The sequence below is a fragment of the Mixophyes fleayi genome, chromosome 4 (assembly GCF_038048845.1).
Source record: "Mixophyes fleayi isolate aMixFle1 chromosome 4, aMixFle1.hap1, whole genome shotgun sequence".
In the NCBI taxonomy this organism is placed as follows: Eukaryota; Metazoa; Chordata; class Amphibia; order Anura; family Limnodynastidae; genus Mixophyes; species Mixophyes fleayi.
In genome coordinates, this window is record NC_134405.1 from 116,817,993 (window position 1) to 117,106,350 (window position 288,358).

The 288,358-nt window shown below is 39.5% G+C and overlaps 3 protein-coding genes across 5 annotated transcripts in view; 2 read left to right on the forward strand and 1 right to left on the reverse strand.

The window, feature by feature from the left end:
* The window catches only part of LIPC (lipase C, hepatic type), a 204,591-nt gene extending 198,777 nt beyond the window's left edge, over positions 1 to 5,814 (forward strand). For both annotated transcript variants that reach the window (XM_075208063.1, XM_075208064.1), the window contains exons 9-11: positions 1,974 to 2,094; positions 4,500 to 4,709; positions 5,543 to 5,814. In XM_075208063.1, coding sequence (XP_075064164.1) covers positions 1,974 to 2,094; positions 4,500 to 4,709; positions 5,543 to 5,657 — 446 coding nt within the window. In that variant the 3' untranslated portion in view covers positions 5,658 to 5,814. The remainder of the gene's footprint in view (positions 1 to 1,973; positions 2,095 to 4,499; positions 4,710 to 5,542) is intronic.
* A 26,211-nt stretch (positions 5,815 to 32,025) lies between these two features.
* ADAM10 (ADAM metallopeptidase domain 10) lies at positions 32,026 to 151,216 on the reverse strand. The gene is made up of 16 exons (XM_075208065.1): positions 151,019 to 151,216; positions 105,242 to 105,392; positions 63,314 to 63,432; positions 62,294 to 62,452; positions 51,138 to 51,241; positions 50,393 to 50,551; positions 47,317 to 47,409; positions 45,951 to 46,134; positions 42,898 to 43,061; positions 41,518 to 41,701; positions 40,901 to 41,051; positions 40,012 to 40,195; positions 39,419 to 39,527; positions 38,325 to 38,545; positions 35,270 to 35,396; positions 32,026 to 34,260 (listed from the first exon to the last, which is right to left on the reverse strand). Exons 1-16 carry the CDS (start codon positions 151,068 to 151,070, stop codon positions 34,166 to 34,168), a joined length of 2,256 nt encoding a protein of 751 aa, XP_075064166.1. The 5' UTR covers positions 151,071 to 151,216; the 3' UTR covers positions 32,026 to 34,165.
* Positions 151,217 to 205,827: 54,611 nt separating this feature from the next.
* The window catches only part of MINDY2 (MINDY lysine 48 deubiquitinase 2), a 90,458-nt gene continuing 7,927 nt past the window's right edge, over positions 205,828 to 288,358 (forward strand). The window contains exons 1-9 of one of the 2 annotated variants that reach the window (XM_075208066.1): positions 205,828 to 206,581; positions 215,012 to 215,069; positions 238,930 to 238,994; positions 245,325 to 245,483; positions 257,333 to 257,435; positions 264,826 to 264,968; positions 277,048 to 277,221; positions 280,354 to 280,533; positions 281,939 to 282,265. In XM_075208066.1, coding sequence (XP_075064167.1) covers positions 205,928 to 206,581; positions 215,012 to 215,069; positions 238,930 to 238,994; positions 245,325 to 245,483; positions 257,333 to 257,435; positions 264,826 to 264,968; positions 277,048 to 277,221; positions 280,354 to 280,533; positions 281,939 to 282,067 — 1,665 coding nt within the window. In that variant the 5' untranslated portion in view covers positions 205,828 to 205,927 and the 3' untranslated portion in view covers positions 282,068 to 282,265. Of the gene's footprint in view, positions 206,582 to 215,011; positions 215,070 to 238,929; positions 238,995 to 245,324; positions 245,484 to 257,332; positions 257,436 to 264,825; positions 264,969 to 277,047; positions 277,222 to 280,353; positions 280,534 to 281,938; positions 282,266 to 288,358 lie in introns of those variants that run through there. The other variant, XM_075208067.1, reaches the window with a different exon arrangement.

A 288,358-nucleotide genomic window follows, 5' to 3' on the forward strand; every position in this document is an offset into this window, starting at 1 on the left:
AACTGTCTAAAAATTAAACATTTTATCGGAAATTAACAAGATAAACAAAAACGTCACAAATTTGTCCTATCCGGTGACTATTACCATCAGTGGTATAATGAATTGCTGTCACAATAACCTCATTCAGCTGACCAGATTATTTTACTTCGAATTTTACTCTTTTTCTGCAGCCATGACACAAGACAAACGGTTAAAATAGTAGCCCTCTGCCCCTCTCTTATATTTAAGACACATTATGTGTTTTAGTTAAAACCTTTTTTGTACACTCCTGAAGTTTGTGTTTGGTTGATCTGGACGTTCTTGTATATGGGTATTATTATTATTATTATCGTTTATTTGTTAGGCGCCACAAGGTATCCGCAGCGCCGTACATGGTACAAACAGTAGACTATACAGGGTAAAACAATACAGAACAGTAAACACAAAGTACCAGAACTTCAGAAACTCCAGGCAGGCAAATACTGTAAAGAAGGAGCGGAAGAACAGGTCTGGAGACAGGAGGAGAGAGGGGCCCTGCTCATACGAGCTCACATCCTAAGGGAGGGTAGACAAAATCAGGCACAAGAGGGAGCCAGTGAAGCAAAGGGGAGAGAAAAAGAGCCAGTGGGAAACAGAAGAGGTGAGAGGTTAAGTGGATGGTAGGTAGGCCTTAAGGAACAGGTGAGGTGCCTTTATTTTGAGTCAACTAATAGTTTAGATTTAATGTTCAGGATAGCATTAGGGAAACTGTCTTGTTGAGCAACTTCCTACTCCCAGGGCCAAGTTTAATCAATCCAGACAAGCCTTTTTTAGTGTAATATTTCTTTATCCAGTTATATGGTTTGGTAAACAATTAAGCACATTTTCATAACAAATCACCTGAATACAAACATATTTCTTCAAAATATATCAGAGATACATTTGTACTATACAAAAGGAGAAAGAAAAAAAAAAGAGGGGGGGGGATATGCACAAACAAAAACATAAATAACAGGAGGGAGATGCCCCCGCGAAGAAGGAAAGGGAAATATAGATAAGAGGAGGGGAGGGGGGGAGGGAGCCACTCATTTAATAATGTAGTCAGGTTTGAGCACTGCCAGCTAAAGGTAGAGAGATTGGACTCGTCAATTACAAAAGCCACTCTCCTGTTGATGGGTGTGTAGAAGACCTCCAGTGTATTGGGATTACTGCTTTGGTAGCTGAAATGAGATACTTCACACATGACTTTTTGAAACTAGAGATTGGTGTGTTGGTTTTACTAACCAGAAGGCAGGGTTATCAGGGACTTCGTCTACCAGTATATCCGAAGAAACCGCTATGACCTGATTCCAAAAGGGTCTAAGCACAGAACAGTCCCACCAGATATCAAGGGGAGTACCCGGGGCCTCCTGACATCTCCAGCAAACTTCCAAAACACCTGGGAACATTTTAGCCAACTGAGGCGGACATCTATACCATCTCGAAATAACCTTATAGTGTGTTTCCAGCGCTGCTACACTAGTGGAACTTACATGTGTGGATACAAAGATATTTGTCCAATCCGCTGATTGAATCAGGTCCCCCAGGTCTCTATCCCTCTCTCTGGTAAAATTGGGTAGGGAGTTAAACAAATTTTCAATAAGGAAGGCTTAAATAATAGATAGAAGGTGAGGATGGCATTTGGAAGCTTGACACAACAATTCGAACAGACAAGCCTTTTTTTATTGTATTTCTAAATACAGATCATTTTAAAATAAAGTTATTCCCATTTTTGTGCATGTAGTGGGATTGTTATGGAAAGAACACAAAATCCTCTGGGTTGCTGATCACAGTTTTGAGTGCCCACAGGAAACATGGGGCATTGTGATACACTCATTCAGTCCACCCACCTGGTAGCCACATGAGGGATCAAATTGGTCATAGATCTGGCCATTCAAGATCAGATTGAAAAATTGGATTGCTGGTTTGTCAATATCTTTTGGCTTAAGTTGTCACTGTTCTATTTATCATTCCAGTTTACCATTACCAGTTCAAGTTTCAATTATTCAATAATATTGAGGACAAGCAGCTGTTTCCACAGTTAACTGCATCTCTTACCGGAACTAAGAAAGACATAGAATCTGTGCCTTTAACAGGGTGAGTATTAGGCGCTTTTTTCTTGTGAAATATCCTCGAAGCAACATACTTTTGTACCCTTAGGTAGTGTGCTCAATAAGTAAGCATCCTTATGCTATGTAAGCAAGCAGTAAAACTTTTTTAAGTCAGGGACTATTCATTAAATTAATTTCCAAAATATGTATACTAAAAGCTTTAAAAGGATCTATGTCATGCGATAGCATACCTGTGCCTGCATGGCATGTACATGGAAAAGGATTAATCAACACAAAAACACCTGATCTGTCTAAAATTACTAACATCCCCCAATCATGTATCACTCACTATTAAACACAGCTTCCTGCCACCACTAAGATTTAGCTCAAGAGATTGATGCCGAAAACCAAACCTATTTTAAATCAGAGTTGCCTAAATAAATAATTGAATAAATGTAGCATTGTAAAAAAAAATGTTATAACAAATTGAAATATAAATGCAAAAATTTCTTTAAAATAAAACAAAAATAAAACACATAAACAAAAAAGTAAACTAGCATACCTTTCATGTAATCTGCATACTGAGAAAATGCTATAATGTTTGGACAATTCTTCAGTGAAGACTGATACCCAGTAACTGACAATTTCTAAAATAATGTCAGCACTTTTTAAACCTTGTTCTTTTTTTTCCCTCCATTTTGGCAAGGAGTGTGCTGCATGTTAATCTGCTTTACAACGGTTTTGTTGCCCTTTGTCCAAAAACAATTCTAATAATGTGTTCTATAAATACTAGAACGGTCTTCTGGAACATACAGTAGCAGCAATAGGGCATTAAGTTCTCTAAACATGGTGTTAGCTTCCACACATACTCATATGAAATATTATGTTATTTTGATTCAACGGGGAGATATATTATCGCCATAGCTTCATTGAAATGTGTATATATCCTCAATACATATTATGTGGAAAGTAATACTTTGATGTACTATATTTCCCAGAAAAATATACACTAAACTGTGAGTTACCCCACATATGATCCTTGCTTGCCCAAAAAAAATTATCAATATTTTTGGATCTGTGCACTGGGCAAAACCACATGGTTGATTGGCCGCCTGTAACACCAGGCATCTCTGAAAAAAAGATCAAAGCCAGATGACAAAAGGCAGGCATCTGAAGCATACATCAAATTAACTAATCCCTTGATTACACACTGTGACTTATTGTAAACCTTGCTATGTAAAGCAACTTTATTTTATATAAATAATCATTATCACATTAATATATTATTTTCTAATATTCCTGATTAAGCTGTAATCATGACAATCTATTTTTGAAAATGATTAGGGTCAGTATGGTGGATGCAAAGTATGATTAAGTTATACAGAAATACTAAACATACTAGACATATGAGATCCCATCTCACAAAACTTAATGTAAACTTACACTCAGTCATCATTACATTGGCCAATATATGATGGTACTTAGCAGGAAATCAGATACAATAACAAAATTAAGTTTAGATTTAATATTCTGAATAGGCATCTGTGACCTATATTTTAGGTTTAAAACTACAAACCACTCTAGAAAACATATTTTACTATTTCTCTTTTGAGAAGGAAGGGATAACCGGTCTATATTTTTGTTTTTAACTCTCCCTTTTACAGTGTTTTTCAACTCCAGTCCTCAGGACCCACTAACAGTGCAGTATTGCCAGGTGGCCAGTGAAATAATTATACCACCTGCTACACAGTGTCAGTCAGTAATGAATACACCTGTGCTCCAGCAAGGAGATATGGAAAACATGTACTGCTAGGGGGTCCTGAGGACTGGAGTTGAGAAACACTGATTTAGAAGCTCTGCAGGATTGGGTGTACAACTCCCAAAGACAGAAAACGTAGTTGTAACATAAAACATTAATGATTTTTGCCATGGACTATCAGCTTTATTATATACACAAATACACACTAGTCAAAGTTAGCCATATTTCTTTTAAACTGCAGACATTTACATACACAAAAAGTCCTGTTCTCCGCATGTAGAATACAGTACGACTCCCTATGATATCTTAGATTGTTCTGCCCAACAATGAATCAGGATCTCACATGGGAGGTGAAAAATATGTTTATTTAATGTCTAATGTCTACACAACCAATAAAACCGGTATCAATGCTAAACATGCTTATTCAATAACACGGTGCAATGTGTGAAAATGTGCTGAATCAGATGTTATATTTAATTTTCTAAAATTTGTTAGAAGAATGACAGCTATTATCGTATTGGGATACAACTCATTTGTGCACATTGCACTGTTATTAAAAGAAAGAGTCTCATTGAAAATGATATAATTAGATAAACTGGTTTATAGGAAATACTGCCGATTTCATATATTCCTCTTTCCAAGGCATATGTGTATTTTTTGAAACATTTGTTTATATGATACTTTTTTCCTAGTGCTGATGGTATAAAAGAAAGCGGAACCTACTCTTTCCTCATAACAGTAGATACAGATATTGGAGACCTGATGGTGATCAAGTTAAAGTGGGTTGGCAACAATGACATAAAAAATTTCTGGTATACCATCCAAACATTGATGCCTTGGAACCAACTTCCAGGACTGCTGGTAAAGAGGATTCGGGTTATGGCAGGAGAGACTCAGGAGAGGTTAGTTGCTCAAAATCAATGCACATGGTTTGATGTTGCAGTTTATAATAACTTTTATACAAGTACACTTTGTTATTGAGTTTTATGCAGAGTCATAAAATGTGCGTATTTCATTTACTGTATAAAGAAAAAAAAATCACAATCTTACAATATTTTACTTCCTAGGTAAGATGGAGCAGGATATATGTGTGTATGTAAGGTAATCAGTGCAGTGTATGTGTTTTTAATTATAAATAAGTGTGCAGTGTATTCCTAGTGTGGTGCATGGGTTATTGTTTCTTGAATTATCTAGTAATAATGGGAAATTTGAGAGCCTATGATCCAGCCATAGATTCCATAATATCAATAATGAGCCAGTTAGTGCCCAGTGTGAATTTCAATATATTCATAAAAGTTTGCTTTCTACTGTAATGTGGTTGAAAATGAAAATCACTTGTTAGAAAGTGCAAATTATGCACTAATCAATAGCAGCTAACTAGCAATTAACATTGGCCAATCTAGTTCAATTGAGATAATGAAAGCAAGTGTATGGTTGTTTGATATCTGTTACTGCACACACACACACCATTGGGTAAGAGTGTAGGATACAAATGAAAATCAAAATAAGCTTTATTACAATATGCAGTGTACAGGTACAGTATTTGCCTGCTGAATCAGAAATTGTAACATAGAACAATATCAGATTTATTTGGATAAAGATTGCTCATAAGCAAACAGGTGACAATACAGAATCCCCTTTTGAAAGACCCCTCCAGCTCTCTTCCTCACAATTAACCCATTTCTGTATTAAGGATATGTTATATATATTTTCAAAACTGAACTTTTCTTTCCAGAATCACATTTTGCTCCGAAAATATTGACGACTTCAAACTCCTTCCAGATCAGGAGAAAACCTATGTGAGATGTTTAGGAGGAAAAAAAGTCACAACAATAAATGCAAGCAAATAAGTATTGTGATCAATCATCTGCAGATCTACATTACCATGATAATGTATGTTGTAAGGATTCATTTCTGTTTTTTCCCCATCAAAATCAGTATTGACAACTGCATAGAATAAAACTGCAATAGCTAGAGCTCATCTAGTTATTCACTTGTTAACCTCAATGTTGTGTATTTCATTTCAGTCTGGGTAAGTGAATCTGTAGCTGATAATATGTTACCGGCGGTTTATTTGTGTCTTGTTCCATTTGGAACTCAACATAATTACTTTCTAAAAAAGATGGATAAGCCCGTAAAGGCCGCTATTTTACGCATGCTCTGTGCTTATTTATGTTTTTATCAGTGTGAGGTATTTTTATACTTTAGATCTTAGTCCTAACAATAAGCATATGCTTGACTCATGCATTCTTGAATTCTTTTACTGTATGAGTCCCCAACACAATTACTGGAAGACAATTTCATGGCTTTATCACCATTTCTTCAAAAAATTACATTTATTGGCTGTCTGAACTGAATGGATTATAAATGCAAGTTTTTGAAACTACTTAGGTTCCTTCGTCAGCATAGTACTTATGCTGGTAATAACAAAATGTGGGTCTCCTTTTATGACTTGTACAGCTCTGGGTATGAGTATACAGCTTGTATTGATCGATTTCTGAAAAAAAAGGCTATTTGACCCAACGCAAGATGGACAGGCATATTTTGAACACATCTTTATTCACCAACTGTGTCAAATGACCAGACGTTGAGGAACCCAATGTATTCTGGTTCTGAAAATACTTTGATCTGATGGGCTTCAAAGTTATATAATAAGAATACACTGAAAGGAATTTGCAAATTAATGATTGGTGTTCATTGTGTCAGAGTGTTATGTATATAAAGCTGAACAGCATGAAGGTAATTCTTTATGTACACATTCATATATATATATTACACATGAAATAGCATATCTATATGTTTCGGCGGGGTGGATTACTTTATAATCTTTGTGCTCTCACAAATCCCTGAATATACTTTTACTTTGAATGGTAACCCATTCACTACACAGTAGCTGATATGCTCCTCATATATAGATATATTTTTTTTTACCTTCAATAATAGTTGTATCTTCTTAGGTTTTCCTTAATTCTAGTGATACAATTTTTCAATTTACAGTGCACGCTTCACAAAACTCACCTGCTCCACACTCCTGTGCTGCTGATTTTCTCTGCCTTTGTGTAGGGGTCAGCACTTCCTGGTTTGGGCGGTCACATGATTGTGGCAGGGAGGCGGCATATTCAAATCTGCAGATTATATACGCTCACTCTAACATTGCAGCTGTGTCAGAGCAACAGGTATTCATTCCCAGACTGACTCACTCTTATGCTGTATTGCTGCTGACCTTCTGCCAGTAAACCCCTCATGTACCAGTCCTTTCTAGTTTTGACCGCTCTCTCTCAGATAGACCTCCTGGAGTCTAGTCCTGCATTCTGCCTCAATCCTCCTCCATTCCAGTGGCAATATTCTGCAGTCCGCAGAACATTGTTACCGCCTCCGGGCGTCCAGTCGTGCAGCCTGCTACTATCCTCCACCATTCCTGTGGCAATATTGTGCAGTCCACAGATCATGTGGCAATATTCTGCAGTCCGCAGATCATCTCTACCGCCTATGGGCATCCAGTCCTGCTGCCTGCTACTATCCTCCACCATTCCTGTGACAATTTTCTGCAGTCCGCAAATCATCTCTACCATCTCCTGGCGTCCTGTTCTGCTGTCTGCTACTATCTGCCACTGTTCCAGTGGTAATACTCTGCAGTCTGCAGATTATGTCTACCGCCTCCTGGCGTCCGATCCTGCTACCTGCCTAGGGTGAGTAACTGCCAATTGGTAGGTTCAGGGTCCTACAATCCTAGTTGCTTGTGACACAATCATTACAGCACGATGTTAAAATAACAGGTACACCATTACAAAAAGCTTACAAACAACACACACAAACTGCTCACTCCAATGCACTCTTATACTGTAATCCCATTTGTTTCCATCCCCGAATCTCAATTTAAGCACCCATCATATTCCCAAATATTCTTTGCATTTTCCCACAAAAATGGGGATATATAGGAGCACATTCTTTAAAGACCATTAATATTATCTCGTTTTATATCAGTACTCAGATATGAAAAGGGGCTGAATTAGGAAACATATTAGTTGCTTGTTGAGACCAACATTGAAAGTGACTTTGTTTCTACTATCTCTGAAATATGATCAAAATGGACAATAACTTATGATCATCACGTTTAATACATGTTTAGATATATAAAATATCTGCTCTTTTCTGAATGATCAAACCTATTTAGGCAATTCCTGAACAAGCAGTTACCTTTCCAAAGGACGTCTATTATTGAGATACTAAACATACTCCCTCTGCATGGCAACTATGTACATTAAGCCATATCTTATAACCTAAATCCATCATAAAGGATTCCATAGGAAGATTCCTTCTTAGCTGAATGGAACTACTCATTAACATACTTGGTGTATAAAACCATTCTTCCATTTCACAGCATATCATAATTCAATTTACCATATAGCGAGATGCCATTGTTATCTTGTTATGACTTAATGACCTGTGTGCAGACAGTGATGGGGGAGCTGCTCTGCATGGTTATATAAACAGAAAACATTATTCTTTATGAGGTACAATATATAATAGCTGCTGGAGTCTCACAGATGGTGCGAACTATAATTTATGTATTATTTATGTACTATTTGTTATGAATTGTGTTAATAAAGCAATTACTTAGGCTGTTGCAGTGGATACATTAAAACATGCTGCCTAAAGCATAAACACACATAATAAAATAAGAATATCAACAATCTTTATAGCATAATTGTAAGTGTAAATTGATGTATGTTACAGTATAACATGTCCTGAAGGCAAATATAGGTTACATCATGCGTTCTTATATATAATTATAATAATTATTTAAAAATGCACATACAATATGAGGGTCCTTAAACACTGTAAAGATTACTACCATTTACAGTTTGTACAACAATGATTGTTGTGCGCCCAGGCCAGGAACAGATTAACCTGAGGTCTAACTGGGCTAGAGCCCAGGAGCCTCGTGCATCTGGGGGGCCCGCCGGCATTCATCAGGTCGGAGGCGTCCCCATCCTGGCTCCGACTGTCAGCTGTTCAAGGAGAATAGCAGGCAGCTAGCAGCAAATGTCATGCTGTTAGCTGCCTGCTGTGACTGTAGTGCTTCCACGGCGCGCAGTAATCTTCTTACTGTGGAGATCTCGTGAGAGTGAGATTATGGGTCATAGTCTCACTCTCACGATATCTCCTCAGTAAAGAGCTTACTGTGCACCGCAGAAGCACTACAAGGAGTGACAGATGAACAGGAGGAGGTAAGCGCCCAGGGGGGGGGCTCACAGGGAGGGGGCCCTCGCAGTAGCCTTAGCCCGGGGGCCACCATTCCCTTAATCCGGTCCTGGCCCAGGCTCACCCTAATGCAGAGCCAAATAAAGGTTGAGCGGTTCATTTGCAACAGAGGTGCCGCGGCTGTTTCTCTCATGCCACAATACATACACTATTGTCTTTGTAGAACTGAAGCGCTCCAGACTTGGTGTGCAGAGTTCTTTTAAGTCGCATATAGGAAAATAGAGCCTATTGCCTACATATGTTTTATTAATATATTTATTCACATATGTATTTAATAATAATGGCAGGGATTTCTTACCTCCCTGTCTGTATTACCCAGTATTGTTATATTATAGTGTTTGTTCCCAATTGTAAAGCGCTATGGAATTTGCTGGCGCTATATAAATAAATGATGATGATGTGTGTGTATATATATGAAATTGGTGACACTACTGCGTTTGGCATAATATGAATTGGGGTAATTTCTGTTTGGCATAATATGATCTAGGGACACTACACTCTGTGACAAACGAAGAACTGAGGACACTACACTCTCATCTCCTCGGAAGAGAAGGAAACTGTGATGTTCCCTTCTTCCTTTAGAAGGACATTGCAGAGCATGTGGAGTGCAAGCAGAAGAGAGCAGGAGCCAGCTGGTCCAGTTCATAGGTAAGTGAGGTGATGGATTTGAAGGAATTGATAGAGGACATGATGATATGGAGGTAGATTTTGTGGGACATGATATTGGGGAAAAGTGGATTGACAGGACAATGAGAGGAAGGATTAGCAACCTGAAAATAGTGCTAGATGGGCCCCTTGGCTGGTGCAAAACACACTGAGGTGCACACCTTTGTAGATTCCCCTGGGTGCAGTGGCAGAACTACCATTGGTGCAGCAGGTGCAGTGCACCGGGGCCCTTGGTGATAATGGGACCCACTGCATGGCAGATGCAGAAGGTCAGGGGCCCCGGTTCCCTTTTCCCCACCTACCTGCATCGGGGCCCACAGCTCGCTAAGTGTAAAATTACAACCGCTGGACCATCGTGTATTTTGAGTTGCAAATACCTTAAGATACGTGTAACTGAAAATATCCTATAAATGTGCTTCTGCATCGAGATACACTCAAAATGTATCTTAACCCAACTGATGTAAAGATACGGCAATCATCATCAACTTGATGGCAGCCGTTTTAAAAATACAAAATATATGTCCCTCACCCCCTAAAATAAGTAACCAGCACCAGTATAGCTTGAATACAATAAGGTGCACAGACACTTGTAAAACACACCTTAAAAACACAATAGCTTGCAGCAAGTAGATTACATTTATATACTTGATATATGTCTATTTCCACAGAAAATTAACATGGATCATAATCCTTTAGATTTAATAATAAAAGCTATACTTTATTGTATGTTTGGTGGTTTAAATGTGATTATCAGTGCAGAAATATTTTGGAATGCATTTAGGAGAATTGGTTTTTAATACAGTCAAGTCCATAAATATCGGGACATTGACACAATTCTCATATTTTGGGCTCTATACACCACCACAATGGATTTAAAATGAAACAAACAAGATGTGCTTTAACTGCAGACTTTCAGCTTTAATTTGAGGGTATTTACATCCAAATCAGGTGAACAGTGAACTTTTTGCCGCAGTTGTACCAGCTTTGATTGTGCAGCAAACTGATTGTGTTGGATGTTGGAATGAGCCCAAATGGGGCTCTCTAGGCATCATTCACCAGCCAGTGTTGCACATATAATATTGTATTCCACATATTAATAGTAATGTGAGAAAAGACCAGCCAAGTATGAGCACCTGACTATATATAAGAGGTAGTGGTCATGCCTGCATGATCTCATACCTGCCCGCTGAGGTGCACACATGATTATGAACCAGCTAGTTATGACTACAAACAAGCCAAAAATGCTCCCCTCATTATGCACCAGTCAGTAAAGGTCTCCACATGATATATCTGCCAGCATTGTCTAGTTGCTTAACACCAGCAAAACCAGTGCTCATAAGTTCATACACCAGCTGTTCCACATCATCATCTTTTATTTGTAAGGCGCAACAGCACCATACATAGGAGTTTTCAACATACAACAAAATTACATAAGTACATAAAGATAACAATGGGTTCAGAGGAGCGGAATAATAAATCTTTGTATGCAATTAACAGAATAAATGGTATGACATACAGACACAAAACAGTACAAGTCAAAACAGAGAGAGAGAGACAGTGTACAGACATAGGGTAGAGGACCTTGCCCTTGAGAGCTTACATTCTAAAAGGGAAGGGATAATGAGACAGAAGAAGCAAATAGGAACAATAGTCATAGTGGGGTTCAAAATGGTGCAGAAGTCTGCAAGATACTGAGGCCATGAAGGAGCCATGATTGTACAGGGACCAGGTTGGTACAGAAGCCATATGTCCTATCCATGTTTGCCCACCTCTGTTTCCATTCTTTATAACCTCTTTTAAGGTGTGTTTGACAAGGGCTCCCTGAACATTTTTTTCTATAACATTCATTTCTGTGTCCCCCAAGTCTCTAAAATCTCAGGGACAGAAAAACCTGTAACCAATCCCAGCATCGAAATGCTAACACCAGCATATAGAGCTTTAGGAAATGAATGTGCTGATCTTGTTAGCAGTGACCTGTCCACTAGTGTGATTATGTAAATGTGGAGAGGGATGCATGAGGAGAATCCAGGCACAGTTTGATACTGAAAGAAGCAGAGTCATCCAACAGAAATGAAATAAAGGTCAGATATGCAAATGGTGTATGTCCATTGTTTCTCTTTTGTGTCTTTTTTTGGCTAATGTGCCTATGTTTGTACAGCTTTTGTCTGTTTCCTCCAGGAAAGATGGGACAAAAAAAACCTTCAGTCATGACTTGATCTGCTTTATTACTGCAAGGGCGTTACATGCACCAGCTAGTGTGGAGATTTAGAGATCACAGACGCTTCAGAAAGTGAAGTCACATGGTGTGACAGGATGGCTTTTACAGACAGTGTGCAGTTATATATGATCAGTGTACACACTACAGGTTTTTCGTCCAATAATTGGACAAATCAGCCGACATCCGACTGTATGATCAGATATCGTGTAGTGTGTATACTTACACAATGATCTAAAGTCGCCCCAAAGTGCCGATCATCGTGTCGTTTGGTTGGTCATACTGTTTAATTTTGGCCGACCAATCACCTTCCAATGCTGCAGTGTGTATGAATTCACCCGACTATTGGCCAATAATGTATCTCAGAGTGACAGGTCTCAGTCTGCCTGCTGCTGATCTTGTCATGATCCACGGTCTCTGTCAACTGTCTGCGGCTGTTTTTCTTTAGAGAAGAGACTGATATGGATGGTACGGGCTGCTCCTCCCCTCTCCCCCTGCACATGTAGTCTTCAGCTGCCCGAGATAAAGCTGTCACACAGAATTTACGGCCTGTTTACAGTTCGACACTTAACACAATGCTGTGTCAAGACAGGCTGCCCAACACAATTGCCGGGCTCCACTGAACATCTCTCAATGAATTAAGACCTGAGCTGTCACTTGCCTTTTATGGATTACCTTGCAGCCGATAATTTTGACAGATGAAGAGCAGAGATCTGATGATAATCGTGTATAGTGTGTACACATTAAGCGGTATGCTGATCAGGAGTTTTTTCATTTATTCTGTCGTTGGTATATTGTTGTTTACTTCTCTGTAGTGTGTACCCAGCTTAACTTGTCTTTACTATCTGCTCCTTCTGGTGCTGCTTGGCCAAACTGGCCACTTACAGACTGTCTCAACTACACACCAAAGTGGTGCCTCCATAATAGTTTTTTGCCACAACCAGGCTACATAACTTGATACTACTTGCTTCTTGATGATGTAACTACTATAACACCTTCTAAGCTGGTTAATTTGGCTGGATCCTACTGATCACTTATTTTAGATCAGAAATGCTGTGTAGCAAGCATGTTGCTCAGCTCAACAGCGCACAAAAGGGGGATGGATTAGAACGCTGGCACTTCTCTGTGAAGTATATGGACTCTGTTTGCTGACAGAGAGTGCTGATATAAATGTATGATAGGACTACAGCAATATCTTTAGCAGTACTGATCTTCATTTGCTCAAAATAGTTCTTAAAAAAGTGGCTACACGTGACAAACTTGAAGATTGTAAACATTATATACTTACTTTGGACAATTAATCCTTTATATATACTTTTACACACATGTTGGCAGGGTGGTAATACCCCTTTAAAGTTCATAAGTAATTGGCCTGGAGCATGAGCTCCCTTTTACATTACACACAGGGGTTTTGATCGAAGCCCCCTCTTTACCTTGTCTTAGATAATTCTGTGCTCCCAAACTCCAATCCTGCAGCTAATGAAGCCAGAGTGCAGCTGTGATGCTTTATGGTACCCCTAGGGAGCAGCTCACTCCCAGAATTCCTGACAATCTCTTGAACACAGGTAAAGAATCCAATGATGCTGATGTTGCTCTTCCACGCCCAACAAATCATGTTGCAGAATCCCAAATTTTGCCAGTTCTATCCTGCATTTACTACTGCAGGGTGTATGAGAACTTTGCACGTTGAGTTACTGTGGGTCTTCCAGCACTGCGTTCTCCAAGCAACACAAGCCATGCTAGGTCCAGCTGAATCCACACTGGACCTCTAGGAGGTAAGTTCTATACTATTTTTAAATTTACCATAAATACATTTTATACATTTATATTTAGATACTGCACTGATACGGGCATGTGCGGGTGTTATAGCTAACGGCTATTATCATGAGCTTGTAGAACAGGATGTAGAGGTCTTCTGCTATAGCAGCCGCCTTTCCCGTAGAGCTTGTTACGTTCACAGATACTCAGATGACCCAGGGACTTACACTCAGTGTAGTGCAAGTTTATGAATGTAGCGCAGCATTGGAAAGCCGGTGATGACAAGCGAAGCGTTGTCAGGGACAGGCCGAGGTCTTGGGTCTGAAGTAGGTAACATGGTATGGTACAGGCAAGTGGTCAGGGCGGTCCAGGTAACTAAGCAGAGGTCAGGGGCACAAGCAAACAATCAAGTACAGGAAACCAGCAGAGGATCATACACAGGGAATTAATACAAAGTTTCAGCAAACTGACAGGAGCAGGCAAGCTAAACAGGAACTGAACGCTATAACCGTCAGGGAGGCTAAGCCCTCCCTGCCTTATAAGCATAAGAGGGCCAATGAGGAGAGGGGAGCCACAGGGGTGGCAATAAGGCTCAGGAGGATAAGTATTTAATTACAGTGAGCACACGTGCGCCCAGCTGTCAAACTAGCTGGGTCGCGGCAGTGATATCAGAAGCGTCAGGGCTCTTGCCTTGGTGACAACTGGGGCGCATGGGTCGAAGTGATGTCCCGGTTGTCGCCATGATGTGGGCAGAGAGTAGGCTGCGGCAGTTGCTGGAGAAGCCGTGGCTCATGACAACGGGTTGAGGGGTCCGTTACATGAGAAACACAGTGAATCTCTAAATCGTCTCGTGAAGACAGCAATATCAGTTTTAATTCTAAAGATGCAGATAGCTATGTTTAATTATAGTGAACTAGGGAGGTCAGTGAAGCTTATCAGCATGTTGACTGCAAGGGCGGTTTCAATGTAGAAACAGTTTGCTACTTTTGCAACAACAGGAGGCAGCCTGACAGCTCGCCAATTGGAAAGCACCCATATACGGAAATGGAGTCTAGAAAAGCAGATCCGATTAACTACACATGTAGAGAGTCTATTTAACTTTGTTACAGAAAATGCCTTTCGTTTTCCTATGGTCTCGCTCCTACTTTCTTGTGTGACTTTTTTTCTCATTAATGGCAGAAGCATTAAAAAAAAAAAAAAAAAGACCAAATTCATGCAAATTGTTGCATTTTCTATGTCTGCGGTTTTTACATCACCAATCAGAATGTAGAAATGCATCATATATAAAAAAACACAAACTGCAAATGATAAATTATAGCTATTTCATCATATTAACAACCGATCGTTTCCTCTCAGTGGAAACAATTGCTTCCTAACAAATGTTTTGATGTTTTGTAATGAAAATGAAAACTAATTTTTGTGAAGAATATGAACTCTGTTTGCTGACAGGAGTTATTACATTCATTTATATTCAGTAAATTAATTCAAATAAATTACCTGCAGCTGTTAGGAAGTGGTAAAATATAATATAACACAGATTTGAAGGATACACCTCACATTTGATTGCAAAGACATTCATGTACATTAAATTAAGCTTAATTTAATCAAGCTTCAAGAAAAGGGAAATTATGAGACATTTCACTTTTACTATAATAGGGTATGGATTTGAATTAAGACCACAAAATACTAACATACTCAGGGGCAATTGCACAATTTGAGGAGGAGGGGGGGGGGGAGGGGGGAAGTTCCCTGCCAAGTCGCCAGTGAGCATGACCAGTATGTAAGGAGGCATGGCTACCATTTAGATAGTGCTAAGCTGCTCTCCAACAATTCCAATCCCCTTCAAATACACGTTGCAATGCTGTTAGGTGCACGCAGCTCCCCCTTCACAAGCAGAGCTGTGTGAAGCGGGACATGCATCCCAACTGTCCTTTAGTTGGGACAAAGCCATGACTGAGTGGGTCAGTCCCCAAACTCGGGACTGACCCACCAGAATCAGGACAGTTGGCAGACTATCCTACTTGTTGCTCATGTCTTGAGCTCAGTTGTGCTTGTCTGGATCCTGAAATGTTGGGTCCCTGTTGGGGAAAAAGACCTATTTCCCCCAAACAACCCCAACAGTAAATTAATAGCATTCACTTTTAAGAAATAGTAATCTTTGTCCCCAAACTCAGCCACACTTTCAATAGCATCCAAACCATCCCAACATTAAATTAATCATCCTACCCTGAATTAATAAGTCCTCACCAACCACACTATTAAATTAAATAGCGCCCATCAAATAAATATCCCCCCATCAAAAAATGAAACGCTCCCACCCATCATTAAAAGATTAGCCCCCGCTGTGGCCATACTATAAAATGAATATCTCACACCCTACCAGCATTACATTGAGACACCCCCCCCCCCCTACACTTACATTAAAAGCCCATCCAAGCCAGGCTCCAATTTTAATACAGGATCCAAATTCTTCAAGCTATATTTACACTGGAACAATTTGAACTTGTACATTAAAGCCCACAGTGTGTCTGTGTATGCATGGAAAACAAGTGAGGGAAGTTGGGCAGAAGAAGCTGGGTTGAGAGACAGGTAACAGATATTATGAGAGAAACAACTTGTCAGTAGGGAAGCAGAGTCGCTGGTGGAGATGCTGAAGGGAGTGTGAAGATCGGAATTAGGAGAGAAAAGAAGAGACTGGAGATGAGCGGACGTGGCTGGCAGACACCATACCAGAGAGGGGCCATGCTGACTCCATAGATTGTAAGCATGCGAGCAGAGTCTTCTCATCCAGGGTCTTATTATCCAGTATTGTTTATTACTGTGTTTGTCCCCAATTGTAAAGCGCTACAGAATTTTCTGGCACTATATAAATGATGATGATGCTGCTGACTGTGGAAACTGGAGACCAGAGGGATAAATAGTGTTTTGATTACTGCATTATTCAATTACATGGACTGAGATTTATGTTACTGTTTGTTAGATAGGGAACTGGTGGGGAGACCTGAAGATATAATTCTAAAAACCCATTTGCAGGACTGTGTTTTAGCTCCAAGGGTGTATTGTAGGGAGAGCTCATTAGAATATTTGGGGCTGAAACACAAAATGTGTATAAAATAGAAAACAGAAGTCTTTTCCGTGGAGAGTATTAAAAGTGTGAATTGTGACACAGTCTGCATAAAGGAACCAGTGACTAGCTTCATCACAGTAAAAGGAGGGAATAACCCTCATTTACTACACTTGTTTCTGCACCCATTTTGAGGAATCTTTATATGAAAGAGAAGGAGAGCTGCTTATTGCATTTATAGGAGTGATATATTATGTTACCAGGAAAGGATGCCAAAAAGTGTTATTGCTGCTGATTGTCAAGCTGAGATACAGAGGGAACAGTGTTAGGCTAGGTACATACTGAAGAATTTTCAGACTGACGTGTTATCTCAAACGATTGAACCTACAACTGAAAGTCCAATCAGTCTGACGATTCATGCATACACACTGACAGGATTTACCTTCAGATCTGTGCTCTTCATCTGGTCCTCTAGTCTTCAGAGAATGACAGCACATTATTCATTCAGTCATTGTCGCATGGATTAAAACTGCCTTGTTATAGCTATCCCCATTTCCCAACGTATTTCATTAACTTCTGTGACTCAAACGAAACGTTCTGCCTCAGAACAAACAAATTATTCCTTCTACAGCACTCTCTACATTTATTTACCGGGACATTCATTGCCAGCATTGGCTGAAAAGAACGACTCTGTAAACTATCGAGATCGTGAGCATGAGGGCATACACACTACATGATCGGTCAATCGGTGATAGGTTGGAAAATATTAAACAGTATGATCAACCAAACTAACCGATGATCGGCACTTTGGGATTACTTTAGATCATCGTGTTACTATACAACCTCACACAATATCTGACCAAACGGTCGGATGTCGGCTGATTGGAGGTTTTTTCGTGCAATCATCGGGTCAATGTGTATCTACCTAGCAATAAGTATTAGATCCGTCATCTTGTACTTGTGCCTATTCAATTTGGGAGCAAGTAATAAGAAACATCTTTGCCATTCTCGGACAAGGATTTTAACACTTATAAATGCCTCTCTATTGTCTCGCATAACTAATATAGTTCTGCTCGAAGTAAGGTTGAGTGTGATAATAGGTTATTATCATAGAACATTTTTATGTAACAACTGTGCATATTGTAGCAAACATATAGATAAGGTGGTCAGAGGTTCCTCTTGGTGAGATAAATAGGAGGTGGTATAGGACATACAATTTGTGCTCAGATGTGTGAATGTGTTACGGCTCTAGTAGTTAATTGTTCTCACGTTTCTGTATATTTTGCTAAAATAATCTTTTCTACTAAAGAAATACATTTTTTATATAAAATAATCATCCCAATGTGGGTTCTAAAGACCAGTCTGGAGAATTAAAATTTTTATTTGTATATCTGAGGTAATAAGTAGGTGGGCAGAGGGTTCTTTAGTCTCCCTCTGGAGTTGCAGAATCCCTGAATATTACCAAACAAAGATACTACTGAATCCAGGTGGATGCACTGCCCAGACGATATTGTAGTGACAATTGTTACTATGGTAAGCAAAGAACTCCCCTCCCTAGATACACTTGGGGAAAGATGACTATATTTTTTATTACTACTTCTTAATCAACCAGATGGATATTCAAGGTTACAGTGGAGTCCCATGACTGCATATGGCTGCAGGCGGAATACTTTTAAACAGGTCATGGCTCTCTAAAGCAAGGGACTGATCTAATATCAGAAATAAATTTTCTTTAGGAGGTATGTTATTCCTTATAATACACATTTTAATTTACAGAAAAAAAAACCAACTACACACATAGTACACAGACATATACAAAGCACACACTAACATAAACATGCATTGCTACCTACTGTATATACATGTTGCTATACACATTGTTAATGTTTTCAAATTTTAGCTTAACTAATGCAGAAAATGGCGAAGACCAAGAGCATCCAATCCCTAAAATGGTCACATGACCGGTAGCAACAGCAAGTAGATATTTTTAATTGTTGACATGCAATAAATAGTTTGTGTGTCAATGATTGATTATTTTCATACAACTCACACTCCACATAAACTTACCATAAAACAGTGCCATACTGCTGCCCAACTGCACCATTGAAGCACCCTGTCGTGTCATTCAAGAAACTACACCATCCCTGAAGTTTGCGCTCTAAAAGGTCGCCTGAACAGGATGAGGGTCACAAACAGAAAGGTGGAGGTGATGAAGCGGCAAGAGACTGTTTGGACACTGGGCCATCCCACTATTTAGCACTAGAAAGGGACAAAGGGGACATTAGTCTCATGGACCGAGACTGTGTGAACAAGAGCACAAACCACCTCCAGCCGGAGAAGTGTTACACAAAGAGAAAGAATAAAAATGCTTGACCACAAGTGGGATGCAGGCACTGAACCAATAATGCACTCTCCTCTTGGAAAATTAAAATGTGTTAGTGCAATACACCCCCCGACACTGGACCCCTGCAAACAGAGGCGATATCCAAGGGAGCACCCATACCATGAGATAACAATTTAACCCACTCAGTGGGTTAAAGCAAGCACTCTGATGACGAGATCTAGATTCAATAGCTTCAATCGACCAACCAAAAGGTACCTGAGCCTGAAGAACCCCCTGATGAAAGACAACCTCCTGTTTTGAGTATGTTTTGAGTAATCAACGCCACAGTGCAAATCTAGACGATGTAAAAACTAAAATGGCAGAAGAGGCCCCTGAACTATAAGATCTGGCCTCCCGGGGAGGCGGAAGATAGGCGTCACCGCCAGGCGCCAAATGTACGAGAACCCTGCTCTGCGAGATAGACAGGGGGCCACCCGGCTAACTGGAAGTCGTCGCCTTGGAGAAACTCTTTAACACCCATGAGAACATGGGACGTGAAAGTGACAGGTACACCAATCCTAGGTTCCAGGGAGGCCTTATGACCCTGGAAAATTCCACCTGAGGGTCATGAGATTCTGAGCATAAAATGGGGTAACCTGAGAAATACGCATGGACGCCCTTCGAGGAGTTCCCTACGACTTCACCAGGAGGACAAAAGGCGATTCCGTGGAGAGACCCTTTCCCCTTGGTTAACCGCCTGCCTGCTGAGAAGCTCGGCCTCCCACTTATGTACGTCAGGGTAACATGGTCAATAGTCAGGGACCATGACACACCACTCTGGCTATAACCTGGTCGACTCTTACATTGCTGTTAGGCCACGTGTTCCCCATAGATGATACAGATATGCAACCGCCGTTGCATTATCTGACAGAATGTGTAGAGGTATTCTGTTGAGGAACTGCTGGGCCTGACGCAACCATTTGTCACGAGTCCCAAATTTGAAAAAAAAAAAGTTCTTTTGGGAGGGCCAAAAGACACTGGCACATTAAGGATCCTATTAATACACCTCAAAATAACAGACTAGCGCCTGTCATGACCACTTCACATGATGAACGACTAACCCACTCGATTGTTTCTGGCTAACCACCACCAAAAAGGATATGAGTGGGTTAGGGCAGAGTGATGCTATGTGTGACCAATAACATGGAAACCAGACCTCTCGTGGAGAATCTCCTTCTGGAGATGTGGGAGATGTCGGGAGTGGGGTGTGCAAATGTTACTAGCGAAAACCTTGGTACCCATGTTTGCAGAAACTTCATGCAATGAAGAGTAATTTTTTTTTTTTTCAGGAGAATCCTGGTCCTGTGCTTAAGTGAGAGGACCCTGTCCTCCGATAAAAAAAGACCCCGTGGGTCACAGTATATAAGATGATGCATAAGAAAACACATCTGCTGTGGTAAAATGAGTGAGAACCTGGGTAGGTTCTGAACTTAGTTGTGAGCTTCTAGGAACTGGATGGAGATCTGGATCGGAGAGAGCTAGCTGATGAAGCCTTCAGAAAGAGGTGGTGTAGACCGAGTATTAATATGACTCACCGGGTGCAAAGTAGCCATGCCATGACTGGTATTACCTAGGAAACCCCTGAGGCACTGTTAAGATAACAAAGGGCAGGGACCAGAGCCGGAACTGAAGATTCTGCGCACCCAAAGCGGGAGAGACAGCGGTGCTCCTTTTCAGAATGGTACATGAAAGAAGACCTTTTTGATATGTATTGAGGTCAGGAACTGTCTATGTTCACTGCCTGTAATGACTGTGCAAAGTGACTACATCCGAACAAGATAATGCAGGCCTGCTTGTTGAGGGACTGCAAGTGTAAATGGAACAGAAGAACCAGTGTAACTGTAAGTCAGGAGGAGGTTGGAATAAATTACTCCAACCTCCGAGGGATGTCCCCAGGCCTATAAGTTTTTTTTACTTAACAGCAACTGTACATGTACTATATGCTTCTCTGGAGGGCGAGGAGTAACTACGCAATGTGGCACTCTGACCTCAGAGAAAAAAAGGGGACAAAAAGGATTGAGACCTTCCTTGTCATGGCCTGGTGGAGCTGACAGAAAAGAGGTACACATACCTTCAGTGGCCCCTGGATACTATCCTGTAATTCTGCAAAAGTGAGAGTTCCGTTATTGGAACGCCATCCTGAATGCCTTTGGCTAACTGCTCTGACCAGAGCTGGATGGCTTTATGACAACCAGCTATGACCCTGTTGGGTGTAAACAAACTGCCTGGTGTCTCTTAATCTGAGTAAATTCCTTGTCAGGGAGAACCCTAGATAAAAACCTTCTATGGACGCCTGTCCTGCGTAGGGGTAGCAGAGTAAGAGAACATAAAAAACAACAGGGTTGTGAACTCCAGGGGTTCCTTCCTATCTATTTTCTCTACCGGGAGAGGGAAGGGAGTTGAAAATCTGCCCAGTTTATGAATTGTTTACTTGGCTTTTGCCAATAGTCAGACACTATACCCATCATATGGGGAAATGGTCTCCTAAATAGGGTGTCACTTGAGCTTAATGTGCGGATGAAATCGTAGACTGGTGTTCTGCAAACGTTAGAAAGTGTGTAATGCTCAAGCTGAGATTATCCCCTGTGAGTGGACGTGTAAACAGAGATAATCATGTTTTTGTTTGTAAATCAAGATTTAAATAGCCATCCTCTGTTGAGGAATGAACCCTATCCAGATTCGGACTGTGAACAACTGTGAAAAACAAATTATGCTCATCTCTGTGAGATGATGAGCAAATGTGTCTGTCTGGATGGACTTAGACTGGGATGGAGGAATGCCGCTTCTGTGTTGGAAGATGTGCCTGCGACAGATCTGAGCTGTGTGGGCTCAACGTGTGTAGAAGCGTGAGAAAAGGGATACTCGCGTACTATAAAATCACCTTAGCGAGTTTGGCCATTGATGCTGGCAGTGATTTAGGCCAGACTTGCTCCTCCAAAGCTGCCGACACCGAAGTGGGAGCACTAGCCTCGGAAGCTGCACAGAGAGCATTCAGGCTAAACTGTTTAAAACGGGATTTATACTTACGATAAATCTTTTCCTCTGAGTCCATCTGGGGGACACTCCTTAACCATGGGGGTTGAGTTGGGGGGAGGAGTCTGGCACCCAAAGAGTTAACTTTTTTCAGCTGACAGCATATCACCCCCGCCAATTCCCACATACCTCAGTTTGATTACAAAAGCCATTAGGAATATAGCCCAATCAACCAAGACACACCACTCAACAGAAGGGGGAGTGGAGACAAAACAATGAAAAGATGGGGGGGATCGGAGTGTCCCCCAGATGGACTCAGAGAAAAAGATTTATCGTAAGTATAAATCCTGTTTTCTCTTTCATCCATCTGGGGGACACTCCTTAACCATGGGGACTTACAAAAGCAATCCCTCTGAAGGGTGGGACAGCTCTGATCTCCTTTCACGCAGAACACTACGGCCAAAGGAGGCGTCCCAAGACGCAAATATATTAAATTGGTAGAATTTCATAAAGGTATGGACCGAGGACCAGGTGGCTGCTCTGCACAGCTGGTCTGCCGTGGCTCCATTACGAGCCGCCCAAGATGACCGGGTAAAATGGGCAACAATACATTTCGGCACAGGGAGATTAATACGGACATAAGCCTCCCTGATAGTCAGGGTAAGCCATCTCCGTTTGGAAAAGTCAAACACAAATAGAGACTATGTCTTACGTATCTTTGCAGATCTCTTAACATATATACGTAATGCCCTTACTACGTGCAAATATTTATTTGTCTTTGTTCCAGGAGTCTGAGGGTCCTCTCTCTACGGGACCCTGTAGGGCAGGTTTTACCTGCAGCCCCAAGGCCTTGCTAGGACGTCCCTTACCAGTGGATCCCTTGTTCTTGCGCAGAACTCTGGGACTTCCCTGTCTTTTGTTCGGTTCTTGTCCAGTAACCACAAGCTGAGGACCTACTTCCTCCACTGGTACCTCGAACACGGGAATGCTCCTCTGGGGTGGGACCCTTCCCAGGGTAAGGTCGCAAAAGATGTCACCATCTTTCCCAGCAGCTTCAAAGACTTGGCTACTGACAGCCTCTTGTCTGACAGGATTCTGCCTGTCCACTCCATCTAGGACCTCAACTTGTTCTGTAAGGACAACCTTCTGCTGCGTACCAAGTCCCTCACTAGTCTGAAGAACTCATTCTTAGACAAGGGATTCTCTGTGACCCTTTCAGACTCTAGAAGTTCGGTCATAGACTGAACAACTCGTCTAGCCTTAGCACCCTGAATGGGTGTGACTAAAACCTTTTCCCTTACTGGAAATTCTAAGCCTGTATAGCTTCGTCTGAACGAAGCAAATCGACAGCCCTGAGCTCTTTCTGATTTGACAGAAGCCAGCGAGGTAATTTTTTTCCAAAACCTGAGGTGAGCTGGTCCCATGAATTCTATCACGATATTCTGGACCTACTCGTCTACCGAGGACCCTGTCTGCTGCCGGTCAAACCCAAGCAGCCGTCCTCCCACCCCACCCTCTGGAACCAGAGGTGGGTGGTAGTCATGCTGTTGGTCTATCCGGCAGCTTGGCGGAAGAAGCTCTCCGCGCCACAGGGGCAAAGGATGACCTTCCCCTACGGAACTGTCTCCTGGATTCCACGGCCCCTGGACTGGTAGTCTGGCCTCTGCCAGACCCACCCCCGTAAGGAGGCTGTCTGAAAGAACTAAACCTAGGCCTAGCCCTAGGTCTTGGAGTATTTACAGGCAAGGACGACTTCTTGCCCCCTGAAGCCTGTAAAATCCAAGAGTCTAATTCTGGACGAAATAGCATCCCACCCGTATACGGGATGGATTCTAATGATCGTTTAGACTCTGAATCCGCATTCCAAGCCCTTAACCATAACGCCCTTCTAGCTACTACAGCTGTAGCTGAAATAGACGAAGCTATGGAGGCCGAATTATGGGCCGCTTCATATACATAGCCTGCTGCCTCCCTTAGCTGCATGGCCAGAGGCAGTAAATCTGAATCCTGCAAGGCAGACTCTAACTGCCCTGCCCAGACTTCCATGGCCCTAGCTACCCAGGTAGAGGACAATGCTGGCCTGAGGCTAGTCATGGCGGCCGAGAAGATCGACTTCAGCAGGGACTTTTCTTGTCAGTCACGTCCTGTAAGGACGAACCAATCTCGCCACAGGTGCATCCACCTTTGCCACCTGTTCCTAACGGGTCATATCCTCATCCTGAAGGGGATACAGTACGCCAAACTTCCTTGGCATAGAGAACCTCTTATCTGGATATTTCCAAGAGGCCTCTACAATATCCCTCAACTCAGCTGAGGGAGGGAACCTGACCACCTGCTTAGAAGCCTTCTTAAAGAGGGAGCGGTCCAAGGACTTCATCTCCTCTACTTCAGCAAACCCCAGGGTCTGACGAACTGCTCTTACCAGATCGTCCATACCCTGGTGCCTAGAGTTTCCTTCTGACTCTATAATGGACACATCTGAATCGTCCAACAATTTCCCCTCCTCCTCTGAGGAACTCTCAGAGTCTGACACTGACCACAGCGCTTTAGCTGTTTGTCTACGTCTTTTAACACTACGCTTGTGTCTGGGGTTCTCCAGTAGATTGGTAAGCCGGTCCAGGCCTTTAGCCACCGCTGACCAACCCACTTCTCCTATCTGGGAAACCCCCGGGAGGGTTGGGGAGGGAAATAAACCGACCCCTGGGAAAAATGACTCATCTGTCATTCCTGCTGTTATACCCTGAGAAGCCACCGATGTAGATGGGATCTCAACTGGTTTAGATAACAGACTTACAAGGGTATTAACTCCCTGTGTTAAGGCAGCCGCCCACTCAGGAGGATCTACCGTTATGAAGGTGTCTATAGGCTGTTTCACAGGAGCCACAGTGCAGGCTGCACAGAGCCCCCCCTGATCCAGCCGTTCACTTGTTAGTTTAACATTACATTTTGAACAGACATTATGTTTGGTACGTGTTGTTTTGCTTTTATCTGCCATCACAAGATAAGAAAAACTAAATCACGTTTCAAAATTCACAAACACTTCTCCAATTTATCAGAAAATACAGATTAGGTTATATTAACATATCATAGTATTTCTGATTTAAATAAGACAGGCTTGGAGAACTTTATAGTTTTCTCATAAACAACAGTTCTCTCAACACATCATTGTCTTATAATATACATGTCTACACATGCACACACATACACACAGAAAAAATAAAAGTGATACTCAGCGGGGAAGATATGTCTCAACAGTGCACTTCTCTTCAAATGACTGCTGCAACTGTCCTCCTTTTGAAGCTTGGCGCCAAAAAGGATCTTCCACGTGCTCACTCAGTGGGGGAGGGGAAGAGGTGCTTCTCAACACATTCCCCTACCACTGGAATCTCCTTCTGTGTCTCTGCTAACAGCGATTTCCCCATTCTACATAGGTGAAATCCTGTTGCTTTATCTTTCTCACATTTTGCTACCACACCGCAAAATACAGGTACATATTTATCTATGAACCAGTCAAACGATAGTATTTCTGTTCCTTTCCCTCTATATAGAGAGTATAAGGTATAATTAGTCAAGCTGAAAGGCTGCAGCAGGTTTTTAGTAATGACTGCAATTAGCACAGAACACCTGGGCCCATTTAGCATTACATTTGGAACAGACAATATGTTTGGCACGCCCAAACACTTCCACAACCTTGATCAGAAAATACAGACTAGGTTATTTAACATATCATAGTATTTCTGATTAAATAAGACAGGTTTGGAGAACTTTATAGTTTTCCTTAAACACAGTTCTCTCAACACCTCATAGTCTTATAATACACATGCATACACAAAAGATACAAAATGATACTTAGCGTGGAAGATATGTGTCAACAGTGCACTTCTCTCCAAATGACTGTTGCATCTGTCCTCCTTTTGAACTTTGGCACCAAAAGGGATCTTCCATGTGCTCACTCAGCGGGGGGTGGGAAGCGGTGTTCCTTAAACACATTCCCCTTCCACTGGCTCTCCTTCTGTGTTGTTTACTTTAACAGTGTTTTGCCCTTTCTCTTATATTAGGGGAAAACCTGTTAGAATGTGTTCCCCACTAGCGCTACTCAAAGCGCACCATCCTCAAGAATTCACTGCCATCCCCATGGGAGGAGGAACTTGGTATACTCCAGCTGGCTTCCGGGGAACCTCAGCAGTAAAGGCGCTTTCTGCCTAATGGCAGCGCCGTCCTGCATCAGCGGGGAGAGTCTCTTGCCGACTGCTTCCCGCTGTGAGAAGCGCTTTTTACCTCTCTCTTTCAGCAGGGCCGGGCCGCCCCCCCAACAGGTGCTTCTCCCACGAGTCAGCTCCGTTTACACGGAGCCTCTCATCACTGTCAAAAGAAAAAACCTATAACCAGTGAACCCTGTTCACTGTCTCTCTTGGAGCTCTTCAGGTGCAACCTTCTTCCAAGGGCACCCAATTCAAACTGAGATATGTGGGAATTGACGGGGGTGATATGCTGTCAGCTGAAAAAAGTTAACTCTTTGGGTGCCAGACTCCTCCCCCCGACTCAACCCCATGGTTAAGGAGTGTCCCCCAGATGGGTGAAAGAGAAAAGATAATACAACAATTACATTCTGCACATATATAATGCAGCTCAGACGTACCAGCGGGTCTGTCTGAAACAAAGTAATGGTAGGCAAAGTGTCACCAAATAAGTTATATATAACATCATTTCTGATACACATATAATGCAGTACCTACGAACGAGCGAGTGTCTTACTCCTGGAAGTGCCCCCTCTTGTAGACATAATAAAATGCTAAGGAAGGAGACACAGAATAAATTTTGGCCTTTATTCTCTGGACATATATATATATATATATTGCAATACAGACCATCAGCCTACCATGGGATAAATCTGTATATTATTTTTCTGGCACATAAATAATACAGTGCAGACGTAACTGTGGGTTTATTACCCCTGGAAGTCTTTCCTGAGACATAATACATATTAGGAAAACTATGCAAAAGTTATCCACATACGGCACTTGTGTAATACATCACATGCGTAGCAGAAGGTATTTTATATTTGGACTCCGTCTACTGGACCTATCTGGCGTTGTAAACAACCAAAATTTCAAATAATATATAATAAATATACACATGTATGTATATATACACATGTATGTGTATGTATATATATATATATATATATATATATATATATATATATATATATATATATATATATAGTCTGAAAACCAGAGTATGTCATAGGAAAAAAGGAAGTTGCCAAGTTTGTATAGTCGGTAATCCTATGATATATACACCTGTCCCAGGACACTGAAAACAGTAGTCTTGACTGTGTAGATGCCTTAAAGAGCCTGACAATCGTTCAAATGAAGTAATAAAAACTATACCAAAATACCAGGTGAGGAGAGGCAGAATAGGGAAACAGTGTGCGCTCGATGTGTCTGTGTTCCAGAGTCCAAAGATGGCCGCCATCCGCGCCAGGAAGCTTATGGGGAGATGAGGAAGTGTTCCCTCCAGATCCTCCCCTAAATATGGCTGCCTTGGAGTATATTTAACAAGGCTGTTGGCTGTGAGACCCGTCCTGATGTAGTGCCCAGGCTGCGTACGGTCTAAATGACAACTGCATCGCCTCCTAATGAGTGGAGGGTGAGCCTGCCGGCATGTCGGACGGGCGGGGAGGAGAGGCTATTACAGCTTCACTCCCGGCCGCCCTTTCATTATGTGGCCGCGGCCGACTATATGGGTGATATGCTAAAAATATCTGGTGCCTAAATAAGTTCTGCCTAGTGGCAGACTTCAGAATTATGGCCCCATTGTTCGTTTCTAGGGGAAGACTGCCAGCAGAGGTGAAAGGCAAAAGTGGCCAGGCTGCTGCTTACCTGCGTCAGGACCCAGAGTGAACAGAGCTGCAGTCTTATTTACTGCTCTGGGTCTTTGGATCGAGTCCCGCGCTGCTCCTAAAAGGAATTAAACGTGAAAAATAAAAACTAAACAAAGTATAGGCAGGAGTCCCACCTACTATACCCCAATGTCTCGCAGTGTCCCCCAATGGTAAGAAAGAGAAATAATAGTACTAATCAGCAGTGAGTCAGCATCTCCCAGCTGCATCTGGTAAACTAAACCCAAATTATACGCATTATTATTCTACAAATGGCAGAAAATGAACAAAGTAATGTTCATTCATATTTACTCATCAAATGTCATTTCGGTTCTTTAGTTACATGATCTGGTAGTATTGCATGTATTACTTTATTTTTCAGGACATCAGCATCTAGCAATATACACCCCAAGATACTCCACTTGTAAGACCTCAGCCTTTATGGTGATTACAACTGACATTTTCAAACCTAAACTGGAAAACCCGAACACACCAAAAGATTCATCTACACAATACACTGAGCTACATTGTAGTTTTATTTGGTTGGTCGGACAATTTAATAATCTCGTTCCAATCACCTTAGGATCGTGCAGTGTGTATGAATTCACGTTTAATTCCACGACAGACTGCCGATCGATTTTCGGTATGCACGTAAATTTCTGATGTCTTTACCTCTCCCCCCTGGTGCGGTGTCTGTAAGTAGCAATTAGATGCTTCTAATGAAAAAGCAATAGTAGTTGTGTATTGCATGGCTGTGTATAGCATATGTCTGCTTGCCTAATTATTCACTTTTGTCAGTACAGTATACAAGAAAGGCACATACATTTGAAATACTAAAAGATGTGTATTGGATATGTCTGCTTCCATAATTAAACACCTGTGCACATCTTGTCTACAAGAAAAGGACATAGTAATGTATTCTATAGATGCATATCGGATAAAACCATACACGTGCATTCAACATTTTTCATACTTATATACTTTATTGTAAAAAAAAAAATATATATATATATTTATATATTCACATTTTTATAATCTAACAAATTAGACAAAAAATAAATAAAAAAATTTGCATCACTTATAAATCCACTGACATATCCATGCAGGGAGCCCATATGTCAGGGGTGCACGCACGCAGGGGGGGGGGGGGGTTCCTAGTCCCCTGTACTGATCCTTTTTCACCACCAGGCGCGGGTGGAGGAAAGGAGGGGTTGGGGGGGCGGTGCGGGGGTGCCGTGGGGCTGGACAATCAAATCATTGGTGGTCAGTGGCAGCAACAGGCAGCCAATCGTGAGGCTGCCTGTTACTGATTGGCCTCAGACAGGAAGTGCTCACTTCACTTCCTGTCTGAGCAGTGAGGAGCGATACAGCAGAAGTGCACCTAAAGGTAAGTGAGAGGTGCCGATGTCAGTATGTGTGTGTATGTGTGTGTGTGTGTGTGTGTGTGTGTGTGTTGACAAGGGGGCTTGGGGCAGTGTAATGTGTGTGTTTGATGGCACGGGGCTTGTGGCAATGTAATGTGTGTGTTTGTGATGGCACAGGGGGCTCGTGGCAATGTAGTGTGTGTGTGTGTGTGTGTGTGTGATGGCACAAGAGGTTTGTGGCAATGTAGTGTGTGTGATTGCACAGGGGGCTTGTGGTAATGTAATGTGTGAGGTAGGTGGTTTCTAACTAATGGATGTTATTTTATTTGTGGGGTTATGGTGGGGCAATTTAATTTAATAGTGGGGTTGGTGCAGACTTATTAATGTAGAGTGGGATGATTCATTTAACGTTGGTGTGGTTTGGGCGCTATCAATTAAATGTGTGGCCGAGTTTTGGAAAAAGGATTGCTATTTCTTAAAAGTAAATGCAAGCTATTTAATGTACGGTAGGAAATAGGTTTATTTAATAAATGTGATTACAATTAATGTTGTGGTTGTTTGGGGGGGGAATAGGTCTTTATTAAAAGGTGAATAAAATTATTTTACAGTCGGGCCGGTTACAAGAAAGGGGCACTAATAGTAAAACATGAGTTGTTTTGATTTAATATCAGACAGGGAGGCCTACTGTGTTCACTCATTGTTGCTTTTTCTATATCTCTATAGATTGTAAGCTTGCGAGCAGGGTTCTCTTACCTCTCTGTCTGTATGTATTACCCAGTATTGTCTTATTAATGTTTGTTCCCAATTGTAAAGCGCTACGGAATTTGCTGGCGCTATATAAATAAATGTTGATGATCATGTACCTATTCTGTTTCCAAACAGGGACCCAACATTACAGGATCCAGACAAGCACAACTGAGCTTAGGACACGAGCAGCAGCAACAAGTATTGAAAGCAGGAAGAACATGTAGGAAAGAGAGCAGGACAGTCTGCCAACTGTCCAGATTCTGGTGGGGCAGTCCTGAGTTTGGGGACTGACCCACTCAGTCAGGACTTTGTCCCGACTACAGGGATAGTTGGGAGGTATGTCCCACTTCACACTGCTCTGCTCATAAAGGGGGAGCTGCATGCACCTAACAGTAGTGCACACAGCATTGCTCATGTATTTAAAGGGGGATTGAAAGAGTTTGAGAGCTACCTAGCACTGTCTAAAATTATAGATATGCCCCCATGCATGCTGGTCACGCCCACTGGTGGTGTGCCGTGGAAACCACCCTCCTCAAATCCTGCGTTTGCCCCTGTATGTGGTTTCAGTGTGTAAGAAATCAAAATCTTTTAAGTGACAAAACTGCTGTCAAGTTGCTGTCTGGACGATTGGTCTTCCACAAATCGTTTAAACCATGTTTAGTGTGTACGCATGAATCACCCAATCGGACCTTCAGTGACAGGTACAATCACTGTAGAAAAAACATTGGTCAGAAAATTCTCCAGTGTGTACCAAGGCTATTGCAGAGCAGAATCTCGCTTAAGCTCTTCCTGATTTTCCAGTGTGGGAATTGCACTGTTGTAAGACTATTTCAACCCAAAAATGTTTAATGTTTAAGAAGATTTAAGAAACATATACTTACAAGGTTTTCTATATATAAGATTTGCTGATTGATCTGGAGTCCTGTTTTTGCATAGTAAAGTATCTCTCTAGTTGGTCTCCATGAGCTGTACTATTTCTCTTCGCAGGACTAGGTAACTTATCATTAATAAGCAGATAGTGCTGCCAATAACTCAGAGCTGCACATGCTCTCCTTAACTTTTACTAGATACAGTAGAATGCTTTATCTTTTTATAGTCAGTGGTTTTCAGCCATGTCTTTATACGAGCAGACAGTTGCTTATTTTTTTGCACTAGGATAGAACACAAAGTTGCGCTGTAATTCAGGGAAACATGTAAAAACTTTGCCTATTGAAAACCCAGATAAATCAAGAAAGATCAATGAATTCAGAACATTTTGCAGGAAAGAAGAAATACGTCACAGTGGTTTTCCATCTTCAGATTTCATTAGTTTAAGTGAAGGGGAACATTCCCTTCAAATTGTCATTTTATTTTCAAATAGTATGGTCTACAAAACACTACCCTAAATGTAAGGGTTTATAAAAGCAGAGGGGGAAACAGGGATGAATCTGGGAATGATGTGAAAGAACAAATAATGCCTGTACAAACCAATTTAGTCTGCTGGAGTATTACTGTATATTTATACAGCAGAATCATATTACGCAGTGTCGCACAGAGAATATGTAGTCATTCACACATCAGTCCCAGTGAAGCTATCAATGGATATACACTAACACACACAGATGTTAAGTATATCAGCGGCCCATTTACCAACCAGTAAGTTTTTGAACTATGGTAGAAAACACACACACACACAAACACACACAAAGAGGAACATACAAACTTTACACAGGTAGTGCAGTTGTTGGATCAAACCCATGACTGCAGGGATGCAAGTCAGCAATGCTAACCACCTTTTTTTCCCCCCCAAATGTAAAAGCACAGTTTAAAGCATTGTTGTTAAATGATATAGCCATAGGTGCAGATTTGCAATCAAGTCTATTTATTAATTCAAGCTCATGGAAAAAAAAAATCTTTACATATTGTTGCACAATACTTTTTATTTTATTTTTGCAATTTTTAGTAAAAATTTCAAAAGTGAACAAAAAAAATACTGTATAAAACACAGTGGACATTAAATTGACAGTAGTATTAGATTTTATTTGTCACTCTTCTGCTTTGCTTACCACATCTTGACTTGCTGTGGAGAGGTTCAGTGCATTTCTCTGTTCAAACATTACAATTGAAAAATAAAAAAAAACAAAAAAAAACAGAGGGATTCTTCCCAAAACCTTACCACAGAAAACAAAAAACAAAAAAAACAATCAGAAAAAATAGTATACACAATTTAAGGATATATCACATTGACAAAGCTACAAATAATCCACCATTATCAAAATCAATACCTTTTATCCACCTTTATCCATCCATAACAAATGCATTCAAATGATTTGAAAACTACACTAGTTTTTTTATTTTTTTACTTTAAGATTGTTTCAGAATTATTTATAGTCTCCTATCTACTAGACTTGGATTCCATGTACAAAATTTGTTTCTAAAGTGTTGTACAAAAAGATGTAATTTTTTGAAAAAAATCAACACACACTGTACAATTTTACAAGGAAGAGATTGTGTGTTTTTTTTGTTTTACACCTTGCTGGCGTGTCATGATGAGAATGGATGTGTAAACCTTTTATTTCAGCAAGAACGCTCTTCATGCCACAAAAAACTGCTACGCAAGTCTCAGACAATAAGAGGGTTCAAAGCCGAAACAGAAATAAATGAATAGGACAAGCAACAAGAACATCCATTTTGTCGCCAATACCACAGCCACAGATGTCCTTAGAAGTAATCTGAAATAAGTGAGAAGGCTTTTGGGTATGCCTGTACAATTACATGCATAGTGATGGATGCATGGACAAATTATAAAGGAGATTTACTCCATAGAAGAGAAGATCATCACTTTGGACACTGGTAAACCCAAATTTGTTTGGATTCAGCAACAGTGGATAAATATATCAATAGAACAATATTACATTTTCATTACATCTCTTGCTTAGTGGTTATTCATTCAACAGCTTCATGCTGAGAAGATTACCTGCAGGCTATTGCCCAGAGGTATGGCAGGACTTCAATCCACATCATACACACGCCTACTGCAGCTTATCATACAAGCAAGTGTATGGAATCTATTTCATAGTGCTGCTTGCAAGCTAAAAATCTTAGACTAGGCTTGTGTGTTTTTACTAAGTTGTATGCCTAAATGTCTGGTCAAAAACGCTGAATGGTTTAAAAAAAAAAAAGAAAGAAAAGAAACCTATAATACAAGGAGTTTTGACGTCCAGAGTGGTTGGAGGTTTCATACATCTGTAGTCAGCCAGCGGAACATTCAAGTCTGTGGAATAGAGGCTTGTTGCAGGAAAGATGACGTGAGCACTTTAATCAACTCTGATCCTAAAACATTTAGCAAGGAAAATGCAGATGGATTCTCTTTTCACAGTTTGTGAAAGCATCCCCTTAAAAATATATATATTCAGTCGCCTTTATACACCAAATCCTCTGTTATCCTGAGTATGTCACTTAAACAGTAATGTCTTCATTAACAGTGGAAAAAAACCCAAGATTTATAATACAAAGTAATGTATCCATATGGCAATTATTTGCTTTTTACAATTGCACATAGATGTAGCTTGTACATTATAATTACATATCTGCATATAACAAAGTATGTACATTGGCAAGAGATGTTCTCCAATGCTGAGGTGGCCTCTACCTTCCTAGCCTTGATTGGCAGTGAAAAAGAGACAGACTTTAGTTCAGCAATTCAGTAATAGAAATTTTGCTAGAAGCAAAAAAGAAAAAAAGCAGAAAGAATGGAAGGGGCATAAAAACAAAAGTGATAATGATATTCTAATACTTTATGCCATTAGAGAAGTTAAAAAGAACAAACTGTAAAAAATCTAGCTCATTTCTTCATCAGGAGTTTGTTGTTAAAGAGAGTTAAAAGAAAGTTAAAGAGCTCCGTCTGTGGGTTTGATGGTAAGGTCTTGCCTTCCTCCTCGTGTCTCGATCCAATTCTTGGTTGCTAATAAGTGGAACAGTGACTATTCGTAGGTATTTCTTTGGAGTGAATCTTTCCCATGGTAGGCACTAGGAAGAACCAAAGGCAAAAAAGCTGCAGTCAACGTCTCATGTGTCCCATCTGGTAACTCTCCCGTGGTCTCTGGCGTGGAGGCTGCTGGGTTGTTTGCGGTGGTCTTCTCCTTTTCAATGTGCCTGTGATGTAACAAGTGCTCAGTAACTCTTAAAAACATACAGCAATTCAAAACTATAAAATATAATGGTGGCATTTTCCATAGTTTGATCATTTAGTTTTACATATAGCTATCAGTTTGACTTCTGACTTATTAACTATTGCAAGCTTTATATGTCAAATGTGTAAGATGTGTTACTAGGGTCTGAGCAATCTCAATCTCATCTGGGTTAATCACAGTTTTCAAGGAGATAAAAACAACCTCTAGCCAATCACGTCATTGGAATGATCACAGGAACACATTTTTTTCTTTTCTTCTTCACACAAAATTGGCCAGCAGTATACAAAAATGATACACACCCCACCAATGTCCATGTAGTATAAACATGAACATTATTTTTGACACTAAGCATCAGTCCAAGTGTGAACTTGTCAAACAGGCTATGGGTGTAACATTAAAGCAACACTTGTTTTCTGTCTGGGCTATAAGGTATGTTAAATCTGCTGACGGTACTCTGTGACTGATCACAAGAGGTCAGATTGAGGCTGTATACAGGGTTTCTCAGCATCCCTGGTATGAAGTTTCAGCCAATTGCTGAACACAGTTCAGACAGGAAAATGAACAGAACAAATTGCTCACCCTCTCTCTTTTCAGGAGGTCTTAACAGATTTAAAACTATGTATACACTATTAGGAGAGTGTTATTTCATATTCTACCGCAGACCACATTTGCATATCATCATAAATAACTTGTCCATAGTCAGCCAGACGGCAACATCCTTTCCCTATCCACAACAAAACGGTTTTAATTTTTTATTGTTATACTTATGGGGGCCCAATTCCTGACTGCTTCTGATTGGGAGGGGAGTTGGAGAGCACCTTCACTTATTGGTGCTGGCAATTTGTATAAAAGGTGAGTGGTAAAAGTTATTAAGCCCTTAACGCTGTCCCCCAGTCATGTGTGCAACAGATTAGTGAGAATAGGGACAAAGGAATAGAATAGAAGGTTTGCAGTTTAATGCTTGCACGTACCTGGTAGAGGTTTAGGCGGCGGCAACTTGGGATTGCTACTTGGAGTGTGCACACTGCAAATCTTGATAAACCCAGCCATCAACATTATCAGTGCTATTCCCATTAGCAGAACAGCCCACCAGTGTGCCTAAAACAGTAGAGAAAGATACATAATTTGACAATGAGCAAACTCGTTTACACAATCATTGTTCAATTGTTTACACTTATGGACAATGTTTAATTTCTCTCAACCAGTGAAGGAGGTTAAAAGAATGCAGTGAAGATCACACTTCTTTAAATTGCCAATAAACAAGATCAGGTTTCAGGTCAGGTATCAAGTTTGTCAAACAGAGAGTTCAAAGGTTGAAGGCAAAATTGACAGCCCTTCAATGTCTAGGTTCAAACAAACAGTCTGGGCACTATAACCTTTTATTGTATATTACACAAAAGCCTTCACAGAGCCAGTATTATTTTTTCGATATCATTCAACAGTTAATAACACCAAGCCATATATAAGTTATAAAAAAAGTTTGTAATTGTTAAGGAGCCAAATTAAAGGTCAATATATGTAACAAAGAATCTCACATTTACCTCAAGCCCAAAACTATGTCATTCAATATATTATTGTGCAAACTTTCAGTATACCACACAAAATCATCAAGTAATAATTGTAACATTAAAATATAGTTGTAAACAAATAAATGGTAACTTAACTACATAAAACTGCTACAAAAAAGAAAAAACATGTCTAGATGTTCTTATGATCTACAACACAAGTATTTATCTCTAAAGTTATCAAGGTGTCTGTATGCACACGTTGTTTACCATAGAAACCAAGTCTCTTAGATTAAATCTGTTTAAATTGTATTCACCACAATGTGAATGCAGCTAGAGGAAAAACAAGCACAGTAATGTACTCACCCAACATGTATTGCTTAAAAAAGGTAAACAAACTTTATGGTTGAGTTTACAAATATTTTTTATTTTGCTCAGTTCATCACACACATACTAAAAATACACAAATACACAAATACACACACACACACACACCTTTAATGATAGGATACTTCATCACCAGTTATGCAAACAGAACACCACAGCAAGTAATAGTCCCTTACACACTGCATATATCTTTACTGAGCTGTATATAATTGCCAAGTGAGTTTTCCCTCTATGTATAGATGTGATACAGGCACTTATGCATTCCTTTAGGCTGTGTACAGCAGAATTCTTTCTGCATTTGTTCTTTGGACTGTTTCATACATTTCCATTACAGTATAGTAACTATAGTCTGCATACAGCTATGCAGTGGGAATGTGGGTTATGTGTACATGACTTTACAGGGAATAATACTGGACCTAAAATATATTTTTGAACCTGGGACCCCCATTCTGTAGTTCCAACACTGCTTCATACAATAAATGGGCAGCACAGTGGCTTAGTGGTTAGCACTTCTGCCTCACAGAACTGGGGTAATGAGTTCAATTGCCCGACCATGGCCTTATCTGTGTGAAGTTTGTATGTTCTCCCCGTGTTTGCGTGGGTTTCCTCCGGGTGCTCCTGTTTCCTCCCACACTCCAAAAACATACTGGTAGGTTAATTGGCTGCTATTAAATTGCCCTTTGTCTCCCTCTGTCTGTGAATGTGCAAGTTAGGGGATTTAGATTGTAAGCTCCAATGGGGCAAGGATTGATGTGAATGAGTACTCTGTACAGCGCTGCGGAATTAGTGGCGCTATATAAATAAATAGATAATGATAACGATATGCCTTTATGACGAGAACTACTTTACAACATCCTATGGGATCACTTTAAAACTAACAGATTTACAAAGGCAGTAGAAGGAAACAAATTAATAGGTGTTGATACTGCAGCTTTGGGACAACTTTCAGTTAATTAATGATGGTACACATCTCAGATGTTAGATATTTAGCAATCTGCTAGTAGCTTACAGATTACAAAAGTTGTACAGCTGCTGATTGTAACAAGTTGTCACCACACCAACCCTAACTGAACATCATTTTCATACACTCTGCATGGACTGCATTATTTCTCTTTTATTTATTAACAGTTTTTATATAGTGTTACACAGCGATGTATAGTGAACATTTCAACCATTCACATCTAGCTCCACTGGAGATTACAAACTACATACACCAGCACAGACATATGCTACAGTTTATTATGTCAATAACGAAAAATAGAATTATTTAGAAAAAATATAGTCACATTGTAGTTGGACATGCCAGGTGTAATTCTGTCCAGAAGTGCTGTGAAGATACTATAATGCAACCATGAGGAGTTAATAAAATAAATAAAAATAAAATAAAATATATAGTCCTTCTCTGATCAGACACATGTTCTACTTTTCACACTGCATTCTCTCTTTCCATAAGAGACGAATATATCTTACTAAAATATGGGCTTCAAGCTGGCACGGGCCTAGATTTTTTGTATTTATTTATTTATTTATTTTTTAGGAGGGAGGGGAATTGATTTAGTGCTGTGACCTTATTTTCACAGGATTCTTTTTGCCTCTCCGTTGTCGGGAACATTGACAAATGGGCGAAACCACTGGTTTCATGTGCACATCAAAAGTAATTTAATAATTATCACAACTACTTTAGACTATAAATGCATTAACAGTAAGAACAAATGTCACCCACTGTGTCAGCACTCTCAACAATGCTAAAATACAGATTTCTGATAAAGACTCTCTAGCAGACTATATCAAGGTGCTGGGTGTATGTAGTCATCTGTTTATATTCTGGTCCTCACCACTCATTGGTCAGACATCAGCTGTTTTAACGAACTGCCACAAGGATTATTTGCGCTAATCAGTTCAAACCTGATGACTGGCATCCAAGAGCCCCAAAGCCCCACTTACTATATAGTTTCTACCTTACCATTAGACATAGGTTCGGAATTACATTTGCAAAACTAACCCTGTCTATTTTGCACATATAACCCAAAAAAAGGAAATGTCCACAAAAGCAGAGTTGTCGTTTGGTGTATTTCGCGTAGACAAGTTACAGACTACTGTAATGATCATTTTCAACAAAAACTGCTATACATACCACAATCCACTCAGCAATATTTTCATAAAGCTCAGGGTTAAAAATGGCCTTTTTCAACCGGGCCAGTGGTCCGTCGGCATCAACCAGTCGACATCGCATGAACACATCACAGTATCCTTTGAACTCATTGCAAGGTGATCCAGGCTGCAGAGTAATGGTTTTACCATTGAAGTGAGCTCTCCACACCTCTGACCCAGTACTGGCACACGTATGAGGCTTTACTACAAGGACAAAATACAAGCAATGGACACAGTTCCACAAACATTTGACATATGTCAAATAAAACAGACCAAAAATAAATTCCTAGGTGCTAGAAAAAGGTTTTCATCTATAACATTAATAGTACATGTCAGCTCCACCTAGAGGGGGGAGTGCCACCTCCCTCAATATAATGACAAGCAGATAAATAAATTTATAATAAAGTGAACTTTTCCCCAACATTGACAATGAACGTTGGGGTTTTAAACTCACACCCTATGAAAATAAGGTTTACTACAAAGAGAAGGGTGTGAGTTCGAAACTCCAACATCATTTGTCAATGTTGGGAAAGGTTCGCTTTATTATAATATTTCAAATCAATCCAAACTGCATACAAAATGTACTGAAAATACTATCTAGAAAAATATATGTTTTGTTTGTGTGTTATTATGGGTCTGCCTGTGTGGGCACCTTAGTGAACATGCATCTCTCAATAAGGTTTAATAGAGGGCTATTACGCAAATCTTCATGCAACAATGTACATATAAAGTATAGGAACAAATACAATTGGTTATTATCCTGGAAGGACGAGCGTTCCTGCCACTGTGATGCACGTGCATGATAAAGTCACTTACACAGATGGAGGCGGGAATGGTAGCACCAAATCATTTGTACCAGGACTTGCTCAGGTTCGCTTATATTCCAAACCACAGCAAGTGACCACATGATTTCTAACTATATAAAAACCTGTTTAGAGCTTTATGTTAAAATAAATAAAATAAAATATCTTCGAAAGAGAATTTGCTAGCACCATATTCTGCTGATTCAGGCCTATAGCCAGATTAAAAATGGCAAATTACCAACAATTCTGAATGTTAATCAACAATACAACTCACGTCTTTCCATGCAGCAGACATGGCACAGCTCCTTATCGTCTTTCCCATCAGTTGTGGCACATGTACATTCCTCTAGACCGTACTTCTCACAGATGGAACCTGCACATTGCTGTATGACATGTACAGAATGGTGTTAGAGAGTATGTAACCTTATGGTGTAAAGTGTCTCTCTTCACGTTTATGTGAAAATGCAACTAACTCCTGACTAGCCCTAGTAACACATTGCATACATATAATCATATTAAAAATGGTACTTCATTACAGATGAGTTTATAGTACTGTAGAGGTAGGCACCAGAGGCTGTCCAGCGGTTGTGATACAACAGGACATGCTGGCACCACAACATCAGGAGAGCCAGATCTTACTTTTCAGTGTAGCAATACGACGTAGTTAGGATTTGTTTATCTCTGCAATAAAACATTAATAGAAGTCTTACATTTCTTCTAAGACACCCTAAAAACATAGGCATTGTTTTGCATTGTCTGATCCCTTACATTTTGTTATTTTAAACTCAACAGAACTTAAAAATAAAAACTTGCTGAAACAATCTTTAAAACACAGATTTTGTACCAAATGTACAATCTTATATTTACCCCCTTGATGCAGACTTGGGTTTCACGGTTACACTCTGTTAGGTTTTCTCTAGGTTCAGATGGTGGACATTGTGCAGAAACACCATTGCAACTTCCCATCTTTGCGCAGTCTGATTCATTGCGACATTTCTGACTGCTGTCTTTGAAGTTGCATTGCGCTGTGCAGCAGGGGCCCTGGCTGGGACTGAGACCAAAGGGACAAGTTATAATATGTACAAATAAAGCCTAGTCTGAAGTATTAATGGGAATCACCCAAACAGTATCCATAGAATACACCCTGACATTACTGGCTGATGACCTTTAATAAAGATGACATGTGATGTGTTTGGCAATTACCAACTGTTGGTACTACACACTAACTGTAGTTAGGAGTCGATTAGTTTGTTGCCTGCCACACGTAGTTTCAATATTGTCATATTAAAGTCCAGTTTTAGTACTGGAGCAGGTTATAAATATTGTATATTCTATGACGTAAAAGCTTTGCTACATAAAAACATAAGCTTATCCGTCACCTCTTGGCCCATATCTTTTACACTTCGGAATCACACAGATTTTAAATAGCTTATATCCTTGTCCTACATTTTGACCAAAGATCATACAATGTTCTATCGCTATCCAAAACGTTAGTTAAAAGAAAAACCATTTGAAAAAATAAATAAATCTAAAAGTAAATCACAACAAAGGCTATTTGGAGCAAAGATGATTTCTGAATAAAGTCATTCCACAACATAAAGCAATCAGAATGTGTATAATAAATGTAAAATATCATGCTTTAACAGTTTCTATCAGGTTATGGAAAAAGGAACACTATCATACTGACAGCTCAATGCCAATTTGAGGCATTGGTCTCCATAAAAGAAATGTATAATCCTATCGATAGGACACATACCTGCATCGTTTTCCTGGTTTTAACTTGCATTTCTTTTCTTCTAGTTCATTGGCATTATAGCAGCACTCATCTTTACATTGGTCACTGTAACCACAATCACACTCCTCTCCTTGTTCCACCAGCCCATTACCACATATGGGCTGACCAGACTCTGTAACACACGTTTAAACACCATGACTAGAAATTTACCAAGTGTTACATCTATGCAATTCTGCATCAGTATAGTGCCCAATGTATTCAATGTACTACTGATACATAGATTATAAACCTGTTGGCTAAGATGGGGCAAATTTGGATAGTACTGGTGACAAATACTTTTTCTTCCTGTATTTTATCACATAAAATATGATGTGAGCGAACAAACATTTGTGAGAACTTTGGATAAAGACAGTTTCTGGTTTTCTACCACTTCCATATAAATCCCACTAGATTTGGGCAAAGATAGTCCCATAATAATGGAAGGCAATGAATAAGAATCCAAAATCCTCTAAATATTCTCTAAATATAACCACTGCTGCCACCAGCTAACACCGGATTTATTAGGATAGAGTTCTGCAATTGGTTAGTACCCAAGATTACACACATTTGTGTTTCAGACATGGAACTAATGCACATACCCACAAAACAAGAATTCCTTTTCTTCTCCAAAACTTGACTAATATTACGGACACTGCAAATAGAGAACTTGTTGTTGTTGAGCTTGTCCCCAGATGTAGCTCTGGCGTACATGATAAAATTTCCATTCTCCTTAAATCCCACATTCTTAGATTCTCCTGGTGTGCATTCAGAGCCAGAATCATGCTGTAAACAAAGTAGTATGATCAATATAATAAAAAAATGTAATAGAGGAACGGATTCTGCTGTGTGCCTTTAATATTCTTCTAGAATGAGGCATCCTCATTTTTATTTTGTAAGTACAAGGCATTCTTTCAGAAAGCCATCTCACCTTGTAGCTTTGTTGCACTAGCAGAGATTAGTGCAAGAGCTGAGAGCTAAGCATGACTAAGAAAGTCAGGTGGGGCGAGTGGTCGGAAAATAAAGCTTTATAGTTCTATTCTCTAGTGAATCTGTCAGATGCACAGCTGTATTGTCCATAAACTGCTGTGTGATCAAAACATTACTGGTCAGATTTTCTGAGAAATGCAAATCTGCATTAAGCAAACCTTAAAGGACGCGAGTTTAAGATTTAAATAAAATTGGGACTTTGCAACACACACATACATACATATATACACATATATATATATATATATATATATACACACAAAGTCTAGAGATGGTAAATTCCGCAATACTTAACATGTATTAAGTGGAATCTGCTAACTTAACCTAAAGGCTTTACATTAAACACATTAAGGGGAAGAAGTATGAGGTATAACTAAGTTGCTATTTCATACAAACAGTTCTATACTATATATTTAACACACTGCATGTTGGAAATGTGCAAGGTGGAAAATCTGTATTGTTACAATCAGTGCTTAGCACATACTTGCTAACATTGTTTATCTACCCTGTGAATTGCGTCATTAAGCCCTGCCTAGACCTACTTCACTAGGGAAGTGAGCAGGATGTAGGGTTGGGTTGCACTGAGAACTCTTAAAAATTTCGGGAGTCTCCCGAACTTTCTGGGAGAATAGGCAACTATGTTATAGCATGTAAATAGATAACAGAGTTTGAAACAATGCTGGAATACATATAACCGAAGATCATGGTCATCACAAATAATTCTGCTACATGGATTGTCCTCCTCTCCTTCCAGAGCACAAATATTTTTTGCTGCTATTTTTCTACATTTTGATGTGCAGAAATGAAATCTATCAATGTATCAGGTTAACTGTTGGGGAAGCTACTGAGGAAGCAACAATGTGACTTTCTTGCTACATTTAAATGCATTTCTTATTAAAGGAACCCTAAATCAAATGGCAATGTTTGCAACTACTCATTGCATTGTGTTACTTGTAATTCAGAAATCCTCCATGTTCTTTTTGCAAACTTACTGGTGAGCCAAAGTTATGCCCAACTTCATGAGCAAAGGTGATATGAGAGACTTTGGGAGGAACATGGGAGCCATAATTCTGAACAGTAATGATTCCAGTGTTCAGGGACTTCTTCTTTCCATCAGAGTACAGTTTGCTCTTTTCACATATCCCACCAGAGCTGCCTGAAAGAACCAAATAGAATAGTATTTTTAAATTAAAATAAAAAAGGGATTGAGAACACAAAAAAAAGGAAAAGAAAGCGGAACAAGTAGGCAGTATGATTGAGAACTATATATGTTAGACATTACAAAAGTTATCTCTAACTTCTCTTTTTACTAAAGGTATGCAAGTATAAATAATATTGTATATAGACAGATAGGGTGGGTTGCGCTACCTCTAAATGTGTGGAGCAGCCAAAAAACGAACCTGAAGGTGTACAGGAGGGAATCCCTACCCTCCCAAGGGGAAACTGGGTTTGAAATAAATATCAGGTTCTGGGCGCTAATCAGTATGGAATATATGACAGGATGGATAAGTGAAGTGAGATAAAATAGGTATTTATTGTAACATGATTTACATGAAACACATTCCGGCCGGAAAATATTGTGCGTGCAATTGCACCAAATGTGTGCGATAAATGGCACATAAAAATCACAAAAAATTAATGTACAGGAGCTCAAAAAACAAAAAACATAAAGCAAAAACACAGAACAAACGCCACGGAAAAAGAGCTGTATACAGGAAAATAGTCTCAGTCCTGGCTCAGCAATAAGCCCGCTAAGTGTGCTATAAGCCCTTATAGATATAACGTTGATAAATGAGAAGTGTTGTCCAACGGACCAGTATAAATGTCCAAAAAAGTCAAACAAATGGTCCAGGATGACTTACATAGTGTCGTTCGGCAGAAAGGGTTGTTCACGGAGCGATACACACACATATATACTGGGAGGAAGACCAGCACTGACACACCAATCCCTGAGGAAGCTCACCGGCATTCTAGCCACGAGCGAAACGCGTTGGTTACATATCGACATCTATCTTCCATCCAAGGACTTTTTATCTAGCATGCTAGATTTCCATTCATTTAAACATCACTGATCAGGCATTGGTTGGGCGCAAAGTAAACAAGAGAGCTTGCATACGCTACCTCCGCTGTATACATAGGCTGCGTGCCTGCGATTCTCACAATCCACAACCGAGGGACAAGAGACGCTGCCGCATCCCAGGAGGAATCCTCGCTCCGTGAACAACCCTTTGTGCCGAACGACACTATGTAAGTCATCCTGGACCATTTGTTTGACTTTTTTGGACATTTATACTGGTCCGTTGGACAACACTTCTCATTTATCAACGTTATATCTATAAGGGCTTATAGCACACTTAGCGGGCTTATTGCTGAGCCAGGACTGAGACTATTTTCCTGTATACAGCTCTTTTTCCGTGGTGTTTATTCTGTGTTTTTGCTTTTTGTTATTTGTTTTTTGAGCTCCTGTACATTAATTTTTTGTGATTTTTATGTGCCATTTATAACACACATTTGGTGCAATTGCACGCACAATATTTTCCGGCCGGAATGTGTTTCATGTAAACCATGTTACAATAAATACCTATTTTATCTCACTTCACTTATCCATCCTGTCATATATTTCATACTGATTAGCGCCCATAAATAATATTGTATTGTATGTTGCTTACACTTTAAAAAGCTTTTGAAAATATCCACTGTTTTAAGACATTCTCGAGTGAGTTATTGAACTATAGGGTCACGTTTGGAGCATTACAAATAAGTTAAATGTATGCATTCTGTGCTAGATGCAGTTGGTGCTCAGCAACATTTTAAATTGGCAACAACTATATTATAAGCACCAGACCATAGAGGCCATTGGTCTTCTGCTGTAGGTATTGCTCTATATGCAAGTTTAACATGTACCTTTCTGTGGAATATGATGACCACTTAAATTGGAGTATAAAGATGAAATGTTAAATTAAATGATGCATACATCCCTAAATGCAATCCTATACATATTTTTTTTCCCATTACCATCTTTTACAAACTTGTTCTTGTTTCAACAAGCAACGTAGCAATAAACAACAAAACCCGCAAATTGCTGCAGTTTGCACGCAAACATTTTGCACAAAATGTCTTGGTAAAAAGAGTTTTGCATTAAGCTATGATTATTTTGTAAAGATGTGAACTTTATATTTTGTCATTACACAGTTTTATTTGGATATGATTTTCCACACTTTAAAGTAACACACCTACAAAAATTCCCTTAAATCATGGGATGAAGAATAGAAAGAAAGGCATTTAGTCAGCACGAGGAGTCACATGTTTGTACCATACTGTACTAGTTTGTGCTCTCTCTGTGTCAGAAGTGGGAAGCTGTAAAACAGAACTTTCATTGTTTAGGAACCATCTCACAATGGAGCTTCATGCGGCTGCAAACCATAGAAGGAAAAAAAAAACCAAAAAAACAAAGCATTCCCCACTGCGAAAAGACACCTGCAGGCATTTCAGTTTTACATCTAACAAAGAATTATATGAGCAGCAGAATTTGAGGAATGAACTTGCTGTCTTTTTATTAATACTGGGAATAATAAATGTGATTATGTAGTCTGATAAGGGGATAAATGGGGGCTGCAGGTTAATAAACATCTCGCTTTAGTCCCAGGAATCCATATAAATGGTAGCAGAACAGTCAGAAGTATGTTGACAATGGAAATTTACAATCAGAGCAAAAAAAAAAAAAAAAAGAAGTTCATGTAACACCATAATATCACTTTGCTTTGAGAATTTTTAGTGATATTGAGGGCAACTCAGATATTATGAACTTGCTCCAGTATACAGGACATTGTATATAAATGCAGAAATGACTATCAGCAAGTTGTGAGGCAAAACACTTACATTCATTTCTTTAACTACATTTACATGTGTGTTTGTTGCAGACTAGGCATGTATGAGGTATGGTGTAAACTGGGAAGGTTTAAGCTAAAATTGGCTCTGTTTGCACCTTTTAGAGTGACAATAATCTTAGAAGTCAGAATAAAAAAACCCAAAAAAAACACAGTACCTGAGGGAGCTCCAACCCATGCAAGCCCAAGGACACCGTCATCAAAATCTCTATCGGTAAAAACATAGGCCAAGCAATAATCATCATGGTTCTGTTCTGAGTTCAGCTCCAGGAACTTCTCCACTCCAATGTTGGGAAACCGAAAGGGATTTGAAGGGTCTTTCTCATCAGCTGTAGTGTTGATCTAGAATTAAAAAGGAAAACGAACAAAACGTTTATTTCTGTACATAATAAAATGTGCTTCTCTGCTTTATCCTCATACTAGTACCAAATGCACTTGTTCCTTCAGCAAGACACCCGGAGGAGCAATAAGAGTTCTCATTATAATCACGGTTGCACAACATGCAGAACCAACACAAAATGAAAGATACCATCGTTAATGCTAGTTGTGCATGATACATATTTGTTATTTCCATGTAATACAGGGCACCACTGCCTCCAGCTCTATCACCACCACCATATGGTGGACAATTTTGGCTCAATGAACCATGTGTTACCTTATGTCACTGGATTTTTACATGACATTTTCATAAATGTGCAGTAGAAGCACTTGAGGTTGGAAGCAATTATTTTCTATGTGAAAATACTTAAAGCGACAACCTCCTAGTAAACATTGTTCCTAAAGTGGCCTTCCACGTAGTTGGGAGTCCCAGAAAATCATTTTGAATGAGTAAGCAGGCTCTGAGTGACTGAATGCCTATTTCAGGCTTGGGATGCCACTATCTTATTGCTTATCAGCAAAAATACACTGATTTAATAATAAACCAAGAGCAAAAAAAAACAAAAAACATCTGGTAGATGACAAATTATTATCTTTTATTTATAAGGCTCCACAGCGTTGTACAGGACATATACAGAAAGCAGAGATCCATTAAACAACCTGATACACGAAGAACAATATAGAAAGACCAGACGTACTGAAGGAATACAAAAATTACAGGTAACATTGTAATGCAGATCAAATTATTTGTGGGACAGTGAGTAAGAGTAATGATCATAATCAATGAGAAGTAGGCCTATGCTTAAGGAAGCAGGGTAGGGAAGCAATATATATCTATATATCTATATGTCTTTCTATGCATGAACTATACACGATCATTTTTGGAAACTCTCAAACATGTACCCAACATAAAGTTGCAAAAGAATTGTAACACTTACTGATGAAGACATTTTGTTTTAATAGGATGCAATCCACATGCATGTATTAATAATGTTTTAGGTCTATATTTGGCCTCTGAAATATTCATAGAACATCCAATTGTTACCCAATAAATATTACTTTTCTCAAATCCCACTGTTATTTTTAATTTCTACTACTATATGAAGAGAAATGTATTTAAGACACGAGTGTGCAGAAAATACTCACCCGAATACGCTTCACCATGAAGCTAATATTTCGAATCCCCATGAAATCTGTTGACTGATAAATCGTATCAATCGCTTTTACATGGCTGGATATCTATTGAATGGACAAAACACATTTTATGGTTACAGTAATCCACACAAATCATTGTGACTTCAGCAAGGTGGAGCATGCATATACTAGATGATTAATAAGGAAACCATTTTATTGGTCATAAAACATTTATATAGAAAAAAAATATGCTTTTTGGAAGTAGATCTTTAAACTATGGAAATAGATGTTTATTTGACAAATATTTATACAACTGTGTATATTTTTAATTGTTTAACAATTACAGTGTATTGGAATTTAGAGAGAATTTGCAGGTATACCCAAAGATTTTTAAGCATTTTCTTTTTCCATTCCAAATCTAGATGAAAAAACTTACATATATAAAAATAAATTCCAATACATTATTATCAAAAGACAACTTTAGGATACATAAGGTAGCCTAGTTTTTACTAGATTTTTGATCTTTATCCTAAAGGCTCAGTATAAATCTCATTGCACTTGTCTGACCACCTAAAGCAAATACAGATACAAAGATGTTTTTTTTTTTATTAAAAAGCATTTATAAAATACGCCTATTCTTAAGGCTAAAGCTGCTGATGTTGTACTTTTTAAACAACTAGCAAGCTTGCTGAAACTGTACTCTCACAATTGCATAGTTTTTCAGTGGCAATATGGGAAACACAGAAGGCTTAAATGACGCTATGGTCGTCTTTTAATGCAAACGCACTACAAGTTGTCATGTAAGCACACTAATAGATGACAATCTTAAGGAACTATCCTGATCGCATGGCTGTCTGCTATACTAAGGCACTACGTAATAAGACAGTGTTTCATTGGTATCCTGCTAGTATGCTAATTTTGGAAGGAGACCATGATCCTCCAGGGGTAACATGCACTTGGAAAAACTTTACTGCTTAAGTAGTACCAATATATTTAGGTTCTAGCATGTTATTTGTCCCTTATTAAAATATCCTTCCTCTAAATAGCCAGAAATACATAGAGCCAGCTCATGCAATACATAAAAGGATAACCCAGCCGGCAGAAAATGACTTAATATGTGCTACATTCCTTGACACGATACATACTCCCTGTATGGCTGCCACTTTCAATCGAGCTTTAAGTGCTATGATGAAGCATAACAGTATTATTTTATAATACTTTTACCCTACGGATTTATAACTCTAAATGTTCGTGAGACATTTCTACATTTCCTTTGCGTGGCTGTGCTATTTATAGCAAAAGAGACATGCTAAATTTATCCCCTGACATCAACACATAGAACGAAGGCAGAAAACGCTCCAGCAAAGAGAACAGTACGGAAATTCACACTTTTCAATATAAATTACCATTGAAGACCAAGGCACCGGATTGAGCCTACAGTCCATTACAGTAATGATCTCTCAGGAGGCACAGGCTGCTGCTGGATGATAATGTGCTCAGTAATACTAAGGGTCAGAGAGATTAAAACTTGCTCCACTTGTGGAGAGCCGGACCAGAGGAACATAGTAAAAGTAGAAAATGAGGCAGATTAAAGAGATAGCGGAAAATCTTCAATGTATAGAAGACAGTAGAAATAAAGGCAAAGTACATAGAGAAGTGAGGTCCCTCGATTGTCAACTTTATTTTAGGAGATAAGATTCTCAGTGATAAAAATGATCGCTAGTCTTTTGAGCTGTATATGTTGTCTGAGCTGTATATATTGTGTTCTCCTTGCAACAGCAAGGAGAACACAAACTGCTTTTATTAACCTTGGGTTTTGTATTTATTCAACAAGAATCCAATGTTCTTTCTTAATTTACGTTACACAACACAAACTAAAAAAAAAAGGCAATTCAGTGAAAGGTGAAGTGATGTAGAACTTGGGTAATTAGATCAGACATAGAAACTACAAGTACATATAAATTACACATGCTACATTACTGCACTACAATTAGTTCCTACAAATACCTACAGTTTCTAGGTTGCAGTCACACAGTATGCATGTGAAGCACCTGCAGTACAGCCATGCAGCATTTGTAATTCATGTGCGCCCAGTTTTACAGGACCAATCTGCTAAAGGCATCTAGAATGGATTTAGGATTATATTTATATTGTATTGATAACAAGCAAATGTGACTTAAATGGAGCAGAACATGACTGCAACAGAGTATCAAAAACAGAAAAAATTAAATGACAACTGGTCAAGAGATGAAAAGCGCATTTATGCTAAGAGTTTTCTAATATTCTCCAACTCGGCATCTCCGTTCTGCACAAGATCTGCGTCTCTCACCCACCCTCATTACATCCTCCCATTCCCGGTTACAGGACTTCGGGCTGCACCCACTCTATGGAATTCTCTCCCTTGCACAATAAGATTCTCTTATACCCCGGAGTGCCTCTACATATACCCTCTTTTCCTTGCCTCTTATTCACAATAAGATTCTCCTCTGGTCTACAAACTTTGAAGCATTCTCTGAAAACCCACCTCTTCAGACAAGCTTATAATATTCCTCAACCACCCTCTTAACCTCACTACATTACCCTATTACCACCCGTTACACAATTTCATACAAGACAACTACCCCTTGACCAACATTGTTGTGTGACAGGATCATTTAGCTTATGAGTCACTTTTACCTTTGCAGTCTGGCTGGGCCGAAATGCAAAATGTAGACTTCACCTCATGTATCAAACTCCCATTGTCCCATAGATTGTAAGCTTGCGAGCAGGGCCTTCTCACTTCTGTCTGTTTTACCCAGTTTGTTTACTAGTTTACTGTGTTTGTCCCCAATTGTAAAGCGCTACGGAATATGTTGGCGCTATATAAACAATGATGATGACGACTGGATGGACAGCTTTGCTGATTTTAATACGTAATTGGTTACTAAAAATGGATAATCCTTGATTAAAATGATGAATTACTTTTATGGTGACCGTCACCATATACAAACTGCACAGCTCTAGCTTTTTTATATTTACTGAGGGTGGTAGGGTTCTGCCATACCAAAGTCTTATTTGCCACACAGATTCTATCCACAGCAGCTGTTACCTGTGCAATGACAGCTTCTCTAGTCTCTCCATATCTCCTATAGAAGAGATGGTCAGTCTGGATGTAGAGTTGGCAGGTATTCTTCTCTGCCTGCGCAGCTCGTTTCCTCCTAAGGATCACTGGGCCAGTCTCTTCATGATCCTCTAAATGTTTTCCACTCTATTTATGGAAAAACGATGACTAAATCAAAACTAGCATAAGCTTACAATTGATAGTTAAATGGACACCACACAAAACATAAATTGGATTGAAAAACATGTCAACACCTGCCCGAATTCTGCAATTTTTATGACAAAGACACTTAATATGGCAGTACATGTTTATTTTGAGAAATTTAAAAAAGCTGAGAAATAATTTTCAGAACAAATAAACATTTGTACAAAAATAAAAGAGAAAAGCAACGAACCAAGGTTTCACTTTAATTCCATGTAAATTCTAAAGCACTCAGGGGTATGATCACACATAACTAGCAGCAATGAAAACAGTTAAACATATGACCCATAAAAAGAAAAATACGATGAAACACAAAAATGTATAAAATTTCATCTCCCCAAGTAACCACTTCTTTTATACTGAAAATCACTATGTAGTGTGCCAACGCTAGATAAATGTTAGTAATAATAATAATCATAACTACATACACTGTACAAGTGACCTGTACTTTACTGTACCGAATTGTGCAAAAACATACCGAGGCAGCTCTGACTTAGGGCAGTAAAGCTCAGCCCAACAAAAAAGCCCTTACCTGTTCCCACAGTTCACTTTGAGCTGACATTTGATACAATTTCATTCTTTCGAATACAGAGTGATCTGCACATCCCCCTTCATCTCCATATTTATGAGGATACTCTGTAAGGCAGAAATTCAAGAAGGTTACAAAAATCTCCCAAGGATCACAAAGAGCTTTTTCGGAATGCACATAACTTGAAGTCACTTTCACACAGAAAACTCCATATTAAACTTGGGGATTAAATTTAACTTCATATCTTGTTAAAATGTTCTCTAACAGGTTTCTAAAAGTTATAGGGAAAAACAAACAAAAGAAACTTGGGAGCCTTATACTAAATGAGCGATAACCATTCAGAAGAAAAAAAAAAAATGGAAAAAAAAAATTACAATATATTTCTAATGACAAATTACTTATCTATAAAGTTATCAAATGAGCACAACCTGTACATTGGGTCGAAAAATGGGGCGCTAAAGTCAGCTTTGAGGTACACAGATTGCCAGATATACCATACACCGTACTGGGAATGGCCTATTTTGGGGTCGTAGAACAAAGCCACACAGACACTTGGGGCCCCATTGAAAAAACAAAAACTGTTGAGCTTTTCATTTTGGAACACATGCTACATGTAATGTAGTGCAGATTGGAGAAGCCTGCTTAGCAATTACAAAAGGATCAGCAAAAATATATGCAAGTCTAAATTAACAAATTAGTTTTGTTACACTTTTTTAAAATTGCTCTGACTCTTTTGAAGTCAAAGTACTCGTAAAACTCTACATGATGTATAAATACGTTGGAATTAGCAAATTGCTATTAAAAAGAAAGCACTATTGGGCATGTCCACGGATAATGAGCAGCCCCTCCATGGAAATATGGGGCAGTACAGCTGAGTTACACCATGCCAATGTAATTCGATATAAAAGCATGAGACCACCACTATCCAGGTAACAAAGGATGGCACCTCATTTTTATATGGACATGCCCAACACCGCCTCAGCGTTTGGGGTTAAGATAAGGTAACAGACAGTGTTACTATATAAGTGTATTTTTCATTATTTAGCTTTTTAACTTCTCTAAGGAAAGAAAACCAGCAATGGAAAAGTTATTGCAGCTTTCAAAACCAAAGTTCCATTAACCAAGAAATGCCATTTTTGCAAGAGGTTATTTAGAATGTTAAAAGAATCACAGAGGTTGAAAAGCACCACAATTCATTTTTAAATCAATGTTTTCTATTTATCTTGGAACAGCTCTAGCTCTCTCTTCCCACTTTGTTCCCTTATAATAAAAGTAGCAACTAACAGCCATTAAGAGCAGTACTGAATTTCACTTTATTTTTCTCTCTAAGATCCAGGCACTGCAACGGACATACAGAACATCAGCATTGTTGGCAGTATCGTCTATGTTTCTGTCTACTTCCCATGAAGAAAACAAAGCCTAAAAACTGCGCTTGTAGTTTATAAAATTGTCCGGGGTGGACATTTCCAAAATTTAAAGAGGTATCATGATTTTAAATGTTGGGTAAAGCCCCTGTATAAAATATGAACTCCCACCGAAAAAGTCTTTAAATTAACACAATATCCTATGTTTTGCCCACGTAACCTGCCATTCTGGCAGTTCTCTAAAATCTGCCCCCATTGTCCGAGTACTCCCATATCCCTCGTCTACTAGTCATTTCACAGTTATATAAAAAAATAAAAGGAGCAGTAATGTGAGGTGTCTGTCAAACTGATTGTTACACATGCAGAAATTCGATCTGAGATATTCTATGCATACAAATATAGGACTCATGTAGAATCATTCATTTTAAATCACACTATTGCAATACATGTGATTCAAATCTGTTTCAACCCTATTGTTCTTAGAAGAAACGTTTCCACATCAAACAAACATAAATCAATTTGGCCACCTACAATGAACAGACTGCCAAATAATTTTATTTTTCTCTTAACAATTCTATAAAAGAATTATCGGAGTGAATTAACAGATTGTAACCTTTGTTGGCTTCAGGGTCCTGGTCATTTATTACACTGACCTGTTCACTGAAATGAAATGTACATAGAAAATCAAGACCTTTAGACTGAATAGAATTAAGAAATTGTGACTTTATAAATGTATTTCTGCCTGTGCCTAATGTTCCACAAGACTACAGGCAAAAAAGGTCTTGAAAACGTCAATGAAATATGTAAACATTAATTTCCATAAAATGTGCAACATCACAGAAGATAAAACAAAAATGTAGGCAATAAACAACATTTGTAGCATAATAAAAATGATGACAGATTAGGCCATTATACTGCAAAAAGTTAGTCTTAAAATCAATTGGCAAGATCGCAACCTTACTACACAAGTCAGCTTCTCACTGAAATGATATTAAAACAGCACTTAAATATAATATTTAGCACAAAAAACAGTAGAGAGAATTTTTTAAATTAAAGAAAAAAAGGTGAGGAACAAGGATAAATAGGGTGCCAAGAAAATGTCATCCAAACAATAGTTTAGAAACTGCTACACTAAGCAGCGGTCAGCTGGGCAACAATGCTGAGCTTGCACACACTGTAAAACATTTTGAACCCACTTTATTACAGTGCACTATGACATTTCTATTTCACAGCAGCAAAGTATAACATTGAAACCGCTATAAAAGGCACAATAGTTCTCTACTGTGCCAATTTTATTTTTTAAAAAAATGCAGAATGCATCTGAACGAATTGCTACACCTCATGTAGGTCTGGTGTTAAAAGTGGTTGACCGAACATCCATAATACAAGAATGCAGCCGTGTGAACATTGGTTTTTCGTGAATCTCGATGCAACCACACACTAGAGACGCCAGTCATCTTGATGATGATGACTGGAACGTGAATCACAGGGGATCCCCACGCTCCCAGCCTCTGTGTTACACTGGAACTCTCTCAGGCTGGCTAAGCATGGTGCTGGTTGTGCCCCCCATAAGCTGTAATTAGACCCAGCAACACCCTATATTTTTATTATTTTGTAACAGCCTTTTATTTATTTTACACACTGAATAGATCCATGCTGATCATCACCAGGTTATGTGTATAGAACTTAATTTTGTGGAGATGTTAGAACAGAATTGCAATGGAGACTGATTTTTTCTTAGCCTCTTCTATACACTGGAATCCTGATTTCAGTCTAATATATATATATATATATATATATATATATATATATATATATATATATATTTATTTATTTATTTATTATGACACAGGAACTTAATTCACAGGCTATATCAGTGGTTCACAAACTATGCACCTAGGCTCCCTGGGGTGCCTTGGAGATCTCACAGGGGTGCCTCGGCCAGGGCCAGTGGTAGGCAAGGCAGGGGACTACCTGGTAATTATTTTGGCTTATGGGTGCCTTGAACTGAAAAAGTTTGGAATCCACTGGCCTATCTCAAAAGCCTAATTTCCATGTTCAGGAATAGATTCACATACATGTAAATGATCTGTCATGATTCCCTTATGCCTTTTGAAGATTTTGTCTCCAAGACTGGTTTGGTAGATATGTAGCTCTTCCGTATCCAAACATCAAATAATTGTCTTATTTAAAGTGCTTCCACCAAACACTATCTTGAATTAATGTGACTCTTGCAACATTGCATTAAAGCCCTCTGTTCGGACATGGAAAAGATAGGTAGAGTACTCTGCATGACCCCTGCTGGTTATGCTGCAAATTGTGGGGGATGCCTTAATGGGGTAAATTGTGATTCTGGAGCACATCCTGTTACAAGGCTCATATTGTTGCAATATATGTCAAGGCCACATAAACTTGAGAGGGGATTTGTTGGCAATCCTAAGCTTATGGAGTGGCTACTAACAAACATTTAAGTCTAATGAATACTAATCTGAACCAGATCTAAAGACCTACTTGTTAATTACAATTTATAAAACCTGTTTACACAACATGGACAATGACAGGCTATGAGCCTGTCAAAATCGTTCTAGGATTGGATGTTTATAAGGAATTGTCTTTAGAACATAGATCTAAAACAGTTAGCTGAAGTATCTGGCTTAAAGCTTGAATGAAGTTGTAGACACAATGGTTCTCATAATTATACTGGGTTTATGCCTAAGTGTACTGTAAAACATGGGCAGCCAGGCCTTAGCTTCAAAGGACACATCCAAGGCTAAATACAATTAAGTGGCATACCAGCGACCATCCTAAATGACTTTCTTACTGGTTAAAGGAGTAAAAACTACCACAATGTGTAGGTAAGTGCTCTGAAAGTTATCTTGGGCTAGGGCACCTGCCAATGGCATATGTCTTCTTCACTATATGTGGGAAAAACACACCGTCTGTTCAGCTGCAGCGATGGACGAAATGAACAGAACAGATCGATATAAGTCTCTATATGCAAAACAATTATCTACATGGACATCAGTTAGTTATTGGGATACCAAACAGATTTAAAAATATTGTAAACTTTCTGTATTATATACTAGACTTAAAAAATTGTTGATTATCCTTTTATAATAATTGGTTAATGAAAATGCGTCAAGCTTGAATGGCAAGAAACATGCATTTAATATATAATCAAGCATGTGTTCAACGTGTCTCCTGTTTTACATCCATGACACATATCTGCCTCGCAAACCTACAAGTAGCTCAAACCGAAATGTAATAGCTTAATTATGTTCAGATACTAAATGTGACAACAGCTCCAACACCAAACATGCCAACATTAGTTATTTTAGAGAAATCATGGTATTTATCATAATATTTTACATTTAAAAAAATAATCAGGAAGAAGGAGTATCATGTGTTCGTTTTACTCACTACATTAAAAGCTGAAGGCAAATATTCCATATTGCAGAGCAAAGAGATAAAGGACAAAATCTGAGATTGAGCCATCAGCCTATTACGACTACTTATAAACATCACAAGCTGTGAAGACAGATCAGTTGACCTGGGAGACCACGTTATTATTAGCTCTAATTGGCCTGCTATCCCTCCTAATGATTCTGTCATGGCAACATCTGATCCTCCCCTCAGACTTCCACACACTCCACCCTTTGCGTGTTGCAGCATACATAAACCAGCATTAGGTCACACAACGGTTTTCAAAGACTGTCATATTGATGGTGACCACAAAGCAATTAGCTTGCAGGGTTTTCTCACAGTTTATTTAATAACAGGCTTTCCAATGAGATAGAACATAAAACATATGCTATTTGTGGTTATTAAAAATCCTATCTATACAAATATCTGAAAGAAATAATAAAGTCTAATAGGGACTAGAACATTAAAGGTAAGCGTGGTGTGCTTTGTTTTTAAAAACAGAAAAGTGATAAAGTAATAAAAGTAATTTTACACAGCAACGTACATGTATATTATAGGCTAAAGTGTATACTACTAATATAATAGTAAAAAAAACCAAAAAAAAAACCAAACGCTGTGATTCCAGACGCATATAATCACACTCCAATGAAAGCATACATCTTAAAAGAGAATTCCAGTACATTGAACTGAAGCAGCAGGTTTGCATGACCATAGGCCACACCCTGTAAGATACAGAAGACTTAAATCAAACTAACCAAACTGCATATGAAAAAGCACCATGAAACGGGACTTCAAATTAAAACAAATACAAACTGAATTAAAATTAAGAAAATGAGAAACATGAGGGAATCTCTAACTGCATTTTGTCTCTAGTTCTAGAACTCCAATCAACATTTGTTATTTTTTTAATTGGTTTTTAACCTCTGAACTGTAGAAGTCCTATCCCAGGAACCACACACTGCTGAAGATATCACAGATGCCGGCAAGATCACTTCAGAGGACACCCATAGTTCTTAGTTTCAGGCTTGAAATTACTGGAGATCACCCTTAATATTTTAACAGGTTTGGGAACAATGGTTACATAACAAAGGATATTATAGTGAAAATATGTTTGTTTAAAAAAAAATTATATATATATATATATATATATATATATATATATATATATTTTATAAAGCATTCTGTGTTCAGTTTTTGGGAAAAGAACTGGTACTCACATTTGCAATGAAGTAAAAGTTCATTGCATGGTAACGCCCTGTTGGATTCTTATTCATGACTATTTAACAAAAGACTAACACTGTTTTATTCGGTACTCCCAGCTAGTACTTTGTCACCACCACAAAGCACAATAGATGTGAAAATACTTGTTATAAGGCAGTGTTGGCTAAACTGTGACACTCCAGGTGTTGTGAAACTACAAGTCCCAGCATGCTTTGCCAGCCAATATATAGCAGCTTATTGCTGGAAGGTTAACCAACACTGTTATAAGGCATAAATCACATATAAGCTTTTTCACACAATATTTTTGCCACAGACAAACTGCTTTAAAACTGCATGAAAACTGCAGCTGTCAAAATCAAACAATGATAGTGAACAGATTTTTGTTATCACAAACGTAACTTCCCTCTGGTAAACTTACCGTAGGAAAATGTATGACTGAGCCTTCAAGAGGAAACCGTTTCTCTTTAACAGTTCTAAAGATGGTTGAGACTTAACTTATTTAAAATTCTATACAAGGCATAGTTAACCATTGGTAATTTAGCTGTGTGACTGGTCCAGCTATTTCCATACTTTGGTTGGCTAAGCATGGTAGATGCAGCCCCGAATCAGCTGAGGTTCCAAAGGCTTCTCATGCCAGATCTATTGGGAAGGTTACAGAGGTGAAGAACGCTGCCAAATATGGCAAAAACATTCATTATGCTATTCCATATTGTCCAATCTATTACAGTGGAGGGTGTCTGTCTGTAACAGAATTTTAGATCCGAGTCAAAAATGTTAAAAAGGGTGTAAGTATAAAATTGATGCATTTACATCACTTTTGCCCACTTATTAAATCAGAAAAATAGACTTAGTGCAGCGATGACAAAGCTTGAATTAATCTAAAATCATTCCAGCTATATAGGAGGTATTCCAAGGCTCACCTGCATTTAGTCTCATTAAACGTTTTAGGATTAGACATGCTTCAGTTCCTGAGTTAATCACAATGACTTCCACTACCCAACCCACCTGTTACTAGATTCTAAAATAAAGACACTGACATTAGGGATGTCAGTCCTGATTTGAGACCCCCGAATTCAATATCACCACAGAAATACATGTAGTTCATCTATTAAAGGAGTATCGCACCCTGAGACAAAATAGAGCGAATATCATTTAGTTATTAGAACAACCACCCCAAAACAAACTCGTATGAAAGGCATGAGCTCCAAGAGTTATTTCAGAACATCTGGCTTGGACTGGACATTAGAACTTTAGAGCCGTGAGTTATTACTACAGTTAAAACGCAAGATTATGAAGAAAAGAAAACATGCACCAATCTATTTGTAAAACATTGTCACACTTACATCGAACTTAAATGTATTACATTTGTTTGGTCCTTTAACTGTATATGAACAAATCTAGTTTATATACACTATATGAACAAAAGTAATCTGACACTTGTCCATTTCCCCAACAGGGACTGTAATGACATTGTATTCAAATACATATACTTTAATATGAAGTTGGTCCCCCTCTGCAGCTATAACAGCTTCCACTCTTCTTGGAAGGCTTTCCACAAGATGTTGGAGTGTTTCTGTGGGAATTTGTGCCCAGTAATTCTGTAGAGGTCAGGCACTGATGTTAGACGAGAAGGTCTGGCTCGCAGTCTTCCTTCCAAAGCTGTTCAAAAGGGATTGAGGTCAGAGCTCTGTGTGGGCCAGTCAAGCTCTTCCACACTGAACTCATGAAACCATGTCTTTGTAGTTCTTGCTTTGTGCACTGGGGCACAGTCATGTTGGAATAGAAAAGGGCCTTCCCCAAACTGTTACCACAAAGTTGGAAGCATAGCATTGTCAAAATGACTTTGTATGCTGAAGCATTAAGATTGCCCTTCACTGGAGATGAGGGGCCTAGCCCAAACCCTGAAAAACAGCCCAATACATTATCTCTCCTCCACCAAACTTCACAGTTGGCACGTATCATTCTAATGTCAGCCACCAAACCCAGACTCGCCTATCTGACTGCCAAACAGAGAAGTGCGATTCATCCCTCCACAGAAGACGTTTCCACTGCTCCACAGTCCAGTGTCAGTGTGCTTTACACCAGTCCATCCGACGCTTGGCATCAGTCTTGGTGATGTGAAGCTTGCATGCAGTTGCTCAACCATGGAAACCCATTCCATTAAGCTCCCGCTGCAGTGTTTGTGCTTACATTAATGCCAATGGACGTTTGGAACCCTTCAGCTATGGAATCAGCAGATTGTTGGCGACTTTTACGCACCATGCGCCTTAGCCATGAAGCAGAAGACCACATAAAATAACACAGGAGGGTCAACGACTGTTGAGTTGTTGTTCCTAAACGCTATGCCAGCAATTACCGTAGATACCGCTGCAAGGTGTCTTGGACGGTGCAGAGACAATTGCCAGCTAATTGAAGCTCCCCCTAAAAGCTCATGAAAACACAAGTACTGGGAGTTAGAGTAAGCTCCAATGGGCCAGGGTGAATGACAAATATTCTTTGCACAGCAGAATTTGTGGCGCTATATAAATAAATGATTATGTTTAATTTACAACTTGTAAACTGTCCAATTCCAGAAACAGTCCCAGGTATTAAAGATCAGGCCATATTAATGTTATTTTTTAGTAATGACCGATATAGAGTATATCTTTTCTTATAACTTAACTTATTTTGTATATTAGATGCAATACTCAAAATATATAAACATTAAAAGAAGAGCATTTGCAGCACAAGACAATGAAATTGTGCTAGAACAATGTCCAGTTAACTTATAATAGGGATTGTAATGCTCCAAGGGTAGTGACTGATACTAAACTACATGTAGATGCTTTAGGTTCATCTGCTGAAGCAATCCATCCTTGGAAATTGTTTTACATTGTTGCCTACTATGGGATTATATTACATTTCTGTTGTGAATACATTGATAGAATAAATCATCTGATTATAGAAGTGCTGGAGAGTCTGCACTCTGGGGAAGAAGCTTCTAATGTTTAGAAAGCAGCCAAGAGCACCTAAGTGAAAACATTAGGAGCAGACTGTGGCAATGTGTGGCTGCCAGTATTGCCTCAGGCAGACACAAGTTTATGACCCAGTTCTACCCAAGGTAGACAGGAGTTACAATAAGAAAACATGTATAGAGTGAGTTTATGTTTACAGGCTTCTTTTCTAATTAATGAATAATTAACTTACAAAACTAAGCCTGTGAGGCATATATTTCATATTTATACTTTGTATTAAAATATAGAGTAAATATTATGTAGTGAACAAAAACTTGCCACCCACGCATCTGTATTAATTGGCTTTACTGCAAAGTGATACCAGAATACCTGAAATGACTGAGCTCTTTGCTTTCCACTATGTCAATGCAAACTGTCCAGAGGCAACCCACTGCTAGTATTGCAAATTAATGCTTTTATTTTATATGTCCACTAAAAATCCAGAACTTGAGTGAAAGGAAGAAATCACTGAAAACGGTAGCTTTAATTCCATCCCAGTTCTCACAGTAACCTCCCCTGAACTACCATCAGACAGGACCAATGGGTTCTCCAGACGCCACAGTGATTCCTAATTAGGAATCCAATGAATACACTATAATGTGAGTAAAGTGCAGCTGATAGCAAATATAAAATGTCAAAAGTAAGTAGCAGGTGGTTGTATCTGCGAGGCCATGATTCCCTGCTGTGATCTCACAACACCAGCCCAAATCCTCCAAGCATTACAGTACACTGCACTTTATAAGAATTATGTCAGACTTTAATACAAGGTTTCCGAATAAGAACCAAAAGGGTTCCAAAATGTTGGTAGGCACACTTGGTTATAGGAGGATTTTAAAAATGAATGATCACTATTCTCTGAAGTACTCACTAATGATTGGCTCAGATGTAAAAAGCAGGGGTGGAGGACGTTATAATTTATAACAGCACAAGCGAAAAAGGAAAAAAGAAGAATTGGGTTACAAGTTTTAGCTGCTTGAAAAAATGTTTTTGAAGCCAAAAGAAAAACCGCACTCCTCCATCAGACTGAAGCATAGTTTTGAGAGCTGTAGATTATCCCATAGCTAAAATTACTTCTAGCACTTCCTTTCCATTTGAATACAGACTAATGTTTACATACTCTTACTTCTTGTCCTATGCCTTACATATACAATAAAAGTTGATATTCTAACCTCAGTGTACTCCTATCCGCTACATAAAATTCCTCAAGTTTGGATCATTGTACATTTGTATCATGAAGGACAGGTCTGTCACGGAGATAAAAAGCCACATTTTCAACAAAAATTCATGTAAACCAGTATGTTGGACATGTTTTCCAGTACACTAAAAAACACTTACAATGTCCAAAATTAACTGTTGGGAACTACATCCAAACAATGGGTAGTCAAACAGAATGTATCCCAGTAATATGATTTTCAGGCTCTATGTTTTGTTTTTTTGTTTAAAAACTACATGATCCATATTTGTTAAAAAGAAAAGAAAAAAAAACCAAAAACCATACTTCTATAGTTATTTATCATTTGCTTTATGTAAACCTGTTCCTTTTTTGCATTGCCATCATTAGGCAACAGAATTCTCTCAAGTGCTATTAGTTATGTTTTTCAGCTGTCTACATGGTGAAATGCAGAGCACGTCGTAAGGAACTAAATTCATACTATTGCTTACCACATGCTTTAACAAGTATATATGCAATAATTAAAATTTTGCTATAATTAAAAAGCTACAAAGCCTACCAAACTAACCAGACTGTATTGTGATCTATGTTTTTAAGAAGCTCTGAACGGGAGTAAGACTTGGCAGCAATTTGTCCCATCTTGCCCCTCCTCCATGGCACTTTTTTAACCTCAGGTTCTCCTAACAAACAATATACTTACAATGTGTTCATGAGTATACTTTGTGGATTTCACAAGCTCTTAGTCATAAAGCTTCGGTGAAAGATGCAATATGAAACTGGTGGGAGTAGGTGAGTGACTAGCAGCGGAATCTGCTTCCTTGCAGAGTCCTGATGCACAGGAAAATGTTACTGAGCACGTTCGGGGAAAGTGTTTTTATACAGTAAAAAACACAGTAAAAGATATAAAAAAAGATATTAAGAAGTTGTGTTCATGCAAAATACAAAAACAAAAGATACATTAACCAAATGATTGCTGCCCAAACTTACTGATATCATCCTCATGATACATGACGGAATGAAATGGAACAGCTCTACCCTTAAAATATCTTTCCGACGGCTCCACGTAAAAAGTGCCTTGAGGAGTTTTAATGAATCCTTCAAATCTTCCATTCAGTACAGATCCATGACTCATGGTCCCTTGTTCTCCTATTAAAACAAAACAGTGTAAATTAAGCATTATAGAGCACAAGCCATATTAGGTGAAAGTGGCAAGTCTTTGAACGCTTGTGTATCGTTCTGTTGTGTCAGAAAGTATAGGTCAAAGTTATTATATATTATTTGGAATTAAAAAAGAGCTAGAAGTTCATTAAGTGTTTAATGCTAGGTTTTGCACAATGTGTTATGAACTGGTTACATTTATGGCGGTTCAGCAGGTAATGTGGCTTGGCAATGGCAATATAGGAAATTGAACTTTGTCCCAAAATAGCTATTTCAGATGATCAACAAAAATATTTATATTTAAACATTACCCAAGGCTAGATTTACATGGACGCTTAGTGCACCTACATGAGTCATATAAATATGGAGTTTAAGCATTAAAACTACCTACATAAAATAGTTACACTAAAAGATAAATCCACCTTGGTATTTAAAAATAGACCCAAACCGTTTTACAAAAGGTTTTACATCTATTAAACATTGATCATCTATCAGTGTTGGATTAGTACACGTCCATAGCATAGTATATTTACAGCGTCAAACTCTACTGGAGAGACCAAGTCATGATAGCTGTTAAAAACCGTTAAAATCACAAAGGCTGAAACAGAGGAGCATAATATACTGTATACCAAGACTGTACCCTGTGGGTAACTTAACCTCAGCAAAATATATACTTTTTAATTTTTAGATTTTTTTTTTATTTATATTTACACAACTGTATTTTGGTTTACAGATGTAAATATTATAATAAATCAGGGTACAGGAATTAGGTACAAACATTAAGGTAACATGAATTGGACACATAAAATAGTCAGTGACAAACAGTATTCATTTTTAAATATTACTTACCAAAGATCTGTCCAGTGTATATGTGAGAGGTATCATAATCTACAGTTTCTCCTCCCATTTCTAGCTTGAAATCGGGAGAAAATAGAGAAGTATCCCTCTTCATCCGAAGGTTGAACAGCCTGCAAATTAAAAAGAGGTTAAAAATCAAAAGGGTTGAAAGTGACCCAACACAGAACATTTAACACTCATCCACAATGAGAGGTCAGCGTGTTGTGCAAGGAAGGAGTTCATTCGGAACCAGTGACATCACTTATGCAAAACAATTCTATAGGCAGCATTTTCACAAAAAGGCTACTCCCACTGTGTGTAGGCACCTGCTTGTTAAAACTACATGAGAGGTCCCTGTCCGACATTTCTTATCTACACTTTTGTGACTTGTGAGAAGTGGAGGAGGAGCAATAATTTTACATCACATTAGTCAAAGAATATAATGATGAAGTTGTGTGCAACAGTAATTCTCCAACCAGTACGGGGGGAGAGGGCTTGAGAACATTTGACATTCTAAAAGAAAATAGCAAACCGGAATTGTTCGTGTTTTACAATAACTTTCAACCTGAAGATGCATTACATATTAGAGGGCAACGAAACGCGAAAAATTACATTTTCTTATGGGTTTTACTACTTTTAGTCAAATCGAATTCCATGCTGTTGTGGATGAATCAGCGAGTTTATTCAGAGCAAATACTTGAAACTAGGAGTCTAAGGCTGGGTACACACTACAGAGTTTCCAGACAAAGCCAATCACACAATAAACCACTGTTTAGCCCGATATCGCAATAGTGTGTATGCTGCAACGATGAATGATTATCATTCCAAAGCACATTGTATCATTTCATCTGATTTTTAAACAACTAAAAATCTAGTTCAACGATGGAACGATGTTATTCCAATTCTGCAGTGTGTATGCACTCGTGACCGGCAGTGTCTATAGATCTCTATGATCTTTTCAGCTGATGGTTATGACAGATGGAGAGCACAGATCTGAAGGTAAAACGTGTATAGTATGTACACATGAATCGGCATGGTAAGCAGGACTTTTCCCCTCCCCCCGACATTGGTAAAATCATTAAAGATGTTGGTCGCATCAGGAGAAATTTTCTGTAGGGTGTACTCAACCTAAAAGCCAATCATCTAGACTTAGGCCGTACTGCCCAAGAATGACGGAACAAAGATCAGCAAAGGTACATCATGGTACGCACTGTGATATGTGCCACCATTTTGAAAAATATATATACACTAGGAGGTATCTGAGGACTGAGAACAAAGCCATATTCCTAGGGGAGGGCAATTATTATGCAGAGAGTTTGCTTATCGAACTGTTACTTGCAAGTCAGTGCTGGCCACATTAGCAGCCTGCAGCTGCTTATTAACCTGGTATGTTGCGTCAGTTTATCTAATGTTTATTGAAATAAAGAGAAAGCAACAAATGGATTGCTCGAGTCATCAAATTGCCATTTACAATGCAAATCATTTTTAACTGCTTAAATTACTGCAACAGACTCCAACGTAATCACATATTAAAAGAGCTAGACTAAATGAACGTGAACTGTACAGTGAACATGCTAGTAAAACACCCAATCACTCATTGCACACAAGTCCATGAAGGCCACATTTTCCAGTTTAGAACATATTTTGCAGACTTAAAACACTAAACAAAAAATAAAAAAAAAATACCTCTAGCACAAATGGCAGAAAAATGAGCCCATTTTTTTTCTGATTTATTTAATGTTTTCATTAGACAACAGCCAGATCTAATTATTAAAAAAAAAAGAAACTTAAATAAGCTTGTGACACAGAAAGAGCCATTCAGCAAATAAAACAATTGCTGGCTACGTTTTGTCAAAGTGAGGGTTAAACTGACTCTAGGCAGGTAAAGCTGAACAAACAAGCATACATCAAGGCAATTGTTAAGCAGTCTGTAATTGCAGCTTACATGTGTATATTTGAGTATTCACAGAGCTCTTCTCAACTTCATAAAAAGAGGAGCTGGAGGAATTGTGGTGTTTTCTAGTCTTTCTTCAGTTTTATCCCTCGTGTCCTGCCGTTCCAGATTACAGTAACAAAGCTCTAAGGTACGGCGTTACGCCCCACAGAAGCCCTCATAACAGCAGGATATTTCACTATCTACAGCCCAGCGGAGAGTAACACTGGCGGCTGCCACCTCCTCCCAGCTACACAACATCCATCATATTTATATACAGGCCAGCAGAGACTGTCAAGGGGTGAGAAGCCATAATGAAAACATGTACAAATAGGTTCAGGCCAAATGTTATTTAGGAGACTGGGTACGTTTTATTGATTTGACTTCAAAAGGTCAATAAAAAACACTTTCAGAATTACCTTTGGACATTTCACAATAAAAAGAAAAAAAAGAAAAAACCTGAAATCGCGCTGTCATTTTTCTATGGAAAGACTAAAACAAAAAACAAAGGGAAAAAAGTTCTAGATGTGTTTTTAGCATATGAATCATTTTTATGAGACTATAAAACCGCATGTGGCTTCAATCCGCTGCAATTATGGGTCTCCGCAAAATTAATGAATCTATTTTGCAATGATAGAACACCATTCATATAGGATCTAGTGCTGCATCAATGTGCTAAGAGGAAGCAACTAGAAAAACAACACGTGATTGATGCAACATTAATAATAATAAACCTAAATCTTCAGGAGACTATAGTGGAGGAACCAAAAAAGGACTAGTCCTCGAATCATTTACACACCTATAAGCATATAACACAAGAGCATGTGAAGACCCACAAACACACGGCCATTTTATTGGTAGTGTTTATTTTCCTAGAAGAGGTAAACTGTACAGGGAGTTTACCACATGCCAGAGAACCTGTCACTTCATCATATAGCAGTGACAACCTTCAATAGGGCAGCACATTACTTCAATAATAAGTTAGAACCATACACTTAACCACACACACACACACACACACACACACACCTCCTTCCTATTACTAGGCTCCCTCTGCACATCACGCTGCACCTTCACATGCCCTCTGACCCAAACTTGCCACTGTCCCCACATGCCCTCAGATCCCACTCGTTTTGCATCTCTCTCAATCCCCTCCACACACCCCACCCACCACTCTGGGATGATTAGTTGTTAACCCCTAACAACTTAGTGCCACTAATGGTAAATTACTACCCTGCCCTAAAAGTGCTGAATGACAGTATTTCCCGCAGAGGAAGGAGACATCTTACTCGCTCCTCCAAGTCTGATCCACACTCCGGCTTCTTCCTCCGACACTGTGCGGTCATGTGATGCAGAATCGTATGCTCCAATCACATGAAGTTCTGTATTATTCAATAGCAGTCAGAGGAGGGGCATAAACCTGGAAAGGGCTGCATGTGACTCTTACTTGGTCTCCAGGTGCCTATGAATGTCATAGTGTAAGCATCATGTTGCACCATAACTAGTGTCTACAAGCTTCAGAAAAGCTGAAACTACACAAATAGAGATGGTCACAGATAAAGTATTGGGAGTACTGCCACATGTCCAGTCAGTAGCACCATAAGGGAGGGAATATATGCAAATTAAGCCACAGGAAAAATATTGTGTTACCAATAACAATCATATGATGGGCCATTTTCTTAATGAACTATAAAATACTAAAAAAAAAAACAGATTCATACTGACTGCTATGGGTAACACCACCTTTTTCCCTTTGGACTAATTTTCATAGATGTCCCTGAACATACTGATGTGTGTTTAAGCACCTGCACAGTGCAGCTCAAGTAGTAGTATCGTTTCATCAATTAACTATAATAAAGTAACAATATTCTATAGCATTTTACACATTCTGAAAAAGTATGGACTATAGTACAAAACTGTATAGGCCTCACAAGCAGACCAGAGATTTCTGCGGAATATAAAAATAATGTTAATGGGATGTTGCTGAATCTACCCTGATCCTTCATGACACGCTGATGTGAAACATAGAAACAAAGATTGGTTAAACATTGTAAGGCAGAGATGGGCCGCATGCATCCACCTGCAGCCCTCAGCGCATTCCTGCTTTATCATATTTGTTTGCTATTATTTGTTACACTCATTTTAAATGCCTGCTAATATGATATTGCAGAGAAGGGTCTCTTTCTTTGATTAAATGTATTATTTTAATTCATTACTGAGGTTAAGGGTTATGTGCGGCCTTTATGAAGGTTAGAGGGCTCCCAATGTGTTTCAAGTTGCCCATCACTGTTGTACAGGATACGCTTTAAGCCATTACAAACGTTTGTAAATTGCTAACAATTCGTAAATTCTTGACTTACACAAAATATTTAAATTTACTTTTCTAGTACATAATAGACACACAGAGAGAAACTCTGCACACAGCACGTAAATGGTGAGCTCCAGCCTCAATACGCCCTTCCACCCCCCACCGTGGCTTTAGTGATCATAGAGGAAGCCTACAGCAGCACTGCAGTGGCCCCTATGTACTTCCAATTTAGCAGCAGCTATGCCAGAAAGAGAGAGAAATTAATCTTTTTGTGATCAATTATATGGGCAAGTTTCATCATTTTAGAATGTCTGAATAAGCCAACAATTCAATTAGACCATAAGGAAACAAAAAAAAAAAAAAAAAAGGGACATATCTACAGCATATGACAGATCCTAAAATGTAGCATGTCATTTCCAGATTTGATTACTGAGCACCATGATCTTAATGTGGTCATTGTGTGCGCAATAAAATGGATTATGGATCTGAGCTTTCTGCAACCAAGGAGTTAACTTGAAACTGCCAAATCTTCAAATGGTTTCCAGTTTAATGAGGTTGTCAAGTAAGCTGGGGTGTCACAATATAAAACATTTGGCATGGAACTAGACAACCTTGACCAAGCTAATTGTTATAATTATTTTGATAGGGTTTAAAAAGGTAGATTCTAGTTTTAAGGCTAACATATACTTATACTTACCAGACTATGGTCACATCTAATGGTCTGAATTCAGAGTCAATTAGTCCCCTTAGCACAAATCTACAGAGAAGTACCCATGGAGCTTGAATTTAATTATCGCACTAGTAGTCCCCTTCTCTCTGCAATTGCATAGACATGTTTTTACAGCCTACACTGTACACCGACAAATAAATGGGCAACAGGCAGAGGTACAATTAATATCCATGATCCTGGTTTAATATTTGTTTCCCTTTGCATCGTCATACACCAAGAGATGAGTCTGATTTACAGTTCTGGGCTGGGCAATCATTTATTTCTATAAAATACATAACTTAGAGGTAGAAAGGGCGCCCAAATAGAGAAGTAACTCATAGTCCCATGTAGGCACACAAAAAATAATGGACTTTTTTTTCTCACCACACAGTAACAGGCAGGTTGGCAAACTTGCTCTGTATAAATGCACTGGTGGATTCATACACAGGGCAGAGCCAGCGATGCCAAAGTAACTAAGATGACTGCATGTTTAGCTTTGTGAACTGTATTAGATTCTATTAAGAAATCACTGCTAATTTTTTTTATTTTATAAAATCACCTAGTAAGCATCTCTGTCGAAACTGACCATGTAACACCATGTCATTTCAGATTAGATTCACTACTGGTACAAAGGCTTAAATTGAGCAACATATGTAGGACATGGACACCAGTGTGCATCATACTATGTGTGGGAGTATTTATGTATGTTAATGTATAGTGCAGTTTACAATTGTAAACATTGTAATATGCAAACGTTTGGAGCATCTGCTGTGACCTGTGGTCTGCAAAATACAATGTACATTCCCAACGTAATGTTTTTGACTAATCATCAGAACAATGGTTATCTAGACAGCAATTTGTTAAAATCATATTCAACATTTTCACATTTGGTAGTAAATACAGGTGTTTCAACACAAACATTACATGGATGAGAGAATTTGTACTCATGCAAATATCTACACTGATGCAAATTTTCTCAATTCACTCAGACGCACAGATTTTCCATAAACCACTACCATTGATAAAATACACTTGGAATAATCCTGTGCCGTGTAAATTAGCTGTGGATGACTGAACTTTTAAGTGGCCAATTCTTAAACATCTAAAACACCACATTTTACTAAAGATCTTCAAACATATGCAAAGTGCTACTGCTATTAACATCAAATAGCAGCACTTATGAAATAGACTGTTTTATTTGAATATAATTGTACAGTGTTTTCACAGCAATCTCATTTACCCAAGCTTATGCTGGTGGAATCTGTGAAATCACAGGGTTGCCTGCAGGAAAACAACTTCTTTTCATGTATGTGTATAGCTGTTCCCTGGAGCCTCGTCATGTGTTCCTCTGGGACAGCTACTGGTGAATGAATTTTATGCTCTAGGTTTTTTTCCTAGTTTGCCTTCGTAAAAACAGTCTACAATACACGTTTAATTTACATGTATACGTTTTTAAACTAAAACAATGTTCTACTGCATTGACACATTGTTTTCTAAACTGTAATGTTTGTCAGGATATCATATGAACAATAATCTGATAAAAGTTATTAAGTAAACTTCAATCACCCAAAGTGATTTTAGCAGAGAAAAAAATAAATAAGATTATGCTCCATTTTTGTGCTCAATTCTCCGCAGGGCATAAGCAGAACCCTAAAATCCATATGCAACAGTACGTAGGGTAGCTCTGTACTACCCACTTTTTCACATGCCTTAGATTCTGCAATTTTATATCAGCAAGGTGAGAAATGTAATCATTTTAGCAATGGTGAAAACCGCAAAACAAAAAAGGGAAATACTTTAAAGCAGTCTAGGAAATGTTCTCCTGGAGTCAAATGGCAAAAAATAATTTTTTCACATAAGAATACTTTTCAAAGACAATTAGGGGGGGAATTCCGTGCAATGTGCCTTGGAGTGCCTCTGTCACGGTCGTGAAGACAGCAATGACGCATCTTCATACAACATAGAGATGCACAGGAAAAAAAAAAAAAAAATCAAACTTCTGGTACCGTAGTACCAGGAGATGAGCGTAACCAGACATCGCTCTGATGAAAAAAACTACTTAAAAAGAATCCCTGGTTTTGTGATGACCTTCACAAGTTAAAAATTGCAGTGAATGAATGATGTGCAAATGTCTGTGCCTCTATCAAAAATCGTTGCCCGTAATTCCCTTGTGCTGGGACATGATGCAAGACTACATGCAATTTCCACACTTTGAATAAATATAGAGGGATGAGGCCATTCTGTTTACCCAATATACAGGCAATGGTGAAGTCAATTAAAAACTCAAACCTGCTGTAATACAAAAAGTAGGCTGACAACACTGAATTTCTGTGAAATGATCTACTATAGGAAACCGCAACTAAACAATAAACTAAAATTTTTCAACTTTTGATGCAAAAATAACCAATTAAACGGTTTTGTATACATTACAATACTGCAATTTACTTCCCAGCTGAAACCGAGCAATTTTAGAAAGATGATGTTTATTACACTGGAATTTCTACATCCATGCAGAGATTAATCAACAGCCATTATAGGTCAGGAATAAAAGGTTTTATACAGCCATCCCTAGTCCCCCTCTCTGCAATTGCAATCATGTTTTAAATATATTTTTAAAAATAAAATTAGCCATATATAACGCTCACACAACTTTTAAATGAAAAGCCTCTTACTAGAGAGCAGAGAAATTTCTGCAGGACATGTTAAGCAGAAATTTAGAAGTGATATTCACTTCTATATAATTTACACAGAACAGATCTCTACTGCTAAAGCACTTTAAATACAGACTGTGTCTTTCTTGCCACAGCCTCCAAAAGCCCACTGTTTGAAGTTACCTGGTTACACCCTCAAATGACAAACCAATAAGATATATATAGCTCAGTGGTGGTTGCTATCACCATCCAGGATTGGGCCATTAGAAGGGACAACAACAATGCTGTAAATACAGACACACAAAAAGACACTATATATATATAAAATGTCAGTGTATCCCCAAGTAAAAACAACAAGGCTACATACACAGAGCAATTAAAATTGTGTGTTTAACATACATTTCTAACAAAAGTTAGCCACATGTAAGTGGATGTCAAAATAAAAATCATTATACCAAGACAGACAGCGCATATTTGCTTTTGTTTTAACTGTGCTGCAATGTGTTATTAACCACTATATCACTGGAAGCCCGCTGTAAATGTAATTAAATGAAGTTAAATTGTTTATGAGTTTTCTTACAAGTTTTAGCCTTTCTTTACCAGAATTTTTTTTTCATTTTTTTTTTTTTTTTTTTTAAATGCAGATTAAATGCCTCTGTAAAGGCAGCTAAATGCATACATACATGGATTATATGCTTTCTTACTTTTGCTTGCAGTGTGTTTTTATGGCATGTTTAAATTTCAGCATGAACAAAGAGGGTCAAAACTGTTTTGTTTGCAGTGAAGGCTTTCATATTTCAGGCACAACATGTTTCATAGTTGCCTACGGCAGCAGAAAACAGCATTTTATAAATATACTGAAAAAAATGGATTTTTAAAATATAAGTAGGAATGCTACTAACTACTATAAGAAAAATTCTACATAGAAAATACTGTTCAACCTTCAGAAATTGCATACACCACCTTATATACCAAAACATAAATTATACCAATATATATATACACACACACACACACACACACAACATGCAAACTTTTAGCTTACCAAATAGTTATGCCAGCTAGTACTGAACACTGTAAATGTAATGAAAGGCTTTTAATGCAGGAAAGAATATCATGTATTAGCAGCACACTAAACACAAACGCCTGTACAATTCAGCCACTGCAAAACTGCACACAGTCAAAGAATCAATTAAATGTAAAAATATAACACAAATAAAATCTCATCAAAAATAATTCTCTGTAAGTGCTTAGTTGAACAGCTTACAGCAGAAAATTGTATTCCAAGGGAAGTTTTTGTCAGCACCAGAACAGGACTAATTCCTCTATCAACATATCAAGCAGTGAGTCATCTGCATTAATCACATTAGATGAGGTGCTGTCTTTTCATTAACGTTATATACAGAATATTTCACAGAGAGGTAACTCTAATTCACTGATTTTCAGTCTTTCTAAACTTTTTTTATTGATTCCTGATTAAAATAATAATTTTTAGACCTAAATGTGTAAAAATATATAAATATATAAATTAAAGACTAGTGAAAAGTAATAAAGAAATTTGTGGTCAATAGTATTTAAAATCATTATTTTTAACCTGTCAGAAAAGCAGATATAGTCTAATAATTATTGCATGTCCACTCAATGTTTGTATTATGTTATAGAAACACTTACAATTTCCTACAATTGGTTGTTCACACTCATCCAGATTTTTTACACTGTAATACATATACACACACACACAAAAATGATAATAAATTGTTACTTTATGCCAAGTCAAAACAGCCTTATGTGCTTTAACATGAAGTTTGCTCACATTGCATGCCTACGATATACAATCTTATTACAAGGCAGCGCCGCTTTAAATTTAAGCGCTGAAGACACCGAACTCGCAGGAGTTGAAGAATCCGGAGGTTAATACATTTACCCCCTGGTGTTTATTACCAGGTGTTCCTTGTCCCACATATAGAAACATTTCTAAGGAATTCCTATTAATTTCAGCTAATGTTTAACATAAACATGTATTGAATGTCAAAAGGTAATTTTTGGTCTTTAAAACCTAAATTGGACATAGTACGAAAGTGATGGGAAACCTGACACTTCAGGGCCCACTCTCTAAGCTTCAAAATGGCCACAGATTACCCTTAATATCTAATACATTAAAACAATAAATGTAATGAAAGGAAAAGATACCTATCTGTAATAACATATCAGCAGACATTTTAATGTCAGATAAACAAGCGTTACAAGCTATATGAAACAAATCTGACAAAGCAGGAAGGAGCCAGGGGCAGCAGGTGAAGGCTCGGAGGGCTGCCTGCTGCCCATGACTGGCTTGCAGCATGCAGCCCAAATATAATCCCATGACTACTAAACTGTGCCAGGGCACCAGACTTGGTAGGTCACAAGATAAATAGTAAAAGGAAACTATTTAAATTTAAAATATGCCGCAGGATTTTATGGGTATTATAACTGAATTATGAATTAAATAAATGCAGCTGTGATTTTACTTGGATTTCATACATGCATATATGTCTGATGGTTCTATTACAATATTTTAACATTTTGCATGTCACCACAAAAATGCATCATGCCATTTGAGTCATCATGTGTGTCAGAACAAACAATCAATTTTGGAACCACTGATATAATCATCAATTGTTATGGTCATATTTCAATACATTTTAGAAGTGGCTAAAAATGCAGATAATTAACTTATGGAAAACTGACATCTCTTCTTTTAAAACTGAATGTATTTTCTAGATACAAATGAACACAAAGATAATCCGTTTCATTTTATTTATTTTTTTACCAGTGCTTATAGATTGTGTAGTTACAGCAGTTATAACCTCGAGCAGTTTCAATAAGCTAAGAAGTTCTGCAGGAACCTCGCACCAGGTGTCTCTGCGGAACCTTTACAATATTCAGTCACTTTTACAAAAATGAGCAGAGATTTCTCTATCGCAATTGCAGATATTTTGCTCCGAAACACCTCGAGGCTCATTGAAACTGCTCCCTGGAGGCAAAATAAATAAGAGCATAAAAAAAATTTAGGCAGACCTCAAATTGTACCACTCAGCAACTGGTACCACCATATAACCTTGCTGCTATTGTTAATTAACATCTATGCTGGAACACATTTTAGATGAAGTTGTTGAACTGATTAAAGGATAATGTAGCTAATAATAGAGAGACTGTGACCTAAAGCATCAATGTCAAATGCAGACACACTAGATAGAAATCAACTGCAACTCATATAAGGAAATTGAAATATGTACAGGTTTCTGAATATCAAATACAATTAGAATATTAGCCATTTATAAATATTGCAAATGGCATTTTAACAAAAGCACACACCATAAAAAGAAAAACCATTAACAAAATATGTACGTTCCGTAGTTCATAAAAAAAAAAAAAAAAAAAAAAAAAAAGATTCTGTCCAATATGTACTATACAGACCACCACACAGCACCACTAAGTCACTGTAAGTGATGGATTCTATATTTTCGTAACATTTTAAAACTTTGGTTTTCCACGCAAGTCAGACAAGAAAACATGACCACTACCTGTACTTCGTGATCCGGTTGGGAAATGACCAGCTCCTTCAAAAGACTGTACATTAAAAAGCTACAGCCACCAAAATTGTGGGGTAATTTCAAAACAGAACCACATTCCCTAGCACATTCCATTAAGAGGACTAAATATTGAGATCCTTTTATTATTACTGTGGTGGGAGATACTACAGAATTTAGGATTAAAAAAAACCAAAAAACACCAAACACATCCATGCAATTCTATGGGGGAATTAAATTGGCCGCGTTACTGCCGAAAGTAACGCGGCCTGCGCACTATTACCGATATTACGGTAATAGTGCACATTATTACCGTTAATGCAATATTCTTTAACACTGTTTGCTCGCAGCCACAGAAATCAGGGCTAAAATAACCATATTCATGGTAATCGATTTCGCGGCAGAATTGAATTCCCCCTATAAAAAGAGGTATTTTAAAAGGATGTACATATGAGGATTTTTGCATGTGCTCGGTTGTATTTAACACTACCCATTCATCAAAAAAAAAATACATACTGTGGGCATACACAGGTTTTTGTTTTCTATTTTTTTTGTTTACAGACAGCAGATACATGGATAAAAAAAAACAAAGGATGACTCCTTCAAAAACCATGCACACTTTATTATATGTAAAAGTAAACCTTCTTTCTCAGCTTTTGTATTTGGCCAATACAAACTGAAATGTATACGCATATTTGTGTTACAGGAACTGTCCTAGCTTCTATAAAAAGGCGTCACCAAGGTGGCTTTCACAGATTAGACCACAGAGTTAATTATCTTCTTCCACGGCCATCCTGACAAGCGTAATCATATGAAATGATGTTCTCAGCTCAATGGACTAAGTGCATGGAGCAATATAATGTAATCAAACGTACGGGCAGGTCCAGAAGTCTTTTAGAACCAGTGCAAACACAAACCACTAGGTTTGATCATAGCTAGAACAAAGCAAATATAAAACTTTACCTGTCATTTGTATACCATGTACTAGGCACCATTGCATGAAGAAAAACAATTGATGCTAACATTGCTTTTAACAAACTGTCTGTAAAACAATATTCAAGTAAGACACTATGGTAGGTTATGGTATTTACTGCCACTGTGAGGAGCAGATATGACACTTCTACAAGTACAGCATGTCATGGTCTATTCAGCTGGGTTACTATGTACAGGAACTAGACAAAGTGTAACCACCAAGATAAAATCCCATTATGCTGTATGTGCAGTGGCATGAAGTCTACAAATATCTGGAATTGTGCAGAAGGGATGCAGCACCCGGCTTTCACGAGAAAGGTACTCAATTCATTCCCAGTTAAGGGTGGTACAAAACAATGTCTCAAGCTTCAAATCATAATATCCCCTTTAATGTTCAATTTGGTTTAGAACTGGTGACAGGCGATTGCAATGACATTAGATATCAGTATCATGCACACACGAGTGGACAACCGAAACATGCTCTGTGGATGGGGCCATCATCCAGGAAGAAATCACTCCTGTCAGAAAGGAAATGCCACAACATGGGATGAAAACGATCACTCAGTACTATTAAGTAGATCATAGCACTGGCCTTGACTTTCAAAAGAATGACTGCACCCAAACCACACCAGAACCTTTCACGGATTTAAACAAACATATGAAGCTACACAGTACTTAAGGTCAGTTGCACATGTGCACTCATTCATTTGACGAGATCACAGTGAAGTAGGATTCATCTGACCATATCACCTCCCCCATACTGACTGTAGTACAATTGCCAGTGCTCTTGGCACCATTAACCATGAAAATGTGCATTGCAGGTGTTATGAGCAGACTATAGATCAAACTATTAAATTGTATGCTGTGGAATCCAAACAGTAGTTTTGTTGCCCAGGTCCATGAGCAGCGCCCCATCTGTAAATGGTGATTTTTGGTATACAACAGAGGTGCTGATTTAACAAGTGGCTACTTTTACTGGAGAAAATGGATGTTTTTCCTCAGCAAAAGAGCTTATTTTCAACTTGCCCTATATATTAATAAGGTTACTTCCAGCAAGAACCCCTGTTTTTAGAGCTTATGTATCAAGCATTAAGGCGGTACTCCATGTTCATGTTAAGATGGAATGCATAACACATTCAAAGGGGAGTCAGATCTACATTTAAGTATCACATTCGAAATAAAACATTTATATTAATTCCCATTGCTGCTACACTGAGTTAAGGAACTCCACTGACCTTTGATAAACCAAGTTGAAGATACACTGGAGTAGGCAACCTGCCGAGACTGCAGGCAGTCTATGTGCGCCCTATGCAGCCACATCTTTCACTGACACAGCCTTGGTCCTTAAATGCTCCCTTAGCCTACAGGAGCCCTGTAAGACCAAAGCTGTGTCAGTCACAACCACAAAGTTGGCCCAGTGAGATTCCTGTACGCTAGGACCAATGCTGTGTATGTGAATAAAATGGCTGCAAAGGGCTCATCAAGTACTACAAGGCCAGAAAGATGGTGGCCCAAAATGTTCAATAGGGGGTAATGTGGATGGATCCTGCCCCCCAGCCCAGTCCACTCCTTGCACTTACCCTAGAATAAAATTTGCAATCAATTGATCTGCAGTTGCTCGGCTGATTTGTCTTGCAAAGATATAATGGTCGTAGAGTATGCCTTTCCGGCCACCGATACCCCTTTGCTGCTGATGTCTTTCCCCTTGGAGATCTATACTGAATTAGTTTATACATCATTGCTTGTAAACAGTAAGTTAAGCTTCCTTGGACATGAAGGTTTCGGCAAAGACCCCCCAACAATCACTTCTCTTTCAAAGTCACATAAGTCTCCACCTGAAGCCATAACTATAGGGCAGTCCAACATTTTCATACATGACCAAAATAATGTTGGGATGTTATATCCTTAGTTAAAGTATGAGCCACACCTGTGTGGAAGCCCTCTCTTTAAAAATATGTTTGATGTTACTTATCTAACCAGGTGTTCTCGTTTTCTTGTCCACTACCTGTATATTGACTTGCAGCGGATTTTAACAGAGAGTAAAAGGAAAATGTGTATTTTTCAGTGTATAAAGAAAATACATTAAATCATAGTTGTACATAAGAATTAGACAGTGTGGTTTATAAGTTGCATGCATGTATATTTTTCCTTGCACATTTGCAACGACTAGGATTCCCCCTTCTCCCCGAGTAAGTGTACCCACGGCTACACAACCACCCCCCACACTCCCCAAGTACACAGGATGTACTGGTCTCGATTTTTGGAAGACATGACTTGCCAGTCAAGCTGTCTTCTCTCCTCTCACTTTACTTTCATCCCCCTACTAACCCCTTTTTTCCCCTCCCTATCCTTTGCACCTTGGCCTGGCATCGAGCTGCTCCTTTCAGGCTACCCAAAATTATCTTGGCATAAATTCTACTGGTATCAACCATGACCCTCTCGGTTCTAACTATAAATGCTAATGGTCTTAATACGCCACAAAAACGCACTATTTTGTTCCAGTACTTGAAACGTCATTCTCCTCAGATTGTAATGTTGCAAGAAACGCATTTCCAACATATACACCCAAATCTACAATGCAAACACTACCCCCAGGTTTATTATTCCCCATCTTCCCAAAAAGTCAAGAGTACAGCTATCCTACTCCACCATACTCTTCCTTTAACAATCGATACATCCTATACAGACCCCCAAGGACGATATGTTATTCCAACAGGTTCTCTCTTCTGCACAGCAATTACTTTAGCTACACTATATGCTCCCAACACATCACAAAACACCTTTTTTTCTCAGTTTTTCTCCAGACTTTCACGAATTGGGACTGGAAGGATAATAATAGGGGGTGACTTTAATACCATCTTAAACATTCGATTAGACCGTTCACCTCCAACATTACGAGGTAGTCAAATAGCATGTGAAAGCCTTAAACTACAATCCTTGATCACGCAAGCTAACTCCAATGACAGAACGTATACACATTATTCGGTACCACATGGAACTTACTCTAGATTTGATATGGTATTTGTAGATGCTCTTACGACGCGATCCCTGAAATCGGCTACTACTGCATCAGTTCCCTGGTCTGACCACTCAGCTGTGTTAGTGCGACTTGACGTTTTGCCACCCTTTGCACCATGTTATCGATGGAGACTAAATGACCATCTATTTCTGAAAAAAGACAATGTTAATACGATACGACAAGCTATTCTTGACTTTCAAACAGACAATGCCCAAGAAGATACTACTTCTACTGTAAGATGGGAAGCTCATAAAGCGACCATCAGAGGACGCTTGATCAGTTTAGCATCTCACGAGAAAAAACTACATCAAAAAGCAGTTACTGACCTAGAAGCCCAAATCCAAACCCTAACCAGACAGCACCAAACATATCACAAACGTAAAACTTATTTAAAACTTCTGGCTCTGCGAGGACAACTAGGTAAACTATTAGCTTCAAAAGCGGCTAAGACTCTTCAATGGCTCCAACAGCGACACTACGAAAAAGGGGATAAAGCTTATACATTGCTCGCTCGTAGGCTTCCAAACAAACGGACCCGTAACCGCATAATATCCATTAAGGATCAAGCACAGCAATCGCTCTACGACCCACAATCTATAGCCGATAGATTCAGCGCCTACTACACTTTGCTATATAATCTCCCCCTGGCAACAGACTCCCCAGATATTCTTCATACCCAGATACCAGACTTTCTTCAGACTTGCTCCCTCCCAAGCCTCACTGCAGCAGAACTCTTAATTCTAAACGCCGACATCACAATAAAAGAGATCAAAACAACCATTAAGACCCTAAGAAACTCGGCAGCTCCAGGCCCAGATGGCCTCACGGCAATCTATTATAAAAAATTTGTCTCTGATCTGGCACCTATGCTTCTCTCGCTTTTTGAAACAATTTTGAATGGTGGGCACTTTGAGAGGGACACCACCAGAGCAGACGTTATTGTTATAGCTAAAGAGGGACGCGACCCTAGTCGCTGTGAAAGTTATCGACCAATTTCGCTATTAAATGTGGACCTAAAGCTATTCGCCAAACTACTAGCAAACAGACTAGCCAGAGTGATTCCCGCCCTGGTCCACCCAGATCAGGTGGGTTTTATCCCTAGTCGACAAGGAGCCAACAATACTAGAAGGGCCATTGATCTAACTGAAATAGCAAACCGGGCCCGGGTCCCTGCTCTGGTGGTGTCTCTCGATGCAGAAAAGGCGTTCGACAGGGTCTCATGGCCCTTCATGAGAGCCACCTTGGGCGCAATGGGGTTCAGGGGCCGTTTCCTATGCGGACTAGCGTCCCTCTATCACAATCCCTCAGCTACGGTTATAGCCAATGGCGCCGCATCGTCTCCGTTTCACATTACAAATGGCACTCGACAGGGCTGCCCACTCTCCCCCTTGCTGTTCGCTCTCACAATGGAACCACTGGCGTCGCGTATACGCAGGAACCTGACAATTTCTGGAATCCAAATGGGGACGACTGATTATAAGATATCTATGTACGCAGATGATATTCTTCTTACAGTTACCAATCCCCTTGCCTCCATCCCATCCCTTCAAAAAGAACTCGATGAGTATGGCGCAGTGTCTAACTTCAAGATCAACATGGACAAATCAGAAATTCTCCCTCTTAATCTACCTCCCCACCTATTAGATACCCTGAAGAACCAAACAAATTTCCGATGGCAACAAGATAAGTAAATTCCCAGGTATTTAAGTTTAACAACCCATTATAATCAGATATATGCAGCTAACTTCCCCAGGCTTTTAGACTCACTCAAGCGTGATCTTGAAAAATGGGATAAACTATATATCTCTTGGCTCGGCCGCATGGCGGCGGTAAAAATGAACCCCTTGCCACGAATTCTTTATTTGTTTCAAACCCTACCTGTTCGAGTACCCTCTCTTGCGCTACAGACCCTCCAGAATCAAATTACTAGATTTGTTTGGGCAGGCAAGCGACCCCGAGTAAGGGCCTGCACGCTCTTCCGACGAAATTCAGAAGGAGTAGGCCTCCCAAACATCTCCAAATACTATAATGCTGCACACTTGACCCAGCTAGTCTTATTTCACTCTCCATCTTCCACTAGGCTCTGGGTAGACATTGAGGCTACCTTTTTGCGACTACTCTCGCCCTATACACTACTTTGGATATTAATCAAACAGACCACCACTCCCGTTACTCTTATCCACCACCCGTTTCTCCCTCCAAATGTGGGACTACAGTACCCGCACGTTTCAGCTAATAAAAAACTCGGAAGCTATGTTTCCACTGTGGAACAATCCAGCTTTTCCACCAGGGCAACAACACTCCTCTTTTCACCACTGAACCCGACAAGGTCTAAGATTTATTACAGACATAGCGCCCATGCGGATATTCCCCGAATTTGCTGACTTACAACAACGATATGGCATTCCCCATGACCGTTTATATCAATACCTTCAATTGAGACACCTATATCAAATCGATCCCAACGCTTAAGCTTATATACCAACGTACACCTTTAGAAACTTTTTGCAGACGTAAATCCCTTCCTACTGGTTTAATCTCTACTTTTTACAGTATCATGGTGGCATTTCGTTAACCTGCCAAAGATCGTTACGAGCTGAAGTGGGAAGAAGACCTTGGCATCGAGCTAGAGATAGAGGAATGGGCTAAGATCAGGTCACGAGTCGCTAAGAGCTCTATCTGTGTCTGTACCAAAGAGAACTCGTATAAGCTCTTATATAGATGGTATTTGGTCCCAACCCGCTTGAAAGCCATATATCCTGACTCCTCTAGTCAATGCTGGAGACTATGTGGGCAGGAAGGCTCATTCCAACATGTTTGGTGGTCCTGTCCGAGACTTGTGGAATTCTGGCGGAAAATTCACAATTTAAATGATAGAGTCACCTCAGTAAAACTCCCCCCCTGCCCCTCATTCACTATTGTATAGGCCTATACCGGATGTTAACAAATATACAATGGCGCTCATAGGCCATATACTTAATGCGGCTAAATGGGCAATAGCAGCAAATTGGAAGCATCCAGAATCCCCATCGCTGCCTGAAATCATCAATAGAATATGGCAGACATATAGCTGTGAACACATTACAAGCATTCTCAATGATTGTCCCAATAAATTTCGTGCGATTTGGGATCCTTGGCTCGCCTCCTATGGTTCAGAACAACCAAGGCCTGATTAGAATGGAAACTATCGAATATAGCGTTAGAAGACGTCTAATATATGGTATATACATGTAATACATCTAGATGCCAGGTCAGGTGCCCCTTTTATCACACTAACATTTCTTCCTTTCCTCCCCCTTTTTCCTTCCCCTCCCCCCCCCCCCCTGTTCCCTGCTTCCTCTCTTTTCTTTCCCTTTCTATGTTTTTACTTTGATTGACAAAGTTCACATTGTTCTTCTCATTTGCAAGGTACTTGTTGTTTGATCAATGTAACTTAACCTTTACACTGTTTTGAAAATTGAAAAATCTCCTTAATAGAATATGTTTAAAAAAAAAAAAAAAAACACATCAGGGAGAGCTAATCCACACAGTGTAAATATAAAATGGGTAACAGCTTGCTAAAACAAGAGAAGCCAGAAATAGAACAAAAAAAATATTTAAGAGGAATGCATCAAGATTTACAAGGAAAATCTATCAGCATTACTTGATTAAGAAAATCCTCAGCCTGTACAAAGAATAATGACACTTTCCATTTTAATCAGATTCTTTTATTAATGTCTTTATATAAAAAAAACAAAAAAAAAAAACAAACCACAAAATGCAAATTAATTTGAAAAACAAAACCTGCTTTCATCTGCATGCTGCTTGTCAGGCAGTCTGTTACGTCGGATAGTTTTTACATGTGCGTATCAGGAGTTGGAACATGCTGTACCAGGCTGAACAGTGAGCAATCTCATGAGGCCTGATTTTCTACAGTGTATGTTCAGCTCCAGTAAAGTGAACGAGATTGTCAAAAGTTACACTAGAAGTCCATAGGGCAAAAGCATTACCAGATGAAAGGTCACTTACTTAAAGTAAAACTTTGCTTAAAACATAACCGTATATGACTTTTCTGGGCAAGTCAAGTCTTGTACAAAATGTTATATAGAAGATTTCTCATTCTGAACCCTGAGTGGTCTTCAATTGTATAACTTTGTTAAGGTGGCCTTACACAAGGCTATTACATAAATCAAACTGACTGTGTGGGTGTGCAGAACATTGAGAAATTGATCCCAACAAGATTTTGCCCAACTGATAGAGTGGGGTAATACTGCCAGTTTTATAGTATGCTTCTCTGAAGCGCCCCTTAAGACAGTGATGGGCGACCCTGATAAAATTTCTGCATGTGCGACCCTCTAACTTGCAAAGCAACAGAAGCATGGCAGTACATTATATTTCTAGCTTTCAAAAGCATGTCTCACATACAAATTATTGAGGTTGTCCACTTTGTTACAATATTGGGCTTACAACACCTCCCTGTTGCATCAAGTTTTTCTAGGTTCTGCTGGTTGCAGCAACTATTTATCACTGATCATTTGAAGAGGATCAGGATTGCTTGGCTCAACGCAGAACCAACAAGAAGTCAATTTAAGTGTTCGCTGTAATCTGCTGGTCAAAAATCCCAGCAGGGCAAGGACAAGCCTACTTACAGAAGCAAGATGGTTCTTGTGACTGAATCACTCATAAATAACTTATGGCATGAATTTAAAGGAAATAGCACAGGGCACTTATTTATATAATTGCACATGCACTTATTTTTGATATTGTGTATTTTGAGATAGGAAATCGTTATTTCTGAGACCAGGGTAGAAAATGTGTTTTTTTCTGTTTAGCCTTTCTAGAGGAAATGCATTATGTCTGATGTAAATATCTGATACAATGAACTTTTGTTTACAAAGCCTTTGGTGTATTGTGATGTGGGGAAATGGCTTGTTTGGGTTGTGTTGTTCTGTGGGAATGTGTATTCGGCGACTGTCTGAAGAAGGTATTCATGTTGGTTAGACCTTTTGACTTGCTAGTATGCATCTTGCCTCTGAAATAAGACGCAGGATATCACAGCAAGGTTTTTAAGAATTTCATAGCTAAGAGTAAATATTGGTGGCTTTGCAATGCATGTAAATCCATGTTTGTGTAAACAGATTATATCCTGATGCTAAAAATAGCCTGTGTCTAAACTGTATAAAAGGCACTAGTTTGTATTGGAAACTTGTTCTTCTGATTTTCATCTGACCTGAACACTGATACCTCCATCCAGTGTGAGAGCAAATAAACATCACTTGCTTCAAAGACCTGCCTGAAAACATCTTCAGTATTGCTGTATTCCTGTGACCTGCAGATTAGACCCTAAACCTAATCCGTTCTTAGGCTGTCTCTGAGGTTTGGACCAAAGCTTTCCAGTACCACCGTTCTGCCTGCTATTCATGCAGCCCTGGTCAGTGTTATGGGCCAGGGGGGGATCCATCCACAGTTTCCCTGATCCATAGTAAGATATCAGGAGTACCAGCCCAGGTACACCAGCAACAAGAAACACTAGCAGCAGCATCAGTTACCCAGAAGAAACCAGGTTCTGGATGCTGGTATAGAAGTCCAGTGGTGGCAGCCTTTGTAAGCCCCTCCTACTACGGCAAGAGGGCGCATTTGGAATAACGAAAGGGAACGGTGGCAAAGTAAGCCCAGCCGGTTCACAGCAACAACAGACAGGGTGGCATATGCGGTCCATCATGTCACAGTTCTAATAAGAGTTAATTTCCTCAATCAACACTTGAGAGCCATTTCTTCAGATGTGCAACACAAGATTGTAGTGCCTTACATGAGCTACTAGCCCTCCTTTTACATAATTTTCCACACATGTCTTGGGTTGAGTAGCACAGTGCCCAGACAGCAAAATAAATTCAGACTGACCTGCTTATCTTTCCAGGAACGCCAAACTGGACATCATCATCAACATTTTTATAGTGCCAGCCAATTGCTTAGCGCTTTACAATTGGGAACAAACAGTAATAAAATACTGGGTAATACATGCTGACAGAGAGGTAAGAGGGCCCTGCTAGCAAGCCGACAATCTATGGGACATAAACCTTTAACTGCACTTACAGATGGATAGAAGCCAGGGAAATTCCAGGCTTCCTTAGCACTGTTATCACCAAGTCTAGGTTGGGAAATCCAATTTTTAAATCTGACACCTAAACTTCATTCCAGGGCTTTGTTGCTCATATCCAGCTCATCTTCAAGCAGAATACAGGCCCAGGAGGTTAAACATGAGACCAATGGAATGCACTCACAGAGCTTCACTGCAGTATATGGCCTTCTGGTACCTCTCAGGGGTTAGTGCTCCTGGGATCATCATTTTCCAGAGCTCTTGGGAGGACCTCCAGACTTGCAGCTCTACAGGCGTTTCTGGGTAGGTGCGGCAGTCTAACAATGCAAGGGGCTCCAATCTGCAGTGGACCACATTAGACCACCAATGCATACAGTTTTCATACATTTTGTTTGTTACAGATAAGTGCCCATACCATGCAAGTCCTGGGGAGGGGAGACAACCCATTCTTAATAAAACATGCACTGTACATCAATGTATAGCAAATAAGGGGTTTATCTCACTACTGGAGGAATTAATCCATCCATAGATCTACAACAGAGCTCTATGGAATAGTCCCAGAAGGGAAAAGGAGTGTCATTCTTTAGCTCTCGGCTTAAGGCTAGGTACACATTGGAGACTGTTCCGACTAATCTACAATGATTGTACCTACGACCCACTGTCCTACCGAATGGGCGATTCATGCACACGCACACACACACACACACACACACTACACACACTACACACGATTTACCTTCAGATCTGTGCTCTTACCTGGTCCTATAGTCTTTTAGGCAATGACAGCACAATATGCATTAAGTAATTCCTGTCACACTGATTAATCGCTTTGTTATAGTTATCCACATGTCATAACGAATTTTGTTAGCATCTAAGTCTCTGAAACAAATTATTCCATCTACATCACTCTACATTTAGTCAACAGGACATGTTCACTGTCTGTACCAGCTGAAAAGACCATGACTCTGTAAACTCTATGAAGATTGTGAGTGCATACACACTACATGTACTACCAACCAAATAACACAGCAATCGTCAATTTTGAACAATTGCCATTAATCGTGTGTGTATACACACACTAACACGATTTGTGGCTGAGCGGTCGTTTAGCGAAAGATTGAAGGTTTTTCAGCAGATTACTGGGCCAGTGTGTACCTCACCTAAATCCCCTTACACAGATACATACTAGGGCACAGAAGCCAATTAACCTACTAGTGTGTTTTTAGAGTGTGGGAGGAAACCGGAGTACCTGAAGGAAACCTACGCAAACATAGGGAGAACATACAAACTCCACACATTTGGTCTGAAATCATTCATGACCCCAGTACTGAGGCAGAAGTGCTAACCACTAAGCAACTGTGCTTCCCTGACCATTTTCTGTGCCAGATCAAGAAACTGTTTATACTATGGTTTATGCTTTTCTTCTTCCTACAAGAGAATATATATATATATTTTTTATATACAGTCAGATGCCTGGTGAATAAATGTAGTGTGTACTCTAGATGGAACAGTTTGAAACTAAATATTCAGTCTTGGAACGAGCGAACAGAGTCACAGAAGCTAACAAAACTCGGACGGACATGTGGATAGCTACAACAAGGCGGTTTTAAATCAGTGTGACAAGAATAAGTGACTATTGTGCCGTCATTCTCTAAACGACTAGCGGACCAGATGAGAAGCACATATCTGAAGGTAAATCTGTCTACTGTTTACGCATGAATTTGCCCGACCAATCGGACCTTCAGTCGCAGGTACAATCGGTGTAGATAACAAGTCGGTCAGAAAATTCTTTAAGGCTAGGTACACACTAGACTGTAAGCTCCAATGGGGCAGGGACTGGTGGGAGTGACAAATCTCTTTTATACAGCACTGCCGAATTAGTGGCGCTATATAAATAAATGATGATTGTTTGGTTAATACATGCAGTTTATAAAGGCATAAACCTGAAGGCAAGTCTAACGCCATATGTACACTACTTATACCAGCCCATGACACTGGGCAATGTGGGTTTGTTGACTGAACAGACAAATTTAACAGGATTTAAAAGAGCTGGTTTGTACACGTACTGTAAGTTATGTTTTATTGGTAAGTGACAAAACAATGTCCAATGCGATTATTTTGGTTCCAATGCACAAAGATATTTAATTACAAAATATAGCAGGATTTACAGCAATCCATTAGGATGCATAAAAGGTATAATAACAACACAGGTAAGTATAAAAACCTGAATACATTACATATGTGTTTCAGCTGGCCCAGGCTCAGATACAGTCATGTTGTCAGGAAGAGAGAACAATGGCCCATGGAAGCTTGTTTATATGCAGTTTCAGTCAACAAAAAAACACTGATGTCACTATGTAGACAGATAACACTCAGGAGGTCTTCATTGGTCCAGTATAATGTAAATCATAGGTCAGTTCAAAGGATTCCTCTAATAAGGCATGGCCAGCTCACTTCAACAGCTGAGCACATGTTGTGCCTAAGGGAACTGACCTAATCTAGTTTAAACCAACCTATTTGCATTCCAAACACAATATCATCTTGGAGCTTTAGTCCTTCAACTTCAATAACTAGCGATTGCAGGAAGCAATCGCTTCACTGACAGTAGCAGATTCCAGAGGGCAATGTGCAGATCGATATTACACTAAACAGGATACATTTTCTATATCCTGAGCCTTAGATACCTTTAATAGAATATCATTTATGTATAAATATCCAATACATTTTACTAATAAATAAAAGTGGATTGGAACCTTAATAAATGTGTATTATTTACAAGTGTAAGTGCGAAAAAAATTGTGTTATAAATCCGTGCGATTGCATCATTACACGTGGGGCACTAATCGCAATCACATGGTTATACAAAATTAAATTTAGTTTACTTGATCCGATTATTTGACTCCCACAATATAGAAATGTAAAACGTCCATGGATCTGCACAGGCAACTAACTTTATACAGCACACACACGCAGTTTACATATAACCAACCACATTGTAACCTGAGGTTGAACACAGCTACAAACAAGGCTCTCTGATCCCCATGATAAACAGAACGTTCACATTTGCAGGCATTTTTTATGCAGTTATCCCTATGAGTCGGGTGGGGGGAGTAAAAATGCCTGTAGACAAACAAAATTGGTTCTCTTCAGGATCAATGCAGCCTATTTAGTTGTGTTCTAGCTGTAACCATCTGGTTGTGAGCAGCACATAGCATTGGGGCACAAAACACAAAATAACCAGTGTGTATGAACAGATCGCACTGCAGCAAGTCTTTCTGCTGGACACAGTCTCCAGGAATATTTCACTTTATTACAGTGGATTCCAAAACTTTTTCAGTTCAAGGCACCCCTAAGCCAAAATAATTACCAAGTAGTCCCCCGCCTTGCTTACCACTGGCCCTGGCCGAGGCACCCCTTTTAGATCGCCGAGGCACCGCAGGGAGCCTAGGCACACAGTTTGGGAACCACTGCTTTATTATTTAAGAGCACTCTGCACACATACAATGAATGCCAAGATGCACAACGATAAAAGGTGAAAAAAAGTTAAATAATAAGTACCGTATATACTCGTGTATAAGCCGAGTTTTTCAGCACATTTTTGTGTGCTGAAAAAGGCCCCCTCTGCTTATACACGGGTGAACTTCCTGGTATCTGGTCCCTCAGCTGTTAAGTTCCGCAGTGGAACGCATGTGAGTTCCACTGACTGGAAGTTTTGCATTTGGAACGCAAACTTGCGTTCCAAATGCTGAACTTCCTGTTGGTGGAACGCACATGCGTTCCACTGCGGGGTGAAATATATGCGAATGGATTAAGACTGATCTCGGAGATTCATCACGACATGGTATCGTATTGCATATGTATCTATCGGATGAAGTGTCACAATATCTCCCTGTGTAGAGATTGATCTGCTATCTCCAGAGTATTTCATATTCGGTTCACTCAATTGAAACGTGTTTGTTTCTATGTATTTGTTCAACATTACCGAAGTATTGCAATACCGGAATGTGCAGAAATTGATCCGCTTACACTACGAGAATTACCATTTGGTTTAACAAATTGAGACTTGATTGTTCCCCTATTATTACCGGAACAGTGTTCTACCATCCTTATGCACAGAGAACCAGTAATTTGAATTCACAGGTTTTTGATTGAGCAATACATTCAGTTCTTTCAAGCACTTCGTGGACCCAATGATTGTATGAGGACTTCCACTTTCAGAGTTACACCCACTTCACAGAATTCAGGGTGTTTGCGTTCCAAACGCCATCAGCTCTTACTTGAGCATTTGAGACATTTTCTATTTGTAGTCTCTTGAGGAGTGCTTATTGGCCATAAATTATATCTTCACTGCGTATGAGACTACTACAGAACGCTGACGCCTATTCATAGCATTAAACTGAAAAACACACATGATATAAAAATGTGTACAATAAAAATGCAAATACAGATGTTAATAAAAACATAATGAATAAATCTAAAAAAAAATAACAGTAGCTGCTGCATTTCCCACCCTAGGCTTATACTCGAGTCAATAAGTTTTACCTGTTTTTGGTGGTAAAATTAGGTGCCTCGGCTTATATTCGGGTCGACTTATACTCGAGTATATACGGTAAATGTTTGCAGTGTGCTCTGAAAAACTATAGTAAATTATATAGCAATACTAGCAATTACACAGTTTTCTTTGTTTTGTCATGTGCTGTAAATGAGCAAGAGGTTGTCTTTAAAAATCTGAGATACACATTTCCTCTTTTTGATCTATTTTCACTGCACTAATGCAGAAATGTAATTTGCATTACAGCACTAGACACACAGTCAAGGTCTGTCAAAACAGCAGTACTTCTAGCTAATCCTAAAAATCAAAAAGCACTTTTAGTCCTAACTATAGTCACTTATCTGTTGCAAACTGTTAATGTCCATCCACTCATCATCATTTATTTATATAGCGGCAACATATTCCGTAGCGCTTCACAATTGGGGACAAACATAGTAAACTAAAACAAACTGGGTAAAACAAAGGTGAGAAGGCCCTGCTCGCAAGCTTACAATCCATTGTAGAGAACCTTCTATATCTACCTTTTTATCCCATAAAAAACGGCTTTCTTTCGGACCCAAGCAATCACTTTCCTAAAGCAACAGCATGTCCAGCCATTATTTTGGACATGAGCCTCATCTTTGTTTGATATTTGCACCCATGCTTCTGACCAATGGCAAATTACGCAATACTTCCTACAGATTACAGAACATAAATCGGTTATGTAACAGTGGCATTGTTTGTTTTTACATGCAGTGATAATATAGTAAGACTTGCTACTTCTTTTTTACTATCACAGAGAATCAGACTATAAATGTAATAAAATCATGCAATCCTACAGTTATTATATTTGCCATGAGACGTTTGCCACACATGAGATCCACATGCTGCATGGGTGGACCGCAGTAATGTCAAACGATTTTTTTTTACCAGGCAACATGCATGTCAACAATTTACAGCCATACAGAACGCAATTTATGTGTCAGGTTCTACATGAATGTACTGGTAATCCTAAACAATTCCAGTTAAAATGACACAAGACAGTAATGTATAGGACGAGCATTCCACTTACAGATCAGGAGTAATAGCCCTCATCCAGATTCTGAAGACTGCTCACAATCTCAGCAACTGCAATATGGTGACTCCCAAGAATATGTGCAACTATCACTCAATGGGAACAAAGTAGGGGATATCATAAATCAATTCCTTGGACTATAATACATTTATACACTCTGCTAATTTGAAACAATACTTTAGTAATAAACCAAAGTGAATATGGAACTGAAGCAATCATTAGACCTGCTCTAGTCCCTTTTGCTCATAGTCTGAGCCAATGAGACTGTAAAAAAGAAAAAAATTCTAAAGTTACTACACTTTAGTGTGTGTTGGAAGAGACTTGGAAAAGCTCTACGTGACTAGACAAAAGTCACGCCATGAACTATAAACCAATCCAAAATGATTATGTAGCAAATTTAATAACCGATGGCTTGTAGATCTCTAAAAGAGAGACCCCCAAATAACTATTTTGCACTAGTTTATGTTTAAAGAAAAAGAAAGGATATACTAACTATGCAGTGGCCTGTCTCCAGCAACCGATTAGCCACTTTCTTCCGTCAGCCTGGCATGGTAGAGACATACTGATATTGCTATACAGGACAGCCTAAATAACAAACTGACAAAGTCATAAATGACTATTTCCATGGCAGCTTTAATTACAAAAAACTTAAAACAATTTTTCAAATTATATAGGCATTAGATGGACCTTCCCTTATTGTAATGAATACAATTTTGCACAATACACAAAAACTATTCAACATATGGATATCCAATTTAGCTCTGAATTTACAGGTATAGTAGCTTTTAATCAACAAATCCATTAACCCAAAAGTTGGAAACCACAGAAAACAGAAAAAGACAAATAGTGATCATGTCTGCATGTTTGGCATTATTACAGAGTCCCTCTTAAAAGTCTCATTGGAGGGCCACTTCAAACAATGTTACCAGGAGGAGAAAATTGGGCACCGTGGATAACGACAAGGGTAATTTTTAGGCATGGCACTGCAAATTATGGAAATAACCTTTTCCCAGAAAACCCCAATTACCATGAACAACTGAACCTATACCTGTAAAAATAATAAGGATCACATGCAATATATCTGAGAAGTTTGGCAGGCTAGGCCTATCAGCTCTGTCAGATTATATTATATGATATGCTCACTAATTACAGAGCTTGTTGGCTTTGATAGCTCAATGCATATAGTAAGAGCTCAATTAAAATGGAGGAGAAAATAAGTACAGAGAAGCCTACAAAATAGTCTCCATACATGACATTTTTTCTACCTATATGTTGCACTAATGAGGACCCAGCATAAGAAATCTGTCTACTGCAAATGAGATCTTTGAAGTAAAACACACTCTGCATTTTTAAACCTGATTAAAGCACATGACCTGAAATCTCCTTGCTTCCACAACGCAGCTTTACTAGACACACTAAAAAAATGATCGGTCCGATCGTAAGATAAGTTTATTAGACACATCTTGATAACAATGCAGTGACAACAGTTTAAAAAAAAGAAGGCAATACTGCTTATCTGTTAACCATATAGAACATATTCAAACTCCATAACTAAAATATATTTTAAAATCAATTACACTAAATATTGCAATGCATTCAACTTAAAATAAATAAATAAAATACAAATAAACTGCAGCTGTAGATTGAGCCTTTTGATTGCAATGCAATTATTAGCAAAATGCTTATATCTGCACCTTTTACAGTTCCAAGAGAGTTTTGGTTTTTTTTGCAAATTGTTATTTTAAATCTGCATACACCTAGTCTAGGGTCTACAATTATACTCTAAATGGGACACTATCGGGTAAATATGATGGATAAGGACTTGGTATAAAATACATGCATATTTTATTCTCCAAATGTATACCCTTACATGTAGCCATATAGAACTCCATCTGCCATGTTGGTGCTCAACCTACTTAATCCAAGTCACCCCTTGCAAGGATAAAACATCTTGTATATACTACGTTACAATACATTATTTTATGTCATCTGTAAACAGAGAATACACTTAAACATCAACTTCTATATCCTTGAAGCAAATGCACATAAGTAGCATGATGTTTAAAATGACACACTTTAATAAACCAGTCTGATCTGACCAGCTACTTAAAAACACTAATAAACTAATCATGCAACCTTTCTCTAGAACTAGTCTTGTCTCCTGACGTGACACTATCCTCAGTGCCAACCTGCACTAGTAAGTATGTGCACACATTATAGTACCCATGATTAAGATAGATTTGACCTATAGAATCACGACAGCTCAGAGCTATATTTAAATAATAATCTTCAAGAGTATTATAACAGAAAGGAACTTCTAACCACATCAGTTTTAAATGACATCAGCTAGACAAGTTCATGGTGTTTTCATGGCTACGTTACCACTGCGCACAAGGGTATTCAAACGAATGTAGAATTAAGCTGGATATTTAGTGGTTCATACCAACCTATAGCGACCATTTGCAGGGGAAAAAAGGCAAAAGATGGGGAATAGCTGTCTGTCTTAAATAGTCTCAGAATATTCAGCTTTCGGTTTTGCAACCATGGGCTGATTAAAGCTGCCCATGATGAGTTGCCCTCTATTACATTCACCAGAAGGACAAAGATAAAATACAATTAGTATGTCAATTACTGCTACAATAGTATTAATAGATTGAGGACATAACAGAAGTAGATATTTCATACAGCTAAGTCCTGCCTAAACCATGGCCATGTGTAGTGCGCAAAGTCATGAGATTAGTACGTAACATTTGAGAGAAAGGAGTACAAAAGTCATATTGATTATCACATGGGGAGGGGAACAGGTTAGCTACAACAGTGCATCTATGTTCTAGACATTACTGGAACATACTTAATAATGTCATGCATTCAATTTTAACTTGGCTAGTCATGAAAACAAAAAAAAGAGTTTATTCATGATAACAACCATCTTATTATGCATTTACACCAGTGTTAAAACTTTGAAGGTTTTGCTAGAAGAACTCTGGGTGACCTCCACTAGAAAAATAAAGAACACCATGCAGAAAAGGAAAAGATAGAAAAAAAACATTATCTTTGCAGATCTTGCTCTAGGTATGTTGTGTGGGTGTGAGATTTCTATGTAGCCAAACGCTCAATTATTCAGAAGTTATACTGCAAAATAACATCATCAGCATTTTCCTGTTTGTTCCGAGCAACAAACAAGCTATACATATTTTGTAGACATCAACTCAATGTGATTACTTCCAATAACAATTCCCTATATTGGAAGCTTTTGTGATTAGAACTGTTCTGTGCTATTCTGGTAGTACACATAATATCCACATCATTTACACCCCAAGCGATTTGGTCTAGGTAAAGTAAGGGATGTGGCAACTTGCACATTAAACTATTGCTCTTCTGCAGTTCCATTGAAAGCTCAGTTTGGGCAGATACAGCCAAAATACACCCATATGAATGGCCCCTAAAATAAATGGTTAACTTCAGCTTTGATAGCACTTCAATAAAATTGTTTTCACAAACTAGTGGAATACTAACACTGATTTTGCAAGGTCCTCAATTCATCCTTTCACCTGGCAGTTTTTTTACACAGCTACAATGCACCATATAGTAAATATCAGGTAATGAGTTGTGTTGGAGGGTGGGTGGGTTGCCCCTCCTGCTACATGGGACCCACCACTAAAAATATTATTAAGTTGTTGCTTATTGTATTTTCAACAGGCCTCAAACACTCATCTATAATCAAACATAAACGAGACAAATAGACTGTGCAGCACACTATACACAGTTAAGATGCTAATAAGTATTCCATGTTAACCAGGTCAGCTGTATCCTTGCCCCACACATCACAACCTCACAGTAGAGAATCAGCAATGAGCTAGCATTAAACCATAGTAAGACCTTAACCATAAATACGTTTCAATGCATCAGATGCATTTAGATAACACGAGTGCCGAAACTACTGTCAAATTATAAAAACAAAACATTTCCGCTTGTCAGATACTGCATTATCATCATTGTACAAAACAAGCTGTGCTAATAGCATAGCTGGCTGCCTATGCCAGTTACAGGGGGCCACAAGTACCACAAGCAGTAAAAAGTTGTAACTGTCCAGGAACATTCACATTCCTGATCTCCAGGATGCCAAAACCAAAAAATAATCAATGTCCTAAATGTGTTTTACAGTGTGTTCCTCAACATCTTGTAGGTGCATAAAAAAACCACATACATATAAAGTTAATAGGAAGGTACAGATTTGTGGATTTATTAGCAATTTTATATAAGGTTCAATGTGATGGTAAACCTGGGGAGTCAGATTTTGGTGTATTCTACATGTGTGGGGGAGAGCGAGACAAAAGCATCAACATTCTAGCAAATTACAAGCTTTATTGTAGAAGAGGGAAATCATCACTCTCCTGTTGTATCTTCAGTTTCTGGGAATAGAGAATTATTAACTGGGCTTGTTTCAACCATCATGTGACACAGAACGAGTGAGTGAACCCATGACTAGTCATGTGGATTACTAGACTATCACTGTATAGGGAGTTACTAAACTTATTTCTGTATCTCAGCTCGAGAGGTTTGGAAATGTTTAGCCTACTAACAGGAAGACTCAAGTAATGTATAAAATTTATAAATCAGAAAGATTTGCACTCCTAGCTGAAGTTCACCTTGTATGATTTTTTTTTTATTACAAACTGTGGTGAACATAGAGAACTTACAGTTATACAGGTTAACCCATCACATAATTGTGAAAAATAAGGCCTAAATCATAACTGCAGTGTAAATAAGGTATATCAAATGAATCCATTGATAAACTGAGCTACTAAAGTATAAAATGTGAAGTCAGGGAGTCTGTTGTGTGTGTATATTCAGTGGCTCTGCACATCCCAGTGCTAGAAGATTGAAGTTTCCACAGGTGACACTGCTAAGGCCCCTGTGGTGAGTTATATCCTGACCTAGAATGGAGTTTTGACACCTGAATAGACTTTTAGGAACCACTCAGCATGGTGCCCGACTCCAGGAGATCATGTGCTGAATTAGCTATATATTATATAGACAAAAATAATTCAGTTTCAAATATGCCACTTAAAATCAATAAAAAGTAGTGATCAAACACATTCCTCAATAGCATGATGAAGGACAGCTCATATATCAAACTAAGTATTCTGCCACACAGAAAAGTTGAGGAAATGAGTATAAGCTCAATTGATAACCTATACCTAGGCCTGTTTGGTATCAAAAGATGGACAAATTCATAGGAGATTAATAAAATTGGGTCTGTGTGACACTCCACAGAAAAGTTAGGTCCGCCAACATGCAAATTGTGATTAGACCACAACCCCCCTGGAGGTGGGGAAAGGTATAAAGGTCAATTTTAAATAGCTGAGACCAGTGTCAAATTGTCAGCTTCTTGGGGATCAATCTAATTGAAGGACTGTCCATCTTTTCTGCCTAACCCCAGGCATACAGATTATTATACGTAAGTTATGCTCTGTACTTTCATCCCTTTTGCTTGTATAACGGTTTACAATTTTTTGTTTGTGTGACAAATCTTTATCAAAATGTTTTTTATTATCTGTAAGCATAGTACCTTTTGTATATTAAAGATAACAATTTAATAGTTCTGTCCTTATTGCTCTAAACAAATTCATTGCCTGTTTATAAGAGAGATTGCTTGACTGGGGTTAACTCTTTAGAAACCAGAGTGTGAACGGTTATCTATTTAGCTACCATAGCACAGAGTGTGCGCAATTGGAAAATTGAGTCATAAATTTGCGGGCCTTATATGTAGCTGGTGGCAGTTTGCAGAGAGGTGTGGAAGTGGGTGTCTGTGTCTGCACTAACGCTACAGATCTACTGGATCGTTTCACAAGGCGAGTGCGAGATATGGGCTGGAATCCTGTATTTTCCCTTACAGTAAGCTTCCAAGTCATGAGTGCGCAGAGGGCGGTTTGCGACAGATAAAAGGGGTTCAGGAGTAAGTTCCGGACAAAATAGAGGCGGTATACTGTATGACTGTTGGAATATATGATAAGATCTTTAAATCAGGGCGTAGCCAGAGGGGAGGTTATCCCTGACAACCAAGAGCAAGAAATGAAGGTTGAGTAGCCTTACCAATTCTCTAATTTAAAAAGCAATACTAAAACATGTAAAACCATGCTAATTTTTCTGAGCAGAAGCAAACTCTAATTAGTTGTTGAAAGTTATGTGCATTAGTGAATTTAAAGTCTATTCAGTCTGGCAAGCTGCACTTTCATGACTGTTTTGGCAACCCACAAAAATGTTGTCTATATAAAGATATGTACCTGAAACTCAACTGGCCTATCCCATCAGCCATTGCTTGGAAAAACAAGGGTTTAGAATTAAGCTTTATTAAAAGGATATTGGTTGGGAACAAAAAGTGGAAACAATCATGTTTTCTGGAATGTAGAAAAAAAACTCACTAGGTGGCATTGCTCTTTTGGCCTATAGGGGTAATATTACTTTAATCTTAGGAGAAAAATCAGCAATGCACCTGGTAAAATAATAAACTTAATTAGTAGAAAAACAAACTGAACATAGAAAATTTACCTTTGTATTATATGGAGGTTGTGGTTTTTAACTTATATTTCCTAATACTTAGCAGATGTTTTATCCCGCAAGCTTGTGCTGGGGTAATTACACTTGGCTGCACCAGAAACTCACCAACAAGGTGTAAAGAATTACTGAGCAATCACCACACGATTAGAGAAAGGAAGCGGGTGTCAGCTGCTGGAATGTTCATAACACTGAAGAAAGTTTAACTAATTTGTAATAATCTATTAAATATTGATTTAATAAATGGGAGATTCTCATCTACGCAAGCATCACTCCACTTTATGTCCCACTGATCAATTCTAAACAATAAAAACACCACATCCACCCACTACAAATCGGGAGGCTTTATGGGGAGGATAGAGGAACTGTTGCCTCTGCAAAGCATCTATAGATCAATGAAAATGCAGCACATTGCAGACACAGACTCCCATACTGTGAAAGCAAAGGTTGCCATTGCATGTTAAGCAATTGTAACAGATTATTAAGGTTTCTACTTTCTTTTCTTTCAAGTCAGTCCTAAAAGCACACAGCTAGGTACTGCTTGGTGTGTCTACATGGATTAAATTTGAATTAAATTTGAAGTGCAAAAGTCTTTGGCCAAAGCTTATCAATTTATATTGATCGATCCTAATAAATATGAACTTGAATTGCTCCATAAAATAATCATGATTAAAATCTAAAATTTACTTCAAATGTACTATAGTTAATGTGCCATATTATTTCTAAAGTTTTAAACACAAGCGCATTTCATTTTCATGCACAGAATTTGGAGCTGGTCATTAATAAATCTGGTATGTATGTTTATTAATTTTATTCAATAATATTTTTAATTGAAAATATATTTTTATTAATTGAATATTTAATATCTTACTTTATTTTAATTTTAATTCCCTTATTTACAGTGCTAAAATAATAACCATAACTTTTTCAAAATGTAGAAAAAAAGATGTGAATATTCATTTTAATTGGGTGCAAACATTCAAACGCTTTCTGAATACGGCTATACTCTGACAAATTGCTAAAAAATTAAAAATGCCACAGTCTAGAGTAACGTATACATTAGCTTGATGCAAAAAAACAGGTACATTGAAAACGGAAGATAAATATATTATCGTAATGAGTAAGCGACATTGAAGACTCCCATCCCAGTAACTTCAATCAAAGAACTCAATTAAATTTGACAAACTCCAGTATCAGTTAATACAGCTAAAAGAAGTCTGCGTAATGTACGTCTAGAGGGTTGCATACCTTGCAAATAAGCTAAATCGCCTTTGATGGGCCAAAGAACAATGGTATTTGGACACTGGAATAAAAGTATTTTGGACGGACAAGACCAAATTTTAACTTTCTGGAACCAGAAGATGTCAGTAAGTTCGAAGAATGGTAGATGAATATGTGTTAGATAATTGTATAAGTCATACAGTTAAACATGGTGGTGATATCATGTCATGATTTGGGGTGGTTTTGGTGGAGGAAAGGTTGGAGATTTAGTTCAAACATCAATTATGGTCAGGGCCGGATTAAGGGAATGGAGGCCCCTGGGCTAAGGGTGCCTCCATTCCCCCATGAGGGCCCCCCCCCATGATCCGAGCCGCCCCCAAGGCACTTGCCTCCTTCTCCTGGCATTGCAGTCCTACCCCGGCACGCTGTACGCTATTTACTGAGGAGATCTCGTGAGAGTGAGACTCACAAGATCTCCTCAGTAAGGAGACTACAGCGCGCCGGGGAAGGACCGCAGTTAAAGTGCTCAGCAGCATTGATCGCGCCAGGGGCACCCCCGCCCCCGACCAATCAATACTGCTGCTGAGCACTTTTAAGGGCCCGCTGGATGCCCGAGGCCCCTGGTCTGTAGCCGAGTTAGCTCTAGGGTTAATCCGGCCCCGATTATGGTTAATAAACAATACCACCGTATTTGTATATCACACTTTACCAGGTGGAATGCTAAATATTGGAAATATTTGTTAGTTACAATATCATGTGAAATATTATGAACAACATTTTGTTTTTTATTAACAATGATTTTCCTTGGACGAAGACTTTTGCACGCTAGTGTATGTTGTCAGATCAGTCTTTAAAAAAAAAAAAAAGGCCAGTGTTTACACTGGCCTTTCTGGACCCAGGTCAGAGCAGTCTCTACAAATATTTTGGGGGGGGGAAGGGTTCCTGACAACCCTGCCTACTGGTTGCTTAAAAAAAAAAACAAAAAAAAAAAAAACTAACTCTCCAATTTCCAGCTTTAAAAAAAAACCACACATATCAGCCGCCAAAACAGTCATAACGACCCATTGGGAGGTCCTCCACAACCCCGTCCATCAGGGAGTGGCTCCAGAGAACTGAATTCTATAGATCAATAGAACCAATATTCTCTTCAGCGGATAAGTTTGCAGATCACTATGCCACCTGATGCCTCTGGTTCGCATTCCAAGATGCAGGGAAGCTAGCGACGCTGACAAATTCAATCCCTATCTCCTCAGCCAATAATTGTTCCTGCTAAGGCTCACTCACAAATCACAATGAGGTAGCTCCTACACCTCTACAGGTGCTGTCCTGTTCCTTCTCCTTTTCTTTGGTTAAAATTATATGTTTGCCATTTGATATTTTTTTTTGTAGAGAAACCTAACCACTCTAGAGGTTTGTTCAATTTGACTATGATGATGCAATTTATTGTTAACCATACTGTACCATTTAAGAAAGAAATACACTAAACAAAGAGAAATCCACCTTCTGGGGAATTTGTTTTTAAAAAGTAACCTTGGCCCACACCCTTACCTGATATTTGGCGGACTCTCTTCAGTGGAACAGTTGAAACTATGACTTTCGTCTTGTTGCCAATATCACGACTTCCGTGTTTGTTTTTTTAAACAAAATCAAGTAAACCTAATCTAAATTACTTTTGCTATGAAGAAAACTTAAAATCAGGACTCTAATGTTGGCTGGAAAAATAAATAACCCAACCCAGGGCACCATTCACCATACCCTCTGAGAAAACGGGGCTGTGTGACCATGTGGAGGGGACTGGTGGGTGGAGAACCAGAGACTGCTTCAGATTGGAATTCCTGCTCCCATTCCTCCTCTCTGAAGCCATTTTAAAGAAGTGAGCTTAACAGGTTTGCTGGATTAGGTGGTAATGCAGATTTAAGAGGGGTTGACATTACATGCAGCCTTGCTAATAACAGCATTGCAACAATCATGCAAGACAAGCCACATTAAAAGTGCACCAATAGCTACACAGTGAAGGCAGCCATTTTCTGAACTAATCTAAAAATAATGAGAATCTAGGGCCATCACTGAGGTATGAAGTCCAGAAAATGTCCACAAAACTATAATGTCCTCAATGTAAAGCAGATTAATAAGATAGTTTAAATGGTCTGGGTCTTGGAGAGTTAGTATTTATTACTTTTATGATTTCATAGGATTATAACACTTACAATTCTATCTTAATACAAGCAATGACAGTCACATGATTTTCCTCCTGACAGTAAAAAGAATGTATACACAGAACAAAGCTACAACATGTTGGCAGAGACATGTTCAAGGCCAACACAAGCACATTACAACAAAGCAGTTTTTGTGGGCTGCTACAATGAACTAGACAGAAATCTGTTTTCAAACCCATAAAAACACTGACAAGCCAGATATTGTTATATGAAAAGCAAAAGTAAAGCTAGTGTTTCTTGGTGTCTGAAAAAGTGCAAGACCCGTGAACATTTCATATAGTGAGAAAGGGAGGCTATATCCCTCTTAGGAGCCTTTAGATTCTTGCCAAAGTCAGTCAATACAAAAAGCTTATGAAAGTAACACCTTCAGTCTCTCATCTCCCTTGGGTTGTATGTACAGATGAGATTCCAGCACAAAGATAATGATTTCTCTAGGGCAAGAATATTTTAGCTTTAACACAGGCCACAGACTCCATTCAGACAGTGAGATGCTGGGGAAAGAGCATCTTTTGCTTCACATCCATGTATGATGAAGGGTATTTTCCTTTCCACAAACATGAACCTAATCACTAAATTATGCTACCTTAGACAAACATGTGAAATAAGTGGTTAAAATGTGGTAATTTGGGCAAGAACTGGTTTTAAAGGCAAAGCTTTATTTCTCAGACAGCATAAAGAAAATATATACATATACATATACACATACATATACACATACACATACACATACACATACACACACACATACACACACACACATATATATATACACACATACATACATACACACACATATATACACACATATACATACATACATGACAAAAGCCTACCGAGGGAGAACTGTGAATAACTTAGTTGAATTTAGTAGATCATTTCATGTTTTAAGCAAGTAGGACTTCCAAACACTTCTTTTTTTACATTTTTAATCAACGTCATCCATTGAAACATGACAGTGCCCAGACTTTATTTAGAACAGAGCATACATTTGTTCTAAAGTACAGATCACACTGTGCAGCCCTATAGTGTAAGGATAAATATGGAACTTTACACATAAGACCTCATATCTGGCCAAATCTCATAAAACACATTTGTAATGCATAACTGCCAGTGTTTAGCTGGCGCCACGGTGAACCCTATTTGCTGTGGGCTCCGCAGTGGCAGATAATATGGGTGGAATGATGCTATCGTCCAGGGGACTAAAGGAGGCAGAGTGTTCACTCCCCTCCACCAGTTGAAAGGCAGCTCTGTCTCAACCCTATTATTCTGTCAGACAGTTCCCACCCACTCTGGTAGTTGCAGTTCCTCGGCTCCTCTCATCCTCCACTCGAGTGACCACTGTGTGTTTTAAGTGCTGTGGAGTATCATTTAATAGGTACATCCTCAGCAGCTTCAACCAGGCTTGGGGGCTAGGATATATAGCAGCAAAACAGAAAACATATGCTGTGGGCACTAGGTATAAACCAGCTGCTTCCTTAATGGGTTCCAAACCTATATAGAAACAAAATATGCAAAAGAAAATATAGGAGCGCTAAGTCAATCACTTTATAAGAGCAAATTTATTTATTAATACCATTATATGTAATCGTGAATATGGCCAGACACTGAAAATTAAAAATTCATATAAACAATGAATTGTCACATGTATAAAATAAAAAAAAAAAAAAAAAAAAAAGGTATATAAAAATATATGGCGCCACAAGGAGTAGCGCATATAACGACTGATTTGATGATAATGTGCGTTAATAGACCAGTGGGGAAATATCATTCAATTGGAACTGGGATTATGAGTATAGTGTCCCTGTGATTCAACTCGTGGATTCCAGCCTGTGCAATAAGGGAAATAAACCTCACAGTCCTCCGGCTTAATGTGATTAAATATCCTCAAAGTTCCGTACATATGATGACATCTTCCACTGCAGGGCTGTTCTCCAACACAGCTGTGCATGTATAGTCATAAATCACAGACTTACTTGCAAGCAAGAGCTCTCCCGTGAAAATGCGGTGTAGTTATCACCTGATAATTCCTCCAGCAGGTTAGTGCAGCCAATGCCTTCATCCAAGCTCTCCGTCAGAGTGCACCATATAGCATATCGTGTATGCAGGAACGAGTCTCCGGGGTCTCGGCAATCACGTAAAATCGATAGATGTTGTAAACGGCTTGACGCGTTTCTCAGCCCAACGGCTGTTTCATATGAAGCTTCTGATGACTTTAGGATTTCGGATCTTTTATATGTGGAAGTTTCACATACATGACTGTCAGGGTCTCACATTTCATCACAACTGAAGTCGCCTGCATTTCACTTGCACACAGAAGAACACTGCTCATATACTTTCAAAATGCCTTTATACAGCGGTTGGACAATTTTTAAACATTTTTTTTGTGCCTGTCACCTCCATACTAATGCATGACATCCTATAATTCCATATTAGCAAATATATTGACTATATAGTAAATATGTTCTGCTTTATAGTCTATGACGCAAACATAGATAATAAAGTTTCATTTAGGCAGTTTGATACCATAGAGTTCCACCGGGTTGCAGCACAAACTGGCTAAATCACTTTCCCAATGCAAAAGCATTCGTAAAACTACACCCAGACAGGACAGACTGCTCAAGAAAATTGCAACAGAGAACGAAAGATTGCTAGGAAAGCATGTGATGATGTGAAAGGAGGCGGGAATTAACTGTTTTAAAAACGGTTTAGAGGCGCCTTACAGTGTTTGGGTTTAGAGCTTGTCTACCAGTTAAGAAACCAAAGCGGACAACAGCAATGAAAGAAAAAGGCCTAGAATGGCCAATAAATAGAAAATAAGTTTACATAAAGTATTAAATATGTCCATTAGCCATTATTTTAGAAAAAATTCACAAGAAACGAAAAAATTCCCAATTCATTGTCCAACCACTGTATATATAAACCTTAGCATACATAAACAATTTGGTTGCCAAAAAAAGTAATGCACGAAAATATACTGAGGTTACCTTTAGAAATCAGAAGTACCAAAGCCCAGTAAAATATAACAGAACTCTATGGAAACGCTCATTAAGTGCATAGTACACAATGCTGCAGAAAACGTCTTGGATGCGTGAATTATAACGTTTCTACCGCTCTGTTAAAGCAAAGACCAAGGTTTTATCTTTGCCCTTAATTAACATTGCAGAGCAATGCCTGTGTGTTAAACTCAAACACAGCAGTTCTTAAAGTTAATGCTACTACAGTATAAACATACTTAAGAAATAATTCACATTACATGTGCGTGCCGGGATTTCCAAGGCATTTGAAGGAATATAATAGTTTTGTTAAAGCACAGACCAACAGTATACTGAACTGTAGCTGTACAACGAAGCATTTCTAAAATCTCTAAGAGCTAATTGCTTGCCTGACAACACCATGTAAAGTCATATAAATGATTTTATCCAATGCATCCTGTCTCCTATTAGAGATATTGTAATTCCCTCCATTGTCGGTGGCAGGCATATGTTCAAAATTGATAACACACTACTACATAGCTTGATGAAGTTGTTTCATGTACTTTGTGACTAACAGGCAGCTTTGATCTGTACTATTTTATCTTCAGGCGTGTTTCAGGTTAGAAATGTCACATGCTCTTCCAGTCTGTTTGGGCTGATACTGCCTGAAGAAAAGGCATAGGGTTACTTTATACTGGGAAAGGAGGAAATGGGGAGTGATAGGTTACAGCACAGATAAGGCAATTCTTATCTATGACATATTGGTGACTAGCAAATGTTCAATTTGCAGACTCCAAACAAATCACCGCTACACAGATAAAGGAAAGCAGTATTTAAAATACAAAAAATGCTGTTTATATAATACAACATAATCCTTTTACTTGCTATATTGTTTTTGTTCCTTAGATCTTGGGGATAACATTGTTTTACTCATTTTTTGTTATGTTAACATAAATTAACATTTCTAACTAATAGAAGAGGCTATTTCACCTCACCGGTGAGCACTGCAGGTACACCAGCACCTAAAAGACGTATGGCACAATAAGCTACATTAAGGATGTAATTCAATCCCATATGTGAAAAATGAGGAAATAACACAAGAAAAAAAATATATAGATATTTTTATTTATAAATAGCCCTATACTGGCTTCATCTGGTGTACTGCAGTGACATGTGGGATGCCAACTGCACACTGGTCAAACAGACGACAAAGCAATAAATTACCGGTAGTTTCCAGACAAGCATTGTGGTCCACATCCACTTCATCAGATTACTTCATCCACAGATTTACATACTCTAGAACACCAATAGGCAACATAATACACTCTGACCTTCAAAGGGGACACACATTACCCTTAAACTCGGCAAGAATTTAAAATACATTTAATCAAAGAAAGACACTTTTCTGTAATAACATCAGCAGGCATTTTAAGAAAGTGTTACAAGCTATAACAAACAAATCGTTCAATAAAGCAGCAAGTAGCTGGTGTACGCTGGAGGAGGTTCGGAGGGTCATCTGTTGGTCATCACTGCTCTAAAGCATGGAGAAGAGTGGTTTGCATTTCAGCTGAAGATGAACGCAACACGAAAACAAGTAAAATGAAGATCAAGGAATTACTGAGGAATGCATAGTCCACACCTCCATGTCAGCCATAACGTTTTCCTGGCCTACATGGCTTAGATATTGTTAAACTTCAACAGCAATAAAGAACAAATAGTATATAACCAACACATAAATGAGATGCTAAGCAGTTTGAGATCCTAATTTTCAAATGAACAAATGGTAGATTAATAAAATCCTGTAACAATATGTCTATCTCTAATAAAGTAGACTGGCTATACAATAAGACACTTTTTTAATTGAAAAATAGACTACCATGCTAAAGCCAAGCTGGTATCAATGTAAGATAGGCACACAAGTGTATGAAACAGATAACCAGGCCACACTGCGGAAACATCATAGCCAGCGGGTTTCAAACAGACATTCAAAGTGGTTGCTCTCTACTGGCAGATTCTAGCAGGATTTTTATTCTTTGGAGGTTTTGTTTTGTTTTTCTTGTGGGGGGAGATAACTTAAATTAAGAAAGGTTTTATCCATTCATCAGTTACAACACAAAACGGGGCTCTTACCTGCCATGGGCATGAAAATCCAAGTGTACAAATTGTTCCTCATGAGAAACTGCTCTCTTGGCACGTTGGTGTTTTTGGTGTAAGGAGTCTGTGTCATAAGACAATCCTTCATAATGCTTAATATAGTTATTCAACTTGTTTCCATACTGACCTGAAAAGAAAAGCATAAACAATTATTTTTTTTAGATAAAATTACAATACAGCATATATAATTCAATTAGGTAGTTTTGTACAACATTTAAAGGTAGAAAGAACCTATGTGTAAAATGTAAAGCCATTGGAAATACCCAGATAATATTAACATATACAGGCCCCTAAAGAACCTATAGAGACAATGTATCCCACCAAGGAGTCAATACGACAATCATGTTCCATATGCATGTGTGCGGAAAAATCACACCAAGTTTAGAAGAATTTCCAGATGAGTTAGAAAACATTTTTGAAACCCATTACTAGAACAAGGCAAAAACTAGGTTCTAAAACAGATTAGCAAATCAGCACACATCTTGACGTCACAGAGGGTGGGGGGAGGGGTATTTAGCAAGAAAGCACAATGCTTAAAATGGTTTCAATTATTTTAGACATTGGACAATTAGCAGTAATATACTGATCCCAAAATAGCAAACCCCTAACCTTTTCCTAAGCAGCAGATTACATGAAGTATGCAAGTGTAGTTTTTCTGTTTGCGATTTAAAAAAAAAACCAAAAACCTTACATTTATATTTGTCAATTTGTTATCACCATTTGTATTCCATAAGTATTTTGACTTTTTGTCATATTAAATCACATTTAATGACATTGTCTGTTCAAAATATTTCCCCATGGCAGATAAACTTTTTATGATCCTACACTTATGTAGTAAATTGTCTGCTAAATAATATCTTTCATTAAATTAAAGGTTGTGATTACTTGTATTTCCTAAGAATGTCAGCTCTTGAAGTAAATCTTAATGGTGGCTGAATTTGTGTGTTTAATACTGGGTGAGAGATGCGAGATTGCAGTCTTAATTACAGACAAGGTGGTTTTGTTTTGATTAACCCTTTCACACTCACGTCACATGCCCCTGTCAGTCCTGTCGAGGCAATATGCATTTAAATGTTTTAATGTTGAAGACCTCCCATACTGTTACAATATAAAAAAGCATGTACACAGCTTAAACACTTACTAAACACAAAGTAAAAAAAAAAAAATTATAGTGAGCAGCTGCGGAACTCAATCAAGTAACCAAAATTTTAGATTCATTTTTACACATTCACAAAGCATTACAAAGTGTATTTTATTTCCCGTAATTGTCACGGGGAGATGAAATTTGGCTTCAGAAAAGGGTGGGAGACTTTTTTAGCTCTAGAATGTGTCAAAAACAAAAAAAGGTGTAAAACATCTGCAGTTGAGTTAATCAAATACCAATCATCCTCCTCCCCTCGATCCTCACTTTGACCCTAGGCCACACCTTTATCAGGCCCATTTGCCAAGATAAAAATATTTTATTGTACTGCAAACAGTACACAAAAAAAAAAAAGTTGTTTCCTAAAAGTATCCTGAATGTTGTTCCTGAAATGGATCTGAGCATGAGGACAAATAGAAAGCGGTTCCGTGCTTCCAGCAGGTGTGTAACCCTGAGGAGAGTGCAGAGCTTCAGTAAGGGCTGGGGTTTTCTTTATATTATATATATATATATATATATATATCAATATCAGAGGAGAGTGCAGGAGTAAAGATCCTGCATTTTGTAATAAAAAAAAAAAAAGAAAAAATTTAAAAAGAAAAGAGGAACCTGTTCCAATCATACCAAGTATGTGGATGTGACATGTCCTCTCTAAACTGCACCAACTTTGCAGTTACCAGGAGAAGATCAACCTGGCATAAATTAGTAGATAAAAACTCTCCTTTAAAATTCTAGTCCCCGATTCAAACTACTGAAGAAATCATTGTCCTCAAGGAAGGACATCTGTTGTTTTTTCCTTATCTTCTTGTAGCTACTTGTTCCTTTGAGAACAACCCAGTAAATGGATTCTAATGTCCTCTAATCTTTGTCCCTCAGGGTCTGATAGGGCTCTGTGTATTCATTTATCTTTCATGCATGACAGCTTTCTTCATCTGTATTCTTTTGTCACTTATTCCCCCTCCCCCGCCGAAGTGCTTGAAGTGTTTCTCACTTTCACAATATCTAACTTTGGGTTTTAAATATTGAAAGACCTTATGTTTAAGTCTGCACATATATACTTTTCATTTATGCAAAACCAGATTTGTTAATTTGCTCCAATATCCAGGCACAGCCCCTCTATCCTTGGAAATATCCCTATTTTTCAGTCCAAATGTACAGGATAGACTCCTTTTTATCTGTATAATAAGTGCAATTCTTACTATCTATCCTTGGCAAAACAGATTAAAATGAAGCAGAGAATATTAAAGAACAGACATAACATAACCAAGGTCACTTAAAATAGTACATGAAGGTAAATATAAACACCAGAGTGTGACATACTCTGTTGACTCCACTCAGGATCCATGTAAATTATTTTTAAAATGATGTCAGCCATATAAGTTCCAAAAACATTTTAGCAGTCCAAATTATGTAAGGTGGTTACAAATGTACATACAAGCTGTATTAAAAAGAAAAGAAAAAAAAAAAAAGTGTGTGTGTCGACACTTTTTATGGTATTATTTTCCGTCACAGTATATTTCTGCGACAACTTAAAGCATCCCTAATTTATTACAGGGTCAGGACAAGACAACAGGAGAGGAAAAAGCCAACTTGCCCTGCTGATATGCGCTCTTCACGCTGTATTCTTTACAAATTCTTGTAGATTCTGGTTATGGGCAAGTTTAAAATTCCTCAGTCTCCCCGTCCGCCCTTCTCCCCTTTATTTTTTTTTAATTAATTCATAAACCCACATTGTGTGCCAGGCACAATAGGCTGAATTAGATGGTGATAATTTTATCATACATAAGACTTTAAAAGGTGTACTGGAATGGGCGTGGGGAAGGAAGGTCACCTATGAATCATTCCACTAAAATAAGAGATCTTATTTAGTTTTTCACACTACACACCCTTTACCCCACCGTAACCCACACAAAACAAATAGGTGGACTTATTTCAATCCAGGTAGACATGTCACGCATCACACAGATCTGCGATGAACAAGCTTTAACGAATTTATGTAATACTTAGATTTTTGGTTTCTGAACACCAAAATGACTCTCGATTATACATATCACATCACATTTTTCTGCAAAACGTGTATTTATGAATAAGTCATTTTTTTCATATTCTTTAAAATAATAAAAATGTATTCTGCCTGCATTATAAAACATTGTCTTAAATTAATTCAGTCGGTAGTATAGAATGTTGCAATTCAGTTCTCGTCATAAAAACATCCCTCCCGTCCAATGTCAGATTAAGGTCCACGTGGGCCTGGAGCGGAAATTTACAAAGGGCCTAAACCCCATACTTTCTAAAGGAACATTGCACACAAACAACAACTACAACTAGAACTAGAAGGTGAGCTAGCGAAGGAGGAACCAAAGACAACAGATGCAACACAATTTTGCCCTGTGCCGGCTTATTTTAACCCCTGCCCACCTCCACACCACACACATTCATAGATTCTTCAAAAAGTTTAAAAGCTGTTTTATTGCACAATGGCAACACATACGCATCCATACCATTAGCACATTCAGTCTATCTTAAAGAAACATATGAAAATTTGAAAACTGTTTTGGAACAGATTGGATATGCAAGACACAACTGGTTAATTTGTGGAGATCTTAAAAATGTTATGCATGGTACTTGGCCAGCAAGAAGGTTACACCAAATTCCCATGTTTGCTCTGTGAATGAGATAGCAGAACTAAAAATTTACATTGGCAAAAAACAATTGGCCAGCTCGAAAAAGTTTAGAAACTGGAAAAAATAATATCAAATCCAGTTTAGTAGATCCAAATAAAGTTTTACTTCCACCTCGACATATAAAATTAGGACTGATGAAACAATTTGTGAAAAAGCACTGCCTAAAGATGGAGAAACTTCAAATATCTTTGCACCAAATGCCCTAACATATCCGATGCTAAACTTAAAGCATTTTTACAGGCCCTGACATTAGCAAGTTAATAAAAGATGAACATTTCAAGCGTGTAATGAATATTGTGGAATTTTCGGCGTGGACTTCGTTCAAACAAGTGATTTCAAAATTTATAGGCAATGTCAAGGCTCCAAACTACATAGAAATGGTCAGGGAAATGCTTAATAGTTACAGAAACCTTGGATGCAATATGAGTTTAAAGGTACATTTTTTGAATTCCCATAATGAGCATTTCCTGAATAATCTCGGAGACTACAGTAAAGAACAGGGTGAACGGTTCCACCAATAAGTTCATGATGTAGAAAGAAGATACCAGGGTCGTTGGGACGTCAGCATGATGGCTGACTACTGCTGGATGATACACAGACGACACAGTATAAACTTAGAAGCGAAAAGCGACAAAACGAAGTATGAGGACAAATAAAACAAGATATTAACGATTTTTTCAATAATTATGGTTTTGTTTCTATTATTGTTTGATTTTGTTATTTTATTGCATACTTAAGACAAACACAGTGATATCATCTATACTTCTTCGTATTTCCCAGTAAATATGTCAAGAACAATTAAACTTGTGTTTTCTTAAAAATGTATGTAACCCTCCTTAAAAGGTAAATGTGATGTGGTAATTTTTTTTAATATACTATTTCTTGATGTACACGAGCATAATATAAAAGTATTAAAAAGGACTTCATACCTTAAATTTCACAGACCTGTGTCATTCAGTAGCCTATATTTCATCTATTCTTTTAACATGCATTAATTATGAACCCATATGTAATTATATTTAATATCTATATCTACACACAATATAATTTAATGCTTCAACCATAATGTAATAACCCATTCATTTTGTGTTAATGTGATAAGCATAATTATTACGCTGCTACATTACAAGTCAACGCTATATCAGCAGCAGCTATTTATATAGCGCCAGTAATTCCGCAGCGCTGTACAGAGAACTCGCTCACATCAGTCCCTGCCCCATTGGAGCTTACAGTCTAAATTCTCTAACTTATAAATACACACACACACACAGGTCAATTTTGATACCAGCCAATTAACCTACTAGTATGTTTCTGGAGTGTGGGAGAAAACCAGAGCACCCGGAGGAAACCCACGCACACATGGGGAGCGCATACAAACTACACACAGTTGGTCAGGAATCAAGCTTATGACCCCAGTGCTGTGAAACAGAAGTGCTAACCACTGAGCTACTTCAATTTACAGTGTGTTCCGTGCCAGCGAATCTATAATATATTACATCATAGAACATATTACTAAGTAAAAGTATTGGGGGGAGGAGTACAGGGTCATTTCCTGGGGAAAATGCAGTTAAGCCTTCTTATCACAAACAAGACGCATGAAAGGAAATCAAGGTAATATTGCCATCTCAACTTCACAAAGAATTTTCTTACAGTGCAAATAAGCCACTCCTAATCAAGCAAACAGAATTCTGGGAAATGCAATGAGCACAGAAACCCTCTGTGGTAAACCAGAATTACAACCTGCAGAATCAGTTTCAGCGTTTTATTATTAGCAGTTATTTATATAGCGCATAAATATTCCACAACGCTTTACAGAGAATATTTAATCATTCACAATCAGTCCGCGCAGACAGACAACCTATGTTCCCTACCACACAAGCATAAGTGATGATTTTTGTCAGAAAACAATTAACCTACCAGTACGTCTTTGGCGTGTGTAAGGAAACCAGAGCACCTGGAAATAACCTATGGGGAGAAAACATGGCCCTGAGTGAAAATCAATCCCATAACCCCAGTGCTGTGGAGTCAATATGTCACCATGCTGTCCATTATTAGTACAAGATAGCTTTATTGTGATTAGGATTAGAGAGGCCAACTTGATGAATATTAAAATAAAAAAAAAAAATTAAATATAAAGAAAAAAAAAAGTTTGTTTCAGTTTAAAAATCTCATGTGGACAAAGACAAGTAGAGGAGCATTTGCATTTTGTCCTTAAGGAATAGCTTTTAATTGATTCAGTGATAAAAATATTAATATCCACACACACACACGGTAAATATTAGACATACGCACATTTAACTGGTCAGACATGTGCTTCTCACACAGTTGCATATTTATGCAAACACTTGGGAAGAAGCAGCAGAGAAAAAAAGGTATGAAAATAAACAAACACAAAATTGATGACTGGGAAATTACTTCAATGAAGAGATGAGCCAAGTAGATCATTTTACATTTTTGCCATTTCTCCTATGCATAAAACTGGCTTTTCTTCCAAAGTATAATGAGAATAATGCATTCTGCCAATCAACACTGGAGAGCCAAATTTTATCAGCAATAATATTCATTTGATCTAGAAATGTGTTTTAAAGAGGTATATTAGATAGTCCTAGTAACTGAAACACACCATAATGGTAAAAGACTTACTTGTGACCAAAACTACCTAAATCTTATACAAGTTAAAAAGTAAATTAATAGTCAGCCCAATGTATTTCATACAATTTTTAAACATTAGACCTTCACTTAAAATACAACTACATGCACTATTGCACCTAAAGGAATACAGCAAATAGACAACTGCCTTTTTATTTTTGTCATTCATTAAAGTATTACCCAAGTCATAATATTTATGCTCTATTCAACTGTAAAGCAACAGCAGAGTATGCAGGCAAAGAATACATGTTAATATATACACATGGGGGGGTTCTGGAATAGGTAGGTTTTGTAAAAAATACGCTTCATCATAATAAATATGACCATTTTTCACAAACTGGCAGAATAATCCAAGTCTGCTCTATATGTTTCATACCAAGTGTCTGTAGCAGCCTGGTATGAGGAATTCACCTTCATAAATTGCAGTTATTCCTGTTTGTACCATGTGCTTGTAGATTCTAAGCCAATACAATAATGCAAACCATCAATGTAGGGGCTGTGATTGGACTCTTCTTGCAGTCTATCACTTGCCATTAGGCAATTGCAAATTTTTAAATACAATGTACTTCACATGTAACAGCTTAAAATAGAGCTGTAAAAGTTAAAAAATATAGATCGGATTTAAACAATTCTGTTCTAATGTGTACCACATGCAATTAAATGTAGTTATTTCTACTGAAGACCTATTGCTAGTTGCACAACACTACATAGAAATGTGAAAGAACACGTTGCTAATAGCTCCAGTTATACGCCCGTGATTTCAAAATACATGCCCATTCTCAAGCCTTTATTACATGCATGTGATGCGTAGAAACCTATAAAGTAGCACAATATATTTGATTTTATATATTTCCAGAATGGAAAGTAAAGCCTATTTTTGGATTATCTATATCAGAGGTGTCCAAACTCAGTCGTCAAGGGTGACCAACAGTTCACTTTTCTAGGATATCTGTCTGCAGAAACAGCTGGGATAATTACTGACCCAACCAAAGAGATTAACTCACCTGTACGTGATTAAAGAAATCCTGAAAACATGAACTGTTGGCAGCCCTGCAGGACTGAGTTTGGACACCTCTGATCTAGATCATTTAACTCCATGAGGAAGCCTATGATTTCTAATCAGAAGCACTCTTGCATGTACACACTTGCTTTAAAAGGTGTAAAAAGCAAACAGCATGAAAACATGAACACTGCTGTCATGGGCATGATTGATATGTGGGTCTGTAAGGGTTAAATCAAAGCAAAACAATTTGGTATGTCCAAAAGATGACTTAAATACAACAAAATTTTATCTCATACTATTAAAAACAGTCCAGCTAGGTGACACTACAAATGCACACTAAGTAATTTATTTCAGCTAAAAGTAATTAAAGGTTAAAACAAATGCTCTTGCTTCTCAAATGTTCATATACATTAAAGTATTACTCTTCTATTTTGTGCTTTTCAGAAAGCAATTCATATGTAAAACCAAGCATTTAACCCAACTCAACTACAGGTAGGAAAATAAAGCAAAAAAAAGCAACTAAAGTTTGCTGCATGCACATTTTTTTTCTTTTTACAGTTTTTTTTCCCCTCCCCTGTAAACACTTCTAGACAAAGGGCAGAGCTGAGAACATGATTCCCTCTTCCCCGCTGGGAATAAAACTGGCAAAATTGTAGCATCAAACAAATATTCTCTTAGCACAAAGGGAACTATAAGCTTCACTCTGCTAAAAGGCAACATTTTCCTTGATCAACTATATTTTAACAGTCTTTTTACTACTATGGGAAAAGATAGTATCATGGAAATACCATAACAAAGGAAAGGTATAAAAACAATTTCCAGAAGCCACCTATAAATGTGAGGCAAAAGGTTGGATACAACATACAAAATGCACACATTTTGTGAAACTAAAGGGGCAACTAAACAAAACGGATAGTTCTCCATTGTCCCGTGGCATTTTTTCGCCAGGAAGTGGCAAATTAATTTGAATAATAAAACAGAATACACACAAACGCATTACTTAAAAATGGTACCAGACACAAAGGGCTTGGGTACCTTTTAACGAACGCAACCCCCGACAACGGATACCCCGACAGGAATACACCCAAGATGTATTTCCCGAAAGACTGTTAATACTGACAGCTTGGAAGAGAGACCTCAAACACTGCCGACGAATGAAGAACAAGGCAGGCAGCGATGACGGCACTTTCAAGATGCACACTGTTTCCTGCTGTTAACCTGGTAATTTAAGGAGGCGGCACCTATACAATGTAGTAGTGTTTGTAAATAAAATTGTACAGTTGCAGTGACAGGTTTGTTTTACCGCATGCAGCTGTTTCAATCTGATCAACAACAGGCACTGAGACATTGTGGACAGCACCACTCAAATCATCCAGTAGGCTTTACTGTGTATTTCACTGGATTGCCATCAACTAGTCAGCACTGTCTATTAATACTGGCACCATTTAACCAGACCAGCCAGTGACTCGCATTTTTGTGTTTTTGTAAGTACAGTTTATTCACACAGTGTTGGATTTGGGTAAACCTCTAGGTCTGGGCCAACTTACTTCCAGGTCTTTATCCACAATGTCCAGCTCTCCCTTCAAGCCTAATTCTGCTCCAGGAGATTGCAAGCTTACGTCTCCCTATCAGACTCCCAAGAGCTAGTAGAAAGAAAGTCTGGTACTATTGAAGTCCTAGACAACACAACAAGACCTTGTTTTATATAAACATTTCATACATCTGCATTTACCTAAAACATTACCCACAGCATGGGGAACAAGTGGGTGAACCCAGGCACAGATGTAAGATTTGTGGGGATAAATTCCAGATAGTATTCACATGTGTGACCTTACTTCATCAATAGATAGAGGCTGTGTTAGGCAAAATTGGGGAGTTTAGGAAGTGTAATTTGTTAAAATTGTTTATACAGAACTATAAAGAATAGCAAGAATTACACAATAGTTTGACAAGAGGTCCCAACTACTTTCCATTCACATGCTTATCCTATTACCTCTTTTCTACCACTTTTCTCTCTAGCTACCTCTGTAGTCTCATCCTTGACTCTTTCCTTTATCACATTTACTTCACTTCTAACACCTCTCTGTCCTTTCTTTCTGCCACACTTTATATTCTCTATTTCACACTTCTATCAGCATCATCATGACTTGCGCCTCTCTTCGGTTCTCTCCCTCTATTTCCCTTGCCCAACAGTCCTATGTTCTCATTTTTCCTCCCACTGCCCTCTTTCCTATCCCTCTCCTCTACCCCTGATCTGACTCACTGCTGCATCCCCCCCTCCACATTAGTCCTCCTCACTGCTCATCTCCCTGCTTTCTTCTGTTCCCACCCATCCCCTCCCTCCCCCCCTTTTGAAACCTATTGCCTCACATCAGTATTTCCTTCTGTTTGTCACTCTCCCTATTCATACCTCCCAAATCAACACCCCTCTTCCCACTCTTACTGTGCATAAGACAATCCTCTTTCTGTCCCTTAATTCCGATGTCCAGAGGTCATCCTAGACTCTTCCCTCACATTCTGTCCCTCTCAAAATCCAGCTTGGAAATAAATCCAATATATACAGCCCTTTCCAACCACCTAAACTCTTATTCACTCCCTTACATATCTTGCCTTGATTACTGTAACCTTCTCGCAGGCCTACCAGACTCCCAACCTTGTCCTCTTAAAACTATCCTCAATGCTGCTGCCCACCTTATTTCTCTCCCGCCGCTCGCTCTGCTAGTCGTTACATTGGCTCCCTGTGGGCTATGGAATTAAATTGAAACTCTACACCTTCAAAGCTCTCAATTAATTCCTCCACCCCTTACATCTCCAACCTCATCTCTACCTAAACTCCTCTGCTCTGCCAACGACTGCTGCCTCACTACTTCACAGATTACCTATTCCCACTCCCGCCTCCAGGATTTTGCCTGGGCTGTTCACCAGCTGTGGATTATCATCCCATCAGGTTTAGCCTCTACTCTCAAAGGCTTCAAAAGTGTGCCCATAAGACTCATTTCTTTATTCAAGCCTATTAGCCTTCCTCCTAAGTCCCTTGTCTCGGCTTTTAACCAATTGTTATCACCCTATTTGTGTCTTCCCATTTCCTATAGGGTATAAGCTCCCACGAGCAGGGCTCTCTTTCCTTGTATTCGCACATTAACATTTCATCATCCCCCGATACCGGTATCTCTTGGACTGCTTCCTTAGCCATGTTTTCTTGAGCCCAGGCCAACTTCGCGCTGATCATTATTGTTATTCTCACTCACTGTCCCGTAAATAATATGATAAACATTAACATGTTGTCTGTAAAGTAACAACAACCCATGCACAGGCAGACCGAGTCACCAAGCCAATGAAGCCTACAAGTTAACAGAACTGTAACTAAGTGATCCAAGCATATGGGTCCATCTAATTTGAAGTAGTCAGATAATGACACACACTGGCAGGCTGTGGATATTGGTTAACAAGGTTTTAAGGCAGTTCCTGTGACATTTCATCATCAATTATTTATAGCGTCACCAATTGTGCAGCACTGTACAGAGAAAATCAAATATACAGCTCTGAGGGCTATCACAATGTGTACACACTATGGAGGGAGTTCAAAATTACGCACAAGTTATACGTTCTAGTGCTAGCTAAACCATGGAGCAAAGAAGCATTCATCCTAGATTTACAGAACATCACATTAGAAAGTGAAAGCTAAGGTAAAAGGAAACAAAGACTTGTCTGGAGAGAAAGTTCTAACTCATCATTCATGGGCAAGCTATTGTTTCAGTGGCATTTTTAAAAGCTGCCAGTATGGAGAATTCCTCCCCCACACACAGGCAGTGAAACCCACTTGATCTATGAAGAGAAAAACAGAAAAGAAGGTGGGAAAGAAATTACAAGCTCTGCAAAACCTCATAACAAAAGCAAATTGCCAGCAGCCCTCACAGACAGCATGGAAGCCTACACAGAGAAAAAGAAATATTTCCTAGCAGTGCTTCTATAGTACTTCTAGATTGAGGCCAATCTAGAAGAAACTGCACATGACAGAGTGGATCATTTATGGCATCACACAGTATCTAACAGATATACAAGTATACGGAATTTGCTGGCGCTACATAAATAAATGTTGATGATATATTAAGGTATGGCATGACAGGGTGAATACAACTCAACAAACAATGGAATGTAATCTATGTGACTACTGTATATAGTGTTGAAGTCAGATAATTGGATATGGTCATTTCAATTAATGTCTAACAACTTGATCGTCTTTGTCTGAAATTATGCGTATAGCACGCTACGGTGTGGAGGAGCGTAATCAACCGCAAAACGTGGCAAACACTTTTTCACACATTTACACGGACACACACACACACTTGTAAATAGTTCATATTAAAAGTTGTTGCAACACAGTTATTTGCACTGAAATGTACCAGAGTTTATGGTGAAATCTTATAAAGTTATATACACATTAGTGAGATCTAAGGTTCAGGTCACAGGAAACATCATGCCTGGTATCGTTCTAATCCCCTATTTAACCGCAGATGTCCGATACAATCGCCGAAATGATCGCACCTTGCGTATGCTAGTTATGGATGATAGGGAATAAATGATTAAGAATGGTATTGTCTGTGTAATGCTAATAGACCAGTTTGAACCAGTTCTTGGTGGAAAAATTAAGTATGCATCTTCTGGAGAGCTGAGCCCACCCCTGGATGGCATCGTTTGAACTGGCCAATGACCTGCATGCCGCATCATCTGTATTGTTTTCACTGTATCACTGACTGTATATAAGTGGGGGCTCTGGGACCAGTGTCCAGTCTACTTGACCACAGCCTTCAGACCTAAAGGACTGTATGCTGGATCCAGAGCGCCTGCTAAAACTAACGGCTGCACTTATTTTATTCAAGCTTGTTACTCTGCTACTTTTGGCTATTAAATCACATTGTGCTTTGGAACCACATCACTGGAAGTGGACAATCGTTATTGGATAGCAACTAGATGCTCATAACAATAGCCTGTATGCAAATATCACACAAAACCTAAAACATGACCAGTGGACATTGTACAGTTTTGTAGATTAAGGCAGCATTCACAGCTCACCGTAAAACTTTCACCAAGATACTCCTGACCCTTAGTAGAGCCTGCAAAAAAAAAATTCCCAGGACACCTCTTTCTATAGTATAGAACCAGCAAACAAGTCTATTTGGTAGCATCCACCCATAGGCTGCACGCGCAGCACCAGCTTTTTCCAATACAGAACTAAACAGAGAAGACCCAGGAAAAAACACAAAAACATTTCAACATACAGATTCCAGAGCTCCACAAAAAGGGAAGTAACAGCTCAGATAAAATGTAAAGCTTAACTAGTAATGCTGCTATAAATAACCTGTATAACAAAACATCATTATACATGTAACAGCACACATCTAGAAATATCTAAAACGTTACATAAAGAACACATTAATAACCATTAAAAAATATATGCAGATAGAGTATTAACTGTTAGGATAAATTTCACAAAATAAACTGCATTCAGAGCTGCAGGGAAGGTGTCACCATACTAATCAAACAAATCTATAGTTACACTATGGAAGTGGGGTACAGTTAAAGTTGAATGGTGCACCCACTGTGTTGAATGGCAGGCACTCTATGGCATAGTTCAACAAAAAGAAATGTGCTCCATCTGTATGTATAAGTGTTCATACCTTAGCAAAATTTGAGCTTTCACACTAACTATAGCAAGCAGCTACTTGACAAATGTAAATAAACCACTCTCTTTAAAATCATTCCTGACAAAGTTTGCTTGCAGAATACCAACTTTATCTAAAATATATTCAATTCTTAACACCTGTTATTAGGCTTGTTTTTAGGATACTGCGTCTACAACATTAGTCCTTCTGAGCAATTATAACAAGACCTGGGACAAAGCATCATAATACAACAGTGCCTGAAAATCAGGGACTATTGGCTCCCAAGGAAGCATGGATAGATCAACGTTTTCCGAGTATCCAGAGCTGCACTGAAGCTACCATTTGTTTTTCACAACAGATGTTGTATAAATCATAAGGCACTCGTGCTTGTAGATGTGCTACAAACCTCTGTGCAGGAAGTCCAAACCATGCATATGCAAATTAGGAGGCACTCAGGTCTTTTCCAGGGAAATTAGACTTTACTCTATAACAAAGTCAACGATTCAGGCTTCACGCAACTCCTTACCTATATAAATATACATATTTTATTTTTTATAAATATATATACATATAGACACACACACTGGCCACTTTATTAAGTAGACCTACTTGTTAATAAAAACGACAAATCAACCAATCATGTGGTAGCAACTCAATGCAGACATGGTCAAGAAGTCCAGTTGTTGTTCAGACTCTAGAATGGAAAGAAATGTGATCTAATGTGAAATGTGATATAATTGACCTTAATCTCGGAATGATTGTTCATTCAAGATGGAGTGGTTTGAGTATCTCAGAAACTGTTGCGTGTTGAAAATTCCAATAATCCAACAGTCTAGAGCTTACAGAGAACGTTGGGCTAAACAAACAAAAAATTCAGTGAGCAGTAGATTTGTGGCTGAAATTCCTTGCTAATGAGAGAAATCATAGGTAAATGGTCATACTGACTCAAGAATTGGATGGACTATAAGACAACATTGGGTTTCCCTTCTTAGTTTCCTGTTATGTCGGCTAAGGTTACAGCGGGCACATGCTCTCAAAAACTGGACAGTTCAAAATTGGAAAAACGTTGTCTCGTCTGACAAATATCAATTGTTGCTGTTACATACAGATGGCACGGTCAGAATTTGGTGTAAACATGCACCCATGGACCCATCCACTCTTACGTCAATGGTGCAGGCTGGGAGCATAATGGTGTGGGGAATGTTTTATTGGCCAATATCCAACATCCTCCAGAGTCAACAGATCTTTAACCAATAGAGCATGTGCTGGGATGGGCAATTCACAGCATGAGCGTGCAGCAAAAGCGTGATGCAGTCATATCAACATGGACCAGAATCTTTACGCAATGTTTCCAACACCATGTTGAACCCATACCACAAAGAACTTATCTATGTGGCGTTTGTATGTTCTCCCCATGTTTGCGTGGGTTTCCTCCGGGTGATCTGGTTTCCTCCGGGTGCTCCGGTTTCCTCCCACACTCCAAAAACATACTGGCAGGTTAACTTACTGCTATCAAATTGAATATAGTCTCTCTGTGTGTTAGGGCAAGGAGTCAATTTTACATTTACTATGGTAAAATCTCAGCTCATTTTTCAAGAAAATAAAAAATATATAAAAATCAGCAGAGATCTCTAAAAATCTTGCGACCACGATGTTCTGAGGAAAATTGAAATTGAAATCCCCCTTTATTTGAAGTCAGCTGGGAATAAAAGGAAGGCTTACAATATACTTTCAAATCTGGTTCCTGTGGTGTGATAAAAATAAATAAAAAAAAAGCAAAACCAAGTGTCTTTGTAAAGCAATGGTCAGGTAAATAGGCCAATGTAGTGTCAAAAATGGACCTCATTGGCGAGTCTCTGAAATATGAAGTCATGAACATAAAACAAAGAAACAAATAAAACAAACACAAAAACACTGCACTAATAATTTCTATAAAAACTAGTATGTGACTGAGTTCACAGCATTACCTAGCAGTGGTTACCAAAACACCAAATAATGCATTGTTTACATGCAGCTTAAAGCAAAGAACCACAATAGGTGTTCGGTTCCGTGTACCCTAACCTCACATGTCCCATTATTTTTTACTGGATTCTGATTTCATGAGCAGTCTCACCTTCATAACAGTTTTTTTTGCTTGTTTTTACATTACAAAATATAATACTACAGAATAATAGCCATAATATAATGTTCCACCCAATCTCACCATAATCTGGTGATGCTCTCTTCAATACTTTTCATAAAGAAAGTACCTTGCTGCCAGCCAGAGGGCATCACTGCACAACATTGGGGGACTCGCAGGAAACCTCAAGTAAGTAATTATCCACGATAACACATAACACAGAATTCTATCAGTTTTCTTTCAGCTTTGGGTAGAAGCCGTATTTTATTTTTATATGTTCACACATTTGCAAGTGAACCTTCTTTGGAAGATAGGCAACACCCCAAAAATGTAATTGTGTGCATCCTTAAACATCTATTTAGTGAGTATCCATCAGGGATCACATCACTTACACTGGTATATCTGATGCCTTCTAAAACTCTGGCACTCCACCAGATCAGGCTCATATGTTGTTTTATGAACGGGAGGGGACATGAATGACATTTTCTGGATCTACAGAAGCCCGCTGCACGCCAGTTGTTTGTCTTTGTTACTATAGCGTTCGAGTCACAAGAAAAGTGTGTGCCATCCTGACAATAAAAGCAAGAAGGTGTTTATGTGCCTATCACCTGAAGTGTGCAGTGTCAATAAATATGTATTATGTACAAACACACCCCTATCAACAGTGAGTAGTAGGAGCCATTTTTGGTAAGAGTGAATCAGTCATTAATGTCCGTCCCCCCAACAATTAACATTCTACACACTATTAATCCTATATTGTTATTTTATACCAATTCCCTAGTAGTTACATAGTTTAATCAAATACGATTGAAGCCCAAGCAAAGTAAAAAGGAGTTGCATAACTCAGAGCTGAACAAGTCTAACAATAGGGGTTCAGGATTTCACACCAAACTTTGACGTCCATACTGCACTTACACAAGTGAGCTTGGAACAATCACTCATGCAAAATGTAAAGGAAATTGCGTTAGAGGACAGCTCATCAGAACAATCCTTTATCAGCCTGCAGCAGACACTGTAAGGGTAGAGAGTCAGCTATAGATTGAGAAAATTACTCAATACAATTCAGTTTTCCACTTCCTAAGGCATTAAAAATAAATGTCTATGCTGCCATTTTAAAATTCAAAATCCCAAATGGTTCTGCATGATCACCCAGGTCAACCTTAGCATGAAGTACACCTATTACCAACACATAGTGGAGGCATCCTTCACAAGAAGCCAGTGACCTCACGAGATGCTAGTGAATAAACATGCTGCACTATTTTCAATACTGGTTGCAGTACCCATTTCTCATTATCAACAGGAAAACCACAGTAAATTGGGAATGTGAGCAAAACCAACTAATCTAAGATATGTCATTTGAGATGCATATTAATACGGTGAATGATGACAGACATGTTAACACACAAACAAAGGGGAAAAAAACAAACACACGGAAGAAATAACAGCTATTTAGAAAACAAAATGCCAAAATCGAAGCCACTGAGCTAAACCTAAAAAGTCCAAAAGCTCAAAAGTTGCCCACTGCTGTCAAATAGTGTGAACGTTTAGTTAGTTTATTATGCCAGTTAAGCGTTCAACTAAGTGATCATAATAATCAATAAGACTGAACACAATGATATGCTGCTCAATTTGGCTGTATGCTTCTAAGGAAGCTTTATATGATATGGACAGCACAGTTGCTAAGTGGTTAGCACTTCTGCCTTACAGCACTGGGGTCATGAGTTTAATTCCCAACCATGGCTTTATCTGTGAGGACTTTGTATGTTCTCCCCGCATTTGCGTGGGTTTCCTCTGGGTGCTCCGGTTTCCTCCCACAATCCAAAAACATACTGGTAGGTTAAATGGCTGCTAACAAATTGACCCTAGTCTGTGTGTGTTAGGGAATTTAGACTGTAAGCTCCAATGTGAGCGAGTTCTCTGTACAACGCTGCAGAATTAGTGGCGCTATATAAATAAATGGTGAAGATAATGATTGTCTTATAATCCAAGCAGATTTAAACTAAATATTTCATGTGGCCTTCTGGCTTGGAGATTTAACCTCTTGTCGGGTTGAAGACAAGTTTCCACCACACTGAGCACCTTGTTATATTATATACAGAAAAAAGAGCAGGCATGTGTCTTCAATGAATTAAGAGTGGAAAACACCGCTACATCTTATGACTTCAGTGAATGGCATTGTGCTAAATAGCAGCCCATAATGTGTGTATACAATGGACAATTTATCATTGATTCAAGTAACCCTTTATAGTTATGCTTTAAGTAGAAATGAGCTTATTAATCATAAAAAAAAGGTTAATGTCTGGACTTGAAAGGACAAATTAATTGTCTTTGCAGTGGTACACGACTAGTTTTTGGATGCTTCACTCACAGTTACCTCTGTACACAACCCTGCCTTAGAGCTGTTCTCAAACACCCTGGATAACTTGAATACAGCCACCAGTGCCAATGAATGTTGTCCAAACTACAAATCAATACACAATGTGGACATGGGAATACATCCATGTTAAATACACCCAGTATTTAAAGAAAGAACAAGTTATTCAAATATTCCTATTAGCACCCACACCCTGGCCAGTAATAGATTAACATTAGCCTGCCTGCTCCTACACTATACCAGGTCCATGTAAACATTAATTCTGCACCATTTTAGGCATTGAAAAGGGTCACATTTTTGCAAGACCGAAATACCCCCCATCACAAACCTTTACAGCAACATTTTTTCTGAAGAAAAAAAATCCACCACATAGGGGAGGAAAAACATGCACTTTTATATAAAAGTGATACATTTTGTGGCCCGCGTCAATTACATTTGTTTTCTGACAAATTAGTTGTAATAAATGTATCCTATGGTATTGTTACTGTATATTTAAATATACCACATTACACCATATTTAACAGCTTCTAGCTCCGATTTTTTGCTTATTTTATGACATGGGACATATGATCATATAAATATGATTATATATTCAGCAAGAAAAACATCAAGAATTGTCTGCATAAAGTGTCTTCACTTCCTCTTTAACTTATAATGCATTCACGCCCTACTGTGCAATTACAGTAAACAGTACTTTTCTACAACCTCATTGCCTCAGAACAAACCTCCACAGAACATAAAGGCACTCCTTACATGTTTACTTATCCAGCAGGCACCACTTAACTCCTTCACTTTAAAGGAATATGACTTAAGTCGTCCCAGCAACTTGGGGAGGGGGAGTTTAAGAACATTTTTCCAACTTTACTGGGCACAATATGTTATCAAACACATAAAATGTTGTTTTAATGATCTAAAGCACATTATGCTCTGTACCTTGTAAGCATAGTATCTCTAACAAATGGTGTAAAACAGAGTGTATTCAAATTAACTGTGGCACATAGATTATATACACACACACACACTTTTGCATGAAAGAAGGTTATACAAAATGTATACACACCCTTCAAAAGGATAATGGGACACAGGCTATTCTGAAATCTTAACACACTAGTCTACCACCCTATAATCTACTTTACCTTAAATATGTCTAAGTAGATAATCTGTTCACCACTTATTTACCTTTTTCTAATCACTGTGTGTGAAGAATAATCTTGCAAGTATCTGTAATCCTCCACTACTGGCCTAATAAATTTACAGAAGAATGTTATTTGGGAATTGTCACTTTAAAATACTATTAAAACAAAATAACAAACAAAATATTAAAAAAAAAAAAATCCGGTTGTGTTGATCAGAACATTTAATATGTGATCAAAGGCAATTCAGAGTCAAATATTTTATAACCAACTGCCCAGAAATTATAGGAGTTCAAAATAATCACCAATTGGAAAAACCATGCAATCAGAATCTTTGAGAGGTCAATCATGGCTGGCAGGGGCGAAATCGGCCTAGGCCTTATCGGGAATTGTTTTGTTTTTTCTTCCCCCAGCGCGGGCACCAACTGCGGAGATCTTTCCTACCTCCTCCCACCCCATATTTGTCCTCCTCCAGTCCCCATACAAGCAGGGCTCAAACAAGGCAAGTGAGAGGGAGGCTGCTATACCACTATACCATGTGAGGGGAGGGGGGAGCTGCTATACCACAGGAGGGAATTGGGGAGGGGCTGCTATGTTACTATAGTGTGTCAGGGATGCGAGTGGAGGGGTCTTAATATAATGTGGGTGTGAGCTAGGGTATTTAGTGGTGGACTGTGGGTCAGAGATATTTAATAGTGGGCGCTATCAATTTAAGGTAAAGTGACGGGATTTTTTAATGCTGGGGTGGTTTGGGGCAGTTAATTGAATGTAGGGCTGAGTTTGTGGAGACTTTATTAAATGTAAATATGAATTATTTAATGCCATGAATGGTCATGGGAATGAGTTATACTTATTAAACGTAAATGCTATTAATTTATTGCTAAGGCTGTTTGGAGGTAGAAAGGGAGACCGTAATTCCCCTTTAAAAAATAAACCTATTTTAATTTTGGGCTGGGAAGAGGCCTAATCTGTAAACATGGGTGTTGTTAATTTAATGCCAGATTTTTCTACATTTCATGCATCCATTTTTTTTTTTACAAATGGAGCCCTCAACATTCCAACATCCAGTTAAGCAGCAAATGAGCTAAACAAACCAGCAGCTGCAGGGAGTGAAAGTGACAACAGGTAGGAAAGAGCAGGATAATCCGCCAACTGTCCTGAATCTAGGGGAGTAGTGCAGAATTTGGGCCACTGTCTCGCTTAGTCAGGATTTGGTCTGACTACAAGGGCAGTTGGGAGGTATGTTCCGCTTCACATTCTACTGCTTGTGAAGGCAGAGCTGTGTGGACCTAACAGTAGTGCACACAGTTTTGTCTGCGTATTTGTCTAAAAAGTTTCTAAAATGATAACCCTCCTTTTTTAAGTGCCCTGGGCCCCCCAAGTGCCTTAATCCAGCTTTGGTGATACTTTGGTGGTTCTTGCATTGATCCCATTACCTGCCTTCTACATTGTACTGATCCTATTCTCAGATCAGTTTGTTGAGCATATGGTCAGCCCCCATTGCACTGACAATATCCTTAAATCCTGCCTCCATTCCACTTATATCACCAGCAAACCCTTGAAATAGCTCTCTCCTTCACTTACGCCATTGTCTGCCCCCACTGTACTGATCCCATTGCCAACCCTCTCCCTGCACTATTATTTTAAACCACCCCCAAATCACTGGGCACATTTAGGGCTTATACACAATTGCTGCAAAAGAGGTGTTTTGTTGCAGATGCTAGAAGTATTTCACTTTTGTGGTGATAGCACCTGGAAAGCCATTTAATATAAGGATAATTTTAAATGCATTTTTTAAAGCATGTGTACGCGACAGGGCGCGACAGTGTCAGGGCGGCTTGACTGGTAGATTACATCTCATGACGTAAGGGAGCGATACAACACTGCGCGAGGTGCTCATATACTGCTCTGGCAGACTGATCAAATACAATTGTGCCAATGTTTCATAATAGTTAAACTTTTCAAATAGAAGTCAGAAATGTTTCTATGAAGGGAATATTGGAAGGATGTGTTAGTAGTCAACTAAACAAGTTGGAGCACAGAGGCACAAACCAGTCACAAATAATGCAAAAGGATAAATGTAATTTTATAAGATAGGACTGCCAGCTTTTTCTCTGCATTACTTTAGAAATTACCCACTCTGTCTTGAGTCATCACATCTAGGGTTTCCTAAATGTTACAACCAAATTACAGTAGTTCTAAATCCTGCCTACTTTTGCGTTGGCCCCACTCACGAGGCCACTTCAAGAATTTTTTCAAGGGCCATTTTAAAGTTCCCAATCCGCCGCCGATGGGTGGCGTTTGTGAACTCGTCACCCAATTGCACAAATTATGCCGCTGCAAACAGAACATGTGCAGCTCTAATACAAAGGTGTTAAATACAAGCTTTGTCCTTAAAAGTTTTCGTTTTACCAAACGTCAAGTAAACCCCAGAAAATAAACGTTCAGTGTTAAGTTCACATTCCACTGCAGTTCTGTTTATAAAGTAAAGCATTACTATTCTACTACCTTACAGACACAGCTGATGTTCTTAAAGCACTTAGTCCCAGAACAAATACAAAAAAACAAGTCAATAGAAAAAAACAGCACACTAAGAAAAAAGTCCATATGCAATGTGTCCATATACATGAATGTAATGGAGATCCACCTTGAATGATGATCAACCAACTTGCCCACAGTTCATCAATGAATAATCATAAAAGGGAGGATATAAGATTTGGGATCAGTGTCAGATAGAAAACCAAATTACACAGAAAGGGAGCACTTCCAGGCAGGTGATGCTCCAGTGTAGATATTCTAATCTGATCCCTCTACAAATGCGATAATTAATCCCTGATAATATGCTGAATGAAGGACCTGTGCAGGCACCTATGTAATAGGGGTGTTCTCCCGCAGGTGACTCCTCTCCGTCCGAAAGTAATGCCCAGAAGAAGTGGCCAATACGTGACAAGAACTCTTGAGAAAGTCCCGTTAGGAACGAAACGCGATGAGTGACATTACTTTGATACTCATTTTATTACACATGCTGTTGTACCTGTCACGTATCGGTGCTGCAATGCCCTTCATTTACATGCAAGTACTACTATGTCAGTTGTACAATAAAATGGATTTCCACTGACCACTCCCCTCTGCTTCATCATTGGGGCATTACTTTCGGACGGAGAGGAGTCACCTGCGGGAGAACACCCCTATTACATAGGTGCCTGCATTAAGTTGGAGGAGGGTCGCGTCCCTTGTACGAGGTCTTTCATTCAGCATATGATCAGGGATTATTGCATTTGTCAGCGTAGATATTCTAATCCGTTCCCTCTTCAGACAGGAACATCACCACAGCTACACTGCCTGGAAGTGCTCCCTTTCTGTGTAATTTGGCTTTCTATCTGACACTGATGCCTAATCTTATATCCTCCCTTTTATGATTATTCATTAATGAACTGTGGGCAAGTTGGTTGATCATCATTCAAGGTGGATCTCCATTACATTCATGTATATGGACACATTGCAAATGCACATGTGAGTTTTTTTCTGTTGATTAGTTTTTTTTGCATTTGTTCTGGGACTGAGCGCTTTAAGATTTACACATATTGAGATATTTCCCCTTATCAGCGGCTCGTTCTAGACCAAGAATGAGTTTTTGGATTGAGGCGCTATCCTTTACCATTTTTTACAGCTGATGTTCTTCCCTCATCTTTAGGACATGTCCTGATGGTAGAGAGGAGTGAAATCTCACCTCTATCTAGTTCCAAGGCAGAACAGGTCATTTCTTAAAGGTGCGAAGTTCCAGATACACAATCTTCACATTACACTTCTGGTTCACCATTTTACAGAATGTCATACTGCATTGTATTTGTAAACTCGTAGCAGGATGTATAGTCTACCAGACCTGGGATACAACAGTCAATGTATTCTGGTCTGTGTTGTGATTCTAGTGTAGGACTGGAAACACTTCAGGCCTAATTTTACCACTCAAGTGTGCAGCATTTTATAGCCAACTGCAGAATGAGAACACCTCAAACTGTCACTCACTGCAGCCTCATTTGTTTAGTGAGGTGTCCCTCTTAACATGGTGACCTGCAACAACGGAGAGTACGAGCAATGGCCATGTTACCTGAAGTTTATTCATTCAAGATATTAAAAGTTGTATTTGTTCTTTAAGGGAGAGTCTCTAATTACCGGTGTATTATGCAATGTAAAATCCAAGGTACTCCGACCATTTGAACATGACAAAGCTATATAAATTGGAAGCTTAATCACCACTAACACAATATTCAAAGTAATACTGAAGCATAACATGATAAGACCAGTAATCTCACTTCTCCAATAACAGCCACTCCCTTCCTGTCTTTCAATAATCAGTCAAGCCCTTTACACCAGAAATGCTCATATAAAATCTTGTTACGTGAATAAAAAAAAAGGCACCTTTAGATTCTATAGAAAAGGTTTCAAAATACATACGCCGATTCAGTGTGACACAGACATGCATTTCAAACTGGAGGATAAATTTCCACATTAGACAAAACTATTTTACCAACGGTTGGAAAAAAAATAAATTAGTAACAGTCAGTACACAATTTACCTTCAAATCTGTACTCTTCATCCTTTATGACCATCTGCTGAAAAGATTGTGACTTTGCACACAGATATATGGACCCTGCCGGTGTCTACACACTGCAGAACTGGAATGTCATTGTTCCAGCATTGAACAAAATTTTAGACTGGTTTACAAAAAATAAATAAAATCAAAACAAACGATAAATACACCAATGAAATACAGAGCATTAGTTTTCTATGAAGTAACCATTTGCACAGCTTAGTACTAAAACAACTCTCCATAAATATTTGCTATTACCCTCTCTATGCCTTAAGGTTTAATTATAAAATTACAATTTCCTTAAGCCAAGATCTATGCAACCAACATGAATAAATCCCAATATATATCTGATAAAGCATAAAGTAACATAGAAAGTGTATGAAAAGACACTAGAAAAGGATCATCTGTGTTTCCACTGTAAAAACAAGTGTTCTTGTCCATATGAAAGGAGAAGCATTTTCCCCAGCAAAAGCTATGTCTCCCAAGCACACAGCCCATCTGTCAAGAAACTTATAGTAAGAGTAAATTAAAAGCTCACAAGAGACAAACTTCACCTCAGACTGAACGCTTGACTGGAGATCTCAGGATTCAGAATTAGCCGTTTACTGAATGTTCCGAAGAACAGGAGGAACAAGGCAAAAACAAGAGCAGAGATCCCCCATTCCATGGAAGCCACTCCAATCCATCATTAGACATTACCCACTTAGCTTCTACTCATGAGCATTTTACAGCACTACACAGAAAATAACAGAGATGGAAAACTTAGCTGTAAAATTATTGCATTTTTTAGCCCTGCATGTCATCCTTACTCTGCAGTACAAAAATGTGTTATTAGTGTATAATATATTGTAGAAAGTGTATATATCATGACACTGAGCAGCAACATCAGTTAACCTGTTTGATTACTAGTACTGTATCTCTTCCATTCCCATCAGTTACTTTGAAAAAACAGTCACGTCTGACACAGACAGATTGGAAAACGTGTTGCTGATTAAATATCAGTCGAATGAGGACAGGGAGGAGATGGAAACTTCAGCTGAACTGTAATTAAGCAAGTGTTTGCGCAGTGCACATGACACGCAAGAGTGTAAACTGTATCTTTCAAGGCCAGAATATTTAAGAAATAGGAAGACATATCATTTGAGAACCCATATCATAGACTGAACAAGTATACACAGAATACACTACATCCATTCATTAAGAACCACTATCTGACACAATGCAACATGTGCCTCCATAACGTACCTAGTGAATGGATATATTTCATGTTCATTAATATGTGCTCAGGTTTCAAATGCCTGAAGGCGTGATCTATCACAACATCAAACAGGAACATTATCCAGGACACATAAACGTGCATCAGTTTAAAGGTTCTATTGTCAAAAAAATAAAAAAAAAATACAAGAAAACTGCAGTGTTATATAAACAAAATAGCCATTTAAAACCTTGATTTTTTTCCGGTTTATATTTCAAAAGAATATGACGACAAACTCATTGACATTGCTAAAGGAGATTCATGTCCAGTGGACACCAAGATAACATGCTTACAGTCAATGGGGGAGTCAGAAGCAGCACACTCATTCATTACAGAAAGTAAAAAGATAAAAAAAATTGTAGCTTTGGACCTTGGCAAAACCATGTTGCATTGGAGGGGGGAGGTATATTTAGATTGTGAGGACAGATTTACAATTGTGGTAGATCAACTATTAATATCAGTGTAAAAAATAAAGTTATCAAGTATTTGCGTCCTACATGAAAACAACAGCCAATATTTATCTTATGTGCAAAATAATAAACTCATTGTCAACCCTTGCATTGTAATATGGTTTTGCAAAGGTTCAAAGGGTACTAATTTTCTTGCTTTACCTTCCTTAATGAATCAGGCCCTTTATATCCAGATATGTTCTTTGGTTTATGCTTCTATTCCACAATAAGCTGATAATCACCAGTGGAGGTACCATGTATATATTTTTTTTGAACTCTCAATATCATTATGTTACTTTATAGACTCCCAATAGGCAAAAAAAGATCAGATGCAACCTACTAAGGTTACATAATAGTGCTGTATTTTGTAATTCTGAGGCAAGCAGCTATACAATCATTTCCTAATACAGGCTCTTCTACATGTCAAAAAGGAAATTATACCCATTGTACTCTGGCAACTAAAGCACAATTACCTTACAACAAGTGGAGAGTAATTATACATTTATAAACACCAAAGCAAGCCACTGGATCCATAAGTTCATATGAGCACCCCCAATACCACCCCAGTTCAAAACACAGCTGAGCCGAGTTGCTATGACCCTAACTCTGGTAGAAGAGAAACCTGTGTACTCTGTGTTTAAACCTCCTGCCCACAAACATTCTGGGGCTCTTCTACAATATATCCAATTCTGAAAAGTACATTTAGATCAGATTCCCAGACATCTCCAAAAGTTCCTTTTAATAAGTACTAGACAAGTCAATTACACAAGTTCCAGAGACGTTTTTTTTGTTTGTTTTTATATTCTTGTGTGTACATTTGGTATGGCCGAGTACTCATAGTATTGTATCTTCTAGTATGAAATTATAGCTTAAAAAGATAACTCGTAGCAAGAAAGCAGTCTCATATGAGCTACATAATGCCACCAATAAAGTAAGTTATGCTCCTCAAAAGAAATTTTATGGCACTGCTTGTTCTTGAGAACTTCAAAGCCTCCTAAAGAGACTGGAACAAGATGTAATTGAACTGGTAAACTTGGGGTTTCACAGTAAACTTGTTGAGGACACTTTTGCTGGAGACAACAGATGCTCCAATAACAGATGGCCCCTGTTGGAATTGTGCAACAGACATCCAATCAGAAGAAAACTGTCTTTTTAGTCAGTGCACTAAATCCTGGCACTTTAATTGGTTTCCAGAGATTTTCAGTACACTTATCAGCTGCACAACACACTGATAAAAGTTCCCAACTGTTAAACTAAGCGCTGAAAAAAAATAACCACTCCATTGTATACAATGTAATAACATTAACACCATTACAAGCTTGCAGGTGGCGTTACACCAGGTCATTCACAGAAACAATATTTGTTAGAAATGTAACTAAAGTTTTGCAAAGCAGCTGTAATATGAAGCTCCAGCAGTGTTAATTTAAACTTCTTCTGCTGGTAAAAATTCCCCAAACAGGTTTTTCTTATGACCTATGCAGCATTAATCCTCACTGATTGGGGTAATCCTGACATGATTTTCTCTAGCAACCAGAACCAACTACATTGATTACTTACTGGCAACACTGGGGGTGGAAAGAATTGTATAGAGCTGCTGAATAGGCATCCTTAGAAAGACTGCTGAAGACATACCTTATCCTTAAGCTGGGTACACACTACACTGTTTTCGTCCAATAATCGGCTCAAAAAGCCGACATACGACCGCTCGTTCAAAAGTCGGGTCAGTGTGTGCAGTGACACGATGGTCGAAAGTCTGCCCAAATGGACGATTATCGCCTCATTTGGTTGGTCGTACCGTTTAATATTTTAGTTCCAATCTTGTTTCCGCTGTGTAGTGTGTATAAACTTCCGACCGATCCACAACAGTGAGTACGAAATTACAGTCATTGCTCACGACAACATGGCTGTAAAAAGTCGCTAAAGGGACGTCCGCTATTCCCTTTATCATCCTAAACAAGGCTAGTGTGTATGCAGTCCATGGACAGAGCGATCGGAAAATTAATCGCATGTAAAATCGCTCGGCATAAAAAGTTGGTCGAAATTTCTGTAGTGTGTACCCAGCTTTAGACAACATCAAGCAGTTGTGGGATCAATGAACTTAAGTAATAGTCAGCGGGCTGAAAATGAAGAAACCAAGAAAGGTTTGCCCAGCTATAATGACTGAGTGACAACATACACTTTTCAATTTCTTATTTCCCTTCAGTTATTTTATTTCCAAAACGAACGTACTAAAGAGCTAAACTTAGTGGTTAAAAAAAAAAAAAAAAATCATACAAAAATATTCCACTAAAATTTCTCAAGATGTCATTATTTGTAAAACCTCACCTTGGAAGGATTTAACATTATCAAACATTTCACTAAGTAGCATGTGTGGGAGTTGTGAAGAACTTGTTTTGTTACTGACCGGATGACTCATTTCACCTTTATAAGAGATGAATAAGTTAATCAGCGGCAGTTTACTTGCACAATGCAAATCTCATGGCAGGTACAAAGGCCTTAAACGTTAAATTAACGTTTAACACATAATATGCCAGTCAGTTCAATGGCATTCGATGCATTAAATGTCAATGTAAAATATGCCAGATCTGTACCAGCACACAGCATGAGGAAGGCCCACAATACTCAAAGCTTTTCATTTTATATAGAAAAATGAAAATTCAAGGCTCATTATTCAATAAAACAAAAGCAAACACTCTGTACAACATAGTGCCTCTTTCCTCTTATTCCAGTATTGCCTTAACCTGTGCATGAAGCAAATTGGCCCATTAGTTTCAGGGTATATTTTTTGTTTGTATGTTTGTTTTTTAAACATTCAACACACAAATATATTTCATGATCTAATTACTTATGATCACTAGATATGCCAGGAATACAGAAGGCTGCCATACAACAGTTGCAGTATTTAGAATACAGAAGTTCTTTTTATTACCATATCCAAATACCATGTGTGCATAAGATGACAAAGAAATCAGTAAAAATAAACTATTCCCATAGCCAGAAATAAGGCGTTAAACTTTCTTAATATCTGTGTTTGTCAGAATGTTTCTCTCTAAAAGTACATGCTTGAACGAATTACTCCATTCTATGAAAGTCATTTATTATGCTTTCCTAAAATAATCAATAAATTGGGAACGCCATGTGTATGGCAAACTTTCTAAAAAAGAAAAAAAAAAAAAAATTGACTTCACCATGTACATGACTTAATGGTATTCTAATATAATGACTTAAGAAAAAAAAATAAAGGGTCTGCTTAATGTGCTGCATAATTATTTTAGACATTTAAATATTATGATACCAACATGTTATACCTTCCCATTTTTTCCTGGTAATTAAAACAGTAATTTGGGCACTAAACTGTATCCCAGATAGTTTCCATAGAAACCAAATGGTGTATGGATACACTCAAGAGTTTGAGAATATCACACATTATATACTTTTCTCCACTATCTTATTTATCATGAGTCACCTTGTTGACAGAAATGCCATTACTGAAGTCTTATCTTTCTATGTGAAGGCCAGGTTGGATAAGCAGACTTTACAGGCGGAAAAAATGAACATGACCTCATGGACTAGTCATAAAATAGGCAAGTGACTGTTCTACCATGTATTTTCAAACAAACATTCATTTGCTATTAAATTTAGAGAGTAAACGACAATTCAATTTGTCACAGAACTTCAAATTGACATAAATTTCCACTGCATCCATGTCCGAGGAAAATTTCTAATATGAAAAAAGGTACTAGGTCAAAGTCCCCAATAAATTGATTGTGCCAATTCTAATTGACAATCTTACAATTAAGCTAAAAAGCATATCTGCAAGAAACTTTAATACATAATGAATTATGCTCAATACAAGAACACAAATGAGGTTAGTGGTCATTCACACCTGTTAAGAATTATTTACACTCCCCAATAAATCAGAGCATTAAGACTACATTACATGAAATGTGGATATTTAGTAAGAGTAAAATATCATACCTTTAAATCTAAAATATATAAAAAAAAAAAAAAAAAAAAAAATACTTATGGGCAGCCAGCCCAAGTATACTGTACCCCAAGCTGGAACCAGCAAATACAGGTAATCAACTAGATGTCACCAAGCTTACCTCTTCAAACACTCCCCCTGTACTGTGTAATCAGTACTGTGCTAGTAACAATTTAACCAGTCTCCTGATGTCTGCGACAATGGTCTCTGAAAGCCAGCAACTATTTAACAATCCACAAGCTAAAATAACACATTGCATTTAATACACTGAAATTGTTTCTCTTATTTTGTACAAACAGTCTACTCTAATAAATGGTGCAGTCCAGTAGAGGGGAGGAATGGTAAATTTGTCACAACTAGACTGTTCAACTTAAAATGTAAAATTATTTAATAGTAGAATCATGATTATAATTCAAGGTTTATATCATTATATTGTTTTAGAAATTGTATTATATAGACAATTTTAAAATATCACTGTAGTAGTAATGATGAGCAATATGTCAATTACTGTGCAGATGGACCTACACATGTTTAAGCAGTCAATTGATTTGGATTGGTCAAAGAGTATAAAAAGGCTGACAATACAACCAGCCATCTCGGAGGAAATGACATTATTAGAGGAGAAACAAGTCAGATTATATTCATTTTAACTGTGATCAGAGGACCTGAACTTGATCATGCTTAGTGGTTTGAATGACTGAATGAGAGATTTTGATAATCTCTTGGATTCCACCATCAATATTTCCAGATCCTTTTCAGTCTTTATATGCAAGCGGAGCGCCAAGCCACTGGCAGGACTTTGTGTCAGACGTTCCAAATATAATCTGTATTTCCCTAATGACATATGGACAGCTGTAATATATGAATGATCTTGATTTTAAAAGTAACTGATCTATATAGGATGGTGATATTGATATATGGATTATAGCTAAGACGATCGTGTCTTGGAAAGTGTGTAACTGTCACTTGATCTTATATAATCAACAATCCAGGATTATGGCATAGAGTACTACTCATGCAATTTTTGTTTCCCATATATGTGCATTATAGGTGATTTTTTTTATACAATATATTATTCTAACTGGCCTGGATCAGTATGGTCAATGCATCGTCTTATTGATTTAAATATTTACTGTTTTTTGTGATTCAAATACATTTTATTATGTCACTATAAGTATACAGTATTATTTTTACCTTAGATAGGATCTATTGGCGCTTTCTTGTTTTCTTTCTTTCTTTTTTAAAATTGAATTTGATACACAACTTCTATGAAAAAGCAGCATTTTTGTGTCTTTTCTAAGTGTATTAATGGTATCTTAATTGTTTTTTGTTAATGTTTATAATAAAAGGTATAGTACAAGTCAGCGACAGGATTTTTCACCTAAATTTGGACATAGGAGTATATACGTTTTTACATTATTCAACTGTTTATAAAAAGATAATGACTGCAAAACGATATAGTGGCGCAACCAGGAAATGCTTATACAACAGTTTTAAATGGAGATATGGGGTGACCAACATCCAACAGTGATGCAATTGAATACAGTTATGAACCTGCAGGCATACATGGAACTACTACGGGAATCTTAAGTACATGAACCTTTTCTTAGAGTTTGTGGTTAATTTGGGGGCAGCACGGTGGCTTAGTACTTAGCACTTCAGCACTGGAATCAAGAATACGATTCCCGACCATGGCCTTATCTGTGTGGAGTTTGTATGTTCTCCCCGTGCTTGCGTGGGTTTCCTCAGGGTGCTCCGATTTCCTCCCACACTCCAAAAACATACTAGTAGGTTAATTGGCTGCTACTAAATTGACCCTAGTCTGTGTGTGTGTCAGGGAATTTAGATTGTACGCTCTATTGGGGCAGGGACTGATGCGAGTACGTTCTCAGTACAGCACGGCAGAACTAGAGGCGCTATATAAATAAATGATTACTATAAACATATAGCTCTGCTCTGCCTGCGTGTGGAAGAAAAGAAAAGAAAAAAACAAACACCACACAACAAAAAACACCCAATACCTTCACTTTGAAATAAAACTTTGCTTACCTTACTAAGGGAACGCCATCTGCTGTACATTTTGAAAGACGACATTAGACATCACAGAATAAGAAACTGGAAACAAGCCGTAGGGCAGATTTAAACTGCCATAATAAAACCACTAGACCAGAGCAGGACAAACCCCTGGAGACAGTGAGCTATAGCACCTCGTTTTTTGGGGTAAACCTTACTATTTAAAATGAGTGGACCTGGCTCCTGGACTTAAGCATTTCTTTCCAAGTTAATAAATGTCAATTTCTGCATAATAATCTTTTTTTCCTTCAAATAGACTTTATTGACTTCGTATTTTGCAAAGCGTTACAGAAGTTCTAGAGGTACATTAGAGACATAGTATAGACACACATAAATATAGGGTGCACAACACACTCCCACAGTGCTTTTACAAAAGGAAGTTAACTATATATTAAACTTGTACCAGCAAGAAGTTGTTTTTAACTTTTCTAACAGTGTTAGTGGGGAGGGGGGGGGGGGGGCAGTGGAAAAGAAGGGGTATAGCACAGGATTATAGGAGGGGGGGGGGGGAGAGAGAAGTTTGAAGGGGAATGTGGGAGTGAGAAGAAGGATGTTAAAGTACAAAAAAATAAATCAGATCTTTTATAGATTCCAGTATGTAAACTTGTTTCTATTCTTTTCACAGACTCAAATTTCTTGTACAGATTATCTTAAAATTAAAAAAAAAAAAACATATCTACCAGTCATGATTAACCTTTAAATTTATCCAGGATCGACCTGCTATACCTGGGCAGGCACCAAATATGTACAAAAAGGTACAATTGAAGGCCACATACACAGTGCATTAAAATTCTGCATCGAATGCAAGAAATGTAAATAAATTTTTTAAAAAATTTTTTTAATACTTCTCGTTCCATTTCAGTGCACCTATTGCACATCACAGTTGAAAACCTAATAGCACCTTGAGAGAAATGTAAGCAGCTTTTACATTAGTGTTTCCACATACGATTGGCTTAACCACTTCCCGTTTCTTCAGACATTTGAAGAAAAAAAAACAATGCAGCTTGCTGTACATGAAATAGCTCATGTGTTATTACTTGCATTTTAATCTTGATTATTGCAATACCCATGGCATATTTTTGGGGTGGGTCAAGGAGAGAAGCATTTCTATGATCCTTCCCTTAGCTACAATGAAACACACTCTTTAATTTTAACGGGATTCTGAATATGTGAACTTTTTGAACCTTTGGTGCATATTTTGTTTCACAATTTAATGCTGTGTTTTGTTGCTTAATTATGAAGATTTTATAACACAAACAAAAATAAATTGTTTTTTTGTTTGTTAGTTTTAACGTTCTTTTAGTTCACTTAAAGCGGTATTCCCAGTAAGGCTGGTTACGCGTTGGCGATTGAATCTTGAACATAACTTGGATAACTAAATATACCCCATTATAGTCTTTGTGGCCATACCCATTCATACTTGTGTCTGCATTGGTTTACGTTGTGTTTTTAATACTGCCTTGTCCATTTTAGTGCATTTAAAGCATTTATTGCAATCCTCTGTCCAATGATCACTACCAGGCATTAACAGCAGCATTTTAGCCAGATTTGTGCTGTGTTTTTCCCATTCATATGAAAGGCCCACCAATTTCTATTTGAAAATTGGTCTCTCTTTGTCGCGATCTTCCTCTCCCAGCCTTTAAATATCCATAATCACATTCCCCCTTCATGCCATCCCCAAATCAGCTTCCATCCCTTTTCAACTACCTGTCTGTTTTAAAAAAAAAACTGGTCCATGTACTTTGTATTCTTTTCTATCACTGTATCAGCAGTATATATGTAAATATTACTTACATCTGTTGGGGGAATGGAATTGTGCCCCAAATCTAGAAACCTCATTGAATTTATGGTCCATTCGGATTGAATAGAGTTGCACAGAACTGCAATTTTTTCATTCCCCCCATGTCCAATCAAGATTCAATTAATCTCTATTAATGTTTTATCTACACCACCCAACAATCATATTGCAGCTAGCATTGGAAATGGTAGCAGCTCAACTGATCACAAACGAACACTACCGGTATATTTATCTCTCATTCTGCAGCAGGATTCAAAGTGGAACCGTTAATTTTATTTCTGTGGACTACAAGGATATTTTCCCTTTGGATTAGAACAAGAAAAAAGTTTTCTATTAATAAATTAGCAAACAAGGTTTTGGAGTTTTTATTTCATTAAAAGTTTATTTAGTAATGCCATGTATGTTTTATCATATATGTATTTTAATATGGTGAGGGTGGTCTCTCTTTCATTATACTGAGATTCCTTGTTGTGGCAAAGTTGCCGATCCTGGGTTCCTAAAATAACTCTTTGCCCCATTAATCCCAACCAATGGGTGCAGGTAAAGCCTCAGCACTTTTTCGTGTGGGACTTAATGTCTTTCAGAGACGAGGGGGCACTGTTTTTACAGCCCCCTTAACTTTGCATTGATACTCCAGCCCAGTGCCGAATAGTCTGATCTGGTTTAATATGACGGCACACTGCGGGTTTCTCTTTCAACAGTGGGTGGCTGAAATGAATTGGAAAGCTCAATTCCACTTGCGTCCTGGATGCATTTTCAAAAGTTTGCAAACATGTCTAGCACATATCAAATGCAGGTATACTGCATGCCAAACTCAAGCACAAACACTTATAAAATATATGCTCTCTCACATGGAAATTGACCACCCCCCCCCCACACACACACACACACACACACTGCAAGGGGCCATAAACTCCCACTCTCCTTGGTGAAGCCCAGAGTATTGCATGCCAAAACAGTTTCTAATGCGATTATCCAATTTCTGTAGTATTTCATCTGCTAAGGGTTATTGTTCATCACTTTAATGCAGCAATCCTATAAAAAAAAAAAGTGGGGTGCGGTTTAAAAAAAACAACAAAAATAAACCACAGTAATCACTGTGGCAGGATATAATAATATTCTTGGTCTTTAACATTTCACTTGTTAATTATTTCAGGCTACTAGTAACGGTTTATAATTCTGCTCAGTGTCATGGACTGCCATGACAACTAGTCATATGATGTAGTTAACAGACTTTGGAACACCTCTATTTGCTGTGAACTTTTCAACTCCTTTTCCATCTCATGGCATCATCATCTATTTATATAGCACCATCAATTCCGCAGTGCTGTACAGAAAACTCACTCACATCAGTACCTGTGAGGCAGAAGCGCTAACCAATAAGCCACAGTGCTGCCCCATGCTGTGAGCCTGTGTATAACCAGCAGCCATACTTTGTACCCTCTAAACATATTTTGAAAAGAAAAAGAAAAGCTGTCAGGTACATACTTAAAGTACACAACGCCAGCTTTTAGACAATGCTGCGAGACAGAGGACGGAGCTAAAAGGAAAACAGCTGAATGGAGTAGCCCCCAGGTTTCTAGTAAGGGGTGCAATTGGTATTTGATTTCTTTTCTTTTAACCAGGAAATTACCTCCCAAGTTGAAAATGCTATGGGATGCAGAGCCCGCAGACTATATGGCAGTGGCCATTTAAGTGTAGTTTCTATGTCAATTACATCGAAAGAATTACTATGATAGTCAAGACTGCACTATGCATTATGTTTTGTTTCATGTGTTTTAACATTTGTAACGGATTAATGTCAGTCAATCAAAAAGCTCACCACTGCAGATGAAATACAATTTGCATACCTGGGCCACTGGAGAGTAGAGATTACTGCATGACAGGTATACTGGAGAACCACTAAAGATGGTCTGCATTTCATACAAATTAAATGGATTTGTGCAATTTACACAAATACATACTGCAAGCGATCATGATCATTTTGTGCAATAAAAAGTGAATGGCCCCATGTCCGAAAGACACAGCTTTAGTCCCATTAAGCTGCTGAAATATTTGCATATGTACAGTCATGGCCAAAAGTTTTGACAATGACATAATTTTCTTCAAAGTCTGCTGCTTCAGTTTTTATGATGCAGTTTGCCTATAATCCATAATGTCATGAAGAGTGATCAGATGAATTGCAATTAATTTCAAAGTCCCTCTTTGCCATGACAATGAACTTTACCCCAAAAACATTATTTCCGCTGCATTTCAGCCCTGCCAAAAAAAGACCAGCTGACATCGGGTCAGTGATTCTCTCGTTAACACAGGTGAGAGTGGCGACGAGGACAAGGCTGGAGATCACTCTGTCATGCTGATTGAGTTAGAACAACAGACTGAATGTTTTAAAAGGAGGGTGGTGCTTGAAATGATTGCTCTTCCTCCGTTAACCATGGTTACCTGCAACGGAACACGTGCAGTCATCATTGCTTTGCAAAAAAAGAGCTCCACAGGCAAGGATATTGCGGCTAGTAGGATTGCACCTAAATAAACCATTTATCGGATCATCAAGAACTTCAAGGAGAGATGTTCAATAGTTGTGAAGAAGGCTTCAGGGCGCCCAAGAACGACCAGCAAGTGCCAGGACAGCCTCCTAAAGTTGATTCAGCTGTGGGATCGGGACACCACCAGTGCAGAGCTTGCTCAGAAATGGCAGCAGGCAGGTGTGAGTGCATCTGCACGCACGGTGAGGCAAAGACTTTTGGAGTATGGCCTGGTGTCAAGAAGGCCAGCAAAGAAGCCACTTCTCTCCAGGAAAAACATCAGGGACAGACTGATATTCTGCAAAAGGTACAGGGATTGGACTGCTGAGGACTGGGGTAAAGTCATTTTCTCTGATGAATCCCCTTTCAGATTGCTTGGGGCATCTGGAAAAATGCCTGTCCAGAGAAGGAAAGGTGAGCTATACCATCAGTCCTGTGTCATGCCAACAGTAAAGCATCCCAAGTCCATTCATGTGTGGTGCTGCTTCTCAGCCAAGGGAATGGGCTCACTCACAATTTTGCCTAAGAACATAGTCATGAATAAAGAATTGTACCAAAACATCCTCCAAGAGCAACTTCTCCCAACCATCCAAGAACAGTTTAGTGACAAATAATGCCTTTTCCAGCCTGATGGAGCACCTTGCCATAAGGCAAAAGTGATAACTAAGTGGCTCGGAGATGAAAACATCGAAATTTTAGGTCCATGGGCAGGAAACTTCCCAGACCTTAATCCCATTGAGAACTTGTGATCAATCTGCAAGAGATGGGTGGACAAATAAAACCCCACAAATTCTGGCAAACTCCGAGCACTGATTAGACAAGAATGGGTGGTCATCAGTCAGTATGTGGCCCAGAAGTTGATTGACAGCATGCCAGGGCTAATTGCAGAGGTCTTCAAAAAGAAGGGTCAACACTGCAAATATTGACTCTTTGTATAACGTTAATGTAATTGTCAACAAAACCCTTTGACACTTATGAAATGCTTGTAATTGTACTTCAGTAAACCATTGCAACATCTGACAAAAAGGTCCAAAAACACTGAAGCATCAAACTTTGCGAAAAACCAATACTTGTGTCATTCTCAAAACTTTTGGCCATGACTGTATTCATACATGTTACTTGTATTTTATGAGATAATTTAAACATTGGGTTTAAGTAGTTCATGAAATAAATGGTACAAAAAAAGAGCAAGAAAAATGCAACAATCAGTTGTTCTACAATATTTGGAGAGGTAGGAATATGCAATATAATTCTTGTAAAAACCAAAATCAAATAATGTCAATGCACATCTGAACTTGCTGCATACTTCCATCACGTTGTAAGAGGTCTGCTTATGCAATTTTGTGCTGTAACAGCGCATACAGATAAGGACCACCACTACTGGAGCAGAGCACTGTAAAATAAATCAGTACAGGTTTACATGGGTTACATTGAATACGCACATTTGTTACTGTGGTGTATACAACGGTATATATGCGAAGCTCAGACTAATAAAAAGATGCTTTCAGGAAGTATCCATCCAACAAAAAATATATTCTGTTGAAAAACCCAAGGCGGGGAAAAAGAAAAGCATGGTCTCAGAATTTTAAAAGAAAGAAAATTGCAGACATGAATAATGAATTGGATGTATTGCATGGGGACTGCTACACAAACTGCAGGGAAGGTGCAAACACTTACAGGAAAAAGGAAGGAAATGGTCAAGACAAAAACCTGGCTATGCTCAGTTTCCAACTAAAAACAAAGAAAAACAAAAATCAGGCAAAATCTATTTTTTCAGCTCTTTCCTGTCTCAGACCTATATATTTTCAGATTATACTACTGACAAAATACTGAATTTAAAGCAGTAGTATTTGCTGTGGGGTCCCTCTTTAGGAAAGCAATTTGAATATATCCCAATGAGTTGCCACAGATCAGAACTGCTGGTGCAAAGATTTGTTTTTCTAGTGCAGATCCTAAAGCAGGGATTCTAAACTGTTTTATACTTATCCAGCAAATATTTACCAATAACCCTTGTGTATCAACTTATTAAAATGTAAGATGGCTACACTATATATAACACAGTTATTTTTAGTTTAATTGAGTTCCCTCTGAATTTGTTTGACGTACTATCTACGCACAGGTAGAGCACATATAGGCTGCACCATGTATAATGATATTTCTAGTTTGCAGACTGGGTGAAATGTGACATAGAAGGATGCTTCATGTTTGTATGTGGTGTGTGTATATATATATATATATATATATATATATATATATATATATATATATATATATATATATATATATATATATATCCTGCTACACAGATTTGATAATAGACAGGCTTTAAAGATTCCCCTGATCACCGGTCCCTGGAGAAATTACTGTATACCTTGTGCTTCCGAGAGAATAGATATGGAAACCTTACAGGGTGGTGAAAGGGCCTCAAGGTAACACAACACCAATATAAGCATGTTTACAATAAAGAAACATATACTTTGTCTGTGCACCTTGAGGAAACGTATCTCCTCTCCCACCCACCTTGTTCTGTTATGACTGTTTACACTCTTTCTACCCGCAATTAATTTACCTTTGTATAAACTTAAAAAAAAAAAACACCACAAACTTTAAAGAAGCTGCAAAAGAACAGTCATATTTAAGGAAGTCATAGGTTAAAATGTGTTCATTCAGTAAAATCATAGTTTGTCAAATTGTTACAGAGCCTACATGGATCAATAATGCCATTAGGTGCAACATTTTCATTTACACCCTATCATACTATTGCCGACGGTTGTGTGTGTGTATTCTTATCATGTGAGTGCAGACAATATTCGTAGATCGGTACTATTAATTGTAATGTAAGAGTGTACCTTGATCGCACATAGATGTGACTACAGAAAAACACAATGGTTCATCCTGAAACAAAAAAATACAGAGTAAAGTCCATATGACTGTTGCCCTGTAGGTTAATGACTCATGCACATGTGGACATTGTGCGTCAGAAGCATGATCAAATAAAAGGCTTCCATACATACACAGACAGTTTATCATGTATTAATGCAGGGACTAAACTCTTATTGTAATGGATATGAAAGGGCTTAATTTATCACCCACTGTTTACTAAATATATAAGGTTGTGGGCAAGATTACCTTGACATTCTGTGATAACATAAACCAACAGACACTATGTGCAGTTTGTTTGGGAAAACAGCAGCATATTTACATTTGACTACAGGAGAGCTAGAAGGACTAAAAACCATTGTGTGATGAGCTGTTGGCCCCTCCTACACGAAGATGCCTTGTGAGAAAACAAGTCAGGGAAGTGCTGAGTTTTCACAGCAATGCATTGTGTCAGGGGCACCACTCTGTGACAGTACCAGTCATCAGTCAAGAGGAGAAGAAGAGATTTTGTCACATGTACAAATCTTTAACGCTGCTTGGCTGCATGAAAAAGAGCGACACAGAATAGAATTAGGAAAGCCCTTTTGAGCTTCGGGAACTAGTTATATATCAATCTACTCTTAAGATATCAAACTTGTGTGATTGCCACTGCTTTGTGTATATTTCCCTCAATAGGCCTAGTAACTACATGACTTCTAAGCCTGAAGTACAAGTTTACATTTCCTTATAGAAAAGGGCTACCAATAACAAGGGGTGACCAATATAATGTATCATTCAGGAGCCAGTCTATCAAGTCTATGAGCATCCTAGGATCTTTAAAGGAACCATACAAGATGTTCTTACATTGGCATCAATAGAAGACTAATGCACATGTAAAGCTTCCCATACTATCTAAGAATTTATGTTTGACATTTTATTTGCATTTCCAAAGTATTCAATAAAACCTGTTCTGTTATCGCTTTCATTCATTGTTACTGTTACAAATGACAATGCCTCCCTCCAAGAATACAACCATGTCCGATATCTTCACATCTGATGAGCCTCGAAAAACTTTTACTTATACATTTGTAATTGTTACTAGGGCAAAGATGATTGTTAGATGAAGCAGCATGTGAGCGTCACATTCAGGTGAGTGTGGTTTATATCAGATAGTTTAGAGGTCCTTTAATATTACAAAGATAAGTAGTAATATAGTGGATGTTGATAGGAACCACAGAAAATATACTGTAAAGACAGTGATGATTGCTCTCTATACAGATCAAAATGTGGTGCTTAAATGGGTAGCAATGAAAACACAGACTAAAGAGAGCATTGTGCAGATAAAGGAGGTTTTCCACTTTTGCTGGTAGGAGTGTACAAAACATGCTGTTTTCCGATTATAGCTTTCCATACAACTTGCTAATAACGGGGCCCTCTGCTGAAGGGAGAGCACCAATGAACAGACTCAAATGAAAGGCAGATCCTGGAAATTTTACAATTGCCCCAATTTAAGTCCAGTTTGGGAATTGTGTGAAATGTCTGATTTCAATATGGTGTAATGATCAAACCTACCAAGTGCACAACTACCTAGTATTAAAGATGGATATATCTCTATTTTAGAACTGACGATTTATTTTTAGCCGTTTCCCTTATTCTGCATATAGAACGCAATTATTGCCATCTGTTCTTATTAACCAGTCATTATGTACTAAATATTTAGCCAAGGTTAGTCTTTAAGATGCAGTAACAAAAAATCATTACAACCCAGTTTAGTGGACCAGTCATGATGAAAATATAGATACAGACTACACTGTGTATGATGTTCTTATATCCACCACAGCAGTAAAGTGTCCATAGAAATCCTATTTAAAAAAAAAAAAAAAATCTGCAACTACGTATAAAGCAAAAATTTTGAGCAGGCGTCCTAAATTACAAGATAAATGATAAACACTTAAATATTCAAAAGAATGGAGGTTGAATGCTGGTATGCATAGTTCTGTCCAGCGACATAATAAACATATACAAAATATTTACATAAAATTAACATGATGACCAATTCCATCTTTTTGGACTTTATTCCCCTAAAAAGGGTATATTTTGTAAAGAAAGAGGGCTGGTCCTCTGTCATATCTTCTAAGTGTTAGCAGGCTCGAAATAACCAATACAGGTAGCAATGCAACATCCTGCAGAACTGACCCTTAACCGGTGGTACTCGGTATACCGATGTTTGGGATACAGACACCGAGTACACCTACAAGAAAAACATGAAGCGTTAAATACCGGCATAATTAAAATGTACATTTACCTTGACACCGACGAGGACATTACCGAAAGACCTGCTATGCGACTGCTGTAATATCCTTAGATGCTGGCGCTTCATTGTGATGTCACCGAAGACAGCTACATGCACGTTTCAAAAGGTACATCAACGTCGGGGTTAGAGTTACGCTGCGTCAAATGTCGCTGTCGTCGGTGACGTCACAATCAAGCGCTGGCAGCCAGCATCTACGTATTTTACTCTCTGCGTAACCCACCCCACCACTTAACGGCATAAATGATTATATAGGGGTATATATGTAGTCTCAAGAAGTACACCGATTCAGTAAACATCAACAACTGCCTGGCAGTCTAGTGTTTTGTTTCTATTATCATCATCATCATCATTTATTTATATAGCGCCACTAATTCCGCAGCGCTGTACAGAGAACTAACTCACATCAGTCCCATGCATTGGATGTGCTACCCAATACACACAGTAGCCATAAGTTTACCACTAAACCTAATATTCTTCTTGCATGCCTTTTTAAAACCTCATATGAATCAGGAACAAATCACACAATGCTACAGACAATGTGTCATTAAGATTTAGATTATTATTCTCTTCAGCTCAGCAATAATTGTGAGAGAACTCCTGTTGCATTGCAACAAACCTTCACATAAAAAGCAATAAACTTTGCTCATTCCAGACATTATTGAAATATATTGTTAGCTCAATGACCCACAAAGAATTTGGTGGACCTAATAAACGAATTTGCTTCTTGGTCGCTCTTAATTTCAGGAAGCTTTAAGATTATTCAAGTTGTTCATAATTTACACTGAATGCCTATATTGATCACGACCCAAAGTAGCAAAAGTGCAGAAAACTTTTCTTTTGCTCCTTAAAAGATATTTGCTCTTTTCAAATGGAAAACTGACCCATATTGTTTTTCTTAGCTAAGCTAAGGGGATACCACATTTGGCACCGTCATGTTCTCTCTTCAGTATTTTAAAGGTGCGAAAAGAATGACTTGATTTCGATAACTGATGGCCATGTCACCCATGCTTTCTGTCTCTGTAGGGTTGCCAATTCACCCCTTTAGCAAGATGCATATGATTTACACAGGAGCTGAGGCTGGCTAAAGGGAACCATGAGAGATGATTACTTCAAGTTTATAGGTTGTCAAGTGATCAAAATCAGCCAACCAGATGGAGAACTTGTGTAAATTTTATGTAGCAGTTAGTCACTGAGGTCCCAGTGCAAGAACAACTACCACTGGGACTATGAAATCAGAGGTCATAAGCAACATAACAGTGTGGACAACATAGTACGCTTGGAGTAGACCACAGCTGATCGCTCTTCTGTGGGAGCCCAATTTCTTCATGTACCCCTTCTAATGCAGTGGCACTTGTGCCCAGAGGTGGGAATACAACAGTTCAAAAATAAAGAAGCAAAAGAATTCAGGGTTGGATTTTAAAAATTTCCACCCAAAACACTGCCCAACGTGATGCCTTCTGCAGCCCACAGCATAGCCGAAGTTGGGCAGTCTCATTAAATATTTTGTTTCTGGCAATGTCAGGATAAAGCGTAAAATCTGTGTCAATAACTGAAACTGTGTCTGTTATGTAACAGCAGGACGATGAAATCAATATGGCTACACTGGATCAAACCACTGGTGATTTTCTAGGACAATATCTCTGAATTAATTAACGAGGCTTGCTCTCTATTGGTCTCTCACACTAGCAGGGTGGTCTCACCTAGACAGAGGGGAATGGGCATATGTGGTTAATGTCATCTGATTGGGCAAATTAATGTATATAGAAGACATGGAACTAGTGAGCATAAGGCTGGGCACAGAGATGTATATGCCACAAATTAGCCTGAAAGTTTAAACACAGGGTTGTATATAACAGACAGGAGACAAAGAAGTCAGTGCTTACCAATCAGGCGCTGGTCGCATACATATAAAAGTGTACAAGACTGATCTTGAGGAATACTAAAGTTCTGCAAGATGTTCAGGACGTCTCTATAGGCACTGATGCAACTAGTAGGCATGAAGCTGATATGCTGGCCATGTTCCAGTATATTGCGGGCATTGTTCTGTAGTGAACATGACCAGTATGTCTCAGTATTCCAGTACAGTTGTCCCAGGCAAACATCTACATGGCACAACTCTCAGATGGTGCCAGGAACAACTGAGCTGGAAATCTAGAGAATTTATAAAGAGCTACTAATGTTTCATACAATATTCAAAAAAAAAAGAAAAAAAGATTTTGTTTGGGGTGGTGAACACAAACAATATTGCATTTTAAAACCATAAGGCCGGAACAGATCTACTACAGGACTCCATTTATGTACATTCTGAATCTCTTAACCCTAACTTTGCATAAGCAAGTCACTGAGTCCCCTCACATCTATTAGAAGACTAATGTGTAGTAACAAAAACATTACAAACAGTATAATGCAGATTAATACAGTACTCATTCTATTTATCAACAGTAATATGACTTGAAGGACAAGTTCACTTATAATTGATGTTTACCCCCACATCACTAGCACTTTAATATGCAGGCTCTTCAATAGCACTTCCTACTTCTCTCCCTCATTTTCTTATTACAGCTGTCAGTATCTAATAGTTCCCTGACAGTAAAGAATTTGCCCTAGTAGTCAATCACAATTGCTCCCCTCAGTTACAGTTACCTGACATATTGTCAGGATTCAAAGCGCTGGTACAAATAGTTTGCTGTGTCAGAATTTTGACTGCTGTGACATCAAGTGAATGACAGCTGAACATTAACCCAAGAAAATCAGGGAAACTATTATACTGCTACTGAAAGGTAGCTGTAACTAGAAAAAGGAAGGAGTGTGATATGGCGTTCTATTTAAAAATAATTAATCATTAATATAAAAGTTAACAGGTTGGCACAAAGCGCAACAATACAGGCCTAAATACTAATCACACAAAAAGAAAAGCTACCAGGTTTCTGGGTTAGAAGGTTATGTCACCAAAAATAATGACAGAAATATACAGAAACGCCTTGAACCTTTTCACTCTACAAATAAAAAAAAATATATATATATTCTTTGCTTGATAAAGACGTCTGGAAATTTGGTTGTTTTCACTTATGATATACCACTAACACAACATGGAATTATGAAGGAATACACCATTCTCTCAAATCAGGAATTGTTTGTGATTGTAATAGATGAAATTATTTTTATTCTAAAACGGAAAGGAAGTATATGACGAAATATGCAAAAATCAGGATAACACATATGGAAGAGCAAACGAGAGTGGTTCTATCAGAAAAGGAAACGGCCTTGCTTAGCACTTGAAATTCAAGCAAGGGAGTGACTCTAGGCCATATGACCACCGCCAGATGCCATGCCGGTTCCCTACAACAATAAACACTCAAATACAAAGTAATGTCTATAACGTATAAATAGATAAATAGTTATTAAAAATATAACAAATGAAAACATTAGTGCTTTGTACACCACTGGCTTAATTGAATAATTCACTGTTTTTAAACACAAGTAAAGGTGTGTCACTCAGCGACAAAACAAAGCATTTCCTATACCATCAGTCCCCAAGGCCATGGTTTGAGTTACATATTAAGAAACACAAAAATATGAATTATTTACTAGTAATTCAATAATCGAAAGGAAGTTATAATGACCCCGGATTGTGTGATTAAAAAAAATAGTTTTAATGGAAACAAGCAAGCTAAACACATTACATGTAAATAATAAAATATGACATCATTACACAAGCTGAATATGACTGCAGCAGAAGAGGGCAGGAAAATAACAGACTTATCCAGCAGTAGAGAAGAACCAGTTTCCTGTATCAGCGGTGCTTTGTTGTAAGAGGCTAGCTGCACCAGCATTTCCTTACTAATATCACAAATCTGGTGAAAATAAATGTTTTTTAAGACATTATAAACTCAACCATTGAACAAACGAGACCTTTGAAATGATCAGGTCACACCATAGTTGACAGGAAATAATGATTTCCAAACAGATTGTCGAAAAGCATTCAGCCAGCTTGCTAGCATCCACCAATGTAGCAATGCATATCATTCTATGTAGACCCCATGCCTGTATAGGAAAATGATATATGAAAAAGGAATACAATGAGTTAAACTTGAATCCCTGCTTGCTTGTGACTGTGTGATAAAGGGGAGGAGGAATATCGGCAACAAAACCACAACACATTCAGCAGTTCCACTGTCTCCAGGTCTTTCAACGCTTAAAACCCTCCATCTTTCCTTATTCTCCCCCACAACCGCCTACAGAGGTGGGTGCTGGGAAGTCTGCAGCAATTCTCTCCTACACTACAGCAGGTTGTCCTCTCCTGACATATAACAGCACTCAGCCAACAGTGTGCTGGAAGCTCCCAGCCAGACAGCAAACAATATGACATCTTCACCCTGACAGTCACAGAGTTTGACGTATATACACTCAGATAGTCAATTTACTCCTGCGCTTGTGAAGATCATTCTAAAACACAATGCTGCTTACTATGTACAAGTGAGTGCTACTTAAATGACACCACAAAGAAAATTATATATATATATATATATATATATATATATATATATATGACAAAGCAAAACTAGAAACATGATCTAAAGCCCAAATGTGCGCCAATGGGTATAATAAATCGGAGGTAACTAAAAACAGGACTGGGCCAATCAGGTTAACATCCGTGTGGTTAATCTACTATGAAAATCACCAGCTGGGTGTTTTAAATATATGTCTGAGCAATTATGACACGAAACAAGCGCAGACAACAAAGATGTGTCCAGAGGCTAAACCTCACTGGAATTAAATGAGAGGATAATAGATCACAGACACACAATAAAAGTAGACGTATTTGGAGGGCAATTTCAGCAGTACAGTGGAAGTTAAATAAATGAATGTAAACAGTGTGGCTGGGGCAAATCAGTGATCAGCGGGCAGTGCCAGACTGGCCATGTGCCCTGCTGCACTTGGCAAACTACTGTATAGAGGGAAGATGGCTGTGACAAGACAAGTGGAGGATACAACATAGTCTGCCACTGGACATAGAGACACATGCTGTATTTGTGTACTGTGTGCTCATCCTCGCATCCCCCCTCCCACTGCCCCCTCCTGGGATAGCCGGGCTGCAATAACAGTGGAGCGGCCCCGTACGCTCCCTCCCATCTCACCTCCCGAACTGGCCGCCCAGGAGAGCAGGAATACGAGCCTCAGGATTGCCATGATCCGGGGGTGTCAGCAATCACACATTGACCCAGCTGGCCGCCGCTGGACTCGGCTTCTTCGCGTTTTCTCCCCTTCAAGCTCCAGGGGAAAGCGGAAGCTCCCAGTGTCCCGACCAGCTCTATCCGACGAAGGGGGGAGGGAAACAGGCTGCACTGCCTTCCACCTGACGTCACCGAGCCAAGCCCCGCCCACCTCCAAGCCTCCTGACAAATAATGCTCTGCTGCTATTAACTCTTCCCGTGCTCAGCACAGCACCATGTTTTGTTATCGTGCAGCTCTCCACAGTAGTAGTAATAATAATAATCATAATAATAAAAAAGTTATTATTTTGTTGCCCAAGGTCTGTACCAGCTTTGTACCTCATGAGGTCCATGACATTTTTTTTGGATAACTAACGAGAAAAACTAACTGTATAGCATCATCACCATTTTCAGTCCTTGCTCCATTGTCCCTGCTCCAGTCTCAAGCTCCATTGAAGATTACATTCTAAATTTACTCAGACAGACACAGCCAGACTACTTGTATTTTTTTGTCAGCAGCCAATTAAACTACCAGTCAGTGTCGGACTGAAGGGCCCACCAGGGGACTGCAACACTAGGGGCCCACCAGAGGGGGTGTGGTCAGCCATCATAGAGGCGGGACTAGACACTAGAAGGGGAGTGGTCAGTCCACAAAGGACAGTTAGCACTTTAGTGCAGTACATAAAGAATGCAGTGTGTGTATAAAGAATACACAGTCTTGACCTGCCCCTTAGATTGGGCAGAACAATCACCAAAAAGTTTCACAACACCTGGAGTACCACAGGTTAGCCAAGCCTGTGCTAGACTCAGAACATTTGATAGACTGTCCTACCTTTTGTTGTCACTTTTATCACCTGTGACTGCTGGTTTCTTTAGTTGCGGCTTGTCTGGATCCTGGAATGTTGAGGGCCCTATTTGAAAAAAATAATGGGTACATTTAGAAATGCCAACCTTCCCTGCCATTAAATCAACAGCACCCACATTTAATAATTAGGCCTCTCTCCAGCCTCAACATTAAAGTAAAAGTGAAAAGTGCTCACATTTGATAAATAGATCTATTTCCCTCCAACCGACCCCAACATCAAATTAATAGTATTCCAAACAGACCCAGCAATAAATTAATAGCATTTACGTTTAATACATCCATTTCCCACGACCATTCCCAGCATTAAATAATTAATATTCACATTTAATAGATAGCCCTCCTCCCCACACTCAGCCCCACATTCAATTATAGACCCAAACCACCCCAGCATTAAATTAAAGGTCCCATCACCCCCTCCCTATAGTGTTCTCTGTACAGCCCCCCCTCCCTATAGTTTAACATAGGCAGTCCCCCCTAATTATAGTTTAGCATAGGCAGCCCCCCCTCAGTATAGTTGACATAGTGGTAAATCTGATAGGTCATGCAAGCGTTAGCTCAAATTGAAATATACCCTACATTTTACATTGTTAATAAAACTTTTTTTAGTTACACTGGGTAGACTTTTTTTTGTGTCCCCATTCTACTGAATTGACAGATGAATTTTAGTAAAAGGTGGCTGGTTGGTCTGTTGTCTCATCGTGGTGATTAATAAGCATAAATAAATAATAATGAGAGTGGTGATAACTGCACAGTAAGACCGACGGTGGGCAGATGAGTGACAGTTACATAACAATGGAAAAATGTATGATGGAGGGACAAACAATGAATTGGATTTATGAGAGCCTAAATAATGTGCGTCAATGGATGCTAAAAAAATCTAGTTACCCATATTTTGATTGATGCAGCCTCTCTGCTCCTTAGTCCTTCAGCGGCGGCGGGAGCATAAGACAGTCAGCTGACAGGAGGAGGAGGGGGTGGGTCACATGATCGCAGCTGCGATCTTATTTGAAAGATGATTGGCTGTCACTGACAGCCAGTCATCTGCAGCAGCGGGGATGCCGAGGAGGGCAGCGGGGACGCCGAATAGGACACCGACCCCTAGGTGAGTTGGATGGGGTCCGCCCACTTCTATAAGGGGGTGTGGCCGTAGGGCAGCGGGGCCTACCGGTGGTTTTTGCGGTATCCCGGTGGGCCAGTCCGACGCTGCTACCAGTATGTTTTTGGAGTAAGGGTTGAGGGATCCAGTGTAGAAGCTTCAGCTGGGTCCCATTGAAAATTACTTGTAACACCATCTGTTATTGCTTTTCGCAGCTTAATAAATTGGATTTATGGCAGGAGAAATCTATGCTTTCTCCTGCGCTTAACCCTTCATAAATTATGTAATGGCCATTTACAGAGAAAAATGCTGTTTTCTCTGTTTTGAGGGCTGATCGTACCTTAATAAATAGACCCCAGACAAGGATAATAGATTACAGAAATGCAATAAAAGTAGACGTATTTGTAGGACAATAACGGGAAAATAGTGGAAGTTGAGTAAATGAATGTAAGCAGTGTGGCTGGGGTAAAGCACTGATCAGCACTTCGCAATCCAATGTATGGAGGGTTACAGTTACCTGAGAGATAAACATCAAAAAGGAAAAAGTCACCAAAAAGGAAAAAGTAGCCAAATACCACACCTGTGTAGGTCTATGCATGTTCTTATGCTAGGTACAAAAACATTTAAAAACTGAAGCAGCATTAAAGACTTCCAAAAGAACCAATAGGTTGGGATGACACATATTTCTTATAGTGGTAATTAAAAGAAGTCCAATTTGTAGTCTTACAGATGGTCTCTGCAGATACTATAAAGAAGGCTGCCATGCCTTTGGTGGTGTGAGCTTTGTTTTAAGCCTTGCAGTGACAGAGGACCTCTTTGCCGGTAAGCTGACTGGATCACTTTCACAATCCAAAAGGATATTGACATGGAATAGGCAGTGCATTCTTTTCTGTAACCAACTGCAAAGATGAAAAGCTGCTTATTTTTAGTGAGTGTTTATATTCTGCACAGGACCTTTTATCAATATTATTTAAATTCTTCAACTGTGTTTTGCATAATCATAATGTTTTATGTATTATGTTAATTAACAAATGTATGAGTTTCATCTAAATTATCCATCACGTGAAGGTGCTCTCCAGGTTAACTTCTGCAAATATACCCTGAAAGAGTGCCCCCCCCCCCCTCCACCACACACACACACTCCAGGAGATCCCAGAGGGGAGTCGAGTGCAGACGGAGGGAGGGGGCTGTGAATTGCAACATTTTTGCCCCGCCCCTGCTGAAAAATGACAGTTCCCTGTTGGTGGGGGGCAAAATGGTGAAAATCACGTGATGGATGCTCCCATCCCACCCACTTCACAAGAAGTGGGCTTGACGATGCGGGAGAATGGCCTTCTCAACCCGGAGTCCAGTTGACCTGCCTGGAACGCTGAGGGTAAATATTAAAATTCTAATATTTATACTATACATTAAAACATTTAACCAAAGCCTTTTATTTAAAAACAGCGAAAATATATATTAAAAAAAAAAAATCAAATGAAATTTAGTTAAATGAAAATTTAGAAAAGCCAGGTAGATTTATGTCTGGAATATGCCTGAATATTAAACATTTTAGAAGGAAATATATCGCACCAGGCAGACAGATCCTTTTTTCCACCATAGCATCTCATTCATATAATGATTAAATCAATCTGTGTTGTTATGGTTCTAAGTACAGGTGCACCCACACATTGTATCAATTTCTAATTTAAGAGAGAGAAAAAGAAGAATTGTGATAAAGGGGCACTCTTTGTCTAAATAAAAATTTCCAAATCTTTATTGATATACATTAAAAAGTGTCCTTATATATGGAACACTCATAGCTAGTAAATACAATTGAAAGTAGCGAAATATTTAAAAGATGAGTAACAATAGTGTGATGATTATGTTAATAACTGCTAAAAAGGTAGTTAACCACTACCCTAGCACGTCGCTAATTAGTGTATAAGGAAAATAATTTTGATTCTGATAAGCATTATAATATCCCAACACTATCTGCTATATATATATATATATATATATATATATATATATATATATATATAATATATTAGATTAACAAATTGAACTGCAAGGATTAAAGTCCTTTAGACAATGAGGTAACCGTTTGTGATAACAACTCCTTTATAATCCTTCCTAATTGGTATGCATAAACACTCTTTGTCTGTGTTAGGTAATTCAATTTGACTAGTTCAGCTATACTATCACTTCTATACAGGAATGGTAAACTATGAGCGCTTTGCACTAGGTATTGTGAGCTCTATAGTATGCTGATATAGCGATTAAGCTGACTGGGTAAGCGCTTAACAGGATAGCTGAATCTAAAAGATGAAATTCTATAATATTAAGCAGGAGAGCGGCGCGCTATACTGCCAACGCGCGTTTCGCTATCTATCTTTCTCAAGGCCTTGCTTAAACATATTTTCTGAAGATTCCATCTGCTTTAGATCCTAAGCCCACCTTATTTCTTCACCAAAAACATTGAAGAAATAGAATGTCTGTTTATTTTCTTTCCTATGCTAAAAAAGATATTATCCCCACCTCTCTCGCTAATTATCGCCCTATCTCACTGCTCCCCTATGCCTCCAAATTACTGGAGCGGATTGTCTGCTGCCGCCTCGCCAGACACCTCTCGGACTTTTCTCTCCTCGACCCCTCCAATCTGGCTACCGTCCTCTTCACTCCACCGAAACTGCCCTGGCCAAGGTTACTAACGACCTCCTATCGGCTAAATCAAAGGGTCACTTCTCCCTACTAATCCTTCTTGACCTCTCCGCAGCCTTTGACACCGTGGACCACCCCCTCCTGCTGCAAACTCTTCTCTCCTTCGGCCTCTCTGGATCTGTCCACGCCTGGTTCACCTCATACCTCGCTAACCGCTCCTTCTCTGTATGCACGTCCGGCTCCTCCTCCTCCCCCTACCCTCTCCCTGTAGGAGTCCCACAGGGCTCTGTTCTCGGCCCTCTACTATTTTCGCTCTACACTTCCTCCCTTGGTGCTATCACCTTCTCCTTCGGTCTTCAGTATCACCTTTATGCTGACGACATTCAACTATACATCTCCTCCCCTGATCTTTCTTCCACCCTCCTCTCTCGTGTATCTGACTGCCTCTCCGCCATCTCCTCCTGGATGTCTGCGCGTTTTCTCAAAATCAATATCTCTAAAACGGAACTCATTGTCTTTCCTCCGTCCAGACTCCCATCCCACCATAACCTCTCTTTTGTCGTCAACGGCACCACCATCTCCTCTGTCACCCAACTCCGCTGTCTGGGTGTCACCCTCGACTCCTCTCTCTCTTTTGCCCCCCATATTCACTCCCTTGCCCAAGCCTGTCGCTTCCAACTTCGCAACATCGCCCGCATCCGTCCCTTTCTCTCTCAGGATGCTGCCAAGACTATCATCCATGCACTCATCATCTCCCGCCTGGATTTCTGCAACCTCCTCCTCACTGGCCTCCCCCACTCACATCTCTCCCCCCTCCGATCTGTACTCACTGTGGCCGCAAGACTCATCTTCCTCTCACGCCGCTCCTCCTCTGCCTCCCCTCTCTGCCTCGCCCTACACTGGCTTCCCTTCCCCTATAGAATCCTCTTCAAACTCCTCACCACCACATACAAGGCTCTCTCCCACTCTACTGCCCCCTACATCTCTAACCTCCTCTCCATACACACTCCTGCCCGCTCCCTGCGCTCAGCCAATGATCGCCGCCTCTCCTCCTCTCTTATTACTTCTTCACACTCCAGAATCCAAGACTTTTCCCGTGCAGCACCCCTTCACTGGAATGACCTCCCTCGTTCCATCCGCCTCTCTCCTACTCTGTGCTCCTTCAAACGTGCGCTGAAAACCCACCTCTTCCTTAAAGCCTACCAACCATCCGCATAACCCCTTCATCTCCTCCACTCGCTCTCTCCCTTGCCTCATCTGGCTCCCCTTGTGCCTGTTCTGTTTTCCCTCCCTTAGGATGTAAGCTCACTTGAGCAGGGCCCTCTTTCCTCCTGTCTCCTCACCTGTTCTTCTGCTCCGTGTTTTTTGCTTTAACCTGCCTGGAGCTCCTGAAGTACTGGTATCTCTGTTTATTGTTTTGTACTGTTTCACCCTGTATAGTGTACTGTTTGTATGGTGTACGGCGCTGCGGAAATCTTGTGGCGCCTAACAAATAAAGGATAATAATAATAATAATAATAATATTATCCATGTCCGAAATTTCATGTTGGAGGCTTTCCCTTGAACTTAATCTTGCATACATGAAACTCCTGAACTGACCCAATCAACTTCAACTCTTTTCGCCCTGAAGTGTGAAGTTTTTACCCATACTTGCCAACTCTCCCGGAATATCCAGGAGACTCCCGAAATCTGGGTCAGTCTCCCGGGTCTCCCGGGAGAGAGAGCAATTCTCCCGATTCCCGGGCAGCGGTGGTAAGTGAATGGAGGAGGCGGGGCTTAACAGTGTCACGGCAGCGTCATTGTGGCCCCGCCCCCTTGTTTTATTGGACGAAAAGGTTGTGACAGCTTTGGGGGCGGTGCTAACGGCACGATTCTTGGAGCCCCGCCCCCACACACACACACCTGACCCCCGGACCTCCCGGAACTTAACCTGCCAATATTGGCAACTATGTTTTTACCCCTTTAAGGATTACCTCTTCACTATTGTCTACCCAAACTTTCAGTGCTTTTGCAACTATGGTAAGAGCTCTAACTAATCTGCGAGCTGCTTCGACTGCAAAGTAAATCATTTTAAGATTTGAATCCAACTTTCTATCCATCAAGTTCTTAAAGAATGCAGAATCCTCTAGGTGTTGCATTGTATTTTTAACCAGATGCACAATAAAAGTGTCTCTTTTTAGAGGATGTGTTTAACTAAGGTCTATCTTTTTTTTGCACTGAAACCTTCTTCTATTCCACTCTTCTTGAATAAGTTCCTGAATTTCTTCCATTTTAGAGAATGAACAATGTGATTTCTATGTACTAACTAGATTCAGTAGCTTAATATTCCCATTCTAAAGCTTTTTCAACTGTTTGAATAAAAGCAGGTACTAGATAAACTAAAACATGTATCTTTTTGCCATCTATTCTTTACCCTCAGTGCATCTGGGTGACAGTAAAGGACTGACTTGGTGCTTCAGAATCTATAGACAAATCCATGTGGGTTCTAGGCCTTCTTTTTGGAACACATGATTTGTCAGAAAAGCATCTATAATTTCCCACACCTCTTCAATCAATGATATAACTTATTCTTATTTATCTTGGGTGGCTTCCTTGAAGCACTTCTCTCACACCATATTATTCACACTACTTGAGAGCTACATGTCCAATAGCCCATTTGTGCTGGCTTGGGATGCCTGGAAGAGGGATGTTCTCTATGGCCTGTTTCGGAAAATGAAAAAACATTCTTTTATCTTAAAGACATTACAAATTCACAATCTCTCTCTGTCAAAGAAGAAAGGGTGACATAAGAGCAGGATCATCATCATCAACATTTATTTATATAGCGCCAGCAAATTCCATAGCTCTTTACAATTGGGATCAGGTGTAAAGGTGCACAGCCTATAGTATACACCCAACTTTATGCACAAAATGATCAAATCTAACCACACATATACATATTGCTCCATAATACATATACTTCTGTCAAAAAAGGGTGATATCTGATTTATAGCTAGGAGAAAATCCAGCTAGAATGTGCAACTTTGCACCTTGGCAAAAGCCTGTTGCTCTGCGGGGGAACAAATTTAAAATGTGTGGCAGTGTTAAAATAGCAGATATTATTTTCAATAAATGCAAGGAAAATGCTTTTACATTCCTCATGTTGCAACATGATTTGTCAAGGTGTAAATATGCCCCATTTAGCAAGATTTGCTAAATGAGGCCAAAAAGCCCAGTTAACCTAATAGGGCTCAGGAACTGCTTGCTACAAGTATTACCGATTTGAGTTGGGTTGCACCAGCAAACAGAACTGAATAGCAGGTGTATTCATCATCATCATCATCATCATTTATTTATATAGCGCCAACATATTCCGTAGCGCTTTACAATTGGGGACAAACATAATAAACTAATAAACAAACTGGGTAAAACAGACAAAGAGGTGAGAAGGCCCTGCTCGCAACCTTACAATCTATGGATATTCAATAAGGTTATCCAAGAATATCTGTATAGGCTGTGGAGAATGCCAAAGCATGGACAGGTGGTAAGAAAGCAGAAGAGAGGGGAAAATTCTCATATCTCGGTATGTATGCTGAATAGATAGTTCCAAGTCATTATAGGAACCCTGGGGATAATGTTAATTGCAACTGACACCCCAGACTTCAAACTAGGAGATGCTGAATCTGGCATGGTATGGCTGTAGTCACATTGGCAAGGTAAGAGAAAAATAAAACTTTATCAAAGAAAAGAAGAAACCTCAGGGAATTGTAAGACACAAAATAGAATGGTCAAACCACGGAGGACAGTTAATCTTAAAGCTAAGAGAAGTTTTCCTATTTTTCACCTTGCGAGAAAAGAAATAAAAAATAATGCTAAAGAGGACCAGTCACAATTAGTGCCTTTTGTACTATGTCAGTTAAAAAAAATGAAAATTTTCTATACTCTGCACTCACTGACTTGGCATCAGAGTCTCGCTGTTTTCCATTGTTTAGTGGTGTTATGACCCTTGGTTACTCCACTGTTTTACAAGATACCGCCCTTAAAATTTGTGTTCTAATGGAGAACAGGTCCTGAATTATGTTTGTCCCCAACCACCACCCACTGTTGCTACCACAACCCAATGCCTCCAACATCATCCCTATCGTTAGTGTTTTATGCCCCTAATCTTCACCATGTTCTATTATTATTATTATTATTATTATTATTAAACAAATAAATGTAATTTGACCATAATTAAAAAGATGTGCTAAATTCACAAACTCCTGGGGTAACATAAGACAAATGATTGGAAAATGTTCAATTAAACGCAGCCTCCTGTGCTCTTGGGTGGATATAGAGTGTGCATGCACAGTTGCATGCAAGTGTCTTAAAATGACAGCACCGAGCATCACTAAGACACGTTATGTGAGTGGATCTGTACGAGGTATATGTATAATGTGTGCATCTCTGTCCTGGGTGGATGTTGAGTTTGGGTCTCGGTTCTGTGTGAATGTGCAGTGCATATGTATCTCTAACCTAGCTGGATGTGCAGTGTATTTTTGTCTTTGGTCTGGCTGGATGTGAGCATACTACCCAACATTCCAATTACTGGAATACAGACGACACAATACATGGCCACGTCCAGATGGGGGAATGGTTGCATCACAATGGGGGTGCACTAGATGCCACAAAACACACTCTTCTAAAAACACCCTTGTGAGCAGGACATACCTTTGAACATTCCCTATAGTCTAACAAAAGTTCCAGCTATTGGAAGTGCAGGGCTGGGCTGTTGAAAGGTATGATTTGGGTTATACGTCTATGTTTCGGTGTATGTGTTGTCGATTTTCCTCAGGTGAAACCATTTTTGCCTAAAAAGTATGGTTGTCCCTTTGTCTAGGGAAAAAATATTTGTATATGCTATATATGTTGTCAATTAATACAATTATTCACTCAATTTACATTTGTATCTGCAACTCATACTACCATGCCTCCCAGCACCCTCGTTTTAAAATAGTTAAAATAAGTACTTTTATTATGATGTAAATAGCCTCTCAGTTGAGGTGTGACTACCGAGCACATCACAATAACGCCTCATACAGGGACGAGGCGCAAGGCAAGCTCTGCGCCTTTAAGAAAGAGCAACCTACCGCTGATGTGCGCCTGCGCAGTGTCCTCTCTCAACTTCCTGTCAAATAGTGATCCCAGCTGGGCGAGTCTGCTCTCGGGTGTGGGCGGAAATGTTGGTTTCGGTGACATCACGGGCGTCAACTTCTGTGTCCATTAACTCCATGTTCTCTGGAGGAAGGGCGCTGCTGTCTTACTCCTAATGCTCGCATTACACCTGTGTCCTAGAAACAATACGGATCAAAATAAATATTCGAGTTGTACCCTAAGATTTTTTTTTTTTTGCTATTAGATCCAACCTGCATAGGAAATAATCATTGCTGGAAATAAACGGAACTGCATTTTGTCTGCGATGTGTGAAAACTGGCATTAAATATGTATAAAAATGGATACTAGTATTGGGGTCCAGATTGAATTTACAAGGGGTTCGTGGCAAAGTAAATATATTTAAATATACTGTATCCCTAGCTAAATGGGTAAGCTTGTGTATTGCAAGTATAAAAAATGCATAGGATTAGATTTGTTAATTAAGATTGTAATTGAACAGTTGAAAGATTTTCTCATTTGTAATCATTTTAAACCCAATACTGCTATTTACTGTTTTATATTTCATATATTTAAATATTTTATTCTAGTTCTGCATTGTTTAGACAACTACAGCACAACCATAGAACAATTCTAACTAAAATAATTGGTGTTCTTACGCAGCTAAATAACTTACTGTACATTCATAAATATTTAAATCTACATGACTTTACTGAAATGGCGCATACTGTTTTTACCCCCAAACGGGAGGAAATTTTCCATTCTGGAACCAAGGAAATCTAAAGGTCTGTTCACATGGCCATTGTTCTTCTGTGTGTGATATGTCGCGTTCTACATAGATCACACACAGTATGCATATAATCTATGCAATCCCTATGCCTTGTCTGTACAGACCATGTAGAAAACAGATCACAAAAATTACCCCATGTTACATTTTCCAAAGAAGATTGCTTAAAAATCAATTGTCTCAGTGTGAGCTTGTTTGTGATCCATCTGCACTCTGTGGAATGCAGCAGATCACACAAAAGAACTACAGCGAAAAGCGAGATCAGGCCCCTGAGCATTGAGTTTGATCAAAATACCATTTGGAAATAATCACTAATTACAGAAATTGTAGTTTGGAATATATATAATGAAAATTGAGAAAAGTAGGTTAAGAGGGTAAGGAAGAATTTTAGCTGTGAGACAAAATTAAATGACTCCCTGAAATAGGGATGATCTCCCTCACTCCCTGAAGAGTCTGGCATTCTCCCTGATGCTGAGCCAGTACAAGACATGGTTGGCTTCACCCTTCCCCCTCTCAGATCATCACCTTATCAGCTACACGCTCACCCCCACTGCTCTAACCTTTCTACTGTCTAACTCTACCAAGCCTCCTCATACCCGCAGAAATCTTAATTCTATTAATCTTCAACAATCATCCACCTCTCTCAACAATTTCTCTCCCTATCACTACATTCTCCTCCACTGAGATGGCAGTACCTCATTTTCACCAAACCTTAGTAACAGCCCTTGATCAAGTGGCTCCAGCGACTCTTCAGACTACACGTAGACTTCAATGTCAGCCGTGGCACATTACAGCAAAGCAAAATCTTCCGTAAAGCAGAACGTCACTGGCGTAAATCTCGCACCTCTAATGACTTCTTCACATATATTTTTATCTACCGCTCCTATCAAAATGCTCTGGACTGTTAAATAAACATACTTCCAATATCTTATCTATGCTCAGGCTTCTAACACCAAACGCCTTTTTAACACATATAAATTTTTCCTCAATCCTCCCACCCCGAACCCTCCGTCTACTATCAGTACCCAGGATCTTGCTTCCTACTTCAAGGACAAGATTGTTAAGATCAGACTAGAAATGGTATCCTCTTCCTCGACAAGCAATCAGCTCAATTCCTTCCCACCACCCTCTGACACCCTCTCTTCATTTGACACCACAAATGAAGAGGAAATTTCTACTCTCTTCTTATCTTCCTACTCTACCTCCTGTCCGCTTGATCCTATTCCCTCACAAATTGGTAGATCCCTGTCTCCTGTGCTCATTTCACCTCGTAACTAAAATCTGTAATCAATAACTTTCTACTGACATCTTTCCATCACTATACAAGCACGCAGTTGTTACTCCTATTCTGAAAAAACAAGATTCCAACCCAAACTCTCTCAAATTACCGTCCCATCTCTCAGCTCCCATGCCCCTCCAAGCTTCTAGAGAGACTTGCCTACACTCGCCTCAAACGCTTCCTTTCCGCAAACAACCTGTTGGATCCTCTTCAGTCTGGCTTTCATTCTCAAAACAGAGACTGCGTTGACTAAGTTTGTCAATGATCTGATCACTGCTAAAGCTAGACGCCATTACTCTCTCCTAATTCTCCTGGATCTCTCGGCTGCATTTGATACCGTTGACCACTCTCTTCTCATACAAACGCTGCAATCCCTAGGTCTTCAAGACACTGTTCTATCCTAGTTCTCATCCTACCTTTCTAATTGCTCTTTCACTGTTAATTTCTCTGGGGCCACCTCTGCTCCACTTCCTTCAGTTGGAGTACCGCAAGGCTCAGTGCTAGGTCCTCTGCTGTTCTCTATCTATACCGCTTCTCTTGAAAATCTAATAAGTTCCTTTGGATTTCAGTATTATCTCTATGTGGATGATACCCAAATTGATCTATCCTCTCCTGATCTCTTGACATCTGTGTTGTCCCATGTAACTGACTGTCTTTCTGCCATTTCATCTTGGAAATCCTCTCGCCAACTCAAACTTAATCTTTCTAAAACAGAGTTAATAATATTCCAACCCACCAAAAAGAGCATACCTGACATTTCTATCTCTGTTGATAACATGACCATAAATCCCACCCCACAAGCTCGCTGCATAGGTGTAATCCTTGACCCACACCTATCCTTTGTTCCCCACATCGAATTTATATCTAAATCATGTTACATACATCTAAAAAACATTTCCAGAATTCGCACATATCTCACACAAGACACTGCAAAAACCTTAATTCATGCACTTATCATCTCCCGCATTGACTATTGCAATTCCCTCCTTACTGGTCTTCCCCAAAACAGACTTAAACCCCTACAATCTATTTTGCACGCAGCGGCAAGATTGATTTTCCTTGAAAATCGTTATTCCACTGCTGAATCACTCTGTATATCTCTACACTGGTTGCCTGTTTTTTACCGAATCCAATATAAAATACTTTTACTAACCTACAAGGCCATAAACAAAGCTGCACCAACATACATCTTCTCTCATGTCTCAAAATATCTCCCAACTTGGCAACTCCGTTCTGCACAAGATCTTCGTCTCTTATCCACCCTCATTACATCCTCCCATTCTCGGTTACAGCACTTTTTTCGGGTTGCACCCACTCTATGGAATTCTCTCCCTCACACAATAAGACTCTCCTCTGGTCTACAAACTTTCAAGCGTTCTCTGAAAACCCACCTCTTCAGACAAGCTCATAATATTCCTCAACCACTCTCGTAAACTCACTACAGTACCCTATTACCACCCATTACACAATTTCACACAAGACAACTACCCCCTGACCAACATTGTTGTGTGACAGGATCATTTAGCCTATAAGTCACTTTTACCTTTGCAGTCTGGCTAGACCAAAATGCAAAATGTAGACTTCACCTCATGTATTAAACTCCCATTGTCCCATAGATTGTAAGCTTGCAAGCAGGGCCTTCTCACCTCTTTGTCTGTTTTACCCAGTTTGTTAGTTTACTGTGTTTTACCCAGTTTGTTTATTAGTTTACTGTGTTTGTCCCCAATTATAAAGCACTACGGAATATGTTGGCGCTATATAAATAAATGATGATGATGATAATGATGATGATCTGTGGCATGATGACACAGTTCAGAAATTGTGTCCTATGTCTATGTATTGATGCCTATGGTGGTGGCCATTTTCATGGAGACCAAAATTTAATCCAAGACTGGCAGGTAAGACAACACGACCTCAGTAATCGAGGCAGAAATGTAAAAGACACTTCATTCTCTAGAGATTCATTAGCTGCTTTTCTTTTACGTATAGTTGCCTACTCTCCCGGAATGTCCTGGAGACTCCCACATTTCTGGGAGACCTCCCTGTTCTAGCAATAGATAAGTGGTTGGGGGCGGGTCTTAATGATGCAAATATTGCGTTATCTTAGCTCCACCCCCTGCTGTAATTGGTAAAAATTGTGTCAATTGTTTAGGGGGCGGGGCCAAAATGATGTGATTCGTCAACCCTCGCCCCCGCACGCCCACCTCTTCTGGGATATCCCTGAAGCCAACGAGGAGAAGTTGGCAAGTATGTTATAGTTGCTATGTTTGTACTTGGAATTGTCCCTGTTTTACAATACTGACCAAATTTGCAGACTATATTGTCAATAACATAACAGCAGATTTATTTGAAAGAGCTTCCATAGAGTGCTATTGTGAGTTATAAACTGACTTCATCATCATGATTTTACATAGCGTCACCAATCCTATAGCCCTGTACAGATAATGTTTATCAATCACATCAGCACCAGCACCATTGGCGTTTACTGGCTAAATTACCTAACACAAACAGACTGGGTTCACTTTTGTTCGTAGCCAATTAACCTACCTTTATGTCTTTGCAGTGTGGGAGGAAATCTATGCAAACAAAGAGAATACAAACTCTACACAGTTAAGTCCCTGGTCCGGTATCAAACTAATGACCTTAGCGCTGTGAGACAGAATTGCTAACCACTGAGCCACCGTGCTGCCTTACAACTGAAAGCCAGGCACAGATAGCAAGAGCAAAGGTGGAGCATAATTTACTTTAAATAGGGGAGGGGGCTTAATTAAGATGATGTTGTCCACTAATGGACAATCCATTTAAAAAATGTTCAAATTGAAACAATGACATTAATATGTTAATTGCACATACAGTGATAGGAGCTATAGTACAGCAAGGAATGCAGACAAAGTGCTTAGAATCAGATCCTCCTGCCCATCAGGAAAGTGTTCCTGGAATATCTATTCCTATAACGAAAAATCTACTGACTGCAATACCCACATACTGAGTACTTTGTGAAAACAAATCACATGGGGTCTCAGGAGTGAAAACAAAGTCTTAACCAATGACAGAACATAACATCTGAAATCATTAGATTAAAATATGTAAATCATACCTGCCTACTGGCTTCCAGGAGATGTTGAAGGAAGGTATGAAAAGAAGAGATGGGAGTGACTTAATTACAATATTCAGATAATCAAATTGGCGAAGAAAGGCATATGAAGAAGCTAATTGTGTCAAAATGCCTCTTGCTCAGTGTTCGCTGAGGTGGACAGTACTTGGTGATACAATTTGCAGGCAAGCACACTTCTGGAATAGTTGCATGCTCCTCCAGTCTGGGCAACCTGGAATAACATAAGATTTCTTGCCCCCCTTTTGAATTATATATAAGGAGTTAACATACACCATAGTGGTGGCATGGATTAACTGCTCATGGAGTAAGATGTCTTGTCGTTGAACTCATGGGAATTAAGCACCTTGTAGACTAATTCTAACAGTTTAATCTGTTGCTCTTCCACCTATATGCAGAGGAACCAGAAGCAAACTTGGCGTCATAGCCCAAGATTGGCTCCTTTTTTACAAAGTGGCCTGATCCTTTCACCCTCATAGAGGTACCACACGTGTCTCCTTTAGGGAAGATATGGTGCAAGTCTACCAGGACCCACCACCCACTATATAAATGCAATGGATTAAAACAGAAGTACTAATGTAAAGTGAACAATTTTTGTTATTGGTCTATGAACTTAATGAGATTAAAAGACAGCTGGTTCGTTTAGGTTTTTGGGATTACGTGGGAGTGGGTAACGATGATCTATAGCCCTAGGAGTATCTGTGATAGATTGTCAATTTTTATGGTGAGGTCTATAGTTTAGATGGTGGGAATTACCAAACTCCCACCATGCACTGAAACATGGAAGGAATATATTGCTGATAGCAATCTCTCCCAATTTTTAGATGCAGCAAGACTGAGCCTGAAGGACCCAAGTGAAGAAGACGAGGTACAAGAAGCAATTAAAAGTTTTAACAAGTAAAAAGCACTTGGACCTTATGGTTTCTCCAACCTGTACAAAAAAAATCTCAGTAGATTGTTTAACTCTTTTAGGAGTGGTAAGAATTGTCCCAAATCTCTCTGACCAAACTTAATTTGCGTATATGTTGTAGTGATTTGGAGATACATAGGGAGGTCTCCAACTTAAAAGCAGGGGAAATAGACAGATATTTCTCTAAACCTGCCATCCTCCTCATGCACTAAAAATTTAAACTTAATTTTAATCAACACAAGGAAAGAGACTACCTTCAAAAATTTTAAAGTCCAGTTGACCAACTCATATGACTGCAATGGACCAATTTTCCAACTCTCATTATACTAATTTGGAACTGTTGAAATTATTATACCATAACAATACACTCCCTATTAGAGTCTCACCATAAGTGCTCAACATGCTTCAAAAGTGGTTGACAAGCTTTTTATGAATGGGAAGAACCCTAAAGTGGGTGTGTTATCCTTCAAAAACTGAAGACTCAATGTGACAATCCCCAATATTAACAAGTACTACCAAACTGCCCAATTAAGTCCACTTCTGTCTCTGAGGAGCCTACAGGTACCAAATACTGGATCGAAAATTCATCAAATTTAAGTCAGGGCTATATGTGTGGACAGAGGTGCAACTAGCGAGCTGTGGGCCCAGGTGCAAGTAGGAGGGTAGGAGGGAACCAGGGTCCCTGAACATCTGCATCTGCCATGCAGCGGGTCCCATTATCTGCATGGGCCCCAGTGCATTGCACCAATGGTAGTTCTGCCACTGTGTGTGTGGGTATTTGCTGCTTAGAGGAATAATGCTTCCCAGAGTGTTGCTGATCACACCAAACATGGGGTCCCCAAACCCTTTGGGATCTCCCCTCAAGGGAAGTGTTTTCTTCCCTACAGATTGCCCATTTACATACACATACACTTACCATACCCTCCTAACTTACCATCTTTGAAAAACTAGCTAAGAAACCTTTGTCATTGAGGGGCCTCACTTCCCAGGTTTTCAAAATCCTGCATTACTAAAGTTACAATTACAGATGGAACATCATAGGCTCCAGTGGGAGGATGATTTAATGAGTGGAATAGAATTTAGGTTACTGCAGCTAGTTTCTCTGTATGCGTTGCTACTAAAGAACATTTCTAGACTATGTACCAGTGGTGTCTAATCCCATCTAATTTACATCATATTTTCCCACCGTCTTGGCAAATTATAATGGCTATTCCTTTCCAACGTTGATCAAAAAAGTATTGTCGAGAGGATTGTCAGACTTAAGGTTGAAAAGTTGCTCTTCTTTGGCTGTTGACAATATCTTAGAAATGCACGATAGGAACGTTTCAGAGTCTAGTTATGTTGACCAATATATATCAAGCTATGTAATATTTGAAACATACTTATTATTTGAAAAATGAAATATATTTGCTGATACCTTCTGCTTCCTATATTGCAGATCAGCTACACACATATTTAAGTTTTCAAACATAGAAAACACATTAAGGTTCACTTTTTTGTAGCCAGAATGTACATTTTAAGACAAAAGCGCATATTTCTTTTTGCGTATTTAGAATAGTCACATAATGCATATGCATAATTCATAATGTTTCATTGATATGACAATATCATTTTTAAAAAACTTCCCAGTGCACCCTGCCTTTTCTTTTAAACTCTGGCCACAGCACGGGAAATTAACCTGCAGTGAATGGAAAGGTGGACGGGTCAGCTCACTACCTCCTTCTTCACAATGTTACTCCTCCCAGGGATCACAAATCAGTGTAGAATAAAAATAAACAAAAAACAAAATGATCTGGGCAGGGAGCCCCTGCAATGACTGTATTTCTGGGCTCCCTGTATAAACATGTACAGCTAGATTAGCGTTTTCCAACCCGTGGAAATAGCACAGATACATTTGTAAACTAAAGTAGAAAAACATTAGTACATTAAGAATGTCACATTTTAACAGCTCTTTTGTGGCTGCCACTACAAAAACAATATCTTCTCATCTGGAAATTGTAACAAGATCCCTAGGTCTTAGCCAATCATTCACCAAGCTCCTTAGTGTCACATGATGGGTGAAGGCAAGATTTTTTTGTTATGATCACCAGGGCCGTCTTTCTGACTGGGCACGATGGCCAGGTGCCCGGGGGCCCAGCGGACAAGGGGGCCCGAGACAGGACTCCTGTAAACAAAAAACAAAAAAACGTACCTTTTGCGGTCACCGTTCAGGTCAGGTGGCGATCCGGCTCCCTCCCTGGTCCCCTCTTCCTTTCTGCGCTTGCAGTGAATGGCACGGAGGAGCGCAGCATGGAGGAGCGCAGGACAGCGACGAAGACGAGAAGGGGATCGGACTCGGAGAACAAGGCGATTAAAAGGTAAGTTAAGGGGGATTTGAAAAAAAAAAAGTGATATATGTGTATATATATATATATATATATATATATATATATATATATATATATAAATATAATAACTTTTTTCTTTGCACACACACACGCACACACACACATATATATATATATATATATATATATATACATATATATAGAAGCCTGGTGCACTGCTTTGCCCGGGGGCCCATAATGTTGGTAAGATGGCCCTGAAGATCACTCCAAAGCTCACTACATCATATGACATGTCACTGTGGAAGTCATGGTAATTGCATGACACTTAACTGAAGATCATTAATAGAGGCTTGAATCAAAACCTCAAGAAAAAACGAACAATTCCATATGTCATCTTACAGATAACCAGAGTTATATTTTCTAAAAGAAACATTTTTAGATATGATTTCAGTTTTAAGCTTCACACAAAGCAATCATCTTTGATAATGTAACACTCTTTTGAGTGTTTAAGTCTTGATACTGCCTCCACCTGAACCTGATTTCCATCTCTGAGCTGTGTTTCTGGAATGTGAACACTGAGGGTCGATTTAAGAGTAACACTACCCCATACCAGACCTGGTCTCCCTCCAAAGAACACTCAAAAATATATGAATGTACTAAACATTCATTTGGCATGATATTTATTTAAGATAGGCTGGTTAAACTAATAATATATTAGCAAAGATAGAAATTATAAATGCACAATATTATAACATTACTTAGACTGCATCACACACTTTATAACATTGAAAAATCCTCCGTTTTGGTAATAGTAAACATATGTATACATGGCCAAGGGCATTGCTGCGCATCAGAAGATACTGAATTAGTTATAAAACATTGCAAGTTAAACACTGGTAGAAACCACTGTTCCTGATGTGATGCAGTAGTAAAAGTGACAGTCACATATGACTATGAGCTCACACTTTGTCAGATTTTCAGGCAAGTGATGACATTGTCCTTAATTAAAGATTGTGGTAAATGTGTATAATTTTATTAGCTTGCTTGATGATTTACTCTATTAATCAGTCCTTTCAATAATAAGATGAACTTGTATGATCCTGAATTAAATAACTGGGAGTTTTGTATATACATGTCGCAGTGTTTAATTGAAATCTGGCAACTTAACTTATTGTAAGTAGGTACATTGCTCTTGATATGAAGCCACCCACTTCCTATCACTGTGATGTTATCTCCTGGGTAAACTGTATCAGTGTCCGTTCAATATTTACGCCAGTATAGTTAGTAAGCTCTGGTCAGAACCATATTTATTCTGATACACAGTACAAAGCTTCTCTGTCCTCACTGAAACTGCTTGTCTTCAATTTCCCTCACATCAACAGTCAACAACTGAGTTCTACATACTCAATATCTGTCCTGGTTCATGTCATCTTCTTCTTCCTTTTCTCCCCTGTCAGAATGAGAGCATAAATCTGATATGATAAAATAGAATATTAAATGTCAGGGCCCAAATAAAATATTGCATTGATACATAGAAGTGAACCTGATTTTTCCCTCAGATAAATGTTTGTTTCCTTTTTAAAACATTTGGTTAATTAGCCCAGTAGGAGGTAATTAGGTTAAGCAGATCCTTTGTGAGGACACTAGCTTAACATCCTAGACCTCCATTGTTTTGATCCTGTATTCCACTTCCTAATTGACTTCCTTTCAATAGGTAGTGTAAACACAAAAGAACCACTAGTAGCTAGAGGAGCTTATCCTTGACATCCCCCAAAGGATGTTGAGAGTTGTAGTGCTGCTGTCGGGTTACAGTAAAAAGAAGCAAACTGAGATAATTTGTTGTTTACATGGTGCTTTTCTATTCTCCCTCTGCTCAGTGGAAATCATACAAAAATAGTGCACACTAAATGCAAATGTAGGGACTCTGCTTGAGAGTCATCCCACAATCTGCACTGCCCAGGCAGCTGCTTTCTTAAGTCACAACTCCAATACCTTGCAAGTGCATCAATAAAATATTACTTAGTACACTATGAACTATGTAAGCAACAAATTATTTTAACTTTAAATACATTATATATTCTATTTCTCCTTTGTATATGTCTAATACAAATATTTATATATACATGTATAGGCTTTAACAGTTTTCTATGAAGATGATACTAAGGACTGTACTCAATGAAATCTGTGTAGCAGCACATATGTTAGTCCACAAAATATTGGATTACACTGCCAGTACTCATGGTATACACTTCAATAAGTGATCAGAATCGCAGCTTGTTTCATCCACAGTCTGACCATAGTGTGACATAGTTACTGACAGTATGATCTTTATAGTGATTTGTTAAGTATTTTTTTAGACCATCCATACTGCGTTAACCTCATGGTGAATACAGTGCAGTACAACATATCAGAGCATATGGACATGCAGCCAGTAGAGGGCACATTTTGGAGTACAATTTACCCAGAATAAATAACATCCATACCTAGCAAAATAACTGCTGGAAATGCATTGTGGTAATGACTTGTGCCATCTGGTGGTTGCATCTCAAAGTGTAAGTTAAACTTTTTTATACCTGTCATTGGTGGTGGTGCTGTTTTTCTTGAATTGCATTAAGTAGAATAAGATACAGTATAAATACAAATCACAAACCTTTAGGGGCATATTCAATTGTTTAAAAGTTCTGCGGCGTTAAAACTAGTACAGTTAATACGGTAAAATCTAGCTGAAATCCAGCGAGTAAATTACCGTATTAACTGTTTTTCCGCGCACGATTACCGTAATAACGGGATTGTCGGCGGAAACGCCGACAATTGAATACGCCCCTTAAAGTGGATCTAGAGTGAAAAATTAAAACACATATTTTAACACATTAAATATGCAGCATCTATTTATACATAGTGAGTCTGATTCACCTAGGAATATGGTAGTAACTCACATTACATGAATTGTAACTCAAGTGTTATCGCGTTTCTTCGATGCGATTTTGGAGCAATTACACCTTATTTCACTACAAGCATTTCTTCTCCTTATTCACATCTGAACACATATGTGATATTCCTAAACTACCCTAATTCACCTTATTACTCCTAAACACTTGTGTTTTAGGACAATTACTGCATATTAACAATTCCACTGTATTACCCCATCAAACTGCGCTATTCCATGATATAACATACTTTACTAACAAATTTATCTCATTATTACACCTTTGCTTAGAAAAAATAAAACACACAAAGGTTTTTTTTAAACAAACCTTTTTCTAAAAAAATAAATAACTAACAGAAACATAAAATTCTAAATATTTTCTTTAATCATCCATAAATATGTACTAATGGATTTTTATTTCAGTTTTATTCAGTTATGTGCTGAGGGAGTGTTTTTTCTGCACCTGAAAAAATATAATTAAAATACTACATTTTAACATCCCAACGTTATTACATGTTAGAACCTATGTTTGCTGTATGGGAATAGTGTGTTCCCATATTTTTCTAGCTCGGCAGTTTAGAATTGCTACATTAATAGAGATTCTTTGTAACATTCATCTTAGTTTGACCACAGTACTAGGCAAAGGACTGGATTTTGATATATATTGTGGGGGGTTGCGTTTGCAACAATCACTTATTAGGCCCATTAAGTCAGACACCTGTAAAATAGCAATGTTTGCTTAGGCCTAGGCCATGGCACATTTGGTACAGAAATTATTTCTGAGGCCTATACATTTATGCTGCAAACAAAGTAATTTAATACAAGATTAAATCAAGATACTTACATTCTTCTTCAGGAGTCTGGGATGTGATCCTCTCCTTGCCTCCTCCTCCTCCAGGAGTCCTCCTGGTTTTCCTTCTGAGGGTGCTCTTCCTGGGTTGGGAAAGGACCTTTGGAGCTGCAGAAAGGGCTTTCTCGTGGGCTGGAGAAAGGGCTTCTTCTGGGGATGGGGAAATGGGTTGTTTCGTGGTTGGGGAATGTAATCACATACTGATACTAAAATATCACTGTTACATACCAGGCTTTGTACTTTGTCCCTTTATTACAAGTCAAATTAAATCTACAATACTTTTTCTTCTAGAATGGGATATTATTATATGTAAAAAAATAAAGTTATTGGCATTTATACTGTCACGCAGCTGGTACCATATACAATATGGGATATACCGAACGCGGGCATATTGCCATACAACTGATAACATATGTAATAAGGGATATAGAGAGCGCAGGCTTGTTTTTCTCTCTGGTTTTGCTTCAAAGTATAGCCTTATTGTCATAGCAGCTGTCCATCAAGCCTATTTAAGGCACATTTGGGTGTGGCTCACAAGCCAGCCCTTGCTAGATGTAAACCCATATACCTGGGAGGTGAGTGCATCTGGTTTTAACTGCATTTTAATGGTGTTTAAAGAATATAGGTCAGTGTAGGACCTGCATATAATGAGGTGCCCTTGACGCTGGGATACAGGCTTAAAAGTTTTGATCAAAATATGAACTAATACCTCATGTTTTCTTATTTTTCTAGATACACACAGATATGCAGTGTAAAGGATAAGCGCTGACAACTGTCTTTTTTTGTTTTGTAGACATATATGGGCATTTATATTGCCACACAGCTGGTACCATATGCAATATGGGATATACCGAGCGTGGGCTTATTGCCATGCAGCTGGTACCATATATAATATGGGATAAAGCGAGCACGGGCTTGTTTTTTTCTCTGGATTTATTAATACATGTGCCAGATAAAATTACTAATGTGTGAAATCTACTTTTATGATGCTAAAAGTATAATGTTAGAAAAAAGAAAACATACATGATTTTAATGTTAGTTTTCTCCTCCATTATGTGACTTGTAAATGGCGAGGAGCAAATTGAGGGTGAAAATGACCCCACAGGCGAGGACAGCCGTGACGGGGTAGAGGAACAACAGTCACATGAAAAATTGTCAGTGGCAACATGTCAATCTCACATCAACTGTTTAACAAAATGTATGAAAGCAATGCAGAATTAAACAAAAAAATGAATTATATAGAAAACATGCTTACAATGATCAATAGCACTTGGGAGAGATTGACTGATGGCATTGTAAATTATATAGAGAAAGTAAATGGCGTTACACCTGCCCCAGTTCCATCTGTTGTACCCCTCCTGCCCCAGTGCTGTCTGCTGCTTGGGTGACTCAGAGGCAGTGACAGGCAAGCTATATAGGGGATATTGGAACAGGGGTAAAGAGAGGGAGCAAGTCAAAATGAGATTTGTGTGTTTCATTTGTGTTTGTGTGTTTCACTAATTTGCCATTTGGTTAACAATAAATGCACTGTTTTTCCATCAAATCCTTTACTGTTTTGTTTGTATATATTGGATAAGCATTGCATTTTAAGTCAGCACAAAAGGTACTTGCATGTAATAAAATATATGCAACTATGTACAAGCTGGGTGACATAGGCAGCACACTTATAACATTTTGAAACAACCACATTGCTAATGTATGAAACTAAACATGTCAAATCATATACTGCAATGCAAATGTTTGTAAATGCTTTGAAAGGGTCAGTAATATAATTTCAGACATGCGAGCATGCCAACATATACAATCATCATTATCATCACCATTTATTTATATAGCACCACTGATTCCACAGCGCTGTACAGAGAACTCATTCACATCAGTCCCTGCCCCATTGGAGCTTACAGTCTAAATTCCCTAACATACACACACAGACAGAGAGAGAGAGACTAGGGTCAATTTTTGATAGCAGCCAATTAACCTACTAGTATGTTTTTGGAGTGTGGGAGGAAACCCACACAAACACGGGGAGAACATATAAACTCCACACAGATAAGGCCATGGTCGGGAATTGAACTCATGACCCCAGCACTGTGGGGCAGAAGTGCTAACCACTTAGCCACCGTGCTGCCCAATACAATGCTTTTTCAAGAGTATAAAATACATTTCTTTTATTGCTATTGAGATGCATATGTGAACGTTGCACCTATTTCTTTACCACGCTTTGACATGGTTAATCTGCTTGTTATAAACAAAATGGTACTATAGTAATCTTCCTTCATTGGTCTTATGTAGTGTTGTTTGATGAAATGAGCGATGTCAGGTGTGCAGGTGAATTGTCAATCATTCCATTAGATTATGATAGTGAATGTCGTGTTTTGTCATCACTATCATCCGTCACTTACACCTGCCCTGAAACCAGGTGCAAACCTTACATCTGAAAACAAGCATTCTTCTACATACAGCTAAACTTGAATTGCTCCAATCTGCTTGGGAACGCAGTTACTGTACCTGGGCTACGTTGATCCGCCCTTTCCCTCCATCGCTCCGCCCTTCAGATCATAGGCTATAGCAGTGGTTCAGAAATACTTATTTAGTTGTATGCAAAAATGCCCCCTCTGCATCCAGACACGCTGCCCCCTCTGCATCCAGACATGCTGCCCCCTCTGCCCTCTCTCACGCTGTCCCCTCTGCCCTCTCACGCTGCCCCCTCTCTCTGCCCCCTGTCACGCCGCCCCCCTCCTCTGCCCTCTGTCACGCTGTCCCCCTCCTCTGCCCTCTCTCACGCTGTCCCCCTCCTCTGCCCTCTCTCACGCTGTCCCCCCTCCTCTGTCACGCTGTCCCCCCCTCTGCCCTCTCTCACGCTGTCCCCCCTCCTCTGTCACGCTGTCCCCCTCCTCTGTCACGATGTCCCCCTCCTCCATCACAATGTCCCCCTCCTCTGTCACGATGTTCCCCTCCTCTGCCCTCTCTCACGCTGTCCCCCTCCTCTGTCACGATGTCCCTCAGCATCCTCAGCATGTCCCACAGCATCCTCATCTCTCACGCAGCTGCGTGAGAGAGGAGGATGCTGGGTCCCGGCGCCGCGCAGATTGGTAAGTTTATGTGTTGTTTGTTTTTTCTATGGCTGGCCCGCGGCACCCCTGTGACCGCGCCGCGGCTCCCAGGGGAGCACACTTTGTGAACCGCGGGGCTATAGTAAGCAAGATTTGCAGTTGGACGTAAATTCCATTCGGTTGCGTTCTTTGGCATAAGTCCAGTTCTGGCGTGTGCGCAAAGACTTTTTACGTAAGTTACGTCAGGCAAATGGACTTGCGTTCCTAGATGAATCAGACCCAGTTTGCATTATATTTATCATGAAAAATGCTGGGGAATTCTGGATAAGAGCCTTTTTCGTAATTTGAAGCATCTTATTAAATTACATTTAAAAAGTACCACTCCTTCTTCATATTGCCATTGAGATTGCACTATATAAAATAATTAGGCAAACCTGTGGACATTTCTTTACAGTGTACCTGTTTCCTATATGTAATTAAGTAGCCATTTTGAGAGCTAAACCAATATTCAAATTATATGTCTTTCAATTCAGTAGGAACAAATTAGAATATTAAACAGGCTTTATAAATACTAGTCACAAAGTGTCTAAGTGACTTACATTGAGCCAGATGCACTCATTTAGAGGCAAAAGAGAAGTAAAAATGCATAGAGAAAAATCACATTCTTAAAAATGCAGTTAGGGGATCAAATATTAACAAATTATTCTGCAAATGAGAATTTATTATATCAACATTTTAGTGCAATAAACCAATATAATCTTTTATGTGCAGGTAATTATGCTTTATTGCACTGAAACATTGATGTAATAATATTCGTTTGCAGTATGCATTTGCTTCCTTGGACCTGAAGTGGCTCAATTATGTATTTGCATCCTGGTGAATTGAAAGAGTGCATTCTCATTAATACTGGTGTCATCCTCAAAATAGCTGCTAGATACTGGTAGACAGTGTTGGCTCTTCAATGCATTGATCAAAAACAGGATTTTAAATTTTTTGTAATATTGGACTGGTTGGACACTTTTGTGAATACTGGTGATTAGTTGACATGGTCATTATATTTGGCAGTTCTTATTTCCATTAGAGCAGGCAGCTTACCTGTAATCAGACAGTAAGCTAAGTTGTCAACAAGTATAAATCCACAATTTACAGTTTAACCTACAATTGGCAATGCAAGAATGCTACTCCTGGTACTATAGAAGCACTGTTGGCGCCAACATGTTTTGTACTTTCGTGCATAGCGATCTGTGTGTACATATGGACCACTAAACCACCCCAATTTTATTTTATTTTGCCAGAATTGAATAAATCCTTTTACGCTATTTTTTTGCAATAAGGAGTGTGATTCCTTTTGCACTTATTCCATGGGCAGATGTATAAATACTTGAGAATTTAAGCCCTTAGACTCACTTTCCACATTTCAGTCAAATATTGATGATATGTAAAAACAAGGAAAGTAAGTGGGTGCTTCCATAGTATAAAAAGTATTTTCATTAGGACAATAGCACTTCAAATTGAACACTTACCAATAATTAATACTACTTACCTCCACACAGCCAACTGACAGGTGTCCACTAGAGACTAAGATAAGTCAGTCTTTCTCTGGAAATCCCTGTAGAGATGAATACAATTTCAATGTAAAGCTAATTAAAAAATTAAAAAGTATTGTGCCAAAGCCACGCTCTGAACATATTTTGACACCATTGGATTTATAACACACCGGGACTGCTGATCGCTCAGATGGGTCCCTGGTCCACTTACCTGCATTCTCCCACACTGGTGCTCTTTGGCGTTGTTGCCTCACATGCACAGACCCGTCCTTTAAAGAATTCTATCTCTGCTCATTGGCTAGTGCCCTCTAATGGTGAGACTATTTAAAGCACCTTTTTATTCATTTGGTGCCAGATCTTTGAGTCTCTCCTACCTGTGTGGTTTGGTTTTTCCTGGCAGAAGCCGCAAAGTCCATACTTCCTTGTGAGGGGTCTCTGGTGAACACCTTCTGCTCCGTTAGACTCCACGCCTTCCATGCAGGTGATGCTAAGCCAAGCAGACCCCGAGGGTCCTACAGTATCTATCGGACTGTGACAAGACCTCATCAGGAAGGGTGGCTGGACAATTCAGGCAGCAGGATTAAATATAACAAGAACTATCTTTCTCAAATCAAAAGCAGAAACTATGCATCTTAGCACCAATCATGTTGTAGGATCAGTAGCCAATTGGCTTAGAGGAGGTGTGAGCATCTCCACCATTGGGCCCTTATTGAAGTGTCCAAATAAACAAGGAATGAACCTCTTGAACTATTTGTTTTATAAATAATCAGAGAAAGAACAATTATAGAATATTAATTAGATTTGATTAGAATATATTCTTAACGATTCAGTCTTTGCTTTCATATTAAGTAATATAATACACATAGTACACAGATCCAAATAAAAACATTCCCTTCCCAATATACATGAAGGCGGTAAATGTTTTAGCGCTAAATACAGTTTAAAATCCGTAGCCAATTGGTTGAAAGGGAGTGTGCATGTATTATCCAATGAGACTTCTCAGAACCTCATGAGTGTAAACAACTACTAATGAATCTGTTAATAATAACAAAGTACATTCAATCCCAATCATAGAGAACCTAATAATTAGGCAACACTATTTTTCTCTGTATATCCATCTACTCCAGGCTAAACACTCAAACACAATACATTCATTATCAGTCAATTAGCTTATTCCTGTGGAACAATATCAATAAATACATAAGATGATTCAATATAGTTTAGAAATAATGGCATTACAGTTAAAAAAGAAACACATACTAAACATTTGTCCAATAAAGAAGGAATGTACTGCTTGCACTGCTTTTGCTTTATAATTAATCAGACAGATAATGACAACATATTAATTATATTTGATCAGAATATATTCTAAAGGACTCCATTTTTCCTTTCATATTGGGTGATCTAATAATATACTCAAAGGAATATAAACTTTTAAAACCTTATTAATAAATAGCCATTAATAAAAAAGCTAGATATATTTGTATAGAGATCCAAATAAAAACTCCCCCTTCCCAATACATATATAGGAGGTAAATGTTTCAGCACTAATCACAGTTTAAAATCCACAGCCAATCTGAGCTCTTTTATTGGTCACCTCAACCCACCACCAACATCTTCAGAGGGTGCACACAATGGACCTGAGTCATTAAGGAAAGTAAGGGGAAAAAAAAGGAGTAAATGTTTTCCGGGACAAACCATGTTACAATGCAAGGGGTGCAAATTAGATTATTATTTTGCACATAAGTTAATTATTGGCTGATTTTTCATCTAGCACACAAATACTTGATAGCTTTATTATTACACTGAAATTTAAGGTTGATCTAGGACATGCCCTACCCCCACTATAAATCTGTCCACACATTTTGAATTGAGCTCTCCCTCCAATGCAACATGGTTTTACCAAGGTGCAAAGTTACTCATTTTTTATGTTTAATGACTCAGGCCCAATGTTTTCACAGGCTTGGTGACCACTGCAGAAATTCCTTTCTGCACCGAGTTGTCTACCGCTACATGGCAAAGCCCATAGCAGAATTTACAGAGCACAAATTAAGGCCAAGTGCAGGTGCACTCAAACTCGTGTATAATCAATAAAGCAAAGATGAGTGGAAAAAACAAAGATGAGTGGAAAAAACACACACACCATATATTACATTATTATCATGGGAATTCAATAGGTTCAACACAAATAATGGGAGTATCAGTGTGTACTATGAACAATAACAAAATTATATATACATCAAGTGCTCACATGAAACCATAGAGTTGGAAAGCTTCCTTCACAGCGGAATACCAAAGATCAATATCCATAAACTCTCCTAACGTAGAAGAACTAAAACATAAACTCAAAAACAGAGAATATATAGTGTAGTATGTAACATCAGAATAATGTTCAATCAACCAAAGTGGTAAGTAATGGCAAAAGTGAATCTCCATATTGAAGTGGAGAGAGCCCTTATCAATGTGATATGACAGTCACCCATGCAGCATCTCCTTCCCTTGGCAATATCACATCATTCCATTTTTGGACTTTGTTCCACATTCAGGACTCCCATCATGAAGAGGAAAACGAATGAAACATCTTGGGGTATATTTACTAAATGGCGGGTTTGAAAAAGGGGAGATGTTGCCTATAGCAACCAATCATATTCTAGCTGTCATTTATTAAGTGCATTCTACAAAATGACAGCTATAATCTGATTGGTTGCTATAGGCAACATCTCCACTTCTTCAAACCTGCAGTTTAGTAAATGTAGCCCCTAGTGTGTTATGCTTTAATTAAATGGCAAAATGACTATGCAAACATTGCACTCACATTATTATTATTTTCGGTAATAATAAATATTATTATTTATTTATTTACGAGGCACAACAGATGCAGTAGTGCCGGATACAGACGCAAGTAACAAATAGATGAGGTAATAGATATAAGAAGCACAGATGAGTGTGAGTAGTGCTATGGGGACTCACACAGAGTGCAGCAAAAGACGTGACAGGACGTACAAGGGAGTTAGCTAGTAGACAGACTTGAGACAATAGGTAGAGAGGACCCTGCCAGTGAGAGCTTACATTCTAGAGATATTAAAAACAATATAGAAAACAAGGTTATTAGGGATAGTTCGGCACTAATCTTACCTCAAAATATGGTATTTGCTTAATACAATGTGTACTGAAATCTTCATTCATAAATTAATACTTCAACCAAATATGAAAGAAAAAACAAAACAAAATACAAATCATAGTGCAGAAACATATGAAAATGACAATCCTATCCAAGAAATCCTTGTGAAATGAAGGCTTACTGGAGTTTTTCTTCTCTTACTAGCCTTTGTAATTTGTGCAAGTGAAGAATATCTAAATCAACCGCACTTTTATGGTCACACACTTACTAGAAAAATATATTGAAAGTGAGACCGTAGTGCTGGTTCTTGTCGTCAGACTCCTGGCCTGGAAGCAGCTCATGCACCCCCGCTTGGATCTTAGCTCTCCTAGCCTGCTGCCATGGATCATCGCTTATGTGCTCCACTTATCCGTGGTAACTACTGCAGATCACAGTTCTCTTCTCTTCAAGCGAGCTGTCATGGATCACCTATTACCTGCGCCACTCCTTAGTGGTAACTACTGCAGATCACCGTTTCATCTCTCCAAGGGTGTTGCTGCAGACCATCGCTTACCTGCTCCACCTATCCATGGTAACTACTGCAGATCACCGTTCTCATCTCTCCAAGGGTGCTGCCGCAGACCATTGCTTACCTGCTCCACTTATCCGTGGCAACTACTGCAGATCACAGTTCTCTTCTCTTCAAGCGTGCTGTCACGGATCACCTATTACCTGCGCCACTCCTTAGTGGTAACTACTGCAGATCACCGTTTCATCTCTCCAAGGGTGTTGCTGCAGACCATCGCTTACCTGCTCCACCTATCCGTGGTAACTACTGCAGATCACCGTTTCATCTCTCCAAGGGTGTTGCTGCAGACCATCGCTTACCTGCTCCACCTATCCGTGGTAACTACTGCAGATCACCGTTTCATCTCTCCAAGGGTGTTGCTGCAGACCATCGCTTACCTGCTCCACCTATCCGTGGTAACTACTGCAGATCACCGGTCTCCTTTCTTCAAGCGTGCTGTCACGGATCACCTATTACCTGCGCCACTCCTTAGTGGTAACTACTGCAGAGCATCTCATCTACCTCTTTATGAACTATCACAGAGCAACGCCCGGCACTCCCACTCAGTAGTGGCTACCTAGTGCCTATTTTCCTCTCTGTATTCGGTTCTCTAGCACTGCTCACTGGGATTTCCCCTAGAGGGTAGCAATCTTTAAGAAGGAAGCTACAAAGCACATAAAAACCCTTGTGGGAATCCCTGGTGAAAACCTTCTGCTTTGTTAGATTCCGCACCTCTGGGTGGAGTACCGCCAATCTCAGCTGAGACCAGAAGGATCCCACTCATCCTAGTGAATCCTGACAGTTATATTCCATACTATACCCAAAAATAGAAGAAGAAACAGAGAAACTTAGCGTAATATTGTTTTTCTTAAAAGCCTTTTATTACATTCTAAAAAATCGCACTGTCATGAACATAGAGAACTTACAGTTATTTATAAGGGTTAACCCATCACATAATTGTGGGGAATAAGGGATAAATCATAACTGCGGTGTAAATATGTTATATCAAATGGATCCATTGATAAATGGAGCTATTAAAGTGTAAAATGTGAAGACAGAAAGTCTGATTTGATGACTTTGCACACTGCAGTGTGAGAAGACAGGAGTGTCACCTGTTTCAAAGAGCCCCTGCTGTGAGATATAGCCTGGCCTGGAATGGAGTTTGGCACCTGAATAGACTTTTAGGGACCGCTCAGCATGGTGTCTGGATCACAGAGCCCATCTGCTAACTAGGCTATACTTTATATAGACAAATAGAATTCAGTTTTAAAATATGCCACTTAAAATCAATAAAAGTAGAGATCAACCACATATTCCTCCATAGCAGGATGAAGGGCAACTCATATGTCAAATTCAGAATTCTTCCCTACAAAGAAGTTAAGGAAATGAGTATAAACTCTACGAATACAATGTATTTAGGCGTGTTTGGTATAAAAAGATGGACAAAGTCATAGGGGATTTATTAATGATAAAATTGGGTCTGTGTGACGCTCCACAGAAAAGTTAGGTCACATAGTAGAACTGGGTAGTAAATCAGGCAACATGCAAATTATGATTGAAAAAATTATCACAGACCACAAGTTCAGGGATGGGGAAGGGTGTAAAGGTGTCTTTAAAAGGCTGAGACCAGGTACAGCAAATTGTCAGACTTTGGGAAATCAATTCACATTGATAAGCTGTCAATCTTCCAAGCCAATTTTCCTTGGCCAGAATATACAACTTCAATGTATACTCTGAATCTAATCCTTTTTATTTTAAACTGTTTTACTTGTGTATGTTATGTCAATATATTAATTGTTTATTAATTATTTTTTATATCTGAATGCCATGTACTTTTGTATATTAAATCTATAATTTAATATGTTGCACTCTTGATACTCCATCCATTAGCATGTTAAGAAGAAATAGCTCAACCAAGTCAACCCTTTGAATGTCAGTGTGTGATCTGTTGATACATTTAATTAACAAGCTTAGTGTGTGCTTGCATTTACATTTGTGTAACAGTCTGGTGTCAAGAGTTAACCCTTTGTTCGCTGGTGTGGGTCTTGCAAGTCTGTGAGCAACTAGAAACATTGTGTGCTAGTGTGGAACAGTATATTGGGGTCCTATTGCCCGTATTCAATAGGTGGTGGCAAAACCTGAAGTGTGTGGGGGTGTGAGCGCTGTTTGGGGATGATTCAGTAGGTCTATAACCTGTGTGGTAGGTAGAGAGAGACTGCGGGCTAGAATGTGTGACCCCATACAGCAAACACCCCAAAGTCACGGCAGCTGGCAGAGTGTTCGTGACACGCACTCATAAAAAAATATGCTTAAAGCAAGCTCAAAGTAAATGTAGGTATATAAACGTACTCCTACCAGCAAGAGGAATCATATGGCCAGCAAGTTACAGATGTTATTTTCCCGGGATTTTTGCCTTATAGATGCCACATAGGTTTCTCTAAGTTGTTACAATACTGGAATAAACAAAGTCCTTAGTTCCTCACACTGTTGTCTCCAACCTAGGGGGGGAGGTGGGAGAGCCCTGAAAGGGGGGGGGAGATGATTAGTTCAGTCTTTGAAATATTGAGTTTAAGAAAGCGCATTCAAGATGAGATGACCGAAAGACAGCAGGAGACACTAGACATAAGGGAAGAGAAGAGGTCAGGGGCTCAAAGATGAATTTGGCTATCATCAGCATAGAGGTGGTACTGGAGGCCAAAGGAACAGATGAGGACACCAAGGGAGGATGTGTAGAGGAAGAACGGAAACTTAGGGAACTCCAACAGGTAAGGGAAGAGGAGGGGATGTGTTGTCATGTGTAGAGACTGAGAAGGAGGGTTGGTGAGGAAGGAGGAAAACCAGGAGAGGACAGTGTTACATAGCCCTATAGATTTGAGAGTTTGCAAAAGAAGGGAGTGGTCAACGGCAGCAGAAGGATAAGAAGAGAGAAGTGTCCTTTGGATTTAGCGAAGAGGAGGCAGTTTCAGTGGAGTTTCAGGGGTGAAAACCAGACTGGAATGGATTAAGGAGTGAGTGAGAGTAGAGAAAGGAGGTAAGATGATTGTAGACAACGCGTCGAGAAGTTTGGAGGCAAAAGGAGGGAGGGAAATAGGGCGATAATTAGAGAGAGAGGCAGGTTCAAGGGATGGTTTCCTAAATATGGGGGAGACGAGAGCATGTTTAAAGGAGAGGAGGATTCCAGAGAACAGGGATAGGTTAAGGAGGTGGGCAAGGTGGGAGCAGGTCTCAAGAGAGAGGGAGCGGAGGAGGTGGGAGGGGATGGGCTCAAGTGGGCATGTGGAGGTAGTGTCGGTAGAGGAGGAGAGAATGGTGTGGACTTCATCTGCAGATACCGGAGTGAAAGATGAGAACGAGGGTGGCCTAGCAAGTGGGGAGGAGGGAAAGGAGATAGCATCCACAGAGGAGGATGGGAGGGGGGACAAAATGGGAGAAGATAGAGGGTGAGGCAAGAAGGGACTGCTGGGAGATGTCATGACATATTGACTCAATTTTGGAGGTGAAGTGGGTAGAAAAGTTGATAGCAGAGAGCGAGGGGGAGGGTGGGAGTGGTGGAGGGGAGAAGAGAGTTGAAAGTGACAAAAAGGCGATGGGGGTTGGAGGATTAGGAGTAAATAAGAGCCATAAAGAAGGATTGTTAAGAGAGTGATAGGGCCAAACTGTAAGTGGCAAGTATGAACTTGAAGAGAAGGAAGTCAGAATGAGTCCGTGACTTTCTCCAGAGCCATTCTGCACTGTAGGAGAATGGATAAGACGAGGACTGGCGAAGCTTGATAGTGACAGTTGGGGCGACAGAGTAAAGTGCAGTCTTAAGGGTGTGATTATAGAAGGAGTCAGTATCATTGGTGCAAGAAAGAGTGGTGACGAGGGAGAGGAGTGAGAACAGGAGGAGGAGAACGTGGTAGGATCAATGATGTCAAGATTACGCGTGGTGAGTGTAACCTTAGGGAATGGGGAAGATGAGAGGGGTGGAAAGATGCTAAAAGAGGCGAGACTGTGGTTAGAGAGAGCAAAAGGTGAATTAATGAGGTCGGAGACAGTGCTGACGTGTGAAACAATCAGTGGCCACTACGGTGGGAGAGTGTCACAACTATATGGCGTACCTGCTATTGTTGGCGCAACTCAGAGAAAGGTGCGGAATATATTCACCAGGGACCCCCGCAAGGAGGTATGGACTCCGCGGCAGGGACACGCAGGTCGCGGTCCTCCCACGAGTCAATAGTGAGATACAAAGAGGTGTCAGACAGGCTGGGTCGGTAACGTTCTGGTAGAAAGAAGTACATGAGGATATCCAGAAGGACGGTGAGACAAGCCGGGTCGGTAATGTTCAGGAAGCGCAGTACAAGGGGAAATCCAAATAGAAGTGGTCAAACGGTCCGGGTCAGAAAGGTCACAGGCAAAACAAGGAAGGTCAGGAACAATGCAGGAAACTGGTAATACACTGGAAAAGCTGGAGGCAGGAAGACCTGATACTCTGGCACTGGTAAGAGGGCCAGGAAGTGTATTTATAGTGCAGAGGGCCAGTGAGAGACAGCGCCAGGAGAGATCAGCGTTACGTAGCCACAGCCATATCAAGCTCTACAGCCGTGAAAGAAAGTTGTCTTTCTGCTGAATCTCTTGCACAATATCTGGGGCTAGTCTGATCAGTTATATGTTCAGCAGACAATAACAACGCTTTAATAAATGTATTTCATGGGGGGAAAAAAACACTTTTGTTTTTTTTCATTGTTTTATCATTAATGCCATTATTATTACCCGGCGACATTAATTCTATACTTTTTTTAATTACCTGTTCGTTCTTTTGAGAATTTATAATCAATATAAAGATGGGACGTGTAGTACAGTGTTTTGTGTAGTAGAGCACAGCAGACCTACACCCGAATTCAATAGCGCCCATATCTTTAAATCCGTTCCTTAATGAATTCAGGAGTCCAAAACGCATGAATGCGGAGCATGAGTTGTGTTTAGAATGCATGCCCTAATGAATCCGGCCCGTGTTCTATGTACTAACTAAACTAATAATTTTAACTTAATAATATTAATCAGTATCCATCTTAAATATATTATGTATACATATATAGTGCATTGCATTATAAACTGGAACAAACCACTTTGTTCATCCTTTCAATTATTCCCCAAAATTTGAAACTTCTGCTAGCATCTTTCAACGAAAAAATATATTTGTATAAGGTAAAAAAAGACATGCTAAGCAATTACAAATACATACAAGCGTCGGTCCTAGCCTTATTTTCCATGTAACTCTGCAACAATTTCCATAACAACGATTTTTGTTCTGCATTCGTTACTGAACTTTTATATTATGCATGACTTTTAGTTTTTGAATTATGAACCTTCTTCTAACTTTGCTTGCTTTTTAAGGTTGTAGGTGATGGAGAACCTATAACACTATTTTGTATTGTATTATCAATTTTACTTAGCTTATGATACATTACACTTTAATTCACAGTATAATTGTTTTTTTTTTAGTAATGAGATCGGTGGAGTTGCACTTCTTATGTGCAGATGGTGGGGCAGACAAATGTTTTTAATGCTTAATGCTTTTAATTAGGGATGAGCGCACTCGGATTTATGAAATCCGAGCCCATCCGAACGTTGCGGATCCGAGTCGGATCCGAGTCGGATCCGAGACAGATCCGGGTATTGGCGCCAAATTCAAATCTGAAACTGAGGCTCTGACTCATAATCCCGTTGTCGGATCTCGCGATACTCGGATCCTATAAATTCCCCGCTAGTCGCCGCCATCTTCACTCGGGCATTGATCAGGGTAGAGGGAGGGTGTGTTAGGTGGTCCTCTGTCCTGGTAGATCTCGTGCTGTGCTGTTTAGTTCTGTGCTGTGCTGTTTAGTTCTGTGCTGTGCTGTGTTCTGCAGTATCAGTCCAGTGGTGCTGTGTGCTGTGCTCTGTCCTTCTGAGGTCAGTGGTGCTGCTGGGTCCTGTGCTGTGTCCTGTTCAGTCCAGTGGTGCTGTGTCCTGTGCTCTGTGCTTCTAAGGGCATAGTTATTTCCCCAATATTCCCCTGTGTTTAAAAAAATAAAAAAAAGTTTTTTAAAAAAATACCAAAAACTACTTTAATTTTTTTTAATTACCACAAAATTTGCACAACCAATCCTGCAGTATAAGCCCATTGGTACTGCAATATTACCAAGTTCACACATTCAGCAGTAAAAGTCCAGTGGTACTGCAATATTACAAAGTTTACACATTCTGCAGTATCAGTCCAGTGGTACTGTGTCCTGTGCTCTGTCCTGCTGAGTTCCGTAGTGCTGCTGGGTCCTGTGCCGTGTCCTGTTCAGTCCAGTGGTGCTGTGTCCTGTGCTCTGTGCTTCTAAGGGCATAGTTATTTCCCCATTATTCCCAAGTTTTTAAAAAATAAAAAAAAAGTAAAAAAAAAAAAAAAAATTAAAAAAAAAAAAAAATATATAATAATTATAACCAAATTTGCAAAACCAATCCAGCAGTATAAGTCCATTGGTACTGCAATATTACAAAGTTCACACATTCTGCAGTATCAGTCCAGTGGTGCTGTGTCCTGTGCTCTGTCCTGCTGAGTTCCGTAGTGCTGCTGGGTCCTGTGCCGTGTCCTGTTCAGTCGAGTGGTGCTGTATCCTGTGCTCTGTGCTTCTAAGGGCATAGTTATTTCCCCATTATTCCCAAGTTTTTTAAAAATAAAAAAAAAGTAAAAAAAAATAAAAAATTAAAAAAAAAATAAAAATATAATAATTATAACCAAATTTGCAAAACCAATACAGCAGTATAAGTCCATTGGTACTGCAATATTACCAAGTTCACACATTCTGCAGTATCTTGTGCTACATATAATGGAGACCAAAAATTTGGAGGATAAAGTAGGGAAAGATCAAGACCCACTTCCTCCTAATGCTGAAGCTGCTGCCACTAGTCATGACATAGACGATGAAATGCCATCAACGTCGTCTTCCAAGCCCGATGCCCAATCTCGTAGTACCGGGCATGTAAAATCCAAAAAGCCCAAGTTAAGAAAAAGTAGCAAAAAGAGAAACTTAAAATCATCTGAGGAGAAACGTAAAGTTGCCAATATGCCATTTACGACACGGAGTGGCAAAGAACGGCTTAGGCCCTGGCCCGTGTTCATGACTAGTGGTTCAGCTTCACCCACGGATCTTAGCCCTCCTCCTCCTCCCCCCCCTACAAAAAATTGAAGAGAGTTATGCTGTCAGCAACAAAACAGCAAACAACTCTGCCTTCTAAAGAGAAATTATCACAAATCCACAAGGCGAGTCCAAGGATGTTGGTGGTTGTCAAGCCTGACCTTCCCATCACTGTACGGGAAGAGGTGGCTCGGGAGGAGGCTATTGATGATGTAGCTGGCGCTGTGGAGGAACTTGATGATGAGGATGGTGATGTGGTTATTGTAAATGAGGCACCAGGGGGGGAAACAGCTGATGTCCATGGGATGAAAAAGCCCATCGTCATGCCTGGTCAGAAGACCAAAAAATGCACCTCTTCGGTCTGGAGTTATTTTTATCCAAATCCAGACAACCAATGTATGGCCATATGTAGCTTATGTAAAGCTCAAATAAGCAGGGGTAAGGATCTTGCCCACCTAGGAACATCCTCCCTTATACGTCACCTGAATAACCTTCATAGTTCAGTGGTTAGTTCAGGAACTGGGGCTAGGACCCTCATCGGTACAGGGACACCTAAATCCCGTGGTCCAGTTGGATACACACCAGCAACACCCTCCTCGTCAACTTCCTCCACAATCTCCATCAGATTCAGTCCTGCAGCCCAAGTCAGCAGCCAGACTGAGTCCTCCTCAATACGGGATTCATCCGAGGAATCCTGCAGCGGTACGCCTACTACTGCCACTGCTGCTGTTGCTGCTGTTAGTCGGTCATCTTCCCAGAGGGGAAGTCGTAAGACCGCTAAGTCTTTCACAAAACAATTAACCGTCCAACAGTCGTTTGCCATGACCACAAAATACGATAGTAGTCACCCTATTGCAAAGCGTATAACTGCGGCTGTAACTGCAATGTTGGTGTTAGACGTGCGCCCGGTGTCCGCCATCAGTGGAGTGGGATTTAGAGGGTTGATGGAGGTATTGTGTCCCCGGTACCAAATCCCGTCGAGATTCCACTTCACTAGGCAGGCGATACCAAAAATGTACAGAGAAGTACGATCAAGTGTCCTCAGTGCTCTAAAAAATGCGGTTGTACCCACTGTCCACTTAACCACGGACATGTGGACAAGTGGTTCTGGGCAAACGAAGGACTATATGACTGTGACAGCCCACTGGGTAGATGCATCCCCTTCCGCAGCAACAGCAACAGCTGCATCAGTAGCAGCAACTACAAAATGGCGGCTCGTGCAAAGGCAGGCAACATTGTGTATTACAGGCTTTAATAAGAGGCACAACGCTGACAACATATTAGAGAAAATGAGGGAAATTATCTCCCAGTGGCTTACCCCACTTAGACTCTCATGGGGATTTGTGGTGTCAGACAATGCCAGTAACATTGTGCGGGCATTAAATATGGGCAATTTCCAGCACGTCCCATGTTTTGCCCACACCATTAATTTGGTGGTGCAGCATTACCTCAAGAGTGACAGGGGTGTGCAGGAGATGCTTGCGGTGGCGCGCAAAATTGCTGGACACTTTCGGCATTCAGCCAGTGCCTACCGCAGACTAGAGGCACATCAAAAAAGCATGAACCTGCCCTGCCATCACCTCAAACAAGAGGTTGTGACGCGCTGGAACTCCACCCTCTATATGCTGCAGAGGATGGAGGAGCAGCCATTCAGGCCTACACAGCCACCTACGACATAGGCAAAGGAGTGGGGATGCGCCTCAGTCAAGCGCAGTGGAGACTGATTTCCGTGTTGTGCAAGGTTCTGCAGCCATTTGAACTTGCCACACGAGAAGTCAGTTCCGACACTGCCAGCTTGAGTCAGGTCATTCCCCTGATCAGGCTGTTGCAGAAGCAGCTGGAGAAAGTGAGGGAGGAGCTGGTAAGCCATTGCGATTACACCAAGCATGTAGCTCTTGTGGATGTAGCCCTTCGTACGCTTTGCCAGGATCCGAGGGTGGTCACTCTTTTAAAGTCAGAGGAATACATTCTGGCCACCGTGCTCGATCCTCGGTTTAAAGCGTATGTTGTGTCTCTGTTTCCGGCGGACACAAGTCTACAGCGGTGCAAAGACCTGCTGGTCAGGAGATTGTCCTCTGAAGAGGACCGTGACATGCCAACAGCTCCACCCTCATTTTCTTCCACATCTATGGCTGCGAGGAAAAAGCTCAGTTTTCCCAAAAGAGGCACTGGCGGGGATGCTGATAACATCTGGTCCGGACTGAAGGACCTGCCAACCATTGCAGACATGTCTACTCTCGCTGCATTGGATGCTGTCACAATAGAAAAAATTGTGGATGATTACTTTGCTGACACCATCCAAGTAGACATGTCAGACAGTCCATATTGTTACTGGCAGGAAAAAAAGGCAGTTTGGAAGCCCCTGTACAAACTGGCTCTATTTTACCTGAGTTGTCCCCCCTCCAGTGTGTACTCGGAAAGAGTTTTTAGTGCAGCGGGGAACCTGGTCAGTGAGCGGCGAAGGAGGTTGCTTCCTCACAACGTTGAAAAAATGATGTTTATAAAAATGAATAATCAATTCCTCAATGAAGTACAGCACTGCCCTCCAGATACTACAGAGGGACCTGTGGTTGTGGAGTCCAGCGGGGACGAATTGATAATGTGTGATGAGGAGGAAGTACACACTGTAGGGGGAGAGGAATCAGAGGTTGAGGATGAGGACGACATCTTGCCTCAGTAGAGCCTGTTTAGTCTGTACAGGGAGAGATGAATAGCTTTTTTGGTGTGGGGGCCCAAACAAACCAATCATTTCAGCCAAAGTTGTTTGGTAGGCCCTGTCGCTGAAATGATTGGTTTGTTAAAGTGTGCATGTCCTATTTCAACAACATAAGGGTGGGTGTGAGGGCCCAAGGACAATTCCATCTTGGAACTTTTTTTTTTGCATTATATGACCAATCAACAGTCGTTTGCCATGTTCAAAAAGTAAAACCAAATTTAAAAAAATTCAAGAAATTAAACCAAAAGTAAAATGCCGTGTCATAATTTAAAACAAGAGGTATTGACGTGCTCTAAAACTACTGTATTGTTGTTTATATTTTATAAACACTACACTTGAAAGCTTGAGTCTTTCAATAAAAAAGTAACTGTCCATTGCACGAATATTTGCAACAGGGACAATTTTAGGGTTAAGAAAGTCAACTAATAACACTTCGACGCTGTCTGTCTTTATAAACACTACACTTGGAAGTTGGAGGAGGTATTGTGGCCCCGGCACCAAATTTACTACCGGGGCCACTCCACTGTGCAGTCCATATTTAGGTGTATCAGATATTAAACAACGGTGACAGTTGATGCCCAATTTTTTAATTATATTGTGGCCTCGGTACCAAATTGTGTACCGGGGCCACCACACTACGCAGTCCAGATACTTGTTTGGTGGAATTCAGACCAGTTGAGGGTTTTATTATTATATTGTGGGGACCACTCTATCTATACCACACTACAACTCTATACCACTCTATTTAATACTTTAATTCTATTTAATACTTTAATTCTATTTCATACTTTAATTCTATTTAATACTTTAATTCTATTTCATACTTTAATTCTATTTAATACTTTAATTCTATTACTAATTACCATAAAGAGGAACTGCCGCTTCTATTTAATACTTTAATTCTATTAGTAGTTACCATAAAGAGGAACAAAATAAACCAATTTTACCAAAAGTATAATATGACTTAGACTTACAAACACTACACTTGAAAGATGGTGCCTTTAAATGAAAAAGTCAGTCTTCATTGCACGACTATGTGCAACAGGGACAGTTTTTTGGTTTACAAAGTCAACCAATAACACTTCGACCCTGTCTGTCTTTAACATACTTGATGGGATCTCAATGACGAATTGTCTGTACCATGTTTGGAGGAGGTATTGTGGCCCCGGTATCAAATTGGGTACCGGGGCCACCCCACTACGCAGTCCAGATACTTGTTTGGTGGAATTCTGACACGTGGAGGGTGTATTTATTTTATTGTGGCCCCGGTATCAAATTGGGTACCGGGGCCACCCCACTACGCAGTCCAGATACTTGTTTGGTGGAATTCTGACACGTGGAGGGTGTATTTATTTTATTGTGGCCCCGGTATCAAATTGGGTACCGGGGCCACCCCACTACGCAGTCCGGATACTTGTTTGGTGGAATTCTGACACGTGGAGGGTTTTTTAATTATATTGTGGCCTCGGTACCAAATTGTGTACCGGGGCCACCACACTACGCAGTCAAGATAGATAGATGCGTATCATAGATAAAGTACATTCAGTGGTGTGGGGCAAATTGAAAAATATTCAAAATGCACTGACATTATCAAAAACAAGAGGTTGTCACACGCTAAAACTCCAACATGTATATGATGGAGAGGATGGAGGAGCAGCCGTATGTGTAGTGTAATGCAGACCTGTTGAAGGATTTTTATATATTTTATTGTGGTGCCCAGTGCCCACTCCTCTAGGCAGTCCAGGTACTGTCACTCACCGGACTGTGAGTGCTTCTTCCCGGACTATTAGGAACCGTGGACGTCCTCTATCCTGAGGGACTGCGCATGCGCAGCCCTTTCCAAACCTTCAGTGTATGTTCCTTTAACTTAATTGGCAGATCAGGCAACCTCCCTATATTAAGCACCTGTGGTCAACACCACGTTGCCTGATCTTGGAGTCTCATTCCCCATGAGCCTCTGAAGGTGTTCCTGTGTTTCCTTGTTTATTCAGCCCAGCTGATTCCTGTGGTTTCCAAACCACTTCTACCTCTGTGGTTTCCAAACCACTTCTACTACTGTGGTTCCTATACCACTTCTACCATCTACTGTATCATCGTGACTGTGGGCTGATTCCTATCCGCTGCCTCCGTGCACTACAGTCTTCTAATCACTTCAACTCTACCATTTTTCATTGGGACTGTTAGCTGATGCCTATCCGCTGCCTCCGTGCACTACAGGCTTCAACCACATCCACTCACCTGTTCATGATTGTGACTGCCAGCTGATTCCTATCCGCTGCCTCCGTGCACTACAGGCTTCAACCTGCAACTCGTCTGTGTTTCATCATCGTGACTGTTTGGCTGATTCCTATCCGCTGCCTCCGTGCACTACAGTCTTCAACCTGCAACTCGTCTGTGTTTCATCATCGTGACTGCTAGCTGATTCCTATCCGCTGCCTCTGTGCGCTTCAGTCTTCAGCCCTTGTCAACTCTACCGTGTTTCCTTGAGTCTGCTGCCACTATTTCTACCCGCTACTCTCCGTGATCATCTGTTCCAGTTCAACTCTGCTCCGGGGTCCCATCGTTACTGCACCTGCTGGTTGCTATTGGTTACCTCCGTGTTCCCGCAGAGACCCGCTGCTGTTACTTCTCAGCGCTACTCATCCATCTACTGCTGATCCGCTCTCCACGCCTTCCTGTGTTCCCTGCTGGTCTACCTACCTGTGCGCTGCACCTGCTAGACCCCCGCTTCACCCATCCAGGGACTTGTATCCTGCTGGCCTCCTGCCCTTCAGGTATCTCTGCACTCCTGTCTGACTGCCTTCTCCTGAACCACGGTATGCATACTTCCCATTGACTGTGCTGTGTATTGCATACCTTGCTGGACTGTGTTGGTTCTCCTCTGGAGTGTACTATCCGCTGAGTCTATTGCCATCATTGACTGTGTTGGTTCTCCTCTGGAGTGTACTATCTGCTGACTCTACTGCCATCATTGACTGTGTTATCTCATGCTGGATTACTTCAAGAGACTTTCTATATTGGCAGTGTTGTTCAGTCATTTATACATTTATATTGTGCATATTACTGTGGATCAAAGTCAAGGTGCCCGTGTATATATTGTGTTGCAGTCTCTCCCCGTGCACCTCCTCACATATATATTCAGTGGTACAACTTGCTAGTGGCAGACCACTGACTCCTGTTTACAGTTTCACCTGTTCCAGTATCCTCTCACATAGCAGTGGTACAACTTGCTAACGCAGACCACTGACTCCCCGGATACCTCCACTTGGATTCCATTCCTTCACTCAGACAGCGGTACAACTTGCTATCCGCAGACCGCTGACTCTCATCACCTCCTCGTTTCTGTTGGACATTCCTCCTCACTATAGCAGTGGTACAACTTGCTACCGCAGACCACTGACTACCTTCACGTGTCCTTTGTCCATACAGTTCCTCGTGTATTACTACCTCCATATTGCCAGTGCTGCTAGTCATAGACTTTCCTGAGCATCTCATCATCTGCTATTTCCTGTTCCGTGATCACCCTGCTACCAGAGTACCATATTACCACCTATACTGCTCTGGTAAGCCTATCACCTGGTGATCCCTGGGTAAAGACTCCTAGTGCCCGTGACAGTAAGATCAGGCCATGACAGACCCAGATACGGAACCTACTGCTAAAGAGATGCTGCAGCATCTGGTCAGCCGTGTGGAGCAACAGGATGCTCGCCAACAGCTGTTACTTCAATGTTACCAATCGTTAACCTCCCAAGGAACATCTGGACAGACTGTTACAGCTAGTATTGAAGCTCCTGTGCTTGCCTCCTTTTCCCCAGTGCCATCCCAGGTGTCTACAGCTCCTACGCTTCACCTGCCTACTCCGTCAAAATATGACGGGGACCCCAAAACTTGTAGAGGTTTCCTTAACCAATGTTCAGTCCATTTTGAACTCCAACCTCAAAATTTTTCTACCCATCGTTCCAGAGTGGCCTATCTTATCTCATTGTTTTCTGGACAAGCCCTGGCTTGGGCCTCCCCTCTGTGGGAAAGAAACGATCCAATTCTACAAGATAGTGCCAAATTCATTTCCACGTTCCGAAGTGTGTTCGATGAACCAGGTCGTGTGACCTCCGCTGCTTCCAGCATTCTTCGTTTGCGACAAGGCTCCCATACAGTAGGACAGTATGTCATTCAATTTAGGATCTTAGCCTCTGAACTTCAGTGGAACACTGAAGCATTAGTTGCCGCCTTCTGGCAGGGGCTCTCCGATAAAATTAAAGATGCACTGACTACCCAAGAGCTTCCTTCGTCACTAGAAGATTTGATCTCTCTTTGCCATCGTGTAGACATGAGATTTCGTGAAAGAGAATCTGAGAAAACAACTTCTGCTAAAGCACCTCTTCGTTTAAACCCTCAATTTCGTCCAGTTTCACCTTCTGTGATTCCCATGGAGATAGGACGTTCCAAATTATCTTTAGAAGAGAGGAAACGAAGAGTAAAGAATAGACTCTGTATCTATTGTGCTGATTCCACACATATGCTCAGTTCTTGCCCTAAGAAATCGGGAAATGCCAGGCCCTAACTAGTTCTGGAGAGGTGAAGTTAGGGTCCCTGGAGTCCTCTCCATTTTCTATGAAATCTAAAGTCTGCGCTTTCGATGTTACGATTTCCTTTGCTACCAAATCCTTTGAGTCACAGGCATTGATTGATTCCGGAGCAGCAGGAAATTTCATTTCTAAATCACTAGTGAATCAATGGTCCCTACCAGTGATCATTTTAAAAACACCCATTACTGTGACGGCTATAGATGGATCACGTCTCATCAATGGTCTCATCACCCAGAGTACGTCTCCAGTAACCCTTCAGATTGGTGTACTACACCATGAAGAAATTTCGTTTTTAATTCTTCCAGTTACGACAAGTCCGATTGTCTTAGGCCTTCCATGGCTTCAATGTCACTCTCCCCAGATTGACTGGCGCACCCCTCAAGTTACGTCTTGGGGGCCTGAATGTCACCATCGTTGTCTCTCTCAAGTTATTCCTCTTAAAGTACAGCAATCTTCCATCTCATCTTCCTCCCCGGGACTCCCTCCTCAGTATGCTTCATTTGCCGATGTGTTTGATAAAGCTCAGTCTGAACGTCTTCCTCCTCATCGTTCTTGGGATTGTCCGATCGACCTTCTACCTGGCAAGACTCCTCCCAGGGGTCGGGTCTATCCTCTCTCGTTACCTGAAACTCAAGCCACATCTGAGTACATACAGGAGAATCTCCAGCGTGGGTTCATTCGACCTTCCACCTCTCCCGCTGGAGCTGGGTTCTTCTTCGTCAAAAAGAAGGATGGATCATTACGCCCTTGTATAGATTTTCGTGGACTCAACGCCATTACTATCAAGAATCGGTATCCCATTCCGCTGATCACTGAGCTATTTGATCGCATCAGGGGAGCTCGGATATTTACTAAGTTGGATCTTCGTGGTGCCTACAATTTAATTAGAATCCGTTCCGGTGACGAATGGAAGACCGCGTTTAACACCAGAGATGGGCATTACGAATATTTAGTAATGCCCTTCGGGCTGTGTAATGCTCCCGCGGTTTTCCAGGGTTTCATCAATGAGATCTTTCGGGACTTATTATATGTATGTGTCGTTGTCTACCTGGACGACATATTGATCTTCTCACAGGACCTGCCTTCTCATCACCAACATGTGGCAGAGGTCCTCTCCAGACTACGGAAAAACTCGTTGTTCTGTAAATTGGAAAAATGTTCATTCGAGTTACCCCAGATTCCATTCTTGGGGTATATAGTTTCCGGAGTTGGCCTGAAGATGGATCCAGACAAAGTAAATGCTGTACTACATTGGCCTCAGCCAACTACTCTTCGTGCCATCCAGCGTTTTTTAGGTTTTGCCAATTACTATAGACGCTTCATTCAAGACTTCTCATCCATTGCATCTCCCATTGTGGCCTTAACTCGGAAAGGGGCTAATACTAAGCAATGGTCATCTGAGGCTCTCCAAGCCTTTCAAATCCTCAAAGAGTCCTTCTCGTCTGCTCCCATTCTGCGACAACCTGATGTGACACTCCCCTTCTTCCTAGAAGTAGATGCCTCTAATGTGGGCTTAGGAGCTATTCTCTCCCAACGCTCGGAGCAACAAAAATTACATCCTTGTGCCTTCTACTCTCGGGGTCTTCTGCCCGCAGAGAAAAACTATACTATCGGGGACAAGGAGTTGCTGGCCATCAAAGCTGCATTAGAGGAATGGAGATACTTGTTGGAGGGAGCTCGCCATCCGGTGACGATCTTCACGGATCATAAGAACTTGTCATATTTGCAATCTGCTCAATGCTTGAACCCTCGTCAAGCAAGATGGTCTCTTTTCTTTTCCCGTTTTGAATTAATTATAACCTTCAAACCAGCCGCTAAGAACAAGAAAGCTGACGCTCTATCTCGAGCTTTTGTGACGTCCTCTGATGTAGAAGAGGTTCCCAACCATGCTATTCTAGACCCCAAATGTATTTCTCTGGCTGCTTCATCCACCAAAATGCTACCATTTGGGAAGACCCTTGTGCCTCCTACTCTGAGGAGGAAAATCCTTTCGTGGTTCCATGCCTCTCGTTTTTCTGGACACGCCGGTGAACACAAGACCTTTGAGATTCTCTCTCGTAGTTACTGGTGGCCTTCAATGAGGAGAGACGTCAAAGAGTTTATTGCTTCCTGTGATTTATGTTCTCAGTTCAAATCCTCCCGCAGAACTCCAGCAGGGTTGCTGCGACCACTACCCATTCCGTCCAAGCCTTGGACCCATATTAGTATGGATTTCGTTACTGATTTGCCACCAAGTAAGAATCACAATACTATTTGGGTAGTGGTAGACAGATTTTCGAAGATGGCCCATTTCGTCCCTCTGTCCGGTTTACCTTCCTCGTCTACTCTGGCTGAACATTTCATTAAAGAAATCTTCCGCATCCATGGATGTCCGTCTGAGATTGTGTCGGATAGAGGAGTACAATTCGTTTCCAGATTCTGGCGGGCCCTTTGTAAAACCTTGGGCATACGATTAGCACTCTCATCGTCTTACCATCCGCAATCTAACGGACAAACGGAACGAGTCAATCAAGATCTTGAGACTTTTATTAGGATGTTCTCTTCAGCCAACCAAGACAACTGGGTAGAATTGCTCCCTTGGGCTGAATTCGCCCATAACAACATGTACCATGAGTCATCATCCAAAACTCCATTCTTTGTGGTCTACGGTCACCATCCGTCTTTTCCGGAATTTCCTGCCCTCCCGCCCACCCAAGTTCCTGCTGTGGAGACTGCTTGTCAAACCTTCAAAAATATCTGGTCTCAGGTCAAAACCTGTTTAAAGAAGACATCTAATAAATATAAGTCTTTCGCAGATAAGAAGAGGCGGGCTATTCCACCACTAAAAATTGGAGATCGTGTCTGGTTATCTACCAAAAATATTCGTTTGAAGGTTCCATCTATGAAATTCGCCCCTCGTTTTATTGGTCCATATAGGATCATTCAAGTTATCAATCCAGTATGTGTTAAACTTCTTCTTCCTAAGAATCTTCGGATTTCCAATGCCTTCCATGTGTCCTTACTCAAACCTCTTATTATCAATCGTTTCTCGACTCCTCCCTCAGCACCGCAGCCAGTTCAAGTTCATCAGGAGGAGGATTTCGAGATTACTGAGGTATTGGATGCAAAAATTTCGCGAGGAGTCCTCCGTTTCCTCGTTCATTGGAAGGGCTTTGGTCCTGAAGAGCGTTCATGGATCAAAGCTGAAGATCTTAATGCTCCTGCCCTTCTGAAGAAGTTTTATTCCAAAAATCCGGACAAGCCCGGTTCCAGGCGTTCTGTGCCCACCTTTAAAAGGGGGGGTACTGTCACTCACCGGACTGTGAGTGCTTCTTCCCGGACTATTAGGAACCGTGGACGTCCTCTATCCTGAGGGACTGCGCATGCGCAGCCCTTTCCAAACCTTCAGTGTATGTTCCTTTAACTTAATTGGCAGATCAGGCAACCTCCCTATATTAAGCACCTGTGGTCAACACCACGTTGCCTGATCTTGGAGTCTCATTCCCCATGAGCCTCTGAAGGTGTTCCTGTGTTTCCTTGTTTATTCAGCCCAGCTGATTCCTGTGGTTTCCAAACCACTTCTACCTCTGTGGTTTCCAAACCACTTCTACTACTGTGGTTCCTATACCACTTCTACCATCTACTGTATCATCGTGACTGTGGGCTGATTCCTATCCGCTGCCTCCGTGCACTACAGTCTTCTAATCACTTCAACTCTACCATTTTTCATTGGGACTGTTAGCTGATGCCTATCCGCTGCCTCCGTGCACTACAGGCTTCAACCACATCCACTCACCTGTTCATGATTGTGACTGCCAGCTGATTCCTATCCGCTGCCTCCGTGCACTACAGGCTTCAACCTGCAACTCGTCTGTGTTTCATCATCGTGACTGTTTGGCTGATTCCTATCCGCTGCCTCCGTGCACTACAGTCTTCAACCTGCAACTCGTCTGTGTTTCATCATCGTGACTGCTAGCTGATTCCTATCCGCTGCCTCTGTGCGCTTCAGTCTTCAGCCCTTGTCAACTCTACCGTGTTTCCTTGAGTCTGCTGCCACTATTTCTACCCGCTACTCTCCGTGATCATCTGTTCCAGTTCAACTCTGCTCCGGGGTCCCATCGTTACTGCACCTGCTGGTTGCTATTGGTTACCTCCGTGTTCCCGCAGAGACCCGCTGCTGTTACTTCTCAGCGCTACTCATCCATCTACTGCTGATCCGCTCTCCACGCCTTCCTGTGTTCCCTGCTGGTCTACCTACCTGTGCGCTGCACCTGCTAGACCCCCGCTTCACCCATCCAGGGACTTGTATCCTGCTGGCCTCCTGCCCTTCAGGTATCTCTGCACTCCTGTCTGACTGCCTTCTCCTGAACCACGGTATGCATACTTCCCATTGACTGTGCTGTGTATTGCATACCTTGCTGGACTGTGTTGGTTCTCCTCTGGAGTGTACTATCCGCTGAGTCTATTGCCATCATTGACTGTGTTGGTTCTCCTCTGGAGTGTACTATCTGCTGACTCTACTGCCATCATTGACTGTGTTATCTCATGCTGGATTACTTCAAGAGACTTTCTATATTGGCAGTGTTGTTCAGTCATTTATACATTTATATTGTGCATATTACTGTGGATCAAAGTCAAGGTGCCCGTGTATATATTGTGTTGCAGTCTCTCCCCGTGCACCTCCTCACATATATATTCAGTGGTACAACTTGCTAGTGGCAGACCACTGACTCCTGTTTACAGTTTCACCTGTTCCAGTATCCTCTCACATAGCAGTGGTACAACTTGCTAACGCAGACCACTGACTCCCCGGATACCTCCACTTGGATTCCATTCCTTCACTCAGACAGCGGTACAACTTGCTATCCGCAGACCGCTGACTCTCATCACCTCCTCGTTTCTGTTGGACATTCCTCCTCACTATAGCAGTGGTACAACTTGCTACCGCAGACCACTGACTACCTTCACGTGTCCTTTGTCCATACAGTTCCTCGTGTATTACTACCTCCATATTGCCAGTGCTGCTAGTCATAGACTTTCCTGAGCATCTCATCATCTGCTATTTCCTGTTCCGTGATCACCCTGCTACCAGAGTACCATATTACCACCTATACTGCTCTGGTAAGCCTATCACCTGGTGATCCCTGGGTAAAGACTCCTAGTGCCCGTGACAGGTACATTTATTGGTGCGATTCATAAAAGTTCAGGGTTTTTAATATATTGTGGTGACCCACTCCTCTATGCAGTCCAGGTACATTTATTGGTGCGATTCATAAAAGTTCAGGGTTTTTAATATATTGTGGTGACCCACTCCTCTACGCAGTCCAGGTACATTTATTGGTGCGAATCAAACAAGTTGATGGTTTTCTTATTATATATATTGTGGTGACCCACTCCTCTACGCAGTCCAGGTACATTTATTGGTGCGATTCATAAAAGTTCAGGGTTTTTAATATATTGTGGTGACCCACTCCTCTACGCAGTCCAGGTACATTTATTGGTGCGATTCATAAAAGTTCAGGGTTTTTAATATATTGTGGTGACCCACTCCTCTACGCAGTCCAGGTACATTTATTGGTGCGAATCAAAAAAGTTGATGGTTTTCTTATTATATATATTGTGGTGACCCACTCCTCTACGCAGTCCAGGTACATTTATTGGTGCGATTCATAAAAGTTCAGGGTTTTTAATATATTGTGGTGACCCACTCCTCTACGCAGTCCAGGTACATTTATTGGTGCGAATCAAACAAGTTGATGGTTTTCTTATTATATATATTGTGGTGACCCACTCCTCTACGCAGTCCAGGTACATTTATTGGTGCGATTCATAAAAGTTCAGGGTTTTTAATATATTGTGGTGACCCACTCCTCTATGCAGTCCAGGTACATTTATTGGTGCGAATCAAACAAGTTGATGGTTTTCTTATTATATATATTGTGGTGACCCACTCCTCTACGCAGTCCAGGTACATTTATTGGTGCGATTCATAAAAGTTCAGGGTTTTTAATATATTGTGGTGACCCACTCCTCTACGCAGTCCAGGTACATTTATTGGTGCGAATCAAACAAGTTGATGGTTTTCTTATTATATATATTGTGGTGACCCACTCCTCTACGCAGTCCAGGTACATTTATTGGTGCGATTCATAAAAGTTCAGGGTTTTTAATATATATTGTGGTGACCCACTCCTCTACGCAGTCCAGGTACATTTATTGGTGCGAATCATAAAAGTTCAGGGTTTTTAATATATATTGTGGTGACCCACTCCTCTACGCAGTCCAGAAAGATACCTTGTTGCAACGTTTTGGACTAATAACTATATTGTGAGGTGTTCAGAATACACTGTAAATTAGTGGAAATGCTTGTTATTGAATGTTATTGAGGTTAATAATAGCCTAGGAGTGAAAATAAGCCCAAAAACTTGATTTTTAAACTTTTTATGTTTTTTTCAAAAAAAATCCGAATCCAAAACCTTAAATCCGAACCGAGACCTTTCGTCAAGTGTTTTGCGAGACAAATCCGAACCCCAAAAATAACGAAAATCCGGATCCAAAACACAAAACACGAGACCTCAAAAGTCGCCGGTGCACATCCCTACTTTTAATAGGGGCGTTACACCTGCCAAACAATAACGCAGGTGTCCTAAGGCGAGCTCAGGGAAGACAAAAACCTCCCGTGGAACAGAAGGGTGTCTGCTAAATGTCAGCAGCATCTAGTTGCATTTCTACATCATCATCACCACTTGATGCAGCTTTGCAAATAAGTTATTTTCTGATGTAACAGAAGTTAATGATGTAACATATTACATCATTAATTTCTGGAGAATATGTTATCTGAATCTACAAACACATATATTGTACACAACTGACAAAAGTAACCCATTTAATTGTTTTATTCCGAAATAAGTTGTATGAGGATGCATCAGCACTTCTTTTATTTGCTTCATTACCACTGGCATTAGCATTGCATTATCTTGTACAATATATTATCAATGTGGTGTTGTCTGAGTACCAGGGCCTGATCAACCACTAGGCTGACCAGGCTGCAGCCTGGGGCGCTGGGTCCCGGGGGGCGCTGCCCTGTGGGTATTTTTTTTTAAAAAAAAAAAATTTACTTTTTTTTTTTCTTCATTCATTTTTTTTTTCAGGGTGGGGGAGGGGGGGTCGCCGCGGGGGGGTGGAGGGCTTGACAATCAAAAGCAATGGTGGTCAGTGGTTAGCAACACACAGCCAATCGCCAGGCTGCCTGTTGCTGTGCAGCAGACAGGAAGCAGGACGTCTTCACTTCCTATCTGCTGATCTGAGGAGAGGAGCGACACTGGCACAACTACAGGTAATTGAACGGGGAAACTGCCCTGCATATCTATAGGGAGGGGGGGGAACTGCCCTGCATATCTATAGGGAGGGGGGGAACTGCCCTGCATATCTATAAGGAGGGGGGGAACTGCCCTGCATATCTATAGGGAGGGGGAGGACTGCCCTGCATATCTATAGGGAGGGGTAACTGCCCTGCATATCTATAGGAAGGGGGGGGAACTACCCTGTATATCTATAGGGAGGGGGGGGAACTACAATGCATATCTATAGAGAGGGGGGGGAACTACCCAGCATATCTATAGGGAGGGGGGGGGACTACCCTGCATATCTATAGGGAGGAAGAGGGGGGACTGTCATGCATATGTATAGGGAGGGAGAGGGGGACTGTCATACAAATCTATAGGGTGGGAGGGGGGGGGGGCTGCCATGAAAATCTATAGGGAGGGAGAGAGGTTGATATGTATGAAGGAGGGCAGAGGAGGGGGGCTGATATATGTGACTGGGGGAGTTTTGATGTGACGGGGGGGATAGCTAGCTAGCAGAGTGGAGGTAAGGAAAATAGCTGCAAGGGGGATGGATGCAGGATGGGAGGTAAAGAAAATGGCTGCAGCAGGGGTTAAGGAAAATGGCTGTGGGGGGGTTGTGGTTAAGGAAAATGGCTGCAGGGGGTATTTAAAAAATACAGCAGCTTTGGGGGGCAGAATCTCATGATTGTGTGGTGGTCACATGGGTGCAATCACTAGAATACTAAATATTAGTGAGATGGGGCTGGTAGAGGTTTGTATTTGATTGACAACAAATATTCAGATATTGCTTATATATGCCTGTCCAATGGGGTACTTTTAGCTGGCCATAATGGAGTGTTTTGTTTTAACTAAAGGGCCTAATCATTCAGGGTTTGCATTATAATACATTTTTGCATTTTCAAAACAGGACGCCAACTTTCCAGAAGCCAGCGAGAGGATAACAAAGTTGCAAGAGAGAAGAGCAAGAACAGGTAAGAGACAATGGCACAATCTGTCTAAATTTGAATGCTGGAGAATACACCTGAACATTCATATTCAGGAGTGTTCCTATACACCTATATATTCGGAGGAGGGGGGGGCGCTGCGGCCGTATTAGCCTAGGGCGGCCAGAACCCTTAATCAGGCCCTGCTGAGTACATTTGACCGTGCAAAATGTAAGTTCAGAGAAAAAAATCCTCAAGCACATTGCTATAACCAGCAAAAGGAGTTGCTATTTCGCCCTGACAGGGCGGGTGGCCTTCCATACATTTGCAGATGTGTGCAACTGAGAATTCTGCATTTTTATATAGAAACAGCAACTCCTTTGCTGATTACAGCAGTTTGCTGGGAGATTTTTATCTGTATTCATTAGATTTGGATAACCTCACCCTGTCATGCACCTTACATGAACCAATGAATTGATTGATCAACTTCTATCATGGCAATAAGGTTTCTGGGATCTGTCTCGGGACCCATGGGACTAGCTGATGCAGGAATGTAGTGGAAAATGGGAGGCCGGATGAATGTCTTGCTCATAGTGGTAACTCTATTCCTGTATACTGGATGTTAGGAGGAAGAATGCTGGACTGGGCTCCGGACTGGAATAAAACAACTGCAATATGGAGCTGATGGACTGGAACCTGGACGTGGGAACAGGGAGGACCTGAACCCACAACCAGAGACTCGGTACCTCCAAGAACTCAGAAACTCAGAGCAATATAGTACCACAACAGGGAATGGGAAGACTCAGGCGATTTTTAAAACACAGAAACCGTAATGAGTAATGCGCTCTAAAAATATATCATAACTCTCTTCTGGAACAAAGCAAAGATCTAGCATTAATTCAACTAAATGATCTGATTTTTACCAAAATATACATATGAACCATAATTTCGTTATATGGATTTCTAGGAAAGATACATCATGCCTGTTTGTTCCTTAGGGGCATGTATATATAATTGACACACTGTGTTGTTGTTTTCAGTTACAAATGTATATAGAGGTTTTTCTCAAACATGGATTACAGAGCATTGCTATGATCCATTATGTTTCCCAAAAGGATTACACATTGAACATGGAATTACCCAAATAGACATATTAGCCAATCTTTTTCTTGGAACATTTGACTGGGCAATAAAAAAGGGTTGATTGCTCTTCTATGATAACACAGCCATCTCTGAGTAAATAATCAATGTACTGCCCAAAATCTAGGCTGCCGTTCCCTATGTATTGTCCAGCAACTTGCCTATGAGGATGGATCTTAAATAACTTCTGCTGGTTTTATTTGAAGACTGTGTCACTATGAATCATGCTGCATTCCCTCCTATTTTCATCCTTTATTATTATTCTTTAGAAAATAAATAATCCCAAGACGCTTGCTAGCTAAAGTGTAATTTGTAAATAAAACATATTTTCCATGACAGCTAATATTCTGATCTAGGGCATTGTTATAACATGCCCAAAAACTTGCAAGAATGACAAATGATGATAAGACAACATAATTGGTTTGTCCCTAGTATATTGATACTTTTATTAATCTGTGCAAGTCACCAGTTGAAAGCTCTCATAAGGTGTTTCCCGTGAATGTTTACTCCATCTCAAAGGAATCCTGCATAACTAAACCGCGCACTAATAAAGGCTCAATAGACAACACAAACATTAAACCACAGGCAGCATTGGTCAAGCTGTCTCCACTACAGCCTGCCAATGTTTGTATAACTTTATTGATAACGAATGGGTGAACAGTTGACTCCATCACTTTGGTTACATCCGGAGAGAGAGAGAGACGCACAGCTGGGCGTGACGTCATTAGGGGCGTGGCTGTCATGGCGGCTCGGACTGATGCTGAGGAGCCGCTGCGGTCCAGGTAGACAGTACGCGACCCCTGGTAATGGAGGGTCCCGGAACGGTGGCCGCTACCGTCGGGATTGTGCCGGCGGAGTCCTCTGAAACTGTAGCGTTGAACCCTGACACGAACGCTGTGGAGCCGGCGAGGGCGCACCCGGTATGTCCCGGGAATGGCAGCGCCCGGCTGGCGGTACCGGCTCCTGACAGCGAGCCGGCGGGGGCTCCGGGTACAGAGGAGAAGCAGGCCGGTAAGGCCCATTGCTCGGAGCTACCCATTGCTGTGTCCGTAGCTGCGAACAGTATGACAGCCCATAATGGGAGTCCGGTGGGGAGCGGCACTGAGCCCGCTGTGGAGAAGGGACTTGCTGCTCAGACCTCAGCCGTGCCCGGTCCTCTCTCCCCCGAGGAGCCGAGCAGTAGCGGGCAGAGCATTCCTGGAGGGTCTCAGAGCCTAGATTCCCTGGAGTCCTTCTCCAACCTCCTCTCCTGTCCCAGCTCCGAGCTGATCAGCGAGGGGGCAGAGGAAGACGAGGATGCCAAGGAGGCGCAGGCTGCTAGGGACAGGTTCCCGGGACAGTCCGTCTATCACATCAAATGGATCCGGTGGAAGGAGCAGAGCACCCCGATCGTCACTCAGAACGAGAACGGACCGTGCCCCTTGCTGGCCATCATGAATGTCCTGCTGCTGGCATGGAAGGTATTACACCCGTCCAGCCATAAAGGGTTAACGGGAGCGTCTAGTAACTAAACCCGTCCAATCACGTAGTGAAACAACATGCCTGTCTGTTATCATCGTGGAGACTTGACACTGTGTCAAAGAAACAACTATTTAAGTAGTTTTAATACATATGGTGTTGCTTTGCACGACTGTCATTTAATCAAGACTGCTATTAGCTTAGTAGGCAACAGCTTTTTTTATTTAACTAGCAGCAATTGTTTTTAGTTGGTTGACTATAGGAATTGATGTATATGAAAATCAATGAGCTATCATTTTTATACAGAAATAAGACACACAATCTTCTCATTTATTTTAGTGTCTCAGTGTTGATGTTTTATTGGTTAAAAATTACATTCACGTTTTCCAGCTTTTTTTTTTTTTTTTTTTTTTTTTTATATATATACTTCAACCTATTGCTGGATGTGAAAATATCTAAAGCAGTGTATAGCAAACTTTCTCAGTTCGAGGCACCCTTAGGCTCTCCTTAATTTTTTTCAAGGCACCAATAAGCCAAAAATAATTACCAAATAGTCCCCTGCCTTACCACCGACCCAGGTCACGGCACCCCTGTGAGATCGCTGCATGCACAGTTTGGGTACCACTGATCTAAAGTGGTGCTTTTTTCACTTACATATGTAATTCCATTTGTCTTGTCATGTGAATTGCAGTTTGTAGCACTAAAGTGTAATTGAAGTTGAATATATGGGTGTGTTTTCAAAGATGTCAGTCTATTTTCAAATGACCGTTATAGTGGTCTTCCCTTTTCATTGATCTATGGTAGAGAATTAAAGTTTTCATGCTTTTTACTTTGATTTAATTTGGACAATGAGTAAAGCAGTACTGGGCAACAGGCAGCTCTCTGAGCATTCACTTGTGGCTCCCAAATCTTTCCTCCTTAATTGTCAAATTTGTTTGTTATACCTTGTAACAATTGTTTAAAATACCTGCTGATATGTTATTACAGGTTGGTGTTTATTTAATTAAAATATTTTTTTTAAATTTATTACTGAGATTAAGGGTAATCTGCGGCCCTTTTGAAGGTTGCTGTTGTACTGTGACTATTGCTTTTTGTTGTCCATTTGGCTTAAATGTTAGGACTCTGTTGTAATACCATATCTAATTCAAAGGACTTCTGTTGTAATGATGTCTCTTGTCAAGATGCTGTATAAGATCTTGTATGCACAGGGCATCAAAAATGGCTGTTAAAATAATCGGCAATACCTGTATTTAGTCCACGCTTTTAACAGAATTATTAAAATGTTACTAAATCTTCCCTGCACCATATAATGTACTTTAATAAATACTCCCGGAAAACTCATATTTTTCACTAGCTGTTAGCTGTTGTGAATGCTGCAGACACTGTTGAAATTGAATTTTATTATTTAAACTTTGTCTTCATGGTAACGAGTTCTGCCTTGGAAATATAGAGTAGTAAAATTATAGTGATGTGAAATTTTGTGCAAAGAATAAAAAGGGGTTATGAACTTTTGGATAATATAATAAGACAAATTAAACATAGATTGAGACGACTACATCATCTAAGACAATTGGTTAAGGTGCACATCTCCATTTAAGAGATGGTCAATTTATGGCATACAATAAAATAACCTAGTTTACCATTGATAATGAACAATAAGGACCTAACAAAGAGATGTTCTTTTATCCCCTTTTTATTCTTATCACAAAATTTCATATCTTTATCACTATAATTTTAATACTCTATATTCAGCAGCAAAAATCATTACTTTGTTATATGAAGAGAATTTTAACAAGTTTAATGTTTTTTTAAACAATTGGACAATTGAAAGTATTATAGGTTTTGTACTGGTATAGAGAATAATAGTGCCTCCAATATCAGAACCTCTTTTTTTCTCTTTGTTATTAGTGATGGTGTATATTGTTCTGGGAATTCACCCCTAAAATAGAACTTGAGGGATTGATACCAGTAAAAAGTATAAACACTTTAAGACATGTCTTTATGTAATAGAATTTATATAACTTGAAATTGAAGCAAAGTGAATGCTTGTCAGAAAGTGTGCAGGTCTGTTCACTTACACTATTTTGTTTTTTAATGGAACTCAAAAGCCCTTAAGAACGCTTGTTGAACACTTTCTATTAACACATTTGCATAGGAGACCTTACAGTTTGAGAAATTGTGCCATTTTTTTAGTAATTGCTATAGCCTCAAAGAAAGAGTAATTGAAAGGTCAAAGTCTTCAAGTGTTATAGGCCCAAAACATTCATTAGTTGTCAAAAAATATTTATCATTGCTTTATGGGACATTTTCACATGGGCATTTGCAACACAAGCATTTAAAGCTCTATTTAGAATGGTGTGGCTGGAACACTAACTCAATTTTACATAGTGATCTATGATCACTGATAAAATTAGACACAGTTGTAAACTGTGGATGATCAAACATGGGCACAGCATGCCCATCCTTTGTTCCATCCATCTGATTTTGTTTTTTTAATTGTTATATAATGTTCATATTGTATGGATTCTAAATTTTATATGGGGAAAAATTACAGCACCGATATTGCTAAAAAAAACATGCAAGAGGCCAGGAGCTTTTGTTTTTTTTTATATTAATCCAGTTTGTAGCCTGCTACAAAGCATCATATTTGGGCCTACTTCAGTAGTGACCATGCGATTTGTGAGTTTTTCTACTCATATGGGAACATTTAAGAGGGGAAAAAAAACAATGCTAAAGTTTTGGAAAATTAAGGCATATTTATAAAACTTGCTAGTAAACTGGTAATTACATGCAAGGTGTACATAATTGCAATTTCCTGTCTGTCTTTTAAATGTGTAGTCCATACTTTATAAGACCAAACATTAGCTATATAAACATTCACTTTAGCAAGGGCTTTCCAATCCCAGTCCTCAGGGACCCCTAACATTGCATGTTTTCCATATCTCCTTGTTGGAGCACAGGTGTAAGCAATATTGACTGATGCATTGTAACAGATTCACAGGTGGTACTAATTGTCACATGTGACCTGGAAAACCTGCACTGTTAGGGGGCCCTGAGGACTGGGTTTGGGAAACACTGAAATATGCAGTAATCACAATCGCAGGAGTTTTGATTATCACCTTTTATTGATGTATCAAGTACCAGATTCGACTTGGAATTTGAGTTCTAAGGGTTCTTTTGCAAGCCAAGTTAGGTTAACCAAAACTAAATCCTTATTTTTGTTCACATAACACATTTGTTCACTTTCCTAGGAGTTAAATGGCAGATGTCTTGTATTGGTCCCTACTGCTTACAAGGTGCCAATACAAGGAAAGTCCATACATATTTTCCTTAATGCATATTCTCTATGCCAATCATTGCCCGCAATAAGATATTTGAAATGACCTTTCTAGTAGGTGGGTCTGAACTCTGTTGCTTGTCACTGTATTCTGTAAGCAGTGTACAGTCTGAAAATGATAGTACCCATGATGCCCCGTGGCTCTGCACTGTTCAAGATAGTAATTCACACAGTGAACACCTGCAGACAGTCAAGGAGGAATCAGGAAGACCGTGCATGCTGCCACTCAATTAGGGCCATTAGAGGATGCATCAATGACCACTACTTAAGTCTACATCAGACAAGTGGGTAGTTGATAAGAAAGAAAATAAATATATATATATATATATATATTACACACAAGTTAACCCGTGCATGATACTCATGCATTTTTCTGACAAATAATGTCAGTATACCAAATTTCAGGTCATTCGGATGAGCCCTTTCTGAGAAAATAGTTTTTTCCACAGACACACACACATTAACACACGCCGCTACACATGCAGGGGCGGATCTAAAAAATGTTTGTTGCCTGGGCGGATGTTAGGGCGGGGCGATTTAGGCCCCGACCCCTTTCCGACTTCTGAGGCTGCCGGGGGCTGCACAGTATGTGCACCCCTCTGCTACATCACGCCACCCCTGCCACATCACCCATCAGGCCACCCCCCAGACACACCACGCCATCCCTCAGTTACAATACCCATCACGCCACCCCTCAGCTACATCACGCATCACGCCACCCACTGTCGCATCACCCATCACGTCACCCCCCCAGACACATTACACACGGGCAGAATGCCATACATATATACACATACATAATGCTATATACACATACAAAATGTCATACATACATAATTCCATATACATACATACTGCCATACACATACATACACAATTCCACATATATACTCAAAGCCACCCCCACCCCCCCAGTCCCTTGTACTCACCTCATCTCCAGAGGATGATAGCTCCTCAGCTGTGCTCTGAAATGACAGGCAGCCTGGCAGCAGTCTGATTTGTTGCCTTGCTGCCTCTCCATTAGTTCAGTGACAGCCTGTCACTGAGATTTGACGTCCCGATTAGCCCCACCCCATCCGAATTAGCCCCGCCCCCTCTCGGCTGGTGAATGGGAGGGGGAAATGAGCTTACTCTCTGCAATAATTAGTATCCGCTCCCTCGCTCCCCCCCCCTCTTGGCACTCCTCGGCAGGATGAGAGACTGTAATGAGAGTGCCGGGGGTTGCCCACCCCTGATCTAGATCATGAATCCTTCGTTAATTTGTACTCCCTTGCTTTAGTTTTATTTTAAAGGTTTGAAAAAATGACTGTTATGAGTATTTTAGTTTCATTGTATTAAAAAAACCTTTTGGTGTTAGGTTTGTTTTCCAAGTCTATTAAAGAGTTTACCAACTTCTAATGGTTGCTTTAAAGAGTCATTGTTATAGGCAGCATGGTGGCTTAGTTTGATTCCCTACCATGGCTTTAGCAGTGCGGAGTTTGTATGTTCTCCCCATGTTTGCGTGGGTTTGTTCCCACACACCAAAAACATACTGGCAGGTTAATTGGCAGCTATCAAATGTCTGTCTGTTACTGAATTTAGACTGTAAGCTTCAGTGGGGCAGGGACTTATGTAAGTGAGTTCTCTGTACTGCACTGCTGAATTAGTTGCGCTATATAAATAGCTGATGATTTTCCAAAATGGTAGTTGATTACTTTAAGCTATTAAGACGTACTGCTCTTTTAGTAGTTCTGCAAATGGTTTTAACATGGAAAGTTACTTGTATATGAATTACCCTTTGTTTAATTATTTTCACAGCATATCAGTGCATTGTAGTGCTCGCCTATCTGAACTTCTTTCCCATTTATTATGCCTCTATGTATGTAAGTTCAGTGAAGCAGCAATATACAGTAATGTTAAATACATATAAGTGCATTGAAGTCTGACAAATTAGAGGTTCTGTCTTGAAGAGCTTACATTCAAGTTAGGTTGATAGAAACAGTAAGTTGAAATTTTTAATACATTAACTTGAACCTTTAGAAAGTACACACATGTTTACAGAATCGGCTTTTCTTATTTTGAAACTGGATTTCAGTAGTACACTACAAAGCAAATATTATGTAGGAGGTCTTCTCACTAGTGCTTGATTTCCATTAATTAACTTTCACAATTCACTTTATTCCCATCTCTAGCTGCTGTCTTTAGGAGATTTATTACACAGCATATGTTCAAACTTTGCAGAAAACTCAGAGGAAACGAGATATGTTTGGAGTCTGCAGTTCATGTCAGATAAATCTTATTTGTTTGAGATCTTTCTATTGACTTTGTATAAAATGAGCACATTTATTTTGGGGAAGTTAAAGTTCTGATGACTTATGTTTCTGCCGTATAAACTTGTGTCCATTTAGTTTGGATAGATTTCTACTTCCCCCCATCGCTTCTACCTCTACTCAATGTCCTGTTACAAAGATACATTCAAGCTACTAGAAACATCCTGCTGAATCTTTCCTCATGGAATTCTACATTGGCTTCTGTGTTGTATTGGGATATACCCACCCACTCTCTTGCTATGTCCTCTTTATATATTTGTGGTCCTGATCTCTAAGGGTGACTTTACTATATATTTCTCCAACTACCTTGTGGTTGATATATCTTAGATGTTACACTCTGTTTATGACTTCCCTGCTTGTTTATAGGTCATTGGCCAAAAGAATCAGTATATGTCTCCTGAAATGCGTTGTGCTGCAGTGAATAATGTGATCTGATTGTTTCCTGTGATCTGATTGTTTCCTGTCCTCTTCAGAATGGTATTCATGGTAGGGCATATGATGAATATAACAAAAAGGTTCTCTGACTGTGTCAACCACCCTACATATGTGTATGCTGTACTACAATATGGAGGAATTCAGTTTCCTACGACGATGTTGAATAAACTAATAGTAGCCTTTCTGGTGTGCGGTACTTTTTTCAGCAGGCATTTGAAGGGGGGGAGGATGTAGACGTCTGTACATAATTGTACCCATACACAATGGGTAGCAAATATGTCCTGCTCAAAAAGTAAGTTTAAACATAAATTTAAATACGATTTGAAATGCCAAATCTCTGTATGCACTGCTGCACCAATAGTGGTCTGCAACTACCCTAAATTACTGGTTCAGTCATCTGATTTAGTGATTTTGTGTATTCATCACTCCTACTAAACAATTCCTTACACATACACATTAAATCAGGTCGAAACCTAGTGACGACCGAAATAACACTTGCTCTCAGTTTATCAAAGTCCATAAAAAAATGATTAATATCAATAAGAATATTATATTTCTGAATATGTAGGATGAAGCTGTAAACACTAAACAGCTTACTACATATATTATTAGTTTGATAGGTCTGGATACAAGTTCATATTATCGATAATATAGATCGGGGTTTCCCAAACCCAGTCCTCAGGGATGACTAACAGTGCAGGTTTTCCGTATCGCCTTGCTGGAGCACAGGTGTAATCATTACTGACTGACACATTGTAACAGATCCACAGGTGGTATTTCACTTGTGACCTGGAAAATCTGCACTGTTAGGTGTACTTGAGGACTGGGTTTGGGAAACACAGATTTAGATCCATGTTTCATAAAAATCAGTTAATGATTTTGGTGAGAAAATCATACAGAGAATATGTTTACTGATGTTTTTGTTTGTGGTTTTTTTATGTATTTTTTTTGCTGTTAGATACTTGACTAAATGTCAATGTACAATTCTTCTGGGTGTGCTGTAATTATTGCTTGAGGATTTGTTGGCAAGCAAGACTGTAATTTGTTTTTATAGTAGTTCTACTGCCCTCCATATAGAAATTGCATTCAGATGTAATCCTTTGCTGGTAACGCTCATTTATAAGTGATTTTAACATTGCTCACGGTGGTTTACTGTAAGAAGATGCATGGTGGTGTGTATACATACTGTGTGTGTATATGTATGTATACATATATCCATAATCTGCTATTAATGGGTTGCAGCTTGTGACGTGTCATTTGACTATCATACCACAGACACATGGCATATGATGTAGTGAACAGAAAGGCTTTGTAAAGCCCCTCTTATCAGTTTGATCATTCACAGCACAATCCCCTTGCCCCTTCCTGCCTTTGCCAGTAGTAGACATTGATGGGAGGATTCTGACTCTGTACGGAAATCAGGTTCCCCACCCCTCAGAAACCAGCATGAGTCTTGAAATGCAAGAACCAGCAGCCATAGAAGTCCTCACCCATAAGGGAAGTCTGTTATCAGTGGGCATCCTAAAAAAATGTTACAGGTACATTTATTTTTAAAAGTTATTTAAAGGTTTGAAATGTCTCCTATGTTATTTCATTAGTACCCTGTGATCAAAGTGAGTGTCTAACACATTACGCTACAAATTATTACTTGAGTAAATTGAGCTTGAAAATCTTTTTATTTCATTATTAGGAGTGAGGAATAAATGTGGTGAGCTGTATTTAATAAAAGTGCTTGGTTGATTATTCATATTTAATAATCATGACTACTGCCTCGTGTTAATATGACCAGCTTTATGTAGAAATACTGATCTTTCATAGGGTATTTGAGGATATACCCTCTGCCTACCTAATCTGGGATACGGTTGATTGTAAAAGCCACTTTCTTTTTATTGTGTGTTTTATTTTATTTTGTTTTAACTTGCTTGATTGTTTCCACCACATGGTCTTACCTTTTTTTTTTTTTTGGTAACTCACTTGAAATTTTCCATGTTATCTAATTAGTGTAAACACTATAAGAAGCATCAGTGGGGAATATTTGTAATATAGAAAAGTTTTGCAGTAATATCAAAACCCTTCAGGGACAGGATGGCAAATTGGAATCTGTTAAAGGAAAAACGTTCAGGTAGCCCTCTATGGGACCAGCCTGGATGTGCAGCAAAAAAGAGCACAGAACTGGGATGGGCAGACTTGCTTTTGTAGAGGGCAAACATCTATTTTTATTTTTTTAAATAAAAATATATATTGTTTTTACCATTTTATAAGAATGCAGTATATGCTAAGTTTTCCTCATAAATGTCTCTTGAGATTTTAGTGCAGTTGTATTTCAGTTATGTATATGTATCTTTTTACAGGTGAAATTACCTCCAATGATGGAGATTATCACAGCAGAGCAGCTCATGGAGTATTTGGGTAAGTGAAAATGTTGTTTTATACAAAGAGTCAGCATGAACTGTTTGATAGCTATTATTCTGATATAGCCCTTAGACAGCTAGCTACCTAATGTGATAAACTTGTAACTTAATATGAAGTCTTTATGCCAGCTGTGGGTGATTTGAAACTGACCTGCTTGAAATTGAGTGACTGTATCCAAAAAGGTTCTAAAGGGCAGAATGCCTGTACAGTAGGGATATTATGAACTAAATTGTCCTGAAAGCACCATGTTTGATGAAACTATAGAACAATAAGGAAAACCTATTAACCCAAGGAGGTCAGCTAATCCGTAGTGCACTCTAGGTAAATAGACCATTTTATAAATATGTTTTTGTAAGCGGTTAAAGTGTCCAGTTACTTCCATTTTTTTTTTTGTGCTATTATTGATTACCAGAGTGGATTTGCATTCCATTGTGGATATGTAGTTTGATCTATTATATAGTAATATACTTTCAGTGATACAATATATGGTACTGTAGTGCAATAAACAGTACTTTTTGATAGTATAAAATGTAATTGCATATATTCAAATATACACTTTTTTGGTGGAAACTATTCAAGTGTCAGTTAATAGAATAATTACTTTTTAATTTGCAAAAATAATTTTTTGCCCATTGCGCAAAGACAAATGTGTGTTTGTATGTAATCCTTTCAATAGCATTGTGGTTCCTAAAGTTCAGAGAACAGCAATTTATTTTCTATTTGTAGACTCTCTTGATTGTGTGCATGAATAAAAACCCACCATTTAGTTGTGTTTTTTGTTGTTTTTTAATATAATTTTGGCGTAATCTGCTTCAGAGCACTGAAAGCAAACTGGCATTTCTCTCTGACTTCCAGCTTGTTGCTTAATCTTTGTTGAATTTCTTTGCTCTGCCAAACGATAACGTGGTCTAGAAAAAATGTTTTCATGTGTTCCATAATTACATATTAATATTGGTCTTCTAGCATCATGGTAGGATCATAAATAGAATTGTAATGACATTTTAAGTGTGAAATAATGTAGTGGGCATGTTTAATAGTAAGCATTTCAGATTTGTTAACCATTTCAATGCCAGTTTGTTGGAAAAATGTAGAACCTATCATGGTTAGGACATTAGGCTTCATTTTTATATACCGGAAACAGAAGCAATAACAAAATACAAGCTAAAAAGCAATTGAGACACCATATACGACATAAATGATTAGGAAAATTATGCAAAGTCCCAAGTGTAGGGAATGAAACGTATGCATTGCCCATATCCCTGCACCAAAATCAAAAAGTCTACACTAGGTGCTATTCAATAAAATTTTACCAGTGCGGAGGGACTTAATAAGGAAGTAGAAAATTGCAGAACAGATGAAACTGTATTAAAATTCAGGGCATCTGTATCAGGTTAGCCTATTGAAAGCTGGCATATGTTTGAAATATTTTAAGGGCAATTTTCCTTTTAGACGTTATTTTACTTAGACTACGGAATGCCCAGATAAACTTGTCTCTTACCTGAGTGGAGTATTTTGAAGTGTCCAGTTCCTAACAGATTCCTAGTCAGAAATAAGGCCTCTTGTATGAGAGTTCTCAGGATCAGCATATAGTGCTAATTGTCTATAGAATATCCAAAAGGCAACTTCTGGGATCCATTGCAACCAGGGCCCTCTTAAGAACCTCTTGGGCCCCCGGGCACAGCAGTGCACCGGGGCCCCTATATATACAAAAATAAAATAATAATGATTATATATATGGGCCCTGCAGCCCAGGGGGGCCCTCCGGAGGCAGGAAAAAAAAGAAAACCCTGAAAAAAAAGAAGAAAATACTTACCGTGCTGTCAGCTGGCGATCCGGCTCCCTCCCTGGTCTCCTCCTCCGTCGCGCTCTGCAATGGATGTCGGGCGGGCGTGATGACGTCACGCCCGCCCGACATCCATTGCAGAGCGCGACGGAGGAGGAGACCAGGGAGGGAGCCGGATCGCCAGCTGACAGCACGGTAAGTATATTCTTCTTTTTTTTCAGGGTTTTCTTTTTTTTCCTGCTGCAGGGCCCCCGGGCACCTGCCCAGCGTGCCCAATTGGAAAGACGGCCCTGATTGCAACTGGAACTCCCAGCTATGTCTGTTGCCATGTACCGCATAAGATGACGTGTCCAGGATCATTGAGGCATCGTTGAAATTTGAGGCTTTGTTAAATTTAGCAAGGTGAGCTAACTTGCATTCCTGGGGTATACTAGGGTCTCGCATATATGGTGTCAATTTCCTAAGAAATGTCTGGGGTTTTTTTTAAGCCACTTTTGTTTGTTACATACAATTACTATGGATAAATGAAAATAGTACCTGAGTCATTAAGGAGAGCAAAGCAAAAAAAAAGTTAATTTGCACCTTGGCAAAACCATAGTACATTGAAGGGGGAAGGGGTAAATTTAAAATGTGGGGACAGATTTATAGTTCGGGAAGGGCATGTCCTAGATCAACTTCAAATTTCAGTGTAAAGATAAAGCTATTGAGTATTTGTCTGTGACAGTCACTGAGTTGATACTGAATGGTAGTTATCCATGTCCCAAGCTGTCTGTCTTACATGCTTTTAAACCCAGGCAGATTGCTTTGTATAGAAAGGAGATTCCAAAAGAGTTTGTTCAGATTCAGGAAAAGTTGGTAAGTGTACCTGGCGTTTTGTATAAGGGAGAACAGGGTGGGCTCCATACATAAGGCTCAGTCTGGGTCTTCTTCTGGCCTCCTTGTCTCAGAGCAAGCTAATCAGGAGTTACACATGGGAAGTTGCTGTTAAACTGCAACTAGACTTCACTCTCACTCTCTCTCTCTCTCAGGTTGGATGCTTCCTGAGAGAATCTGCTAATGATGAGCAAATATCCTTATGTTTGGTATGCATCTGGGACACAAGGTCTCGGACATGAGAGAGGGTGTTGCTGAAATGTTTAGTTAGTGCCAGACAGGCAAGGCCTTTTATTATGTTTTGTTTATTTGAACTTGCTTAATTAAACTGGCTGAGGTCAGTTATACCGAAAACCCAGGAGATGGTACCTATTCCCCCTCATTGGCTCAGTGTGCTACATGAAAAAAAGTCAGTATTTTCTTTATGTGCAAAATAATAAACTAATTTTCACCCCTTAAATTGTAACATGGTTTGTCCAGGTGAAAATGTACTCCCTTTTTTCCATACTCTCTTTAATGACTCAGGCCCATAGACTCTAAGGTGTTTGTTACATTTTACTTCCAATTAAGTTTATTTTATATTTTTTATATTTTGTTTGGGTGGGTAGGTTACTTTTATTTTCAAATACATAAGGTGAAGAGTGAGCAAAGGTGTGTAGTCATGTCTTGTAGGAGAAAGTGATTGACATACTAAGAAATGACTGCTTTAACAACTTCCACACACATCCTAATGGATAGTCTGTAGAGCATTCTTGACCAATAGGTGAAATCTAGATTGTAAATCCTGAACCTTTACTGTCACGGTGACCACCAATCCAGTATAAATAAAACTCTTAATATTAGTTTCAGCAGATAATTATCGACAGATCTCATAGATCACTCCCAGAACAACATGACTTTTCCATTCACCCAACCTTTTCTCTAGACAGACTGACCAACAAACAGCATTGAAGAATAAACCTTTTGCACAAGAAGTTTAATTGTGGCCAAATGCGAAAATCCAGTGGGAATATCAACCAAAATGCCGATGAAAATATTGGCGACTTTATACCCACCTTCAATACGTATTATGTTGTGGAAACCCAAAAGCTATTCCAGCAAAAAACAACCTTGCACAAATAATTACCTAGGGAAATTAAACATGTATTAATAGTACTCGAATATAGAAACAAAAGAAAATGCCCAGGTCAATTTATCCATATTGGTAGTAATCCATGAAGCATGTGTTTTTGTTTTTTTGTTTTTGTTATTTTTTTAAATCTGTAAACTAATAAGACCATCTGCAGGTTGATGAACAGATTGGCTCCATTATAATGCATAACTTATATTCACCGTTCATCATTAGTTTCTATGTCCTGTAGCACATTGAGGAAGCAGCTACCCCACAAGAGTGTTTGGGTTTTTTTTAAACTCATTTAAGGGTTTGCAACAAACAATGAAAGGAACTTTGTTAACCCCACAAGAGTATTTAAGTATCCAATTTGTCTTTTCAGAACAAGTGTCTTAAGAAGGTTTCAGACATGGAGGCTTGAGCTGCTTCTGCACCAGTAGACCAAAATACCATATGAAATCTGTATACTGTAAATACTCTTCATCTGAGTATATTGGGCAGAGGCCAATATTTTTTTTCCCTCCACATTTATCTTCACCCACACAGGATGTCAAATGATTCAACTGACCTGCACAACAGTACAAGCTGGGTATAACTTTTTTGATTAGACTAAGTACATTTTATATTCTGTGTTTTTTTTTTTTTTTTTCTTTTGTCACTTGTTTTCTTTTAATAACATTGCAGTAGATTTTTCACTGCTACAAACAATATTTTTCTTCTAGGCTAAAAGCGTAGCAAAAATGCATTCCTTCTATTAAACAGCAAAACCAAGAGCTACCAGAGTCTGCACAGTTCTTTAGCCCCTCACCCCCAGCACACCCACTTATTCTTTTCTTTCTGACTTGGTGGAAGTAGCCCCCCACAGTTATACTAGTTGAAGGTAGCAAGTTTAGCTATAAAGAAGATTGCTAATGCAGCCTGTCCTAGTTTATTTCCACAGTGACTGTATCTATAAACATGTCTCACCCCAACAGCTACAATTGTTCCGCTACCTTATATACAGTCGTCGCTCAAAAGTTTTGAGAATGGCTCAAATATTATTTTTTACAAGGTCTGCTGCCTCAGTTTTTATGATGGCAATTTGCATATACTCCAGAATGTCATGAAGTGATCAGATGAATTGCAATTAATTTCAAAGTCCCTCTTTGCCATGACAATTAACTTTATCCCCAAAACATTTCCACTGCATATCAACCCTGCCACAAAAGGACCAGCTGACATCAGGTCAGTGATTCTCTCATTAACACAGGTGAGAGTGTTTACGAGGGCAAGGCTGGATATTACTCTGTCATGCTGATTGAGTTAGAATAACAGACTGGATGCTTTAAAAGGAGGGTGGTGCTTAAAATCATTGTTCTTCCTCTGTTAACCATGGTTACCTGCAAGGAAACACGTGCAGTCATCATTGCTTTGCACAAAAAGGGCTTCACAGGCAAGGATATTGCTGCTAGTAAGATTGCACCTAAATCAACTATTTATCGCATCATCAAGAACTTCAATAGTTGTGAAGAAGGCTTCAGGGCTTCCTGGAACGTCTCCTAAAGTTGATGGAGCACTTTGTCATAAGGCAAAAGTGATGACTAAGTGGCTTGTGGATCAAAACATCAAAATTTTGGGTCCATGGCCAGGAAACTCCCCATTAAGAATTTATGGTAAACAAGTTAACCCGTGCATGATACTCATGCATTCTAGTAAAATCAAGCTACTTAAGGTGTTAAAAAGGTTCTTGTCATGCATTTGGGCCTAGCCCAGGCCTCCTCAGGGGAAGAGCGTTACTTCCCGACGTAAGCGCCCTTTTTTAGCGTGGTTTTGTCCACATGTCACCACCTCATCATTTTTCTCCATCACCTCATCCTTCATCTTCATCACCACATCCTTCATCAAGCTACTTAAGGTGTTAAAAACTCCCCACTGTCACCCCCGGCAACCACCAACCACTCCCAACTGTCACTTCTCCTTCAAGAAATATATAGGTCAGTGTATAACTCTGCCCAGCAGGTTGCGCTGCAGATTGTTTTTTTTTTCCACACACGCCACTAGGCATTTATATAGTAGATTCTCAAGAGGGGGTGGACAAACAAAAACCCACAAATTCTGACAAATGGCAAGCATTGATTAGGCAAAAATGGGCGGCTATCAGTCAGTATGTGGCCCAGAATTTGTTTGACAGCATGCCAGGGCGAATTGAAGAAGTCTTCAAAAAGAAGGGTCAACACTGCAAATATTGACTCTTTCCATAAACTTGGTGTAATTGTCAATAAAAGCCTTTGACACTTAAAATGCTTGTAATTGTACTTTGCTATACCATAGCAACATCTGACAGACAGGTCTAAAATCACTGAAGCAGCAAACTTTGGGAAAACCAATACTTGTGTTATTCTCAACTTTTAGCCACGACTGTACAAAATGTTTCCCCTCACCTCTTATATTGTATGCTTGTTTGACAGGGTCATCTTTACCTTCTGTTTCATGCTATTGTATGTTGCTCTGGCCCGCTGAGTCCGGTGGTGCTTTTGGCCCGTGCTCTGGCCCGCTGAGTCCGGTGGTGCTTTTGGCCCGTGCTCTGGCCCGCTGAGTCCGGTGGTGCTTTTGGCCCGTGCTCTGGCCCGCTGAGTCCGGTGGTGCTTTTGGCCCGTGCTCTGGCCCGCTGAGTCCGGTGGTGCTTTTGGCCCGTGCTCTGGCCCGCTGAGTCCGGTGGTGCTTTTGGCCCGTGCTCTGGCCCGCTGAGTCCGGTGGTGCTTTTGGCCCGTGCTCTGGCCCGCTGAGTCCGGTGGTGCTTTTGGCCCGTGCTCTGGCCCGCTGAGTCCGGTGGTGCTTTTGGCCCGTGCTCTGGCCCGCTGAGTCCGGTGGTGCTTTTGGCCCGTGCTCTGGCCCGCTGAGTCCGGTGGTGCTTTTGGCCCGTGCTCTGGCCCGCTGAGTCCGGTGGTGCTTTTGGCCCGTGCTCTGGCCCGCTGAGTCCGGTGGTGCTTTTGGCCCGTGCTCTGGCCCGCTGAGTCCGGTGGTGCTTTTGGCCCGTGCTCTGGCCCGCTGAGTCCGGTGGTGCTTTTGGCCCGTGCTCTGGCCCGCTGAGTCCGGTGGTGCTTTTGGCCCGTGCTCTGGCCCGCTGAGTCCGGTGGTGCTTTTGGCCCGTGCTCTGGCCCGCTGAGTCCGGTGGTGCTTTTGGCCCGTGCTCTGGCCCGCTGAGTCCGGTGGTGCTTTTGGCCCGTGCTCTGGCCCGCTGAGTCCGGTGGTGCTTTTGGCCCGTGCTCTGGCCCGCTGAGTCCGGTGGTGCTTTTGGCCCGTGCTCTGGCCCGCTGAGTCCGGTGGTGCTTTTGGCCCGTGCTCTGGCCCGCTGAGTCCGGTGGTGCTTTTGGCCCGTGCTCTGGCCCGCTGAGTCCGGTGGTGCTTTTGGCCCGTGCTCTGGCCCGCTGAGTCCGGTGGTGCTTTTGGCCCGTGCTCTGGCCCGCTGAGTCCGGTGGTGCTTTTGGCCCGTGCTCTGGCCCGCTGAGTCCGGTGGTGCTTTTGGCCCGTGCTCTGGCCCGCTGAGTCCGGTGGTGCTTTTGGCCCGTGCTCTGGCCCGCTGAGTCCGGTGGTGCTTTTGGCCCGTGCTCTGGCCCGCTGAGTCCGGTGGTGCTTTTGGCCCGTGCTCTGGCCCGCTGAGTCCGGTGGTGCTTTTGGCCCGTGCTCTGGCCCGCTGAGTCCGGTGGTGCTTTTGGCCCGTGCTCTGGCCCGCTGAGTCCGGTGGTGCTTTTGGCCCGTGCTCTGGCCCGCTGAGTCCGGTGGTGCTTTTGGCCCGTGCTCTGGCCCGCTGAGTCCGGTGGTGCTTTTGGCCCGTGCTCTGGCCCGCTGAGTCCGGTGGTGCTTTTGGCCCGTGCTCTGGCCCGCTGAGTCCGGTGGTGCTTTTGGCCCGTGCTCTGGCCCGCTGAGTCCGGTGGTGCTTTTGGCCCGTGCTCTGGCCCGCTGAGTCCGGTGGTGCTTTTGGCCCGTGCTCTGGCCCGCTGAGTCCGGTGGTGCTTTTGGCCCGTGCTCTGGCCCGCTGAGTCCGGTGGTGCTTTTGGCCCGTGCTCTGGCCCGCTGAGTCCGGTGGTGCTTTTGGCCCGTGCTCTGGCCCGCTGAGTCCGGTGGTGCTTTTGGCCCGTGCTCTGGCCCGCTGAGTCCGGTGGTGCTTTTGGCCCGTGCTCTGGCCCGCTGAGTCCGGTGGTGCTTTTGGCCCGTGCTCTGGCCCGCTGAGTCCGGTGGTGCTTTTGGCCCGTGCTCTGGCCCGCTGAGTCCGGTGGTGCTTTTGGCCCGTGCTCTGGCCCGCTGAGTCCGGTGGTGCTTTTGGCCCGTGCTCTGGCCCGCTGAGTCCGGTGGTGCTTTTGGCCCGTGCTCTGGCCCGCTGAGTCCGGTGGTGCTTTTGGCCCGTGCTCTGGCCCGCTGAGTCCGGTGGTGCTTTTGGCCCGTGCTCTGGCCCGCTGAGTCCGGTGGTGCTTTTGGCCCGTGCTCTGGCCCGCTGAGTCCGGTGGTGCTTTTGGCCCGTGCTCTGGCCCGCTGAGTCCGGTGGTGCTTTTGGCCCGTGCTCTGGCCCGCTGAGTCCGGTGGTGCTTTTGGCCCGTGCTCTGGCCCGCTGAGTCCGGTGGTGCTTTTGGCCCGTGCTCTGGCCCGCTGAGTCCGGTGGTGCTTTTGGCCCGTGCTCTGGCCCGCTGAGTCCGGTGGTGCTTTTGGCCCGTGCTCTGGCCCGCTGAGTCCGGTGGTGCTTTTGGCCCGTGCTCTGGCCCGCTGAGTCCGGTGGTGCTTTTGGCCCGTGCTCTGGCCCGCTGAGTCCGGTGGTGCTTTTGGCCCGTGCTCTGGCCCGCTGAGTCCGGTGGTGCTTTTGGCCCGTGCTCTGGCCCGCTGAGTCCGGTGGTGCTTTTGGCCCGTGCTCTGGCCCGCTGAGTCCGGTGGTGCTTTTGGCCCGTGCTCTGGCCCGCTGAGTCCGGTGGTGCTTTTGGCCCGTGCTCTGGCCCGCTGAGTCCGGTGGTGCTTTTGGCCCGTGCTCTGGCCCGCTGAGTCCGGTGGTGCTTTTGGCCCGTGCTCTGGCCCGCTGAGTCCGGTGGTGCTTTTGGCCCGTGCTCTGGCCCGCTGAGTCCGGTGGTGCTTTTGGCCCGTGCTCTGGCCCGCTGAGTCCGGTGGTGCTTTTGGCCCGTGCTCTGGCCCGCTGAGTCCGGTGGTGCTTTTGGCCCGTGCTCTGGCCCGCTGAGTCCGGTGGTGCTTTTGGCCCGTGCTCTGGCCCGCTGAGTCCGGTGGTGCTTTTGGCCCGTGCTCTGGCCCGCTGAGTCCGGTGGTGCTTTTGGCCCGTGCTCTGGCCCGCTGAGTCCGGTGGTGCTTTTGGCCCGTGCTCTGGCCCGCTGAGTCCGGTGGTGCTTTTGGCCCGTGCTCTGGCCCGCTGAGTCCGGTGGTGCTTTTGGCCCGTGCTCTGGCCCGCTGTGTCCGGTGGTGCTTTTGGCCCGTGCTCTGGCCCGCTGTGTCCGGTGGTGCTTTTGGCCCGTGCTCTGGCCCGCTGAGTCCATACAAATTTTATAATTATTAATCTCTTAAAAATTACTAAAAATAAATAAATATTTAAGCAGTTCTAAAGAATAGGTACTGCAATCTATATTACATTTACTTCGTTCATTCTTTAAGCAGTTCCAAAGTGTGTGTGGTTTAGGGGTACACTCATTAGTGCTGCATATAATGGAGTACAAAAATTTGGAAGTAGGGAAAGAGCAAGACCTACTTCCTCCTAATGCTGAAGCTGCTGCCACTAGTCATGACATAGATGATGAAATGCCATCAACGTCGTCTGCCAAGGCCGATGCCCAATCTCCTAGTAGAGGGCATGTAAAATCCAAAAACCCAAAGTTTCCAAAAATTAGCAAAAAAAGAAAATTAAAATCATCTGAGGAGAAACGTAAACTTGCCAATATGCCATTTACGACACGGAGTGGCAAGGAACGGCTTAGGCCCTGGCCCGTGTTCATGACTAGTGGTTCAGCTTCACCCATGGATCTAAGCACTTCTCCTCCACCCCACTCTAACAAATTTAAGAGACTTAAGCTGTCATCAACAACTAGTCCAAGAACAGCAAGTCCAAGGGTTTTTGTGGTTGCAAAGCCTGACCTTCCCATCACTGTACGGGAGGAGTTGGCTCCTTCAACCATTTGCAGCACGCCCTCTGCATATGCTGGAAGGATGGATCGCCCACAGTCCAGTTACAGATTTGGCTAATGAAGGTGTGAATGTTGTACACCGGGAGGAGGATATTGATGTAGCTGGCGCTGAGGAGGAACTTGACGAGGAGGATGCTGATGTGGTTATCATAAATGAGCCACCAGGGGGGGAAACAGCTGATGTCCATGGGATGAAAAAGCCCATTGTCATGCCTGGTCAGAAGACCAAAAAATCCACCTCTTCTGTCTGGAGTTAATTTTATCCGAATCCGGACAACCAATGTATGGCCATATGTAGCTTATGTAAAGCTCAAATAAGCAGAGGTAAGGATCTTGGCCACCTAGGGACATTCCTCACTTATACGTCACCTGAAGAACCTTCATAAATCAGTGTTTAGTTCAGGACCTGTGACTAGGACCGTCAGCAGTCCAGGGACACCTAAATCCCTTAGTCCTGTTGGCTACATACCACCAACACCCTCCTCGTCAACTTCCTCCACGATCTTCATCAGATTTAGTCTTGCAAGCCATGTCACCAGCCAGACTGAGTCCTCTTCAATACGGGATTCATCCGAGGAATCCTGCAGCGGTACGCCTACTACTGCCACTGCTGCTGTTGCTGCTGGTAGTCAGTCATCTTCCCAGAAGGGAAGTCGTAAGACCGCTACGTCTTTCACAAAACAATTGACCGTCCAGCAGTCATTTGCCATGAGCACCAAGTACGACACTAGTCATCCTATGGCAAAGCGGATAACTGCGTCAATAACAGCAATGTTGGTGTTAGACGTGTGTCTGGTGTCCGCCATCAGTGGAGTGGGATTTAGATGGTTGATGGAGGTATTGTGTCCCCGGTACCAAATCCCGTCGAGATTCTACTTCACTGGGCAGGCGATACCAAAGATGTACAGAGAAGTAAGAACAAGTGTCCTCAGTGCTCTGAAAAATGCGGTTGTACCCACTGTCCACTTAACCACAGACATGTGGACAAGTGGTTCAGGGCAAACTAAGGACTATATGACTGTGACAGCCCACTGGGTAGATGCATCGCCTTCTGCAGCAACAGCAGCAGCTGCATCAGTAGCAGCATCTCCACAAGGCCTGCTCGTTCCAAGGCAGGCAACATTGTGTATCACCGGTTTTAATAAGAGGCACAACGCTGACAACATATTAGAGAAACTGAGGGAAATTATCTCCCAGTGGCTTACCCCACTTAGACTCTCCTGGGGATTTCTGGTGTCAGACAACGCCAGTAACATTGTGCGGGCATTACATATGGGCAATTTCCAGCACGTCCCATGTTTTGCCCACACCGTTAATTTGGTGGTGCAGCATTACCTGAAGAGTGACAGGGGTGTGCAGGAGATGCTTGCGGTGGCCCGCAAAATTGCTGGACACTTTCGGCTTTCTGCCAGTGCCTACCGCAGACTCGAGCAACATCAAAAAAGTCTGAACCTGCCCTGCCATCACCTCAAACAAGAGGTTGAGACGCGCTGGAACTCCACCCTCTATATGCTGCAGAGGATGGAGGAGCAGCAAAAGGCCATTCAAGACTACACAGCCACCTACGACATAGGAAAAGGAGTGGGGATGCGCCTGAGTCAAGCGCAGTGGAGACTGATTTCCGTGTTGTGCAAGGTTCTCCAGCCGTTTGAACTTGCCACACGAGAAGTCGGTTCCGACACTGCCAGCTTGAGTCAGGTGATTCCCCTGATTAGGCTGTTGCAGAAGCAGCTGGAGAAAGTGAGGGAGGAGCTGGTAAACCATTGCGATTCCACCAAGCATGTAGCTCTTGTGGATGAAGCCCTTCGTACGCTTTGCCAGGATCCGAGGGTGGTCACTCTTTTAAAGTCAGAGGAATACATTCTGGCCACCGTGCTCGATCCTCTGTTTAAAGCGTATGTTGTGTCTCTGTTTCCGGCGGGCACAAGTCTACAGCGGTGCAAAGACCTGCTGGTCAGGAAATTGTCCTCTAACGAGGACCGTGACATGCCAACAGCTCCACCTTCATTTTCTTCCACACCTACGGCTGCGAGGAAAAAGCTCAGTTTTCCTAAAAGACCCACTAGTGGGGATACAGACAACATCTGGTCCAGGCTGAAGGACCTGCCAACCATTGCAGACATGTCTACTGTCGCTGCATTGGATGTTGTCACAATAGAAAAAATGGTGGAGGATTATTTTTCTGACACCATCCAAATAGACATGTCAGACAGTCCATATTGTTACTGGCAGGAAAAAAAGGCAGTTTGGAAGCCCCTGTACAAACTGGCTCTATTTTACCTGAGTTGTCCCCCCTCCAGTGTGTACTCGGAAAGAGTTTTTAGTGCAGCGGGGAACCTGGTCAGTGAGCGGCGAAGGAGGTTGCTTCCTCAGAACATTGAAAAAATGATGTTCATAAAAATGAATAATCAATTCCTCAATCAAATACAGCACTGGCCTCCAGATCCTACAGAGGGACCTGTGGTTGTGGAGTCCAGCGGGGATTAATTGATAATGTGTGAAGATGAGGAAGTACACACTGTAGGGGGAGAGGAATCGGAGGTTGAGGTTGAGGACGACATCTTGCCTCAGTAGAGCCTGTTTAGTTTGTACAGGGAGAGATGAATAGCTTTTTTGGTGTGGGGGCCCAAACAAACCAATCATTTCAGCCACAGTAGTTTGGTAGGCCCTGTCGCTGAAATGATTGGTTTGTTAAAGTGTGCATGTCCTATTTCAACAACATAAGGGTGGGTGGAAGTGCCCAAGGACAATTCCATCTTGCAAATCTTTTTTTTGGCATTATGTGACCGTCCAACAGTTGTTTGCCATGAGCACAAAGTACGACAGTAGTCATCCTATGGCAAAGCGGATAACTGCGGCCTTAACAGCTATGTTGGTGTTAGAAGTGCGTCCGGTGTCCGCCATCAGTGGAGTGGGATTTAGATGGTTGATGGCTTACCCCACTTAGACTCTTCTGGGGATTTGTGGTGTCACACAACGCCAGTAACATTGTGCGTGCATTACATATGGTCAATTTCCTTTGTGGCTCCATTATCCCAATTAAAAGAATTTTTACCTGTTGGTGTAATGATGTTATAAACACTACACTTGAAAGCTTGAGCCTTTAAATGAAAAAGTCACTCTTCATTGCACGAAGATTTGCAACAGGGACAGTTTTTTTTGTTCCCAAAGTCAACAAATAACACTTTAACGCTGTCTGTCTTTGACAAACTTGATGGGATCTCAATGATGAATGCTCTGTACCATGGTCGTCGAAAACAAGAGGTAGTGACGCGCTCGAACTACACCCTCAGTCTATATGCTGCAAAGGATGTAGGAGCAGCCATATGTGCAGTGGAATTTAGACCAGTTGGAGGAGGTATTGTGGCCCCGGTACCAAATTGGGTACCGAGGCCACTCCACTACGCAGTCCAGAAAGCTACCTCCGGTGCAACGTTTTGGACTAAAAACAATATTGTGAGGTGTGAGGTGTTCAGAATAGACTGGAAATGAGTAGAAATGATTGTTATTGAATGTTATTGAGGTTAATAATAGCGTAGGAGTGGAAAAAAAACAAAAAAACTGGATTTTAGTGCTTTTTATGCTTTATTAAATATAAATCAGAACCCAAAACCCGAAAACAGAACCAAAACCTTTCGTCAGGTGTTTTGGCAAAACAAATCAGAACCCAAAAACTCAAGCTAATCAGAACCCAAAACACAAAGTGCCCGGTGCACAGCCTTATTGATTATATTGCTGCAATGGCACCTGTCAAGGGGTGGGATATATTAGACAGCAAGTGAGCAGTCAGTTCTTGAAGTTGATGTGTTGGAAGCAGGAAAAATGGACAAGCATAAGGATCTGAGTGACTTTGACAAGGGCCACATTTTGAAGGCTAGATGACTGGGTCAGAGCATCTCCATAAAGGCAGGTCTTGTGGGCTGTTCCTGGCATGCAGTGGTTAGTACCTTTTTGACATGAACCAACTACCTAAACATTGTTGCAGGCTAAGTGCACTACTCACTGACAACAGTATTCTTTGATGATCTCTGCCTCTTTAAGCCGCATAATGCACCCTGCCACACTGCAGAAATTGTTGAGGAATGGTTTGAGGAACATGACAAAGAGTTCAAGGTGGGGACTTTGCCTCCAAATTTCCCAAACTCCCTTGATCTGATAGGGTATATGTGTGTGTAATTCATAAATGTATAATTTTTTTTTTCCACCTGCACAGTCTTTTGACAGCTCATGAACTCTGTATTTATTATTGTAAAAACTTGAAGGTGAGTGGTCCAACTCATTTATTACGGTAGAGAACCCGAACCACTAGTGGGTGATTTATCTAATGACTTATTCTTGTTTTGTTAGCACCGCTTTTATTTTTATTTTTTATTTTTTTATGATTCCTGTCTGCTTGTCTTGCCTCACTATTGGACCTCCTCAAACATGGTAACTTTCAACTCCAAAATTTGAGAACCCTCTATTTCATGGCCTGGTGGCTGAAAAGATGAATTATTAACCCTATGAATTTCTGAGTCTGTTTTTGTGTTCAGCAAAAAGCCAGGAAAAGATAAATTCTATTTTTGCATTTTGGAACAGGTTTTTCTCCTGGCAGAAGCTTTTCCTTGACCTTCTTCATTCCAGTCTTAGCCATGCTTGTTGTACTTCTGGCAATCTGGATTAATCTTCATCAAAACTCTGTAGTGCTGAACAGTCAGCGTTAGAGATCATACAAAATTAGCATAAAAGGGAACAGGAACAGAAGAGGTTGATGATGAAGGTGAATAACTGAGAAAATGGGTAGAGAGGGCCTTACTCGTTAGGTTTGTCCTCTCCCTCTAGGCTGAGCTCTGAGACAGTAGGAGGTAGTGGGACACAGGGTGTGCATGGTACTGAAGCTGGTAGAACTTGCCAAAGGGTTAGTATCAGGTGGTGGTAGAATAGGCTATAGTTAAGAGATGGGTTTGTAGAGAGTCTGGTCTAGCAAGGTAGGGGTTTCCACAAGTGGGGAACAGCACAGATAAATCTTGAAGGAGTAAGTGGTTACAAGTGAGGAGAAGAGGCGTAGTTTAGAGGCCGATCATATAGGACGAGAGGGAGTGTATTTCAAGATGTGGTCAGAGATGTATAAAGGCGAGTAGTTTGTGAGGACCAAGCCTTGACCGTTGTACAATTAGATTTGGAAACTTATGTTTTAAAGTTTATTAGGACTGTTCAACATCAGACATTCAGTTAAAAATTTCTTTACAAAGGGATTAATAGTCATTGAGGACTTAATTTCCTCTGCTTTTGAGCACATCTAGTAGCTATAGCCTCCACCACAAAGTTCTCCACTTTTATCTTTTATATCAAGATAAGATAGTATGAAGACCTGCCCCAAACTTAATTCTTCATTGTGTAACCAGTTCTCACTTTAGTTATGATTGGGTTCTGCAGTTAATTTTTACCAGATACTCCATTTTCACAAGAACAGTGACACTCTGGGAGCATTTACAATGTAAGCTTTCAAGATAAACTCATGCAGCCCATCCTGGACCATTTCTAATTGGATTGTCGCAACAATTCAAATTCACACATCATTTCATCTGAAAGTAAAGGCCATCACAGGATGGATTGGAGCCCTCTCTACCACGGTTATCATTGCTGTATGGTCAGAATTCTTCTAAGTAGAACTTGAAGTCTTAAAGCAACTGGGGCTTCAGTAATGCTTACATCTGCCACTACAAAGTAGATGTGGGGAATGAGAAAGATGCATCCTTTGAGAGAAAGATTTGTCATACCATTCATTGTTGTTTTTTTTTGTGTTTTTATGCATTGGCTTTAATCACCGAATTGTATGTAGACATGGAAAAATTTGCTATCAAATACCATAATTTTCTTTTTCCTGGTAGTCCCTGTGGCTATTTTTTTTTTTTTTTTTTTTTTTTCCAGTTTATTAGAAACGTAGAAAGGCTGAAAGGTATGTGACCGATCTTTTATTATATTTTGAAGAGATCAAGTGCTAGATTTACTAAACTGCGGGTTTGAAAAAGTGTAGATGTTGCCTATAAAAACCAATCAGATTCTAGTTGTCATTTATTTAGTGCACTCTACAAAATGACAGCTAGAATCTGATTGGTTGCTATAGGCAACATCTCCACTTTTTCAAACCTGCAGTTTAGTAAATATACCCCAAATATAGTGTTTTGGGATTAATGGCTGAGACAACCCAATTGTATACTGCTGTGGAGACTGCCAAAATATTCAAATTATAGGAAGTATTTGTCCACAATTTTTTCTTATTTTTGTGCTTTGTTTTTCCATGACACACAGGGACTCCTCACCATTAGTTGGTATCATTAAAGTAGGAATTGACAGTGCTAATATGCACAGCAAAGCCTACAGTAGCATGATAAATGGGGGCATGTTTTCTTTTAGGATTTAACTACCACATCCAGCCCAACTAGTGATTAGCATTTTCTAGTTCAAAATGCCTTAATTGAGAAATAACACTTACTGCCTATGATGCCAAATGAGTTTCTATTGGAATGAGGAGGAGTGACTCAGTGGTTTATTGAGCTGACCATATAACCATAACACTGATAGACTTGGGTTTCTTGGGAGCTGTAAGAAGAAATTAATTAAAAAAAAAAAAAATACTCACGTGATCGCGCGGCGCCGTGTCCCTCCTCTCCTCCATTCACACTGACTGCCGGGCGTGACGTCATCAAGTCACGCCTGTCAGTCAGTGAGGAGCGCCGCAGCCAGCAGGAAGAAAGAAGACAGAAGAGGAGACAGAAGAGCAGAAAAGAAAAGAGAGAAGTTGACAAAAGGTAAGTAAAGAAACGGAGAGGCTAGGGGAGGAAAACAGGGAGGGACAGTACTATAAAGAAAGGGGACAGAGAAACAGAGGAGGAAAAAAAGGAGAGAGCCACAGAGTAATAAAAAAAAAGTGGGAGAGAGGAACAGAGGAGGAAAAAAAGGAGAGCCACAGGGGAATAAAAAAAAAGTGGGAGAGAGGAACAGAGGAGGAAAAAAAGGAGAGAGCCACAGGGGAATAAAAAAAAATTGGGGAGAGAGGAACAGAGGAGGGAAAAAAAGTGGGAGAGAGGAACAGAGGAGGAAAAAAAAGTGGGGAGAGAGGAACAGAGGAGGAAAAAAAAGTGGGAGAGAGGAACAGAGGAGGAAAAAAAAGTGGGAGAGAGGAACAGAGGAGGAAAAAAAGTGGGAGAGAGGAACAGAGGAATAAAAAAAGTGGGAGAGAGGCACAAAGTAAAAAAGAAGGGGGAAAAGCAGCATGGAGGTCGCAGTGTGAGCATAAGGGGGTACAGTGTAGTTGTGATGAAGGGGCACAGTAATGTGTGTGATGGCACAGGGGGCTTGTTGCAATGTAGTGTGTGTGAGGTAGGTGGCGGCTAATTAATGGGCGCTATTTTGTTTGTAGGGTGATGGTGAGGCAATTTAATAGTAGGGACTATTAATTTAAGATGGGGTGGTTTGGGGGCTATTGAATCTTGGGATGAGTTTAGGGAGAATGAGGTCTATTTATTAAATGTGACTATGAATTATTTAATGGCAGTGATGGTTGCGGGAAATAGGTATTGCTGGGGCTGTTTGCAGGAAGTGAAATAGGTTTATTTATTAAATGTGAATACTATTATTTTAATGTTGGGGCTGGAGGAAGGCCTAATTATTAATCGTGAGTGCTATTGATTTAAGGCCGGGGCTGGCTGTAATTTTCTAAATGTAGCCATTTTTTTTTCAAAATAGGTCCTTCAACATTCCTGGATCCGGACAAGCCACAACTAAAGAAACCAGCAGCCACAGGTGGAGAAAGTGAGAAGAACAGGTAGGAGAGAGCAGCACAGTGTGTGAAATGTTGTGATTCTAGTAGGGACAATACCAATTTTTGGTGAATGTTGTGCCCAATGTAAGGTGTAGGCCAAGACTGAACTGTTTGTGTACACACTGCATTGTTTGTATACTACACTGTGGTGGTAGATGTCCTGAAAGTCAGGAGTGCTTGAACATATGTGACGCTCCGGCGAATTGAGAGCCTAGTGGTTTTTATGTTAGCCACGCCCCAATGGCACGTTTGCCACGCCCCAAATGCATGACCACACCTCCCAAAATTTTTGCATCGCCGTTTGGCTAGCCACGCCCCTGAATGTATGACCATACACCTAAATTGTTTTGCGCCGCCGTAAGGCGGCGCAAAAAAATTTTGGGGCTTACTTGAATATGAGGGGGGCCCCATGAATTTGTTGTACCCGGGCCCTGAATTCTTCTTGGCAGCCCTGGGTACAACTAAACATTACAAAATATACTGAGGGAAAACATATTAACTTGATTTAAAAAAAAAAAAAAAATGTATGTGGTAATGTTTGGTTTTACAGGTAGGTTATCCCTTCCCCATCATTCTGATTGCTGTTATTTCACCATATGCAGCAGTGTAAACAAAAGACACACATACAGTATTGACTATATATAGGTTTTGGTTTTTTTTTACATATAGAACTGTTTTACATCTAATAGTTACATTTTAAAAAAAAATCTATACTCTGCATGTTACTCATGAGTGTACAAATATTCTGGTCTCTGCTATACTGGCTTTATATTGAACAATTTGCCTTCAGCATGTATTTGTTTGCAACAAATCAGTATGCAAGACTGATCATCTTCTCACCGCTTCACGTCTGCTGCACCATTTTTACACTGGCTCTGTGTCCTCCAGAATCCAATTCAAATTACTCAACCTTACCTACAAAGCCCACAACAAAACTACCGCTGCATAAATCTCATAGGGAAATTCTCCCCCTCCCACCCTCTTAGATCTACCGCTGACCTCACCTTGTCTCATTTCTGTTAACCACCTCTCACTCCTGCTAACAAGACTCCTCCCGTGCTGCTCCTCAATTATGGAATTCCCTACCACACTCAATCAGACTTTCCCACAGCCTTCAAATCTTTGGATGTTCTTTGGAAACCCATCATTTTTTTTTTATTTTTTTTTATTTTTTTTTTTTTTTTTTTTTTGAGGTGATAACACTATTCACACTAATGCACTCTCACAAATGTCCCAATCTTCACTCTGAACCACATTTGCTCCTGTTTCAGCTGTGCCCTCTTCCACTTAGAATGTAAGCTCTGTAATGAGCAGGGTCTTTCATACCCTTTGTTTTCATGTCTATTTTGTCTTCATCATCATCATTTATTTAGTGCCACTAATTCCGCAGTGCTGTACAGAGAGCTCATTCACATCAGTCCCTGCCCCATTGGAGCTTACAGTCTAAATTCCCTAATATAGACACACACAGACATAGACAGACAGAGAGGGAGAGACTAGGGTCAATTTTGATAGCAGCCAATTAACCTACCAGTATGTTTTTGGAGTGTGGGAGGAAACCGGAGTACCCGGAGGAAACCCACGGAGAACATGCAAACTCCACACAGATAAGGCCATGGTCGGGAATCAAACACATGACCCCAGTGCTGTGAGGCAGAAGTGTTAACCACTAGGCCACCGTTGTTTTCCTTATATGTCCCTGTTTTCCCTACTCTATGGCACTGCGGATAATATCTATGATAATAATAACATATTAAAAGCCAGATAATTTCAAAAGTGTGTGTAGCAGGCAAGTCACTGCTGTGTTTAATAATAGAAAATACTATATGACATGTCCTGCTGATGAATAGTGTGTAGCTCCCTTCTGCTCAAAGATTTAATTTCAGCTTTGCTGTCTGCTTGAAGTGAGAGGTTTTGTGATTGTTTGTTTGTTTTGTTTCCATCATGATTTGTTTTGATAATGAAATTTTTTTTGCATTTTGTACCAAGCTTATTCAAATCTTGCTGAAATCTTTCAGGTTCTTAACCATACTTTATTCTGTACTTTTCTTTTCAAAAACACAATTTTGTAATTGAGAGAAACATGTCTGTGATATTTGTGGGGTTTTTTGTTTTGTTTTTTTATTGATAAAATGGGTTATTTTTACTTTTGTTTTCTAATAAATTTAGGCTTCCTCGTAACTTACTCAGAACACTGTTGTTGGAAATTCTCCACCTATGCAGAGCTACTATTGCAATATGCCAGCACAACTACTTTCATAACATTTTATAATTAGTTCATGTAATCAAAGTGTATATTGTTATATTAGGTCTTTTTCACTCACATCACAAAAGCAATGAAAATAAAACTGGTTTTAAAGTGTAAGCCAGAAATGTCAAGCAGGTTATTTATAATGTAAATGTTGCAGAAGGGTATGTTACAAGCCAGTAAACTAATCTCTTACTGCTGCACAACCATTATGCTCATTCATAGTTAAGACGACATACCCACTGACTTGAATTTTGTGTGTGTGTGTGTATGTATATAGATTTTTTTTTAATTTTATTATATATATATATATATATATATATATATATATGTATATATATATATATATATGTATATATATATATATATATATATATATATAGATTTATTTATTTTTACTTCAATTCAAATTTTTTCAAAATTAAATTGGGTACAGAAAAAAAGGGTGACAAGCACAGTTGAAGGAACTAAAAAAAGGGGGGGAACCCCCATGCAAGGGGGGGGGGGAGTCACTCAATTGAAACAGCAATCTTATAACATGCACGTTACTTTAAGAAGCAGAAATAAAATATACACATTGGTCTTTCTCATAGTACACCAAATGGGGACATATTAATACCTAGGTAGCTCAAATAACACATAGGCAGAACCTATTCGTTAGGCTGGGGTTCCTCTATGAGGGCTGCTGGGGAGGGAGAGGGTGAAATATTTGAAGCTACTTGTGCTCTAAATATTTTATTTTTTAAGCCAATACAACACATGTAAACAACTCTAAAATAGAATCCATTCCAATGACACCAATTTCACTTTGTGTTTTTACTGTGTTTTGGGTATATTGCCTGTTGTTTCTAAGTGCCTTGTGTTTCATTCATTGTGTTTACCATGAATTAACTTTTTGGGGAAGCCTATAGTGACCTTCAACCCTAACTTTGTTAGACTTGATTTTATTACTTGAAATAAAAAAGCCTCAGATGTCATTGGGTGCCTAGCCTGAAGGTAGAAAATAGTAACTGACCTACTTTGGAGTTCTTGATTTGTAGCAGATAGTAAGTGGGGGGAGAAATGTGTGTTTGTCATGCAAGTGTACTTTACTAGTATTTGAAACAACATTTTGGGGATGTAGAAATAAAGTGGTATTGCCCATAACAACCAGTCAATGTTTGTATTTGTTTTCTAAACTGCATTGAAAAATTACCATCTTCTTGACTGTTTTTTCCTTTTCATCAGTTTTCTTAAATGTTCCTTCATATGTTCACCTAAATCCATTCTAATCTTCTTTGTATCATTGCAGCTAGTTCAGTAGAATGCAAGTTTTATGTTCTTGCTATGTACAGAGCAAACATATGTGTTGTATCAGTCTTTATTATCTAACTCACATTAGCCTCTTGTATTTCTTACTTTTGAACCAGGATGAGCTGGAGTTTGGAGATCTCTAGCGGAATAGGAGTCACTTAATTTCTCTCACAGATATTCTGTTTGGTAGAATCTTAGTCAAGTGGACATTTAAAGAGTAATCCACAAAATGATTTAAGAGCTTGTTGACATGTGTGCCTGGAAAATGGATAAAAATGCTTGAACATGAACACGCGTTAGTAAAATATTTAATACATTTTCCATGCTTGTGCTAAATAATCTATTACACTGGTATCTCACGTTAACATGTGAAAAGGTATGCTGCAGTCTAAAAATGTAAATGCTGTATTAAAATGTGAGTGATTGAAGCAAGTTCTCTAAGCATCCATTCATTTTATTTTTGATGTGCTATTTAGGAGTTAAGGAATTACATTTTCATTAATATCAGATGTGTGAATGGGCCTTAAGCTCATTAAAAGTAGTATGAATATTTTTATGGACTCAATTCCCACCATTGCATTCTAAAATTTTAATCACTTGTAAAATGTTAAAATGCAGCATGCAATATTTCTTCTGCCTTAACACCTTGTTACCAAGATTGTATTGGGGTAAAAATACAGTGCATGGACAGCACATACAAAATGTGTTTTAAAAAGCATCACTAAGATACCTGAAAGTTGTGGGGTTTTTTTTTCCCAGTGCATATGTGTGAACAAGCCTTAAGACTTGTGGAGAAAAGCTGTGGTAGGTTAGAACTTGGGAGGTCACTCTCTTTCCCACCTGTTGCATCAAATATTTTTAGCCATAAGAATTTTTTTAAAAAAAGCAAAAAACATAACTCCACCCAAAACTTTTGTTTATAAATAACACAAATATGCTAATCCTATTTAGGGGGATAGACATTTGGGACACCCTTCTGGTCATTGCTTTATTTACTGGGTGTACTGAGTACAACATGATCTTATGAATAACACTGTTTTTTATTTGCATATTTGCCCTAAGTAGTAGTTTAGAACTCACTCAACACTTTTCAGTATTTTATCAACATCATCATCATCATCTATTTATATAGTGCCAACAAATTCCGTACACTTTACAATTGGGAGCAAACACAGTGTAAAAAAAATACTGGGTAATAGACAGACAGAGAGGTAAGAGGGCCCTGCTAGCAAGCTTACAGTCTATAGGACAATGGGAGTCTTATACATGAGATCCACACATTGCATATTGGTCTAGCCAGAATACAGAGTTAAAGTGCCTAGTGGGCCATAATGATCCAGTCACACAGCAGTAACACATTCTTGTGTAAACTGTGGAATGGGGGTAACCTAGGGAGGTTAATGGGGTGGTTGAGGAATATTATCAGTTTTGCCTGTGGTGGGTTTTCAGAGAATGTTTTAAGACTAGAGGAAAGTCTTATTGTGTGCAGGAGGGAATTCCACAAAGTGGGTGCATCCCTGAAAAAAGTCCTCTAACTGGGAATGGGAGCATGTAATGAGAGTGGATGAGAGACATGATAGATATTTTGAGACAAGTGAGGAGATGTATGTAGGTGCAGTTTTGTTGATGGCCTTGGATGTTAATAGAAGAATTTTGTCTTGGATTCGGTAAAAAAAAAAATAGTCAACCAATGTAGAGACTGACAAAGTGGCTCAGCAGAGAGAGAACGATTTGCAAGGAAAGTCGTTCTAGCCGCTGCGTGCAAAATAGATTGTAGGGGTAAAAGTCTGAATCGGGGAAGACCAGTAAGGATGGAATTGCAGTAGTCAGTGTGGGAAATGATCAGTGGATTAATTAAAGATTTTGCAGTGTCGTGTCTTGTGAGATATATGTGCATTTTTTTTGGTTTTTTTTTAAGATATATGTAGCATGATTAAATAAATAGTAGATGTGGGGTACAAAGCATAATTCTTAGTCAAGGATCACAACTAGGCAGCAAGCTTGTGGGATGAGATTTATGGTCATGTCAATGTCAATCCTTATCCTCTATTAGTGAGCCACATAAAGGGGAAAAAACGTTCTGTCTCCAGATAGAAATTTTGTCTCCACACGAATGTGTCATCCTCCTGACTACCCATTGATTGACTAACTGTTGCCATTTTAATGGCATTTCAAAAAGTCTTTTTTCCTTAGTAACAATTCATTTGCATATTATCCATAGGGTGGCTTAAAACAAGCTCATTGTTTTAGTGAGGCTGCTCACACAATCATTTTGGGGATCACTCAAAGAACATCCATGCCACTGTTACACTGCCAAAAGATTAATGGTAACAACTTTTTAACATTCTGTGCCAATTCTAATATATATATATTTTGTAAGGCTTCTCTATATGGGGCTGTTAAGGAAAACTTGCTGATAACCAGTAGCAGAAAGTTGTTTTCTCTCCAATGCAAAATTCAGCAGTTACTAGTAGCTTATTTTTCTTAAGTCTATTTTATTGCATTTTATAGAAATGTTTAGTTTGTGTATTTTGTTTTTCTCTTTTCTTCTTTTTATAGGATTATAATTTGCAGCCATATATTTGTTTTTTTCCAGGAGATTATGTTTTAGAAGCAAAACCAAAAGAGATCTCTGAAGCTCAGCGCCTGAACTATGAGCAGGTAATAACATCCATTTTATCTGTTCTTGTATGGTTGTGTGCATTTCTTCAACCTGATTGTCAGTTGCCATGATGATTGTTTATCAGGGTTATTTTAAACTGGTTGGCTGTTAAAGAATTTTTGTTCTGTATTTTGTTTGTAAGCTGTCATTTTTAAGGAAAGTTTTATTTTGTGGTATTTTTTTTTATTTTTTTTAATTCCATGAAAGAAATTCTGTGGGGGGCAGTATTTTTTGAAAAAAATAAATAAATCCCTGTGACCAGCTATAAGAAGAAGCTTTGTAAATATTTTTTTTTACCCTTCGTTTATGTCTTTTGACTGTTATTAAGAAGAGAGGATTCTTCCTATTGCCTACCATGGCAGTGAGCAGGGAGTCTTTCCCACTTTCCTCTGATCTTTTTTTTTTTTTTTTTTATTATTTTTCCCCTGTGACCTCCACCATGACATGCTGAGTTGTGTGGCAAACTGACCGAGTCTGTCTGTCAGCCAGTCTGTGTTTTGTGTCTGCTCTGTGACACGGTGACTCTCCTTCTCCCCCTTCTGCTATTACATAACTTGCTGAGAGCTGTGACCCTTTGGTGGCCATACTTGTTTGCCAACCAGAGACCTTTAGAAAAAGAGGTAATGATCTATAGGAGGATCGCGAAGATCAATGACTAATGCAAGCTTAAAAGGTACTTAAAGCAGCTACCCCACATAGATTTTTTTAAATAGCAGTTAAGGTAAAAATCAAATAATCTTTAGCCATATTTACAAACAATGATGGTTCATTTGACAGGAAATATATTTGGTGAATGACTTTCAGCAAAACTTGACTTTTTATGTCTGACCTTACAAAAATATGTCAGGCATTGCTTATTTCAATAGTGTAACATTGATTATCAATAGCTAAATTAGACTTTGTATTGTACTGTATGGAAGATGAGAACTTTGTTCATGCCTCTGAGTTGTATCTTGCATTTTTTTAAAGTGCAATTGAGCATTTTAACTGTGATTAAAAAAATGAGAATTCCACCAAAGGAAGATCTTTTTAGAAAGGATAAAACCCACCTTTCTGCTACTTTTGAGGATACAGTTTAGCAAAGATTACTTATTAACATTGCTCGAAGGTACAGACCTTCACTAAAGACATTGGGCGTGAGTCATTAAGGAGGGCAAAGCATAAAAAAGGGAAAACATGATTTTTCACCTGGGCAAAATCATGTTGCATTGGAGGGGGGGGGGTAAATTTAAAATGTGGGGACAGATCTATAGTTTGGGTAGGGCATGTCCTAGATCAACATAAAATTTTAGGGTAAAAATAAAGCTATGAAGTATTTGTCTGCTAGATGAAAAAAGAGCCAGTAACTTTAACTTAAATTATAACCTAATTTGCACCCCTTGCATTATAACATGGTTTGTCCCAGAGAATATTTACTAATTTTTGTGCCTTTCTTAATGACTGAGGCTCAATGTGTTCAATTGCTTTTATCCGTATAGTGCAATTTGATTTTGAAAGCAAATGGTCTGCTGTTTAGCTGTGGTTTTACTCCAGCTTTACGCTCTTAAACAGTTAAGGAAAATTACCTCCCAAACGTGTCACTTGTATCTGGTAAGGGCAAGTAACTCCTTGTCCCTTCACATCAGACTACCCACCAGATGACAGAAGACTGAAACCTTATTAATGAGTTGACAGTGAGGTCCAAAGCTTGTGATTTATGCTCTCCTGAGGTTTATGCTGCATGGTTGGGGAACTAACTTTGTGCATATAATACATTGCATTTGCATAATCATTTTTATATCCTTGGCCTGTGTGAGTAAGTTACATGCTGGTTATTTGGTGATATATAACATGGGGGTCACTTGGTGCTGCAAAATAAGATGATTAGTGGCTATATAATTCACATATTAGTATGGTGGCTACAGACAGAACAGACCCATAAGTTTGTGTACTGTATTTTTCATTTTCCAATGCTTTTCTGTGACCACTTAAAAAAATCTGTACTAGTGAACCACTGCTGTAGCTGATAGTTGTAGTTGATAGTTGTGATGCTTTTCTCCTTCCATATCGACGACTTATAGTGTCTGTATCGCAACTACTTAAAAGATAACAAATAATGAGTTATCAGCAGGTGACTACTGTGCAAGGCTTTTGATTTGTACTGGCAAATTGGTCCCAGAATGCACAGTGATTCCAAATTAGTAACTGAGAAAAACATCAAATTGACATTTTGTTAAAGGGCCTGTATCCTCCAAAAATGTCCTGTCTTTAAACTAAATGCAGGGGAATGCATATTGTAGACATAGTTTTCATGGCAAGCAGTGTCTTAGTGGTTAGCACTTCTGCCTCACAGCACTGGGGTCATGTGTTCAATTCCCGACCATGGCCTTATCTGTGTGGAGTTTGTATGTTCTCCCTGTGTTTGAGTGGGTTTCCTCCAGGTGCTCCGGTTTCCTGCGAATGAGTTCTCTGTACAGTGCTGCGGAATTAGTGGCGCTATATAAATAAATGGCAATGATGATATGTTTTTGTGCAGGCAATGCCCAAACATGCCACTAACTATATAATACCTCATCCTGATGCCACAGATATCCCTTGCCACCAGGCCACATCCAGAATATTTTGTGCTTTGAGACGATTATCAAAATCAATATGATTGACAAGAGAGCACTGAAAGGAGATACGTGGATTATAGAAAAGAGAGAAGGATCAATCTCCCTCCAATGGTGAGATCTGCAAGTAGACTCATGGGCATCATCATAGAAAGGGGTTCCTGTAAAATCCTAGAGCAAGAATATTTTTACATTAATCTATTGTATAATAAAAATCTTTACAGTTTTGTTGTTTTTTTGACATTACAGCCTATTTTATGTTGACAATTCTAGAAAAAATACTTTGATTCCATGATGTAATAAATTAAAGTATGGATACTTTTTATGTTCTCTGCATAAACTTGCATTATAGAAGTACAATGGAAAAACGCCAAACAATTGTGTGTCCAATATTAGTATGCGAAAGTAAGAAAATCTGCCATCAAATATTTTTTCTAAAGCTAATTTTACACCTCAATGCAATTGTCATGCAGATCACACTATTCACGTCTGTTTGTTCAGATATTGTACGCTCCCACGATCATGTTTTTTCGTACCAAAACAGTACTTCTGTTGACATGGTTTTCTAAAAATTGCGATCAACGATGGAACGATGTCGGGCAAATGTGGAAGAGTGTACGCACTCACGAGCAGCAATGTAGGCAGACATCTGTAGAGTGTACAGAGTCACGATCTTTTCAGCCATTGTTTATTAGAGATGAAGAGCACAGATCTGAAGGTTAATCATTTAGGTGTGTACACATCAATCTGTACGCTCATCGGGACTTTCAATCGTTGGTGAAGTTGTTACAGAAATTGCATCTGAACTAAGATTGCATAGGTTACCCAGCTTTATACATATCTCAGATTTACCAGCAATTAAAAAAGGACTCATTTCAAAAGAGTGTCGTCTTTGTGTTGGTGAGAAGATTTTAAGGTATGCCTCCTCATTCCACACTTCCCTCACCACACACAGATTCTATAACCAGATCTTAATACTTTGACAGCCATGTTGTCCCTATATAATGCACAATGGTTCTAAAAGACACCTGTACATTCTATGTAAACCAACATAAAAAAACTCTTACCTCCTTCATTCCCGTGTTTTTTTTCCCATTAATTTTAATATCTCAATAAACATACATTTTCATTCAAACAGGCCCGCAGAACTTGGAATGTTTGTATGGTTTTTTTTCTTCGCTTTTGTAATCGTGTCTCTTTAATTAAAAATGACTTGCTGACAGTGATTTTTAAGTATTTATATAGCGCAACCTTTTAAGCAGTGCTGTACAGAGAATTTTATAATATTTACAGTACATCCAGAAAGTATTAACTGCACTTCACTTTTTCCACATTTTGTTATGTTAGTCTTATTCCAAAATTTAATAAATTACTTTTTCCCCTCAAAATTCTACACACAATACCCCATAATGACAATGTGATTTATTAAAATTTAGTAAAAATAAAAAACTAAGAAATCACATGTACATAAGTATTCACAGCCTTTGCCATGAAGCTCAAAATTGAGCTCAGGTGCATCCTGTTTCCACTGATCATCCCTGCCCATCTGATAAAATGCATTGTATTTGTCCTACACATAATTTCAGCCTGTCATTTACAAAAATTGTATGAGGACAATATTACTTCTTACAGAGCCATATTATGCAGAACTACGTAATTTGTGATAGTTATAAATACAGAAACCTTTATTACCCGTGCAGATTTGCTTTATCGTCTGCCATAACCAAGCTGTAATTTTTATCAGGCGCTTTGTGCTGTCGAACATTTGAAAGATGTCTCTGTGACTGAACGTTAGAAGTGAAGCTTTGCTAATGACTTACTGGTTTCATAAAAGTGCTGTAAGGTAGTAAAGCAAAGTGAAGTAAATCTTTGTAAACTGAAATAAGAGGAATCGTGATATAACTTCTCTGCTGGGCTGTCATTTGGCTATTTCCCAAGATGTCACATAAAATGTTGGAAAACCTTTTGTAGGAAAAGGTCATGCAGCCTGAGGAACAGCATAAATGGGTTACAGCTGGGATTAAGTAATCATAAATTATTTATTGAATAATAGTAAATGGGCATAATGTATCTTATTTTAAAAAATTCTCAGTGGCACAGTAACACTATTCTAAGCAGCTTGCCTAACAGTTTAGCTTTTACATGCTTAGTTAATGCAATAACTATAACAATTAAACAAACTTGCAAAAATATGGCAAATTTGGCCTTAATCCATTCAAATGCATAGTAAAAATTGCCTTTTCAGACAATTATACAGTTTGCATGTTTTACAGTAAAAAAAGGAATCTTCTGAACTTATAGGAAGAGAGGTGTTAAACATTTTTTAATTTATATGAAACTGGTCACAAGTTGTCTCTCACAAGGGCCCTTCCCTTAAGGCTAAAAATGACCTGACCTGCTAGTGCCATTGCTTTGTTCCGCTTACCCACTCTATGCTGTGTAAAGTGGTGCCAAGATTAAGATATTAAATTGTTTTTCAAACTGCAGTTTGCTGTGCTTAGTCCTGCACAGAACATACCGTGAGAAACACTGAAGCGAGTCCTACTATTTCATTATGTACTGAACATGCAGTAGGGTTATTTATGCAAGTGCTACATTACATTTTATAAATGTCTCACAGTGGGTTGAGCTCCACCTTTCTGATGTCATTGTTCCCACTTTGTAATGACTATAATGATGGGAATCATGTGGCAGTTATTTTTATCTTACTCATACTGAAAACACTTAGCTGCTGCATGTGCCATGTCATTTTACAGAATCTAAACCCTCAATCACACAGGTTCCCATTTTCTCACTGAGTAAATATAGGGTAAGTTAGATCAGTTTTTTGTTACTTAAGGTATATGAAATATGGTCACAGTATATCAACAAATGTTTACCATGTTATATCGCTGTTTACCCACGTAGTGGAGTGCTTATGTGCTATGTCCCATGGTTTCTGTATATGTTCTCCTGGATTACTTGGTCACCACCAGTTTAGGAGGTGCACCTTTTACAAAAAAGCAAGTTAACCTACTTTTGGAGATTTCATTTGTATCAAATGCTGAACCAAATACTATTCCTGATATTAGAGGTAAGCATAATATTCAAAACGGTTGAGAAAATGATTTACCTTTATCTACATTTGAGCACAATATGTAGCACTTTATTTCCAGACATATGTGATAGAAATAATAGGGGACTGAAATAATTTATTATTATTATTATTATTATTATTATTATGAGACTGTGGTGAGCCTACTAATACAATACATGATCTACTATTTATTATACATTTTTTCAGTAATAGATTACAATATCTAAAGTGCTCCATCTCCCCTTCAGTCATTTTTTTTGTTAGTTGCTTGTTATTATAGTGATGGGTTGTATCCTATAGAAAGATGCTGTAAAACTTTCCATGGTACAAATGGTCTGATATTTCGTGACTGCAGTAATGACTGTATTAACAATTGCTATCCTTCCTTTTATGTACAGATACAAAAAGTGCATATGTTTTTAGAAGTATGTCTGAGTAATATAATATATAATAGTTTCCAATGCTTGACCTATATTATGTAGAATTTAGAAGCCAGCTGGTCATTTTAGAGTGCCAGAAAGACCTTCACAAAGTGATGACTATAGAACTGACTACACAATGGGAGATGAGGCTGCCTAGTTCCTGGGATTTGTTCAGATCTCCTAAATACTATGTACATGTAGTGACTAATATGTTTAACCTGTGTTGTGGTTGTCTTACAGAATATGAGTGATGCCATGGCAATTCTACACAAGTTACAGACTGGCCTTGATGTCAATGTGAAGTTCACTGGAGTGAGAGTCTTTGAGTACACCCCAGAATGTATTGTGTTTGATATTCTCAACATACCATTATACCATGGCTGGTTAGTGGATCCAGAGGTATGTGCATCAGATATTTATAAATTAATTAATCTTGATTCAGTCTGTTGATGACCTTTTCCCTACATTTTATTAATCCTGTGTATGGAGAGGGGGATGTAACCTTTTACTTGGTTATGTGGCTTCTGATTTTATCCTGTGTTTGTTTTCCTGCCCTGCTAAGAATGGTCATGCAGTGGGAGTAAACCTGATTTACAGGGTCCTGGTGTTTCAATATGACTTTTTTTTTATTTGTTTTGGATTGTTATTTTTTGTCAAAATCTGTGAAACTGATACACTAAGAGTTACTGTTGTGCTCCTTAATAGCTCCAACTAGGGATGGCCCTTTCTCTGGTTCAACCTAGATTTATGACCCGGTGCAGAACTTACCTGTTTTGATTTGGTTTTGTTTTGGGTTTTTTTCGTTTTTGATACTTTGTTTTTTAAACTATATTCCAGATCTGGCATATAGAGGGTGGAGTAGAGCTAGAATCACAAAGGGTCAAAAGCTCCACTTCAGTAGCTGTTCCTCTTAAAAAAAAATAAAAAAAATGTAGAATTGTTTTTACATAGTGAGGTAGGCCATGGGAAAATGCATATGCAAACGCTTGACAGCATCTCGTTGAGTCTACAATACGCTCCCAGTAATATGAGTATAAGATTACAGCTGCATTGGCGAGTATCTGAACCACTGTAATGGAGGAAGAAGGGTTAAAATAACCACACTGCAAGTTAAATGTATATTAAGATAAAAATATGTACAGTCTCATTTGGCTCAGGGATTTTACATATCTGCTGTTGTTTTTTTTATTTTTTTTTTGGTTTTTGTTTTTTTAACGCCAGTGAGGTTGAAACGAAGACATTAGTTCATTCATTTGTACCTGTTCATAAATTCTAGATTTGTTGATGCAGAGGAAGGCAAAGTCAAAATCAAAACGCCTTAAAACTCTATTGATTAACCCCAAGGGGAAAAAAATCCTTTTTGATCCTATACATGGTAATCCAGATTAATTTCCTGAATCAATCACCCTAATGTCAGGAACCCCTCTAGCCAGTACAACAAAACCCGGATTCTGCTCCGAAAGTCTGGTGTTCACTGGAGCCCCTAGTGGTGGGGACAGACTTGGCTGCAGACAGACAGAGGGTCGTGAGATGTGTACTGACTGGGGAGAACCCAGGGATATTGTGAAATAGCATACAGCGGTGGTGAAGTCCAGGCAAAAGGTCAGGGCTGGCGGCAAACAACAAATCCAGGAAACAGGCAGAGATCGAGGTAACAGGCAATACAGCAGAGTCCAGTACACGGTCCAAGGTCATACACAGCAAGATCAATCCAAAGACAGAGAAGGGGAACTGAGCAGGGAGCAGGTAAGTATGCACAGAGCAGGAACTATAACCAGCAGTGAGGCCCAGTCCTCACTGCCTTAAATACTATGATGGACAAATCAGAAAGGAGGAGGACAGGGCTGACAATGAGCCTCAGGAGGCTGCTAATTAATTACTAGCTGGGAACTAGCATAGGTAATATAACCAGGAAGCATGTATAAAAATATAAATGAACCAGTTTAAATAATATGAGAGCTCCCCCTGGAGTTGGAGGATGTCACTACACCCTCCTGCATCTATGCAACAATAATAATCCCAAAGAATAAAAACAGAGCATAGAAATAGAGCACGCGCCCGGCTGCTAGATCACGCCAGGATATGGCATACCGCCGCGGCTCGTGACACCTAACTGCTTAATTTGCTCATTATAACGTTTGATACTATCCTTTGCAAGAAATAAATCCAAACCATTTTAAATTACATTACAATCTCCCTCTCAGCAGTGAATTCCAATGTCTTAACTACCATCAGAGTGAGAAACATCATTGGTTCAGTCTCCGTAAATGCCCTCTTTGTCACCTGTACAGTTCTAGGACTAAAAAGCCCATCAACCAAATATTCATATTGTCCTTCATATCTTTGTAGACATAAACACTTCTGAGGTCTCTTTTTTTCAAAAGTAAACAAAGACCTCTGAAATCCAGAATTAATTGTCACATATGGACCATGAAGTTTAAATACATTTGTCTTGACCAGAGAGAACTTGGTTATTTATAAGGATTAACCCATCACATAATTGTGGGGGATAAGGCCTAAAATCATAACTGCATTGTAAATAAATATCAAAAGAAATCCATTGATAAATTGAGCTATTAAAGTGTAAAATATGAAGACAAAGTCTAATTTGATGGCTTTGCACACTCCAGTGTGAGAAGATAAGGAGTGTCACCAGTGGCACCTTCAAAGAGCCACTGCTGTGAGATATATCCTGGCTTGGCATGGAGTTTGGCACCTGAATAGATTTTTAGGGACTGCTAAGCATGGTGTCTGGATCATAGAGTGCATCTGATAACTTGGCTATACTTTATTTAGACAAATAGAATTCAGTTTTAAAATATGCCACTTAAAAGCAAAGTATGAACGACATATTCCTCCATAGTAGGGTGAAGGGCAACTCGTATATCAAATTCAGAATTCTGACCCACAGAGAAGTTAAGGAAATGAGTATAAGCTCTACGATTACACTGTATCTGGGTGTGTTTGATATCAAAAGATGGACCAGTTCATAGGGGATTTATTAATGATAAAATTGTATCTGTGTGATGCTCCACAGAAAAGTTAGGGCACATAGTAGAATTGGTTAGTAAATCAGGCAACATGCAAATGGTGATTTGAAAAAAGTGTCTTTAAAAGGCTGAGACCAGGTACAGCAAATTCAGACTTTGGGAAATCAATTCACATTGATAAGCTGTCCATCTTCGAAGCCAATTTCCATTGGCCAGAATATACCAATTCGATGTAAGTTGTACTCTGAATCTAAGCATCCTTTTTATTTTAAACTGTTTTACTTGTGTATGTTATGTCAGTCTATTAATTATTATTCATTATTTTTTATATCTGAATGCACTGTAGTTTTTTTATATTAAATCTATAATTTAGTATGCTGCGTCCTTGATACTCTAACGAATCCATTAGCCTGTTAAGAAGAAATATCTTAACCAAGTTAACACTTTAAATGCTAGTATGTGATTTGTTGATACATTTGATTAACAAGCTTAGTGTGTGCTTGCATTTACATTTGTGTAACAGTCTGTAGGTGTGAAGAGTTAACCCTTTGTTCGCTGGCATGGGTTTTGCTAGTCTGTGAGCAGCTGGAATCCTTGTGTGGCAGTATATTGGGGTCTTATTGCCTGTATTCATTAGGTGGTGGCAAAATCTGAAGTGTGTGGGGGTGTGAGCGCTGTTTGGGGGTGTTTCAGTAGGTCTATAACCTGTGTGATAGGTAGAGAGACTGCGGGCTGGAATCGTGTGTGTGAACTCATACAACAAACACCCAAAGTCACGGCAGCTGGGAGCGTGTTCGTGACAACATTGTTAAGTATTAACCTGACATTCAACAATACTATTGCCTCCCCACTTCATTACAGACAGCTGAAGCTCCTCACACATATCTAAGACAATGTCCTGACCTGATACATCTCAAAAAGTTTGAGGCTAGCCCGACCCTGTGTGTGAATTAACCAAACCACACTGCATTTTTGCAAAGCAATATGCCAAGATGTCACTCACTTTTCTTTAGTTATAGAAGCTCCTCCCTCCTAACATGGAGCCTGTTGCAAAGGAGTGAAGGAGAGCATGGTGGGCATGCATAGTTTGGTAAGACTCCAGTTATTGTATATTATTCAGCTCTCTAATAAACCTATACATGTCAAATTGTGGCTTTGCTTGCTCTTTAATAAAGGTAGCCCAAATCTGAATACTCTCTAGTTCACCTATGTCTTTCTTTTACACAACTCCCCAAATTGTACCACAAACGTTGTCTGACAAGTGATTTATACAATGGTAGAATTAGAATTATTTTTCTCCATACATCTTCTGCCATTTCACTGCCCAACTCAATTAGTCCAATTTGTTTTGTAGTGACTTAATGTCCTACTCTATGTTAATAACCTTGCAGAGCTTAGTGTCCTCTGCAGCTATGGATACATTATTTCTTATACCACATTCACTAATAAATACAAAGATGAGGACAGAGCCATGATCAGGTGAGATACATATGTCGAACAGTTTCATGATCGACATTTATATGGTCGACACCATAATATAGACAGGGTTGTATCGTCTTTACTGCATTAGTATTTAGCTACATTTTGTCTCTTCATATCTGAAACGAGAGTAATAGAGAGAGTGTAAAAGGCTTACTACATTGATTATATGGGGGTTTAATCTCCTTAATCTGGCAAATGTATGGATGACCATTTAATACTGTTATATGTGACTATTACCGTTGCCGTCAACCCACTCCTTGTAAAGGTAATTGCGATTTAACCTAAGAAATATAATTCTTATTTTCCCTTAAATGCACAGGACCAGTATTCATATAATAGCTTATGCTCAAATCTTCATGAAAAACTATGCACAAAGTATAGTTTAATTTAAAATGTTTTGTATTAACATTCTAATTGTAAAACTTTTGTATATATTATAAAACCGTAAACAGCGTAACAATATTTTACACAAAGTATAGATTTTGGTGCCATACATTACATTTATTGCCTGTTATATAAATATACAAGTCATTGTGTGCGTCTTGACACTATTGTCTAAAGGTGTGTGAATGTGTGTGTATTAAGACTTACCTATTGTTCTAGGTGTGTGAATGCATTGTGTGTTGTGGGGGAGGGAGAACACACAGAGAATCCAGCACACATTTTAAACCTTTCAAATATTCTCACATACTCTCAAAACTTATACCATTTATCCATCTATCATTTCACTTATCTCAGTCAATGTCCAACAGCCACTATTCACTATCCACATTCCCTTCACATGAGCGTTTCTAGATGGCAGCCATTTTACAAGCATGCCAGATACTAGATCCATTTTCTCTATTGTCTGAACTCAACATGCTCTAAATACATGGTATTTCACCTTGCTGCCATATTAACTACATTAACATTTCCAGCAATAAACCACATTATTTCAGAGATTCAAAGTTACAAACTACCCTTTAAACCAACAGTATAACAAAACGTTATATTTACCAATCTGACCACTTCCTGAACAATACAAATACTTGCTATGCATCTAAATCCTAATTTTCTCCACACTTATTAACAGCAGCATAGCAGACTTTCCAATAGCATCTACACGGTTTCCTCACTTTCCCATGAAATCCTTTTCCAACACCACCATTCTATCTAACAAACAAACTATGCACAACCATTTCCATACCCTTCTATACATTTACATTAAACTGCATAAAACAAACTATTTCCGTACACTTCTATTACACAACATTTGCAATTTCCATTAGCCTTCCAAGAATAACCTTTGCCAAAACCACAAATGCTTCCATGTGAACCAACAATCCATCCTAAATATAACAGGAACTCCAGGAATTGCATAGTATTACAGGAATCAACACATTGTCACCCATCTTAAGCACATGTGCTTTTAATGGCCTAATTTACTCCCAATGCAAGTTTCTTGTGGACGGAGTTTACATTTCCACAGGAAACAGACCACAGCATTTCACGTGTTACTCTGACCAACTGTTCAAAACTTGTTTCACTGCTATTCAAATTCCACAGGAACAGGTGAGGGAGGGATTGTATGTGCACAGCCAGTGTGCTCATTCAACTGGCTGAATTCTGATATATGTTATAAAATTAAATATAAAATATATTATTTATATTCTCTTTATCAGAGAGAGAGGGGGGGAGGGAGATAGATATTTGAAGCAACTCTTAGGACTAGATTTACTAAACTGTGGGTTTCAAAAACTGGAGATGTTGCCTATAGCAGCCAATCAGATTCTAGTTATCATGTATGTAGTACATTCTACAAAATGACAGCTAGAATCTGATTGGCTGCTATTGGCAACATCTCTACTTTTTCAAACCCGCAGTTTAGTAAATATACCTCTTAGTCATAATACTTTTAAGGGTTCAATTTGGCTGTTGTGCTTTTCTGTGAAAGAACAGTATTGCACTCAATTGGCTGTAATGCCTGTCTGAGCTGTTCAAAATAGTCTTTTTCTAAAATTCATGTTTTTGTAGCATCGTAAATCACATTTCCATTTTATGATCACCGTTTCCTAAATGCCCCTTTACATAAATGTTCATTATAAACTCTGAAATGCAAACGAAATTGTACTATTACCATGTGCTCTGTTCATTTATACTTGAGTCCTCTGAGATGTATGGGTCTACTGCAAATAAGGTATTATGAAAAACACATGAAATTTCTGCAAAATTGAAAACGGCAATATATAGATAGCTTGCAAATTTTAAAGAGTGTTTTAAAAGGTAAGCCTTTTGAAAGATCATGTTATGCCTAGCCTTACAAATACAAAATGTAGCAATAGATAGATCAATTTTGCAGTCAGATTAAGTCACATTAAAGGCTTGTATTTAAGAGTCTTACCCTTCTTATAAGTTCATTCATCATGAATCGCGTGGCTTTCAATAAATGTAGAAAACCAGCTGAAAATTGGAATATCTCTCACTCTGTATGAAACTTTATTCAAATGGCACTTAAGCTTTTTATCTATCTTGCTGCAAGTGATCACTTTATACAGAGATTTGATTGATAGGGTAACCACACATTTTTTAAGGTGTGTGTAAACAGAATTGCAGTGTACAGTTATATTTGTATATTTATCAGTGGTGTTAATAAACCACGGCTGGAATAAAGTCAGGAGCCAGGTTGTCAGTGTGCCTAAAAGTTAATGCTGGCATCTAACTTTTAGAAGTTTGTTCTGTTGAAGTCAATGGGTACAAATCTTCCATAACTACTTAATAAATCTTTATGGCTCCAAGATTTGATTGCCCGACACCTGAGTTCTATATTGTTTTATACACTGGTGTATTATACAGGAATGATTCTGGTTGCAATAGTTAAGTTATGGGATTGTCTCCATTGTATGATTGCTGATTTATTTTCTTCCAAACTTATTCATGCCCATTTGGTTTATGCATTTCTTTTTTTTTTTTTTTAAATCTCACTATAATTTTGCGTTGTGTACGTTGCGGGATAGTTAAAAAAATAAATGATAGTCCATAAAATACAAGTGATGGTGTAAGGACTTCACCCAGACTGTAGAGCAAATAAAAACCTTTTAGCTGCCCAACTTTACGTTTGTCAGTAAAACCCATGCATGCATAGCGTAACAGGTAACTGGCAGGCTGTTCTCATGCTTGTTTCCAAGATTACCAATATGCAATAGTTGCATTGTGTTTTGGTGATCTGCTCACCTCTTAGAGAGATTATTGCATTTTGTCGTTTGTCAGAGATAAGTCTCTTGACACCACTGTTGTGGCTAAAATAATATGAGTTTGTAAAATGAAGTTTTAGTTTCTCCTTGAAATCTGTAATGCTGCTTTAAGTAATTATGTTTAATTTCCAAAATCTTTAGAATTGCTTCAATAAGATGCTGGGGGCATTGTGGTAGGAATAATTGCACAGATTGTGTGTTTTTTAACTGAGTGTTTTGTGCCAAGTACTTTTCAATATAAGAGAGCAAAGTGCAATTAATGATCTATAATTACTTATCCCTGCTGTGATTTATTGTGCTTCTAAGATGTGAGACTTTCATTGGGAATAAAACCATGTGCCCATAGAACCAGAAAAACAAATGAAATGTTCTTTGAGTGGTGTAACATAGCTCAGTAATCAATGCATCATTGGTGCACCCTAGATACGTAATGTGTAACCTGTCTGCCCTCAAACCTTCAAAGGGGCTACATGTTGCCCTCAATCGCAGTAACAAGCTAAAACAATACATTTAATCAAGACACACCTTTCTGTAATAACATATAAGCAGACAAGTGGTCGAAGCTGCAACAAACAGATGTGACCATAAAGTAGGAAGGAGCTGGTACCCATGACTGGCTCAGATCCTAGGAACCCCTTAATGCGCTGTGGGCACAACCGTTTACAGCCACAACACATGTGCAGAGCCTTCAGTGTTAGTGGTCAACTCTAGACTGTTGCTTTGTGGTTAGTATGGTGGGTCACTGATATTAAGATAAGCTATTCTATTCCTATTTAAATTTGGTTACTATGAATGCTTATGTAGAGAATAAAAAAAAAAGGTCTGATAAATGTGAGGAGAAAATATCCTGCGCTAGGCTGTATACAAATGTATAATATACAAACTCCAAATACTAAAATAAAGACAAAACACAGCGCTAAGATACTATTCAATTACAATGTGTAAAAAGCCAGGGCAGAAAACATCAATATATAAAAAAGTAAATGCAATTTATTACAAAAGTTACCTATTGCTTGATAAAAACATAGATATTGTGAGCTCAAATAGACAAAAAACCTCCTAAAAAATATGATATAGAGATTGGAACACACTTAATAAGGAAATCAGACCAGTTAGTGCGTATGAATATAGAATTGTAAATGATTAATTGTCCCAATGGTAAATTTTACATGGAATCTCTCCTTATAGTTGTAGTCCACATTAAGATCGCAATTAGAGATTACTATGTAGTAGAATTGGTCCGGATTGCGAGCCTATTAATTGTCACAGAGGATATATGATGTTAATCAACCCCACTGGTACTCACGATTACCCTCGTGGTTGGACGCTTTTCAGCTCTCCGGTGCTCCCCCACTCATGGTTCTCTGTTGTAAATGAATCAAAGTGTAGTCAGTGAGTACACGGAAATCTGCCTGGGCAGGATCTCAATCCTTGGTGGTATGGTCCTGCTAGGTGCGGTCCGCACATATAGCCTCAATGCGAATAGCACTCAATGTCTGTAGAATCGATCACAGGAATACTCAGAACATATAGGAACTGACTGTAATCTGAAGCTGTCGGGTCGATCACAAAGATGTTTGCCAAATGTCAATGGCTGGCTGACGCGTTTCGTCTCAGTAATGAGACTTTCTCAAAGCTCAAAATATATATGTGTTCAACATGAAGGTTCTCTCTTAAATAGAGAAAGGAAGTTATAGCAATCATTAATCAGTTACTTAATTAGCTCCCAGCCTGGTAGATAACCCATCTGAGATCTTCTTAACGAGTCCAGATATAAACACAAGTTTATGCACAAAATGCACCTCACACAATATTCACCAATCTACATTGATGTAAATAGATGAATAAATAAATATACAAATAGTAAAACACAAGAAAACAAAAAAGAGAAGAGAAGAGCAGCAATCTACAATTGCCAAACAGAAAACCACACACCTATTACTTAACATTAAAGGGATATACACTGAAATATAATCCTATGTTATTCTTATATTCACTTGAACTTGTTGAATATAGCTGGAATAAAGCTATAAAAGTACCAAAATAATAAATAAAAATAAAAGATAAAAACAAAAACAATAATAATAATAAATATATAAAAAAAAGAACACAAATAATTGTTAATCAAAAAAATCCAAGGCTCATAAATGTGAAATATAATTCAGAATTTAAAATGTATTTTATAACATTCTGTAAAAGTTTGCATGCTGTGTAACAGGGCTGTAACTACATACTTCTCAACAGGAATGAGCTGGGCTGGTGGCATGTCTGGTCCTGAACAGGTCCCATGCTGGTTTGTCTGGGTCCGAAGTTTTATTTTGTGTTTTATTTTGTGTTTTAATCACACCTAGTAGGGTAACCAGGCTGGGAGGTTCAGGTATTGCTGCACTTCTAGATGGCTGTGCCTTTCCCTGAGTCCAGACAATTTATTGTAGGTGCTGCTCCATGGATCAGCCCATAGATTTCATTCCCACTCCATGTGGGCCACTGAGGTGGGGCAAATGTTGCCCATTCCTACTTGCAAAATGTTTAATGCTGACCTGTGGCAAAGCACTATACTGCTGAACTCCAGGAAATGCTATTTAGCATGTATCGTTTATGCTTCCATACTGTAGTAAAACAGCCCATTAGAAGAATACTATTGCCTAAACTCTCCGATACTCTGAACAACTATAGCATAGCTATAGTTGTGCAGAGTATCGGAGAGTTTAGGCAAGATTATTACCATTTAATACTTTTTACAGGTACATTAAAAATCGTTTTGAAATTGTTTTGGAAGATGAATGCTTAGTTCAAGTGTGTTGTTTTTTTATAGTAATGCCAAGCAAGTGTCATATAATTTTTCAAGACCTTATTCCCAAGAAGTCTGATTCAATTTTATGAAATGCAGTATTACAACACTCAACCACTTATTTACTCCCATTATATTGCACATGATGTTTTTTTGGTTTTTTTTGCAATAACATTCCTACAATTATCAATTAAGAAATTTAGCTTAATGACCTTTAGCGCAAATTAAACACGATAACATTCCCATACCAATTAATTCTCTAAAGCTGGCCTAAAATTAACTTCAGTATAATATATATGTCCCATTCATGACACATATATGGTCCCAAAATGTGTTTTGTGCCCATCTAGTTTAAAAGTTCTGGGTCTCCATATGGCTACTCAGCAACAGATGTTGTCATGCTGCCTGAGTGGCAAGATTAGATTATTATGCACAGTCAATTATAGATCGTAGACTTAATGGTAGTTGGCTTGTCTGTTAATACCAACAATGCAACTTGTAAATATCGCACTCAGTATTGTATAAAGGGCAACTAAGCCCAAAGTACATAAAGTAGATCCAGTTTTGTAATATTGCTAAATATATTGCAAAAAAAAATTGAAGTTTTCTTTTTTTTCATCTGATGTTTTGGGCAATGAAAGTATCCGATTCATGTCTATTCAGTCACTGTTTGGTTTTATGTTTTAGATATTTAAGGTTTGTTTATATTTTTCTTATTTGAAGTATTTTAAATTTGCATCTTTTTTTTTTTTTTTATATTTTGGGATAACTTTCTGTGCTGTTCTTATTTTAAGGATGTCAAGAGATAGTGAAAATTACCTCTGAGCTCCGAGTCCTGTATATTGGCGTACTCAGCTTGTGACCTCAACCTTAATGTGCTCAGAAACAAATATCCTTATAACCTACAATACAAACATTCTGTGCCCTTTATTTTCAGAAAGAGCCATGTCTTATTTGTTAACAAAATGGCTGTAATAAATATAGGCATTCCTATGCCTGAAATGTTATACATAATAACTCACCTGGAAGCTTACAATTTACAAAACAAACTGTATACCCATTCATACAAAGAGACACAATATTCTTGCACCAGTTTGATAGGAGCCTTGCATTGCTACCTTGAGATGTTAGGGGACGCTGCTACTTCCATTAAACCTCAGTCTTTGACTTCCCTCTTCCCTCCTTTCCTCTTCACATCACACTGTCACACATCACACTGTCATACTTGGCACTACAGTTACTAACATAATCACTCCTCTCTTGCTGCTAAGCACCTTCTGATGATCGCATGGCAGGTTGTTCTATCAACTTCTGAATTAATGGCATGTGATTAAGTAGCAGATGGAGAATGGATGCAAACAGGTACTCTGAGCCTAGTTGAACAACACCTTAAAATTGTAAAGAATGATAGTAAATGAGGTTTGTTCAACTTTTTCAGAATGCACTTTTCATGTTGTCGTCCGTTCTCCAGGTTGGCCCACATAAAATTACACTCTAGCATTAGCACTCTGCTTCAGTCCCATGGGTATCTGGCTAGATGCAGAATTATATGCATCTACTGTATGTGCAAGCACTTTTTTTTGTAATTCATACTGAATTAATAAAGATGTTTTTGTTTGTTCTGCCTGTTTTGTTTTACCCGTTAAATCTTGTTTAATATCACTTCAAAGTTTATCTGTAAACACGCACATAGACTTTTGATGTGCCTTTAGCAATTTCCTTCATATGACATTGTTTTTTTGGTCTATCTCCCAGATTGCTGAGGTTGTGACGGCCGTTGGTAACTGTAGCTATAACCAGCTGGTGGAGAAGATTATTTCATGTAAGCAGTCAGAGAACAGTGAGCTTGTTAGTGAAGGTGGGTGAGTGATTTTGTTTATTATTTAGACATTGTTGGTGGCTCATAACAGTGCGCTTCTGACACATTCTTTCAGCTGTTCCTTAGTATACTCAAAAGATGCAGACATTTAACATCCAATATATATAACATAATTATTACAAAGCTGTTTCTAAAATTTGCGAAGTCTAGACAAGGCTACAAAACCTATAACTTAAAAAATATTTGGCTTATGGTACATTTTATTAACCATACATTGATACAGTGCTTGCTATGTCAGAACTCGTGGTTTGTAAACAGCTCTATTCTATATTTCTTTAAGGGAACCTTTTGGATTATTTTTTTTAATTATTTTGAACTTCAATAAAATACTATTGAGCTTACATTTCAGATAATTTGATCACAAAAGTGGGAGCAAATGGCTAAGGCAAAAATTTTGACTAGGTGGATCAATGTAGTACTATTTTGGAAAGTGGACTGAAGAGGGGAGAGACAAGAGGACAGGGTAACCGGGGAATGTTAGTATGCAGAAAGGAGAAGTGGAAAAACAGAATCTATATTACTAAACATGTATATAATAGGCTGAAATTAGCGGGATGTCAAGGATCAAAGTAATCGGTCCAGGATTCTCAAGTCGACAAAAGGATTGGGACGGTCATGGATAACGCTAGTGATCTAATTTATATATCTACCAAACATTTATGAGGTCTTGAATTGTCTGAGGTTCCACATTTTCCTATTCCAAACAACTAAACATCTAACTGCAGTAAGTATATGGCCAGGGAGCTTTCAAATCAATATGTGGACTTCAGGAGGTAGGCAAGGCAAAAGAAAGAAGGAGAGATGAAAGGGGAATTGCAGGTGTGACAGGTGAGTTCTGTCAACAACGGACTGCCTGGAGGGGACCAAGTACCATTGGAAGAAAATCTTATATGAATTTTTCTTAATAGGAGTACATAAGGAGAATTTAGCAACTGCTTCACAGATAGATGCCCACTCTTGAATATCGAGCGACTCTCCCTTGTCCGCCTCCCATCGTCACTCATGAGGCTCTTTGGATGGTAGGTTGATGTATCGACAGTGAGCAAAAGGTGGAGATGAGTCCTCTGGAGGAGGACCTGTGAAGACAGAAAGTTTCTACTATAGAGGGGTAGTGGGGTGCACGCAGGTTGATCTGGCAGTTATAAAGATGAAGGATTTGGAGATACCGATAAAGGATGAAAGCTGTAGGCTATCACAGAGCTCAGAAAACTTGAGGGAAAAGTGATGGTATTATGTTCGGCAGATCATCATCATCATCGCTATTTATTTATATAGCACCACTGATTCCGCAGCGCTGTACAGAGAACTCATTCACATCAGTCCCTGCTTCATTGGAGCTTACAGTCTAAATTCCATAACATACACACACACAGACAGAGAGACAGACTAGGGTCAATTTTGATAGCAGCCAATTAACCTACTAGTATGCTTTTGGAGTGTGGGAGGAAACCAGAGCACCCGGAGGAAACCCACGCAAACACACACAGATAAGGCCATGGTCTGGAATTGAACTCATGACCCCAACGCTGTGAGGCAGAAGTTATAACCACTTAACCACCGTGCTGCCCAGATCTTTAAAGTTTTATGTCCAGTCAGTGAAGCAAAAGCTTTTGAGCTGAGACCAGGTTTAAAACAAGGGTTTGTTCCAAAGAGGGATCATGCCGACACAATATTTTCACACTGAAAATGAAATGCAGACTGTGGAGGGAAGCTGGTGTAAAGAGGGTTGATCTTTGGGATCCAGACACTAAAGGGTGCAGGGGAAAGAAATATGTAGATTTGCCTCCACATCAACCCACACAAGGCGAAAATGTGCATCTTACTGACCATCTAAATTGAGAAACACTGGACTTGGATATACTTGAATAGCTGAAGGAACTCTGACTGGCAACATCTGGAATAAATAGAGCAGTATAGGTAGCAGATTTGTTTTGACGGCAGCAACTCTGCCAACCCAGGATATAGAATGAGCGTTCCAGGTTCTCAAATCCTGCTTCAGAGTGGCAATTAAGGGGGGGGGGGGGTGGTGAGCCGCATATTTGAAATAATCTTTAGTTGGGGTAATAACCAGATATTTAATTGCTCAGGTTGGCAAGTAAACTTGTAGGTAGCTTGCAAATGTTGTTAAATATTAGCAGGGAGATTGAGGGCAAGAGCCTCATTTTTTTTTTTTCTTTTTCTGCTTTTATCTTAGTGTGATAATAGACCATAGTGTTTAATCTTCGTCATTAGGCATGCAACTGATACATGAGGATTCGCTAGAGTGAGTGAAACATCATCCGCATATAGCGCAAGTTAGGATGCTTCTGAACCGATTGTGATGCTGGAAATGTTTGGATTGTTTTGAATTCTAGCTGAATTCAGCTCCATCATTAAGGAAAAGAGGAGGGGTAACAAAGAACCGCCCTGTCTCGTACAATTACAAATCTGAAATTGAGAAGATGAACAACCATTAGCCAGAACAGAGGCAGTGGGGTTAAAGTATAAAGAAGCTACACCCTTGAGAAAGGGGCCTCTAATACCGGCTGTGGTAAGGACTTCACACATGAAGGGCCAAGAAACTATGTTGAGGAAGGTGTATATATGCTGTAATTGACACACCTTAACTGTACACGGTGGATTATAAATAAAAAATTAATGACTTGTGAAGACAGTTGGTTAGAGAAATCTAGTATGGATATAGCAAAGGGATAAATAACCAGTGCAGTCACTTTTTGTCAGTATTTTTTTCTTTTATAATGTGGACAAATGGTTAGAATATATATATATATATTATTTTATTTTATTTTTTATTTTCTCTCTTGTAAAGTTATCGACTACTTTGTTTATTAGTGGGACTTTTAAATCCATCATGGTTTCATGTTGTAACACAGCAAAATGTATAGAAGTCCCAAGGGGGGGTGATGACCTTTTATAGCCAGGGAAAGGTAAGAGTGGGTCCCATGGAAAACCAAATCTTATATGTGCACTGCTTTGCGCTGAAGCAGAAATCATATAAGTGTCATGTTGGTGTTATTATAATTTAACATCAGGATGTGATATTTCTCTAAACGTGCAGTTAATGCAATTTAACGTACGAAATACACACTGATTTTCTAAAACTTGCTGGTTGCGTTATTCAGACAGGTTCTAAGATACAGCATGAAAACTACACATAAAAGGAAGGCAACAACCTCCTACAGTGCAATTAGGCTAAAAAGACATGTTGGTCACTTACATAAAGCCTTAATGAGGATTTTATCTCGAATTTACACAGCAAATTCCCTCAAACAATTGTCTATTGCTTCAGAAATCAATACCTGAGAAATCAGTGCATCTCTAATACACAGTATCAAAAATCAGTACATTTGCAATGATACAATATTACAATATATTATATAATACATTATAATATAATGATGTGGGCAGCACAGTGGCTTAGTGGTTAGAATTTCTTCCTCTCAGCACTGGGATCATGAGTTTAATTCCCAACCATGGCCTTATCTGTGAGGAGTTTGTATGTTCTCCCCATGTTCGCATGGGTTTCCTCCCACACTCTGGAAACATACTAGTAGGATAATTGACTACTATCAAATTGACCTTAGTCTCTCCCTCTGTCACTTTGTGTGTGTGTGTAAATATAGACTGTAAGCTCCAATGGGGCAGGGACTGATGTGAGTAAGTTCTCTGTAGAGTGCTGCGGAATTAGTGGCGTTGTATAAATAGCTGATGATATAAATTGTCGCACTGTGCTAATTTATTTTCAACAATAAGTTATTTATAAGTGATCCAGCCGCAGGTATATTCAGAGAAGTCACCCAGTCGCACCTGGAGCCTTCCCTTACATAATGATTTACTAAGTTCCTGAGATGCCACTCAAACATCTAATTTTGTACTGTTGACTTTGTGCACTGAAACTTTAATATCAAGATATAGCAACGCTTGGATATACAATAATACACCTCCCATTATTTTAAGTCTAAGGAGCCTGTAAGCAGTCCAAAAGATCTCTGAACTAGTATTTGAGGTGATCTCCATTCATATACTTCAAGGTGAGCTTTCCCATCATTCACTGCAGCCCCGAGAGAAAGTGGCGTCTAATACAAATGAGGATATCCATTTCGACATCTAGTCTGGCATCAAAATATTCATCATGCAAATGGAGGCCACAGATCTTCATAAACTGGGCTTATCTACAAAAGCAGCTGCCACTGGAAATGCTTCTTCTATAGTCTCCCCTAAAGATGATCCTCTCCTGCAGAGGAAGGAATGGACTTCTGCTGATCACATAACAAAATCTACAGGCCCCAGACCCTGAGGGGGATTGGCGTCTTAGATGAAGGAATTATCTATTTTAGCTGACCATGTGCCTCAAAAACCCTTATGTATGGATGGGCAATGTTTTTTGATTTTTAGAATGGATTCTCTCTCTCCTCCCCATTTTGTATTATACTGAGCAAATTTTTTTTTACACAACATAATGCTTTTGGGCTGTCTATGTCAAAATCTTGGCTCCCTAAGGTTTATGATTTGTTTCTAACATGGTTGAAGTTTTACCATGGCAGTGTTTACTCAGTGTTCTGTTAGACACCTATTGTTTGACAGTTATTCACTACTTAAGTATTGTATACACAATAAGTGGTTACCATCTTCATGGTTAGTGACTGTTGCTGGACAATTTTTTTTATGCATACGGTCAGCAGTTAAATAATCCTCTCTTCACAAATATAAAACTTTAGTTTAATATAATAAAAGTAAAAGTTAAAACTTTTACTTTTATAAAACAAGTGTCCTGACTGCTAAAGATAAACACTGGTCTATACGCAGCCACTTCCAGCTGATAACCACAAGAGTGTACATGCAGCCCCAAGGCACAAATCTAGAGCAAGAAATAGGTGCAGTTAAAATCAATGGTGAAGGATAGCCAACTGCTGATGGTTTAAACATTTCTGCAATAAACAGGTCCTCACCTCTCACCACCACCACCACCATGTGTGACAAGGGGAGAATGGTGGGTAGACATGTGACAGACTGCTCGCTCACATCAAAGAGTAATATTGTGAGCTTCCACTGTATTTTGCGCTACAGCACTCTGACTCCTCCCCTGGACAGCACAGCAGGGTAAGAGCTGCTTGCAGGGACTGCTTCAATGAGCAGAGTGAAGCAGGGCACAACACCTGACTGGCCCACCAGATTCAATGCAGATAGCTGACTGAGCTGCAGTCTCCTACCAGTTCTTGCAACTTTCACTCCCTGCTGCTGTTGCCATGTGCTCTGTTGCTGCTTCTCTATCCTGGAATGTTGTGCAACATGCATGTCCGTAATGGTGGGAGTGGGAAAACAAGGAAATATGAGGTGGGGAGGGAAATAGTGGGACAAGGAAGACTAAATATTCTATGGTAGGAAGCAGGGGGGATGTTGCTGTGTGACAGTGTGGGGTTGAACAATGAGACAATAATTGTGCTACTTGGTTTATGGTATTTTGTATGGATATGTATTTCTGAGACAGTATGTCATGATTTTGTTTTGTACCTTTTCTAGAGGAAATCTCAATAAGGCTAATTAGACCTTTTTCATCTGTGAGTGACTAAAATGTCTTTTAAACCTGAAAGCATTGCAGGGGGCCATTATCTGTTATGTCTTGTTAGAGAGACAGGAAATCTCTGAACAATGTAGATAGCAAGTTTTAGGAAATCACAGATTAATGTGAATTTTTATATTGCGTTGGCTCCAAGGTTAGAGTATATAATGATATATAGGATACAGATGTTGCGGTGCCAGTTGGGACAGGGTCTGGGTTACCACCTGTCCACATTAATCTGTATAAAAAGTGCACTGTTTGACCATGTAATTTATCATTCCATCTGTAACTTCTGGAAAGATCACTACTACCACAAACTGGTGTGTAACTGTTCTTAGGACCACGTGAGCTAATAAAACATCACTATTTCAAGATCCTGCTTTGGCTACTTACCTGTGCTGCAATTTTTGTGACCTACAGATTAGGCCAATCTAATCCATTATTCGGCATTTCTGAGGTTGGGACCCAGCATCCAGTACCAACGCTCTGGCCAGTGTGATAGGTCAGGGGGAAACATCCACAACATCCCTGATCTAAACCCAGTGTACCAGCCCAGGTGCCCAGCAAGTGTGTACACTAGCAGTGAGAGTTACCCAGAAGGAGATGGTTCTAGTTACCACGAAGGAGCCTGATGGTGGCAGCAGAAGCCCCTCCTAATGCGTTTGGAGGGTTGCATTTGGGATAAAGAAAGGTGCACCTCCTCCCTGTAAAAAGTGAGGTCAAGAAAAAGATAAATCTCTTCTGGCGATACACAGTGATCTTGTTTTCGGATCCCTTTGCTATATTGTCCCTATTTATTTTTTATTTTTTTCTCTTTTGTTTAGACCCATATAGATGAACTCATTTATCAGGAACCGTGCACTTTCTATAGCTGATTAGAATAGCATATACTTTGTGCCATTTAGGTAAATGTACTTTTTGTATGTTTAGTTATGTAGCATACGCTCTGTTTTACATGATCTGCTGAAATGAGAACTTTTCTCTGATTGCAACCAAAAGAGCATTTGTTTATAGAAATCTTTGGTGTCCATCTTTGGTCATTTGACTGAGTGATGTTAATTAATAAATTTTAGACTCTTTTATTTATAGTTTGTTTATTAATCCAAAATAGATACCAACACTAGCCTTAGAGCCATATTTAAATATGAATGACAATTATACACAATTTAATGATGGTGTCTTTTAATACCATTGGTGGGGATTCTTTACAGCTGCCTTTAAAATAAAAAGGTTCTAGCTGGAATAAGGGGATAGTAATGAACAGGTTATAGTAGTAGTTTAAACCACACAAAGATCTGCAGCTGCAAATGCCTTTTACTACTAATCCATGTGCCATGCAGGTATTGCTGAAAATTTGGAGTTCTTGATAGCAAATATGACGAACGCTCCAGCCCCCTGTAAACTGTTTAGTACTTTATAGTGAACACTGTATTTACATGAACATTAATGACGAATTATCTTAAAATGTATGATTTTGCAAATGGGGATATATTTTCCACAAACAACTGCTTGGCTTACAGTATCATCACTCATAGCAACTTACTTTACAGATAGTAATTGTGGAAGTGTGAATGTTTTAACAAAAAATTGACATATAAACATTTTTTATAATATTTTGATTATGCTCTTAATCTGTTAAATTAAGATTTTGCTTTTGCACAGTAAACTTCTTTACAACCAAAGGGGTAGTCATTGTTTTCATTTTCTAATTTAAATATTTCAGCAGTATATTAGTCTATTAAAGCTTTTCACAGGCAGCATTGTGTATTGCACATATGGTGACTTCTACAATGTTATGTTCTATTGTAGGATTTGTTGCTGAACAGTTTTTAAATGGAACTGCCACACAGCTGACATACCATGGACTAAGTGAGCTGACCTCAAGCCTCCAGGAAGGAGAGCTGTGTGTATTCTTCAGGAACAATCATTTTAGCACCATGACCAAATATAAGGTAGGGCTCATTGCATAGCGACTTGACGGTAATATTACAATACACAAGTAAAAGCACTTGCGGTATCAGATTATTAAGTTATGATCAGTGTTCCGGTGTGGTAATGCTAACAATATTCTGAACTTGGCAGATGTTGCTGAAAGTTCAGTATATGACAGACTATAACTCAACCAAAAAGTGCTGCTGTGTTAACATAAGATGAATGAGAATACAGCACCTTTCTAAATAAGTCCATTTTATCATTATTTTGCAAAGGTACTTTATACTCTAATATACAGTAGCTCAGCCGCCTGGGCCACAGTATGTATTAAGAATTATAATGTTCAATGTAACTAGACCCCTTTTTCCTATCAGTCAACCCGTGTAATGTACTTTTTCTTTTTTTGGATTCTTCATTTGGTTATTGGTGGGCACCAAGAGGTGAACTTTTTGTTAATTTATACACACACATACATATACAGTGTATGTGTATTTGTGTGTATGTGTGTGTTTTTTATATGTGTGTGTTTTTTGTATATGTCCGTGTTGGTCTACTGCCTCTATTTTTGATCACTTCACAATATTGTGTTTATAACACATTCAACTGTAATGTTGGCAAGGGAACTACTTGGGTACACAGCATTACAGACTAGGATCACTCACCTGGGTGGGAACATTCAACCCTTTTTGGGGGTGGCTTTTCGCTTACATTGCCATCTGTTGAGAACCAGCGGGAACAAGTCCCAATGACATCCTGGGATCATGTTATACAAAATATTTGATGGTAATTTCCTGTATAGTTTTTATTTTATTTAATTATTCAATGCAGTTTTGTAAAATTCATGATAAAAAGTCTAATAGAAAAAAAAAAACAAACTGGGGTCATACGATGGGAAGCTCCTTCAGCCATCGTCCCGGCTGCCTAATCAGACCTCCTCCACACAGATGCAAATCTCTCTTGGTGGCAAACAACTTGCTGAGCTTAGTTAAGCAGTATGAAACTTTGAGGCCACAAACATGCTTGAAAAGTATCACCAGACGGACATTACATTAGATCCAACAGAGGTCTTGGCTATCTTGCCAGCCCAACAGCTAGACTAATAGAGTAGGTTTGAACTGTCACAGCCAGAATAACCTTAAAAGATACCAGCACAGATGACAACTGTTATCTTAGAATACCACAACCTTTTTTCTTTTTGTATCGCCAGAATAGCTCCCATTTTTATTTCTTAAGTGAACCCTCCTAGCCTTGTACCTGTTGTCTAGGGAAGTATCCACCACCTAGTTGAAGGTGGTGGATATGATTTTCTGAGTTATTTAGGTCATACGGTGAGTACATAACAGTTTAATGCTATTTACATGTTTCAGGTCTACACAGATGATCATGTTGAATTCATTTCTTTCTTCCTTCTCCTCCTCCTACCATACCTCTTGTTTGCCCTATTCTATCTTTAACAGAAGGGTGAGGACCTCAGTGGGTCATTGCAGGCACGGGAGATTTGGGCTCTGGGGAAGATAGATATGTCCTCATATTTGTTAGAGTTCTATGATATCCAAAACTCTTATTTTCCCTCAGCTATTATATGTAACTAGCCATGCTCCTCACTGACTGCCACAGGATGCCGCCAAAGTATTTCATTCTGCATAATGGAAAAGCTATGGTAATTTTTGGAGTTGGTCCAGGGTTGGTTTCAGATGTTGTATCAACAACCGATAGCTAGGTTACAAACTGAGAGGTGTTGTGTTCATTCCCTTCTCGTTGAAAAGAGTGACCAGGCAGGGTAATAAATAGTCCTTGTTTATTTATAAGGTACCTTATATTAGATTCCACAGTAAGCACACACATACATGAATGTAAAATATCAAATGCATGAAAACACTTAAGCTTAATAACAAAGTGTGTATGAGTAATGCTTGAGCAATTACTGGTAGGCCAAAATCAACTACTTATTCCGTGTGTATGTGTAAACAAACTGCTTAGTGGTGACACAAAAACTTCAGGGTAGGTCATAACAGGGGCAAATGAGGTAGGTGGACAGCCATGAGACATAGGGTATAGAAGACCCTGCCCATGAGAACATAACATTCCACCTAACTCTTTATTTGTGATACCATTGCAACCTCTTTCAATAACAATCAAAAGTACAGACATTATCCATATGTGGATGACACCTTAAGATCCCACACTTCCTTGCTGGCTGCCCTTCAAACAGTTTTCTGATTTACAAATGAACTGGGGCATATCTTTTTCAAATAGACACCTCATCCAGAACAGCCATCAGACAGAAGAACATGTGCTATACTCACAATTTTCCTGATGTTGGGCATCCATGTTGAAATATTTGGGCATTACAGTTTCTAGTGAGGGGACTATATTAAATTAAACATAACACTGGTATTGCAACTATTCAGGGACAAAATTGAGCACAGCCACTGCAACTAACCCCCCTGGCAGATTTGGCAAAATGAAAATTATTTTCCCTCAGCTATTGTATGTCACTAGCCGTTCTCCTCACTGACTGCCACAGTCACTTTTCTGCCAAATACATTCTATACTCCTATTCATGTGGGTCTCTGCCCCAGATTATGATTGAGCACGTGGTGGCATGGGTAGGGGGGGGGTCCCAAACATGTACAGTTACAATTTAGCAGCTTGACTTCAGAATCTAGTTTCATGGACATAGGAAGAGAGGAAGAATTTTGAGGGGTCACTGGACCAGGCTAGTTGGGGCGACCAGTTGTAGGCTGTTGTAGGTTAAGGACATCTTCCAGATCCTTTCTTTAAAATGCAACCCAGTTTAAGCACCTATTCTAAGTTTGGCAAATGTGCATGCAACTGACGTTTTATTCTCTTACTGCACTTAGGATTATATCAGAGCTTTATGGCTTGGAGGGTATACATACAGTCATGGCCAAAAGTTTTGAGAATGACACACACATTTGTTTTCACAAAGTTTGCTGCTTCACTGTGTTTAGACCTTTTTGTCAGAAGTTGCTATGATATACTGAAGTAAAATTACAAGCATTTCATAATTGTCCAAGGCTTTTATTGGCAATTACATTAAGTTTATGCAAAAAGTCAATATTTGCAGTGTTGACCCTTCTTTTAAAGACCTCTACAATTCACCCTGGCATGCTGTCAATCAACATCTGGGACACATACTGACTGATGACCACCCATTCTTGTCTAATCAATGCTTGGAATTTGCCAGAATTTGTGGGTTTTTGTTTGTCCACCCATCTCTTGAGGTTTGACCACAAGTTCTCAATGGGATTAAGATATGGGGAATTTCCTGGCCATGGACCCAAAATTTCAATGTTTTGATCTCAGAGCCACTTAGTTAACACTTTTGCCTTATGGCAAGATGCTCCATCATGCTTGACATTGCAAGGCATTGTTTGCCCCAAACAATTTGAAAGGGAATTCATCAGAGAAAATAACATTACCCCAGTCCTCAGCAGTACAATCCCTGTACCTTTTGTAGAATATGAGACTGTCCCTGATGGTTTTCCTGGAGAGAAGTGGCTTCTTTGCTGGCATTCTTGACACCAGGCCGTCCTCCAAAAGTCTCTGCCTCACTGTGTGTGCGCAGATGCACTCGCACCTGCCTGCTGCCATTCTTGAGCAAGCTCTGCACTTGTGGTGTCCCGGTCCCGCAGCTAAATCAACTTTAGGAAATGGTCGTGGCGCTAGTGTTCTTGATGATCCGATAAATGGTTGATTTAGGTGCAATATCCTTGCTCGTGAAGCCCTTTTTGTGCAAAGCAATGACAACCATGGTTATTTGCAAGGAAACATGGGCAAACAGAGGAAGAACAATGATTTCAAGCACCATCCTCCTTTTTAAAGCTTCCAGTCTGTTATCCTAACTCAATCAACGTGACAGAGTGATCTCCAGCCTTGTCCTCGTCAACACTCACCTGTGTTAACGAGAGAATCATTGACCTGATGTCAGCTGGTCCTTTTGTGACAGGGCTGAAATGCAGTGGAAATGTTTTTAGGATAAAGGTCATTGTCTTGGCAAAGAGGGACTTTGAAATTAATTGCAATTCATCTGATCACTCTTCATGACATTCTGGAGTATATGCAAATTGCCATCATATAAACTGAGGTAGTAGACTTTGTGAAAAATATTTCTGTCATTCTCAAAACTTTTGGCCATGACTGTAGCATTTTGGATAAAATGGCATGTGACACAAGTCAAAGATTTAAAATATGTCCAGCTCTACTTCAGGTGCGCTCAAAATGGGATCTGCCTTTGATCTAACGTGGGGTTCTCCCCATTAGAACGAATGATCAATAGGGACCCTTAGTTGAAATTACTATACAATACTCTTCCTAACGCCAACCCTCCATAAAGTATTTGATAGATTTGACAGGAAGGCTTAGGGGAAATCCAAGAGTCGGATTCATAGGAGGCTTTGGCTGACTACCCTACAATTTCAGATAACACTAGTAATACTTTTATTCATACATTGCTGCTGCATAGGACATGTTTCCCCCCGTATAAACCATCTCTAATTTTTCCACTTGCTATGGACATGCTATAGGGTTCAATGATTCTGGATACTGGTGCTAGATGCCATAGAAGCTGTACTGGGGATCACTCCCTCACTGTGGATGCTGGGATCCCACAACAAATGCCCTGTGAATACAGTAATAGATGGGCATTGATTGATAATGTGCTGCCTCATCTAAAATCTTACCCACAGGGACACAATAGCGAAGTTTGAGAGCAACTGGTTTTCCTATAAGTGGCCTGTGGAAGGTCTGGTATAATCTACATGTATTTCACTCCTGCACTTTACTTCTATTAGTGTTAGTAATGTACTTTGTAGCCTATATGATCTTATGCCTGCTTTAAATTTGGCAGGAAACATGGGACAATGTTACTTACCATCCCCCCATATCTAATGGCTTAAGGCTATGTACACAATGGAGTTTGCAATGAGTTTTCTAATTTTCATGTTTTCAAATATGCACTTTAAAGCTTTCTTTTACTCCTGCAGTGTACTGAATTGATCTACAAATGCAGTATATCACCAGATATTAGTCAAACCTCAATATGACTTTGTGGCTGTATCACTTATAAATAACTTATTGTATAAATATATTTAAATTATTAACGCAGTGCTTTAATTTATATCATTGCAAATGTACTGATTTTGATACTGTTATCTTTGTGTATTAAAAATGTACTGATTCCTGATGCAATAGGTGTGTGTGAAGGAAATGTGTTTTTTCAGCTGTCTGCAGAAAGGACCCCATATTAATTTCATGTTAATTAGCCTTTTCATCTCCGTAGACAAACGGGTCTTTTCAGCCTGAAAGCCCAGGAAGGGGGTAGTTACCTGTATCCTGCCTTGTTAAAAATATAGACAAACTACATGAATAATTCTAAAAGCAAGTTTTAGGAAATCTTATTTATGGGAAGTTATATTGCGTTAACTCCACATGTAGAGAAATATCACATCCTGATTTCTAAATCATCTGATGTGATTTCAAATGTCAGAATCTGTATAAAATGGAGCTCTGTTTAACCATGTAATGTATAATTTTCCATCTGACTTCTGAATGATCACCAGTACCACAAACTGGTGTGTTGAAGTCCTTGTCAAGACTATGAACAATAAACTATCACTGCTTGAAGATTATGCCTGTGACTATTAAGTGCTGTTTCCTGTGACCAAAAGATAAGAGCTTACACTCTAATCCATTCCCCGGCTGTCCTGTGTTTGAACCCAGCGTCTCTGTGTCAACGCTTTGCCTGCAGATATACCAGCTACCCCAGAAGTACGCGGTTCTGGACACAGCAAACGAGTCCAGTGGTGGCAGCCAAATTCTCCTACGACTAGTGCGCAGTTGGCTTTCACAGTTGGCGAGTGTCTGGTGCAAGGTGACACCAGTATGAGTGGTCAGTAACTGACTGTGAAACAAAAATGAACTGTGCAGGACAAACATCCCTCCCTACAGATCAGGTGGCGAAGTAACCCCATCCTGTCAAAGACTTATTTTAAGCTTTTAAGCCACAATGATACAGATATAATTACTGGAGCTAGTTTAGCAATAATGTGATCAAAAATGAAGACAAAGCAGTTTTCAGATTTCACTCACTTGTCACATCACATGATGGTCTCTGTTTAATGGAAATAAGTTGATCTTTATTACATAAAAGTAATTTATAAATTTTACTTTGACACTGTCATCAGCTTGATTAAAGTAATATCTAAATATTAATAAGGTTTGCTTAAATATGTCTGAAAATCTGATGCAGAGTTCTTAACTAATCACTGGAAAACAAGCCTTGAGCTCTAAGAAATAAGTCTCCCTGTAAAAAAAAAACTATAATAGGATTGATACTGCTGCAAACAAACTTTATTTCCTCTGTACACCTGTATAACAAATGCAGAGGTCCCATTATCTAAGGCTGCTATGGTATGTCAACCCATAGTCATGCTGATTATCCCAAAAATGATCAGTCCAAATTGATTTTTTGTTTTAAATAAGTTGAATAGTCGTAGACAGTGTTTTAAAAGAATTGCAAACCTTTAATTGAGTCTAATTGCTTTTGAGGTATAGTACTTTAATTATAAATTATTCAATCTATCCCAATATGTATGTGTTCTCTTACTGTGTTTTTTGCATCAGTAACTTTAATGATCATATACACTATATGGACAAAAGTATTTGTACGCTTGACCATTACACCAACAGGGACGGTAATGACATTGTTTTCAAATACATATACTTTAATATGGAGTTGGTCCTTTTGCAGTGATAACACTTCCATTCTTCTTGGAAGCCGTTCCACAAGATGTTGGAGTGTTTCTGTGGGTATTTGTGCCCATTCATTTTGTAGAGCATTAATGAGGTCAGGCACTGATGTTTGAGAAGGCCTGGCTCTCGATCTTCGTTCCAGTTCATCCCAAAGGTGTTTGATGGGGTTGAGGTCAGGGCTCTGCGGGCCAGTAAAGTTTTTTTCACACCGAACTCATCAAATCATGTCTTTGTAGTTCTTGCTTTGTGCACTGGAGTACAGTCATGTTGGAATAGAAAAGGGCCTTCCCCAAACTGTTGCCACAAAGTTTGACGCAAGATTCCCCTTCACTGGAGATAAGGGCTAGCTCAAACCCTGAAAATCAGCCCCATACCATTATCCCTCCTCCACCAAACATCACAGTTGGCATAGTGCAGTCAGGCAGGTAATGTTTTGGCATCCGCCAAACCCAGAATCTCCCATTTGGCTGCCAAACAAAGAAGCTAGATTCGTCACTTCACAGAACACGTTTTAACTGCTCCACAGTCCAGTGTCTGTGTGCTTTACACCCCTCCATCTGGAGCTTGGCATTGGTCTTGGTGATGTGAGGCTTGCATGTAGATGCTTGGCCATGGAAACTCCTTCCATTAAGCTCTCGCCGCACAGTTTTTCTGCTTACAATAATGCCAGTGGAAGTTCAGAACTCTTCAGCTATGGAATCAGCAGAACGTTGGCGACTTTGACGCACCATGCGTCTTAACAGTCCTTGACCCCGCTCTGTGATTTTACATGGTCTGCTTCGTGGCTTACTTGCTGTTGTTCCTGAACACTTCCATTTTCTAATAATTTCACTTACAATTGACCATGGTGTATCCAGCAGGGATGAAATTTTACACACCGTCTTATTGCAAAGGTGGCATCCTATCACAGTACCACGCTTGAAGTCACTGAGCTCTTCAGAACAATACATTTTGTATCAAAAATGTTTGCAAATGGAGACTGTATGTCTAGGTGCTTGGTTTTATATACCTCTGGCAATGGGTCTAATTGAAACATCTGAATTCAATAATTAATAGTTGTTGCCAAATACTTTTGTCCATATAGTGTAACTTAAGGTAATATCAGGGAAAATTGGGTTTTTACATACGCACAGTATGTAATCAATTCTGTGGTTGGTGCCGTTGATACAGAGCTGAATAGCAAATTTTATTATATTTTGAATAACTTAACCCTGTCTCTAGCTAGTCATTTTTAGGCCCTTGTGCACACTCATTTACAGGAGTAAATTATTATTTTATTTTTTCAATTTCTATGAAAATATGCATTTTCTTACCTTTCCATTCTTATGATTAAGTGCATTAGAGTAGGTAAAATATCAGTATGTATAAAATTAAAAGTAAACAGGACAACAAGGTTGTCTCAGATCTGGCAATACTAGGCTTAATTTAATCACTTAACTGATGGTGTTAAAAGAACAGTCTTTTGCCTTTGCCATGAGCTGTGCTTGTATAGATAGGAAGCAGAAACTAGACTTAAAATACATGATTCTTAGTTTGTTTGCCTTTTGCAGCATATTACTTGTGGACTGCCTGTAATCTCCATCATGTCTTCTTTACTTCACCTAAGGCTATGATCTTATGCTTTTAAATGTTGCAGTTCTAGTATAATTGTTTTCTATCAAGTTGTTATAGTTGTGCTACAAATCTTTCAATTCAGATTTGCTACCTGAGCAAACCAGATGAGTACAGTTCAGCCATGAATATGTATTCTTTTGGAGGTCATACTGATCTGCCAAAACACAACAGGTGTTGATACCAAAGGTTACATTCCACAACAAAACCATATTCTCAGAAGTGGTTGTTGTCATTTAAAAGCAGTGTTAGAAAATATATATTTTACTAAATGATTATTAGATGCTTGGAACAAACATTCAGCAGTTGAAATTTAAAAATATTTGGGATAAACACAGATCTATTGGCAGATTTTTTTTTAAACCAATTGGTCTTTATTTGATGCCAGTGTTCAAGGTTTCTCTGTTAGATGGTTTAGGTTATCATAAAAATATCTGCAGTTATCTGTTGCACTATAAAAATCACACTTTGCCATTATTCTTGCTCTTCCCCTTGGTGAGAAATTAATGGCTCCATAATTAGCTGATCATGTAAAACGCCTTAGTTGAGAGAATTGCAGGATCCCTGTTGATTGCTATTAAAATAAAAATAATTTTTCATAGAATAAAGAGAGGTGAAATTTTCATGGCTTCTGACCGAGAATAAATTGGTCTGCAAAGTTGCCTAATTTAATCTAAATGTTGTAGTGTATTATTATACCAGTGCGTTCATTGTCATGGGAAGAGAATTATCATTGCTGTACAAAACTGCTGGCTTAGCTTATGGACTATGATTCTCTGTAGTTTTGTTTTAATACTGCAAAATACATTTTATGCTGCAAACGACCTACATAATGGAACACGTTTCTGCTGAGTAGACCCGGCAAATTGTGAATTATGTTATTTTTTTAAGATATAATTGCATATTTCTGAATTATTGCTGCAGTATAAAATGCTGAAAAGGCAGTGTGCCAAAATACCCCCTAAGATATTTCTTTCAAATTATCACATAAAAAAGAAAATGTTCAGCGTGAAAAAAGGGGCTCAAAAGGGAATACAAATGTCATTTTTTATGTGCTGTTCAATGGCTTTACATTTTCATTGTATTATTTGTGCAGTGTTTTTCTATCAGTGTCTATTTTCTAATCATTCTGTGCGAAAGTTTCAAGACAGGTTTGCGTTTACCTTCAGATGTCCACTTCAACAGTAGTTGAGGATTATCAATGTTTATTAAGGGAGTACTTGCACATTTTTTAAACTGTGACAAGCCTAATAGCTATGAAGATGGAAGTGGAGATATAACCATACCCAGAAATCCATCTTTTCACTTGCTGTACTGTATAGCTATATATGATCTCAACAATGACCATGGTTTTGTTTCTGGTACATATGACCAGCCTTTCAGCCAGTAGCTGGTGAAATCTGTGTGTGTGTGGGGTTTTTATTTTTGACCAAATTGTTTCCTGTAGTTTAGTTTACAGAGAGACTGAAAAATGATGTGACAATCAGCTTGAACCCATTGACACCATATAGTAAAGGGTCCCACATATGTGGTGATTTTTATTTGCCATTTTGGTAAAATTGATTAAACTGAAATACAGCTATTTATTATTGGTTAGAGATTATATCGCACAATGGCTCAAAACAATTACCTTGGTATTCATTTGACCAGGCAATAAATTTTAATGCCTCATACTCATATAGATGGTTATTGAGCAATATATCATTGTGCTTCTTCAATCCTTTCATTTGGCCTGCTCACCAAATGATGATCTCTCCAATTTTTCCATTCACATGTGTTAGCAAATTGTAAAAATATTTGCTTGTTCAGTGATTGTGCAGATCAAAGTGTGTGTGGGGGTCATAATTAATCTATTAAATATGTTTCTATTGAGGGGATGGGGATAATATTGCTCATGCCATAATAAGTGAAATCAGAAACAGATGTCTGTCATATAAATTAGACAGAGGCCAATAAGAAATGGTCCATATTGTTAAAAACATTGCAGATAGTAATTATGTAGAATAAATGGGTAGTTAAACATATTTTTGTCTCCAGTACAGTGTGGGCTTAAGTTGGTAGGTGTGATTGTAGCATTGTTAGCCACCGGGAATGTTTGAGTAGGCATATAAACAGGGGAATGTTAGCCCGGGGGGCAAGACTCTAGTCAGCAGCCTATTAGGAACATTTTAATGGCAAAAAATTCAGGTGGCCCCAGTGTAAGGTAGCCCACTATGGGACAGGCCCAGGGAACATGCAGGTGAATGACTTCAGTGTGTTTTTAACTTGCATAAAACATATTGAATGAAGCAAGTAAAGGTTGGAAAACCACGATGCTGCCATATGCGAGTAACATCATGGGATAAGTATGCGGTCTTTAGAAACACAGGCTACATTTTTCATACCAATTTTCTTACATTGTGCTACCATTAAAAATGCTAGTACAACTTGTGAAATTAACACCAGTGGGTATGAGGAATTATGGAGAAGATTGTTCCAGAGAAACTGAACCTGAACAACCCATCAATTTACACAAGTGTCTTAGTTATTAAATAATACATTAGCTACAAACTTGCAGTCTTTGAAGGCCAATCATTGTAGACAAAGCAGAAAAGCCAAGTAATTTTTGTTTTCAGTAAATACATATTTTTAGTTCAAAAAGCTGACGACATGGAATTGGTTGTATTCATTCACAGAAATGTGTAGAACATATGTTTTTGTGTCCACCATTGTTACAGTGGTCACATTGCTTTAAACTGAGCAGCAGTTAGATTTGCTTGTCATGTTTGTAAATGTAGCTCTTGTTTTTGCTGTGAGTTTTATAGGTGATATCACTGACAAGTTGGAACCTTGCCTGTTATTCTGGCATAATAAAATTTTTGAAAAGAACACATAAAAGCTGGCTTCATGATCTGTACAGTGTTTTTCCCATCTGTTTGTTTTGTATATATTTTACACAGATGAATCATTTGATATTTATTAGTGAGAGAATGAAAGGTTGCCTAGTCTGCCATAATGCTCACAGGAGTTAACTTTCTTTGTAAAGTATATAAAAGTCTGTTAATTCCTCTTATTGCTAAGGAGGATTATTTTTTCCATTATCATTGCTTTACATTGTACTAAAAATGATTAATTGAGGCGAATGCACCTTTGCTAAATATTGAGTCCTCTCTGCGTGTCTGTACCACACTGCCGCTGCCCATCTTAGTTTTACAGTCTGCCCAGTTCTCTCAGCAGATCTCTCTTTACAGAACTAGGCATATTGAGTCCTCTAGCAATATTTGCCATGATATGGACCGGGCATCCCAGCTTCATGTAGCTGATGGACTCAGGAGGACCTCCTTATTTACTAGGATTTATTAAGAGGTTATACAAAAGATGATAACCTTAAGCCTGGTGGGGTGTTTCATCAGTAAGACATTGTAAACTTTACAATGGCTAAGGAATTCCAAAAATTCAACTTAAGTGTGTAAACGGTAATGGCAACAATCTAACAATTGATATGGACAATTATAGAAAATAAAGTAAATGTCAAATAATATACAAGTGGTATATGTTATAATTATCAAATTGTAAGACCATAGAAAAACACGGACATATTAAATTTTGGGAAGGGACTATGATTTTGTTTTATTCATCAGTAAATCTGAATGGAAATATTTTTGTAAAACTGCATATAGTACTAACTGATTAAGTTGACCCATAATACATTTTTAAAATGTTTCCATTTAGGGGCTGCTGTATTTGCTTGTGACGGATCAGGGATTCCTTACGGAAGAAAACATTGTCTGGGAAAGTTTACACAATGTGGATGGAGACGGAAACTTTTGCGATTCCGAATTCCACCTAAGACCACCGTCTGATCCAGAATCTGTGTACCAAGGGCAGCAAGACCAGATTGATCAGGTATGTTGAGAAGCGTTTGTTATCCGATAGATGCCTAGCCATATAATTTTGTGCAGAAACCTATATATTAATACAATTAGTATGTAGATGCAAGAACACACACGTTTTCTCTGCACATGGTCCGTGTTTTTAGTTCTAATCACCTGCTGTAGAATGAAAGTGCAAGAATGAGGTGTAAACAGAGATCACACATCTGTATGGTGGAAGCCGCTTGAAGATGCCTTGCTTGCCACAACAGTATATGTCTGTACATATGGACCTTGGTGCTCATTCAGTTTGGGTCTTTTTTTTTTTTTTTTTTTTTTTTAAATTTAAAATATTTTTTACACGGTCTGTGGTAAGAATCTGCATGAATATACAGATGCTGAACATTTCTTTTAGGCAAATTGTACAATCCCACAACACCTGAAGAGTGGTGGCCACGTTGCGGTAGTCTTGTCTCCTTCTGTTCATAAGTGATTTAAATCTGAAGATTTACAGTACAAAAGTTTAAAAAAAAAAAAAAAGCTCAGGGAATATTATAATTCTAACCTTACACGACAATGTCTTCCTTTTTACAGCTTCAGTCTCATATTCTAGGCAAAGACCACAATCTCATCCCTTTTTAAGGACCAATCCACTCTTGCCTGGTAAATGTATTTAAGTATCCTCCCTGACCCCCTTATCCCAAGATGCACAATGGGATCGCTAAATTTTGTATATTGGACATTTATAATTTTTGAATGGGAATTACAGTATTCATTAAAATATTCTGCAGCCTATCTACAGGACAGATGACTATGCATTATTACTGGCTTTAGTTTTTTTAACAAAATGCAAGAACCAATGTCTGTGCTCAACCAATAAACTAGTATCACCTTTATATAGGATTATTACCTAATAGTCCTGTTACAGCATGTCCTGCAAAATGATTTACATGCTCCTCTTCACTAATATGCACCTGAATACATATACATGATTCATTTTAAAGTAGTGAGAGTTAAAATATAATATGATAAAGCATTGCTATGGAGCCCTCAACAGAAGTTCAACTACTCACAAGGGTTTCCTATTTAATCAAACAGTTTTAACAGAATCTCAACAGGGTTCTTTATTATCTCTTTATTCCAACAATCAAATAGAAAATTCTATTTGATTTTTTTTTCCATTAGAATGGAGATTCTACAAGTGTGAGAGGTGATTGAGTACTGTTATATCGCTGCCATGTGTTTCGGTATATCTTATGAGACTTCAGCTCTGCAACAACTGCTAGTGGTTTCGGCACCCAATAATTACTTGGTTTTTTTTTTTCTTCTTTTCAGCCTGGCGCTGAAGTCAGTTGTTTCTATGCTACATGTCTTGTCAGTGCAGCACAATATATTTAGACATCTAAATTTAACCCTTTGCAGCTAGATTGATATTATTGGCGATTTTTATTAAAATCCGAACAGGACACCAAAAAGTTCAGTAGTGCATCCTACTCTTTTTGTTCTGGGCAAAAGAACTTTTAATGACTTAAAACAAAAATGCATACCTAAGAATATATTATTACAGCATTATTAAAACTTAAAGCACAACCACTCAGTCTTTGAGATGTTGGTAAATACAATATAACATTCCTCTGCTTTTTCAGACCTCTAAAGCCACATTAGGAGTACAGTAATTTTATTGGATATCGATCAAAAAGCTGAAATTTTATCTGTAAAGTTGTAATGTAACTGGACTCGTACGTTGTATGATTATACCAGTACACAGTGTAGTTCTGTTGAGCAAGACTGTCACTCATACCTTGCTGGTTCAAAATAACGTGGAGTGACCCTTATAAAATGTAACCTAGAATGAGCTAATAGCTAATTGCAGTGTCCCAGGAATTGCCTGGAATGTTGCATAATTTCTATACTAAAATGTGGTCTTTGACGCCTTAATAGCGCATATATGTTGCTTTTGGCAACCTGCTGAGTAGTGGGGATGGAGACCATCATGGTCGTATTTTGTAAAGCATAAACACCGAACGGCTCCTTCCCGACCAGGCTCCAGGACGACTGATGTTACCCCCTTAACAGCACCCATAACAGCGCCGCGGTCGCCAATGACGTCCAAGTCTCGCCGGCTTCTTCATTCGTCACGATACCTTGCAGTTGGTTGTCACATCAGTCATCCTGGAGCCTGATCTGGAAGGAGCCGTTTGGTGTGAAGATGTCGGGGTAAGTCTTGTCGGAATAATCACCATCATTATTCCATACCCCACCCATTTGCTGTTATGGTAACACCAAATACTTCTCAACACACCTTTTGGTAAACACAGAGCTTGATAATGCACAGGCCCACTTGCTTTTATTACTTATAGATGTATTTGTGTGTTCAGGCTATAAACAAATGGTGATTTATTTGTTTTGTTTTTGGGGTTTTTTCAAAATAATTTGATCAAGGTACTAATAGGCTTAATTTCATTCCTGTGAATATTTTGTGTTTCAGGAACGTTGAAATATTTTAGAAAAAATAAACCTTTTTGTTGATTTTTATTTGGCAAGGTTGTGTTAGGTGTAGATTTTAAGACTGCCCAAACACACATTTTATTTTTTTATACTGTAAACTTTGCTAATGTGTTTTCAAAGTACAGAAACTATGTTCATTTTTTTTTTTTCTCCAAATGTTCTTATTTGTAATTTTAGTCTTTCAAAACAGGTTGGAGGTAAAATGCCAAGGGCCCGAAATCATTTAGGAGAACTTGCACTGCATCCACTCTCTACATTGGCAATAAGCTTAAGTGGAGGTTCACAGAGTGCTTTATCAGTCTCTAACGCAGACTGAAGGAGCAGATGCATGGCTGTGTCCAATCAGTGCCTTTTATAGAAATTACACTGCTGTTTGACCTAAACTGCTCAGTGGTTTGTATGCCTTATATAGAATGTAGCCCCCATGGTTAGGGAGAGGGACCCTTTTAAGTACTAATGATGTGTATTGTGTATTAAACTTGCAGGGGATTCAGTACTTAGACTGGTTTAATAGAAACTTTTTACTAATCCCGAACAGAATCCTGGATCTTCGGCATGCCTGAAAACTGAGCGTTTCTCCAGTGTCCTTTCCAAGACTGAGCTTTGGTTTTGCCTTTTTGCTATGGCCAACAGCATTAACAAGCTGTGTCTTTCCTAGGATTATCTGATGGCTCTCTCACTACAGCAAGAGCAACAGAACCAAGATATTGACTGGGAGCAGATCCCAGAAGGAATCAGTGATTTGGAGCTTGCTAAAAAACTTCAGGAGGAAGAGGACAGAAGAGCCTCACAGTATTATCAGGAACAAGAGCAGGCAGCGGCTTCTGCTGCTCCTCAGGTACTTTGCCAACAAATACTTTGCTTCAATTCATTGTTTGAAAAAACAATGATCTCCTACTAGCAGTGTTCAAAGCACATTGTAATGATTTTATCCAAAAGCTCAAATAAGTGTAACTGAATGAAGTAAGGATATTTTCTAGACCTGGTGTTAGAAAAATGCTTTGGGAATGGAGTTAGGGAGAGGCCCCCTAAATAGTTTATCCACTCAAAATGCAAAATTACTCTGCCGGGACATGGGTTTGATTTCTGACATGATTTATGTAGTCCAGGATGCTTGGGGGGATGGGGGGTACAGGAGAACATTCTTAGTTCAGAGTAAATGTTTGGCGCCATAAATAATAGATGCCTGCCTTCTGAAATTCTCATTTAGAATAAATTGGTCCCAGTAATAGTGTAATTACATTTAGAATAAATTGGTCCCAGTAATAGTGTAATTACAATGTCCATCATACATGCCTAGAAATACATAGTTTCCTGTAGGTGTATTTGTGATATATCGTCTAGTTAAAGTGAATGGTGATGAAGGCAGACACCCCCGTTTATTGTGTAGCATTTGCTTTTCTATCTGCAGTGCGGATACCCAGGGCCGCCTTCAGAAAAAATCGGGCCCAGTACGGGCCCCCGCGCCACCCGGGCCCCCACCCCCCATGAACACCCCCCCCTCCTACCCCCTTCCCATGAGCAACACATACTTACCTGGGGCCCGCCGCTGGTCTCCGCTATTCTGTCTTCAGCCTGGCTGTCACCGTGACAGCCAGGCACCAGGATCCGATCGCAGGGGTGAAGGATTCATTCCCCCTGCGATCATGTGCTCTGCCTGTGACAGATCACATGATTGCAGGGGGAATGATTCCTCCACCCCTGCGATCGGATCCTGGTGCCTGGCTGTCACGGTGACAGCCAGGCTGAAGACAGAATAGCGGAGACCAGCGGCGGGCCCCAGGAAAGTCTTTGCTGAGCTGTTGTACCGGGCCCCCTGGTGAGCCCGGGCCCGATACAACAGTATCCCCCGTACTCCCCTGATGGCGGCCCTGTGGATACCAGCCCAGTGCTCCGCTGTGTTTTTATGTTGTAAGCAGCAGAATTGTTGCACCTCTTAATATTATTTGTTTGTATAGTACCACCAAATCCTGCAAAGCCTTCCAGAGAATATTTAATTATTTGCATCAGTCCCTGCCCCATTGAAGATTACCCTGTAGTGCCCTATTCTCTGGTAGAAAATTGTTGCCAATTTCAGATCAGCAAGTTGTGTGTTTTTGTTTTTTTTGGGTTTTTTTTAAGTAATAAAAGTAATACAGGTCACAAAGTCCGTTAGAAATATAGATATATTGAAAAATAAAAGGCAAGTTATACAGAACATCTGCTATAACTGAAACTAAAACAAAAAATCTACCTCTTTATAGAAAGTCTTTGAACAGCTGCAACTGGAAATCGGTATCATGGGAAGACCTAAGATAGTGAGACCTGTACTGGGAGCAAGTGATATAAAAGTTGCTGGGTTTTTGTGGGTTCTTTTGTATGCTTTTTTTTGAGATATATTTTATTGAGGCTTTTCAAAAGTAGAAGGTACAGAGAATAGCATGGGATTAAATCCCAGAATATTAGAAAAAAACATTAAATAAATTTCAGACAAGTTTAGAATAACAGCACAGATATTTTGCATATATGAGTCTGGAGTGAAGCTTAGGGAATAGCCTAGATTGAGTCATTAATTATCGTGAGGCAAAATCTGTACCAGTGGGGGGGAAAGGAAAGGACTAGGGAAGGGGGAAGAAGATAAAGGAAAAAGGGGAGGGATGGAGAGCAGAATTTGTTAGTATAGGGTTGAATGGAAAAAGGGGGTAGTAAAGGAAAGTAGAGACTCAAGCCAAAAAGTCATGTTCTCAAAACTTTCAAGTGGTGTAATACATTAAGAAATGTAGTGTGAAGAGGCAAAATGGTCCTGCCAATGATGCCATGTTGAGAGGAATTGGTTAGGGCGGTCATTTAAGATGCTAGTCGTGCTCTAGATTATATTTTTGCCACACGCTCTGAATTATCTCTGGGATTGTGGGACATTCAGTTTGTTTCCATTTTCTAGCAAACATCTAGCAGCCGTGAGAATATCGCCCAGGAGTTTAAAAATAAGTTTGAGTGTCAGGAGAAAGATGGGGAAAAAGAAAGTAAGAGAGATGGAACGGAAACTTTAGATTGGTTATTTTGTGGATAAGATCAGTTACCTCTCCAGAAAGGGATAATTTTTGGCCAGTTCCACCAGATGACCACAATTACGCCAGCAAAAATAATCAGATCGTAGGTATTGGTAAGGGACTAAAGGAGATGGGAGGGGGTGCTACATAGCCATTAAGAGGTATATCCAGTAAGAGAGCACTCAAGTGAGTGGGAAGTATTAGGGAGAGAAAGGGGAAGGGAGAGTAATCATAAGAACGCTGTGACTGCAATTAGGGTAGAGCACAGAAAAGCAACAGAAATATCCGTATATTGAAACCCAGTAATAGGATAACTGACAGTAAAAAAAATGAAGGTGTTAGAAGGTGTCTGTTGGGTCGCTGTTATATAAATACCAGGGACCCCCACACTGGAGAAGGTTTGTGATATATTTCATGGAAGTAGTGTGCCAAATTCTGTTGAGAATTGCATTTCTGGAAGGTTGTAGCTTTCTTCCAGTCGCTGGGTATTTGAAGTTTAGCTGCTTTGTAGATATGGTGGATTAGTTTAACGGAATATTTAGCTATGAATCTAACTGGTTGGCAGAGTAATATGGACAGACGGTCATTAGGTAGTTGAATATAAATAACATGAGTGATCAGGATCAATAGGTCATCCCAGAATCAAACATATGATTGGTCAATTACCCCAGCAAAGGTTAGACGTGTCGGAGTAGATGGAGTGTAATCTCATGGGGGCCATGTACCATCTGGCATATATTTTATACATATTTTCTCGTACAACCATATTGATAGAGGGTTCTGCAACACATTGGCAAATGAGCGACCCTTCTTCCCCTTGAAACGTTATTCCAAGCACACGCTCCCATGCCTGTTCAAATGACTTCACAGGTAGGGAAGAAGAAGACCGAAGAAAGCTATTTAGTAGTGACATTAAATCGCGATGTCTAGGGTTATAAATACAGTGGTGTTTAAATGGCATTGGGGGATGGAGCTTGGATGACCGTATCTGGACCTGTATGAAGCTTTTTATTTGGACTTAATAGAATTGAACGCTATTGAAGTGGTAATATTTCTCATACATGTCCACCAAGGTTTGTGGAGCATATTCTCCCATCTTGTGGAGAAATGTATCCACTCCCACTGCCGCAGTTTGCTCCAAAGGAAATGGAGGGTGTTTCCTAAGTGGAGAAGGATATGGAGCCAACTCAAACATTTTATTTAATTGATCCCAAATCTCCAGAGTGAAGTGAACGAAGAAGATTGCATAAGCAGAGGCTGGTCTAATGCTCCTAGGGATTCAAGATAGAAATCCCACCCCCAGATCATTCCATGGGGTGGTCAGATCTCGGATTAAGGAGAATAGCCATTTGTATAAGTAATTGAATAGTCTTACTCCAACCCATAATCCTGTCGTTTCTGAAGATATATGGGGATGTGAAAACATTTATTGTCTCATTATTGTCTCATTCCCTCTCACAATTCCCAAATTAAAGGGTTGGAACTGGGCAATGAAGCATGGCAAACATAGAATATAGTGCAACAAAAAACATCATGGTCCTTTACAGTAAATCAATAAAGCATTTTTAGAGTAGATGATGAACAACAGAATGGGCTTAAAAACTAAACATTTCGGACACAGACCCACTATATTTAAGGAGAAATTAAAGTTCACTGAGGCCCGAGACATTCCTCCAGGTACACAGGATAAAGAATATATCCAGGGTTTTCACATCTTCCACCACATTCCCTAATTCAGACATCCAGAGCAGAAGGGAGGGACTTGGCTATAAATTTTGTGCGGAAATGTTTCCTCCAACGGTCCCAAAAATAGTACAGAGCAAATATACTCCATAGGGAATAATAGCTAACAAAAACAGTAACCAGGCAGAAAATTATAGAAACAAGAGGCTCCGGAGAAGCAACAAGTAGAGTCCCACTAGTAACTAACTAAAGGGGTCTCAATGTAAGTTCGTAAGTCCGACTCTACTGTAGTGGAATATCATCTGGGAATATCATTGTGTTTCCAAAATAAGTCTCTGCCGTCATCCGGATCCCAGTCAGCAATAAGATGGCCCCCATCGCCCACAAACAGCCGGGATGGAAAGAACAATGAACGATATTTAATGTTGTGAGGCAGCTTCCGGTGCTTTACGAGCCAGGTCGTAGTATCTAAGCAAGTCCCTGCTTTCGTTAGCGTCTCGCAGTAATTTAACTACCCCCCAACCTCCAAAATCAGCCAAAAAGGACACCCCACTTTGTATCTGTAGCCATGATCCTTCAGCATTCTTGTCACCTCCTGAAGTTCTTGGCGTTTCATTCATGGAAGGTGCCAAATCTTGGAAGATTTGATTCTTTGAAGATGATGAAGGGGGTGAGTTCCTGCATGCAATAACTATGCTGTCCTTGGGTTTTAAATGAGAGAAATTTGAGAACAGCGGCTCTAGGCATTTCAGAATCTTTATGTTTAGGGTGCAAGGCCCTATGTGCCCTCTCAATTTGAATGTCATGGTCTGAGAACTCGGGAACAAGGGATTGATGTAGACAGTTCCGGTGTTCTATCTACTCAGGTACATTGCGAACCCTGGGGTTGTTCCTTCGTACTCTATGCTCAATATATTCAGCTTTGTCCTTGAAAAATGTCCGCTTTCTATGGCAGTACTCAATGTCTTAGAGTTTCATGATGCAGCGTTTTATTGTTAGTCTTCTTTGTGCTCAATAGATGCGGTTTTTTTATGCAGTATTGTGGTTTCTCCTTGCAGATTGTCCAACAGTTTTTGAAAAACAACCATAAACGAATTCTGATTGGTCACCATCCTAGCTTGGATAGTAGCTAATACATTAGTGATATCTGTCTGTGCTGCGGGTGATGCTTTAGGAGAGGAAGAGGGGCAAATGTTTGGGGCAGGAGATCCTGTTGCGTCATATGTTGAAGTTTCCACAGTTGCGTTCACCTTCTACCTCTGGGACTATTTTTCTGCATGGTGGACTATGGAGGATTAAGTGATGCTTTGCAATGGTAATATTTCAAGGTGGGCTGAGACGGTAGTATTATTATCTCTTTGACATGTAGAGAGAATTATAAATGTTTATTGAGCTGGTGAAGAAGGCACAATCAGAGGAAACAGTGCAGGTGTAGTTATATACCACGCGCAAAGTTCTACATGGGCACACTTTGTGTTGCTGTCAGGAATTACACTTTGATTTTTGGTGTAATTAATGTTGTACCCACAGTATACTACTCAAGTACAGTCTCCATAAATGAACAATATGTATGCAGGTAGTTGTCCTTCAATAACCCCTAGTGGATGCAGTTGAGTACCCTGGTACAGGGTGCTCTGTGCAGATCAGCACCCTGTTAAAGTGAGGGTACCTGCTCTTATTCGTAACAGGGTAGAAAGGAGTAGTGAAGGGTGACACTGAAGACTATTCACATTTAGTCTGAGGTGAATGTTCTGCAAAGACACTGATACAAGTTAAGACTCAAAGGCATGCTGTATGGCAAGAAAACTGTGACCTGAAAAATGGCAAAATTAGCTGCTGCCGATTGTTCACAGTTCAGTTTATTGCTCCCCCAGGTATGCCAAACAGAACCCCAGTGTTATTGTCTCTCTTATATGAGTAACAGGGGCCTCGGATGTGATCTGCGCATGTATGCAGAGAGCGTGTTAGTGTGCGGAGCAGACATCCGGCTGTGTTTGCAAAGAGCTGCCTGGCTCCTTATGTGGAAGGTTCGTGACAGAAATGGTTGCGAAGGTCACACCACAAGGCTGGGCAGTCCTGGTGTACAGACAGGTCAATGTGATGTGCGGGGGATCATTGTCAGTCAAGATAATGAGGCCACAGGTGGATGGCCCCGTCGCCAGCCACAGATGAAGTCACGACCGGCTACCCCAACAGGTTCAAGGTGAGTGTGAGGTAAGTCACGGAGGCATAGTCAGTACGAGGGTTGGTGTCTGGCAAAACTCCAAGGTGAGGAAAAGGGTCATGAAGCTCCTCAACATCTCCCACACCAAAATCCTTGATGGGGAGTTGGATTAGGGACTGACAATCATAATTCTTTTTCTCTAAAACAATATATGGCTGCAGGAGCTGTGAAAAGATGTAACTACGCATGGCCACCCACGCCCCGAAAGCCAGTTACTTTACTGGCACCTCTACCCTCACCCAGCTCAGATATGTGGGTGTCATAAAGCTCTAATTTAGAAAGTTGATTGAAGTCTTATAATTTGTACACAGTAGCTCATTTGTGTTGCTTTTTCCTTCAGTGGTGATGACATTGCTTTGTCAATTATCAGTTATGTTGCTGAAATTTCTAACTGTATTTTACTTTGCCATACTTCTTGTATAAAGCAATTTGGCTCCTGTTGAGCTGCAGGGATGAATTTGATGTTCCACTACTGTGTAATCCATGGCCACCACATTAACATCTACATCACTTCTCGACAAGATTGATGGTTTATATAAAAAATCCTTGATATCATGAAGTGTTGTTAGCAGTGATTATCATTATTCATGTTGATTGTACTGATAACCACATGTGCTTGTAATTCTGATTTTAAGAGATTTAAAGATTTATGGATGTTCTATTTATTATGTTGAGATGGGTGGTATAAATATCTGCTTGACCTGTTAAAGCAATAATTTAATTTATTCAATAAAATTATATCATTGTTTATTTACAAAAGAAAAGCTTTTGCTGTGATATTATCACTCTCAATTTCAGTCTCTGAAATCTCTGCCTGTTCACAGACCAGACAGTTTTTTTTTATCAGTAACAAAAGTAGGTTGTATTACGATTCACAAATGTCATATTACAATTGGCTGAGATGGCATATATGGGCGTGTCTTTGGCAGAGCCGGATTTAGACTTCATGGGGCCCTAGGCAAGATACTGGTTTGGGGCCCCCTCCCTGAAAAAATCCATAGCACTATAGTTTTCTAGCATAACATATACCTCTATTCAGGGGCTGGCTGGCAGACTTTAGCCCAGGGGGGCAAGCATATAGCACTGGCCCATAAGTAGCGGCCCATTTTTAAAGGGTGGTCTCACTGCCGGCTCTGGGGGATGGGCTGGGCCCTAGGCAATTGCCTTGGTTGCCTAGTGGTAAATCCGGCCCTTGGTCTTTGGTCCTTTTTTCTCTCCTGGATTCAATGGAGATTGTGGAGAAATTCTTGCAAGTCTTTGTTCACCATCTCTGATTAGAAACATCTGTTCTTTGAATTAACTCCTTCATTCCTGTTCATATCCCTCTCAACAGCTCACATGCAAGGATCCAATTGACATAATAACACCACATCAAATATAAATGATATACTAAAATAAGATAAAACAATGTAAATATTTTCATGTTAATAAATTGGCTTCATCCAAAATAAAACATCTTTGACAGACCAAATATAAATTCTCATACGATCCATACAGTGTTGTCCTCTTTACAACCTCCTGAACTTGGCCAATTGAGATATATCCAGGCAGTTTGCCACAACACTATGCTTTGCTATTTGAAGGATAAACACTTCTCTGAGAAAAAATATATAGTGGTTTAAGGTGTATTACTATATTAAGTAAGGTTGGATTTTTCATTTTGTCTGTAAAATTTTAATAAACAACTTTCATTTTCTGAGTATTATTTATATTTTGATTTTTATAAA

Bases quoted from the DNA above. Each gene is read 5' to 3' on its own strand.
- ADAM10 (XM_075208065.1), bottom strand. From the start codon at position 151,070: ATGGCAATCCTGAGGCTCGTATTCCTGCTCTCCTGGGCGGCCAGTTCG. The intron at 62,453-63,313 runs GTAAGTAATATT...TTGTTTTAATAG, and splicing joins ATACACTGGACAGATCTTTG to GAGAACAAGGGACCATGAGT. The intron at 39,528-40,011 runs GTAAATATAAGA...CATGTCATACAG, and splicing joins CCCAAGTCTGCATCAAGGGG to CAATGTGCAGGTTCCATCTG.